Consider the following 288,358-nt stretch of genomic DNA (forward strand, 5'->3'; position numbering starts at 1 on the left):
TCTCTATATCTGAAAATTATATGCTTAATCCTTCTGTATTTCTTTGGGACTTCTAGGTTTTTTGTCAGGAGGTTGCTCCTATATATATCTATCTGGGCGTTTTTTAAGGTGACACCGATCCAATATATATATATATATATATATATATATATATATATATATATATATATATATATATATATATGGCTTCCCAAGCGAACGTCGGAATTGATTTTATTTTCTTAATTCTGTTGATAATATTTGCTACCTTTGCTAATATCTGATTGGGGATTCCCAATCCCCACCCCCATTTTTTTGGCTTCTATAACGTTTCCTTGGTTAGGGTGTGCTATTTATTGTTCCACATATAGCGAATAATTGTTTTATCTAATTGTTTTATTTTTTATTCTCTAAGTCTATGGAATTTAAAATATAATTCATGTTACTATACATGTACGTTTTGGTGACTTGGACCGCTCCATTATGCACAGTGGCACAAGCGCCCAGATCTCTATATTCTCATTTATCTTTGTTTCTATGTATTTATAGTTTTCTACATCTGCTTTGTGGCCGAAGATTTGCCTTGGACCTTGACCGTATCTTTTTATTAGGTGGGGGTGGGAGTCCGGGATGACTAACCCGCAAGTTTCCTATCTTTAGAATTTCTGCTTTTCCATTATTTATCTATGAGACTGAGGCTTTTCCAAAGTTTTAAAATTCTTTTTGCAAGTGCTTGAAAGAATTTGCTTCTCTGATAAAGTTTGTGTAATCATCTGCATGTTGGAACATACTTAACTCATACTTTAGGTTTGGAATACATACACCTTCTATATTCGGGTTGTTTCTTATGTTATGGCTCGAGATTTTAATTGTTATTACGTAGTATATCCCCCAGGGGAGTAAAATTGAGGGTTAGAAAACCCTTAGTGTCAGAACTGGGGGTCAAATAAATAAGGGGGGAGGGGCAAAACTGTTACTGACAAATTTTCATCTGACCCATAATTTTTCAGCTTGAAAAAGGATATTGCAACTTGTACAATATACTATATCTTTGTCTCTAAACATACAAATAAACCAACATGCACAATTAACAAACAAATGCATTGTCCGTTCAAAAAGAATAATTTTAATAATTCATTTTTCTTTTAGCTTAAAGTAGCACATATTTTTGTAGCAATATTATGGACCAACACATTACATCTAAGCCAATACAAAAAGCCAAACAAATCTTTTTAACTAAATGGCAGTTAATTTACTGCCTGTCATAAAATGTGCACTATCATCAGTTTCATTGTACTTCGTCCTAGAACATATTTATCCTAAAATCAAAGAGGCTAATGATTCATCTTCTTTCTAATAAGTTACACTTGAACTTTAAGATCTTTCTTTTATTGCAGCAAAGTTAAAAACCAACAAAATCTGCAATTACCCCTTGACTTTGTAATTCAAATAACGCATTTGTCTTTGCAAGTTTACGGATTTCTTTGTTGCGAAAGAATGTCTTGGGTGATAATGTGTTCTCCAGATATCTTGTGGCGAACGAGGGCAGATTTTTTGTTAATTTCTTAAACCCTCTCACGAAAGTATTATTCACTTTTGCAGTCTTCGCAATCACGCGATCAGAAGTCACACCGGTAATCCTAATGGATGTGTCGTATTCCAGTCAAGGGAGTTATTTTCTCCACTTTTCATTAAAGTTAGATCCACATTTACTCTTTTGTGTTCTGCTTCTTTCACTTTCTTCGCTAACGATTCTTAGTGCACGCCGTTTTAATCTGGAGATCACTTTCTATTTCAACAAGCATTGAGGTTAAACATCCGTATAACATCTTGCTGTTCTCGATGGAAATCGCGTGAGAGCTGGCGAGATTAGAGGAAGTTATTCCGTCATAATATAACCTATCCTAGTCTGGTTCCCTGTTTCGTATGCTCCATGCGTTGCACTCAGCTATACGAATAGCAGAGTGCAACGCAGGGAGCATACAAAGCAGGGAACCACGATGCCATCCTCATCCAAAGCATTGGATGTTAAATAAATCCTGATCGCATTGTGCGAATCCTTTGCGTCAAAAAAAAAACACAAAAAAACAACAAAAAAAAACCGCACGGCAACTAAACGTGTGCGTAAATTTTCTCAATCGTGCGTCCCTGACGCACAAACGTGAGTAAAGGGAAACAACATGGACAGTGGGCATCCTTGCCTCACTGACCTTTGGATTTCAAATTCTTCCGTTATTGCACCATTTACCTTTACTTTCGAAGTTATTAATGTGTACAGGATTTCCGTCCATTTTCGGAAATATTTGTCCGAAACCAAATTTTTATAATACTTGTTGCATGTAGTTCTGTTCTAATCTGTCATAATCCTTCTCTCGGTCGAAGAGGACGATGGTCCACTTTTGCCCACTTTGTGTTATATAGGCTGTTACGGTTTGTATGCTCAGAATATTAGTCTCAATATCTCTACCTGTTTCGACACAGCTTTGATTTTTATTTCCCTTACAGTTTTTAATCCTATTTGATAGAATTTTGTTCAAGATTTTGTAATTGATGTTAAATATGGAGATCGGCCTCCAGTTTTTTAGCCTCCCTTCCCCCGTCACCCTCCCGTAGTGTAATCATTCCCTCCCTCATACATTTGGACATTATCTCTTTCCCTGGAAAAATATTGTTATGTAAAGACCATAGTATCGGCGATAGTTCTGCTTGGAGTTTTAAATAGAATTCCGCCGTAAGACCATTCCATCCCTGTCGATTTCCCTTTGGCCAGGGATGAGATTGAGATGAAATCATCACACACGTCCTTGTGTTCTTCTTCAAGCAAGTATTCATTTATATGTTTTTTTGAAAAAATTTGTGAGACGTATAAGTCTTCATAGTATCGTTTTATGCTTTTTAGAATTTCATTTTTTTGTGTGTCTATAGATGATGTTTCCCTCCCTTATTTTGTCCAAATTCTTCTCTCCTCCCTTTTTCAGTTCTTCTCTTTTATATAGACCATCTACTCTTTTTTAAATACAATTTTGTGAATTTTCCCACTCCTTTTTCCTTCCTTTGTTTCTCTTCCATAATCTCGCGTTTAACCGCTTTTTGAGCTTTTTGTTTGTCTTCCTTACACCTGCTGTATCTATAAACCTTTTAATTTCTTGTTTCAGTTTTTCCATCCTGATTTTAAAATAGTTTATACTTATTACCTGTTTTTGCTTGTCCCATTTGTTTATTATATCAGTGTAACCTATCATTATAAAACCGTCTAGTTGTTCTTTTATAATTTGCTAAAATCCCTTTGTTTAACTTCCATTTCCCCGCCCCCAATTTCTATTTCTATCAAGTTATGACCTGATATTTTACAATTAGCTGTTATACAGTCTGTTACATTTTCTAAGTTGGATACATAAAATGTGTCTAGCCTGCTGGCTTGCTCTTCCCTGTATTCGTATGTATAACCCTTCCTTATCATGCTTAATCTACTATAAGCATCGTGTAGTTTGTGGTTTTGTAGGAAGTTGTTCATGTCCACTCTTAAAAGTTGGTCATGAGGCATTAAGGCCGATTTGCTATCTTTTTGATCACCAATCCAATTCGGGGCCCCGAGTGGCCGAATGGTCCAAAGCGCTCTCCGTTACGGATCACTGCCATCTCACCTCTGTCTGCGTGGGTTCGAGTATCAGATTCGGCCAGTGTGGGTATGTGAGAAAGCTTGCTAGTAGCTTCTTGTGGGTCGGTGGTTCTTTCCGGGGGTTTTCTCAGGTTCTTCCTCCACCATTAATACTGGCCGCCATGTATAGCCTATCGTGTGCTGAAAAATTGCTTAAAACACTACAAGAACAACAACAACAAATCCAATTGAAATCTCCTCCTACAATAAGTTTTTCCATTGTGTTATCTTTAGATACACGCTTAGATTTTCTACAAAAATCTTTTTCTTGTTTCTGTGTGCCGCCAAAAAAAATTAACTACATGCCAATCTTTGATTTTAATATACATGACCCTCCCTTTAAAATAATCCCCTTCTTGTAAGTGTTCCCGTTGTATGTTTATGTTGTTTTTAATTGTTATTGCCATCCCTGCCCTTTTATACCCTTGTTTATCACTTTTTATTATAACTGCGTTTAGTTTTTCCTCTATTTTTGCTCTTGTTTCATCCGTTAACTTGTTGTGTGTTTCTTGTATCATTATAACATCGTACATTTGTGTCACATTACATAATCTCTCTAGCTTTTCCTCGTTTATCCCATTTATGTTGATTGAAGCGATCTTGAAATTTGTTTCATCTATTTATTTTGTAATTTAAGTGTTTGTTTTTGGCACCGGCCTTTGACCGGAGCCTTTTGTTTTGAGTTGTGATTGTTTTACATGGGTTTTTTTTGTTAGAGTTATCTGAAATAATTTCACACAATAGAATACCGATTATTTATTGTTCCTCAAAACTGTGTTGGAACAAGTGGAGTAGAGTCTGAGCTGTGCGAAAAGAATAAAAGGATATGGGTTTTAATGTCAGGGTTTACGTGGGACATGTACATTATGTACATTCAGAGCGATTACTGGAGCTCATCGAGAGGACGTTGCTCAGTTGCGTATAGTCTCCTGTTCCAACTCATTGTAGTTGATCATAAAATTGAACGTTCAGTCATACGGATCATACATCTAATATATGCCGATAGATTGACCGAAAAGTTACTAATGCAACTATTTTTTCATTCGCAACTTCTCGAAGTTTCCAGTTTGGCGCAGACATATCAGGCGAACAAGCTGTATAATTCTTCTGCAAATTACAACGCCAACATACATTAGTGGCTTATTTGTGTTTTGCAGAAATATTTGTGGTGACCAAAATGTACTCGTATATTGAATTCAGTAATAAATTGTTTGGTATCCGATCATCTGCTAAGGGCAGTTGTACCACATCTGATATGTCTGTGAAACATATCTTAGACTATATATGTGTGTGTGTGTGTGTGTGTGTGTGTGTGTGTGTGTGTACGGCTACATCGGGATGTTTTTCAGACAGGATTATTCGTTCATCATTGATCGTTAAGGAAATAACCAGCCCCAAACATTTTTTGCTCTTTATATTAATGACATTGCCTCTGGATTCAAAGATCTAAACTGGGGTGTTGATGTCGATGCAGAAAATATGTATACCGCTTTTGCATGCAGCTAACATTGCGCTTTTCAGTCATGCTTGATTGCATCAAATGTTTGATGATGTTAATTTACGGTGCAAATGGCGAGGGAGAACTAACTACACAAAATCACATGTAATCATTTCCGAAAGACGAAATCAAGACGTTCCTTTCAGTTTCATATAAGACGGAAACTAGTCTGAATACGAGTCATTAGAAATATATTAAAATTATTTGACGTGAGTATTCAGAATACATTCATATAGCAGGCGCATTATCGAAATCCGAATGTAGAGCACTACAGGATATAATATGAAATGTACATCACTTTAAATCGGTATTCGAACTTTTTCCATTCCTGTGTGGTACCTGTTATGGGCTGCTACTGTGGGTATCGGCTTTAAAACTTTATTACAGACTGGATATAGTGAAGAACAGAGCGAATTGGAACAACTGAGGTTTCCATCGTTTTAAGCAGATTCTTTCGGTAAGTCGCGAAATGGTTTGGCCTCCATGTTGAAAGAGGCATTGTGCAAAATATACTCTCGTTATGGAACCACCTGATCAATGTAGATGATGATAGACTTACAAAAATGTCTGCACATAAAACTAACGATATGACAATTCCTGACGCTCTGAATAAATTCTGTGTTCGAGAGCTTTGAAATGGGACATATTTCTGCTGTTAGATATATTAAATTTAATTGTTTGTCGGTTAGTTTTAATTTTTTAAAATTTCATTACATGTTATTGTAATGTAACATTCATTCTTTGCTGGACTTGACCTTGTCCAAAATTGAGTTCATTTCTGCTTGACATGATTGACTGTTTATATTTTTTTTCCATTTATGTAAACAACTATTAATATGTGTATGAGCTTATTAACCGAACTATTATTCAGGTAAAGAAGTGGTAAATATGTTGATCAGGGTTATGGAGATTCCCATGTGAATTTTACAGACTATTGTGTTATAAATAAACAAGGCCCATTAGATCTTCTAGAAAGTTATTTTCCATTAGGTAAGGGTTGTTTTTAGAAAATGCCAATTTGACCTGAGGTCAAGCAGAGAACTCTATTATCTTGTGACTGTGAGGATCTTAGCAGTTGTGTTTTAACATCTTACACTTTAAGTTGTATTATGTTGTGACCAGTTTGGGCTGTGTTTTTTTTCTTTCTTCAAATTATTGAATTGAAGTGATTCTTTCTCCGGAAATACAAAAGTGCTCTGACATAATTCTTGGATAAAGACATTCATTAGGATTTATACTAAATTCAAGCCTGGAATAATATTTATGTTATTCAACAAAAGATTGTTGTCACATCAGCACTTCGTAGACCATAACAGACACGTCAGCGCCTTCAATTTTGGATCTCTTCGGGACTTGAACTGAGTTTTATTCTGGACTTTTTATTACTAGGACGTGCGTCTTTAATTCTTGGATTACTTTTGGATTTAATTCGCAATACCGTAAGTTCTTTTTTCTCATTTTTCACTCTGTATTCTAGGCAAATAAATTATTTGTTAAATTTTACAAAGCGTGTTGTCATCACTCTTTTCTGTTAATTATTGTAAGAGTCGTAACACTACACACATGCATTTTTGTGATTTTCAAACTCTACAAGAACAAAATGGTCAAAATAAAAGAATGATTTAAAAAAATAATGTAAATTTACTTTCTAAACTTCCGACTTTATCTTAATAAATTTATGGGACCGAGAGTATTTTATGCAAATCTTTCTAAAAAGGAATTGACACAGCTAACGCGGTTCAGATGTGAGATGCTACCTATACGAGTAGAAGCAGGAAGATGTGTTGGACTCAAAGTAGACGAAAAGCATGGTAAATTATATGAAGGTAATTCTATTGAAGACGAGGAGCGTTCATCTGCTTCGTTATCAGCAGTATAATAAAAGAAGGCGGTCTCTTTTCATCAGTTATTGTTCAAAACTTCTTTAATCTTCCTTGACTTGGATGACATTGATAAAATAAAATTTGTAGCTAACATTTGGCAACGGTCATGTGCTTGCATCTTGTGAAGCATCTCCATGTATACTTACTGTAATAGGTATGAATTAAAGCTATATTCTGTAATATATACGCGGTCTTTCAAAAATTTTAATTTTTAATTTTTATTATTTTTATTATTATTATACACAAATAGTTTTGGTATTAAATTCGTTTTCCGTACCCTAATTTTAGGTCTGGAATTTCTTTTGTGTACCACAGTTGTGAACGTGCTTGTATCTGTATGACTTCTAAGTAGGACTGTAAGTGATATTCTGTGATAACCTGAAATTAAATGAACGATGAGCATCTTTGGATCTTTTATGATATACGTCTACACATATATTCTTCCATTCATTCATCCATCCACCCATCCATCCACTAAAGCACTGTGTACTAAATTTTCATATCAGGATAATTATGATGTATTTTCAGTCATTTTGTGATTAGAAATAATATATATCATTATTATTTGTTGATATTTATTCTAACGCAATCGCATATTTTTATCTCTTCAGATAATCAGTAACTTCCAGACCGATCAAAAGATGCAGAAAAATGTATCCTCAGAATCGACCAAACAAGGTGGTCATACAGTTTCTTCACCGCCAACAAGTAATAAAATGAAACTACGCGACCTGCCTCACAGAAGACGCCACCCTTCAGAAGGAGAAGAAATTGATGAATTTGATACATTGACTCAAAGAAAATGTACAAAATTGACACACCCAAGCAAACAAACATGTGGACGGACAGAAAATTCGTCCAGTCACGATATGACGTGTCCATTCTGTACTAAGGATTTTAGACATTTGCCTTTGGACCAGTTTCAGTTCCACGTATTTGAGTGTTAAGACGATCCCGTGTAAACTCATAAGTAACAGAATGTAATCTGCTTCCATGGATAATTGATTCACATTAGAAAAAAAGATTTTCTGAATTAAAGTGTGACTGCGTGCTATTATTATACAATTTGCGCCTAGCCTCTTTGATAAGGATTTAGACTGATAAAAATTGCATCGTGCGACAAAGAAAAGTCATGAATCATGAAATCGATTACACTAGTGCATTTTATGCAGTGAAATTTATTCAAAGTGTGTCATGCGTTTACCCCTCACCCACTTTAGATATCATTTACACAAATGTATCAAGATACAAACAGCAAATAAAAGAGAGAGAGAGAGAGATGTAATGAAGTGCCTTCTGTTATACTGTAATTTGTTTCTTAATACTTTTCTGCGAAAATTATCTGGATAACAGCAAAATAATAGTTTTCTAACAGTAAAAACTTTTTATTAAAAACAAATCAAGACGAATTTTGAAAATAAAATTGGAATTGAACGCAAATTGGTCTATGATTGTGTCCGTATCATGTTTATACATGGTGTTTGCCATTAGATACTGCATCAAATATATTATATGTTATTCCAATAATTGAGCAGTTTGCAGAGAATCTAATCTGGTTTTAAACAAAACAAAACCAAACTTGAAACACGAATCGTGACGAAATGCTTTAATCAGAACAACTGATTCTTGAGCGTACGAGTAGTAATCCAGTCCAGGTTTTCTATAATAAAAAAGCGCAATTTATGGATAATACTAGACTCTACACACTGACTGTAAACTTGAAATGTTGTTTTTGAGCATCTCCCAGTCTACCTAAAATTTATTTGGTTTTTGAACATTTCCATGTCTACCGGAAATTTATTTAGTTTATGAACATTTCCCAATCTACCCAAAATTTATTTGGTTTTTGAACATTTCCCAGTCTACCGAAAATTTATATAACTCTTAAATGATATGACAAGATAATTTGATCTAATAGAATATGTATTAATTAGAACAAATAATAGGTATTTAACACATTTGACAGAAAAGATAGTTAAGTAATTTCAAAGAGAATTTACATGTTCGGACTTTGGATATTGATCTTAAATAAAATAAAAAGTAGCTTCTCAAAAGATTGTGAAGTTTTTCAGGAATTTGATTCAGCTTTCAAATGATGCCAAACATGATAAATTATGAAAACATGCATAAAATGGAGAAATATATATGTATTTGATGGTTCGGGTTATTTTAAAGACAGCGTTTTTTCTCATATTTTGACCCTGGATACCTCTCTTAAATTTGAAATGCTTTATATTTTAGTCATGTTGTGCAGTCTACATATAATGTATTTAGCTTTCAAATAATAATAATAATAATAATAATAAAAATGTTAAGATTCTGAATACAGCCAATAAAATTGAAATTAACTTCCTAAACCATTAGCTTTAAATAGTGCCCAGTATCACGTATTTGGATACAAAAAGACGTGCTTGAAAAAGATGAATTAAAATTCAGTTGGCAAGCAGTGTAGACAATTCAAGCTACATATTAAGTTGTACTTTTTTAATTTTGAGAAATACATTTTCTTTATTGAAATAAATGGCTTGAAAATCTATGCTGATTTATGAAATTTATTTTACTTTTGACATAATCCGGTATAGTAGTTTGATTTGAGCATGGCAACATAAACACAACAGAGTCAGCGGAGATACTAGCTCATCACCCCATTGATCTCATTATTTGCATCATTACTTATAGAATCCATTGCTACAAACTTATCAAGAAATCACGCCAATGATAATATCAATTTTATTTCAGTGTTAACTATGTACTACATATCCAAGATATGTCACAGAATACTTGAATCACGTTTCCAGGCGCAATTAGTAGAAAAAGACATGACAGTACAAGAATATGTAAACATCTACATTGTACGATCGTTCAGTGAGACTTTTGCCCAAGCATAAATTTGAATGAATTGAAAAATTGTCAGATATTTAAGTATCAGTGCTGTCAATGTATTCACTACACAGACATGTAGTCGAATTCTTGGACCACTCATATTTAAAATAATAGCGTAAAAGACCACATTATACTCCCTTGATATGCATTGAGTCGAGCGTACAAAGACTGAGATACACAGACCAACATTGTTTCCTTTTGAGCATTCTCAATTTGCCCGTTGAAATCAACATAGGTAGAGACAAATGTAACTTTAATCAAGATAAATCCAGTGGAGTATCTAATTCCGTTTGATCGTGTGTAGTCATTCCTCGGATCATTTGTAAAATGTTAAAGTTTTCGATTGGAAGAAATTTTCTGAGTATTGATGTCATGCAGTAAATTAAGACATCTGACAACGACTTGGAATTGTCAGTAGCTTTAACATTTACAAATATTTCATACGTCCTCTTGACTTGTTTCTCGCCCATTTGTCCAAACTATTACTCAATCAAGTTTTAACCGTTAGCTCTGGCATGTTTAATTTGCAATATATGTGTTCAATTCTTCTAGTATTCAATTTCTGTAGAAACAGAACTACCACTATTTTAACTTCTGAATAAATCTCGCTATTTAAAGGACCGAAAAAGAATGGTGAAGATTTTGAAGTGAACGTTGTTGTCGTTGTTGATGACGACGACGACGACGATGCTGATGAAGATGACAAACGAGTACAAAATCCCGATGATGTTGCAAAACGAATAAAAGAGTATGATGATGACGTCATAAAACGAATACAAAATCAAATTATCGTTGATGACACTGTAAATCGTGATAGCGATTTTAAAAAATGTGAGAAATAGATGGATATTGATAAATAGAGAGACAGTGACACAGAAGGACAGAATGTAATAACAAGTTAAACTGGAGGCGTTAATAAGCAATCAAGGTTATGAAGTAAGATCTAACCTTTAAAAAAACTATGCCAAAAAATAGTTATGTATGTATTAAGGTTAAATAGACATCAAATGCAAACAGACTGTCCCAACTTCCACCATGACAGATGAATCTCAGGATAGATTGCCTAGCATCTCTGAAACAGAATGTTCGGTGGAAGAAACTGTTGTACAAAGGCACCAAATACAAGTACATGAGGTAATAAAGATGCAATCTAGTCGTCATATCTTCACCATTTCGTAGATACGTATTTCATTATTATTGTCTTTCAAATCGTTGCAGATAAATTGGTGTGTCATCTTGTTTGTCGCAAAGAGATACTTCTTCGTAAAATAGGACTCCTAAATTCTCTCCCTTAATGTCTTTAAACTTGTAAACAATCGGATTACCACCATTTACATGCTTATTTTGATTATTTCTTCTGTAGAGTTAGGAAGATGGCCCTTTGCAAACATTGTTCGATATTTTTAAAGTAGAAGATCTGTCAATAGCCCAACCGATTGATCCATACTTTTGAATTGTTTCCTCCTTGCTCACTTTAACTCGAGCCATGACTGTTGATGTCTAATGAGTGTTAAAGTACATAGTAAATTAGCATCAGTAAATGTTAATTTATTGTCAGTTTTCACTTTGAGTGAACTTCTTCCTAATTCTGTTCTTTGGAGGTTTGCTAAACCTGTCCACAATAGTACCTGTTTTGTCTGAGTAAGACGAATAGTGCTGAATGTTTTCCTTTTCCAAAACTGTAATTTTCTTGTTGTACCGCTACTTTCCCTCATCATATTTGTGTACTTTCTCTTTACGAAGATATCGCTAAAACATCGTGCATTTCATCTTTCTTTTTACTTTATCAAAATAAGCGTTTTTAAGATGACGCCTATCACTGTCAAGATATATTGGTAACCATCAATTGTTCTGTTGTCATTGGGCTGCGCGTGAAGAAAGTATGCATTCCACTATTCAGCCAAGTGGCAAAACAGGTTCTTTTGCACAAAATAGTTTTCTTGCTTGTTTGTGAAAAGCATATGTAGATTATTAGTTAGCCACTCTTACAATTCAGCGTGTTTCTTTTTATTTCTTTCCCATGTTTGATTTTTACCACAATTGGTTTATATTTGTTTACTCAGCTAGACTTTCAGTTTAATAGCATCACTGTTTTAGCTAATATATTTTTATCAAACGTTTTAAATAAGATTAAAACATACAACGAAAACTTTGCGCTTGACAAATTACCTTTAGATTTGAAAAAAAAAACAAGGCAAAAACAATTTCATGTACAACAGGGCCTTTATTTTAGAAATTTGAAATATTTCTTACACACGATCAAGCGCATGAACGATTTCAGATTTAAGTCACATTTGACATTACTGTGGTTAACTAAAAAACAATAAATTTGTGTACTGAGTCACTGTGTGCTATTTCAAATCGAACATGTTTTCCATAAATTTCTCCTCTGTTTTTGGTGTATTGTTGTAGATTAACCTTTTAATGTTTACAAGATCTTGAAGATATACTATTATGAATTTAGCTATTTACAAATGTGTATATTTGTCCACATTCAACACGTGATTTATTTCTTCTTCATGCCGTATTTTTCGAATCGAAGTGCTATCAAAATTGACGATGTTTATATACACATAAATGATAGTGTGTGTGTACATTTGTTAAAAATCTAAATTTTCCCAGTTATTGCAAGTGTTCCATGAAAATTATAAACAGTTGGTCAAAGAATCTTAACAGAATGCTCGTCAACTTGTGTTGTCCCTTGTTTTGTATATGTCAATCAGGAACGGTCATGCTGTCTGTAGGTCAAATTAAAATGAATCTCTATAAGGGGAATGTTTCTCTATAAGCCTTTTGTACTTGTATGTCGGGAAGTTAGCACCAGTTTAAAAATATTTCTCCAGTTTTCACTCGAACTGATCTTTTACTTTATCTTGCTTGTCGTTCGAATCCACCTTGATCATTTTTACAAGACATAAAAATGTCTCGGATGTGTGTCGTTCGAATCCACCTTGACCATTTTTACAAGACATAAAAATGTCTCGGATATATGTCGGCGCAGTAATTTTACAGAAACATTCAGTTAGTTCGCAGGAAATTTCTTCGCACAAAAGAAACTGTAATCTATGTTTATGATTAAGTTGACCTTAAGTTTGATTGAGAAATTATAAATAGCATTTAAAAAAGTGTAATGAATCAGTAACACCTAGATCAATCATTGTTTCATTAATAACCGAGGGATCCGAACAGCAGCTAATGGCAGCCATCATGTCGGCACTATGGGGACAGGGGCCAGTTTTTATGTACAAATTTAATGCCGCAATCAGCGATCTAGTATAAAAAATAAAAAAAAAGTCAAATACACAAGTGAGGTTAAAAACTTCCATATTTAGGGTACCTATATTTAAAAAAAAGTTTATGCACAACAACCCCAAATTTCTACCTACAATTTTCATGTCCGAAGGTCATTTTTGACACGACGTGATGCTCACAGTGCCAACACAAGCCTTTTTCCTAGATGACGATTCTAAAAACAGTGTGTACTAAACAGGATGATGCAACTGAAAATAGTTGTCACCCAAGCCGTTTATGAGATATTCTATTTGCCACAAACTCACATGTTTACTGCTAGTGAAGGCTAGCTCTTCTTCCTAGCCGACTGTTGGTATTTCACTATCAACATACTGCAGAGTATCTATGGAAGGTGTACATGCCTGACATCAATTTCAAGAACAACACAAGCCCGAAACATCTAGTTCATAAATATATCCATATCTTTAATTAGTAAACAATGATAGCTGAAAAAGTCACACCATAGCCTTAAGTTTAGAAATTTGCCAGGGGCCAATTGACGAAACTGGACCCTGCCACCTATGGTCGTTAAACAAGCGCCTCTACTGTCTGGCGACTAACTATCCAATTTTGGATATTATCCCCACGTGTACCAATTCGGCGTACATGTATGTATGTGTAGAGTGTAAGAAAATAGCTCCAAACACTTGGCCTCATTACTTTATTTTGATGGCTTACCGAGGTAAGTCTAATATCTGTCTTGATTGTAATTTGAACTTGGTTAAATTCTTTTGGAAAAGATGTGTTACTATGTGGGTATGCACAACGCAAAATTGCCCATGCTCAGTGTAACACTTGAATTGTCAAATCTTTTGTTTCAGAGGTGTGCATATTTGTATTTTGTCAAATTCTTCAGTTTTGAAGGTACGCTAACCTTGCATATATTCTGCAATCACATAAAGCCTAAACGGGAGTGATCGGTTTTGAAAAACACTGGAATTTATACAGTTTGGGCAGCTATCGTTATACATTCGAGGTGTAATACGTACAACTGACCGTGAAGCTGGGAATTCTCGCTTATAATACATATTCAATTACAATATTGCTGTTGTTGTCGAAGGTCAAAAAGGAAGAAGTATAACTAAATTTTCTTTAGTTTTTAGTTTATATTTTTAAAGAAAGGTATTAACATTTTATCAAATAATTAAATTCTACATTTTCTTCAGGGATAAAACAAGACTAGTTTTGCAAGGTATCAATATTTTATGATTGTAAACACTTACAATTAATAAAACCTATTCGGTAAAAAGCCATAACTGAAAAAAAAACCAACATGCTACTAAAAATTACATAAAATGATCAACTCCTTTTTTGATATAGAAACAGTGGTGTACTACAGATAAATGGTGCCCGCGGTGACGATGATTACCTCGCCAACGATTTTCCTGCAATTTAATTGCTATCAGCTGTTTTGTTGCCCCAAGTCCTCTGGCGCCCAGGGGCAACCACACGGCCTCCCTCCCCGTTATTATTCTACAGTATAGAAAATTTGAGATAGATAATAGAGCATGGGCCTGATGCTATATCCTGCTGGAGCAGACGGTGTTGTGATGGCATTTTATGTACCTGTCATCTTTTACATTCACCAGACCATAAGTGGCCAGATCCTTACAGCGTAATACATCAACTTGACATCGGCTGTTCAAAGTTGCACCATATGTTTCACCTGACAGTATGCATGGTTTGATTTGGTTTTGTGGGTTCAACGCCATTTTTCAGCACATGACAGGCAATACATGACGGTCAGTATATTTAGTAGAGGAAGAAAACGGGAAAACCCCGAGAAGAACCGCCGCCGATGAAAGCTACTGGTAAACTTTCTAGCATGCCCTCACTGGCTTAGGCGAGACTGGAAGCCACTAGGATAGAGACGAATGTCCGTGATCTGTAATGCGACTACTCCGGGACCTCTGACAATATACATATTTCAATTAAGGTCCATGTCTCGTATCTTCTTAATTGTTGTCTGGATAATGCGGAAAAACACATTGGACATGTGTGCTGAATAAAGTCGCTGCAATCAAACATAAAGTATCTTTATCTGGTAAATATACTATCGTCCCTTTTGCGAACAAGCTTCAGTTTTTTTGACGGAGAGGCTCCATCTCGTATTAAAGCTAAAGACATTTTTTTTATAAAAGAGGGACTTTGTAAGTTCAAAATATTCATTGTACAACTGACCCCTTAACCATGTAAAAAAAAATATTTGCTCGCCTGTAACATCGGTCAGAACTATAATTCGAATACAGTTATATAACTATAACTCGAACAAATATACCTCGTATATGTGTTGGCATAGTAATGTAAAGAAATCGTTCATTTTCTTCGCCAGATATTTCTCCGCTAAGAAAGAAATAATAATATATTCGGACAATTTCGGCATTTTAACGACTGGGGTTAGGTATGATAAAAATAGTTCGGTTCATTCGCATCTCCTCGGTCGAACATTGTTTCGTAATTAGCAGATGTGGTCGGATTTTTCCCTGTCAACGAAACGTGACTTTTTCATCTGACCTCTTATTTTAATGAAATATGAAACATGAATGAAGACATGTTCAGTTCTGAAGGTTGCATTTGAACAAAAGTGTGATAGAGTGGCCCGGTGCCCAATTGCTAAGGAAAGTCAAGCAAACAACATCTTAAATGAGGAAAACTAGAACAGTCCTCCGAGACAACATGGTAAATACTTCACCTAATCTCATGATTGGGTTACACTGTTTTGTTTACAGACAAGCAACTTGATGGTAAACAAGCGCTGATTAAGGGGTTGTTTATATTAGACTTAGTTTCTTAGATACAGTTTTTTTTATTGGTGCTGGTTTTTTTGTTGAAATAAAATAGTCTTTCATCGTTGCATTTTCTTTCTCGACTTTTCATAAGAAAAGTGAAACAGACAACCGAGAGACCGACCATTTAATTTTTGGATGGTGTGCGGGTGGGTGATGGAATTTCTTTTTCTTTTTCCTGAATATATCTTATTTCTTAAAGTAATATAATGGATATAATAAGTAAGTATTTTCTACAAACTAGAGCCAGAATGGTTTTTCGTGCTACTTGGAGGCCATCATTTTATCCCGCTCCCCCTAAAATATCGAAATCCCCTCTCCACCTCCGAAAATGGAGTGATCAGTTTCTAAATAAATAAGTTCTACGTGCTATAGAAACGCTTCAACCACTTCATACGTTATATCATATTATCACCCAGCAAACACACACACACACACACACACACAGATATATATATATATATATATATATATATATATATATATATATATATATATATATATATATATATATATATATATATATATATATATATATATATAATTTGCAGATGATTGACATAAAGTTAAGAAATGTAAACACATTTCCTTCTGCCACGAATCTAAATAAAAATGTGGGATTTCCAAAGAAAGGAACTGTTTTTCATTAATATCATGAGAACAAACATATTTGATTAATATATATTAGTCTTCTAAAAGTAGGAGCTGAAAATGACCATGCCATTTTTTTCGAGAATTAAATAAGCGACAAATGGTGATACAATTTAACATTTTATATTAAGATTAAAATTTATTTTCCATAAAAACAGACTAATCTATTGGGCCAACATTACAGTGACAATTGGCATCTCTGTTCGTCTGTCTGTCTGTTTCTGCAAAGAGGACGTGAATGGTGGTAAATAATGACAGGGTTTATTTAGAACCTGGGTGTATGCGGTATGAAAATACCAAGATGTACAAAATGTATCATAGCTTAGCAATGGAACTTTCTCTTGAATACCTGTCGTATAAAACCCCTAGTTATTTCTAACTTTAGAACTTAATGGCTTTTGAAGAAAAGCGATTTAATGTATAACTTAAAAATGCAGTGTATGTTTAAGATCTATATATGTGAGGTGAACACCAATTTTCTCACACTTACACACTGTGATTAATAATTTTGAAAGGACAGGTAAAACCCCCATAAAATCAAAGTAAAGTTATAGCATTATACCTGGCTAGTCGCCAAGAAGCACTAAATTGGTAAGTAGATGTTAGTTCAATAAACCCTGAGACCAAATACAATCTGTATAGGCAACCATCGAAATGAAGAAATCAGGAATTAAAATTATTGCTCACAGACAGTGATATTTATGTTTAAAATAATTAGAACGTACACATGTAATAATAATAACAATAATAATAATAAACTACTTTCTTTAACGAGGAAAACACATTTGGTCGTGACTGTCCCATCTGCCATGTGGTCCTCGGTTTTTGAAAATTGGCTATGTTTAAAAAAAATAAAACAAGATCATAAGCAGGCATAGTCGCAGACTCATTCAAAGATATTTAACATGAATGACTATGTACGACTATAAGCGGCACATTAAGTATTAAAGACTGTGAAATTGCAATATTCATGCAGGTTTGAGGACCAGTCTATAAGGAATATCTTTGAATACAGGATGCGTAGGTTGTAATCCATGAGACAGTGTTGGGTTGTTCCCATGCGTGATTGAAAATTCGATTTCATAGATTACTTGTGCGCACGAGAGTCGGTGATAACTGTGAGTTATTCGTGTCGTTGTTGTTGATGTTTGACTCTCTGTTTGGAATATATGTGTCAATTTATAGTTATAATTTCATTTATAATTAAATTTAGAGGTGAAAATACTTGAGGAGGTATGTTCGAGTCAGGTCTCTGCGATTCTGGTCGAGGTTTGCCCTTCAGGAGGTATGTTCGAGTCATGTCTCTGCGTTTCTGATTGAGGTCCGCCCTTCAGTAGTTATATTCGAATCAAGTCTCTGCGATTCTGGTCGAGGTTTGCCCTTCAGGAGGTATGTTCGAGTCATGTCTCTGCGATTCTGGTCGAGGTTCGCCCTTCATGAGGTATGTTCGAGTCATGTCTCTGCGATTCTGGTCGAGGTTCGCCCTTCAGGAGGTATGTTCGAGTCATGTCTCCATTATTAGTTTGATATGAAGGATGCAACTCTACAATACAGGATTTAATGTTAAAAGATTAATTTGTGGAGTATTCTTTCCATATGTTTTACCAAGTAACATATATATGACTTAGCTTATGGAATCTGCAGGGTAGCTCTGGCTGCTTTATCTACCTTTCACTACCGTTGATGCCAATATGACTAGGGATGACCACGATATGTGGCTCCGGATTCATTAAATTAACTCTGAAAATGAAGAGGTTTAATTAAAGACTTTTTGAATTCGAAAATAATAAGGGGGGGGGGTGGATAGCTTTTGATAATCAATGTGGTGATTTGGGAACATACAAGTTTCCAATATGTCCAGCATTGAGTTGTGTTGTTTCTAAGTGGGGACTAATTTGCATGATGTCGGAAGGTTTAATACAACTTGATTTCTGAGTGTACAAAGTTTGATATTTTGACCTGGGGACTATATTAAATACAGGATACGATAGACCAGAAGATAATTTGTTAGTGTACTGAAGACACAATTTTGTTCGTCTGAGATAAAATGGTGGCACTATACCATTACTTCCACGTTAGTACGCACGAATTCCAGTTTATTATATATTTGTATTTATTAAACAATCGACATAATATATCCTCGTTACTCTTGTCAGCTTCATTTAATTATAATACATTGTACTTGATGTGCGCACTTGAAGCCATTATGTTCCAAATGCACGGTGTAATGACCTAAATTGGTACATTAACTTCAATCGAAACCCAGTGAATGTATTGGAAGCGAGCTGCAGATGGTGAGATCGAAACGGAAATAAAGAGGGTTAATCGAAAGCGATCTGAAGTCAACCTGATCGCGCTAAACTGATGTAGAGTGAATTCGAATTGGGAATGAATATAATTAAAATTACATCTAAGTGTGTTGTATTTTTATGTGCTTCAGTTTCCGCATGCTGCTTTTACCAAAATGGTATGTCATCCCCACTTGCAAACATGAGGATTGGTGAGATTTTACGGCCCATGTGCTGTCATATCGCCAACGTAGTTCGTCAGTCATATCGCCAGCGTAGTTCGACAGTCATATTGCCAGCGTAGTTCGACAGACGTATCGCCAGTGTAGTTCGTCATTCGTATCGCAAGTGCATTTCGGCAGAACAAGCAACTATACTCGAGTGTGCATTATGCATTATTTATGTACCTAATGTAACTTTGTCAGTCCATTTGTTCATCCATCTGCTGTGCATATTATGTTTTAAATTAAATTTTCAATACTAAACTTAACGGGTCTGGGATTAGGAAGGGTAAGCAGACTGAGTGTTCCCCCGTAGTGTTTATACATTTTCATTTTAATTATTTTGGTCCATTCAACTTACATCAGTCTTTTACCTATTTATTCAAAAAGCCCATCTTTTGCTCCGCATTTTGTTCTTAATTATTCAAGACTTTATCAAGTACAGTCTTCTCACATTAAAGAACGGAATATTAAAATGAACAATAATCATAAACCAAGTAATTACTGACTTTTGATTTTGAATACTACATTATTCCTTGGAATAAATACATTCACCTCGCTTCTGCCTCAGTAAATTTTAGTGAGGTTGATGAGTCTTTGTAGCAATCTCATCAAAGAGTCCATTATTGTATGAGAAAGAGAGTTGCCGAGTGCAAGCTGTAGTAATCGAGACCGAATGTAAGAAGAAAAGCTGTAGTAATCGAGACCGAATGTAAGAAGAAAAGCTGGAATAATCGAGACCGAATGTAAGAAGAAAAGCTGTAGTAATCGAGACCGAATGTAAGAAGAAAAGCTGGAATAATCGAGACCGAATGTAAGAAGAAAAGCTGTAGTAATCGAGACCGAATGTAAGAAGAAAAGCTGGAATAATCGAGACCGAATGTAAGAAGAAAAGCTGGAATAATCGAGACCGAATGTAAGAAGAAAAGCTGGAATAATCGAGAGTGAGCGATAAAGGAGAAGCTCGATTAATCAATGACAGGTCGCAAAAAAAACAAAATGAAATAATCAAGAGGGAGTGGAAGAAGACGAACTGGAGTTATCAAGAACGTGTGAGAGGAGATGAACTGGAGTGATCCTTGACGAGTGGAAGAAGATGAACTGGAGTGATCAAGAACGTGTAGAAGAAGGTGAAATGGAGTGATCAAACGGGATAGGTAGACCATAAACTGGATTGATCAATAGGAAGTGGAAGAAGATGAACTGGAGTGATCAAGAGCGAGTGGAAGAATGAACTGGAGTGATCAAGAGAGAGTGGAAGAATGAGCTGGAGTGATCAAGAGAGAGTGGAAGAATGAGCTGGAGTGATCAAGAGCGAGGGGAAGAAGATGGACTGGTGTGATCAAGAGTGAGTGAAAGAATGAAGTTTAGTGATCAAGAGAGAGTGGAAGAATGAGCTGGAGTGATCAAGAGCGAGGGGAAGAAGATGAACTGGAGTGATCAAGAGTGAGTAGAAGAATGAAGTGGAGTGATCAAGAGCGAGGGGAAGAAGATGAACTGGAGTGATTAAGAGGGAGAAGAAACCCTGAAGTAATCGAAAGCGACCGAAAAAGATGCAACTAGAGTAACTGAGAGCGTTTAGTAGAAAACGATAACAAACTTAGAATTTTTATTTTTTTAAAACAAAACTGTGTCGAAATGCACAAGCTTCAAGAGTTTTTTTACGATATAATCTTTTGGTAGTTGCCTCAGTGATACTTGGGGAAATTCATAACAAAATTCGGTGGTGATTAATATTGTCGTGTACTCTTTGTCTAACATTTTATTGATAAAGCTTTAGCCATTTCAACGGAAAGAGGTTTCATCCGGAAGTAATGATTCATTGCTATCAAATAAGCGTGACTTTTTCATCTGACCCTCACTGATTTGGGTGGAATAATAAACATGATGGAAAACATGTTCAATTCGCAAAGACGGATTCAAATTTAAAGCGTGTTAGAGTGGACTGGTGCCAAATGAGTTAGCGTAGTCAAACAAATAACATTTTAGATAAGGAAAACTCGGACAGTCAGGTTGTTTCAACCTGCTACATTCGACACTTAATGGGTTACATTTTTTATTTACAGACCGATGACCCGAAAATCAACAAACACTGTTTGTAGAGATCCCTTATTTTTGATTTAGTTTCTTAGATACAGTACTTTTTATTGTTGGGGTGGGTGCTGTTTGTATTACTTGAAATAAAACAGTCCTTCATAATTGGACTATCTTTCTCAACTTTATACAAGAAAAAGTGACACCAGACACCCGAGGGACTGGCCATTTAATTTTCGGATAGGGTGCAGGTGGGTAAGGAGCTGGAATTTCTTTCAAAAAAGATTATTTCTTTTTTCACCTAAATATATAAAGCAATGGATATAATAAGATTTTTTTTCCTACCAGATGCAGAATATATTTTCAAGCTATTTGGAAGCTTGAATCTTTTTTCTTAAACAAAAAATGATCGCAGTCAACTCTCCACTTCCGAAAATTAAATGGACAGCTGCTAAAATATGTTCTACGCCCATAGGAACGCTTCTATTTTTATCCAGTAATACTAAGCTGCCTAGACATGAGCTTAATCACACACTAACACAATCTGGCATTTCTTAACGCTGGGGTACTAAGTTAAAATGTGTGTAGGCAGAAAACGTTGAATGCCTGAACTAAACGTTGGTACTAAATTTAGTGTAGTGTACCTAGTAATATCAGCGTTGACTCTTAAAAAGGTAACACGAGAAGAGAGGTGTCCTCTCTTGTAGGATTATATGGTACCTGTATAAGTTGTAGACACAATCTGAACCCCTGTGGCTTAGAAATGGACATTTCTTTTCAAAACCTATTGCATAAAAACTGTAGTCAAGTCTAACTTTAGAACTTAATGACTATCGTACAAAATATTGTAGTAATGCATATCTTTAAAACTCATTGCATATTATTCATGAAAGAAAGTCAGCTAAACACAAATTTTCTCACACTTATCTCACTATAGGTCACACCCCCTGTAAAAATTTACTAACGACTTCTTAAGCCGGAGAATGATCTTCCTGGATGCGCTCCAGTCTGTGTTTTTCCACGATTCGTATTAAATCCAGGGATTTGCCATTTGTCCCTGATATGTCTAATATGTAGAAAGAGATATAGTTTACGGTGGAAAATAAGCCTTAAAAATTTGGAGTCGTGCAACCACGGGAACAAGACCACCGTCAATACAGAGCTTTGTGTCTTCATAGTGCCAGTATGGACGAAACAAAGTACATACATTCTTAATTCAAACCCGTTTTATTCTGCCTCTTTCTGATTCTGTTGAAGGTTTTCTATAGCTGACGTTGTGCAGTGTAAACACTCTTTGATCTGTAGCGTCACTTTATTAAGGCACTTCAACATGCTGTAAATTTCCTTTTAGGAACTAAGGAATTCATCACGTGATTTTGACAGAAGAATCATTGAGCATTGAGCTCTAAGACATGTAATTGAAAATGCAATATATTACATGTCCGTCTGTTTGTCTGTATGTTTATATAACTGTCCGACTGGCATTTTTCAAATTAGTTATTGTCCTGACTTTATACATTCAGAAAATGGAAACAAAGATCAGTTGATGTTAGAAGGAAGATGCCACGGTCCGGATAACTGCTATCATCAACTCTCTAAGTAGTCATCGACCCACTGAGAAACTAGGAAAGTAAACGATCTTAGTGTTACTGGATAAAAATATGATACGAACAAGAAAGTGGCTGAAGCGTTCCTTTACACGTATGACTTTTTTTAGTAGCTGGCCATTAAATTTTCGGAAGTGATTCCGGCCTCTAAATATCCTGAAATATTTTAATTAAATCTCCATTTTCGAGGCGAAAAATCTTACTCTGCAAGATTTGGACGATAAAGTTCGAAGTCCTACGAGTTTAGTCCTCTTTGAAGTTTTATACAATGGGATTTTACTTTATGGTGTTATTTTCAGGAGCACGGGGGAGGGGGGAGGGTGTAGTTTAGGACTAAGGGTCAAAGTCCTTCCCTTAATAAAACCGAATGTTATGCAAGATCGTTGTTCTTAGATGATTACTAAGCACAGCCATTATATACCAAACACCAACAGAAAAAGTTTTTAAATATAAAATTGCTCTTCTATAGTACACTTAATTCATATGTTTCAGTATGACCAACGACGCCAGACGCACGCATCAGACCAGTTAAAACCCATCCAATCTTGTAAGAATGTCAAACCGCATATAGGAGAATAAGAAATAGTCTCAGATGATTACAAAATGAATCAATAGCACGTGCATTACATTTAATATTCATATGCATTATAGCGCTTAATATTCATTTGCAGCAGAAAATACCGCAGTTGTAGTACCCGTATGATCACTGATAGTGGTCTCTTTAACACTGGTTATACTAATGGCATTTTGTATTTCATTTCATATTTTAGTTTCGTTTCATTTTTTGTGTTTCATTTCATATTTTATTTGAGACGATGAATGAGCTTGAATGCAGAATTGATGTGTTAAGGGCTACTATTATTTTCCTTTATATTTTATACTTGCATAAAGAATTTATATTGTTGGCTTCAAAGGGATTGTTGTTACTTATCCCTAGTATGTTTTCATATAAGAGAACAAAAACCAAAACAACAGTAGTAACAACATCAACAACAATATAATGAACACAAAAGGACCAAACAAACAAAATAGCACACGGTTTCACATTAAAACGTTGACCTTTTCGATATTCTTTTACACAGAGAGGACATTAAAACGTTGGCCTTTTCGATATTCTTTTACACAGAGAGGACATTAAAACGTTGGCCTTTTCCGTATTCTTTTACACAGAGAGGACATTAAAACGTTGGCCTTTTCGATATTCTTTTACACAGGGAGGACATTAAAACGTTGGCCTTTTCCATATTCTTTTACACAGAGAGGACATTAAAACGTTGGCGTTTTCGATATTCTTTTACACAGAGAGGACATTAAAACGTTGGCCTTTTCCATATTCTTTTACACAGAGAGGACATTAAAACGTTGGCCTTTTCGATATTCTTTTACACAGGAGGACAAGCTGCAGTCATATTTGCGGGGGATTTATCAACTCACCTTGTTCTTCACTGCATTATTCCAAGCAAGAAAAAAAATGGCAGATCGGGAGAGAAACTCACTACAGAGAAAAGCTTCCAACCTGTAACAGAAACGCTTTTCAAATGGCATCAGAACAGGGAAAGACTGGTGTAGCGTTAGATGTTATTGGATTAGGTTTGACGTATGCAATGCTGTTATTATGCAGTAAGACACATAAAATAGTCCCCACAGACTAAACTAATGATCCAATGTTAGCGTGTCCTCAGCAAGGAGGAAACTGATAATTAAGACATGAGTAAAAGTGGATTATCGATGCAGAATGATAACCAACGGACACTGTACACAAGGTTCGTACTATAACTGGCCAAGCGAGTGAAAATAATATGTTCTGTAATGGATACAGTGGGCTTAAAGCTCATCTAATGCATGGCTTCACAGATAAATACCAAATAAGACACACTGGTTGTAACTAGAGAAGTTGCAGTTTTACACGTAACCGTTGATTGCGTAATATAATAGCGATTTGTTCCGATATACAACGTGAAATTTGCATTTTTTTTAAAACAAAACTTTATTTTGATTGAGTAACTACAAAGCATCATGTGTTAGACATGGGTACATGCAAAAGCCAGACTTACCCTAACTGGATAACTGGACTGTATATGCCTAGTGAGGAATATGGCTGTATATGCCTGGTTAGGAAGAGGGATGTGAATGCCTAATTAAGAATAGGGCTGTAAATGCCTGGTTAGTAATAGGGCTGTAAATGCCTGTTTAGGAATAGGACTGTATATGCCTGGTTAGGAATATGGCTGTATATGCCGGTTAGGAATAAGGCTGTAAAAAGCCTGGTTAGGAATTGGACTGTATATGCCTGATTAGGAATAGGGCTATATATGCCTGATTAGGAATATGGCTGTATATGCCTGGTTAGGAATAGGGCTGTATATGCATGGTTAGGAATAGGGCTGTATATGTCTGATTAGGAATAGAGCTGTATATGCCTGATTAGGAATAGGGCTATATATGCCTGATTAGGAATAGGGCTATATACGCCTGATTAGGAATAGGGCTGTATTAGTCTGATTAGGAATAGGGCTGTACATGCCTGATTAGGAATAGGGCTATATATACCTGATTAGGAATAGGGCTATATATACCTGATTAGGAATAGGGCTATTTATATCTGATTAAGAACATGGCGATTTATACCTGATTAGGAACAGGGTTGTATTTGTCTGATTAGGAATAGGGCTGTATATGCATGATTAGGAATAGGGCTGTATATGTCTGATTAGGAATAGGGCTGTACATGCCTGATTAGGAATAGGGCTGTATATGCCTGATTAGGAATAGGGTTGTACATGCCTGATTAGGAATATGGCTGTACATTTCTGATTAGGAATAGGGCTGTATATGCCTGATTAGGAATAGGGCTATATATGCCTGATTAGGAATATGGCTGTATACGCCTGATTTGGAATATGGCTGTATTTGTCTGATTAGGAATAGGGCTGTACATGCCTGATTAGGAATAGGGCTATATATACCTGATTAGGAATAGGGCTATATATACCTGATTAGGAATAGGGCTATATATACCTGATTAGGAATAGGGCTGCATTTGTCTCATTAGGAATAGGGCTGTATATGCATGATTAGGAATAGGGCTGTATATGCATGATTACGAATAGGGCTGTATATGCATGATTACGAATAGGGCTGTATATGGCTAATTAGGAATAGGGCTGTATATGCCTGATTAGGAATAGGGCTATATATGCCTGATTAGGAATAGTGATGTATACGCATGATTAGGAATAGGGCTATATATGCCTGATTAGGAATATGGCTGTATATGCCTGATTAGGAATAGGGCTGTATATGCATGATTAAGAATAGGGCTGTACATGCCTGATTAGGAATAGGGCTGTATATGCCTGATTAGGAATAGGGTTGTACATGCCTGATTAGGAATATGGCTGTATATGCCTGATTAGGAATAGGTCTATATATGCCTGATTAGGAATAGGGCTGCATTTGTCTGATTAGGAATAGGGCTATATATACCTGATTAGGATTAGGGCTGTATATGCCTATTAGGAATAGGGCTGTATATGCCTGATTATGAATAGGGCTGTATATGCCTGATTAGGAATAGGGCTATATATGCCTGATTAGGAATAGAGCTGTATACGTCTGATTAGGAATAGGGCTGTATTTGTCTGATTAGGAATATGGCTGGATATGCCTGATTAGGAATTGGACTGTATATGCCTGATTAGGAATAGGGCTGTATATGCCTGATTATGAATAGGGCTGTATATGCCTGATTAGGAATAGGGCTATATATGTCTGATTAGGAATGGGGCTGTATACGCCTGATTAGGAATAGGGCTGTATTTGTCTGATTAGGAATAGGACTGTACATGCCTGATTAGGAATATGGCTGTATATGCCTGATTAGGAATAGGGCTGTATATGCCTGATTAGGAATAGGGCTATATATGCCTGATTAGGAATGGGGCTGTATACGCCTGATTAGGAATAGGGCTGTATTTGTCTGATTAGGAATAGGACTGTACATGCCTGATTAGGAATATGGCTGTATATGCCTGATTAGAAATAGGGCTATATGCTTGATTAGGAATAGGGCTATATACGCCTGATTAGGAATAGGGCTGTATATGCCTGATTAGGAATAGGGCTGTATATGTCTAATTAGGAATATGGCTATATATGCCTGATTAGGAACAGGGCTGTATATACCTGATCAGGAATAGGGCTGTATATGCCTGATTAGGAATAGGGCTGAAGATTATATATACTTCTAAATTGCTACAATTCTCCCATGTAAAAAGTTTTTTGCTGTTGTTTAGTTCTTCCGAAACATCCTTGATTCCTACAATTTCAGTTCAGACATTAACCATTAAGTCTGCGAAATCTAATTTTATCAAGCCTGGTAAGATACGTTCCATACCTGTTACTGATCATATCAAGTAAATGCCTGAAGCAAATGTAGATCTGTAATTATGCATTTATGTGTGACCGTGGACTATTATAAATATTAGTATAATGTGAAGTGTGTTCTTGCCAAGAACACTGTGTATACGTAATGAACTTCATTTATTCAGTCATGCTTTAAATTCCATTACCTTTGATGTGGCCTAAGTGGTTGGAGCGTCCGCTTCTGATGTGGGAGGTCGCGGGTTCGAAATTATACCTAAGACTTATAAAGATGGTACTAGTAGCTACCTCATTTTGGCGCTAAGCATTTAGAGGTTAGTGTTAGGACTGGTCGGCCTGGTGTCAAGATAATTTGACTGGGTGGGACATCATGCTACATGTCTGCGGCATAATGCTCCAGTGCTATACATCACTATAAACAGCCATACGGCAGACATTGTAGTGATATGACTGAATTTTTTGAAAGCTACGTTAAAAAATCCAAATTACACACACACACACACACACACACACACACACACACACACACACTGCCTTTCTGTTTGCACTTTAAACTATAACGTTTTACATTGCATCGTCTTTAAGTTCTCCAAAAAGTGTCCGTTGGGTTTAGTGTAGCGTTTGAAAGATACCAATGGAAAGTGCAGGATTTCCTTGAAAGTTTGACCTAAGAAGACGTTATTGGTAAAATAAATTCAGGGAGAGAATGTCTTGATGAAATTAGTTCATGTTAACTGAGATGTAGTTACACATGCAAACTTGCTTCACTTTTGCAGATCGACGTGGTCCAGAACTTATGCATGCTGTATATGTCACATCTAGTTGTAATGAAAACCAATGAGATCATATCGTACCTCGAAAGCTTATCAAAAATAGCTTATCTCTATCTGGAAAAATACCAATAACGTTTATTAACATCGAAGTTTCAAGGATACCCTTCATTTGCATTTTCCTTTTGTATCTTTCAAAAGCTTGTAAGAGTAAAACTGGAAATTACTGAAACAACGGTGAAGAAGTATTTTGAAGCCGTCAGAAACAATCATATATCAGTAACATTCGGTCGTTTCACGAAGTTTCCCGAATGTCATCTTCATCGTCGTAGTAACACCGTATTTCGAGATAAGTACCATGTATACTGATCAAACCACCGAACATAAAGATTAAGTACCGCATATAAAGACATAACCACCAAATATAAAGATTAAGCACCGCATATAAAGACACAACCACCGAATATAAAGATTAAGTACCGCATATAAAGACATAACCACCGAATATAAAGGAAAATGTGTTTAGCACCGAATATAAAGAAACATGTACCAAAAAATGATTGAGAAAGCGCCATTTATAATGAGGAAACAACCACATATAATAACACAACCGCATATGTTAGCAAAACCACCGCATGTAATGTCAACAGTACCGGATATATTTACGAAACTACTGCACATAATGTCAAAACCAGCGTATAGAATAAGCAAGCCACATCATATACTGATAAAATCACCGCATGTAAGTAAAAATCCACCCAATACAATCAGGACGAACGATATCAGAAAGTCGTGGCGTTCCAAATGTACTCATACTGGATTCGTTTTTCTGTTCTAAATAATTAGCTGATCTGGCCGTCTTCTTCTCAACCACGCCTACTTTGCATAATTCATTTTCCGCCACCTTCTTGACCACCAATATATCACGAGATGATCCTGTTCGCAGCGGTTCTGTCTCCCTTACAAACGGAAAAGCAAATCACGATGACCATGCTAACCGCAATAACAACATCATATGATGAGTTGTGTCCATCTTAACGTTCTCTACCTTATCACTCTGGAGTAACCACTGCCGCTTCCTAAACTTCTCTTTTAGAACTTCCGTAAACTCTTAAAAATACAACAACAAAAAATCCACAGGCAGCCCCGCGCACCATCGTCATTCTTCGGTATGGTTTCATCTACATTATCAGGTCGTAAATTCTCAGTGTAATGGGGCAGTGTCTCTATTTGACAATGCCAAAAATCCAACTCCAAAAATAATTAGCGCGGAATTTGTTAAGATAGCGGTACAAGCGCGTCAATAACAAAGCAGTCCGTACACATTTTACCCCTACAATGTTAAATATGGCATGCAATAACTCAATCCATTCTGTTCATAGCTGAAACCAAAATGGAATTGAAATGTGATGTAAACCTACGACATACATACAACTCAGTTTCACCGTAACTACTCAAAAGGTTTAGTTATGCAAACTTCAACGGGATTTAATTCACGTTTTGATAGTGAGTAGAACTTACAGAAGTAGACCCTGCCCACGCGTATGGAATTTGTCACAAACTTATTTAATAGGCCAAGATTTAGGCCAATTTGGATTTTATTACGCCAAATGTTCGGCCGATCTTGTAATAGCATGTCATTAATGGTCAGCACATGAAGAGGCTTAATTACTGTTAAATAAGATTCTTTCCTTATAATCATCAACCGAACGTAAGTCTTTCACAAAGAAACCTTGCTACCACTAATTCCATTAAAAACTGAAAACAGTATTTTTGAAACTTGATTGACGAGGGTGGGCAAGTTATCCTCATGGCACCAGGGGAGCAGAAGGTTAACTGTTTCCATTGCCAACATGTACATTAATGTTCATTAAAATAAAAAAAAAATATTGCTCACTTGCAGGCACCAAAGCAAAACGACGGTCAAAACAGATGTTGACGTCGCATTCAGTCGATTAAGAGGCTTTCAGAACTGATGGAGTTACATGTACAGTCAGTCTTTACTTCAGACATAAATATTAATTCACTTTGAAAGTATAAAATGGTCCACAATTATGATTCAGGCATTAGTCAGTGAATATTTGAATGTATATGAGGAGAGGGGGGAGGGCTGGTACAGACAACACCTTAAAAGCACCCTCACACGTATTAGCTCCATTGGCATGTTGATATTTCTTCCCTCTATAGTCCCCCAAAAAGTAACCCCCAGAATAATTAATCTCAAAAACTAAAATGACTTTTTCCAATACTGATTTCAGTGTGATTTACACTATCCGGTGGGGATGGGTCCACCAGAAATATGAATGGGAGCGGTGGATTCATATATCTCTTGGTCTGCTTCCTGGAGTTTTGTCATTTGTAGATTTAGTGCCAAAAGCCCCATCGGGTGGGAGTCTGGGGGTCCAGTCCTTATTGGGAGGGGGTGTAAAAAGATCTAAATAATAAACGTTTTCTTTTACAGCTACTAAAAATTATGCGTGGGCTTAAATCCAAACTCTTCCGGAAGAAGACACAAAAAGTCTAATCACATCATGAACCGTATTGCGAATGCTTTTCTTGGTAGTACCTTGTATAACAACATTTACACTAAATATGATAGATAATAAGATATTATTAAACAGCGAAATCGAGATGAAAGTAACAGCGAACATACAATAAATAAATAAATAAATAAATAAATAAATAAAATAAAATAATAATAATAATAATAGTAATAATAATGTAATTTCATGTCATTTTATGTAGCAATCACACAATTATTACGTTGAATTAGTGATCTGATGATATAATTTCCCATATTTCGAACTCCGGCAGAGTTGTAGAATTGAAGTAATTTCACCATACTCGAGCTTTTCCAAAAATAGTAGTTTATATACCTCTTTCTTAGCGGCAAATAACATTTGTATTCAATACAAAACAATATTCATCTTCCAGCACATTAACCCCTCCCTCCACCCCACCCCAAAAATAAAGTCAATTGATCTAATGGAATATATTGTAATCTCCTGATCTTAACGATTCAACGTGTAGAGCAGTAACAGATCCAATAATATCACTGGATGATTTGGGAGAAGAGGGGCTAAAAAAAATGTACGCAACGGGCTTGTGGAGTACACCCACCCCCACCCCCAACCCCCGCTTGGGACTCAAAGGGCAAACCTCCTGAAGCCTCTACATTTTAAGCATTTGCACGACATAATCCTCATCATCTATGTGTAATGAAAATTTTCTCAAGAAATCGTTTCTTTTATTTCACGCTCAACTCCAAGGGGGGCGGGGGGGAGCTCCACCACCCCACCACCACCCACCCCCGATATGCCCCTCTAAAGTATGAGCAGAAATTCTTATTTTTGAGAGGGTTTATAAACACTTACAGAAAACCATGACTATTTAATAATTCAATTACCAACAACATCCGTGCATATTAATAAATTGATTTGCCGTCTGATCCGCTGATATTGTTTTATGTGACGGTCATATGAGGAAATAAAAGGGGGATAATAAATGAAGTAGGACAAACGATGATGTCATATTCCTTACAGCAAAGCCTTTCATAAATTTAATTACTCTGCCCAACCATACAATCCACGTTACAAAGAGTCGATTCATCTTGAAAACGTATATTCCCAAAACAATCATGTAAGAAGGACCTATATGAAAATAAAAGTGAACACAAGCTCTCGTGCTTCTATACAAAAGAACCAAGCTCTCGTGCTTCTATACAAAAGAACCATTGTTAAGCAAATAGGGTCAAAAACAATAACTCACCATTAATTGATTTTTTGTATCAAAAAAAATTCCCCCATAAGGCCATTTTCAGATACATTCAAGACAAAAGAAAAGAGAAACCACATGTAAAGAATGTACAACTATGCAAAACGTTTACTTGAATGATTGTTCAGTAAAAATAAAACACGATCAACAGGGTATAAACAATCGTATCAAAGTGACAACTAGTGACTGATGAATTCTAAGAAACTATAGGTTACGCACAGAAGAACCGATACATTAGTCATGTGTATGAACAAATATTATATACATGAACTTATTTTCGTTCACATATAATATGGGGTATATTCCCGGAATCACAGACCAAATTGTATCCAGTAATTAAGGGGTGGTGGAAAGGGGCGTGCCTACAAGTATATGGTATTGGGTGCTCTAGTCAACAGCACGTGACCTATACTAATAAATGTCCGAAATAAGGACATTACTGTTAAATTAAAGTTACGAAAAATATATTCCTGATATGAAAACAATGAAGTGGATTGAACTAATAGGAAGTCGATGAAGCCCAGTTTTATCCGCGCCGAATGGAATATATTCTTCTCATTGGATGACCGAAAATGACGCACTGCACCTACTGATAACCCCATTTTTAGCCAAGCAACGAGAAGACAATATTCCATTCAGTGTGTTGCGTTGCATTGTAAGATGGCACATTCATGACAAGGGCGCCCGCATAATTATTTTCGATGGTAGAGGAAACATGAAGTTGTTATTTGGTATGTTTTACATTGCAAGCCAAAACATGTGCTGATGTGAAATCCGGGGGAGGGGCGGGGGGGGAGGGGCAAGTTGTATTCGTCGCCGTCGAATTTGGGAAAAAAACAATTCTGAACAATTTTCTTGTGCGGCGATATCCATGTATTCGAATATTTTGTCGTGTTCGAAACTGGGATACATATGAAACAAAATTTTGGTGATTTGTGTCAAAATACCACAGGCCAGTCTCTGGCTTTTTTCTTCCTTTCCACGTATGTCCGTTTTTTTTCGAGATGTATTTCCAGGATGGTCAGCTCTACATTTCGACGCTGTTGCATTTGTTATATGCTTTGTCTGGTCTGTTCTCTCGACAAATCTGCCGCAAGACTGGCTAGCAGTCTTCGAATTCTTTCTCGCTGAGACATTGTAGCTATTTATCTATGTTTAGATATTTCTTCTACTGTCCAACGCATCGCATCTTTTCCGCAAGCACTTGCCCATTTTGATTCTCCAAGAACAGGCTATTTATTTGGTGTCGGGAAACATTTCCGATGGAACAGTACTTGTATCGTGGACTTGCCTTTGTCGATTGCACGAAACCAAAATGGTTTTCGATTCCCAAATTTTAGTATAGCAACAAAGTGGGGCCAAATCGATACCCTCGTTGTCCACGTTGTTATCTACCCGAAATGTTGGGTATCCCCGAAATCCAAAATCGGAAATAGATGCCAATACAGCTTTGTCCCATCGCTGTTCTGTGTCTACGGTAGTCTATATGTGGACTCCACCAATACGGCCGGTTTTCGGATGTACATACCAGGTCACGCAGATGCATTTTTGATGTTTGTCTGCCAGTACCATATATATATATATATTGGAATTTTTTCTTTCGTCTTCCTCAGCTCCCGGGCCCACATAATGGGTTACATGTAAACATATCACTCTTTTCAGCATGCATCGAACTTGTAGTGTTGCTCTGTATGTTGATACGAATGGTGTTGAAATCATTCGTGCGCAAAACGGATTTGGTCATTTTAGCTAATCATCATAACACTCACGTATGAATTCACCGAGTTACAGGTCCGGATAGCATTTGATATGCTGTGCTGAAAGAACTTTAATATATGGTATCACGGTACCAATTGTTTTTCCATATACCTCAATGCTAATGTTTTGTGAAATAAATATACTTTCTGTCCTACTTGGGCATGCGTGTCACACACTGTCATATAGAACAATGCTAGATTGTCAATTTGACAATGACATAACCAGGTACTCCATTGCATTTAAGAGAGATAACTCTACTGGAACTAGACAAGGGTAAGAGTTATCTAGTCACAACAAGCACATTTTCAGCCATGTGTACCATATTTTAAAAAAATCATAAAAAATACAAAATATGATCTAGATAGAAATTAACACAAGTTCACATGTTGCTAAGAGGCTCAACTTTTTTAAAAGCCAAACAGAAAGTACAACTCTCACATAATGCACCAATCACAGCTAGTGTTGTTCTTTAATTCTGAATACAATGTTCCATACACCTTAAGCTCCGCCCACCTGGAATTGTGCAATTGGTACCGTTATACCATATAAAACAGCTGATGAAAATGACATGATATAATTTGCGGTGACTATCTAATGTATATATTAACCTTGAAAGGTCAACACAAGTTACTTAATTTTGTCAAAATCATCTGGCTTGCACGTTTGTTTTGATGATGCATATCGCACTCGCTCGATTTGTTAGACTTGTTAGACTCGATTTGTTAGACTGGATTTGTTAGACTCTGTTTGTTAGACTCGATTTGTTAGACTCGAGAAGGGAATCAAGAGCAGAGTGTTTAGTTATTAGAATATAATTATCCACAGACTGTTGAGTTTTTATGTTTTTTTAAAATGTTATTAGAGTTTAAAGAATACCTCTCGAAGTAAAACCCTAAATTAATAATAACACATCTTTTTAAGCTGTTTGTTTATAGTAGTCCACACTTGTTGTCAGTACACGTGCACGAGGCATACACCGTAAAGCTAATTTATGAGTAGAAAGATAATGCGATAACCCCTCGTTACCTTTGATTATCGTCAATTATCAAACACATTAAATCTGTTTTAAATGGAACATATCTATTACCGATTAACATTTACGGTAACCGCAATAGAACAATAGTGTTACACAAAGAATGATAATAATTCGATACACGCCAGCATGAACAATATATCCATTATTTCGAACTGCAAGGCAATCACACATGATTTACTCTTTCGTACTGCAAGGCAATCACACATGGTTTTACTCTTTCGTACTGCAAGGCAATCATACCTGGTTTTACTCTGTCGTACTGCAAGGCAATCACACCTGGTTTACTCTGTCGTACTGCAAGGCAATCACACCTGGCTTTCCTATATAGTCGCTGTCATTATCCGACAGCTAGGTAAAAGGCACTCTGCACTATGACTGCTAAGTACGCACATCTTCTATCTGACCTTTTACTATCAAATTTTGGATATTCTCTCAAAGGAGACCAGCATGGCGGACACAAAAGTACCTTACGAGTCAGAGAAAACAGTTCCAAACACTAGGCCACTTTACGTTTTTAATTGCGATGATATGGAAATGTCAATCTAATATATGTCTTTGCTGCAATTTTGGACCAGGTAGAAATCTTCTAAAAAAGGTGTTAACATGTGCTTTATCAATAGGTTTTGGAGACTTCCGTTGTCAGATCTTCAGTTTTGGAGTTACTGCACACTGACAAACTCTTCCATTCCGGATGTGTAAATATTGCATGTAGACCACAATCACATAGAACCTAAACGGCAGTGATTAGCTTTGAAGAGAGAGAGAGAGAGAGAGAGAGAGAGAGAGAGAGAGAGACTACCAGGACTGACGAAATTTGGGTAAATACTTCTATAATCACTTCTGTATGTGAGCGGTTAAAAAAATCGGAAATCGTTTGATGAAATTCAGTTATAGTTGGTACGATTTTGATTTGGTTAAGCTTGGTGTTTTACGGCACAGCAACATATCTAGTGCAGTCAGAATAATATGCTTTGCCCAAGGACACGGTTAGTAAAAAAGATAAAACTAATACAAATGTTTGCTCAGTCACAAATCCAGAACGCTTCCGCTCAGCAACTTCGGCTTCTAAATTCAGACATTTATTTACAAAACTCAATTTTTCTGCAAAATAAGACACTTTTATACAAAAACCCCTGTTAAAATGTAAATTTTAAATGATATTTAATGTTTTCGTTCACAATAGCTTGTTATGTATCGATAACGAAAAAGAATAATTAGCGAGTGTGCTTTGTCTGTACATTTCTAATATGTGTTTGCGCAGGTAACCTTTCTCGTTTAAATTATTATTCCTTCCTGCTCGAAGGAAAAAAAGTTTTAAAAAAGGATTATAATTAAGTTGTCTCATGGATTCTCTCACGAGCTAACAACAATTATATCCAATAGTTTGTCGGCAAAAAGAGTACATTAATTACACACACTGATTATGCAGACTGTGCACACAAATATTTCTTCATTTTTTTATCTTTTATTAAGACGAAAGTACGTCACTTCTGTAACAAAACGTGCTTATAAATCAAGCCATGTCATGAGTTCTCAAGTTTGATTACACATTTCTAAATTGCACTGTAATTCGATTATATTCCAAGTGCAGTTACATCCTCCATGCTGCACTCAAAATGAAATAAACATTAAATTCAATAGCGTCTTTTTGATAATTGCAATTGAAACACTCCATATTTTTCCCACATTATGATTTCAAATAGTCAATGACAAAACAAACACACTTGCAGATGTAAACACTCTTCTCCCGCGCTGCTTCAATCCGATGTATTTCATGTACAATTTGCACAGATGAATCCAGTCCATAATCACGAAATTTCGTTAAATCGACAAAAATACCAAAATCTATTCATTCCAGAAAACTTGTTGCAATGCGCATTCATACAGAACATGACTCCAAATTTCAATTTTAAGTAGACAAAAACGCCATTTTCTTTCGAAACTTATGTCTAGCGCGCGTCAAGTTCAAATTTATCTGGGCGGAGTTATGTGCGCAGTAATAATGTTGTTGTTGCTGTTGTAGGGTTTAACGCCATATTTCAGCACACGATAGGCTATACATGGCGGCCAGTATTAATGGTGGAGGAAGAACCCGGGAAAACCCCGGAAAGAACCACCGACCCACGAGAAGCTACTGGCAAGCTTTCTCACATACCCACATTGGCTGAATTCGAGACTCGGTAATAATGTTATTGTTGTTGTGTAATGATGAACCTGCGCTTGTGTATTTAGTTTGGAATTCTAGGTTACTGCATTTGTATGGGAAAATATGAACGAGTTTTGGAATGGACTACTGCACGAACTTGTGAGTGCATTATATCCTTCCAACAAAACGAGTTCATATTTCCCCATACAAATGCAGTAACCTTTTTATTATATGCTCATTTTTTTATTCTACCTAAGGTTTAATTATATAAACAAAATACACTACAAGAAACAACGTAAATGAATGAATGCAATATTCCAAACTAAATACACAAGCGCAGATTTGTCATTACACAATGACATCATTATTAATGCGCACATAACTCCGCCCAGATAAATTTGAACTTAGTAGCGCGCTCGACATAACTTTCAAAAGAAAATGGCGTGTCTAGTTAAAATTGAAATTTGCAGTCATATTGAGAATGAATGCGCATTGCAACAACTGTTCCATTTGATCTGGAATAATATCTTTTGGTATTTTGTTTCGATTCGACGAAAGTTTGTGATTTTGGACTGGATTCATCTGTGCAAATTATACATTAAATAAATCGGATTGAAGTGGCGCGGGAGAAACGTGTTTACGTCTGCAAATGTGTTTCTGTTTCTGTCATTGAATGTTTGAAATCACAATGTGGGGAAAAATATGAAGTCTTTCAATTGTAATTATCAAAAAGACGCTATGGAATTTAATGCTTATTTCATTCTGAGTGCAGTAAGGAGGATGCAATTGCACTTATCATCAAAATTACAGTACAATTTCGAAATGTGCAATCCAGATTGAAAACCGATGACATGGCTCATGTAATTCGGATTTGCAGAATTAAGAAAATGCATTTTGAGGAAATTCAGGATGTAAAACTGTAAGTATGTTTTATTTTGCCATTCTTATCACCAGCTAAAGAAAACAGTATATGCCTTGTCACTTGTATGTTATTTGTAAGGACCTAATCTTTCGTCATTTATATAATGTAGCTAGCCTAAATCCGTAACATTGTATCAACGCGGAATGTGCCAAAACAGCTGGGTTTTTTTTGCCGTCCACGAAACATGTTTTAGTTCATTTCATTCAGAAACAAATTTAAACAACTACAACATAAAGAGCCTCTTACGCGAATGCACATGATTTGTTTACAAATCAAAAGTGCTGGCGTTTGAGTCCATTGTTTGTTTACAAAAGGAAGTAGTTCCTTTATTCACGTGAATGCTATATGTGTACTGTCGCGCGCGTTCAGTATCGGGGAATATTGAACGATCCTGACAATGTAAAGTTAACGTGGAAAAGAATGAGCATATAATAATACGGCATACATTCATTTACGTTGTTTCTTGTAGTGTATTTTGCTTATATAATTAAGCCTATGGTAGAATAAGAAAATGAACATATAATAAAAAGGTTACTGCATTTGTATGGGAAAATATGAACTCGTTTTGTCGAATGGATATACTGCACTCCCAAGGTCGTGCAGTATTCCATCAAAAAAAACTCGTTGATATTTTCCCATACAAATGCAGTAACCTATAAGTATTGTATTGTATTGTATTGTATTGTATTGTATTGTACTGTATTGTATTGTATTGTATTGTATTGTATTGTATTGTATTGTATTGTATTGTATTGTATTGTATTGTAAAATTTTTAAAAAAATGTTTGTTCAGTTACTTGTTTGATAGGAGTCCAGGGACTTCAGAGATTATCGAGGAACACCAGCTTCACGGGACCTAGATTCACGCGATCCTGGAGATATTCAAACAGTTTAGTCCCAAATCTTCTCGGCACATGTCTGGAACGCTCGAAGCTGGGAGAGTCTTGTAACCCACAAAACTTAAAAACATGAAATAATTAAAAAATACGTAAACTCTTTATTGCAAGTAAAATGATTACCTCGAAGCTCAGGCTGCTGCTGACTATTAATTGCACAAACCTGCGATGAGAAAAAAATCAGTCTCAGTACGAACAAATCTTCCAACTTCGCAGTTTCACATAATGTGTGTGTGTGTGTGTGTGTGCGTGTGTGTGTGTGTGTGTGTGTGTGAGAGAGAGAGAGAGAGAGAGAGAGAGAGAGAGAAGGGTCTTATAGTCATGTATAATTAAATCAAATGATTGTGCCATGTTGAGGAAATTGTACTATGTTTGTCTACTCTAGTTATGAACAAGCGAGATGTCGAACAATTCGGCCATTATTTGTTCATGTAATGGCGATAGATAATACACAACGCCTATTCTTCGTGTTAGCGCGGGATTTCGTATTACATGATTGTCTAACAATGATTGAACTCGTCTTATCCATGGGTTTAAACATAATTAATTTGCTAAATTATGCAAAAGAGGTCGGGCTACAAGATCTCATAACATTAGATAAGCTCTTCCCTATACAAATACAATGATACAAATGATTAAAATATGACAAGCGGCAGAAAAGCAAAAGCAAAACAAAACAAAACAAACAACAAAACTTTATACAATTTGCAGAAAATTTAAATATAAGATTTGAAAGAGGAAGAAAAGATATCCATGAGAAGCAAATAACGCTGTTACCAAACTTGGGAAAGAGCAGAATTTAGTATGAAATGCACCGACATCAAATATCAATTGGTCATCATATTATCTGAAAGAGTTTCCTTTTGTAATAGAAATTATAAGCAATAATCATTAGTTCAAATGCCTTGTATCCCTAGTGTACTTTTGAAGAAAAAAAGTAAATATATTTTTTTAAATTTCATTTCATTTTCAGGTGAACCAAGTAGAAAAGAGTTTTGTCGACATGCGAACAAGTAGAGATTAAGTATTAGATTTTGCTTTTTTATCGAGTGCAGATGAACATATAACGAATTTCTTAAGAAATTATCTATCACGTGTTTGTCTTACAGATCTTTTATAAGGTTAATACATAGTTTACCGCTCCGGTGGCCTGGTGGTTAGAGCTTCCGCCCCAGATACTGGAGGTCGTGGGTTCCAACTTCAGCCGAGTCATACCAAAGACTTATACAAATGGTATTAACAGCTGCCTCGCTTGGCACTCAGCATTAAGAGGTTAGTGTTAGGACTGGTCGGCCTGGTGTGAGGATAATGTGAACGGGTGGGACATCATGCTACATGTCTGCGGCATGATGCCCCAGTACTAGACATTACTTTAAACTGCCACACTGCAGACATAGTAGCTATATGACTGAAAAATTGTTAAAGCTACGTTAAAAATCTAAATATAACACACACACACACACACACACACACACACACACACACACTACATGGTTTATGATCCGAGTATGAACAATAGTTTATCTATGATGACCAGAAAGATAATAAGGAAAGCTGTTGTTTTGTATCACAATATCATTCTAAAATATTTTTTCCCTCCATAAAGTGTATCGAACCCAATCGACAGACATATCCAAGAACATAAACACATGAAATCAACACAAGCACATGTAAATCATAGTCCAGTAGAAAAGTGTTGCAAAATTGGGTCAGATTAATTGATTCTCGTTCATTTTTCATAAATTGGATGGTGGGGGATTTTCTTTCTCTTCCCTTTTTTATTCCTGTCTGCATGCTGCACAATTTGCAGATATATCCACATGCAACTGTATTATTTTTCATTGTAAAAAAAAAACAACAACTTAAAACGAACATTTATATAAAACAAGAAATGCAGGGTACATGGCTTGCAAAACTTTAATTCTTTCTAGAATGTTTGCACCGCTCCGGTAGCCTAATGGTTAGAGCGTCCGCCTCGGATGCGGCAGGTCGCGTGTTTAATCTAAGGCCGAGTCATACCAAAGATATAAAAATGGTACTAACAGCTGCCTCGCTAGGCGCTCAGACTTAAGAAGTTAGTGTTAGAACTGGTCGGCATAATATCGTGATAATGTGACGGTGTGGGACATGATGATACATGTCTGCTGTGTGACGCCCCACGTGCCTGAATCACTATAAACTGCCACGCTAGAGACATCGTTGCGATATGATTGAAAAATTGTTTAAAGCTACGTTGCAAATCCAAATCACACACACACACACACACACACACACACACACACACATGAATGTTTGCAACACTGCTTGGACACACAATATTGTATTCGGAAAATAATAACTTACTAAGTGACTACATGGTAGAGTTTTTGCATCGAGTTTATGAAAACATAGCCTAAAAAAACAAAACTTGAATAACGCCACAATTTTACGTACAAATATGTACAAAACTATTTACATTCAGCGATATCCAAAACTTAACACCTGGTGAAAATATATAATAACTCACCAAGTTATCAAAACAGCGCGTCCACTGTCTGCTTGAGATTTCATCAACTCTGAAAACGTTAATTTACGTTTTAACTATTTTAACGTCTCAATCATCCCAATGTTTTTTTTAATACTGGACTAGATCAAGTTTAGAAAAACAGACTTCTCTCTCTCTCTCTCCGACAGAAATCATATGTAGTTAAATATTTAACTTTTTCAAACGTATTTATTTGCACTTGTTAATATCCATACATATGTATGTATGTATGTATGGTATGGTATGGTATGGCATGGCATGGCATGGCATGGTATGCATGTATGTATGTATGTATGGTATGGTATGGCATGGCATGGCATGGCATGGTATGCATGTATGTATGTATGGCATGGCATGGTATGGTATGGCATGGTTTGTATGTATGTATGTATGTATGTATGAAGGCATGTTTGTATGTATGTATGTATGTACGTACGTACGTACGTACGTATGCACATGTATGCTTGTATGTATGTAACGTAGAATATTAAATATCAGTGGGTACAAAATTTCGCTGGTATGGTCATTAATTTTGTTTTCTAAAAAAAAAACATTGCACAAATGTTTTGTTGAAGTTCTATATATGAACAGCTTTTAAAGCTCACAAGCTTAGACAAGAGTATAACGCAGTTGCCATTACACAATATTGCCAATTTTGTGGTGATTGCACGACAGTAATCTCATAAATGTTGAAAATTTGTATATCTCTCATGTCTCGTTGGGAACGTAGACTGGCTGGTACGATAATTCTATACGTAAAGCAATATATACGAGCGGTTTGGATAGAACGGTGATTTTGATGGGGATTCCCCTGCTTTTCCCAGTTGTTATAAGTAGATTTAGAACCCATGGCCTGTTCGGTTTACTTACTCAATGCTGAGATTTAGATTTGGATACAAACTCTGAACAGAAATTAGGTAAGAAATATTATATTTTTAATAAATATATTAATAGTTTCAATCTAATGTGCACGAGGGATTACATAATGTATGTAGTAGAAGATGGCCAAAATTCATGTTCTTTCTGCTCACGAACAGTAACTCCGTTTTCAAAAGTGTCATATTTAGGCTGATCCGGTAATTAATAACGAAGAAGCAAACATATTGACAGATGCACTTTAATATTACATATATAGGAAGATACTTATTGTCATGAAGTAACCGTGATTATTTGAAGACATCCTCAAGATTAGTAATCAAGTTTTGTAAAATTTATTCATTTAATATTTTTAATTTTTTGTTTTTAATTTATTTATTTTGTCATTAATATTTCCATCTCTGCCAGTCTGTCTTTCTATGTATCTATTAGTATTTTATTTGTTTATATATTTCAAGGACGAAAACCATGAATGATCAAAATTTAGAAATCACTAGGTATAAATATGTCAACAATAGTAAATAAACTGGTACGACATATATGAAGCAGAGATTTTAATCTTTTACAGGGATAGCTAAAAAACCAAGAATGTGTTCAGAGTTATTAAATAAATTGTAAAGTAATTTAGAAAGCAATTTAAAAAATGGAATATCAAAGAAATAAGGTACAACTTCGAGAGATAATATTCAAAGAATCACAAAATTGGACTCTTTTCATTCGTAAAGATTTCGAGGAATTGGTTTCTCCTACAAGGCCTAAATTTAAAGACCCTAAAAACGATAAAGATAAGAATATTTAAATAATATTAGGCCCTCTCCCTCTCTCTCTCTCTCTCTCTCTCTCTGGCAAATCCACAATCTTTGAGTACCAACAAAAATGGAATTTTCTGCCAAAGTATAAAATCGGAAATACATGTTAATACACTGTTTCTCAAAAGTTGCACGGCTGCAAGGCTGTAACAAGGGTATTGTTGACAAAAAGAGAGAGTGTGTGTGTGTGTGATTTGGATTTTTAACGTAGCTTTAACAATTTTTCAGTCATTTTACTACAATGTCTGCAGTGTGACAGTTTATAGTGATGTCTAGCATCATGCCGCAGACATGTAGAATGATGTCTGAGTGACAAGCGAGGCAGCTGTTAGTACCATTTTTGTAAGTCTTTGGTATGACTCGGCCTGGGATCGAACCCACGACCTTCCGCTTCCGAGGCGGACGTTCTAACAACTAGGCCACCGGAGCGGTGTTGACAAAAAGAGTTTTTTCCGGCTGGCAAGTCATTGTACTGCATCGTTTAGGTTCTTTCTTTTATTTATGTGTATTTTTTTGGGAAGACTTCATTTAAATTAAAGATAGGCATTTAATATAAAAACCAGTGTGTATGTGTTTGAGTGTGTGTGGTTGTGTGTTTATCCATGCTATTAGTTTCGGGACAGACAATCACGGAGGAGACGACGGTCACAAGGAATAGGGTGGAGTATAAATCCGGGTATATTTAAAAATCACCTGTCAAAGGAAGCAATTGTAGCTCAGTTTGTAGAGCGTCAGATTCGTAATCCAAGTGTCGCGGTATCTCTACCTGCTCCCCCCCCCCTCTTCCAGCCTGAGTCGGGGTCTTCGGTGTGCACTTTTGAAAGGCACTTAACTCCCATTTCAGGGGTATGGTATAGGCAATAATTTGTTAAAAGTACTTTAGAAACCTACAGAAACAAACAAAGAAAAAATATTCAGATAACGATAGCCTTTTTTTCTAGTGTTTCTTGAAGTAATCACGTTTACTCTCGAACATTTTTATTTCCTTATCCCATCTTTATTCAGTATAAACTGATGCATATTCTTCCTTAAAGAATCAATCAAACAGTGTTTCTGGTAGCTAACACCATCGATTTTTATTTAACTATATTCTCGTGTCGACATTATTAATTAAATTTCATTTTCTAGCAGTAAACACAACTGGTTTTTCTTTAACTTGTTAACCGTATTCTATTGACCTTATTACTAATTGCAGATCAGATTCTGGCCGCAAACACGACTGGTTTTTCTTTAACCTGCTAACCATATTCTTTTGACCTCGTTATTAATTACATTTCAGTTCTAGACAGCAAAAACTAATTTTTTTCCTTAACCATATTCTCATGTCCTCATTATTAATTACATTTCAGTCTTTAGCAGCAAACACTATTTTTTTTTTTTTTTCTTTATCTTGTTATCATCATTCTCGTGTCCTCGTTATTAATAACATTTCAGTTTCTAGTAGCAAACACCATTTGTTTTTCTTCGACCGTATTTTCATGTCCTGGTTACTAATCCCATTTCAGTTTCTGGCCGCAAACACCATTGATTCTTCTTTAACATTATTTTCATATCTTCATTACTAATAAGAAAAGCATCATATGAAAATTACGATGAGAAAATAGTTTACAGTGACCAAATCATACAAAATATGAACCTCGAAATTTTTTTTTATAAATAATTTAATTTTATAAAATTAAACTGGTCTAAGTGTTCGTTTTGATGAAGCATACAACCCATGCTAGAAGTTTTTACTTGATGGACGGGATCAAGAAAATAATATCTAGCTATTGGAATCGATTTATGTTAAGCCATATCATTATTATTTTTATTGTTTCAAGTTCCTTTCAGAACAGGTACCCGGAATGTCAAGTAACCAAATTATGTAGATACATTTTCTGATTGTTTTTGTATGCCATTGCTTTTGTATACCATTGCTTTTGTATGCCATTGCTTTTGTATGCCATTGTTTTAGAAGAATGAAATGAATAATTTCAATTGCAAACTCATTTACTGCTGAATAATCATTTTAGCTGAATTAGGCGAATATAGCGGGTAAACAAGCTATTCGAAAATGTATCGACCTATGTGAAATAAATTATTTAAAGATCAATTACATGCACATTTCAATTCTTACTGTAGAACATCATGTGTAGATTAAAACTCCGTTCTGTGGTAGACTTCACTCCAAGCTAACTCCTGAAATTAATCATTAGAATTAGCGAAGAGCTAGTGTCCACATCTACAGACCACTTTGCTACCCTTAATTATAAAGTTAGGTTTGCCTTTGAGTCTTGAACAAGTACACCGCTCAATATTGTTCAATTAAATTATAAGACTAAATTCACGCTTATTCCAGGTAAAAATTACCGATCTTGTGCAGTTTAAGTGTGAGAATATTCGTCGAAGAGCGACTGTCTTTCTTTTCCAAATTCCTTAATGAAGAGAGACGCATAAAATAGGGAACTGCCAATGTTACTTTGTCATAACGGGAAATATTACGAAGAGCTTTCCAGGCAGGTCGTTTTAAGCGTTCCTACATAAACAGGCGATCAGGTCATCAAAATTCATATAGCAGGCGATCAGTTCATCAAAACAGCGGGCGATCAGATCATCAAAAATCATTCTAAACGTTGAGAAATGAGTTGGATCTATATTTGTTGGCAATCATGAAGAAAAACAGAGAGCCAGCGATTACAGAGAGAGAGAGAGAGAAAGAGAGAGAGAGAGAGAGAGAGAGTGAGTGTTAAACCCCCTTTCCCATGGTATAGAAACTTGAACTGAAACCACAAAACATCATTAACTGTTTAACTCTATATATTTATCCTGGAGAAATAAGATCAGTCAATATCCAGTAGAACATGGCGAACTTTTATAAAAATCAAGGGGTTACATTTAAAGGGGTGGTGTCTCTCATGCAGTTTCAAAGAACTGCATTTTTTCCCGAAGAGTTACAATTGATAAATTTTATTAAGGAAAATGGATATGATATGTTTATTTTCTCGGTACATTGCGCTCTGCGTTTACATGCACGACATTTTCGTAAATCTAAACAGTAATAGTCATCATTTGTTTTAGTTTTCTTTCTAGATGTATTGATGACCATATTTACTGTAACTGTAATGTTACTATTTTCAGTTTCTTAAATTTACAAAGGACCACTGTTTATTTCATAACCTATCGCCAATTCCATGTACATTAATCAATGCAACGGAGACTTAAGTTCAACTGTTACGCCACTTCTGCCTACATGTCAGCGACAAGTAATACCTGTGCTGACTTTACTAAAGGTAAACGATGCAATTTAAATTTATAATATGAATGAATATAGGGTTGTTAGGTATAAATACCTCCTTATGTGGGAGAGAGAGAGAGAGAGAGAGAGAGAGCGGTTTGACATAGCTAAAGAAGTGTGTGTTTAGGGTTTGAAGGGTCTACTCAGATACAAAGGGTAAAAGAAAGCCTTTAAATTTACTCTATGTGTCTTTGAGTTTGTTGAAAGCGAAGTACTGATATATGTATGCAGATGGATGCCCAGTAATTATCTTGGGATAATTATATATAATTACTTGGCATTTTTATATATAAACTTGACCATAAATCCAATTCAGTACAGCTCGATTCTCTCTCTCTCTCTCTCTCTCTCCTCTTAAAAATAACATAACATGCTATTTTTATAATCTAGGAAAGCATGGCAAAAAAGTAAAAAGTACAACATAGGTTTTATTTTTTAAAAACGAGCTTGCTTATTGAAAGTGTCATAACAGAAGTTGGTTTCTTTTAGCATGATACTGGTCCCGAAACAGTATATAACACCGCATGTTAATCTCATACCGTTGTGATTTTTAGAGCTATGCGAGAAAAATTATTTTCTTACAACCAGACTAAGGAAAACTGGATAAATTCTGATCAAAATCAATCCAGAAATCAGTCATGGTAATAATAACGTTTGTGTGATGAAACTTGTAACAAAGTCGAATGAATGAGTAACGGGAAGATATTTGTGGAAAGGATTGACCGCTCGATCCTGAATTACATAGAAAACTAATAACTACACTGAGTCAGAGATGTTTAAGATGATCAGGATACTGCAAATAAAGCTTACGCAATATATTCACGTAGACCAGTGTCATTGTTCCCATATATAATAGTAATTATCAGCAGTATCTAACATTTGATTAAGGAGCATAGCGAGTAGTCTCCCTTGGGTTGCGACGCTACGTATCATCTTATTAAGGGGGCAGGGTCCAGTTTTTATGTACAAATTTAATGCCGCAATCAGCGACCTAGTATAAAAAAATCATAAAAAATCAAATACACAAGTGAGGTCAAAAAGGTCCATATTTTTAGATACCTATATTAAAACAAAGCATAAGAATAGTATTCACTTGACCAGAGAAGGCAATGGCAGTTCACAGCAGAAGAGGTTTGTGCACCCCAACCCCTATTTTATACCTGCATTTTTCACATCCAAATGCCATTTTTGACAGCATGTGGTGCTCACAGTGCAAACGCAAGCCCTTTCCCTGGAGGAAAATTTTGAAAAACATTGTCTACTAAATAGTTTGATGCAATTCAGAATAGTTGTCATCCAAGCCGTTTTTGAGATACTCTAGTTGCCTTGAACCCACGTGTCTACTGCTATGGGAGGCTAGCTCTTCTTCCTAGCCAATTGTTGGTATTTCACTATCAACATACTGCAGAGCAACTATGGAAGGTGTACATGCCTGACATCAATTTCAAGAACAACACAAGCCCAAAACACCTAGTTCACAAATATATCCATATCTATAAATACTAAACAATAATAGCTGAAAAAGTCACACCATAGCCATAAGTTAAGAAATTTGCCAGGGGCCAATTTACGAAACTGGACCCTGCCACCTAAGAGCATCAATGCCGGTTCTTGTCTTCAGTTTTCGCTCAGTCATGGAGTTATATATATATATATATATATATATATATATATATATATATATATATATATATATATATATATATATATATATATTAGTCATACAATTATTTAGTTTTCAACTCCATTTAATAATATTGAATAATCTGCCCTAAAAAATGTTTATATAATGAAAATGAAGAAATATAGTAGTCAAACTTGCCCATCAAGTTAATTAGGATAGAGTTTGTTATTCGTTTCTTTCAATATATGATGGGGAAGAAAGTTAAAATTTATTCAAATAATAATGTTATGATACGTTTTTTTTTTTTACAAATCATAACCTTCTCGTCATCTCTTGCTTTGAGAAGGGATTACTCATAAGTTAAGAAATTTCTTTGCCCATGGTTAGAGAGAGAGAGAGAGAGAGAGAGAAGAAGAAGAAGAAGGAGTTATGGCTCTCTGATAAGGGTGTCACCAATAACCGTGTAGATACGGCTACATCTTGGGGATTGAGGTACGAAATCGCTATAAGGAAAAGACAGCTGTTCTGACTCGAGGAACTTTCTCTCTCTCTCTCTCTCTCTCTCTCTTATATATATATATATATATATATATATATATATATATATATATATATATATATATATATATATATATATATATATATATATATATATATCTTGCTACATTCTAAAGATACATTTATAAAGCCTTTATATTAAAAATATACGAAATACATATAAACTTACACTTTCCCATCGAGCTTACCAACATCATTTGTAAAATATCTGCCTTTTAGAATTTAATACAGATAGTTAAATCTCGATTAACTTCATGATATCAAATGAGTATAAAATTGAATAGTTGCGATTAATGCAACAATCATTTTGAAGAAATGTATTTTACTAAATTTAAAATAGAATACTAATTTGGAATAGGTTACTAAACATTACTCAATTTTACTTAAAGAATCTTTTATTTCCAAATTAAATCTAAACATGAAGTTGGTAGCGAATTCATATGTTCCAATGATACATACCACAAATACAATTAAACATTCAATTATATTATAAAATATAAAGAACTCACAAAAATGTTGGAAAAATAATAATTTTACTGTTAAAGTCTCAAATATTAAAAAGTGCCCATTCTTTAAAGAAGTTTGCGAACACAGACGATTCTTGTAAGAAAAAGACAGAGCTGTTCTGACTCGAGGAATGCACTAACCCTTCGTAAGCTCGCTTCTCTATGTATACAGTTTTTGGTTTCGAACAAGACTCTTGAAATTTCCCAGGGCCATCATGTGAATCATCTGCGTAACTCATTCATTATGATATAATAATTTGTCTGTTCAGCAGCTTCCTCCCAAATCTAAATTTTTGACATTTAGATATGAGCGAAATGTATTTTATGCTGACAGTTGTTGACATTTAGATACGAGTGAAATGTATTTTATCGATTTCTGCACCTGCTCGTAAAGCGCCATCTTTATAAAATAACATACAGCTGTATTACACAAATAGATAAATTTATCTCAATATATTTTAGTGGAAAATTACTTTCAATATAATTTAATGAAAAATTACTTTTAATACAATTTAGAGAAAATTTCAATCTTAATACTTTTACTTAAACGTTATGCCCTAATAATAATAATAATAACAATAATAGGTGTTGTTGTTTATGTACCTGTCTTCGTCATTATTAGTATTAGCGTCAACATCATCATCATAGTCATTGCTATCTTCAATACAGTTCTTTCCTAAGAGTATGTATACTTTTATTAAATACAGAAAGAAATCGTACCTTGTTGCCAGTGATCCAGACCGCCCACGCGGATACATCTACCACGCTTTATAAAATGTTGCTAATATTTTTAGTCATGTACGTATCTGGCTCAGAAGTTACTTAGCACGACATAAATAACTGCATACTACTGCTACTACTCGTTCGACTTATCATCGATTCTTTCTACTTGATGTAAATATCGAACATAAACAAATTATATGTGTATATATAAACATCCACATTTGTCCTTATATGGGTCATGGCTGCCAAACAAGAGATCGCTGGTTCGAAACTCGCGGCGGCCTCACAATTTTGTTTTATTTACTTTCTTTAATTTTTTATGTTGAATGTTTTCTTTTTTACTCGCTCATCCCAATTCCTCTTTTAATTCTTTCTTTACTTTTTTGTTAATTCCCGTCCCATGATAAGCAATTAATCTTGTTAAGTGATAATAGACAACAAATTTTGTGATCATTTTGTAGGCTGTTCCAATCTGACATAAAGTACTTACCTAAGGACTTTGTTTTTTTAAAAAAATAATAATGTTAAAGAAATGTAAAGAGAACAATTCCTGTACAAAATGTTCTCTTCTTGATGCGAAATAGCCTTAATAAAATTGGGCTCAAGTTTTTACTTAATGGCCCAGGTAGAATTTTTAAAAATCTTAATCTGGTAGCATAATACAAACTATGAATGAACCTGATTTCTTCATAGGGGAAAACGGGAAAAAACGCTGATGAAAGTCCGACTTCGTGGAGACAGAATACAGGACCATTTCAAACATTTGTACCTGTAGGAATCCTGTGGGATATAAACATTTAATTTAATATTAGGTCCTGCCACAAGGAATTAAGATAGTTTGCGGAATTTGGCTGCATTTGACAAAATAGGTTCAAATTCACGGTCAGTTAACGTGTTGTCAACTGTCATTGATATCAACCTTCACCTATGTTTACAACTTTACATCCACGACGTCAACATGCAATAAAAGTTGTTATCATCGAGTAAAAACATCATCGCCGACATGAATTTGCCCGGCTACTTGCACGAACGTCATAAACCCAAGGCCATGTGCTATTTGTATTCCGTTTCCGTTTATATTTTATTAGATTTTATTGATTAATTGGTGAGGATGGTAGTCGGTGCTGGAGAGAAATTTCTCACCCTGAGTAACTTAGTCATTTACATGATCAGACGTCAAAATGTACAGCATTCACGTGACTTTATGACAGCATGGACCCTTTCTAATTTCTTAACACAGAGACTTATCTGGGTATTGGGGTGGGGGCTTGCACAGTTCATGATCAGAAATAAGAATAATTCTATATAACACATTATTGTTTGAGTGTTCCGATTACTAGCAGTTAAAAAAATGCACGTCAACACTCAAAATAAAAGGATTCGTATTCTGCCATTTACTTTTTTTTATAATTCTGGTTATTTTACTTTCTTCAGTAAAATAAAACAAGTATTGCCCCCATTTTCGAGGTTAAAAAACAAAATGTTCACCATGATACATGTCACGTTACCATCGGGCGTATGTCGGAGTGGGCAGTTCATCATATAACATCAGAAATGGCAGTAAATTTAGAACGTGAACAAATCTAACCATTAGTAACTGTTAGTGTTGTTGTTATTGGTGGATGATGATGATGATGATCATCATAGTACGTGGTTGTGGTGGTTGTAATGGAGATTGCATCGGCAGAGATATTAGAGATATTATTATTATTATTATTATTATTATTATTGTTGTTGTTGTAATGACTAAGTGTTAATACAAAGGATCGATTTAAAATATCTGAATATGTAATCTAATAAAAGCATTTTACTTTTAATAGGATGACCTTGAAGTAATGGTAAATATATCATGTAACGTGGTATAAATATATAATGTAACACAGTGTAAAACATATAATGTTGCGTGGTACAGATATATAATGCAATACGGTGTAAATATATGATGTAGAGTGGTAATACTATATAAATATATAATGTAACATGGTATAAATAGACAATGTAACACGGTGCAAACATATAATGCAGCGTGGTGTAAATATGTAATGTAACATGGTGTAAATATATGGCGTGGCATAAATATATACAGTAGCGTCCTATAGCTATATAATGTAATGCGGTGTAAATACATAATGTAGCGTGGTGTAAGTTACCTTTTAAATTCTTTATCTTGACACACGAGATATAGGAATCTAAGTCTTTAGGAGAGGCCAAATTATTTTTGGTTCCTGGTCGCTTAGAAAGAAAAGAAGCATAACACCATAACAAATCATATCTTTTCTAATGGACTTGATTATATTCTGGAAGAGTAGATTATTTACATCAACTGTCCGGAGTCCTAATTGCTTGCCAATAACGATGGGCGGAGGTTGAGTGAGTAAACTACCAACTTTTTCACACAATAAATTCGAAAAGTCCGCCGGAAGGTTCAGAACACTACAATACGTCTATAGCACTCAAACATCAGAAAACATCGTTTTCGAATGGAAATTATGCCAGACCAAGATGCCACTGATTACATATGCTAAAATATTTTTTCCCCATCAGCGTAAACTTCATGCTAAAGAAAGGGATATAGTCATACTGTTGACTATGTATTATGTGTGTGCGTGTGTGATTTGGATTTTTAACGTAGCTCTAACAATTTTTCAGTCATAATGCTACGATGTCTGCTGTGTGGCAGTGTAGCATTATGTCCCAACCAATCACTTTAACCTACCAACCCTAACACTAACTTCTTAATGCTGAGCGCCTAGCGAGGCAACTGTTTTTGACATGACTCAGCCTCGGCTCCAACCCGCAACTTCCCGCATCCAAGGCGGACGCTTTAACCACTTTGGGCCGTCGTAGCGGTCTATCTTTTCATTTATTTTGGTATATGGGATATAGGAATCAAATAATAAATGGATGAAAAACAAAGCAGATGAATTGGAGGAGTCCTTCAGTATTTCACTGCTATGTAAAGTGATTCATCACTACATATACAGCACAGTGTCATAAGTTTTAAATCTTCGTATTTTTTTTGTTGTGTACAAGTACCGTCGATACTCATTTACAAGTCCAACTGCAAAACCACACAGACCCAGATCTACCGTCGTACAATGCGTTCGTAGATCAGGGTCAGTGCAGTTTGTTGGGAGTTGTCAGTAGAACAAACAGCATAGACCCTAATCTGTGGTTGGATTATACTACGGCAGAACAGGATCTTTGTTGTTTGCAGTCTGACTCGGCTTATACGCGAGAAGAGACACCACGGTAGCTTCGAGACAAAAAAATCATTTTGTCACAATATTGTATAGAAATTTTCTATCGGTTTGCTTTGGTGTTTAACTGTACAGCAAATGAGTTCGTTATTAGTATCAAATCAATTTGGGTAAAGTGCCTTAACCAAGGACACATTACGTTAGTCGACTTGGGCTGCCACAAATGGTAGATCTGAACCATTCCCTTTCAATCTCGAGTCAGGCAATCATGGCTCCTGCGACCGTTAGGCACACACACAACATGCAGGAGGGGGCCTGGGGCCAATTCTAGAACCCGGGATGGGGTGGGGTTGGTTGATGTGTTTGGGTATAGGATGTCGATATGCAGCACGATTAGTTCTAATTTGACAAACGTATATACATATAATAAAACGTGCATTATATAAGACAAACGTATATTATTAAATAAAAACAAATTTGGCAGTAAAAGGAAATACCTAATATCTCCCCATTTTCTTTCTTCACTCTACAAACAAATACTTCAATGCCCAGGGCAGGGTTCTCATACCGTGTTGTTGATACTACTGCTAATATAATGACTATCGTTGTTGTTTCCAGTAATCGCTATTAGAAACATAGAAATAACTCGGTATAGATAGACTAGCATAAATGTGTTACATGCTCTCTCAACCGCAAATTAAAGTACATCCTTGTGACTAGTGACAAGTAAGTATGTTTACAAACAAAGCCCTGTTATCCTGTAAAAGTACATCAAGTGTAACCTTATCCTAATACACAACACGTCAGCTGCGACACCCATGTCCTGGTGTTTGTGATTGGACTTTTCAGTTTCGGTGATTTACGTTGGAACCACACCCTCATAAGTGTTATGGAAAAAAAAAAAAAATAAAAACCTTTACATTTACGTTTAGTGGTAGTCTTACCAATTAGATGCGTACATCCATATCCAGCGAAAATGCACTTTTAGGGAAGGGTACTGATTATACTTCGTAATCCTACATAAAATCTGTTTATATGATCACGTATCCATATATATATATGTGTGTGTGTGTGTGTGTGTGTGTGTGTGTGTGTGTGTTTCATGAATAAGCATTTTGTTTGTAAAACGCTTGTATCAGTTCTATTATTTTAACACACATAAAGACAACGCTGTAAAACATGACAATAACTATAAATATTTACAATCTGTCAGTAACCATCAGCATGTGAACTTCTACTTTTCCAAATTGCTGCATAAAAACTGATACTTGTTTTTGTCGAAGTTGTTTAAGAACTCAAAGACGGAGATGATAGTAGCAACCACGATGAATATGACGAGGGCGATATACAATCTTTGTTTTCCAAGATGTAGAAGATCAAATAAATGCCCCCAAAAATGTCTGTTTTATACATAAGGCAATCAAAGGTAAAACTGTAGAAGGTTATGCACGTGTGCAACTGGTCTGCTGCAGTGTACTGTTATATACTCGAGTTCATTCAAGTAATTTAGATCACTGTGTCTTTCTGAATTTTAGTAATGCAAGTGTTTTATAGCGCAGTGTCTTTGAAGTTTTACAATATTGTTACTAATGTAAGTATTTTATTGTCAAGAGTTATTCAACACTAGAACACAAGTTTTATAGCACTGTATCTTTATGAGTTTTACAATACTAGAACTAATAGAAGTGCTTCTCAGTGCTGTGTCTTTAGTTTTTAACAATACTAGAATACAAGTGTTTTAGTGCTGTCTTTATGTTTTACAATACTAGGACTAATACAAGTGTTTTATAGTGTTATGTCTTAATGTGTTATACAATACTAGAACTAATACGAGTGTTTCATAGTGCTGTCTTTTATGTGCTTTACAATACTATAATTAATACAAGTGTTTCAGTGTTATATCTTAATGTGTTCTACAATATTAGAACAAATACGAGTGTTTCATAATGTGTCTTTACAATACTAGAACTAATACGAGTGTTTCATAATGATGTGTCTTTATGTGTTTTACAATACTAGAACTAATACGAGTGTTTCATAATGATGTGTCTTTATGTGTTTTACAATACTAGAGCTAATACGAGTGTTTCATAATGATGTGTCTTTATGTGTTTTACAATACTAGAACTGATACAAGTGTTTACAGCGTTGTGTTTTTATGTGTTAAAATAATAGAACTGATACAAATGTTTACAGCGTTGTGGTTTTATGTGTTAAAATAATAGAACTAATACAAGTGTTTACAGCGTTGTGGTTTTATGTTAAAATAATAGAACCAATACAAGTGTTTACAACGTTGTGTTTTTATGTGTTACAATAATAGAACTGATACAAATGTTTTACAGCGTTGTCTTTATGTGTGTTAAAAATAATGGAACTCATACAAGTGTTTCATAGCCAGTGCCGGATTTAGGCATAATCTAAACAAGCCACCGCTTAGGGTTTCACAGTCAGAATGGGCCCCACAAAATTTCAGAATTAAAATAAAAACTGTTACCGTTTTATTATAAATGATATTTAAGAAATAATTTAACCCGTGTTTTTTTGTGCATAATATGTCCACTAGTACTATCTATGCAATATATTTTACGTAATTACATAATTTACATTGTAATAATTAGCAAAAAATTGTCAAGTTCAGTTGTTACATAGCCTTTTAACACTTACTAAATAGGGCCTCTACAACTTCCCATAGCTTAGGGCCTCACCTGGTCTTACATGTAAGACCTCGACGCTGATATTTATGTTTTGGGCGTCAGGGTCTTACGGCCTAACTAACGGCGCTGTGTAGCGTGTTTTGATGTCGAATAACATCATAACGAAAGTCAAATATTCAGGAATATTTCACACAACTGGCAACTAAAATATCGATGTTTTTCTACAAAATTAAGTCATAACGTTTTAGTCAGACTTTACTTCGATGCCTTTTCTATAATAAATTCAAATTCTCACAAAAGAATGGACCCGTTTTTAAGTTTCGTTGGCCGACATTTCTCCAGTTTGGGTGAAGTTTAAATATTATTCTTTAACGAAACGAATAAAAATAATGTATGCATATTGGAATTGTAAGCAACGTTTCGTTTCGTTCAAGAAAACATATCCCCCACATGAACCTCTCTCACATAACGTCGCATTTCAACAAATTCAAATGTATGTCAACGGAACATGAAAATGCGTCCATTTGCTAAGTGTGTGAGATATTCCTGAAACTTTAAGTACTTGTTCGGATGTCAACCGACATCGGATCACGCTATACAAGCCCGTTATTTGGCTAGTAAGGCAAATAGCACTAAACAAAATTAACATGTGCTGTGTCTTACATTGTAGGACTAGGCCTTACCATGTCTAAGTAGGGGCCTGTTCATAGCCCATTGTTCTTAAGAGTTTTACAACACCAGAACTAATACAAGTGTTTCATGGTGCTTTGTCCTTACGAGTTTTACAACACCAGACCACAAGTTTCATAGCGCTTAGCGTTTATAACACCAGAATTAATACAAGTGTTTCATGGTGCCTTATCCTTACGAGCTTTACAACACAACACCACAACTGTTTCATAGCGCTTAGCGTTTACAACACCAGAACTAATACAAGTGTTTCATGGTGCCTTGTCCTTACGAGTTTTACAACACCAGACCACAAGTGTTTCATAGCTCTTAGCGTTTCTAACACCAGAACTAATACAAGTGGTTCATGGTGCTTTGTCCTTACCAGTTGTACAACACTAGAACTAATACAAGTGTTTCATGGTGCTTTGTCCTTACCAGTTTTACAACACCAGACCACAAGTGTTTCATAGCGCTTAGCGTTTACAACACTAGAACTAATACAAGTGTTTCATGATGCTTTGTCCTTACGAGTTTTACACCAGAACTAATACAAGTGTTTCATGGTGCTTTGTCCTTACCAGTTTTACAACACTAGAACTAATACAAGTGTTTCATGGTGCTTTGTCCTTACCAGTTTTACAGCACTAGAACTAATACAAGTGTTTCAAGGTGCTTTGTCCTTACCAGTTTTACAACACCAGACCACAAGTGTTTCATAGCGCTTAGCGTTTACAACACTAGAACTAATACAAGTGTTTCATGATGCTTTGTCCTTACGAGTTTTACACCAGAACTAATACAAGTGTTTCATGGTGCCTTGTCCTTAAGAGTTTTGTAACACCAGACCACAAGTGTTTCATAGCGCTTAGCGTTTACAACACTAGAACTAATTCAAGTGTTTCATGGTGCTTTGTCCTTACCAGTTTTACAACACCAGACCACAAGTTTCATAGCGCTTAGCGTTTATAACACCAGAATTAATACAAGTGTTTCATGGTGCCTTATCCTTACGAGCTTTACAACACAACACCACAACTGTTTCATAGCGCTTAGCGTTTACAACACCAGAACTAATACAAGTGTTTCATGGTGCCTTGTCCTTACGAGTTTTACAACACCAGACCACAAGTGTTTCATAGCGCTTAGCGTTTCTAACACCAGAACTAATACAAGTGGTTCATGGTGCTTTGTCCTTACCAGTTGTACAACACTAGAACTAATACAAGTGTTTCATGGTGCTTTGTCCTTACCAGTTTAACAACACCAGACCACAAGTGTTTCATAGCGCTTAGCGTTTACAACACTAGAACTAATACAAGTGTTTCATGATGCTTTGTCCTTACGAGTTTTACACCAGAACTAATACAAGTGTTTCATGGTGCTTTGTCCTTACCAGTTTTACAACACTAGAACTAATACAAGTGTTTCATGGTGCTTTGTCCTTACCAGTTTTACAACACCAGACCACAAGTGTTTCATAGCGCTTAGCGTTTACAACACTAGAACTAATACAAGTGTTTCATGATGCTTTGTCCTTACGAGTTTTACACCAGAACTAATACAAGTGTTTCATGGTGCCTTGTCCTTAAGAGTTTTGTAACACCAGACCACAAGTGTTTCATAGCGCTTAGCGTTTACAACACTAGAACTAATACAAGTGTTTCATGGTGCTTTATCCTTACCAGTTTTACAACACCAGACCACAATTGATTCATAGCGCTTAGCGTTTACAACACTAGAACTAAGACAATTGTTTCATGGTGCTTTGTCCTTACCAGTTTTACAACACTAGAACTAATACAAGTGTTTCATGGTGCTTTGTCCTTACGAGTTTTAGAACACTAGAACTAAGACAAGTGTTTCAAATTGCTTTGCCTGTAAAAGGTTTACAACACTTGATTTATTACAAGTGTTTCCTGTTGCTTTGTCTCTGAATTTTACAACACTAGAACAACTACAAGTATTTTATACCGCATTATCTTGTCAAGTTTTTACAATACTGTATAACTAATAAGTGTTTTATTGTGCACTGTATACAGGAGTTTTACAATGCTGGAACTAATACATGTGGGTTTGTTTGTTTTTGTTTGTTTTATAACCTGACTCTTTGTATTCAGGAGTTTTACAAAAACAGAACTACCGCCTAGTGTTTTATAGAGCTTTGTCCTACGACTTGTACAATACTAGCGCTGATAGAAGTGTTTCACAGTGCTTTGTCCTATATCGTACAGGAGCTAGAAATACAAGTAGGATATTTTCTTTTCCTACGCTAATACCGGATATATCTCACCGTGTGATACCAAATACAAAAGTGATATTTTAATGAGTGGCGAGTGGAATTTCAGGATGAAAGACACATGTACATCCTACATTAACGTAGGAAAAGAAAAATTTCTTTTTATTTTATTAAAAACCAAACTTCCTCCTGAATCAAAGTTTACAAGTCTGAAGTAACTCTTCGGCACAACACACCCACCTCCACTCCTTTTTCGTAAATTCACATCACTTCCATAGACTGATCATATAAATACACGTGACTTAAGACAGCGGTAGGATTGGATTGACCTAACCCAGTGGTCTCGAACTCAAACCACCCCGAGGGCCGCATGAGTGCATTTTCGATGGCCGAAGTGCCGCAACATCATTGTTATCTCTCATGACACCTTCTGATACCAATCATTTTGCTGGCCACAGGATACGACTTGGCTCCATATCTCATCTGCCGCAGAAAATTACACTTTTGATATTTTGTAACCTATTTAACCCTATCTGAAAAACAATGCAAGTCCGACTCAGCAATGCAGAACAGTGGGTTTATAATTGTCGTCAAGGAAGATGAAATAGTTTCTGAGAGATACGAACGGCCTCTGGCCAGACTTCTATAGCAATGATTAATTTCCACGTCTGTAATGTAAGGACGTTTCTATTTATTTGTTCTAACTCATAAGGTACTCGTTATTGTTGCTGCATAATCAGTCGTCGCATGGAATGATGGGAAATCTTATATTTTCACGTTAAAATATAAGGAATGAACAAAATATGAAATTCATTTCGCCAAAGATAGGTCTTTATATTTCACACTTTAGTATATAAAAGTGTTTTATAGCGCGTTGTCTTTATGAGATTTATAATACAAGAGCTAATACAAATGTTTTATAGCACTCATTTGTTATGAGTTTGGAATTTGTTTTTATTAAAGACACTGCAGGCAAATTAGGAACATGTAGGAAAGGGAAAACAGCAATATCCACCACAAAAAGATGTCGGAAGCAGAAAACAAGAGGTAGGGTTGATCGAAACAAATACTGGTGTTGATGCACTTCCATTTTAATAACAAACAATATTTCCTTTCTTTCCATCGTTGCAATCGGTAATAGTTTTGCCTTATCCCCTGTTGTATACTCTCCGTTTTTATCTTAGTTTGTGTGTGCATGTGTGTGTGATTTGGATTTTAACGTAGCTTTAACAATTTTCCAGTCATATTGATACGATGTCTGCAGTGTGGCAGTTTATAGTGATGTTAGCATTGGGGAATCATGCTGCAGACATGTTACATCATGTCCCACCTTGTCTCATCATCCCGACACGTGACCGACCAGTCATCATACTAACCCCTTAATGCTGAGCGCCAAGCGAGACAGCTGCTAGTACCACTTTTTTTTAATACAAGTCTTTGGTATGACTCGGCCCGCAACCTCCTGCATCTGAGGCGGACGCTCTAATCACTTAGGCCACCTGAGCGATCCCCTTTTCCATGTACATATTATATATGATCACACACACACACATATCGCTTCACTTGTACGTACCCCCCCCCCCATACATTCTCAACTAAACTAAGTGTACATTTGTAACCTTCTATATTAACCTCTATGTGCATGTCATCAGCTGGAACTGAGCTAAGCACAGAGCTGAAATCCGTATGGAACTGCTAAATGATTTCTGCTGGGCTCGAGAGGGTACGGACATAGGCGGTGATGAGAGTTGCGTGGCGTTTGTGGCTGATAGGTAGTCGCAGTTTCATTAAACTCTCCTTGATACCAACAGGCAGGGCTGGAAGCTGCTTCAGAAGACTTGATTTGATAGCCAGGCCGACATTGTGGATCCTGTCCTCGTTTTGGGCTTTTCCTTTCCAGAAGAAGGTGTAGCCGCTTGCTGGCTCAGTCAGAGAACCCTCCTCTGCGAACCTAGTTTCACTCAAGGCAACAATGTCAATATTGTAGCATGAAAGCTCCTTAGCAACTAGGGCTGTTCTCCTGTGAGGTCTTGCTACGTTCTTTGTCCATGAGAGTACGGATGTTCCATGCTCCAATAAGAAGTATTTTTCTTTGATAGTTCTGACCGCAGATATGGATGATCTTGCCAGCCACGGAAAGCTGGCCAGATTTTGAAGGACACGCTATTTTTAGGCCACCTTTTCTAGACCCCTCCCTATGCAGTGTGAGCAGCGCTGTCCTGAAAAGGTCTGCTCAGTCGCCCTTGATGCTGTCGAACTGTTCTGCTGCCCTGGATACAGAGTAGAGTGACTACTTGTCCAAGGGCCGCCTTCTTGCAGGTCTCTGACTACATCTCCCAGTGGTCATCTCCACCTACTGCATCACCAGTCGCCCATCGCCACAGGACTTTGGTAACGATGAATGTGATGATGATGAATGACAGGTGCACAACATAATGGGTGCGTGAAGGAGATTAAAGGGCTCTGCCCCCTTGCTTGCTGCAGATGGCAGTAGTCTAATAAAGGACAAGGCATTAAGGACTGATGGAAAGAACACTTATGTCAGCTCCCAAACCTGCTCTCATCAGTCAGCCAATCCATTCTCGACAAAATATCCAAACAGCCAGAACTTAAGGACAGCCATTAAACAAATGAAGTGTGACAGGGTACTTGGAAAGAATGGTATCCCAGCGGAAGTGTACAAGGCTCTCAGTGAACAGATTCTGAAGGCATTCCACGATGTGCTAATCAGCATCTGGACAGAACAGAGGATGCCAGACGACCTCCGTGACACATCAATTGTGACAATCTATAAGAATAAAGACACACATAGGGACTGCAGCAACTACAGAGGCATCTCCTTGCTCTCCATAGCTGGCAAAATACTTGCTCACGTCATTCTCAACAGGATTACTGCGTCAGTGTCATAAGATAACCTCCCCGAATCTCAGTATGGTTTTCACCCAGACCGCAGCATCACTGACATGATCTTTGCAGTGAGACAAGTCCAAGAGAAGTGCCTTGAGCAGAATAATGAATCTGTATGCCGTCTTCGTGGACCTGACAAAGGCTTTCGATACAGTCAACAGAGATGCACCGTGGGTAGTACTCAAGAAGTTTGGGTGTCTTCAGAAATTTACCAACCCCTTCTGGCTCTTCCACAATGACATGACTGGAGAGATTCTCTCAGAACCCTCTGAGAAATTCCACATATCTAATGGTGTCAAACAGGGATGTGTACTCGCTCCGGTACTCTTCAACATCTTCTTCACACAGGTACTGCTCCATGCCATGAGTGAGTGACCTTCACCTTGGTATCTACATTAGATATTGCCTGGATGGATCAGTGTTTGATCTACATTGCCTAGCTCAAAAACCAAGATGCTAGAAAGTCTCATTACTGAAGCACTCTTTGCAGATGACTGCCCTCATGGCTCATGAAGAGACTCACCTACACGCAATCGTGGACAGGTTCTCTGAAGCCTCCAACCTATTTTGGACTAACAATTAGCCTAGAAAAGAAAGAAGTCCTCTTCCAGCCCACCCCAAACAATGTCCCATCACAACCCTGCATCATCATTGTCAACAGGCAGCTGAAGAATGTGGACAGTTTCAAATATCTTGGCAGCACAATATTTAGTGATGGCTCCCTGAACAAAGAGATCACTGCAAGGATCCAAAAAGCCAGTCAAGCACTTGTATGAATCTGACCCAAGGTCTGGCAGCACAAGGACATATGCCTGTCAACAAAGATGAAAGTGTACAATGCAGTTCTCCTCACATCTCTCTTGTAGCCTGTGAAACGTGGACTGTCTACTGAAGGCATATCAGTCAGTTGGAACATTTCCACCAGCGCTCCCAGAGATTCATCATGTGGATCAAGTGACAGGACTGAATAACCAGCCAGGAAGTCCTTGATAAAGCCAACAAAACAAGCATCGAAGCCAAAATAATTCAGGCCCAGCTTCATTGGGCTGGCCATGTCATCCACATGGATCAAAACAGAATCCCAAAACTTAATGCTTCACATGGCCTGAATCAGTCTTTAATCTGGGTTGAATCAGCCTGTCATTTGGTCTGAATCAGCTTTTAAGCTTGGCTGAATCAGCCATGGTCTGACTCAACTTGTTACCATCACAAGTTAATGGGCTTGAGAGGCTGGGCTGTAAATTTACAAACCAGCAACAATGCCTTATTACTCACTGCACTCTTACCAAAATACACACAAGACAGTCTCTGAATACAAAGAATGCCTAACTCTAACTTACGGACTCAGTTCACAATTATTTTTCCTATATAGTCTCGACAATTGTTTCTTAGTACTGAACTTTCCACTGTGTTCAAATCCTAGGTCCATACATTAATCCAAAATACCTTCAAAGATGAATTCTAGGTGAAATTCTTGTCATTGGTCAGGCTTTTTTTGGAGGCTGAAATGTAAACAAAGCAGCATGCAATGGGTCACAGATTTTACTTTCAGATCAGCACCAATGCCTCATTACTCACTGTGCATTGTCACCGAAAAACACAGACAACCTCACCATACTTCTCATATTCTAAAGAATAAACTACATGTATTACCTTTAAGTCAATACCAAGAATGCCTGAATCTAACATATGTACCAGCACCAAAATGAGAGGGAAAAATGCTCTAACAATACACTGGGACTACTCTAACAATACACTGGGACTACATTTGTGGGTACTGAACCAAAAGTAATAATTGTGATCAGAGTCCTTATGCATCACTACCTAAATAAGAGAGGATAAAAATGAAGCTTTTCATTTTTGTATCATTAGGATGACTTCTAGTAAGAAAAATGTAAAATTATGGTCACAATCAAGCAACACATTTATGAATGAAATATGGCAAAAGTACTTGCAAGCAACATTTAATAACTTTCCACTTGGGATATTTAAAAATAAAAAATATGTAGCTGCTAGGCTACTTAATTAATGTACAATGAATCATGTCACTGTCAACTGCAGTCACTCATGGGAAAAAGTAAAACTAGCAGTTGCACACAGGTGACCACTGTACACAGATTTACCTTTTAAAATTGTATTTGTAGCAACCATGCACTTAATAATATTGTAATTATTATTGTTATTACTATTATTAATACATTATAAAAAATTATTTTATGTGCTATGTACAACAAAAAAATAATAATTGTGGACATGTGTTGTTCTCTCACAAATTTACTGTATCCTGCTCATGTGAATACATCTTTGAAATGAAATCATCACCAACTGAAAAATATACACCAATCTTATAAATATACACCAACCTTATAAATATACACCAATCTTATAAATATACACCAGCCTTGTAAATATACACCAACCGTATAAATATACACCAACCTTATAAATATACACCAATCTTATAAATATACACCAACATTATAAATATACACCAACCTTATAAAAATACACCAATCTTATAAATATACACCAACCTTATAAATATACACCAATCTTATAAATATATACACCAATCTTATAAATATACACCAACATTATAAATATACACCAATCTTATAAATATATACACCAATCTTATAAATATACACCAACCTTATAAATATACACCAACCTTATAAATATACACCAATCTTATAAATATATACACCAACCTTATAAATATACACCAACCTTATAAATATACACCAACCGTATAAATATACACCAACCTTATAAAAATACACCAATCTTATAAATATACACCAATCTTATAAATATACACCAGTCTTATAAATATACACCAACCTCATAAATATACACCAATCTTAAAAATATACACCAATCAAATATTCTCGTGGGTCGGTGGTTATTCCCTGGGTTTTCCAGGGTTCTTCCTCCACCAGTTATACTGGCCACCATATATAGCCTATCTTGTACTGAAAAATGGTGTTAAACCCTAGAACAACAACAATAACAACCAATCTAATAAATATACACCAACCGTATAAATATACATCAGTCTTATAAATATACACCAATCATACAAATATAAACCAATCTTATAAATATAATCTTATAAATATACACCAACCTTATAAATATACACCATCCTATATAAACAATGTGGCATTGCTGCTAAACTCATCAAAAGACATTCATTTAATGTGAGAAATTGTGATGAACAGAAAATCAAAGCTCAACATGGCTGTTGGTTGTAATCCATGAAGTACCTGTCTTCACAGACATGTGTTGAATAAATGACCAATAACCCTAATGAAAAGGAATGTAATTCACATCTGTTCACAAAGACAACTATTTTTTGCGTCAGATAGCTTTAATTAACAGGCAAACAGATGAAGATAACTAACTATGCTTGTCACAAAGAGGACTTCTATTTCTGCTATGATAACACAACTACTTTTCCCACCATCCTGCAAATTGCTCAGTTCCTCTCGTGAAAGGATACAAAGTACATTGCTTATGAAACTGATGTGTTGACACCTTTGAGTTGACAGAGTTACTGGAAAATGTTAAGTACAATCAAGATATGAAACACTTAAACACAGATTCACATGACATGCCTTTATCTGAACAATGCCTCATTCATCACAGAAATGAAGTGTTTAAATTGTACATTTGGAGCAGTCACTGCTGATGTACTCCAGTGACGGCTTAACACAGGGTGAAACCCTCTTTTGGTTTGGAAACATCTGGCTGCTGACCACATAAAGCAGGTGACCATTAAATACAGGACATTTACATAGGAAATTTGCTGTGGGAAAATTAGAGTAGCCATAAGTCTGACCACTGAATACAAGTGGCCATTACGACTAGCTTGACTATCTCTCTCTCTCTCTTCTGCTGTATATTATTTCCTTTGTTTCCTATATTGATTAAATAGTAAACACAGTAAGTTTCAGGTCAGCATCATTAAATGTAGTTAAAAGTACCTAATTTGTTTCACATTAAGTATTTAAGATGTTTTAGCTACATTTAATGACTCAACTTTAAAACTGAATGAGCTAGAGATAGAATAAAGTTGGCAATTGCATGCAGATAAAAATATAATATATAAATGGTCTAACATGTCATTATACCAGCAAGTATACTTGCTATCAGCAGTGTATCCCCCAGGGGTGTAAAATTGAGGGCATAAAAAAAAACTTGTCAGAAGTGGGGGCTCAAATAAAAAATGTGGGGGTCAAAACTGTACTGACAAATTTTCATCTCACCCATACTTTTTCAGCTTGAAGTAGGATATTGCAACGTGCACAACATTCTCTCTCTCTCTCTCATTCAATCTCTCTCAAAAATTAAAAATAAACCAATATGCACAATTAACAAACAAATGCATTGTCCATTCAAAGTCTTAGAAAAGTTTTATCAGTTCATTTTTCTTTTAGTTTAAAGTTGTACTTTTAACAGTTTCCTTATAATCTTTTTGTAGCAATATTAAAGATCAACATAATACAAATAAGCCAATACAAAAAGGCAAATAAATCTTTATAACCAAATGGCAGTTTATATACTGCCTATCATAAAATGTGTACTATCATCGGTTTCATTGTACTTTGTCCAAGAACACATTTATTCAAAAATCGAAAAGGCTAATCATTAATCTTCTTTCTAGTAAGTTACACTTGAACTTTAAGATCTTTCTTTTATTGCAGCAAGTTAAAATCCAACAAAATCTGCAATGACCCCCTGACTTTGCAATCCAAATAACGTATTTGTCTCAGCAAGTTTACTGATTTTTTGCTGTGAATTGGGTGATAATGTGTTCTCCAGATATGTTGTGGTGAACAAGGGCAGATTTGTTAAAATTCCTAAACCCTGTCATGAAAGAATTATTCACTTTTGCAGTCTTCGCATTTTCACGTGATCAAAAGTCACACTGTTAATCCTAATGGATGTGCCATATTCCAGTCAATGGAATTATTTTCTCCATTTTTCATTAAAGTTAGATCCACAGTTACTCTTTTGTGTTCTGTTTCTTTCACTTTCTTCGCTAATGATTCTTAGTCCACAGCATTTTAATCTGGTTATCACTTTCTAGTGCAACAAGCATTGATGTTAAACATCTGGATGACATCTTGATGAGCTTGATGGAAATGGCGTGAGAGCTCACGAGATATGTGGAAGCTACTCCATCATAACATTACCAATGCTAGTCTGGTTATCTGTTTCGTATGCTCCCTGCGTTGCTCTCCGCTATACGAATAGTTGAGTGCAATGTAGGGAGCATACGGAGCAGGGAACCAGACTATGCCAATGCTTGAAGTATACACGATGCCGTCCCTCATCCAAAAACATTGGACATTAAGTGAATCCTTTGCGTCAAAAAAATGCATGGCAACAAAATGGGAGCATCAATTTTCTCCAGCGTGCATCCCCGACACACAAATGTGCGTAAAAGGAAACACTGTATCCGTTTTGGAGCCTTTAAAAACTAACCACGAAAAAAATTCACAATGTGCTTTTTATTAAAAGTTATTTACATTTTGAAAAATTCTCATTATACCTGTACCAAAAAATCAAAACTAAAAATTATTCATGACTGCAAACATTTGTTCCATGACTGTTTATTTATGAGTACCACATTTTGCTTTCCTTGTTTAAAAAATCATGTTTTTGAGTGGTTGATCACAGTGCCACTCATGGCCATCGTAGAGATGAGAAAAGAAATGTATGATCACAGGAAATGGCAACTAAGGTTAATATAACAATAAATAATATTAATATGCGTCAATATCTTCTTCTACTTAGCATATATGTTAAGCTTCTTGGTCATAACAACAATGTTGTTGTTGTTGTTGTTGTTGTGGGGTTTAACGCCATTTGTCAGCACACGATAGGCTATGCATGGCGGCCAGTATTAATGGTGGAGGAAGAACCCGGGAAAACCCCAGGAAGAACCACCGACCCACGAGAAGCTACTGGCAAGCTTTCTCACATACCCACATTGGCCGAATCCGAGACTCGAACCCATACAGACAGAGGTGAGATGGCAGTGATCCGTAACGGAAAGCGCTTTAGACCACTCGGCTACTCGGGGCCCCATATAACAACAATGTAGTTTTCTACCACTCTGAAAATCATGCAAACAGCATGTGGTGCATTTTTGACAGGATTAGGAAATTTAATACTGTTTTGTTTCCAAAATTAGGTAAATGTTAAATGTACCAAACAATAAATATTGTACTTTTTAAAAAATATATTTATTTCAATATCTTAGATTACTTTCTTTCTTTCTTCAATATTGGAAATAAGGAAAGAACAAAAAAAGAAAATGTCTTTAATTTCAACAGTGAAATTGATAATTATTTCATTAAAGGGCTTCAATAGCGAAAAAAAATGCGAAATGGATGGAGATAAGAAGTCATCTGATTTTATTAATCAAAGACACTCAACAATAAAACAAGCTGCAACAAAGGTTTCAGTTCATTGATATTATCGAAAAATAAAGGCATTTTTAATGGGTACAAAAATGTATTAGGTACTTTGATGATTTTTGGTCATTGTTTTGCATAATGTGTGTGTGTGTGTGATTTGGATTTTTAACGTAGCTTTAAAAAATTTTCAGTTATATCGCTACGATGTCTGCAGTTTGGCAGTTTATAGTGATGGTAGCAATGGGGCATCACGCCGCAGGCATGTATCATGATGTCCCACCCAGTCACATTATCCTGACACCAAGCTGACCATAGTGTGTATATTTACAGGAGTTAGTCAAGCTGGAAGCATTTTCTTTACTTGCAGCAAAGCATGACATAACTGTCAAGAGAACATCTGAAAATTGCATCATCAGTTACACATCACGTACAGGAACAGAATAAAATGGCCGCTCCGAAACTAATGTCACGACGACTACTGACATTATTGGTATTGGAGACCAACCCTATGGGGCAGTATTTAGAATGGATCTTCAAGTTACTTACACAAGTACGCACATACACAAGCCCACTGGGACTAGTAGCATTGCTTACAATTATCAGCCATGTATGACTGATAGTTACAATGTAAGCAACGATACGAGCCCCATGCACAAGACGACAGGTACTCGACGCAAGCTAGATGATGAATAAAAAACAATAATCCACACAAGTCTGACGTTTTACCAATAAAGTATGGCGAATTCTCTGACATGAAATCACCTTATTGATAATATAAGTGTTCATTTATATTACCGAGTGGCCGAGTGGTCTAAAGCGCTCTCCGTTACGGATCACTGCCATCTCACCTCTGTCTGCGTGGGTTTGAGTCTCGGATTCGGCAATGTGGGTATGTGAGAAAGTTTGCCAGTTGCATCTTGTGGGTCGGTGGTTCTTTCCGGGGTTTACCCGGGTTCTTTCTCCACCATTAATACTTGCCGCCATGTATAGCCTATCGTGTGCTGAAAAATGGCGTTAAAACCCTACAACAACAACAACGATTGGTTCCCTTACATTGGCAACGCACATTGTTTTTTTGTGTTTTTTTTTTTTTTATGTTGTAGCATTCTATTACAGCAATGATGGCGCTATACAGTTTCGCATTTTGCCTTTATTTTGGTGTATGATTGATGGGTGTAGTATGGGTTATAGAGTATACAGCTTGGCCTTACTTCAAATGTGCACATTTCAAAAAGGTGCTAGCTCTACTTGGTCATTTTCACTTCCTGAACTTCAGAGGTCAATTGTATAAAAAGAGCCGATAACGTTTTTTACATTTTATATATTTGGTAATTCATTCATTGCACTTTCAGAAGCTGGTATTGTCTAGTCTGGCAAAATTCATTTTCCCTATTTTAATAGATGCTATGTTTTGTGTACTTTAGACTAATTCAGACTGATTTTTTAACACAAGGGGGCAGTCATTTTAGTTAGCAGTGTGCTTAAATCATGTAAAATTTCCAAAAGTACAATATCCAAAAGAAATATCATCCACATTACATTAATGTAGCATAGAGCTATGCAAACGTTCTCTCCACTGTGCATGTTTTAAATGCGAACTACTTCACCTTACATACGTCACTCTCTCAAAAGTACTTATTATCTGGTGAGCGCCACCTTACAGCAATGAGAATCGAAGATCGCCGAATACAAATTCAATGTTATTTAAACGCTTCTTTGCTACTTGAAAACATGGAATGCATCTTTTTGATATGGACGTTCAACGTTTGAGGGGAATTACCTAAAATTTCCCACTATTTCAAAGGTTGTAGTTAGGGTAGTTGATTTATACTGGCTAATATCTGGTAAGGATGTACACTTATTTTCAGCTTTCTAAATAACAGTTTCAGTTTTAATTAAAAATGTGTTACTTTTATGCTGAATAATAATGTTCATATTATGACGTGGTTCAGATGTTTTCTCCATGAGTCACGATTATCATTATGTTAATGTAATTTTGGAAGCGGCAGTATTTACTAAAAATCGGTGATTTGTAAGTTTCATTTTCGTTTCCATGTTTCATATCAATGCGTCCATTTTGTTTCATTTTCATTTAGATTGCTTTTGTTCAATTCAGACTGAAGTGAAAAACGAGAAACAGAAACGAAGAGGCAAAATAACCATAGTTTTCAAATAAACTTTGTTGACTAATCCATTGCACTTGTAACAATTTACAGTTAATCAGGATATAAAAGTACTTTGAGATACTTGTAGTTGAAACAGTATATAAGGAGATTACCATGTCCCTACATACACTGTATACAGTAATTTACAATGGTATTAAAATTGTACATTAAATTTCAACAGTCTAAGATTCTAACCTATCCCACCCCATTGTTGATATTTGGGCAATTATTGTTGAGTATGAGGCCATATATTTGAAATAGGGTGTTAAAGGAAAGAGTACACTTGGATAAAGGTGAGATATTATTAGGTAAATATGACAGTTTAGACAGGTATAGTTGCACTGATGCCATGTACGAGCTTTAACAGAGACTATTTGCACTGTTGCTGTGTGCCCACAATAGAAAATAATATCTTCATTGTGACCAGTGAATGCATTAGGGATGAGTCCAAAATATTCTGAATCATGTAGTCTCAGATAAATATAACATAAAGATAAGTTTATTGTCTGGATGGCCAACTAAAAAGCTGACAAGCAACAATATGCCTTGACCAGTTAATCAGGCCCCAAACCATTATTTGTATTAATGGGTGGTTACCCATCCACATTGCTACAGTATTTGTATTGATGGGTAATTACCCATCTGCATCACTACAGTATTTGTATTATTGGGTGGTTACCCATCCACTCCACTACAGTAGTTGTATTAATGGGTGATTAACCATCCACATGACTACAATATTTGTATTAATGGGTGGTTACCCATGCAACCACCACAGGTTTTGGAGCCAGATTTATCAAAACACAAAACGCCATTTGAAAAGAAATGGTTTGATTATATTTTGTTTGCTGTATATTCATTTTGTAACAAGGACAGTAAAGGTTAATACTAAATATAAAGAATATTTTTATGAAGTAACAGTTGTTGTTATAGGGGTTAACGCCATTTTTCAGCACATGATAGGCTATACATGGCGGCCAGTATTAATGGTGGAGGAAGAACCTGGAAAAAACCGACCCACAAGAAGCTACTGGCAAGCTTTCTCACATACCCACATTAGCCGCATCCGAGACTTGAACCCACACAAACAGGTGAGATGGCAGTGATCCATAACGGAGAGCGCTTTAGACCACTCAGCCACTCAGAGGCTCCTAAAGTAACAGTAGTTGTTCAGTTGGGAATAAGGTATATGACAGTTAACATATGTCGTTCTTGGTAATATTTCTCCATGAGGTTGTGGATATAACTGGTAATGATTTGTATAGTTTGTGAAGGGAGTGATGCAGTAAAAATCTAATAATGTACCCAAGGTAAAGAATAAGGTGGCAAGAAGTCCTAGAGCAGTTTTAGAATTAGTGTGCCACCAAAATACCATTTTACTTTGTTGGAGGCACCCCCCACCCACACTTTCATCCAGGTAGAAATAGGGGAGCTGTGTAGCAACTACTTCATTTGCTCCACGTTTAATCCAGCCTTGATTGTGCCAGTTTTACCTACATTGACTTGGAAAAAATGGCAGTCAGGTACATGGCTGATGTATGAATTGTTTTAAGTAAATTATGTACAAAACATTCCAATAAACATCTGCAGATCAGTGGCTGTGTGAATAGTTTTTCTTGTTTAAGCATACTGCAACTATGTAAATAGTCTCAGCCATGGTTAATACATAGATTTCATTTTTGAAATTTTCATTGCAAGCAGTAAGCACTAAATTGCGATCTTGATTTGAATTTTTGTTTAAATGTAGCTTTTAAAAAATTCAGTCATATCACTACGATGTCTGCAGTGGGACAGTTTATAGTGCTGTCTAGCCCTGGGGCATCATGTCACAAACATGTAGCATGATGTCCCACCCAGTCACATTATCCTGACACCAGGCCGACCAGTCCTAACAGTGACCTCTTAATGTTGAAGCGAGGCGGCTGTTAGTACCAATTTTGTACGTCTTTGTTATGACTCGGCTGGGGATCGAACCCACATCTGAGGCAGACGCTGTAACCACTAGGTCACCGGAGCAGTTCAAATTGCGATCTAGCTACATGTACTAGTTTTGAATTTGTTTGCTTTTCTTGGAAGTAGAATGTCAATTGTTAAGAATTTTGTTCAGGATTGAATCACACTGGTAGTTTTGTACAGTTGAGTCACACTCATGTTCAAATCACTTTAGATAAAAGCAAAGATTTTTAAAGATTACTGGAACCTGGATCAAAGTATTTTTTATGTCATTACCTGCAATTCTTACATTGGGAAAAGCACAGCTGGCATTTCTTTGGCATAATACAGACAATAATATATTAAAAGTACAATTAAAACAAACGATAATGAAGAAAATCACTCCTGTACCCATTTTCTTGTGCTACCCATTTTCTTGTGCTGTATGTGATATGGATTTTTAACATAGCTTTAACGATTTTTCAGTCATATTGTCTGTGGTGTGGCAGTTTATAGTGATGTCTAGCAATAAATCACATGACGCATTGAATTATATGATAGCATACATTGTGTGGTATAACATCCTTGCTAGCCAAGGTTCCAATACGTTAACCCCTTGGCGGAGAGATCAGAAAAATCTGTGCTTCAGGTTTGTGAATTTCATTAGATGCAGCAGCAAGCCACCACATCTGATTAAAACTGACTTGTTCAAATTTGAACACTGTTCCTACATGATTGAGACAAGGGGAGTACTCCACTGGAATGGACTTGAAAATAAGCAATTTGCCTCTGCTGTCCATGTTTGTACAAATTCTTCTTTTCCCTCAAATACACCTGTAATGGTTACTCTTGGGTACATAGACATAGTTTCAGTGTTAAACAGAAAACATATAGGTTTGAAGTCATTTTCCTCCACCATTTTTAGCTGATGTACAATGCACTGCCGTTACATGTTGTTGGTTACTTGGCATTACATACTACAGAGTCAAATCATGAAATTCAAGGAAGGCCCGAGTGGTCTCATCATTACAGATCACTGCCATCTCACCTCTGTTTATATGGGTTGATGGTTCATTCTGTGGTTTTCCTGTGTTCTTTCTCCACCATTTATACTAGCTGCCGTGTATAGCATATCATGTGCTGAAAAATGGCATTAAACCCGACAACAACAACATGAAATTCAATAGATGTTGTTAGGACAAAGCACTGAAATATCTGATCGATCTGCCGATGTGTAGATAGGTTTAATATATCAGAACCTTGGCTGGCAAAGATGGTGGTGTAATGAATTGTATAATAATAAAAATGTCATATAATGAATTGTATGATAACACAAATCATGGTGTAATGAATTTTGTGATAGCACAAATCATGTTATGTAATGAATTATATGATAAGATAAATTATGTGATGTAATGAATTATATTTTAACATAAGTCATAAAATCATGATTTTGATTCTAAAGAAAGCTTTGAAAACTGAAAGACAACATTAAAACATAGAATGGAGTAGAAAATGACTTTAATAATCTTAAATTGATCAAATAGTATGAAATAAGGTGTATTGCAATGAAATATGTAATATAATATAATGTTCAAACGATTGAAATTCAGTACTTTATTTATTATGGGTTTTTATGCTCGGGACAGTTTATATGTCACTGGGTTTATACTGTACCAAGTAGTATCCACATTGTGCAAAATCATTTTTTTTTAAAAAATCATTTTATCATATAATGTTTATCCTTCAGATTTATCCGTAATGTCATGGACAGACATTCAGATGATGAGATTGAACTACTGGAAAATGGAAAAGATGGAGGAGAGCAGAACATGTATGGATCTCCTGAGAGCATCTACCAGAACTTTCCTGGATTCAGTGTGTCAGCAAAGGCTCAAGTAAACCCTGCTTCACTACATGCACTTCAAACTGCCTTCCAGGGTCTTCATAAACAGTTTATTGAGCAGTCAAAAAAGTTAGAGGAATACCAACGAAGATCGGCCATTATGCAGCGGGCAATAGCAGAGCATGGAACAAATTCAATTTCTGAATTAGAGCAAATTTTGTGTGCAAATACTGGTGATATTCCAAATGAGGCTCATGCATCGGGAGCAATGACTGAAACAAGCATTGCAGCTGAGTCACGGGCCAGACAAGGTTATCAGACATATTTAGAACGAGAAAATCTGCGCAAAGAGACTGCGATACAAAAACTTCATGCAGAAAATGTAGCTCTCAGAAAGAGACTGGAACAACTTGAAAATGAATTGAGGGAAAGCTTAAGAGAGAGGGATAGTATACATCATGATCTGGAGTGTATTACACATAGCTTTGAAGAAAAGACTGCAGAATACAACACAGTCAGGAGGAAACTTGAAGAGCTGGAAAAAAGACTTAGAACTCTAGACAGTGATATGGCTGTGTACCTTAAGAAAGATAAAGAACAAGAAGAAATTATTTCCCGTCTACAGCAACAACTGGAGGTATATCAAAAGGGTTCAATGGGAGCCAGTGAATTTCAGAGAAAAGAGGAAGAATATTTAAATCAAATTCATGCAAAGGATATGCAACTTGGACAGCTTGGACTACAGTATACAAGGCTGGAGGAGGATGTTCAGCGGTTGAGAATGGCCGGAAATGAGTCAATCCCCTCTGGGTCGGATGAGTTAGACAGTGATACTAGACAGCTTAAGGAAGCCCTCGATTCTGTTAATTGGCATAAAGATATGGTGCGTTCACTTCAGGATGAAGTGAAACAACAGCAGATGTACATTAAGGAGCTGATGGCTCTTGTTAAAGGTACGGCAAAAGGCCAAATGTTGAGCGTAATGCTTGATGTAGTCATTGCATTGTAGGCATGTGACATTCATTTGCTTGTCATGCAGACATTCATTCTTTTTTAATGTAGTCAAGTTAGATTAATACATTGTGATACAAAACACTTACGTTACTAGATATTTAGCAGAGAGGGAATATGTTATCCATTTAAAAATCTTAGTCTCAAATATTTTCAGTTAATACAAGTTATTGGAGTATGCCTTATGCATTCAGTTTGTTACTGACACTATATACACACTTATTAGTCAGGTACAAACAGCATAGACTCTGTTTTGCCATCATATCATGTGCAGGCTGAACAGGGTCTGTGTCATTTGTCCTACTGAGTAGTCCTAACAAACGGCATAGACCCTGGTTTGCCATCATATCATGTGCAGGCTGAACAGGGTCTGTGTCATTTGTCCTACTGAGTAGTCCTAACAAACAGCACAGACCCCGTTTTGTCAGTGATGGCAGATCCAAGTCTGTGCAGTTCACATTTGAATATGACTTATGAGGTAGTATATACGATACTGTTTGAAACAGTCAAAATTGAGCAAATGAATCTTGGTCACCAGTACCATCTTGAATGTTTCGTTCATTAATAGAACCTTTGCTGCTATGATTTCACCATAGATGGCCTATACCAGTCTTAGCATTATATCCTAAATTGTATGTATGTTTCATATCCAGTCAATTCCGCTTATATGCATAGGCTCGGGACCGGACCCAAGCTATGCATATAAACGGAGTATGCATTTAAACGGAATTCATGTATATGTACAATATAAAATGGGACCATACTTTCACTATGCACTTAAGCGATCTATGCAGTTAAGCGATATGCATTTAAGTGGAGCCGACTGTACCATAAATCTGGTAGAATTATTATTTACTGCTGACTTGAGGCCAATTAGATAAATTCAGCTTTGCCTTGAGGCTGATTATATAGAGTCAGCTCAGTCTGAAGACAAATTAGATTGATTCCACTGTGACTCATGAATGACAAGACAGATTCAGTTCTGTCTTATAACCATTTAGATAGATTCAGCTGTGATCTGTGACTGGTGAGATAAATTCAGCTCAGAATTATGACCATTTAGCTTCAGCTCTTACTTGTAACCATTAAGAAAGATTTAGCACTGACTTATGACCAGCTAGATCAATTTGTCAATTAAAAAGATTTATCGCTGACTTAAGACCAATTAGATAGATTCAGCTTTGACTTATGATCAATTAAATAGATTCAACTTTGATTTAAGACTAACTAGATAGATTCAACTTTGACATAAGACTAATTAAATAGATTCAGAATTGACTTAAGATTATTTAGATAGATTCAGCCTTGACTTAAGACCAATTTAATAGTTTCATCTTTGACTCAAGACCATTTAGATATATTCAGCTCTGATTTATGAGCACATAAACAGATTAAGCTTCAACATTTGACCAGTTAGATTAAGCTCTGTCTTATGACCAATTAGATAAATCTAGCTCTGACCAATTGGGTAGATTCTGTCTTGTCACAGGCAATCCTTAGTCATGATACTTAGTCGCTGACAGATTCTTATGCTATTTCAAGCACACATATTCACCTGTGTCATCATGCAACTTCCCATTGCGTTTTTCTTATGTTATTATAGCTATTTTCACTTTCATAGGGCAGAGACTGAAAGCTTCAGAAAGCTACCCTGAGAATGTGCAGAATTCATTTCAACCCATGATAGAAGATCTGACCAAGTTTCCATCAAGTCTGCATCAGAGTACAATTCTCTTTCCACCTAGTGTAAAAGACCAGCTGTATGTAAGTAACAAGCCATCCAATTCACAATACAATGTACGATATGCACCGGATGGCAAGGAGCCCTCTCCAAATGATTTCAAGGAACTTAATGTTGAGGTACCAGATTTTATCATGAATTCGTCATCTTCACCCATCCGTCGGACTGCCACAGGAAGTAACAAAACAGACTGTCAAAATATAGACTATCAGGCATTTTCACGTGGTGGGGCAGTTGGAGCATCAAATGAACAGATAAAAAGTAGTTCGAATTCTCGGCAAATTGATGTGAACAGAGGAATAAATCCTTTGAAATCAGATGTAAAAAGGACACATTCAGAAGGTGTCCTTAGAATGCAAGAACAGCCAAGAAGTGCTGTTGGTAACCGAACCACTGTTGGTGAAAGTCAGAAAATTCCCAATTATGAAAATATGTGGAGAACACCTACTACCTCTCCAATCCAAAATACTGCAGGAGTTCCTTATAATAACCTAAATCATAATTCAACTGCACCACTAACAAACCCGTTCAATAATTCTCGTTATAGTCCAAGTCCTGGTTACCCACAGTTACCCAGTCCTGGATATACAAGTCCACGTCCTCAAACAAGTCCTCTTGGAACATCACAAAATATCTACATGCCACTAAATGTCAGTCAACAAGCTAATACAAGAGACTCAAGGCCAGTAACTAATGCTAACAGTTCAGACAGTGAGAAAATCTGTCCCTTGTGTAAGACAAACTTTTCTTATTTGACCATGGATGATTTCCAGGCCCATGTATTTGAATGTTTTGATGGTGATGAGAATCATCATACGTTAGTGAAACCAGAACCGCAAGTTCAAGCCAAAGCTCCATCTCCATCCGATGATCGAACCTGTCCAATGTGTAATGCTGTGTTTCCTCATGCCATTGCACAAGAGGAATATGAAAGACACGTGCTGGAACATTTTGGTGAAGAACCAATCATAGATAGGTTTGAAGTTCTGCACTAAAGAAAAAGGAATAGAATTTCATATATATTTAATTCATTTTATAGTGTACTCAGTTTTATGTGAAAATCGTTTATTGACACTACATATGTATAAGCCTGGGTATATAACCATTGTTATTGGATGTGAATCTTTTTCATGCAGATCTTGACAGTATTAACAAAATGATCTTGCATAAACTATACTCTTGAGTGCAAGAAAAGGAGAGTTTTTGTGAAACCCTTTTTTTTCTTCATGACGTGGCCTTCGTTTCGGGACAGCTTTTCTTCATGGAAACATCTATCTTAATGACAGAAATGGCCATTGATAAACTTGTAGTAAACTAGAATGGACTGCCACGTTACTGTACTGTCTAATAGTTTTCAAAAAAGATGAATAGCAAGATATGGTGACATCCTATATATCATGGAAAGCCATTGATTACACAAAAGAAAGTGAGAAATTATCTCCTACAGGAGTTCTAAATGCGAAATGTTGGAAAATACTGATCATTCAAAATGTTTTTAGAAGAAAAAAAATTGAGATGCCATGAAAATTAATATCAATGAAAATAAATGAATTTAATTTGATCTGGAATATTGATAATTACTAGCACTTTCATTGCTAACCAGTTGTAATTTTTAATTTATGTATATGTAATACACTATAAAGTTTAGGAGGTAGTTTACTTGGATGTGTTCCTAAAATATGACATAAGCCTGTTTAGTGAAATGGTAGCTGTTTTGTTATTTAAGCCATGTGAGCCACTGGGTCCTCATGTTTAATTTTGATATAGCATTGTACTGGTTTAGTTAAAAGTCTTGAGCTTATTTACAAGTTTTTTTCAGTACAGTAAAAAAAATCAGATTAGACACTGATTTCTTGGGTTTTTTTCAGTACAGTAAAAAAAAATCAGAATAGACACTGATTTGTTATGGGTTTTTTTCAGTACAGTAAAAAAAAATCAGAATAGACACTGATTTGTTGTGGGTTTTTTTTTCAGTACAGTAAAAAAATCAGAATAGACACTGATTTGTTGTTTTTTTTTTCAGTACAGTAAAAAAAATCGGAATAGACTGATTTGTTGTGGGGTTTTTTTTCAGTACAGTAAAAAAAATCAGAATAGACACTGATTTGTTGTTGTTTTTTTTTTCTTCAGTACAGTAAAAAAAATCAGAATAGACACTGATTTGTCGTGGGGTTTTTTCAGTACAGTAAAAAAAATCAGAATATACAATGATTTGTTGTTGTTTTTTTAATTACAGTAAAAAAAATCAGAATAGACACTGATTTGTTGTGGGGGTTTTTCTCAGTGCTATACAAAAATTGAAGAATAGACACGGATTTGTTGTGTATTTTTTTTGTTTTTGTTTTCACACTTCCCTGATGTATAAAATTATGTAGCCAGCATGCATCATCCAAGCTGAATTAAAAATTCACTTATCCCCACCACCACCAGCCTTTTTTCAATATTGTGTCTATTCATATGTTGAAACATGTTAGTGCATGTCTATGCTATCGATGCTTATTCATTACCATCTGATATAATTACAGTAATGTATGGGCTATTTTAAGATTTTATTAACTTTTATTACGTACACATTACTTTTCATGGCTAATTTGGTATTTAGTGTTCGGTGGTCAATCTTTCCGTATCATACACCCATCTTGGAACTTCTTTTACCACTTGAAATATTCTATAATAAATTTGTAATTATTTAATACCCTGTATCTTCATGTGATATTTTACATACATTCTGTGATGATGTATGAAACAAGTTCTGTTCAAGCCAATTTTATTCAAGAATATGTGTTTGATGACAATGTGTTTTATGTATGTTAAGTAAATGTAACCATTTACCATTCACCCTTTCCAGTATAGCTGCAGTGTGTGCATGTTTTGCTGATTGATATGTTTCAAAGAAGTGATATATTATTCTGAAAGTTCCCTGCCAGCTGCAGTCTGTGTTAAAATTCATCCAGTTTTCTGCTTGCATTGAATTATGCGTGACCATGCAATAAATGAAAAATCATTAATATATAACCACATTTCATGTATCATATCTACAGTGTTATGGAAAAGAAACATAAAATATTGATTGCCAAGCAAGATTTTTAATATGTCCCGAAAAGCCCAACAAGGGACTTCACTCTTTCTGTACTTTTATAACCATGAGTGAAACTTTAGTACTTATCAGCAAAATGAGTTGGAGGCAAATTTAGTGGGACTAGACAAAAATATGCCCTGTACTTAATTTCACCAACTATATTTAAGTCTAGACTTAAATTAAAGTCTATAATCAAGCAATCTGGCCTTCACCAAAATAAGTAAAGTTTGAAAGCAAGTGTACATTTCAGATATTTGATTTTTCAGTTTTAAGTCAGATTGAAATTACAGGCAATCAGATCACTTGATTCTAAACTTGAATTTAAGTCTGTATGACCTAAGCTTTTGCGGTGAATAAAATTTTTGATGCATAAACTGCTTTACACTATCCACCCACAAAGCAATGAATTGAGGATGTAGCGTTTAAGTGTTTTTTTTATAACATTGTCGACATGGTAGTACAAGTGACACAATTTCATAGAAAACAAATGTCTCGAGATTATAAAACTCAAAGTTTGTTTATAAGATCAAGTTATAAAATTGAGTTTTCTTCATTGGCCAATCAGAAACGACCTTTCAGACATCTTGTTTGTGATTGGTCAAAACAAAATCTCGTGTTCAAACTCTGGCTGAAGACTGTTATGATTTCCAGACCTGGATCTGCCACATTGCACAATGCATCAATGGATTATAATCAATGCCTTTATCTTGAAATCCAAAGTAATGAGAGCTGTGTGTACCCTGTTGAGGTGCTCGATATTGAACTCGGCAAATTCTTATTTAATCTCTTTGATCTTATCCTAATGTGTGAGGATTGGGCCTTTAGTTTTACAAGAATGTTTTACAAGAATGTCAGTAAATTTCCATATTTAATTACAAATGACAGTTTGATGCTGAAATGATTGTTATACACAGTATTTAATAAATATTCTCACATTCTCCTGTTTTTGTGTATTCTGCTTTTTTTATTTGCCCTTCAGTCCGTTTGAACCCGTGTTGTGTTTTTTATTTGTTGATATTTGGAACTTAGTTTTTTCAGTCCTTTTTAGATTAAAAAAATAAGAATTTTTTGTCACAATAACACAAAGATAAATTGTTTAAAACTTAAATTAGGACCGCTCCAGGGTCCTAAGTAGTTAAAGCATTTGCCTCGGATGCAGACGGTCATGGGTTTAAACCCTGGATGAGTCATACCAAAGACTTACAAGATGGTACTTGCAGCTGCTTAGGTCTGATTAGCCTGGTGTCAGGATAATGTGACTGGGTGGGACATTATTCTGTATGTCTACAGCATGATGCCCTATGTGCTAGACATCACTATAAACTGTCACACTGCAGACTTCGCTGCGATATGACTGAAAAACATTTAAGCTACGTTAAAAATCCAAATCACACACACACACACACAATTAAATTAATAAAACCAAGGATATTATAGATTAATCAATAAATCTTGACAATGTTACTAAGACAAGTCAGCGTGACTCCAGGACGAAGTGATATCACCAGACTGAGTTAATATTCACAGGGTGAGTTACTGTCACACGTTCCAAGACGAGTCAATATGTCTTGGACAAGTCTCTTTACGCTTTCAGTAATATGTATTGGATAAGTCTCTATACGATTTCAGTAATATGTTTTGGACATGTCTCTATACGATTTCAGTAATATATCTTGGACAAGTCTCTATACAATTTCAGTAATATGTCTTGGATAAGTCTCTATATGATTTCAGTAACATGTCTTGGACAAGTCTCTATACAATTTCAGGTGTTTCCGCTTTTGGATGAGTTAAGACAAGAGCATAGCCTAGGCCGATAAATCAGTCCATCACCTGTAATGATATTGATTTTTGGTATTGTCCGTCAGTATCAACACAGATGGTGGGGGTGGGGTGATTTAGCAGACTAGTCATAGCCATGTGGGTTATAATGTTGTCCATCCAAGGCTTTTCTGATGGAATACCATATAATGTAAATTAACTTAATTAAGCAAACTGAATTTGTGCAATCTTTACATCCAGAGTATACAAAAAATGAAAGAGAATTCCATGTCAAATACACCTATCAGCATAATTTGACAAAAATAGGCTCCTGTTCTTTGCATGAATAAAGTTATTGGCTAACAAATCAGCAGGACCATCCTCGTCTCTTTCTGATGCGAGTCGAAATAACTTTGAAAGAGATTGGAAGATACTCGTAGTCATACTTCCCAAATTGGAAAGTTTTTGGCGGACGAATGTCAGGAAAGATGTCCGAAGAACAGATTTGTCTGCGCGATATGTTTTGAAAATAAAAGACAACTTTTCAATGATGAATTAAATTAGTTTAATGTTATTCCTTTAATTTGGTAATGAAAAATATAAGAAATAACTTGAAATTATCGCTTAGGTTGTTAGTGTTGACACGTCATCGAGTCCATTGTGATGTCAATGAAGGTATTATGATGTAATAGCAATCACGGACCCGAGAGCAGTTCAAATGGCTATTATTTATATCAGCGGTTTTATTTCTTGCATACGATCGAAAGGGCCTAAGATGTTCCAATTGCCCGCAATACTTTGATCAATCTAAAATCGCATTGCATACAAGCTGTGCTGAATAGTTAGTTGAAAGTTTAGAATTAAAATATCATCATTTACGGAGAATTAAATGACCATAGGGAAAGCATCTGATTTTCTTTAAGCATTTCCCCACATTGCTGGCAAGGCGCTATACTCCAACTGCCTTGGCACTAAATAACCTACTTGTGTACGGTCTTTGAGAGTTTGGGGAAAATAAGGTAGCATTTTCAAGGTCTTGAAAGTTTGGGAAAATCGAGCAGATTACCATGAGGTCTTTAAAAGTCATTGAAAATTGAAATAAACCCAAACATTTTAATTTCTTTTCATAATCACAAATAAAATTGTCCAATGTTGTTAGATTTGGATGCATAGTCTGACTATACCAACCCATTTGTTTGTACCCCCTGCCGATTTCAATGTGATAAAAAGTGCTAGGAACTTAGTCAATTCATTCATTGATTTATAATTTATAATCTGACTGTGAGTAGAGTGGCGCTAACACCGTCATAGGATGAACTACATCATTATGTTGTCTGATGGAAATAATGTAGCCCATAGTGTATGCAATATGGCGCCACATTAGTATGGAAAATCAGTTAAGCATGAAAGGAGCAGGGGATGCCAGTATTAGTGCCATTCTGGTTACAGTCAGGTTAAAAGTTATAAATCAACGAATCAATTGACTTAGTTCTGTGCACTTTTTATCACATGAAACGTTTTTATTATTCAAATCGGTGGTGGTAGTGGGGGGGTTGTTGCAAACAAACGGGAATATATAGTCAGACTATAGTCGAGTTTTCCTGGTTTCTTTCTTTTGCTGACCCGTTCAGTGTCATTGCGGCCACAATATCAAATGAGAATTTGTTTGGCCAAACAAAGTTGACCCTGGCGGCGACTTCAAAAACACGTGCACTCTTCATCAAAGCAAGCCGGCAACACCATTCATCAAAGGTAGTCAGCACCATAACTATTTTCAGCACGTTTTTTGTTTTCTAATTTCATGGTGTTTGTTTTTTGTTGTTGTTGTTGTTCAAGGGTTTAACGCCATTTTTTCAGCACAAGATAGGCTATACATGGCGGCCTGTATAACTGGTTGAGGAAGAACCCTGCAAAACCCAGGGAAAAACCACCGACCCACGAGAAGCTACTGGCAGGCTTATCCACGTACCCACGCTAGCTGAGCCTTGGACTCGAACCCACGCAGACAGCGGTGAGATGATAGTGATCCGGAACGGTGAGCGCTTTAGACCACTCGGCCTCTCGGGACCCCTTGTTTTTCGTAATCATATCATTATATATGTTTTTAGGTGTTATCTAATGTTGTAAAGCCCTTAGAGCTTCTAAAGATTACGCGTTATACAAAGTCCTCATTATTATTATTATTATTATCGCAAGATGACAGCGGTGGCTTCTCTTTCCAAAATGATTGAAGATAAAAAACAGCAACTATAATAATACGTTTAAAGCCGTGCTGATGTCTGTTAAGAGAACAATTTATTTTGTATTAAATCTGATGCATAAGTTACATATTTCTGAAATAACAATGAATTTTAACCTATCTTCCAGATCATCATAAAACAATTTTAGGAAATTAATTATAGTTTGAATTTCATCATTAAACAATATTGTAGTATTTTGCATTCATTGTTTTCTCATATAACCTGTATACAAAATGTTAGCGAAAATAGGTCTTGGAAATCAATGTGTGTGATCTTTAAAAGTTTGGGAAAGTCTTTGAATTTATAATTCAGAGTTCAGTATGAACCCTGTGTGTTGCTGTGCCATAAAACCCAGATCTAACTGAGGGAATTTTCAAAGGGAAATTTAAAACCAGTTGTATTAATATGACTGTCAGAAATGACAGATTGTAATGGTTTTATAAACATCCTGTTTGATCGCACCTAATATAAAATCACTTCCGCAATTTTTCGAGGATCTTTTTTTGAACAAAAACAGTCTTCCTCGTTGTTCGTAGGTTAAATAAGCTCAATTATTTTTTTAATTCATATATGCTTTTAAGAAATGTATACCTCATGTGAGAATGTGTAGTATTTTGCTATAATTAAAACAGGTAAATACTTGTTACTTTAAAACAAACCAACACATTTACTTAAAATGCAATACCAGTGCCTGAACAAATTTAGTTTGGACTACAGGCTGCAAATAACAATCAAACTGAGACTAATATGCATAGTTTACTTGCATACAGTTTACTTAGATAAATTTTATTGAATTTAGCCAGATCATCCATTCAGTGTACACTGTCGTCATCCATTCAGTGTACACTGTCGGCATCCATTCAGTGTACACTGTCGTCGTTCATTCAGTTTAGGTGAACAATTTTGATGAAAGAAAATAGCTACCATGCAAAACACTGAAACACACAGATCGATAGACACACGTATTTCCCTTTCTCCGACACCTCCCACTGCAGTTTTATCTCTTCTAATGTTTGAACTCACATATACAATCTCTTTAATTCCTCACAAGTACCTTTTGGATGCCAGATAAAATACCCTTCTCATACTTCGCACTGCCAAGGCCGCTGGTGTAGGTGCAAAAAAAAGAAGAAAAATGTTTTAAAAAATAAGTTTGATAGACAAGTGGATGGATGGACTGCAAGTATCACAAAATCCTCAACAAAAAAAAACACTGAGTTTGATAATGGGATCGTAAACATTTATCTTAGATCTCTTTAATAAAACGCGCTATGATCCCCAGCAAATATCACTCTCCGTATTCGTTCAGTCAGATAGTTGTGTGTGTGTGTGAGTGTCTCTCTCTCTCTCTCTCTATATATATATACATACATACATACTGACAGTTGATTTATGTTTATGTCACTTTCCTTCTAAGATACTTTAGAGTCTGGGGAATTCGGAGTCATTTAGTTATTTTATTAATATTTAATTTATTATTCTCTGCCAAAAATGAATATTCCCAAGGACACCAGTGTGGTGGAAGACACGGATAATTTGTCTTATAATCATTAAATCAAATTATATTTGATAATCATATACCTAGTTTTCACGGATAAAAATAAGTCTGATTCTTTCAAAACTGACCGACTGAACAAGTTGAAATGGTTATATCGTATCAAGACATTGAATTTGGCGCCTGGTGTCACTCAGCTATTGTCTGCCAAACGCTAAGCGGGGCTAACGTGGGTACGTGAGAAAGCCTGCCAGTAGCTTCTCGAGGGTCGGTGGTTCTTTCCGGGGTTTTCCAGGGTTCTTCCTCCACCAATTATACTGGCCGCCATGTATAGCCTATCTTGTGCTGAAAAATGGCGTTAAACCCTACAACAACAACAACAACAACGCTTAGCGGGTGTCCCATATAGAACATCCAGTCATCCACCAACTGTCCAATGAACGATTGACAGGGAACCGATCAAGCAACGCAGAATTTATCAGCATGTCGTACATCAATGCTAAACAACACAAAAACTCTCGATAATGTAACAGATAAGATGTATTTAGTTGGATTCAACACATATATTGATATCCGACAATATATAAATAAATATCCAATATAAGATGAACACAAATAATACATCTTTGTTAGGGGCACCCGCAGAATTCTTTTTTTGGGAGCGGGGCAAACATGTTGTCAGCAATTAATTTTTATGTCTGCAGACCAAAACATGTTTAGAGGTGAAATCGGGGAGGGGGACAGGCCCCCCACCCCACCACCACCACCATGTGCGTGCGTACATGATTTATGTGACACGTCATAAGGTTCTAATAAGTTTACTATGACTGTAACCAAAGTACTGAGACATTGTGCAGGCAACCACATATAATGACACAATTTGTGATATATAAAAAAATGTATATCCGAGTTGAATCCTAGTACACTTGTCAAATTGTGGTTGTGGCTGCTTTTAAACAATGGTACGGTTGTTACAATTAAATGATTTCCAATATCATTTTATCAAAATATGGCTATTATAGTTCAGGTACATACCTACATACACTACCCATCATGTCAAATGTAAATTTCGTAAGAATTTCGACACACTCTCCCCAATGTAATCATCTAGATAGGCATGAATATCACATAAAAAATGAACGAGACAAACTATTGCAAATTCTACTTAATGTACAGTTACACTTCAACTCAGAAATACACGCTATTCATCAGATTTTAGACTGTGAATAGAGATTATATATGCAGGTTCCCCCACCCCATTATTAAACATGCATTGGTTTTGCACTGTAAATTATAATTCATACGATATAGTTACGCTTACATACGATATTCACTCTGTACGTTAGTATACATTAAAATATTACAATAGTGTCCTACCAAATAATATTTCGAAACCAACTTCCTTTAAGTTAAATATTTTCTGACTGTTTTTTCTACAGATCGAAAAGCATGTACTTTGGAATCATTTCTAGATCATATGAAGCTACACTGTCAACGTAATAACCGCATTCATGTATATTTTCATGCGAAATATGATTCTGGGAAACAAATTCCAATGCGGTGAAAATAGTGATAATAATAATAATAATAATAACAATGATAATAATAAGCATCCAAACACAGCATAACACATAAACACAGACTGGACATAACTCACAACACGTGACTTATGACACGAGCAAGCAAACTATTTTAAAATTCAGTGAGTAAAATTGAGCTTATTATCTAGGATAAATGAAAGAATAACACAATTAAGATTATTTTAAAACATTTAAATGATTGTTCAGAATTTAAATTTAAAATCAGTTAGGGCTAAAAAGAGCAGGCTGCTATGGAGCTTACATCTTAATGAAAAGGAAAGGAGCTAACGGTAGGACACTTGGTTTGTACATTACAAGAACAGATAAACAACAAACGCTAACACAAACATTAGCTGTCATAATGGCAATGTGGGTGTATTATTTACAGATATTATTTATAAAGATGCTACCATTCCAGGATATCATTAAAGATCTAAATGAATTAAAGTTGCTTTGCTCTCTAAACTGGTTTGGTATCTAATTCTATAGAGTGGCAGCTGAATGTCTAAAAGATGGGGGGGGGGGGGCAAAGGTTGAGGTTTTAATTCTTGGGACATCTAAAATATTTTAATATCTAAAATTATATATATAGTGTGTAAAACTTATTAAATAATCCAAACATTTGGGATTTTGAAAGTTCCTAGAGTCATAGCCCAAAGTCTGCGCAGAGAGAGAGAGAGAGCACTGTTGAAACCTTCCAATCCAACATATCTACCTTTGATTCATTAACACTATTTATACGCAAATTCGCCTGTCCAGTGATGTTCATATAGTCAGTTGATGATCCCATGGAGAAAAAAATCAAACAACTCAAATATGAATTCTATTTTGTAATGGATATGACAACATTACAGTAAAAATAAAAATAACAGAAACACATTCCAGTGAACTAGCGCAACACAGTAACAAACTCGTATAAGGGCACAACAAGGCTAACATACAAATCCGAGATTTCAAGTGCAGCTTGACCCTAGTATGTCCCCCCTCCAAATAAATCAGAATGACATACATAGTCCGTCGTAGAATTTCGATTATATACTATTTATTATGTGCCATTAGTGAGGTGTCCCATTCCAGTTTGATTATTTAGTAGACTGCCATTTCATCAGACTAAAACTGTAGACAGACAAGTAAGAAATGATTTTTGAAGTATATAGGGGAACTGCATGAAAATTTGTAAGTAAAACAAAACTTATTTATTAAATAATTTGTCAACACAATAGGATCGTGATTGTCGGGGATTTTATAAGATTCAAGCTTATAATTTACGAATTGATTAAATACTTGAAATAGCATATGAGCCTAGTGTCAAATAAGCAATATTTTTTGTTCGGTGTCACTTTACTATCATTATTAATATTATCGTTTGCAGTGCGTGCTCAGCCATTTAACGTCATCATGAGCAAGGTGCAGAGCCTGCAGTCCATCGGGGAACTTTGTCAGTGGACAGTTGTAAATAGTTTGTGACATGGTCTGAAGAGCTCCACAGCAACATGAAGAGTTAGTGGTCTGGCCCCATCTGACACGCTTGACTGCACAACGACCCTGTGCTGTCAGAAAGTGGTCCACAGATGACGTGGAAGATTGGAGCCACTAGGGCAGACAGATGGCTCAGCTATGAGGGAGTGGTTTACAACATCTGTTGAAGACAGCTCGACGCTCCATGCCGAAATAGCTGTCATATCCTCCGGCAACGGACCTAACCAGATTAGGTGTCTCGAAGTCAAGCGGATTGCTGGATGTGAGGTGATGTCCATGTACAATGGAGTTTCTCAATGGTATAGACCTTAATTCTCATACACGAACGTGACTTGAGCAAGAACACTCCTCTGCACAGTGTAGAGAACATTTGTACTGTATACTTTATACAGTATAAGGTCATTTTTCTTGTTAAACAATACAAATCTGCTACACATACTAGTAGGCAAACAATATTGTAAACAGCTTCATGACGATTAAAGGCCATTGAGTTTGCTGAATATGAAAATTTGACTGCGTACACATTGCACCAAAACACCCACAGTAACCTTCAACATTATAAGGTTGAATCATTTGTCGTTTCTTTATCATAGTTCGTGTATCACACACAATCATAACATTTTGTCTTTAAAGTTTAGAAAGAATATAAATAATTACATGGCTGAATTTAGAACTTTCTTGAACAAATTAGCAGAAAATATAAAGGATACAAATGTAACTGGAAATGTTCAGAAACTTGCTGAACAATATTACAACAAACCGGCAATTTAAAGCAACTGAAACAGAGACAGAAAGACATATTGACAGGTTACTAATATTTCAACATGGTAATCCCAATGACTGTAAGATGGAAGGTACCAAGATGAAAGTGTATTGTAATGCATTGCTCACCACCCTCCAGTATGGCAGCTAGACGTGAATATACCCGACAACTCGATCAATTCCACACGAACTGTCTCCGCAGGATTATGCGCATAAGGTGGCAAGAAAACATTCATGACACCGATGTTCTCACGAGATCCGGTATCCCATCAGTCTTAACGTTGTTGCAGAGGGCTCATGTTAGATGGGTAGGACACATTGTCCGCATGCCAGAAGAACGGACTCCAAAACGCTTTTGGAGGACAAAAGGACTTACCAGGTGTCCTGAAAAACCTGCACATCGACAGTGACTCATGGGAGACCTGTGTGCAAGACTGTCCCTCCTGGCGTAGCCAGATCATATCTGGCGCCAGTATAGCAGAACAGCAGAGAATTGTCGAGGAGCAGAAGAAAAAAAACGTGCCACTTGTAAGGCTAGAGCTGCCAACACCTTTACCCCAATACCAGCGCTTGACAACAGAAAACTGAAGCTGTGGTCGTCTTCGCTACCGATGCACCAACACCAAGATGGAGGTACCGTTACATTGGAATGAAAGATCTTTTCACGGTTAGTATCATGATAGATAAATAGACAAGGAAAGTGAAACTACTTTTTGAGAAATGTCCGAATCTTTCCACCAGAAATTAGGAGAACACTCATTACATTATTAGATTGCAGATGGTTCAATATCATAACTGAAGAAGGCTTAGTTGTATGTTGAAGGCAATAAATAAAAGAAACAAAATAATAATAAACTTATTAACACCAATATGGTCTTGTTATTTTGACAGTATCATTGTACTGGAGATGAGAGGCACGAATGGCGGAGGTTCGTTGCAGGACAAGTGCCGACACTACAAGTACAATTTGTGTCTGGCGAAGAGTCCCTAGGTGGCTGGAGTGCAAGATGAAATCTGACATCCTGTGCAATTAAAACTTACTAACATATCCGGCCAGTGCGTTGTCTATAAGTTATATCACTCTATATAAATGTAAATTGGTAGTTTGTAGAACAGATTGCTTTAGACTATTTTACAGTGCGTTGGGAAAGGTTGCAAAGCTAGTAGTTCAGAGTGACAATCTAAAGCCTATGCAGAAGGTGAACAACATTTAAATTTAACAAGGAAAAACACAAATTAGGAGACCATGGCAATTTAGTAGAAAAGTATAGAGAGGTCCAGCATATAACGTAAGCAACTTTTGAATTTTGACTACACAAACTTCATCTCATTGTTAATTTATAACTTCTCTGGTTATAACAGCCGTCTGTTCGTTTAAACAATGTTTAAAAATGACACAGAGAAAGAGTTAAAAATAATAAAGCAAGACGAAAAATATACTAGAAGGGATTTTTATAGTTGATAACTTTATGAAAGAAGAGAACGAAATAACACTTAAAAGAACAATCAGGTGTATAGATAATTTAAGATTCGTGAGACAATTTATTTTACAACTGGCTAAATTTGTAGGTGATGAAAAATGTGGAGATACATCGAAACATACTAAGTATTGAAAAACAAAAACAAACAATTAACCAACCTGAATACATGGATAGAAGGTTTAACAAACCCGTTATACCAGGAATAAAGAAGTTTACCTACCATCTAACTTTTGAAACGTATCAAATTATGATTACCAATTCGTTAAAGCACAGTTTTTCTTTCAGCCACTCGGATATCTTCGGGATAACTGTATGATGAAAGAGACACTGATACTGCAAGACATTTATGAAGAATTGATTAATTTCTGAATGAAAATTCAAACAGGCCCCTGGCCCCTGTTATAGTGCACCAGAATTAGCTTATGAAAGAAGTTCAACTGTATCAAGTGCAGGACTTAATTTGTAATGACATGTTCTTAATGAATTAGAGTGGACTATGAGGTTAATTTATCATCATATGACATAGATAAGCCGAAACAAATCATGAACACTACTTGAATAAGATGAACATGCAGAGCCTGATGGTGAGACTGAAAAGTCGTACTCAAGATCATTCATTAGGTACCAAGATAATAACAACCTCAATGAACGGATCATGGGCCAGTGAATGTCGGTAAAAGTTTAGCTATCAAGATAGTAACAACCTCAGTGAACGGATCATGAGACAGTGAATGTCGGTAAAACTTGAACTACCAAGATAGTAACAACCTCATTGAACGCATCATGAGACAGTGAATGTCGGTAAAATTTTAACAACCAAGATAATAACAACCTCAATGAACGGATCACGAGACAGTGAATGTCGGTAAAACTTTAACTACCAAGATAGTAACAACCTCAATGAACGGATCATGGGCCAGTGAATGTCGGTAAAACCTTAGTATGCCTGATCACAGTTAATGAAGAGGTTTATATAGTATATAAAAGTACAACAGTACCAAATCTATTACGTACAAGGAAGAATAAAGATACCCATGTCATTCATAACATAAGCTTGCAAGCAATTGGGTTTAACACACACACACACACACACACACACCACGTGCTCGACGCGAGCTTGATGTTGAGAAATAAAAAACAATAATCTGAAGGAACAAATCATACAGAGTGACAAATATACCTTAGATTACCTCCATGACCCGTTCTGGGATAGCATATATTTCTATTCATCAAGCTATCATTGACTTTTCTGCGTTGTACCAAACTGAAGTAACAGGTTCCGAAACGTGCGATTTTCGCGAATTTTGCCTGCTGGGACAACTCCGAGTTCATGAGACAACCGGTGAAAAGAGCTACATATACCATGTTTGCGATGCCATCATACATCCCTTCTTTAATTACAGAACGGTGGTAGATGCAAAAGTAAGGTGAACATTTTACTAAAAACTGTTTAATCCTAATCTTCATAATGAGCATGCTCTCGTACCTTTCCCACTCATCAGAAACTGAATGAAATTCTTCAAATTTTGTTGTTGGGGTTTATAATTTGTTTGCTTTATGATCAGGATCGTGCATATCACGTCCACTATCAGCACTGTGGGTAGATTCGCATTGGACAAAATTATACTCAAAGTTGTCTAAGTACTCATTCATTAAAAAGTATTCTCTCACTACTGCAATTACCAATCCAGTGTCTTGGCATATATATATATATATATATATATATATATATATATATATATATATATATATATATATATATATATATAATTCAGTTCTTCTCCGTACCTCTTTCATAGATTTGTCATGCTTACTGCTTTCTTTCCAGAAATATCTGAATCAAATAAATTATCCAAACGGTTGCTTTCTGCAAGTGCTACAAAAATAGCTATTGCTCATCCAACCACCATTGCTGTTGCAGCCATTTTGTTGCATTTTAACTAATAACTTTGTATATCGCTGCGACGTTTTACTTATCCTGACAGATGAGCACCTTCTTTGTTTTTATCCAAGTATTAAAACATCATTCTTTTCCAGATAGCATCATACAATTTTTTTTACTGTAAAAATTAGCGTCTTGGACGAGGTCTATTTTAATGTGTAACGACAAAATGTTGCTGACCTCCAATGTAATGTAAAATGTGGAAAAATCTGAAAGGTTCGGTACACATGTTTGTAAAAAGTCTATACAAGCCCCCTTTTTCAGAATGACATATTGATCTGCTAAGTTAATTATAACTAAGTTGAATTCTGTAAAACTTAATGAAGCATAGTCGAATCCAGGACTGGTAAATAATGTCTGGGTTGTAGTGTCATATCTTAAAATGCAAAACAACACTTTATCACATTTCTATTCACCGGAAGCTATTGACTCTCTAGCAACTAAATTACCATCTTTTAAATTCACAATAAATAAATCCGACCGCCCACATGTATAAAATATATAATAATAAGGTGGAAGGTATAACATTTTAATAAACTATATCTTGGTATTCAACAATTACAGGACAAGTTTTCAATGCAATTGCTTCCAATCAATACAAAACCTATCCAAATTGCCCGTTATTTCATCACGCGAAATTAAAGGTAAGAGTGTTTCCTTCCCGTGTCCCTTCTATGTTACTCGTCTGCAACTTCTGCCTTGTATTACTTTCGGTACTTCTGATACCCTTTTTTCCGTTCTCTCGGCCTCCTTGTTGGTACTTCCGGTACTCTTGTTTCCGTTCGCCCGGTCTACTTGTAGGTACTTCCAGTACTCTTGTTTCCGTCACCCGGCCCTGTGCCTTCGCACAACTGCCTAATTCCACTTGCTCTCCTCGTCTCCTCTCTAATCTTCGGGTGGAGTCCCATCCAACCCGCAAAGCTTCCTCAGAAGCCTTTGTTCCAAACCTCGTCCTAAGTTCCTAGAACTCCGTTCCATCCCTTTGACCGCTCCGGTGACCTAGTGGTTAGTGTCCACCCCGGATGCAGGAGGTCGTGGGTTCGAACCCCGGCCGAGTCATACCAAAGACTTGTAAAAATGGTACTAACAGCTGCCTCGTTAGGCGCTCAGCATTAACATGTTAGTGTTAGGACTGGTCGGCCTGGTGTCAGAATAATGTGACTGGGTGGGACATCATGCTACATGTCTGCGGCATGATGCCTCAGTGCTAGACATCACTTTAAACTGCCACACTGCAGACATCGTAACGACATGACTGGAAAATTGTTAAAGCCACGTTAAAAATCTAAATCACACACACACACTCTCTTTTAACGAAAGCACAACTTCGGCACTCGGAGCGCAGTCTAGTGTCTCCAACGTCCCTATGATCTGCTCTCGCCAATGTCCAGACATGCACTTATCCGTTCTTCACAATGAATGTAACAGAATAATGTCTGACTGCGTGAGAAACCCGCCCCAAAATTGACTATCTTATTTCTGATTGGATACTGGCGGTTTCTTTGAAAACTGACTGGGGTAGTATCACTGATGTGTTATAATGTCGTGTTTCCGGTCTCTAAGCCTAAGCAAGGTTCTCTTTGAAGTAACCGCCAATCTGACTGTAATGCAATGGCTAAGGTAGGTTCTTTGTTTCAGAATCGGTCTAAAGTTGTCATATTATATAACACGTATTGACATTAAATTTGAACTTAACACAATGGCTAAGGTAGTTTCTTTGTTTCAGAATTGGTCTAAAGTCGTAATACTATATAACATATATTGACATTACCCAAAGTACTTTGAATTACGAATTCTATCAGAAGACATTTATAAACATAAGTCATGAATTTTTAGCAAATTTTCTCATGTGACAAACATGCTTAGCTTTATCATAAAACATCTTTCTACTATCATCAATTACCTTTTTAATTCATCCAAACATGTAATGCAAGCCTGTTTATGCAGTGTTCTGTGCTCAATTAAGTTCTGAATGTATATACTGGTTTATTTCGGTTTTGAATGGATCAAGGCTCCTACAGAGAGCAATAGTCATTTATACATTTCAGTTTTTAATGCATCTGATTGTTCAAAACTTTTGTTCTAGATCATTAAAAATATTCTCACTTATCTAATTTGTCGGTACCTCCTTATATCACACAAAATTATTAATTACATCTCAAGCTACATATTTTTGTATTCATTTAAGATTGTTCAACATCATTTACTGTAAAACTGAATGATAAACACCATTTATCATTTTGATCTCAACCCAAATCTGTAACAGACAAATCATCAGCTGGATCCTTTGCTTTTATCATGCTTTCATTAGGAGTCATTTTGTTTTTAATGCCCTCTAAGGTCGTCTTTCTGTTAAATCAGTGATTTTGTATAGCAATTCTGATGTAACATTAGTGTAAGTTGTTGTCTTTCTGTTCAAGTCAGTGATTTTTTTCTAATATAATTAACATTTGTTTTGTTGAATTTTATTATTTGTGTGTTTCTGTTGGGAATATAAAGTGCCAGTCTTTCAGAGATTTGTTTACTTTCTCCAAAGCATCTTTCTCGGTTTATCCTCTGCTCCATTTGTTGTAAAGTGTTGGACGTTATGTATCTCACCTGCTCAATCTTTACTGATAGCAATGTTTGAACAACATTATACAATATCAGAGCAAGTCTTGAACATCTAAAAACAATGTCCAGTTCTTATCAATCTACTTTTGTAAATCTAAGGATTTTCAGTCGCTAGTTTTAATAGCTTTAGCTCTGTTGCCAACTTGTTTTCTTCACATTTTGATCTCCTTCAAATTCTGATCTCTCCCAGTTTTTCGGACTCCAGCATCACTAGTATTTAAGCTAATGAACAAGTAGAAGCATAAGTTAATGCAACAGTATCAAATAATTTTATGACTATTGTACTGTTGAATGTAACAAGATCTTGCATGGATGAGGCACAGATCTATCCCATCACCTGATTCTTTATCTGACATGAGAAAACAATCTACTACAGGTTTTAAAAAAAAGTCTTTATCTTTTATAATAATATTCAGTCTGATTATGTTACCATGGTAATTGCTTGTAATGACCAACTGGATGACATGAAGTTTCTGTTAGATTTTGACATAGGTAGAACCTAGCAAACACAAATAATAGCTGTGATGGTATTTTTTGGTGTCACTGATTTTATAAAACAAATTAAATCAAATCCTCGGTCAAATATCCCCTGACCATCCAATCAAGTATATGTCTGTTCAAGTCTGTGGCTAATGGATTCTAACACATGTAATTTTTAGTTGTAGTTGGCTATATACATTAAGTAATTTAAGTAATTTTTACTCACAATGTGAGTTGAATTTCAAATGTTTTCAACATCAACGCTTTCTTTGTTGTTACCATTGACAGTTGTCCCATCTGAGTTGCATGTATATTTCAAGGTTGCAAAAACCATCAGAAATTAAAACTGTCCTGGTTATGTAATAGAAGATAATAATTTTTAATTAAGTCTATAATACCCAATAACAAAATCTATTTGTAATTTGTAAATTGATTGGATTGGTAAAATAAGTTTACCGGTATTTGGGAGACTGTCAACCATATTACTTTGCGTTTGATTGGAAAATATAACGGTGAAGAATTGTGTTGAAGGCACAAGCCTGCAACTTTAAACTTTAATTTGTGACCCTACTTTGGACACATGCCAGTCAGTGCTTTATTTTTGAGAGCTTTTCCAAAATGAAGCTTTTCTCCTACACATTTCATATCTTTCAACTTCTTTCCTCCTCTGATAAAATATCTTTAGTTTTTAATTTTTCTATGCCCATTTCAATGACACTTTAGTCTTGACTTTGTAATTTTTTTTAGTTTTGATTGCAAGTTTAAAAAAATCTGTTGTGCTTATTAATGATAAATGAACATACTATCTAATTTTTGAGGTTGGAAGTGGGTTTTTGGAATTTATTTGGAAGACATTTTTCATCTCAAAACAGCCTGAACAAAATATTCTTGCTGATTTGTATAGATGAAAAGAATTTACCAAATCCATTTGTTGAAAATAATGTATTAACCCAAGGTAAAAGAAAACAAAATTGTTTTAAAAAATCAACCCTAGGCCCACCAACCTAGAAAATGAAATGGTTGGCCCCTAAAACAAATCCACATGTTCCTTGTCTTTTAACTATCTCTGATTGCTGTACCTATCATACTGTTAATACTGTTCAGTTTAGTGATTCCAGATGTAATTTTTCATTAGGATATAAAATATTTTGATAAACATTTCCTTTCTGGAATCACTAAGCTGAACAGTATTGATAGTATGGTTTCTGACAAGGTCTGAAGAAGGCAGGTCTGATGAAACATTTTTTGTTATTGCAGTCTTTGCAGTAGCTCTTGAGAGAGTTTGGATTTTTAATTTTTTTGCAGTCATTGATATGTACTGTCTCTGTGCCTAGAACAGTGTTTTCTGTCATAGTTCATTCCACAAAGCATGGTGAATTTCTAAAGCTCAATAAATGTTCAAGTCGGAGTCATTAAATGTAGCAAGCATTATATAATTCATTTCACATGAAGTATTTAAAACTGATTAGGTACTTTTCGCAACATTTAATGGCGCTGATTCGAAAATTGAGAGAGTTCGGCCTTCAGATAAGATAAAATTCACCATGCTATGTTCTTTTGCATACCAGGGCCCAGCAAAGTGGAATGAATTGCCCATAGAACTTAGACACAAAGACACAGTGATCACATTCAAGATTGCTCTTAAAACTCACTTATTTTGATTGCAAGAACAATCTTAAAGACCTAATAATGCTTCCTACCTTAAATATTTTCAGCATGTTTTTTGTGTTATCTTATTTCATGGTGTTTGTTTTTTTGTAATCATATCATTATATGTTTTTTATGTTATAGGTGTTGTCTAATGTTGTAAAGCGCTTAGAGCTTCTAAAGATTAGGCTCTATACAAAGTCCTCATTATTATTATTGTTATCAGGTGGAAAGTACTAAAGTTTCAAGCATAATACCAAATAGCTAGACTTCGTATGCATGTGTATGTCTGTCTCTCTTAAAATGTTTCATGTGATGTGTTCTCAAAGTTGGAGAGACCTTAAGGCTGTGATGTGGTTTTTTTGTCTTGTATATCTTTGTTGATGTTATCTGATTTTAGAAACATTCCATCACAGACAGCTGAAACCAACAAGTATTTTTTAGTGCATGGACACCATGATTGAGACAACCATACTGGGAGGAGAAAAGTATGGTTACCAAAACAGCCAAAAGTCTCTGTCACATTGGTTATAAAGTAATGATAAATTACACACTGTAGATTAAGATCCGGTCATCAGTTGATTTAATCACCCAATAATGGTGGTACACAATGTTAGCAACTAGTTCAACAGAGAATCCACTGGTAAATGAGAATCTCATTTTATTAACTAGTTCAAACATGAGGATTTTAAAAACTGATAAGTAGAACCTGCATCATTCATCACAGAAAAATGTTAGGATTAATTAGACAGACCCAGCTAAAATGGAGACACATCAGAGACTCTGCAGAGTACAAATGACCGAGAATGAACAATGTCCAGCAGAACCTTAATACCTGTGGCCCATATTGTTAAAAGACACTAAAATAGAATTACCTGAGGCAATATATATAGAAATAATCAACAGGATTGATTCAACTGGGTCAAGATGTGAAATGAAGATTATTCACTACACAAAGAGGAAATCAACATTCCCTGATGTGGCATTGTAACTTCTTCATTAGCTCACTAATTTCCCAGTCAATTTGTCTCCAGATATATAAAACACCAGTGCATTGCCAGTTTACTTGGTTAATTATTTGCCCATGTAAACACATCTCATGTTAGACCCTGCTCTGCTTAAAATCAATAACAATGGACCAAAGGTTTCTAAAATTTATACACTGTTGCATTAGATTTACCTGTAAAATTAAAATTTATACACTGTTGCATTAGATTTACCTGTAAAATTAAAATTTATACACTGTTGCATTAGATTTACCTGTAAAATTAAAATGTATACACTGTTGCATTAGATTTACCTGTAAAATTAAAACTTATACACTGTTGCATTAGATTTACCTGTAAAATTAAAATTTATACACTGTTGCATTAGATTTACCTGTAAAATTAAAATTTATACACTGTTGCATTAGATTTACCAGTAAAATTAAAATTTATACACTGTTGCATTTGGCTGTAAAATCTGCTAAACAAACTGTATTTGTGTGTACGTGTGAGAGCATGATGATATAGACTAAGCGCATACGTGTTTAGTAACTGGCAAATTTTGAGCCTGCATTCAAGTGTAGCACTCATTAAAAACTGAATTACACATATATTTTAATAAACAAAAAGTAACTACAATTGAAGGGGAAGGTTTAAGTCAATGTAACTTTGTTGCAGTTCTAATAATGAAATATATATATATATATATATATATATATATATATATATATATATATATATATATATATATATATATATCCAAAAGCACAATTTCTAGAAGACACAAAGTGTGGATTCTCTCTCTTTAAATTTCTGTAGTCTTTGCAAATATCAGTAATAAACTTAACTCTTTTGTTAATGAATTTTAAAGTAGATGATTGGTACCAATATAAAAGATGAAAATAAATAAGCAGAGCATGGTCTAATACACGATGTGAACACAAAGGCTTTAAATAACTGGGGTCAGCTTGACTGGGAAACAAGCCAGCAAAAATGTATGCTCTTTTACTAGCTTGGAAACTTCTAGATGGTTAGAGCAATATTTTATGTCAGTTAGCAAGGCGGACTAACTGGGTATCCAATACAATGCTTATTTCAGAATACAAAATTCTACAGTGATAGTACTGACAGCACTGTCAATGGAATGTTCAAATTTTTATTGCTATGTGTATACAAGTTGAGAGAAAAAAAAAACCCAAGAAATTATAATGTTAAAATATAAAATTTATTTTTTTTCAAAAAAATTATTTTCTAATTACACAAAATTATCTACTTCAATAGATCTAGCTTGTATCCATCGAATCCTGTAATCCATCCCCTTCACCAAATGAAGTACTTATTCCCTGTTGATGTTGACCTGTGCTTGCAGTACTCATTCCCTGTTGATGCTGATCTATTCTTATAGCACTCATTGCCTGCTGATGCTGTCCTGTGCTTGTAGTACTCATTCCCTGTTGATGCTGACTTGTGCCTGTAGTATTCATTACCTGCTGATGTGGGCCTGTGCCTGTAGTGTTCATTCCCTGCTGACGTGGACCTGTGCCTGTAGTACTCATTCCCTGTTGATGCAGACTAGTGCTTGTAGTACTCATTCCCTGTTGATGTTGAAATGTGCCTGTGCTTGTCAACATTGAATTCTGGCTGTTTGAAGTGGAAAGTGTAATCTGATTGGTTAATCCCATGTCTGGCTGAACTGTATTTGTCAACTTACTAGCCATGGCTGTCGTCTGGTTGGTTGATAAATCCTGACTTCTACTGAGGTCAGGTCCATGACCCTGGAGATGCTGTAATAATAATTGCCCCCTGATTGTTTTCTGCTCTTTGTAATCTTCAGATGCATCACCATTTAGACCAGTTTCTTTACCAGATACTGACCTATCTGAAGGATCTTCTGTGACATCAACCTGCCTATCAGTCTCCGCAGCCTGAAACATACATCCATAGATAGACTGTTACTTTAATGCTCACTGAATATGAACTTTGACCCCATGAGCTTCTTACAGTGAGTGTCATTTAAGAATTGAACTTAAAAGTTTACAGGATTCATAAAGCCCTGAAGCTTGAAGATTGATTACACACTGCACCAATGGCCATGGTAAACCGAAATTCATTCATGCATAATGTGTATTCAATTGTGTACTGCATGAGTGGCCATGGTTAAGCGAAATTCATTCATGCATAATGTGTATTCAATTGTGCACTGCATGAGTGGCCATGGTAAAGTGAAATTCATTCATGCATAATGTGTATTCAATTGTGTACTGCATGAGTGGCCATGGTTAAGCGAAATTCATTCATGCATAATGTGTATTCAATTGTGTACTGCATGAGTGGCCATGGTAAAGCGAAATTCATTCATGCATAATGTGTATTCAATTGTGTACTGCATGAGTGGCCATGGTTAAGCGAAATTCATTCATGCATAATGTGTATTCAGTTGTGTACTGCATGAGTGGCCATGGTTAAGCGAAATTCATTCATGCATAATGTGTATTCAATTGTGCACTGCATGAGTGGCCATGGTAAAGTGAAATTCATTCATGCATAATGTGTATTCAATTGTGTACTGCATGAGTGGCCATGGTTAAGTGAAATTCATTCATGCATAATGTGTATTCAATTGTGTACTGCATGAGTGGCCATGGTAAAGCGAAATTCATTCATGCATAATGTGTATTCAATTGTGTACTGCAAGAGTGGCCATGGTTAAGCGAAATTCATTCATGCATAATGTGTAATCAATTTTCTAGCTTTAAGATTAAATGAATCTTGTAAAATACAAGCTCAATTCTAAAAACTACTCATGGCTGTAAAACTTAATTTATCTCAAGAAATAAATAACAGAAAACATCTTAACATGTTTACAACTATTGTCAAAACAACAATGAAAGATGTGTATCATTGTTGGTGTCATCTGTTACTGTTTTAACACCATTTTCAGAAGCTGACAGGCTATACACGGAGGCCAGCATATTTGGCGGAGGAAGAATCCAAGAGAACCCCAGGAAGAATCACCAACCCAAGAAAAGCTGATGGCAAGCTTTCTCACATATATATGTTGGCCAAGCCCAAGGACTCAAACCCATGTGAAAAGTGTGGTGATCTGTAAAGGCAAGTGCTTTAGACCACTCAGCCCCCTGAAAGATGCATTAATACATTAATAGCTTCTTTCTGATGATATGAATTAAGAATTTAACTAATAAAAATGCTTGTTTCAAAGGCTAGGTAAAAATGTGTAATTACATTGCATTTTTTAAAAGAGTTTCCTAAACTTTTGCTAACCTTAGCACCAACCAGCCACTGGTAAAAACAAAACTATTAAAAAAAGTACTTGAAAAAAATTTCCCAAAATTAATTTGTGCATCAAACTGAACTGGTTTTGCCTAATACCTGAAGCACTTGTACATTAAAACAATCTATCCTAATTTTAAAACAAGTGCAACAGGAAAATTTTGTGTGTCTAATGTCATATGGACATGTGCGAGATTCTATTTATCTAATAACATCAAAGGCTTAGCATTTCTCAACCTATCAACAATGATGTTATAATGCAGTGTTGATATGTGTTATGCCACAGCATGCAAAGCCATTTTTATGGTACGGTCATGATACAAAGGTGAAGGTCAGGTGATAAACAGATAAATCTACTTCAGTGAGCACTAAATATGAAAGTTATGAATGAATAAGTCATCGGCAATAAGCGGGTACTGGGGAAACTACTCAATTATATTAAAAAGGTGACTTCTCAGCTGAACAAAAGAGCAATTCTAATTGCTTCACTGCCTGCTAGTTTCAGCCTTGGTGTGTGTATCAAGACATGTTCAGGTACTGCATTGACTCTAGTAACTTTATTGCCCATTAGTTTTGACCGAAAGTGTTTGTTAGGGCATATGCAAGTAGTGTATTGATTGTAGTCACTTTGTTGCCTGCAAGTTTCAGCATATGCACCTACTCCATTGACTCTAGTTGCTTTATTGCCTTCTAGTGCAGTTATCTTGATAACCAATCAAATGGAATTTTTACTGATTAAAGAAAAGTTTGACCACTGTAAGTCTATGCAGATCTAATAATTCACTTTTCAAACATGAGTCAATATGTAAATGAGTTAGGCTGATAATGGTATGTGACCTCTCTTTATATTGTAAAATTGATTTAGGTACATGTATACTGTGCTTTGAAGCAGGGTATATATCTAAACAATCTAGGTATAAAAAAAACAAGAAAAAACCTTTTTCACTGGCACCCTAGGCTCTTTGTCAGAGGGAAGGACATGTAGTGGACAGACAGCTGTACCCTCAATAGATGCCACTGGACGTCTGCATGCTCCAACACCAAAGCTGCAAGATCTGTACAGAACCTGATGAGGGTCATTCAAGATGTCTGGTATGCATTAAGGAAAATGTACATCTTATATATCTTGAACTATGTAGACCTTGTGAAGAAGCCAGATAACAAATATATGTGTAAAACATACAAATACACTATAACTAGAGCTATGTAGACCTTCTGAAGAAGCCAGAAAACAAATATATGTGTAAAACATACAAATACACTATAACTAGAGCTATGTAGACCTTGTGATGAAGCCAGAAAACAAATATATGTGTAAAACATAAAAATACACTATAACCAGAGCTAAATAGACCCGGTGAAGAAGCCAGATAACAAATATCTGTGTAAAACATACAAATACATTATAACTAGAGCTATGTAGACCTTGTGAAGAAGTCTGCTAACAAATATGTGTAAAACATACAAATACACTATAACTAGAGCTAAGTAGATCCTGTGAAGAAGCCAGATAACAGATATCTGTGTAAAACATACAAATACATTATAACTAGAGCTATGTAGACCTTGTGAAGAAGTCTACGAACAAATATATGTGTAAAACATACAAATACACTATAACTGGAGCTATGTAGACCTTGTGAAGAAGCCAGATAACAAATATCTGTGTAAAACATACAAATACACTATAACTGGAGCTATGTAGACCTTGTGAAGAAGCCAGATAACAAATATATGTGTAAAACATAAAAATACACTATAACTAGAGCTAAGTAGACCCTGTGAAGAAGCCAGATAACAAATATCTGAGTAAAACATACAAATACACCATAACTAAAGCTATGTAGACCTTGTGAAGAAGCCAGAAAAAAATATGTGTAAAACATAAAAATACACTATAACTAGAGCTATGTAGACCTTGTAAAGAAGCCAGATAAAATATATTTGTTCAAAACATAAAAATACACTATAGCTAGAGCTATGTAGACCTTGTGAAGAAGCCAGATAAAAAATATTTGTGTAAAACATAAAAATACACCATAACTAAAGCTATGTAGACCTTGTGAAGAAGCCAGAAAAAAATATGTGTAAAACATAAAAATACACTATAACTAGAGCTATGTAGACCTTGTAAAGAAGCCAGATAAAAAATATTTGTGCAAAACATAAAAATACACTATAACTAGAGCTATGTAGACCTTGTGAAGAAGCCAGATAAAAAATATTTGTGTAAAACATAAAAATACACCATAACTAAAGCTATGTAGACCTTGTGAAGAAGCCAGAAAACAAATATATGTGTAAAACATAAAAATACACTATAACCTGAGCTAAATAGACCCGGTGAAGAAGCCAGATAACAAATATCTGTGTAAAACATACAAATACATTATAACTAGAGCTATGTAGACCTTGTGAAGAAGTCTGCTAACAAATATGTGTAAAACATACAAATACACTATAACTAGAGCTAAATAGACCCTGTGAAGAAGCCAGATAACAGATATCTGTGTAAAACATACAAATACATTATAACTAGAGCTATGTAGACCTTGTGAAGAAGTCTACGAACAAATATATGTGTAAAACATACAAATACACTATAACTGGAGCTATGTAGACCTTGTGAAGAAGCCAGATAACAAATATCTGTGTAAAACATAAAAATACACTATAACTAGAGATAAGTAGACCCTGTGAAGAAGCCAGATAACAAATATCTGTGTAAAACATACAAATACACCATAACTAAAGCTATGTAGACCTTGTGAAGAAGCCAGAAAAAAATATGTGTAAAACATAAAAATACACTATAACTAGAGCTATGTAGACCTTGTAAAGAAGCCAGATAAAAAATATTTGTGCAAAACATAAAAATACACTATTACTAGAGCTATGTAGACCTTGTGAAGAAGCCAGATAAAAAATATTTGTGTAAAACATAAAAATACACCATAACTAAAGCTATGTAGACCTTGTGAAGAAGCCAGAAAAAAATATGTGTAAAACATAAAAATACACTATAACTAGAGCTATGTAGACCTTGTAAAGAAGCCAGATAAAAAATATCTGTGTAAAACATAAAAATACACTATAACTAGAGCAATGTAGACCTTGTGAAGAAGCCAGATAACAAATATCTGTGTAAAACATAAAAATACACTATAACTAGAGCTATGTAGACCTTGTGAAGAAGCCAGATGACTGATACTGGTGTATGTCCAGAACTACGTAAACCTCGTGAAAAATCAAATAACTGATAGCTGTGTTAATATGTACAAATACACTATACATCTCAAGCAGTAGTTCTTAACCTTTTCGGTTGGCAACCCAGATTAGGTTTGTGGTATTAGCTTCATGATTCAATGAATGCTAGAAAACCACATGGGAAGGATTTTTCAAATCATTTTGGCTGATCTTGGTAACACATTCAAAACAGCATGGCGACCCAGTTTTGGGTCATAACCCATAGGTTAAGAACCACTGATATAATGTTATATAGATCTAAGGAAACCACTGATCCAGAGTTATATAGATCTAAGGAAACTACTGATCTAGAGTTATACAGATCTAAGGAAACCAGATAACTGATCATTATGATTCTAATAATGATGATGAAGACAATCAAGATAATGATGGTGGTGGTGATGGTGGAAGTGATTTTCTACCATTACATTCATTATCCTTTCTGTCTAATTCAATTCACCTCCAAACACAAGCAATAAGCTTCCATGTTATCTGCGTCTTCCTGGCAATAGGATTCCATATGCTATCTACAATGTCTTCCTAGCAATAAGATTCCATATGGTATCTACAATGTCTTCCTGGCAATAGGATTCCATATGCAATCTGCAATGTCTTCCTGGCAATAGGATTCCATATGCTATCTACAATGTCTTCCTGGCAGTAAGATTCCATATGCAATCTGCAATGTCTTCCTGACAACAGGATTCCATATGCAATCTGCAATGTCTTCCTGGCAATAAGATTCCAAATGCTATCTGCAATGTCTTCCTGGCAATAGGATTCCATATGTTATCTGCAACGTCTCCCTGAAGAAACAAGCTTTCATATGCTATCTGAAATATTTACTGAAGAAATAAGCTTCCATATGCTACCTGGAATGCATTCATAAACATTATTAATGATCATATTGCTGATCATGGTATAATATAAAGACATGACATATCCTGTGAGATCCAGTAGTTATGATGAACATGTCCTAATAACAGAGTCCGTAAAATGATGTTCGACAAGAGAGTTAGAAGTGTCATTTACATTTATTTTATGTCAATTGCACATATATTCTCTTCGCCAGATGTGTTCTTTAGTATAATGCAGTTTTTGAGGTCAAGGAAACTAAAAAACCAGATGATCAGAAACATATCCATACATGCCTAGTCAATATGATGTCAATGAAAGACTTAGTTTTACGTTAAAGAAGAACCATAACTGCCCAAAATTTTGTCCCAATGGTCCGAAAGTAATTTAGATTTTCTTGAAGTAAAGGTAACACCAATACTAAATTCAATGATTAAGTTCTTCAAAAGTTATAAAGTGGAACCCAACTTTTAGAGTAAAATCTGTTTCTTTGATAACATAAACCCAATCATAATACATTAATAGTACATCCTTTACTTCACAAATTAAGTTCTCCAAAGCTAAAATGACATTAGCCATATCTTTTGGCTTATTTAGCAACATAATTGCTAAAAGGTCATCTATTTGCCAAGATGAAGGTCAGAAAGTGGTCTCCTTGTGGATAGAGGAATTAACACCTAAAATCCCATCAACTGCAAGTTACTTCTGGAGTGGATGTGCATATTGTTCCAAAGATGTAACTGCAGGGAGAGCATGGAAAGAATGTACCCATATTATAATCTGGTAATTATCAAAGAAAGATATTTTATTCAATGTTTTTTAAATTATAAATAAACTACCCAATCATAATATGATACAGACAACAGGTAATAGGAAGTGGGAGTTACATCCTTTTACCTGGAGTTAGGTACATCTTTTTACCTGGAGTTAGGTTTTTCTCTGGTCTCCTTACATGTAAAGCTGGTTCAAGCTGTGTGTTATGGGCTAGGAAGTTTCAAGACACTGTTAATGAAAGCAGTGGTTATCATGTGCAATCGCATGTCATGAAACAGCAGATAGTTCAGGTCAACCAAGGTATCTATTTTGATGATTCTGCCTACTGTAGCTAGATGCCGATTTTGTATGGCAGGTTAGATATAGAAGATCTAGACTGATTCTTATTAAACACATCAAAACAATGGTTTCATTTCAGGCAAACTGGCAAAGCCTTCCACTGAAACAGGTCAAAATTCACAAGGAATGAGACGAGTTTTTGATTGCACCACTGGAGATAACTCTTCTTTTCCTCATTTTAGCTTTCAAAGTGGTGGGCCTTCTTACCCAAATGATTCTGTCCACCATTTACTCAGAGCGGCATTTCTTTCCTTGAGGAATAGTTGGGGAAAGGAAGGAATCTTCGCTCTCAAGTTCATACGGTCACTGATCCATGATTTTCCCCACATGAGGGGAGTAACCAGGATTAAATGTCACAAGGCAATCCTCATGTTTTGCAATAATTTGATGATCAATGGGGAGTGGAAAGCAAATTTTTTAGTAAATTAAGAATACTTACCCAATCATATTAACATTAGGATAATAAACTCCACTACCTCCCAAATATGGCATTCCCTGAAAGACAAAAACATATTCTGTCAATATAACATATAGACAAACAGAAGTAACTCTTACAGATTAACCTCCCCTTGCCCCCACAACATGGTTACCCATATCCTAGAGGTTTACCCAAACTAAGACCGAGCAAAACCAACTGCAGAATGATAGTATTTGTGAGAAGGGTGGGAGGGATTGAAAGCAATGTGATCAGGTATTCTTAAATAAACAAAATGTACGCAAAAATGTCGTTCTCCATTGAATACATTACCTGATTACACTAACATTAGGAGAAATGGTCAGGAGGATGAGGAAGGATGAGGAAATGCTTGAGTAGAGGTTGTATACTCACTTTTGCTCAGTCTTAATTTCACCCTCTAGAAGAAAAAAGACTGCTATCATCAAATGATCAAATTGCAACTTGAAGGTGGGTGCCCCAGTTGACAGAGAGGTCTAAGGTGCTAGCTTTTACAGATAACTCGTATCTCACCTCTTTCGGAATGGATTCAAGTCTTGGCTTGACTAATGGTGGCATTGGGGGAATGTGAGAAAGCTTGCCAGTAGCTTCCCATGGGTTTCTGGCTCTTCTTCTGCCAAACAAGCTGGCTGCCGTGTAAAGCTTGTCATGCGCTGAAAAATGGCATTAAACCCAACAAAACCAAAACAAAATAACTTGAAGGCAGCAAAACTAAAGAACATTTTCTTATAATGGCAACCCTGGTTGGGTCCTACCATATAGGTACAAGTTTCACTGGCAAAATCCAGTGAAAGTTACAAGGTCATACCCAGAAATGAGGCTATGCTGTCACAAATGGAGTAAGGTAATTGTCAAGTCAACTACCAGTGCACAAATGTGATTTAACCTTCACTAATGCAAGGCCATATCCTGTAAGGTGGTACTCTACAGTTTCATATTTTGCATAGGGTCAGAATTTTAAAGAAAAAGAATTTCCCAGGATTTCTTCACTGGTTATACTGGCTATATAATAAAGACTTTTGTATATCTTAGGTGTTGTTAAATGAACTTTTAATTCCCTTTATTCTGATATATGATTGATGGGTGTAATTTCGGTTCTAGAGTATACAGCTTGACTCACTTAAGATGTGCTTGTATAAAAAGAAACAGCTAGATCCATTTTCACTTCCTGGACTTCAGAGGTAAATTGTAGAAAAACTTTTTTTTACTTTTCAGACATTTTGTAATTCGTTCATTGCACTTTCAGAAGCTGCTATTGCCTACTTCAGCAAAAATCATTTTCCATATTTTAATAACTGCTAAAGTTAGTGTACTTTTGACTAATTCAGGTTAATTTGTCAAGCACATGGAAGCATCCATTTTGTTAAACCATGTGCTTAGATCATGTACAATTTCCACAAGTACAGTATCCAAAGAAATGTCAGCCACATTACATCAAAGTAGCATGGAGAATTGCCAACATTATCTCCATTGTTTATGTTACAAACGCAAACAACTTCACCTTACATACATCACTCTCTGAAAAGTATATAATTACTGGTGACTGCCCCCTAAACAGAAGCTACAGAAAACAGACTGGACATGCCAGCCAACTGAATCCACTATTTTTTGAACAGTAACAAGATGGCAAGATTTGTTGAAATCATTGATATTTCATGAGCAGAGATCTTCATCTTACCTATTTGATACTGAGTGTTCAGAGTATGTTGATCTAACAACTTACTTGAGCCACGAGGCCAGCTCTTGTTGGTTTACAGGTAAGAAGAGCCCCTGAATGACAAAACTACCAAAAATTACCAATCTAAAAGCATTTACACATAACAATAATAATCACTTATTATTTAAGTGAAAAATACAGGTAGCAAATAAACTGCTGATACTGTGTGGGAGCATAGTCAAAATAACATACACAACTGCAAAAGCACTCATGAAATTACGGATACAAAATATAAAATAATGATGCAATATGAAGTAAACATCTTAATACACAATACAGCATCTTTATGTGGGTCTCAATTTGTGGTTATGCTGAGCTATCTAGTTTTGCGGCTTAGGCCCTATATATAACACAAATAAAGGATAAAAAAATGAAACCATGCCAACAACTATGGTTAAAACAATATTACTACCTGTATGGGTGCAAATCAAAACCTGTCAAGATCAATCACTTACACTCAACATCAAAGGGAACTGACCCTGCCAAAAACACAAAGTTGATTGGTTATTAAAGTACAAGTGGATGATCTCTTACTTAAAACACTGTCCATAAATTTGCTTCACCAATCACTTTCTGATGATTGTGCATAAGAGTGGTATAATTCAGCTTACATTAGTTTGGGTAATGTCCTAATTCCATTTGTGAGTCCAACACATGACCAGCAGTCCACTGCTCAATGCAATTAGCAAACGCTGTCAACATCTGATGTGTTCAAAGCCAACCAAAGTATGAAGATGTGAAGTTGAATAATAACAGAATAACTCCTTTGTTTGAGTCCGCCTTGTGTATGAACAAACTTCGATCACAATATTTAAAACTTTATCAATCAATCTGATTCAAGGTGAATGGATAAGTTTGGTGCACAAGAATATGCGTCACACTAAGTTATCCAAAGCTGTTAGAATGCTGGCTTGTTTAAATTCACCATTTTTGGATTATTTACCTAACCAACAAATGTATGCATCAACAGACTTGATTGATATGAAGTGCATTCAATGAATTTGTCAACAAATCATCGAGCTTTAATACTCAGTAGTAATTACAGTACATACAGGATTTTTTTATTTGTAATTGTGCTTCAGGCAATATTCACAGTATTTTACAGTCATGTTGTTTGCTGGGATTAAGCATGCATGGATGAAATAAGGCATGCTTTCACAAGGATTTAAATTTTGTGAATACAGTTTGATCTGAATGATGAATCAATTGGAATAAGTCTTAAATCTAATTTTTATACACTACTATCATTTATTATTTCTTCATTTTCATGTATACAAGAGATTCATTTTATGCTAAGCAGTGAATAACTTGATTTTCTAATTAAAATAATATTGATATTTCACTGTAATGAAAAATTGACAATATTTTTTCACTACAGGAACTACTTTTCTGGGTCAGAACATACTTACCTCCCTTTGATTTTGTCAGTGAACTACTTTTTCCTTATGTAAATGTTTTCTTATTAATAATCCCTGTCTGTTATCCTTGAAACTTGTAGTTTGTCATTCTGGAAATATCAGTTAATTTTTATCACTATGATGTGGAACTGTTGTTGTTGTTGAAGGGTTTAACACCATTTTTCAGCACACGATAGGCTATACATGGCGGCCAGTATTAATGATGGAAGAAGAACCCGGGAAAACCCCGGAAAGAACCACCGACCCACAAGAAGATACTGGCAAGCTTTCTCACATACCCACACTGGCTGAATCTGAGACTCGAACCAACGCAAAGGTGAGATGGCAGTGATCCGTAACGAACAGCGCTTTAGACCAGTCGGGCCCCCCTGATGTGGAACTACTTTTGTGCAGAGGTACACACAGCACAGCAGAACATGTACGGTAAACAGCTGACATTACCGTAAGAAATCTGCTAATTCACTGTGTCACAAACTTTATGTAGCCAATGTATGTAAGCATAAAATAAAAAGAATATTTGCTTGAAATGAATAATGGATACATTTCATCTCATGGGTGAAAAACTCTCCACTCGTGAAAATACTGAGTTTTTCATCCACTCAATGAAATATATCCGTTATTCACTCACTTCAAGCAAATATCCTCTATTTAATACCATATACTTTTTCTTGTGTCTCTCCACACTTATGTCATAATATATGACTTAAATTAATGAGTAGAAATTATAGCTACTGGATACCATAGACATACATGTGCATTGAAATAATATGAAACGCACTGTAGTTCTTTTTTGGAAAAGGGTTAAAATAAAACACATGTAAAAGCTCATTATATTACCTGATTACAGAAATGATACTGACTTGTCAAACAGATCTGTTGATCTCTAGGAATGAAGCACAGCAAGAAAATGGGGAAAGGTGTTGTTTCTTTATCATACATCGCTAATTTTTCTTTGGGACTTTAAATTCTTGGTCAACGCAATAGCATACCCCGAGAAAATTAGTGATGCTACAGTGCTATACTGCTCTTCAAGATGTATCGGTTAATATAATGAAGATATCTTTCAATTCTGATGGGCAGCCATCTAACAGAGGTAGGGATGGTAACAGTTAAGTGTCTCTTCACCCTGTCTGTATCTTATATAGTCAGGAAATACAAAACTGTAGTCTTTTCAGGATTCAGAGGTAGCTGAGTTTATTTTCCTAATGTTAATGCAATCAGGGAATGAATCTGACGGAGAAATAGGTTAATGTTGTCATTCACATGAACCATTCATATTTATCATTCACATGTATCAATCACATGAACCATTCCTATTTAACATTCACATGTATCAATCACATGTACCATTCGTGTGTATCATTCATGTGTATCAATCACATGTACAATTTATGGGTATCATTCATGCGTATGATTCATATGTATCAGATTGTGACAGGAAAATATGCTACAGGAGGGATGACCAAATTTCTGCAGACAGTTCAAGGAATACTAAAATACATTGCATAATCACTCTTTAGGGTATACCAATATTTAAGATCGTTTAATTTTGATACAACTGGGTCTAACTATTCATCATTATTCTCTACAGAAACATGTGATTCCACGGTAAGGGCACTAATTATGTCTGGCCAAGAACAGCAACTCTACCTGTCCTTGATGAAAGTTGTTTTCCTCACCATATAGGCAGACACTATTTAAAATATTAATTAAAGTGCTGTTTTACATTTAATAAACTAAATCATCATTTGGATGTGTTTAATTTGATTCTTATAATGGCATTTTATCCCAACCTTTCACAAGTTATAAGGGCTGTTCCACTGAATATAAATGGTAGTCTGGGAAGGCAGTAGTGCAAAATATACGACAGGGTACATCGATTACTCAAAAAGTGCCACACATGGGTCCCAAGTATGTTTTACCGAAACAGTCCTAGCTATACAAGCATAAACTTTCTTATCTAGACATAAGATGGAAGGATACGGTCTTTGCAGTATTTTGAGAGTGGAACAGCTCTAGCACAGCACTTGGCCTTGTCTTCTGTGTGTATACACTTGGAATATGGGGTTGGCTTATGGTTTGGGCCTTCTGATGCTGCTATCCTTCTCTGCTTGGACTGACGGTGTAGCAAAGCCTCCTGGGAAAGAAAACAGTTTATATTAGTTTGATCCAAGTGTTCAATGAAACACTGCATCCTGCTTGCAAATCGTCATGCAAAAGAAGACAATTATTTTTATGGTCCCAAAAGAATGCTGTCTGCAAATCATTGGGCAAAACAAGAAAATTATTTTACAGATGCGGTGTCTAGTTAGTTAGTTGAATTAACGTGGTTTTTGTACTGTTGTACATGTACCATGGGTTTATGGCTGCACAGCAGCCTGATAATTTATCCTGGGGGAAGGAATTAGAGCCTCATCCCCCAGGCATTTATGTGCACAAAGTGCACTGTTAATTAGCCTCAGCTGTGAGTCCAAGTTGGACCCTAACGTTCTGATTGAAGGGCTTACATGAGTGGGACTGGACCCACACACTCATGTTTATAAGGAAATTCTAGTTTACCAATCAGTGGGGTGTCAACCAATGCAATTGGTCGGCGACTATGATGTCACTTTGGGACACCTATTTGTTAGCGGGTGAAAACCGTTTCACACCTCCGCTCTTGTGCACGAATGTCCAGTATTGGCATGGGAGGAAAATGGTCCGGCAAGAAGGCTATCCACAAGAATGTCACTGAACACCAGCCTGTACTTAATCAAATTTTAGTCCAGTTATTTGTGGACCCTAACCAATAATGTGTGAGCCACCTGCTTAGGGAGGGAAGACAAAAGCTCTAGCACTTACCATGCTAAATTTAGGCACATACAAATTATTCCAAAACTACATTATAAGGCAGCCTCTACTATAGTCCAATATTTTAGTCCTGAAACCTGTACAGGTATGTTGATTGTCTGGGTTCTGATCTGACCTATTCATAAACACTGCAGTTATTGCAGACATATTTGTCTGAAGAACATTAGAGCACATATCAGTTATTTCTTATCTATTTCCTGGTATTTTGTGTCACTCTTGAGTTAAGGTCAGTTCCAGTGAACTTCTGGAGATCTGTACAGCATATTTCTATATGAAATCCAATGTTTGACAACTTGCAAATCCATGTGGAATCAAACAACCTGAGCAAGGATCACTATTTTGAGTTATTGAGCTACACTGGTAGCTAATCAACTATTTAATTATCAAGGAACCCATGCGGTGCAACTTTTGATGACTCCAAAGTATTTTGTTTGTTTTGGTTATTTCACTAGAGAGGTTTTGTCAATCTGTCATGTGGCTGTCATGTGATAAATATCTCGTCATAAGATTATTATCATTGCTCAATTACATGCCAAATTACAAAATGGACAGATTAATTCTACCCAAACTGCTTAGAACAATGTCAAAAGATATGTACATTACAATGTAGCACGCTGCTGAACTGTGATAAGTCTCATGACAAGACATTTAAAAATGTAATCCAGTTTACTTACTATCACAATCACATTGACCTATGACCTTTTGATCGTAAATAAAACATGCCTCTTTTCATCACTTAAGTGCAAGCTCATCAAAAACTTTGGTTTCATACTCATATGCAAGCCTTATACAATGTTTAACCCAGGTTTATGTTGCAGAACTAAAGTCATTGTACATAACACCATTTTTTTTCAGTTACAACAACCTGACCTCTGACTTTGTGTCCCCCCAAATTATCTGGCCCCTTCCTTACCTCAAGTACAAACTGTCCACAATATTTGGTCCAATTCTGGAACAGAATTGTTAGTGTGAGGAAACAATTTTCCCTTTCAGTCACAGTGACCCTGGCTTTTGACCTTTTGACTCCAAAATTTATAAGATTCTTCTTGAAACCTTAATGCAAGCTATTTGCAAAGTATGGTAATTGTAGATGGTGGAATTGTGAACAGACAGACGGAGGAATGGATGTCATAACATGATATTATATACCACAAGGAAGGTGTATAAAAATTAACTTTAAACCCCATAAAGCTTTGTAAAAATGAAAATGGCAGATGAAATCTTGAACATTAAACTTCCCATGTATTTACAGCTCCCATCTGGTAATATCTGGGTATTCAGGGATAAAAATGATTCCAGTCAGTATCAAAACCAAACATGCCGAGTTTGCAAACAGTATGATATATTTGGGAAGTACTAATACCCTTACCCTTACAACATCAGTATACTGACTTAGAAAATGGGGTAGCATGGCACATATTGAATCATCAGTCCTCTATCACAATATATACTGTATGACTGGCTAACTGTACAATATACATCATGTCATCAAATATTTTGAGATGCATCATATTTCAACCAAGCAGGTCATGCTTAGCCCTCATACTGACCCCACTGAGATGCATCACATCTGAACCAAGCAGGTATGCATAGCCTTCATACTGACCCCAATGAGATGCATCACATCTCAACCAAGCAGGTCGTGCATAGCCTTAATACTGACCCCACTGAGATGCATCACATCTCAACCAAGCAGGTGATAACACAGCTCTGATGATCCCAATAATGAGATGCATATCTCAACCAAGCAGGCCATCCACAGCTCTGATGATCCCAATAATGAGATGCATATCTCAACCAAGCAGGCCATCCACAGCTCTCATGCTGAACCCGCTAATGAGATGCATTTTACTCAACCAAGTAGGTGATGCACAGCTCTCAGTTTGATCCCACTAAGATGCATCACATCCTAACCCAAGCAGGTGATGGACAGCTCTCATGCTGACCCCAGTAATGAGATGCATCATATCTCAACCAAGCAGGTGATGCACAGTTATCATGGTGACCCCGCTAATGAGATGTATCATATCTCAAGTAAGCAGGTAATACACAGCTCTCATACTGATCCCACAAACGAGATGCATCATATCTCAACTAAGCGGGTGATGCACATCTCTCATGCATGCCCTGCTGAGAAGCATCATTTCTCAACCAAGCTCTCATGCTGACTCCACTACAGACCTGCCAACTTTGACGAGTCCGTCTTAGTAAGGCAGTTGATTTTTGTCCGTAAGTTTGACCAGTTTTCAGGAAAGGTGTGAAAAAAATATCATAAACTAATTAAAAGTTCAGTATTCCAAACATGCAGCGAAGATAAACATTATGTTCAACTGAAAAGTTTGTAAAGTACACAGACTTTATTTACCACTAGTACAGTTGCATAAACTCTAGTTTCACACACTATGCAGCTCAATGGCTTGTTGCTATCTCTCAACATGACGTAATTCTTGGAAATTCTTTTCCCATTTAACATGATGTTGGCAATCATATCTCCCGCCACGAGTCATACTCATATTGGCATGTGATGTAGAATAAAACCAATTGTGTCCCTTCCAGCTTTTATTCAAAAGAATCTGAATATTCCTTTTTATTCTTTTGTGTTTATTATTAACACTTTTCAAGAGGCTTATTTTCCCTTTTGTCTTACACATGCATGCTTGCTGGATGCGATTTCAAAAAAAATAATTATATAATCAGCAGTTTGATCATGCAGACACTTCACATGGACAAATAGGTGCAGTTTAAAGCTTCTGTGGGTGCTGCAGTAAAGTTAGTCTAGTTCCCTGGATAATTTCACTAATACTAATATTAAACCCAGATCCAAATCAAACACAGATGAACAAATTTTCCAGATATTTTTGGCAATTATCATTTTTCCAGAGGTTTTGCTTTAATGCCATAAGACCATGTTTAAAAGGTAATTTTCGTAAGACTTATGGAAAAATCGTTAAGGGTTGGCAGGTCTGCCACTAATGAGATACATTATATCAAGGTGACCCCCCTAATGAGATGCATTATATCTCAACCAAGCAGGTGATGCACAATTCTCATACTGACCCACTAGAGATGCATATCTCAACCAAGCAGGTCATGCACAGTTCTCATGCTGACCTCCCCCGATGAGATGCATAATATCTCAACCAAGCAGGTGATGCACAGCCCTCATGCTGACCCCCCCTCCCCCAATGAGATGCATCATATCTCAACCAAGCAGGTGATGCACAGTTCTCATGCTGACACTGCTTATGATGTGTTGTGGGGTTTAAAAGCAGTTTTAAGCACATTATAGGCTAAGAAGAACTGCAAAAGAGGAACCCTAGCAGATCAGTATATAAATTGCCTGCATATATTAATATTATCCCAGATGAATACAATGGCTGATGCAAATGGTTTTCAAAAAACTCAGATATGAAATCTGATTGCATAAATAAACAACTGTACACCAGAAACTACATAGGTTAAATATCTTCATGCCTCTGAATTTGAAAGAGGAATTCCTTAGATACCTTATGGCCAGTAGTTTTTACTAATTTGAAAGAGGAAGTCCTTAGATACCTTATGGCCAGTAGTTTTTACTAATTTGAAAGAGGAATTCCTTAGATACCTTATGGCCAGTAGATTTTACTAATTTGAAAGAGGAAGTCCTTAGATACCTTATGGCCAGTAGTTTTTACTAATTTGAAAGAGGAATTCCTTAGATACCTTATGGCCAGTAGTTTTTACTAATTTGAAAGAGGAAGTCCTTAGATACCTTATGGCCAGTAGTTTTTACTAATTTGAAAGAGGAAGTCCTTAGATACCTTATGGCCAGTAGTTTTTACTAATTTGAAAGAGGAATTCCTTAGATACCTTATGGCCAGTAGTTTTTACTAATTTGAAAGAGGAATTCCTTAGATACCTTATGGCCAGTAGTTTTTACTAATTTGAAAGAGGAATTCCTTAGATACCTTATGGCTAGTAGTTTTTACTAATTTGAAAGAGGAAGTCCTTAGATATCTTATGGCCAGTAGTTTTTACTAATTTGAAAGAGGAAGCCCTTAGATGCCTTATGGCCAGTAGTTTTTACTAATTTGAAAGAGGAATTCCTTAGATACCTTATGGCTAGTAGTTTTTACTAATTTGAAAGAGGAATTCCTTAGATATCTTATGGCCAGTAGTTTTTACTAATTTGAAAGAGGAAGTCCTTAGATACCTTATGGCCAGTAGTTTTTACTAATTTGAAAGAGGAATTCCTTAGATACCTTATGGCCAGTAGTTTTTACTAATTTGAAAGAGGAAGTCCTTAGATACCTTATGGCCAGTAGATTTTACTAATTTGAAAGAGGAATTCCTTAGATACCTTATGGCTAGTAGTTTTTACTAATTTGAAAGAGGAAGTCCTTAGATACCTTATGGCCAGCAGTTTTTACTAATTTGAAAGAGGAATTCCTTAGATACCTTATGGCTAGTAGTTTTTACTAATTTGAAAGAGGAAGTCCTTAGATACCTTATGGCCAGTAGTTTTTACTAATTTGAAAGAGGAATTCCTTAGATACCTTATGGCCAGTAGTTTTTACTAATTTGAAAGAGGAAGTCCTTAGATACCTTATGGCAAGTAGTTTTTACTAATTTGAAAGAGGAAGTCCTTAGATACCTTATGGCCAGTAGTTTTTACTAATTTGAAAGAGGAAGTCCTTAGATACCTTATGGCTAGTAGTTTTTACTAATTTGAAAGAGGAATTCCTTAGATATCTTATGGCAAGTAGTTTTTATTAATTTGAAAGAGGAAGTCCTTAGATACCTTATGGCAAGTAGTTTTTACTAATTTTTCCAGGTTCAACCAATGTGGATATGTGAGAAAAGCTTGCCAGTAGCTATGGTGGTCCTTACTGGTGTTTTCCCCGATTCTTCCTTTACCAGTTATATTAGCTGCTATGAACAGGCTATCATGTGCTAAAAGATGGCATAAAATCCACAACAATGGCACATTTTTGGGAACTAATCTGTTGTAAATAAAGTTAAAAAAATTTACATGTAAAACTATGTCATCATCCGTTACTGTTTGACCTTTCAAAATTTAAAAAACAAACAACAAAAAAAAGACAGAATTTTAACTGAAACCTTGGCATTTACAAAAAAGGAGACATGAAATATAAGCTTGTCATTATTTTCCATCTAAAGAAAAGATTTATAATGTCAACAAGAGACACATTTTAGTTTACCTGAAAGTAAAATTCTTTAACATTGAGCTTAATTTTAAGAAAATCTGAACAGTGACCTTGATCCAGAGAGTGGACAGGTTTATTGTTGGATATACATAAGGATGTGTAAGTGGTCACTATGTCAAGCTTCTGCCAAGGCAGTCGCAACAAAACTTATTAAATGATAGAAAGACCGATAGATGGATAGACAGATTATAAATCATACAGATATATTGACAAAAAGACAGACTGACATGAATGTAAAAAAAAAAAATACCATAGAAATAACAATTTAGCCCCATAAATTAATCGGTGAGCCCCTTATATTACAAGTGCAGTCAGAATTTTGAAAGGTGTCATATCTTTTCAATCTTGTAAATGGGCCATTACTGCTTAAGGACTAAAAACATATTTCACATTTTAAATGTAAATTCATTTTTTTTTTCATTGTTTGTGTTTTTAAAGAGAAGTGGCTGTCATCTGGAATTTAACTGTCCATACATCAAAGGATTACTTTTCATGTTTAAACAGTACAATATATTTACTCTGTTCAAGAGAACCTCAATAAGATGTGCCTCTTGTCAAGTCAGTGTGTAAGCTTGTTCAGATATCTTTGAATACAGTAACTTTAACTTTTTGTAAAAGAAGTCGATCAACATTTTCTAAATGTACTACATATACAAGACTTTGGAAATTATTTGTTTACTGTCCAAATTTAGCATCTAAATAAAGATCAATGAATCGTGAAATGACATCTTACTGTAGACCTCTGATGACGTCTCGGTCTTTCCAGGGGTGGAATAAAATTCATTGGCTGTTCAAATGTTAATCAGTAAAGTCGACCAGTTTCTCCACCATGGAGATGCCATGAGCATGCTGGCCAAGGTACAGTGGTGCTCTGTCACAGAGCAAAAATGGAGAGGATTAAGTTCCCTATTTGTTTTGTGGGGTTCCAAAAATGATTGAACTGTACTGTACTTGTGTGAAGTTACCAACTCCACTGAATCTAATGTCAAATCCAGATCCAGATCAAACACAGACAAGCCAATATCTGGAATTAACTACAACAGCTTTTGTAAGTTTTGCTATTATTCTGTAAGTCCATAATTTAAGGGGGACTGTAGTACTTCTGAATCAAATTTATAAAATAAGCCATCTAAGTGGCAACTGAATTACCTGACAACCGCTCTGGTGGCCTAGTGGTTAGAGCACCCGCCTCAGATGCGGGATGTCGTGGGTTCAATCCCCGGCCAAGTCACACCAAAGTTAAAAAAATGGTGCTAACAGCTTCCTCGCTTGGCGCTCAGCATTATGAGGTTAGTGTTAGGACTGGTCGGCCTGGTGTCAGGATAATGTGACTGGGTGGGACATTACACTACATGTCTGCGACATGATGCCACAGTGCTATACATCACTATAAACTGCAACACTGCAGACATCATAGTGGTATGACTGAAAATTTGTTAAAACTATGTTAAAAATCCAAATCACACACACACACAATTACCTGACTGCAATGAGCTGTTCCATCCATCCATCTTTGGTGAAAAAGCAAATCTATGCTTGACTGATTATTTGCTATATAAAAGGATTTAGGGATAATTAATCCAGGGTGTATAACCATTTGTCCTTGAGATATGATGAGCAATAGTCACTTTGATGGCTGAACATCCTTGAAAAGCAAATAAAAACCAATTGCTGACACCTTTTGGGGTGGAAAGGCTTTCGGTTATTTGCATACAAACTAGCCATTGCTGTACAGTGCTCAGATTATAATACTGCTGCTCTGATACAAGATCGGATTATGTCCAGCCAATCCTTAATGAAAACCTTGTAGTACCTTCACAGGTGACATAAAAATGTCAAAAAAGGTGTACACCCAGTTTATCCGATATGATACTGGTAACAATGTCTTACATGAGATGCAGCGAGTAGTTATTGTGCAATCTTGTTAAAAGGCTTCTTGAGATGGATAGACAGACCAGACCAAATCAAGATATCCCCCCTGCAAGCAAATAGGGATATAAAAAAATGTGTACTGATTTTTGGCTAACATTGCTAGTTACCTTTCCATACCGCTTGTGATATCTCCTCATGGCCTCAAGCTTGCAGTAACTTTCCCTCTGCTCATGATCCTTCTTGTACGCCCCTATCCCACCTACACATACAGGATAATCATAGCGTTATTAAATTTACAGAGCAATAATCTACATATTGATCCTTCTTGTACGCCCCTATCCCACCTACACATACAGGATAATCATAGGATTATTAAATTTACAGAGCAATAATCTACATATTGATCCATCTTGTACGCCCCTATCCCACCTACACATACAGGATAATCATAGCGTTATTAAATTTACAGAGCAATAATCTACATATTGATCCTTCTTGTACGCCCCTATCCCACCTGCACATACAGGATAATCAAAGTGTTATTAAATTTACAGAGCAATAATCTACATATTGATCCATCTTGTACGCCCCTATCCCACCTACACATACAGGATAATCAAAGTGTTATTAAATTTACAGAGCAATAATCTACATATTGATCCATCTTGTACGCCCCTATCCCACCTACACATACAGGATAATCATAGCGTTATTAAATTTACAGAGCAATAATCTACATATTGATCCTTCTTGTACGCCCCTATCCCACCTACACATACAGGATAATCATAGGATTATTAAATTTACAGAGCAATAATCTACATATTGATCCATCTTGTACGCCCCTATCCCACCTACACATACAGGATAATCATAGCGTTATTAAATTTACAGAGCAATAATCTACATATTGATCCTTCTTGTACGCCCCTATCCCACCTGCACATACAGGATAATCAAAGTGTTATTAAATTTACAGAGCAATAATCTACATATTGATCCATCTTGTACGCCCCTATCCCACCTACACATACAGGATAATCAAAGTGTTATTAAATTTACAGAGCAATAATCTACATATTGATCCATCTTGTACGCCCCTATCCCACCTACACATACAGGATAATCAAAGTGTTATTAAATTTACAGAGCAATAATCTACATATCGATCCATCTTGTACGCCCCTATCCCACCTACACATACAGGATAATCAAAGCGTTATTAAATTTACAGAGCAATAATCTACATATTGATCCTTCTTGTACGCCCGTATCCCACCTACACATACAGGATAATCATAGCGTTATTAAATTTACAGAGCAATAATCTACATATTGATCCATCTTGTATGCCCCTATCCCACCTACACATACAGGATAATCAAAGCGTTATTAAATTTACAGAGCAATAATCTACATATTGATCCATCTTGTACGCCCCTATCCCACCTACACATACAGGATAATCAAAGTGTTATTAAATTTACAGAGCAATAATCTACATATTGATCCATCTTGTATGCCCCTATCCCACCTACACATACAGGATAATCAAAGTGTTATTAAATTTACAGAGCAATAATCTACATATTGATCCATCTTGTACGCCCCTATCCCACCTACACATACAGGATAATCAAAGCATTATTAAATTTACAGAGCAATAATCTACATATTGATCCTTCTTGTATGCCCCTATCCCACCTACACATACAGGATAATCATAGCGTTATTAAATTTACAGAGCAATAATCTACATATTGATCCATCTTGTACGCCCCTATCCCACCTACACATACAGGATAATCAAAGCATTATTAAATTTACTGAGCAATAATCTACATATTGATCCATCTTGTATGCCCCTATCCCACCTACACATACAGGATAATCAAAGCATTATTAAATTTACTGAGCAATAATCTACATATTGATCCATCTTGTATGCCCCTATCCCACCTACACATACAGGATAATCAAAGCATTATTAAATTTACTGAGCAATAATCTACATATTGATCCATCTTGTATGCCCCTATCCCACCTACACATACAGGATAATCAAAGCATTATTAAATTTACAGAGTAATAATCTACATATTGATCCATCTTGTATGCCCCTATCCCACCTACACATACAGGATAATCAAAGTGTTATTAGATTTACAGAGCAATAATCTACATATTGATCCTTCTTGTACACCCCTATCCCACCTACACATACAGGATAATCAAAGCGTTATTAAATTTACAGAGCAATAATCTACATATTGATCCATCTTGTACACCCCTATCCCACCTACACATACAGGATAATCAAAGTGTTATTAGATTTACAGAGCAATGATCTACATATTGATCCATCTTGTATGCCCCTATCCCACATATACATACAGGATAATCATAGCGTTATTAAATTTACAGAGCAATAATCTACATATTGATCCTTCTTGCACGCCCCTATCCCACCTAAACATACAGGATAATCAAAGTGTTATTAGATTTACAGAGCAATGATCTACATATTGATCCATCTTGTACGCCCCTATTCCACATATACGTACAGGATAATCATAGCGTTATTACATTTACAGAGTAATAATCTACATGTTGATCCTTCCTGTATGCCCCTATCCCACTTACACATACAGGATAATCATAGCATTATTACATTTACAGAGCAATAATCTGCATATTGATCCATCTTGTATGCCCCTATCCCACATATACATACAGGATAATCATAGCGTTATTACATTTACAGAGTAATAATCTACATGTTGATCCTTCCTGTATGCCCCTATCCCACCTGCACATACAGGATAATCATAGCGTTATTAGATTTACAGAGCAATAATCTACATACTGATCCTTCCTGTACTCCCCTTGCCCAGCCACACATACAGGGAATCATAGCATTATTAGATTTACAGAGCAATAATCTGCATATTGATCCTTCCTGCATGCTTCTATCCCACCTGTACGTATATTTTTATTAGATTTAATGAACAATATTTTACACTGTGATCCTTCCTGTATGACCCTGACCCACCTGTAGATACAGGATATTCAGGAGTTGTGAGATTTAGTGAACACATTTCAACATCTCGCTCCAACCTGTACACACCTATCCCACCTGTACATACCAGAATTTCAAAGAGTTAGAAAATTTAGTGAACATCATGATCCTACCTATACACACCTATCCCACCTGTATGTATCAGAATTTCAAAAGGGTTAGGAAATTTAGTGAACAATTCAACATCAAGATCTTGCCTTTATGTCCCTATCCCACCTGTACATACCAGATATTAATAGTGTAAGGGGTTTAGTGAACAATTCAGCATCAAGCTCCTGCCTGTACCTCCTTATCCCACCTGTATATACAGGATATTCATAGTGTAAGGGATTCAACATCAAATTCCTGCCTGTACCTCCTTATCCCACCTGCATATACAGGATATACATAGTGTAAGGGATTCAACATCAAATTCCTGCCTGTACCTCCTTATCCCACCTGCATATACAGGATATTCATAGTGTAAGGGATTCAACATCAAATTCCTGCCTGTACCTCCTTATCCCACTTGCATATACAGGATATACATAGTGTAAGGGATTCAACATCAAATTCCTGCCTGTACCTCCTTATCCCACCTGCATATACAGGATATTCATAGTGTAAGGGATTCAACATCAAACTGCTGCCTGTACTTCCTTATCCCACCATCATATACATGGATATTCACTGTGTTATTAAAAACAATATTCTGCATCATGGAGATGTGTGTGTGTGTGTGTGTATGTGTATAAGATTTAATGGTACATTTTTATAATACTGTCAATGATACTGAATAGAACTTAAATGCCAAAAGTGTAAAGAATTGTGTGAAAAAATGTCAACATTTTAAAATAAATGAACTGTAGACATGTGGACTGGCATCATTCGTACATTTGTTTGCAAGCCCTTCAATCTAGTTTGCCTCCTTTCAAATTTTATTTTCTGGGTTTTTTCCTTCAATTTTACCAATTATTTTAATTTGTAGAGACTTAAATGCATTTCATTCCAGGATATCTTTCTGTCCAGTGGCATATATATAGTGGATAATATGTGTGCCCCATTCTCTACAAGACGTGTACTTCAAGTCAGAAAAATTTCCTCATGTCAACACGTGTCATAATGTGATCAACCTCACAAATTATGTTAATGACACAATATTGACACAGTGCCATGCAGACACCCATTTCATATTTGATTTGGCCAGCAATAATTGTTTTTGAACCACTGACACAAAATGCAGCTCAGACTGACCTGTTTGATATGCTTAATACATGGTTCCCATGCTTTTCTGAAGATAAATTTCCAGGTCATTTCCAGGAAGAAATTATGTTTTTCAAGGTTCACATATGACCATTATTGAATGGAATTATAGAACACTTTAGATAAAAAAAAATGCATTTTCTAACTCTAAAGATGTTTCTCTTTCAAGTCTCTCCAAAACATCTAAGTTAAAAAAGATGATCATGTACAAAACCACAAACTGTATCACACGAAACAAGTTTGATTATTTTCCTAGAAATTGGCATGTAAGGTCATTACAATGTACAGAATGCAAATTCTAACTATGCTGACCTGCATTATGTTGCTACGTGGAAACAACATAATGAACATAAATTGGTCTTGTTTCCTTTCAAACCTTTAATTCTAAATAATTATATAACAATGTATATGCATGTTATACAAAGTAACAATTCCTATCGCAGTATGAAAAATCAATAAACGCAAAATATTAGAATCTTGTCTTGTAAGGAAAAAAGTTTAACTCTGAATTTATCTGTGCCAATAAAATCCCAAACAAGATTTTTCAAATAACTTAAATTCCTTAAGACGATTTGGTGCAAAATCCATCATTTCAGAAACATTTACAAAAGGGTTGATTTAAATTTTGACTGAAGACCTTCAAATTAATAATTGCAGTACTATAAAGAACTGAATTTTCTGTAAAATCAACTTCTTGTAATTCAATAAACCAGTCCCCAAACTTGTAGTGATACCAGCTCGTATCATCTTTTAGTTTAATACAAGGGACAACAATTTACCCATTTCTCTGGCATTCCATTTAAGGTCTGAAACCAATGCTTCCAGCCACATGTCACTGTGTAATAGTTTCTCACCAAATTTCAGCTCAGATTCAACATTTTGGACAACAAAGTTGGCTTAAAATGAATAGCAGTCCATTTTCTAATCTGGATTTCTTCCACATATTCCCACCCCATGCACATTTAGGTTGGGATGTGGGGTCAGAAACTGCATATTGAAAATTTGGAATTTGCCACCACTGTGTGGTAGGCCTAGCGGCATATGGTAGTTGCTTACTAGCGGACCTAGCAAATTTAAACGATGTTATATCGACTCATACCTGCAAGAAATCGATAGGAAAATGATTGTCTCAGAAATAGCAAGTATTATAATCGTTGTCTTTAATCCGCTCACAGTTTAGATGAAACTACAGCATATATAAAACCTAATCCTGTACTTGCCATTTGCATTAGTAATCACATGATTTCACAAATCTCAATAGTCTCAATAGTCACGTGATATCAACAGCACAATCCTTTTTGATGTTGTTGTACAAAATTCAATTATATTAATGAAAGTCTGAAACATTTGTAAAAACCAGAAAGAACATATAATTCTCAGCATATTTATTAGGAGAACAACGACAAGAAACCTGTCACTGTCGCTGCAATCTGGCCAGTCAGATTCATCAAGCAGAGAGCACAAATTAATGTGGTAGTCACGTGATACATATAGAATCTATGTTGGGGTTTGGACCAAGACAAAGAAATCCCAGTCAACTGGTCCCCACAAGGCAAGATTATTTTTCTCACCCAATATTTTCCTTTAAAGGAAAAAGAACTCTTCACTAGTGTAATATAGTTCATGTCCAAATATTTACAAGTGGCTCATTAATACAAATATGTTACTGAGGGCTGTGATGTGATGTTGCATCTGAAGTACACAGTTTATACACGTGAGCAAAGAAAAATAACAACATAAAACGTCGCATAACAATTAGGTATTATCACTTTTAATATATGAATGTTGTATGAAATCAACAATAAATAATTAATATTTATTAGAAGAAAATGTTTCATTTTCATCAGTTCCAATCTGAAAAGTTATATTGTAAATAATGAAACAATACTGGGTACACATCTCTACTGTAGTTATACTTAGTACAAGCTGTAACAAAGAGTAACATGTTGCATTAGATTATTCATGGGTAATTAGAGATTGGTGTCACTATCGTATATAACTCTCCTTTTCTTCAGAGGAGGTGAAACTGTTTTGTAACATACTTGTGTTGTAATTAATATAGATTGTAAAATTACCCCGGTGTATGAAAGAACCTCCAAATACTGACCCTAGCGGATAACAATGTGCTGAATTTTCAAGTTCACGGTTTATATGAAAATTACTTTCTTCGGCCTTGGAAATATGGCAAGTGCTATCATGAAATTTGCTTATGGATTAATGTGTGGACAGAAAAATAATTCCTTCTAACTGGTAAATGCATTATTTGTCATTAAAGATTGAAGGTATATGTTTGATTGAACAGAGGCATAATTTCAGATGCTTAACAAAATTAGAAGAAAGTGTGTTTGACATAACACATTTCTGGCTGTTACTAAGTTTTCTGTAGTTGTTGAGAGAGTTAGGATTTTTGTGGCCAGTAATGTGCATTCCCTGAGTGTCCCTTGATGAATAGAATCTTTGATGGAATGTTAGACCAAAACAAGGAAATTCCAGTCAAGGGGTAATATTATTTGTCTCTCCACGAGGCTATGAAATGTATAGGCCTAGTCTATGTGCATGGATCAGTGTTTTCTGTCATAGTTCATTCCACACAGCATTGATAAGTCGATCCTATCTGTATCCTATCTGTAGCACAGTCATTTTTCAGGTCAGCATCATTAAATGTACATAATAATAATAATAATAATAATAATAATAATGAGTACTTTGTATAGTGCCTAATCTTTAGAAGCTCTAAGCACTTTACAACATTAGACAATACCTTTAAGATAAAAAACATATAATAATATTATTACAAAAACAAACACCATGAAATTGGAAAAACATTAAAAAATAAAAAACATGCTGAGAATATTTCAGGTAGGAAACATTATTAGGTCTTTAAGTTTGTTCTTGCAGTCGAAATAAGTGAGTTTTGAGAGCCCTCTTGAATGTAATCACTGTGTCTTTGTGTCTAAGTTCAGTGGGCAATTCATTCCACGTTGCTGGGCCCTGGTATGCAAAAGAACGCTGTCCATATAACTTTGTTTTCATAGTGGGAATAATGAGTATACGATTGTCAGAAGAGGAGCGTAAGTTTCTTGCTGGTGTGAACACATGGGTGACATCAGATAGGTATGTTGGACTAGAGTCCAACAGTGAAACGTAGCACAGAGAACAAATTTTGTGTTTGATTCTGGATTGAATGGATAGCCAGTGTAGGGTACAGAGCAGTGAGGAGGTGTGCTCTGATCGTGGTACTCTAAGTATGATCTAAGCAGCTGTGTTTTGAACTTTTTGAAGTTTCTGGAGTAGATATTGAGATGAACCAGACAGAATTGAGTTACAATAGTCCAGTCTTGAAAGTACTAATGAACACACAAGTGTTTTAGTGGCATCAAGTGAAAGATATTTGCGAATTGAGCTGATGCGTCTAAGCTCAAGAGGTGCAGCCTTGCATATGTTCATAACATGTTGGTGCAATGTGAGAGTACTGTCCAGAGTAACACCTAGGTTTCGTACTGATTGTGTGAATTTAATGTTGGCGTTGCTGATATTTATTGTTTGAGGTAAAGGATGTGAATGAGAAAGTCTTTGTGTTGTGATCAGAATGGCCTCAGTTTTAGCATCACTCTTCTGCAGCTTGTTACATGTCATCCATGATTTCACATCAGAAATGCACCTCACTACACCTTGGATGGTAGCATGAACTTCAGTTAGGTGGCTAGATTTGTATATTTGGGTGTCATCAGCGTACAATTGGTGAGACACTGGATGATGATCAATGACACTTGAGAGCGACTGTGTACAGAACGAAGAGAACAGGTCCAAGAACAAACCCCTGTGGAACCCCAAAACATAGATCAACTGGGCTGGAGTGTATTCCATTTGCAGATACAATTTGTGTCCTGTTGACCAAGTAGGACTTGAACCACAGTAAGGCTGTATCATGAATGCCAAATACATGCTGGAGACGGTGAAGTAATATATCGTGGTCTATTGTGTCAAATGCTGCAGACAAATCAAGGAGGGTGAGGACTGTAATCTTTCTGCTATCCAACGCAGAGAGAATGTCATTAACTACTTTTAGAAAAGTAGTTTCAGTACTGTGGTAAGGGCGATATGCAGATTGTACATTGCTAAAAAGACTGTTTGAATTTAGATGAGATACAAGCTGGGATAGAACAACCTTTTCTAAGATTTGTGATATGAATGGGAGATTAGAAACTGGGCGGTAGTTCTTTAAATCGTTATGGTCTAGTGTTGGTTACTTCAGCAGAGGCTTTACAATGGCAGTTTTGAAAAATGATGGGAATTCCCCGGATGAGAGAGAGGTATTAATAACATCAGTTAGTGAAGGCAATACTGGATCTAAGCACTCAAGCAGCTGTGATGTTGGAATTGGATCAAGTTCACATGACTCTGGTGCACTCTTCATCAGGATTGTACGTACGAAATCCATAGAGACAGGTTCAAATGCTGCTAATGGTTGCCGCTCAAATTCTGTATCCCAACTGTATGGTGATGACGAGTCAATTGAAATTGTGGTGTCAAGCTTATCTCTAATGGTTTGTACATGACAGTATACAATTTTTTTCACATGAAGTATTGCAATTTAGTTAGGTGGCTTTAGATACATTTAACGACGCTGACCTGAAAATGTACTGAGTTAAGCCTGCATATAAGAAAAAACTGACCATGCTGTGTTAAACTAACAAAATAATAATAAACTTGACATCGTGTGCATGTGTGTGTCTCTCTCGAAATGTTTTGTATGGTATGTTCTCAAGGATGGATTGACCTTAAGTTACTATGTTTTTTGTTATATATTTCTTGGTGTTGTTGTTGTTTGTTTTTCGAACAACTATATCAGGCACAGCTGAAGACAACAAGGTTTTTCTTTTTTAAAAGTAGTTCTGAGTGCATGTACACCTTGACTGAGATGACTGGTCTGAGATGACTAGACTGAGATAAGAAAAGTAACGTTAGCAAAACAGCTAGATTTCTCGGTCGCATGGGTGAGAAAACAAAGCCCCGGCAGTTGTTCTAGGGATAAATATGTATAATTTTGGGCTCTTTCGATTTTGTATTTTTATTACAACCAGCATGCGACTTTCATTTAATATTTTTTTTCTACAACATTTGAAATGGGATATTAGATATCATGTGACTACTGTATCTATGAGGTCATGAACATGTGGGTTGTGAAATTTGTGTACTCATACGACTACCAATGCAAATCGCGAGTACCAGGTCAAATTTCATCAACATCCTAGTTTTATTGTCTTTCAGCAGATTAACACTTTACCTTCTGCAAGTACTTGCTGCCCTGCCTACTAAGCCTGATAAGCAGCCTGCTTTCATGCAACTGTTTGTTGTCAGAACCCCATAGCATCATAATAGCTACCCGAGTGAGAACTTCTTCAGTTACTTACATGCTGACATCATTTTCTGTATCAATTTTGTCCCATGCAAACTATGTAGTTAAATGAAAAATAAAATTTTAAACACTTACCAATGTTTTGTGCCACTCGTTTCCACCAACAAGTACATATAATCCACAGGAATCAATGTTTGTATTCACATATTTATAATTTAAAAAAAGTATCTCAATATATCTGTGTATATTAAAATGTATATTAGATTACTTTTCTCACCACTATTTTGCACACCAATGTGTCCACTATTTAATTGCAGATTTGGTAATTTTTTATGATACTGCCTGAAGCACGTAAAAAGAAATCTATCTCCCTTGCATTTTCTTCTAAAATAAATGCTGGCTCTGAAACTTCTGTAAAGTCGTCCACATTTACCGGTCCCATGTGTTCCGACCAGATCTGATTGTCTCGTGTTTCATCCTTGGATTCAGATAAATCTGAAATGTCAGGTGTCGAAACCAGACTTATACTAATGTCCAATCCTTCATCTTGAATCTGGTTAAAACCAATATCATCAGTTTCAAATCCTTCAAAACTTCCATCAGAATCAGCCTCGGAATACATGAATATTGACATTTGTTTTACTGTCACCATTGACCTTGTTTTCAATAGAATTTCCAGCTTATATGTCGTAAAACTACTAAAAGAATATGTACATCATTTTATGTAAGGACTATTTTCATTGGCTAAATATTATAAAAGCGAACAGATGTTTGTAATTTCATCCAATACAAAGCTTTAATATGAAACGTGTATATGCGTATCTGGGGTTTCCCAACCCTTGGCCGGAAATGCACGTATGAGCCAGCCGGGACAGAGAGAGAGTATTATTAGCAGCTTGTATATGTGTCTCTAGGGTTACAAGGCTATTTTTATGGTCGCATATATGCGTTAGCAGAAGGTAAAGAGTTAAAGACATAACGATTTTAATACTTGCAATTCATGAGAAAATAAATAATTTTCATATCGATTTAATGCAGGTCTGACTTAATTTAACAAAATTTAGTTTACTAAGCCATCTGGTAAGCGGCTACACTTTGCTGACACCTTGCTGGCCTCTTGTGATGCTAGACTGGTTTTCATATCTTCCATGTAAGAAAATAAATATGGATATCAAGCTGTCTGTTGGGAAAAAAAGTCTACTAGACGAATCTAATCCACTGAGCATGTGGATTGACTCAACGAATGTGTTTAAGGCAAGCACCCAAATGATATATACTGCAACCTCCAAATATTCTGGTCAGAATTTGTTACATTTAACTCATGATCAATTCAGTTATGACTCAGTTACATAATTGTTTTGGGCATCAAGCGGTGGCAACAATTTTCCAGGTTTTTCCCCTACTTACATCAATATTTGCAATATTCAAGGACTTTTCAGAGTTGGAAAAAAAAAATGATCATTTTTCCCGACTTTTTCCTGATTTTCCGGTAGCGTGGAAACCCTGTTAATAGTAAAATCCACAGACATGGCATGAATGCATCACTAAATTTTATAATCCTGTCCACAAGCACACGTACAACAAATGAATGAATTTTATGATGAAATTATATCTCAAGCCCTTAATACAAGTGATACTGATGTGAGAAAAAAAACACAACTTTTCAACATACCTAAAGTCTCCATCTCCTGTTTACAAGTCTTAAGATACTTTCTACGCTTTTCCCTGAGGATGTGCTGAAGACGTTTAAACTGGTCTATGTACAGGGACTGAAGCCGGATCAATTTATCTCGCATGATGAGGGCCACTTCCTCAGCCGTGTAGACGCCTGCATGCCTGTGAAAAGAAGAGCCGTAGATAGAGACAACACGTTTCAATGTATGTATGAAACACATCTTTTCATAGCACCTCAGTCAGATAGTGGATATAAGGTGCAAATTAAAAGTAAATGTCAATATGAATTATAAAAAAAAGACAGATAAACCCTTCAAAATCAATGAAATGTAAAAAATAAAATATGACAAACAGAAAATGTAAAGATGTTAAAGTGTTGTAAAATGTGTATAAAATAATACAATTTTAAAAACAATTTACATTTATAAAATCCTTAAACTTATGGACAAAATTTGATGTCGTTTTTGTGGATTTAATGCCACTTTTCAGGACATGATTGGCTATACATGGTGGCCAGTATAACTGGTTTTGGAAGAACCCCAGAAAATCCCTGGGAAGATTCAACAACACACGGTATGCTACTGGCAAGCTTTCTTACATACCCACAATGTCCAAGCCTTAGACTCGAACCCAACTGGACAGAGGTGTGATGGCAGTGATTGCTAAAGGCGAGCAATTTTGATCACTTAGTCACCCATGGCCTCACCATGCAAATTATTTTTTACATAATTATATTCCCTCAAAATATTTTCTTGTGCTGTACATACTCATACAAAATGCATGCAGTTCACAACAAAATACTTCCTCCTTTAGTAGGTAGACAAAAATCAGGTATCACATCCGATGCACAACTGGCACAATACCACCTCCTGTTATTTGTTGTATATGAGGAATCATGCTTTACAAACATAGGTTCGAGTCTAGGATGTATCAACATCAGCTCCATATCTGTGATACAACAAGCTTAACTTTCAAGTAAATTGATCATTGTGAGTGAATATAATAATTACAATAAGAAATTCTCATATTTCTAAATTTAATTAAAACCTAAAGCTACTTGCATGGAAAATCTTTATTATATTTTCCCCCTACCCTTCCCCTGTACACCCCTCCCCGCTTGTGACTGTGACTCAGGGATCATTGCATAAATTAGTTGTCCTGCTCCTACAATGTTGTACAATGTTTGGTAAAAGAGAACCCTCAAACATGCCAATGGATGGAAGGATGGTATGACAGATGAAGGATATCACAATCTTCCCAGACTAAAGTGTAGGAATAAAAAAAAGAAAACAATAAATTGGTGGGTTTTCATATCAATCAGCTATTGCCACTCTTCACAGCAGGCAATATCAGCCCAAAATATTGTCCATCAGTCAGTGTATGGATACTCAGATTGAAATGTTTGTTTTCCACCATCACTTTATCCTCCACTAAATCTAAAACATCTGTTTATATCTCCACAGCGTCCATCTGCTGCTAACAGAAATCATCTAGGACTAGGTTGGCGGTCAAGTTTTGCAAGTAGCTGTAAAAGTAACCCTAAAAATACTACCTAGTGTACCAAAAATTAGCTGCACTATGAAAATGCTTGTTTTGGATCTGCCTTTCATTACCCCCTTTTAACCTGCATTTCTTTGGTAATTCCCCTCTTTCTCCAAACCAATAAAAGTTCAGTCTGTGCTTAATAATACATTCTACATATCTGTATTAAGAAATTTTCTCTTTACATCATGTATATAACCACAAAATGTGATATACTAGTGATGACATCAGGTTCCAGGTGAAATCTATACACAACAGCACATCCCCTTAAATTGTCAATCACCAAACATGATCAAATAAAAGTCATATTATACATTTTTACTGCAAGAAAGTTTCCCGAAAGTATGTTTGGTTGTACTTCCTAAGTTAACCCGAAAAGTACTATATTGTTTTGCAGTACAAGATCCCTCAGTGCTGCATTGTTCGAGAAAAAAAAGAAGAAAACTGCACAGTTTTTAAAGTGCATGTATTTCAATAAATATACACATAGATACACAAACCCTAATTGAAAAATGATGGTGGATGTCTAAACATTAAGATTAGCATCAAGACACATGTGTAAGTTTAACATATTTGCACGTACAGGTGCAAATACAGGTAAAATGACAAGTTACAATTATATTTCATCTGTATTTGTTTAATGGAAAAGTTCAAATATATCTAAGAAATATTATATATTCTTTAGTAGTTCAACCATGTACATGTACATGTAATGTCGGACACAATGTTATATCTAAATTTTGAAAATCACAGATGTTGGTGTTGTGTGGTTTAACGCCATTTTTCAGCACACGATAGGCTATACGTGGCGGCCAGTATTAATGGTGGAGGAAGAACCCAGGAAACCCCCAGAAAGAAGCACCGACCCACGAGAAGCTACTGGCAAGCTTTCTCACATACACACATTGGCCGAATCCGAGACTCGAACCCACACAGACAGGTGAGATGGCAATGATCCGTAACACAGAGCGCTTTAGACCACTATGCCACTTGGGGCCCCTAAAATCACAGGTAAAGAAAAGGTAACAGTTTTGAAACATCCATTCCATGAATGTCAGAGGTAAATTTAGACTCCCAGAGTCAGTAATAAATGTCGATGAGTAGTTTTCAATTGTTATTTATTCTAATATCATATCTGGTGAATAAAACTCCGCAAAATGTTTTATTATTTTCAATCATTGGGTGGATCTTGTGTAAAGGGTCACCTTGATTGTTCTCGTTGTCTGCCAGGTGTAAATTGCTTAGAATAGCTAGACATCTATCCCATACTAATTGTTTTACTGAAGTATGGGGTTGATATCACATCATCAGTAGTACAGCAGGAATCAAGATCAGATTTATTTTGCTATAATCAACACGAAAAAGAGTTTTACTGCTCAGGTGTGACAGGCTGCCATTTCTTCATGTGACTGTTCTCCTTTAAGTCTGCCCCATGAACTCTCTAATCTGCATAACGATTTGTTGGATCTACTATCAGATGCAATAACACGTCTTAATAAAGTCTTAAACAGTCCTCAGGTTCAGTATTCACCATCTTGACATTAAATTTTGAATTACCAGTGAATTGGGAGTTGAGAGGCATGCCATCTTTTCTTGCCCAGCCAGCATGTACATCGGACTATAGTTCCACATCAATTCCTGGCTCAAAATCACTCATGGGTATTTCCATCAACACTTTGCCAGCTCCAATAATTACATCCTCCTCAAATCCTTCAAAATCATTGTCATCATCACTATCAGAAGCCAGTATTTGTTGCAAGAAATCACCATCGTATTCAGCGTCAGCCATTTAATTTTTTTTTCCAGGTACCACATGCTCAAAAGCGAGTATTTGTAAAACTTCTTCGCTAAATGCATAGTAAAGTACAATGGAATGCTTGTTCTGCACCTCTATAAACCAATCAAATATAGTTTTAATGCAGTCATGGCTAGTTGAAGTAACAGGATGCGTACATTGTTGCTTACCTGGAACACAACTTAAGTCACAACAAGCACTACGAGACATTGACCTACAGCACAACTAATGTCGCGACTAGCACTGTAAGGGTTAAAGAAGGTTCTAAGTAAGACAGGTTAAAACACACTGAGAAGGTAGAAATGATGTTTACTTTAAGGGGTCCTCTTGTTCACTGTCAATACTCTCAGCATCACTGTCTCCATCTCCCTTCCAGGCTTGGTCCACTAGAAGTGGTTCTTCATCGGAATCACTAGAGGTTGCATATTCTACAAAAGAAACAAGATCAACTGGAACAGAATGCCACTAGAAATCCCTATGCTGTTTGCTGCATATTCACCCCCCCCCCCTTCCTGGTACTGATCATCCCCTGAAGATAATGACCCAGGGGACATAATGCACAATTCATTCCATATATGATTCATCTTCCTATGCTATGATTGCATCTATTCAGCTTGGTCAAAAAAGATTTGATGTCATTGTATTTGAAACAAATCTTGTTTAAAACTTCACCCACCCACCAAAAAGGTATGCAGATCAGCAGGTTTGGAAATGAGCTGTATTTGGTTCTTGAGTTTTTTAGTGAGTGGAAAATAACTCAGCTTGCTGTGGCTATTTTTAAAACCTGTCACTTTATCTAGAGTTTAATACCTTTGCTGTAATCCAAAACTGATACCCAACACATTTTTTTTATAGTTTCACTTGACATTTATTCATGCACAAACTGCACTCTGTGCAGTTGAATTGTTTCTCTAATTTATGACTGCAATCTGATTACACATACAGGGTTGCATCTAGGATTTGATAAATGTGGGTACTTGCCCCCACTGAATATGAAAAAAAAGGGGTGGTGAGTAATGTAGCCATGGGAGGGAGGGGCCTTCCAGTATCATGTAAAAAAAAACTCAGTACATTCAAAAAGAGCAATAACAAGTATAATAAGTGCATTAATGTCTCCTGTACATTACTGTATAACACTTAAAACTGAAGTCAAAGTCTTATGTTTTCTAATAACAATATTCAATCTACACACTAACCATTAAAGAATCAAACCAGACTCCAAATAGTGTCACTCCTCTGGCCAATCTTAAAAAACAGTGTCATGTATTTCCTGCATGTCACATGCTCAATTCTGATTGGTTACAAATTCATACTCAATTCTGATTGGTTACAAATTCATACTATGAAAGATCAGAAGAGCACATATTTTCTTTTCATGGATGACAAAAAATAGTTTTTAAGGAAAAATCCAAAGCTCAAAACTTATTAGGGAAAGTATATATAAAGTTTCTATAACAGTTAACTCTTTACTCGAATATTTATACATCTGCATCCAGACAGACTGTAACTGTGACTGCATTATTCTGCAAATATGATCACTATTTCCAAAATAGCTTCCTGTCCTTCCTCATCCTCCACTTAACCAATGCTTTGTTAAAGTTGAAGCCTCTCAGAGGAGGTCCTTCAATTGAAATCATCATGAGTCTGTTGGGAACCCTTTCTTCTATCCCATTCTTCATGCAGTTTTGGTTCTATTTTGATTGCTGAATCCTTTCTCAAAGTCAGCAGTTGGCATGGCATAACCATGGACACTGATGCTAACTGAAGATTTGGAAATATGTCTGCATGATGTTGATGTACAATCTGTCATAGTCTGCACATTTTGTCTCTAGGGTACATTTCTCTTTTAATGATAGTCTTAGCAAGAGACCACTCTGTCAAAACATGTTTTGGGTCACACAAAGGGGGACTGACAGCTTCTTTTGATTTCTTCTCCTTACCAAAATGATCACAGAGTTTTTATCTTATCATAACCATACATTTCTTGTTCTTCAGAAGATAGGAATGTGAAGTTACGTAGATCAAGAACCTCAAATGCTGTTGCCACCTGCGTGCTGCTCTTTGGAAATCTTGCGGCCATCTCCACCTGCAAATTTTAGTTCTGTCTCCATCCTTTGATGATTTCAGTTTTTCAGACATACAGGTCTGGTGATAGGATTTTCCTGTGTCTGCTTTCTATAAGGTAGAATTCTAAAAAAAATCAAGTGCCAGTGACACAGCTGCTATATCCAAGTCAGATTTTTGTGAAAGCATATTTAGCTGTGCTAAGTGAGGTAAGATATCCATCATAAGATTCATGCACGCCACAAATCTGTAGTCTATGACTTTATTCAACAAGTCTTGACACTCTTTTGTCATGTTATTCTTTTTTAAATAATTCACAAGAGCCCCCGACCCCATTGTAAAAAATTGCATATAGTGCATCATAAAATGCCAGTCATCTTATTTCATGTACCTCTATGACTTTCATTTGAGGACTGTTTAGAACATTCTGACTTTCATTCAATTCAGCTGTTCTGTTGGTAGATTTATTAAAAAAAATAGTGCAGGTCTTTAACTGTGCCTTCAAAGGTTTCCTTGAGGTACTTGGAATGTTTTTCGATGCATGAGAGGTACACAAATTCAATATATGAGCCATACAATGAATGCTGATCAAGTGAGGGCTTTTCTCCTTGAACGTGTTGCTACACCACTTGCAAACTATTATCACTGATACCCCATCACTGCCAAAATCAACAACTTTTTCAAGAGGACTCTCCTTCTTTTCCATGAACTGGACAACTTCTTTCAAAAGAACCTCAGCAGTGTGTGACTGGCCATCCACTGACACATTACCAAGAAAATGAGTGGTAGAAACAAACATGGTTGGTTCAATGATTCTGGCATAAATGACCACCTTCTTGGTGTTTGAAATGTCTGTACTCTCATCAATTAAGATGCTAATGAATGGACTACATAGTACTTTCTGCATTAACTCCGATTCTATCACTGCTGCTACTCAACCCTAGAAAAAAATAAAGCTCGAAGATAGATCAAAGTATTTTAATATCATTATTATTTAATTATTATTCAAGTTTTTGAAAAATATGAAACAAATATATTATAAAAAAACCAAAGTAAAATGACCAAATTCAGATGCAAATTGTGCAAGAATCTTAACCTAAGACCATGGAGAATCTAAGGATGCTGCCTTGTGATAATTCAGTCATTTTAAGAAATCCCATCAAGGTGTTTAAATGCTAAAATAATATGGCACTACAGTCTCTCTTTCTGTTAATTAAAGTCATTCAATTATTTAATGAAGGAAGTGTTTATGCCTGTCTGTATACGACGATTTTAAAAACAAAAAACGTTGGTATTATATACATCATGGATGGGTCCCTACATATGCACAGTTGAGATCTGAAATGTGACCTGTCTAGACAGGACATGACAAAAGAAACAGGTACCAATAATCCAGTTTGATTAAAAAGAAAAACATTATCCACCATTAAATGTTGACAGTTAGTTATGACAACTAGCTACCAAATGCAATTTCATTGGCTGATCATGATGCTTGGTGCTATTTTTAGTAACACAGGGATTCCTCTCAAGATATGCACTGATTGGAACTGAAGTGATCATGTTTTGATTGCTTGTTAGTATACACCATTTTTCCATCTAAATTTCAATAGAAAAAATGTAAATAAAATAAAAGAACTTACCTGAAATTCCTCTACAGAAGCCCTTGACAAATATGTTGTACTTCCTGCTATCTCATGTTGCCGACACGAACACCTCGAAAGTCAACAAAATTCAACAGTGAGCCATATTTTAGAGAAGCAATATTCTCCTTTGCCAAGTAATAGGCAACTGACAGCATGAACAACTGATTCCGATTTCTTGCTGATAGCTGTCATGCATGTAGTTTTAAGATTTTCACTTAGTTTCAAATCCTGTATTGGCTGTTTGTGAGCTGGTAATTCAACATGTCTGTCGAGGGTTGATGTCCTGAAATTAGCATTTCCAAGTGTGAAAGAATTTTTTTCTCTCCAGTTTTTACACACCATCTGCAAAGCATCTCATATTTTCATTATTTCCAGCCATGGTCGATTTTGTCTTCAGTCTGAATTGAAAGAGTACTTTTTTCTTGACGTCAGAGGAACCCTTAGTTTCATCGCTGCCATCTTTAAGCACATCATCACTAGCATCATCTGATACAGGATTAACCTGAGGAAGTGTTTGTTCGCTGTCACTGTGCCTACTGACAGAAACTTCTGCACCCTGACTGTTGTCAGAAGTGTTACTGCTAAAATAATGAAAAAGTGTCTTGAGTTTTAACCGATTTAGCCATTTAACATGTTGTCCCGCCAAGTCAGCCTCTGTATCTAACATGCTCTTCCGACCTTTGTTATTAACTAATCAGAATTGAGCACATGACACAGAAATACGTGACGTATTTACAACTATACAACATATTTGCTGAGAGTGACAACCATGAATTTTACAGCAAAAATTTTTTTAATATAAAATAATGCATTCTTAACAAAAAATGTGCACAATTCTTACTTTTTGTGCGATTTTGCCCACATAGGATTAAAAATCTTGTGGGAAATCTTAAATTTGGGGGGTTTGCACAATCGCACATCCTAGATGCAACCTTGCACATGCCCATAATCACATTTTTTTCACCTTGAAAGATTTGTTAGAAATATAAAGATGATATCAATGTCTTGTAGTTTCATTAACATTTTAATATAAGGAATAACCATTTTGCTTTTACGGGCTGGTCAGCCTAATGTGCAGTGCAATTATCTTAGATAGCTAGCCATCCTACAAAGAACCAGATCAGTTAGGTCCCTGTGGTAAAAGAAAAATATTTTGCTTGCCAACAAAATTACATACTATAGCTAACAGATCGGTTAAGTCCCTGAGGTTTTAAATAAAGGAGATGCTGCTTGCTGAAAAAATAACATTTGAATCACAAGATCAGTCAAGTCCAATAGAAAAATAAATATGCAACTTGTTAACAAAACCAAGCACGACAGCTATCGTACAAAAAAAAAAAGATTCACAGATGACAGCTCAATCACACTGCTCAACAAAAAATGTCTAGTGCTCCATCCATTATGCCATTTCTGAAAATTGCAAATTATGATTACCTAGAGCTCTACTAGCAGGATTGTCATTTCTAGGCTTGAGCCGCTTGTGGTTGGTTGGCTCCCCCCCTGGGGTTGCAAGCAGCCTCTCGCTTAGAAGGTTAGTTGGAATGCCCTCCTGAAGTTGACGCATCTCTGAGTATTGATCAAGTTCTTCCAGTAGTGATTCAGCCGTCTCTCTTGGTCGCCTTTTTCTGCTAGCTCGCTGACGTAGTAACAGAGCTTTCTTTGAATGTTCAATGCAATACCTGAAAAAAAGAATGAATAAGCTAACTGCATAGCACTATGTTTATTTTTCTGAGGCTGTACCAACTGAGTGTAATTTAAATGAAGGTGGCATACCTTGGCAGGGCTTGTACAAAATCTGAGTAGTCTTAAACTGACGAAGGTGGCATACCTTGGCAGGACTTGTGCAAACAGAGTCAGGCAGGTTAAAAGAAAGGTCAGTTTTACACTGTATAGTCCTGGGGATATGCATTTTGTTTTTATAACATCCAAAAAGAATTATTTCCTCTCCCAATAGAAGAGTTATCTCAAGTTTTACCATGGGCTACACAAATCTATTTTGCCCTACCATGGTGATGTAATTAGTTTAATGTTATTGATCCACATAATTTGATGAACAAATTGTACACATACTTTTCATTTATGGAAATGTTTTTGTCAAAAAAACTATGCATGTTGTGGATCAGAAAAGAAGCTTTCCCATGTATATATGTTAGATAGGGAAATCTAATAAGAAAGAAAGGGATGAAACAACCTGTCTTTTTCCCAATGGATAGATTTCCATGTCCATTCCACATATGGGAGGAATTCTATTAATACATAACAATACAACTGCCATCGTCAGAAACCCATCTGTGACTGATTAATTTATAGAATTTGGCACATGTTGCACCATTTCTTTTGATAATGTTACCACTTGCTATGTTGTAAATGAAAGCTGCCTTAGAGCTGATAAGGCAATTTTTATTGCAATTTATGTTTCTTCTAGAAGCCAAACAAGACCAGGAAAAATCACAATTGTGAAACACCAGGAGTTACTGGAAACAGATGTAGGACTCCTTTATGTCACCATGTCTTTGACTCTGCACTGCATGAATGCTTAAAACCATCTTGTTTAATGTCATCACTTAAATTTGGAAGGCATTACTGTATTTCCTTCAAAACAGAAGAAACATTACAAGTTCCTCCTTCAAAGAAAATCTTATCCATAGAACAAGATGGCTAACAACCAAATCCATCACAATGTACTACCTGCAGATCACAGCCATGGCCACATGCACTCATTTGGGATTTTCAAAAAACGTTGGATTAATTATTGTGTTTCGACAAGGAACTGTAGACTTCAACACAGTACAGGTTACAGCATATGCCATTGCCTTTCATCTTGGATTCTTCATCAGGACTCTTCATTTCAGATTGGTGGTTATTGTTTGGGAGTAGGTATTGTAAATAATTTCCCTTTCCCAAAATTGCAAAATGCTTGGTATTAATAGTGATGTTTAGAGAGAGATCTCAGTGTTTTGGGGCTTTTAAACACTTGATGTCAAGTTGTTTTCTTCTGTTGTGACCAGTATTGAGATTTTGAGTTTTTGAGTTATACGTTAATTTTTCTTCAGACTATTTGGACTCTGAAAGATTAATTCATTTCTCTCTAAATATTTTGCGCTCATACAGAATTCTTGAAAAAAGACATTTCTTTAAAATTTAATTTGGGATTTCCAAAACCAGAGGATTAATTATTGTGTTTCTACAAGGAACTGGAGACTTCAGCACATTACAGGTTACAGCATACGTCATTGTCTTCCTTTTTGGATTCTTCGTCAGGAATCAAAAGAAGTATGGTCTAAATGTAACCTTTAATGTTGCTGCCAGACAAATGGACTGACGAGCATAATCAATCGAATAATAAAAAACTGCCTTGTGATTCAATCAAAAGTGGGAAATTTGTTCGATTTTTAAAATATTTTTCATTGGGACATAGTTCCATTATCAGCCTCTACAAATCCCTGGGCACTCTCAAGATCTCTTGAAGATACAATTTAGTATGATGCAATTGTAACACTGTGTTCAGCAAACGATCATTTTTTGGTGTTTGAAAAGCAATCACACAAGATGCACACATATAACAGCAGTATTGTACAACAAGTGTGGGTGTGTTAGTTACCTGCAATTTTTGGTCTTATGTCACTTACATACTGATGTCTTACTCCTCAAGTACTTTTTTTTAAAGGAAAAAATTGAAAAATTGACAACAACATTTCTTTAGTGGATGTCCATTATATTCATGCTAGCAATGGAAAAAGTCATTCATGGCGATACAAACTTAGATAACAATGAATATTTATTTAAGAACAATATACCTGGCGATGAAAACATTCATGGTTTGTGGTAGCTGACTGAGGTACAATGTAAAGTCTTTGATTACTTTTAGTGTAACATATTTTCAAGGTTCAAGTCACACCAGTAGCAAGTAAGATTTAATTTATTTATGGTTTAATTAACAACAAAAGAGACTAAATTTATGCAAATACACAATTTGTCATTTAATTAATGATTTACCAATTTGATAAGAAAAGTAATTAGGAATACATGAGTATTTACTATAACAGATAAAGAGTGAACAATAAAGTTAAATGTGATCTGAAATGAAAAATTCAATAGTACAGCTTCATGTCACATTACCCAGATATTCAAACATGTTTTAGTTTTCATGAGTTATCTAAGCACACGATACAAGGTTTATTGCAATAATGTAAGGGTATAAGGAAAAATATCATTATACAGTGCAGATGACAATGTAAAGGTTTCAAAACTGTCAAAGCAAATAAGATTATCTCACTTTTCTGCACTACTAGAGTGTTAGTGCAACAATTTTTCTTTGTTCCTTAAAAATGCTGTGTGTCCTGCCCTATGGGATCCCAGGTCCCTTAACAATGCTTCAGCCTTTGTGTTGATGTTAGAGCTTGGACCAAAATTTTAAGGCATGCACAATGAACCCTGGAAAAATACAGGATGAACCAGATTTAGTGTGAAACATACTTTCATGGATGCCCCAACACTGCTACAATGCTATCTAACCCAGTACAGTATGCACAAACACTGCTACAATGCTATCTAACCCAGTACAGTATGCACAGATAGATATATCCATTGGAAGATGAAATGACGAACAGACAAATGGACACACATATACAATGACAAAGTGAAAAATAGTGAGGTTTTTAAAACATAGTTAATTTAGCCAATAATTACCCATCCTTTTTGTCTGATTTCGGAGCAGCATTAGTGCATCTTTTTCCATTCTTGCTGGAAGTGTAACTGCATTGCTTGAAAGGAGCATTTTTATCTTCCAGAATATGTTTCAAACAAAACTCATATCCCTCCAAACGATTTTGCATGCAAGTCCTGTGGGTATAGCTGCAAAACAAGCCCTCTATAGGTTGTCGAGGTTTCCGTAACAACTGGGCCTTGCTGCCTCGAGACATATTTGACCTGAAATTAGAAGCATAAACCTGTCTCATCAGTGGGTAAGACTAAGACTGGATAATGGCGGTGAAGATCTAAATTAGATACACATATCATGATACACAACTTGTGATACACAATATATATGTCCACAGTCAGTGATGCTCACGTAAAGATATAACCTGTAGATTGTTGTCGAGTGTACCTAAAGTACAAGTCAAACAGGTCATGCAGGCATTAAGTACTGACTAATTCAGTAATTGGTCTGTTTTTTAATAAGATGATTATGTATACCTTTAAATGGTGACTTTCACTTCATTGTCATCCTTAATAATAATAATAATAATAATAATAATAATGCTTTATTTATAGAGGGTAAATCATTAGTCAAGGACTATTCTCCCTTGAGGCCCTCTTAAGGAGAGTATAACAATGCACATTATATGAAGATAGCAATTATTACTGTTTATTTTAACATGTTTAGTATTAAAATACTAAATTCCATTATCTATTAGACGCACATACAGGCTCATGATATCTCTTCTTAAATACTCTAATATTTTCAGCAGATTTTACATGTAGTGGAATGTTGTTTCACAGAACTGTACCAGAGTACTGGAAGCTCTTTTGAAATTGCTCTGCTCTTGGTTTTGGTGCTAGAAGGTTTCCATGTGATACTGATCTCAACTGGTATTGTGTTGAAAAATAAGTTCTGAAGATACTTTGGTGCAGTTCCATGTAGACATTTATATAAAAGAACTGCCTTGTGAAAATCTATCCTGTCATATATTGTGAACCATTTGAGTTCTGTAAATAATGCTTTTGAGGGATGATCAACAGATGCATCTAAATTTATGTGTGCTGCTCATTTCTGAAGTTTATAAATCCTGTCAAGCTCAGATTTAGCAGTTTCCCCATACATTTCAACAATTATACATTGTTGGAGGAATATGAATTATAGTATATATTTCGAGTTTCCATAGGTAAATATTTCTTGATTCTGCTGAGTAGGGCAATTTTGGATGACAGTGCTTTACAAAGCTTATCAATATGGTCATTCCATAATAAATTATTATCTACGGTCACACCTACAAGCTTTTTATGTTAGACATTTTCTAATGGATGATTATTTATTGCAAGAGATAGTTCTGGGTTCCCTAGCCTGTGTAGTTTTTGAGATGTCCCCCAAATCAGACATTTTGTTTCCATATTCCTTGGAAGGTTATTATATAACTTCCCTGAGCAATACATGCAGTAAAATCCATCAGTATGCCACTTTACCCCCAACTGTGCATTACATGTTTAATTTTACTCATTTCTGACAACAGAGTCTATTTCTTATTACGTCTGACCCCACTTCTGAAACCATGGGGATGTTTTTACTCTCAATCCAAGAAGAAACACTGCTTGTGTTCAAGTACACAGATATTTTAGGATGGTATCAACTTGGATGTGTGAACCAGTACAAATCGGACTGAATGTCACACAATGTGATGTCACAATGAAAACTGTACATTATGAAAAGATTATGTATGTGTGTGTGTGATTTGGATTTTTAACATAGCTTTAACGATTTTTCAGTCACATCGCTACGATGTCTGCAGTGTGACAGAGTATAGTGATGTCTAGCACTGGGGCATCATGCTGCAGATATGTAGCACGATGTCCCACCCAGTCACAATTTCCTGACACAAGGCCAACCAGTCCTGACACTAACCTCTCAATGCTGAGCGCCAAGTGAGGCAGCTGTTAGTACCATTTTTTTGTAAGTCTTTGGCATGACTCGACCGGGGATCAAACCCATGACCTCCAGCATCCGAGGCGGACGCTCTAACCACTAGGCCACAGGAGCGGTCAAAAAGATTATGTACTACCATGTTATTATTATGACTAGACCCGGCATCCTCTTTTTCTGGATCCAGTTTAGTACCTGGGCAACATGTTAAAAGCCCAAAGAAATCATTATTTTTCTTTTATAATTTTTTTAATGACAGTTCAAGTGCAGTGCATTCAACAATCAGGATCCAACAAACTATGATTCAATTATATCAGTATTAAATTTGGAACAATTAATTTTTAAATAAGTAAATTTAGTTACTTGACCCAGTTAACATATACTATGGCACAGGCAAACCAAACATGGGATTCAAAAATAACTGCTAAGCAACTTTTAACGCAACCATCCAATAATAATGCATGAACAATGTAAAAATATTTACCTAATTTTAACAAAAAGCAAACAGGAACAAGGTTATTTTCAAAGAAGCATCAGTGATTGTGCCGACTGATGTGAAATCAACACCAAGATGTTCAGCTCTATGTAGTCCATTATGCTTACTCCTACCATTTTTGATTTGACTGACTGAGATAGAAAACAACTGTTTCAAAGTGCTATGCCATTGATTGAACATAAATGTTTGTTGACATGTCAAGTATTTGTTGGAATTTTAAATTAAGCTGGTACAATTAAGAACAATTGCGGAAAATCCTATCGACGTACAACATCAATATATACTGATTTACTGGTATGATGATCCAGCTCCAGTTTGATTCTTCTGGATCAAAGCACAAAAACAAATCCATTTCATGATTGTATTGATAAACTAAATTTAAAAAAAAGAAGACTGCAACCGCATAAACTATTAATATGATGGCTGACATGTTGGCCTGTTATGTACACAAGATTGGCATAATTTTCATTTACGACCAGCAAGTCGTCATGAAAAGCATTTTAATGCTAATGCTTATATGACCATTAATGCTGATATGACCATTCACACAGGAGTGGCAAACTTGATCTAACAAATAGATGGACAACATACACTAGGTTATGCCCAGTAGAGATTACAAATGTATGCATTTCTTTTAACTGTTCTTATTACAAAGTGATCTGAGACTATCAACACCATGGAGTTTATACAAGGTAGCCCCGCCTTAGAAAGATTATTACTATTTTCATTTTGTTCAAGTTTTGTAATTTTTATTGCACAAACTTTCATTTGAGTATAATATATATGTCCAAAAAAATAATAAGTATCATTCCTAAAGTTGAAATGGCTTTCAAGTTATAAAACTGGAAGGGAAGTGTGATTTAAAATTAATAACGACCTATTGTGGGTTTAATGCCATTTTCCAGCATATGATAGGCTATACATGGCAGCCATTATATCCGGTTGGGGAAGAACCTCAGAAAACACAGGAAGAACCATTGACGCATGTAAAGCTATAGGCAACTTTGACAAATACCCATGTTGGCCAAGCCCAAAACTTGAACCTATGCAGAGAGAAGTGAGATGAGAGTGATATAGAGTATTTCACGACTGCAAGAGAGTTACTGACTGTAGTGCTTAAAATTACCTCCCTTAGCTCTAATGCGCATGCCCATAAAAAATGTCCAGTTCCAGAGAGTTCAGAATTACACACCATTTTACACTTGGTTAGCGAAACATAAAGTCAACAAAGGAAGGAATCTTAGCTGTACTACAGATCATTATGGTTAAACCAATGAATCAATTATACATGTCAAACATCTTTTGTTCATACTAGGATAATAATTATAGACATTAAATCAGATAATTAGATTCAGTGTCCATACTTAGATTATGTCAGATAATTAAATAATATTTACTGTCCATACTTAAATGATTGATAAAATAATGAAATACACTGTCCATATTTACATTATACCAGATAATACAGATTCATTATCCATAATTTCAGATACATTTGAGGGAACATTTCATTTTGCTCTCTGATTTTAAACATTAATTGCACATTTTTGGCTGCATATATTTAATCTCCACAATTAGCATTTTTCATACAGTGATATATCCTTCTTTCTCATTTATTTTCTCAAGGCTAATAGTTCATTAATAACATGAGTTCGATAAGAAAATTATAACACAAGTGATATGTCAGCTGATCTATAATGCTAAATATTTAAAACCAGAAAAGTTTGTAAAAAAATGGAACACAGTATATTAATGTATTCAGATGAACTTAACAAAGCAATAATCACATTAGCTATCATAAAGGTAAGGGAGTGTAATTAATGTAGATGGAATATTTCTTCATATTTGGGTGTAAATATGGTACAATATTCAGATTAATTAAGATGCCCAATGACATTTTATTGTTTCAATTGTCTTTTTGACTTTTGAAACATCAAGTATCAGACGGTATATGCAATAACTTTCAGCATGATTCTTCTTTGCTTATGCTGACACGTTGTAATTACTCTCAAATCCAATTATTTCACAGACTCTGTCCTATTACTTTGGTTCGCCTTTTAGATCAATATTGATCCACCTGACCGGATATAAAATTGCAAACACTATGATTTTAAAAAAAGAGACTGTTTGTAAGAACATGCTCTACAAGTCAATAATAAATGGATACTAAAAATATTCATATTTGTTGTCTTTATCCATCAGTCACTTTTTCTATCTTAGCATCCATTTTATACTCGTTTTTAACCAGAAGTAGGTGTATGTAATATATGTATGTGAACACAGATTCATGCAAGCATATACATACCCATCCACCAGATGAAATGAGACAGACAGACAGGCAGATAATTATTTCACGAAAAATATAATGAACATTAATAGAAATGCAACAGTCTAAATCAATAATAAAAGAACCTTAAGAAGTTATAATTTTTTCTCATTGTCGTTCAACTTCCGTTAACTGTAATGATTAAAGCTATAAAAAAACACAACATATTTTCATTATTCTTCAAGAGAGATAAATTGCAATAAGAATTTTTTTATGCAGCAATAAACTTTTACACAATCAAATAATAAAAACGAGAGCATGAAGTAATAATGGAAAGATAATGAAGTTCTGAAATGGGCAGAGAACATTTATTTGAAAGCTGGGAACAGCAGAACTTCGTGAAAAAATAAAAGATGTAAAAACATTTGATCATTTATTGATAGAATTTCTTTTTAAGATAGTGAGATATCAATCTTGCTTGCAGAATATGAGCGGTCTGTCAAATTTTCTTGGTCTACATTTGCCATCTTGATTGATTACACTTTTCCGTCAGTAAGTTGCACCGAGACACCCTCTGGTGTTTTCAAGGGGAGATAATAACCGTGAAATGGTCTATATAAAGGCAAACACCTAAAGTCACTTAGCCACCATCACTAGTAAATAACACACCTTCTAAAGATGATATATTAGTATACAAAGTTTCATCACAATTCTGAAGTTAAAGACCACAATGGAAAGTACAAAAGAAAAGTTAAATATCAAGTCACTACCTTGACCCTGAAGATAAGTTCCCTAATGCGGTAGGTAACACAGTTTGTAATGATGATATGTCAGTATACAAAGTTGCACCTCTTCATCTAAAAAAAAGCTCAAACATTTTAAAGCAGAATAGAAAATTTCAATGGAAAACTTAAAATACTCAGCTATAACCTTGAACTTGAAAATTGGAGACCCAATGGGGTACATGACACCTTCTAATGATAATGCACAGAAATACGAAGATTCATTCCTTAATCCAATATAGTTTAAAGTTAAGAGGTGAAAGTGTGATGGAAATGCTGAAACTATGTCCCTACTTTCTGCTAAATGTTGGTAGAACAATAATGCCTTCCATAACATCTAACTTGGTGATGAATTCAAAGTATGTAAATATGCTGTTATCATGGTACTTAATGTTGTTACTGGTACTGTCTATTCCTATAAAAATCTGTCAATTTAAGCATATAAATGAAAATATGCTGTTATCATGGTACTTAATGTTGTTACTGGTACTGTCTATTCCTATAAAAATCTGTCAATCAAAGCATGTAAAAATGATGTTATCATGGTACTTAATGTTGTTACTGGTACTGTCTATTCCTATCAAATCTGTCAATCAAAGCATGTAAATATGCTGTTATCATGGTACTTAATGTTGTTACTGGTACTGTCTATTCCTATAAGAATCTGTCAATTTAAGCATGTAAATGTAAATATGCTGTTATCATGGTACTTAATGTTGTTACTGGTACTGTATATTCCTATAAAAATCTGTCAATCAAAGCATGTAAAAATGATGTTATCATGGTACTTAATGTTGTTACTGGTACTGTCTATTCCTATACAAATCTGTCAATCAAAGCATGTAAATATGCTGTTATCATGGTACTTAATGTTGTTACTGGTACTGTCGATTCCTATAAAAATCTGTCAATCAAAGCATGTAAATATGCTGTTATCATGGTACTTAATGTTGTTACTGGTACTGTCTATTCCTATAAATATCTGTCAATCAAAGCATATAAATGAAAATATGCTGTTATCATGGTACTTAATGTTGTTACTGGTACTGTCTATTCCTACAAATATCTGTCAATCAAAGCATGTAAATGTAAATATGCTGTTATCATGGTACCTAATATTGTTACTGGTACTGTCTATTCCTATACAAATCTGTCAATCAAAGCATGTAAATATTCTGTTATCATGGTACTTAATGTTGTTACTGGTACTGTCTATTCCTACAAATATCTGTCAATCAAAGCATGTAAATATGCTGTTATCATGGTACTTAATGTTGTTACTGGTACTTTCTATTCCTTTAAAAATCTGTCAATCAAGGCATGTAAATGAAAATATGCTGTTATCATGGTACTTAATGTTGTAACTGGTACTGTCTATTCCTATAAAAATCTGTCAATCAAAGCATGTAAATGAAAATATGCTGTTATCATGGTACTTAATGTTGTTACTGGTACTGTCTATTCCAATAAAAATCTGTCAATCAAAGCATATAAATGAAAATGTGCTGTTATCATGGTACTTAATGTTGTTACTGGTACTGTCTATTCCTATAAATATCTGTCAATCAAAGCATGTAAATGTAAATATGCTGTTATCATGGTACTTAATGTTGTTACTGGTACTGTCTATTCCTATAAAAATCTGTCAATCAAAAAGCATGTAAATGTAAATATGCTGTTATCATGGTACTTAATGTTGATACTGGTACTGTCTATTCCTATAAAAATCTGTCAATCAAATCATGCAAATAAAAATATGCTGGTATCATGGTACTTAATGTTGTTACTGGTACTGTCTATTCCTATAAAAATCTGTCAATTTAAGCATGTAAATGTAAATATGCTGTTATCATGGTACTTAATGTTGTAACTGGTACTGTCTATTCCTATACAAAATCTGTCAATCAAAGCATGTAAAAATGATGTTATCATGGTACTTAATGTTGTTACTGGTACTGTCTATTCCTATACAAATCTGTCAATCAAAGCATGTAAATATGCTGTTATCATGGTACTTAATGTTGTTACTGGTACTGTCGATTCCTATAAAAATCTGTCAATCAAAGCATGTAAATATGCTGTTATCATGGTACTTAATGTTGTTACTGGTACTGTCTATTCCTATAAGAATCTGTCAATTTAAGCATGTAAATGTAAATATGCTGTTATCATGGTACTTAATGTTGTTACTGGTACTGTATATTCCTATAAAAATCTGTCAATCAAAGCATGTAAAAATGATGTTATCATGGTACTTAATGTTGTTACTGGTACTGTCTATTCCTATACAAATCTGTCAATCAAAGCACGTAAATATGCTGTTATCATGGTACTTAATGTTGTTACTGGTACTGTCGATTCCTATAAAAATCTGTCAATCAAAGCATGTAAATATGCTGTTATCATGGTACTTAATGTTGTTACTGGTACTGTCTATTCCTATAAATATCTGTCAATCAAAGCATATAAATGAAAATATGCTGTTATCATGGTACTTAATGTTGTTACTGGTACTGTCTATTCCTACAAATATCTGTCAATCAAAGCATGTAAATGTAAATATGCTGTTATCATGGTACCTAATATTGTTACTGGTACTGTCTATTCCTATACAAATCTGTCAATCAAAGCATGTAAATATTCTGTTATCATGGTACTTAATGTTGTTACTGGTACTGTCTATTCCTACAAATATCTGTCAATCAAAGCATGTAAATATGCTGTTATCATGGTACTTAATGTTGTTACTGGTACTTTCTATTCCTTTAAAAATCTGTCAATCAAGGCATGTAAATGAAAATATGCTGTTATCATGGTACTTAATGTTGTAACTGGTACTGTCTATTCCTATAAAAATCTGTCAATCAAAGCATGTAAATGAAAATATGCTGTTATCATGGTACTTAATGTTGTTACTGGTACTGTCTATTCCAATAAAAATCTGTCAATCAAAGCATATAAATGAAAATGTGCTGTTATCATGGTACTTAATGTTGTTACTGGTACTGTCTATTCCTATAAATATCTGTCAATCAAAGCATGTAAATGTAAATATGCTGTTATCATGGTACTTAATGTTGTTACTGGTACTGTCTATTCCTATAAAAATCTGTCAATCAAAAAGCATGTAAATGTAAATATGCTGTTATCATGGTACTTAATGTTGATACTGGTACTGTCTATTCCTATAAAAATCTGTCAATCAAATCATGCAAATAAAAATATGCTGGTATCATGGTACTTAATGTTGTTACTGGTACTGTCTATTCCTATAAAAATCTGTCAATTTAAGCATGTAAATGTAAATATGCTGTTATCATGGTACTTAATGTTGTTACTGGTACTGTCTATTCCTACAAATATCTGTCAATCAAAGCATGTAAACACGCTGTTATCATGGTACTTAATGTTGTAACTGGTACTGTCTATTCCTATACAAATCTGTCAGTCAAAGCATGTAAATATGCTGTTATCATGGTACTTAATGTTGTTACTGGTACTGTCTATTCCTATACAAATCTGTCAATCAAAGCATGTAAATAAAAATATACTGTTATCATGGTACTTAATGTTGTTCTTGGTAGTGTCTATTCCTACAAATATCTGTCAATCAAAGCATATAAATGAAAATATGCTGTTATTGTGGTACTTAATGTTGTTCTTGGTACTGTCTATTCCTACAAATATCTGTCAATCAAAGCATGTAAATGTAAATATGCTGTTATCATGGTACTTAATGTTGTTACTGGTACTGTCTATTCCAACAAATATTTGTCAATCAAAGCATGTAAATGTAAATATGCTGTTATCATGGTACTTAATGTTGTTACTGGTACTGTCTATTCCTATAAAAATCTGTCAGTCAAAGAATGTAAATGTAAATATGCTGTATCATGGTACTTAATGTTGTTACTGGTAGTGTCCATTCCTATAAAAATCTGTCAATCAAAGCATGTAAATAAAAATATGCTGTTATCATGGTACTAAATGTTGTTACTGGTACTGTCTATTCCTACAAATATCTGTCAATCAAAGCATATAAATGAAAATATGCTGTTATCGTGGTACTTAATGTTGTTCTTGGTACTGTCTATTCCTACAAATATCTGTCAATCAAAGCATGTAAATGTAAATATGCTGTTATCATGGTACTTAATGTTGTTACTGGTATTGTCTATTCCTACAAATATCTGTCAATCAAAGCATGTAAATGTAAATATGCTGTTATCATGGTACTTAATGTTGTTACTGGTACTGTCTATTCCTATACAAATCTGTCAATCAAAGCATGTAAATGTAAATATGCTGGTATCATGGTACTTAATGTTGTTACTGGTACTGTCTATTCCTATAAAAATCTGTCAGTCAAAGCATGTAAATGTAAATATGCTGTTATCATGGTACTTAATGTTGTTACTGGTACTGTCTATTCCTATACAAATCTGTCAATCAAAGCATGCAAATATGCTGTCATCATGGTACTTAATGTTGTTACTGGTACTGTTAATTCCTACAAATATCTGTCAATCAAATCATGTAAATGTAAATATGCTGTTATCGTGGTACTTAATGTTGTTACTGGTACTGTCTATTCCTATAAAAATCTGTCAATCAAAGCATGTAACTAAAAATATGCTGGTATCATGGTACTTAATGTTGTTCTTGGTACTGTCTATTCCTACAAATATCTGTCAATCAAAGCATGTAAATGTAAATATGCTGGTATCATGGTACTTAATGTTGTAACTGGTACTGTCTATTCCTCTAAATATCTGTCAATCAAAGCATGTAAATAAAAATATGCTGTTATCATGGTACTTAATGTTGTTACTGGTAGTGTCTATTCCTATAAAAATCTGTCAATCAAAGCATGTAAATAAAAATATGCTGGTATCATGGTACTTAATGTTGTTCCTGGTACTGTCTATTCCTACAAGTATCTGTCAATCAAAGCATGTAAACAAATATCTGTCAATCAAAGCATGTAAATGTAAATATGCTGGTATCATGGTACTTAATGTTGTTCTTGGTACTGTCTATTCCTACAAATATCTGTGAATCAAATCATGTAAACAAATATCTGTCAATCAAAGCATGTAAATAAAAATATGCTGTTATCATGGTACTTAATGTTGTTACTAGTATTGTCTATTCCTACAAAGATCTGTCAATCAAAGCATGTAAATAAAAATATGCTGTTATCATGGTACTTAATGTTGTTACTGGTACTGTCTATTCCTACAAATATCTGTCAATCAAAGCATGTAAATAAAAATATGCTGTTATCATGGTACTTAATGTTGTTACTGGTACTGTCTATTCCTACAATATCTGTGAATCAAAGCACGTAAATGTAAATATGCTGTTATCATGATACTTAATGTTGTTACTGGTAATGTCTATTCCTACAAAGATCTGTCAATCAAAGCATGTAAATAAAAATATGCTGTTATCATGGTACTTAATGTTGTAACTGGTACTGTCTATTCCTACAATATCTGTCAGTAAAAGCATGTAAATGTAAATATGCTGTTATCATGGTACTTAATGTTGTTACTGGTACTGTCTATTCCTATAAAAATCTGTCAATCAAAGCATGGAAATGAAAATATGCTGTTATCATGGTACATAATGTTGTTACTGGTACTGTCTATTCCTATAAAAATCTGTCTATCAAAGCATGTAAATCTAAATATGCTGTTATCATGGTACTTAATGTTGTTACTGGTACTGTCTATTCCTATACAAATCTGTCTATCAAAGCATGTAAATGTAAATATGCTGTTATCATGGTACTTAATGTTGTTACTGGTAGTGTCTATTCCTATACAAATCTATCAAAGCATGTAAATGTAAATATGCTGTTATCATGGTACTTAATTTTGTTATTGGTACTGTCTATTCCTATAAATATCTGTCAATCAAAGCATGTAAATGTAAATATGCTGTTATCGTGGTAGTTAATGTTGTTACTGGTACTGTCTATTCCTATAAAAATCTGTCAATCAAAGCATGTAAATGTAAATGTTCTGTTATCATGGTACTTAATGTTGTTACTGGTACTGTCTATTCCTACAAATATCTGTCAATCAAAGCATGTAAATAAAAATATGCTGTTATCATGGTACTTAATGTTGTTACTGGTACTGTCTATTCCTACAATATCTGTGAATCAAAGCACGTAAATGTAAATATGCTGTTATCATGATACTTAATGTTGTTACTGGTAAGGTCTATTCCTACAAAGATCTGTCAATCAAAGCATGTAAATAAAAATATGCTGTTATCGTGGTACTTAATGTTGTAACTGGTACTGTCTATTCCTACAATATCTGTCAGTAAAAGCATGTAAATGTAAATATGCTGTTATCATGGTACTTAATGTTGTTACTGGTACTGTCTATTCCTATAAAAATCTGTCAATCAAAGCATGGAAATGAAAATATGCTGTTATCATGGTACATAATGTTGTTACTGGTACTGTCTATTCCTATAAAAATCTGTCTATCAAAGCATGTAAATCTAAATATGCTGTTATCATGGTACTTAATGTTGTTACTGGTACTGTCTATTCCTATACAAATCTGTCTATCAAAGCATGTAAATGTAAATATGCTGTTATCATAGTACTTAATGTTGTTACTGGTAGTGTCTATTCCTATACAAATCTATCAAAGCATGTAAATGTAAATATGCTGTTATCATGGTACTTAATTTTGTTATTGGTACTGTCTATTCCTATAAATATCTGTCAATCAAAGCATGTAAATGTAAATATGCTGTTATCGTGGTAGTTAATGTTGTTACTGGTACTGTCTATTCCTATAAAAATCTGTCAATCAAAGCATGTAAATGTAAATGTGCTGTTATCATTGTACTTAATGTTGTTACTGGTACAGTCTATTCCTATAAATATCTGTCAATCAAAGCATGTAAATGTAAATATGCTGTTATCGTGGTACTTAATGTTGTTACTGGTACTGTCTATTCCTATAAATATCTGTCAATCAAAGCATGTAAATGAAAATATGCTGTTATCATGGTCCTTAATGTTGTTATTGGTACTGTCTATTCCTATAAAAATCTGTCAATCAAAGCATGTAAATGTGCTGTTATCATGGTACTTAATGATGTTACTGGTACTGTCTATTCCTATAAAAATCTGTCAATCAAAGCATGTAAATGTAAATATGCTGTTATCATGGTACTTAATGTTGTTACTGGTACTGTCTATTCCTATAAAAATCTGTTAATCAAAGCATGTAAATGAAATAAAACTGCCAATGGTGGCTGACCTAGGTTACCATACGAACTCTATGTTTTTGTAACATTCATGAAAACTTAGGTATGGTAGCATGCATGTATCATAATGAACATAAATTTTAATGTACCTATAAGCAAGGAATGTCAAATGTGTCTCAATCTTGTCAAATACTGTATATACCTATGATCATTTTCAATGAAGAATGTACAAGTAAACCAAGTTTGTTTCATGACCTGATCTCAAATGGTTTTAAGTTCTAGAACTGAAGTAAATGTACAGGATGAATAGAAATGCCGATACTAAGACCCAGTTTCTCACAAAGGGGAGGGGAGAACAATAATGATTTGCTCAACATTTAGAGACAAAGAGTAGAATGACACAGCAGCAGAGGGGGTGAACAGACCGAAACTAAAATAGTACTGAATAGACAAAAACAGTTTCGGTTTACTTATTTCGACGATAAACCTTTCCATGACGACCACAGAATAAAAAAAAAATATCCCTGAACGTCGAATAATTTCTCTCGGAGAGACTCTTCGACGACCGGGGAAATGCAATAACATCCGCGCGCTGACGTTCTTGGTTTACTTCAATAAATCTGAAACTATTCCCCCGCGGGTCATCATTGACACGGTCGGTCGGTCCAGCCCCCCCCCCCCTCTGCTGCTCTACGAAATGAGTTTCCAAGGAAAAACATTTTTATGTTAGCGGAATTAAATCATTGACAAATAAATAATGGCAAATATTGGAGAAGCACATACGACTAGATTAGCTCGAGAACGTCTCGAAGCAATTCAGAAATTTCTTCCTGTCCGTGATAGTGTCAGACAAAAATTACAACTAAGACAGCAAGCACGGGAAGGCTTTGCAGAGACTACGGAGGAATTATTTAAACCCGTGACCAAAGCTACTGAAAAATCCGCAGCTGTTACCAAAGAGGCTTTAATAGAGCAAAGGAAAATTTTACAGGATATTTCAGCTGGACTTAAACCCCCGCCTCCACCCGATGAAGTTGTTGTGTCAGTACCTGCTGGTAAGCGAGTAACAGGGAGAATTACTGACCCCGCCAAAAGATTTACGCCGGATTATATTGAACTTCTTAAAAATGTACCAGAAGAGAAATTACCTGAGACAATACTGTTAGGATTGATTAGAAGAGATGTGTCTTTAAACCCAGAACACGGTTCTATGACAGATGATAATTTTATCAAATATTCGTATCGTATACGTGAAAATAAAAAACAAATCAGCAGGGACGATACAAAATACGATAGACTTGTAGATGCTATACGTAAACTTGAAATTCCACCATCGCAACCTCAAGAAGAAAAATCACCGTTGCAACACACAGAACGACAACAATATCCTTCACGGCGAAGAGCAATAGATCCTGACCTAACTCCGTTAAGTGAATACGAGGCTGCATCTGAAGGAAGTCCGCGGGGCCAAAAATTCAAACAAACTAGGTCGCCGATAATTAGCTTAACAACATCTTCTGAAAGTTTGCCTCAAGACATTTTATCCCCAAGAATTGTACCATCAACAGGGGAGGGTTTAGGATCCGGTTTTATTGCCTGCCCTAATAATATCATCGATGATGTATCACGGTTGGAAGTTCTCATCGGAGGAAGACGTGCCGGAAACAATTCTCCGGAAATTATAAATGAAGCCGCAGATATCTGTCAGAGACTATTTCAGCGTGGCATCATGGATATCAGCATCTACCGGGGGCTCATTGATGAACTCGCAGACGGTTACCACAGCGACTAATAATTAAATTTGCTAGCAAATTCAGTTAGATAAACAATAATTAAATAAAATTATACTACACGATTCTTTTCGCAGACCAAGAAGTGTCAGAGTAGTAAACTCACGATTACCAGTATACGAGGTTGTTTACGGAGATGGAGTCGGTGATGTTGTTAGGGATTTAGTCACAAGAATCGCTCCGAAAGCTGGACCGTTAGCAAAACAATTCGCGATGAAAGCCGCTGATGTTGTCAAGGATAAAGCCATTGGCACTGTTGGTAGTCTTGCCGGGAAAGCATTTCAATCAATCAAGGATCGACTAGCACAGCTGATACGAAAAAAAAACCCAGTCGAGAGGTTGGTGCCAGTAAAACTACCATCCACTGAAGCTATGCCGGCAAATGTTAGTAGCGTAGTAAATAAGGCCGTAAATCAGAAATTAGCTGAGATCGCAACAGCAGGAATTACCTCCAAAGCGTTGCAAGATAGTGTAACTGCTAATTTGATAGCTGGTAGTGGTTTCCGGTGACGATAACATTTTAATTAGATCATCACAAATAATAATAATGTTTGCACGAAAATCCAATGACGCGTTTGATATGTCCAAACCAGTACTTAAAGATGATTCTGTACGTGATTTTCAATATTATTCTTATGAAGCACGTGATCCTAACCAACGCGGAAGAATTGAACTACAGGTCCAGGATACAAGTAGATACTTCTTGCCCGCTGAGGCCTTCATCGAAGTTGAAGGTAGGCTTTTAAAGAATGATAACACTAACTACGGAATCGGCGACCGAGTTGGATTTGTTAACAACGGCATCATGGCGTTATTTAAATCCGCTATTTACATGATAGATGGAAAAGAAATTGAAACAATTCATGATAACGTCGACGTTGCCACAACAATTCTCAGGTTGGCGAGATACTCGGATGATTACACCAGATCAGCCGGACCATCAATGATGTTTGCAAAGGATATAACCGACAGCCCCGAGAACAGGAATGTAACAATGAATAATGCCGGTGACGCAGTTGCATCGATGAACGAAAATTTTAATTTGGGTTTTGCAACACGTAGATCGATGTTAAGTGGAGATGAAGAGTTCTCAGGTGTGATTCCATTGTCTCACATCTTTGGATTCTGCAGAGATGTCCACAAGGTCATATTCGGTGCCAAACACACAGTTGTACTTGTGCGAAAACCTGATGATAATGACGCTATCTGGCGAGATGCTGCTGTTGCCCCTGGTCAGGTAATACTAACTAAACTGTGGTTGTGGATGCCAGTGTTGTCTCCGTCAATCACCGAAGAACAACGACTGTTGTCTTTCATGGACACGGGCGGTAAATCACTGCTATCCTGGAAAACAACAACCACAGACGTTATTCAGGGTGATAATGGTGGGTTGTTTACATGGCATATATCATCGCAACAAGGAGTATCAGCACCACGACATATTTTCATTGCATTTCAATACCGTGCTAGAACAGATAGCCAGGAAAGAAATCCAATGGTATTTGATACACTTGGAGTTTCTGAAGTTTCGTTGAGAATAAATGGGCATCAGGAGCCATCTGAGGATATATTAATAGATTTCGAACATCATCGTGTCGCACGCGCGTATCATCGTCTGATGTCATTTATGGGGCGCGACCTTAATGTAGACACTGGCCTGCAAATATCACAGCGAGACTTTATGAGTTTATATCCGATTTATTACTTTTCGCTGGAACATCTTGATCTGGTTAAACAATCTGTTGTCGACCTACATTTCCGAGCTCGTGTAGGTGTTCTTGCTGGTGGTTACAGAGCGATTGCTGTCATACTCTCCGATAAAGCAATGCTGCTTGAAGGTGTTGGCGGACGAATGAGGGTCATCGACGCTCCAATCGAGAATATGTAACGCAATTAAAATCAAACTTAGGATATAATGTCATACAGTCATGTTAATGTCACCTTGACTTCCGGTCAAACGAAGAAATTGCAATCAAAGAACGCAAGCACGTGCGGGACATCAATAACACTAAAACGAGATCAGATTACTGGTGGTCCAAACAAATTGTCGTTGACTAATACTCAGCTTAAACATTTTAATAAGGCACTAACAGCAAAAACCGGTGTCCGACTTGATTTCTCTGCTGCAGCTATCAAGGACATGACTAAAACCGGTGGAATATTTCCTCTTCTCGCAGCAATACCGGCGTTGATTGCCGCGGCAGCACCAGCCGTAGCAAAAGCCGCAGCACTCGGTGCAGTTGGAACTGCAGCTGGAATGGCACTAAAAAAGGCAACGGGAAAAGGATACAAGAAAAAAAAGGGACGCGGTCTAAGACTACCAGGAACTCCACCATCATGGTATCCAAAAAAATTCTAACGCCGTTGAGCAATTTTGATTTACTCGATGCTGTTAAAAAATTGCGTGTAAAACATTTCAGAGGCGTATTTATGCGAGATCAATTACCGCAACGACCGAATAATCCAGAAACTGGCATTATCAATCTCGACAACAAAGATGGTCCGGGAACTCACTGGGTTGCTTACGCGATCGATCCACGTGGAATTATCTATTTTGATTCGTACGGTTTAGCACCGCCAGTTGAGTTTCTCAAGTATGTCAGCAGATTTTCTAATGTTCCAGTGTGGCAGTCGACGTTACCAACACAAACATTAATTGATCCGCCCATTTGTGGGAGGGAGGTTTTAAATGTTCTTGATGCAATCTCAAGAAATCCAGCAACTCCTCCTCATAAAGTAGTGTATGAATATACCGCATCGAGAAATGCTAGCATTTGAAAAACAGCAATAAGAATAATGGTGGATATTTACGGAAGACCTTTCACACGAGGAGGTAAACCAAGCACAGATGCTGATCTCTCAAAATATGCGACCAAAGATGAAGTCGATAATCTTTTGAATATAGCTGGAGTTGACCCAGATGAAGTTGCTATTTTCCAAGACAGGCAAGGAAAACTAAGAACGAGCAACATTAAGTGGAATGATATAATTCGCAGAGTTCTTGGAGCTACCAAGGATAACTTCGTTGCATTTAGTGATGGCGGCCGGATCAAGGACTCGAATATATCAATCGCAAGCATCAAAGACAGTATTGATAAAGGTGTTGATAAATGTGTGAAAAAAGCCGGTGACACGATGACAGGCGAACTCAGCATGAGCGGCAACAAAATAACCGCGTTAGCGAATCCCGAATCCGACCAGGATGCGTCAAACAAACAATACGTGGACATCGTCAACGGTAAACTAAATACGCTGCGTGCAGAGCATGATGTTCACGTGGGCGCGTTTACAAGATTTCGAAGAAACTTCGTAAAAACTGATGAGGTCGTGGATAAGTTCTTTGGGACTCCTCCAGTCGTCGATGTAAAACTCGCTGATGTAAAGACCGACATTAACACGATCAAACAAACACAGCAGGATATCGTATCGGGTATTCCTGATATCGTTAACAAAACCAGTTTGATTAAAGTTCCCACTGGAGTTACTCCGGGGCATATCACCAACATCGTATTCACAGTATCATCGGGATTCGCAACATGGTCACGACAAAATAACACTATCAAATATACAGCAACAGCCACCGGTGTTTACAGGTTGTCTGTGTTTTCAGCCGCTAAATTTGAAATCTTCACAACATATCCTTGGAGACATTCCACCGATAAGTATTCCGGGGTTTGCACTGTAATACTAAACAGCGGAACCGAGGAAACATTTATGCTTGAAGCCAAGGACGATAGTTTAACAGCAACATCTTACTGGTTTTGTTTGGAATTCGTCGCTGCAACGCCTCAATTGGTTACCGCGTAATTGAATAATGTCAACGACGCCAGATGCTCAACAATATCGATACAATCAAGTCCGTGAGTGGCAATCTGAGTTAAAAACTGTCATCGAAGTAACTAGTCAAAAAGTAAAAAAATACAAGCGCCGCATAACAGTGCTGGATATTATGGTTTATTCAGTATCTGCCGTTGTTGCATCTGCCGGAGCAATACTATCAGCGGTCACTCCGGTAACTGCAGCAGTCGCCGCCACGATCTGTGTTTCCGCGGCCACAACAACAGCTGGAGTTTTCGGCATCATAGCAAAAAAAATATCATCATGTGCTAACACAAAATTACACGATTACACGACAAAATTAAATACAGCCACGACCGCATATCAGAAATTATCATCGCTGATATCATCATCGTTAGACGTGCAAAGTAGCGACGCTACGATATCAGATTCTGAATTCAAACTAATGTCAGATGTGTACAATGACTATTTGAAAACTAAACAAATAAATAATGTCAATAGAACTGCTTCAACAAATAGTCACAAACACAACACCGGTAAGGACCACAATGATCTCAGTGTCCTCGACGACACCAGAATTCGGTATTAATTTTCGAACTCCAATTCCAGTGAGTGAAATCGCGTTAGCAAAGCTCAGTGTGTATCACAGCTGGCCCAATGTTAGGTCGGCATCATTTGGTGGTCTGCAGCCAAATAATTCATTCGTGTTCGGGAAAAGCAAAGCCGACTCCGGCGAACAGGGTGAACTTGACTGGAATACAATTACACTTCCCACTGGGAGTTATCAGATCGAAGAAATCAATAATGAGATACAACGCCAAATAAAACGAATCACCGGCAAGGAAGCCAAAATATCTATAACAGCGCACGAACCAACGCTGTCTGCGGTCATTGAAATCTCAACGCCAGGATACGCCGTGGATATTTATAACAGCTCAATCCGAACATTATTAGGATGGCCAAAGGCCCCCGAGGTTAAACCTCGTCCACCAAAACCTGAAAAATCGGATTTTATGACCTATAAAGAAGCACTACACGACCTCGAGTACAATTATTATTTACTCCTTGCAGATCAATTACTAGCAAGAAAAAGTACTTTAATGCCCGATACTTGGAGTATAGAAGCTCCACGTGTTAAGGGGGGGCAGGAGCTCCGTGTTTACCGTCTAGATGATATAGAATCTGAATTATTTATTCCGATCAATCTAGTACATAAACAACAGCTACAACTCCTGCGAGTATATTTCCAAGATTATATTTCTGATTTAACAAGTCCGCGTGATAATATTATCACAACCATAGAAAAACTAAACAAACTCGCATCGGCCATGGAAACTATAAATCTAAGAATAATTCAGGCTTTACTGGATCTTAAAGACTATATCGATGATAATTATAGACAGATAGCCAGAGCAGATTTTGCAATTAAATATGGTATTCAAGTGAATGATATTTCAGATTTTAAATTTCCTGGATATAACGTGCCCGAGCTGAGAAAATCAGTCTCTGATCTCATCGATCAATCTTTCGAAGATATTCTTGCCGCGTACGAACGAATAAAACCACAACCTGTTATTCTCAAGCACGACAACAGTACAGCATCCGATGGCAGACACATCTCACCCGGGATCGTAAATATCACAGATGTTATTGCGGTCAATCTTGTATGTGACGTCATCGATGGCAGTTACAGCGCATCAGATACTACGACGGCACAACAGGGGTTTATCCTGTATACGTTCACACCAAGAGACCCCCCTGGTTTTCTGATTGTGCAAGAACCAATCAATCCGGTCTATCTACGGTGTCATAACCCGTGGTTGTCAACGATAAATTTCAAACTCACCGACCAGAGGGGGAATTTGTTGGACCTGCGTGACGAGACTGTTAGTATAAACTTACTGGTGAAGTCCTAAGTCAAGGGATCCATAATATTTATAATAGTTTTTTTTTCTGCACTGATCCATTTTCGTCATTTTATCGTGCAAATACCCTATCAAAACCAGCATAAGTTATCGTTGAAAGTGCTAGCACGCATTTAAAAAAAAACGGTTGTGTATAATGTATCAACCCGAGTACATTCATGCACGAGTTCATATTCATGATAAGCAAATTCTTTACGAGGCAATAAAAACCGCATTTCAAATACAGACATTCCCAGAACAGTATTTCCCCGTTAAAATAGTTATTGACGTGTATGGTGACGAAGACTTCTTGTTAACTCCGTCACAATTAACAGAGCTACAGCAAAATCATATGATCATAGTTTGGTGTCAACGAGAACAGATTATGAACTATTCTCATTCCTGTATTGATGTTGAAACGCTTAAGCAAATCCTGAAAATCTGAAAGCGCCCTTCACTTGAGAAACTCTTTGAGTTTCCAAGGGCAAAAAAAATAATACACTTTTTTTTTTACCCGTGGAAATGTGCTTTACACTCCAAGCGGGGGGGCGCTAGCGTTCTCAGGTTCTACTTTCACTTTGTGCTGTGAGTCACACGCTATGCTAGGTTTATACTTCCTTGTCGGCCTCGTAGTCAGAAACACTAGTATTTTTGTCAGAAATGCAAGGCATTTCCGTGTCTAGATTCTTTATATAACCTTTTAACCGTCTCACCCTGGTGCTAATTAATTTTCGAGTCTCATACTCTTGTGACAATCCAAGACGAATCTTCTCAACTGCACGGCACAGTGGAATAAATTCAGATACCTGATTTTCAGTTATCCCGGCAAGTGATCTGTAAACACGATCTTGCAAACCCTTAATGAACCTATAACGAGCAGGGAGATTGTTCTTCCCCAAGCGTGATAGCTCATTCAAGGATTCAAAATCTGACATAATTGTTTCAGTGTCTAGTAAAATATTAAAACCTCGCTGTTGTAATTCTTTAATTTCAACAAGTATGGTATTTATATTTTCGTGATTCATATTATTATATATTTTTATATTTTTAATACAAACACTTTGCATAAAAAACGCTAGCTTTCCAAAACAAAACGAGACAGTCGGAAACATTTATCCCCTGCAAGGGCCTAGATCGTCAAATAACGTTCTAGAACCCCACGAGGACTGCTTCCGACATGACAATACAACATGTAACACCAAACACTTTATCCCCTGCAAGAGCCTCTAGATCGTCAAATAACGTTCTATAGGCTCAAGAAGACGTGTTTAGTGAATTGACAAGGACAAACATATAACACGTAACTTATCCTAAGGACGGACCCCTCTGACTGCCAAGTGACTCAGAGGCACATTTATTTACAAGACGAGACAGCCCTGGCTTCTAGGATCGAGTTCTCTAGCAGGCCCGGCAAACATTTATTTGACAACACAAACAACCTTTACCTCTGATTCGAGTATCACAGCAAGCAAAGGTACAATGAACATGTAATCTTATCCTAAGAGACGGTACAGAACAGACAACCTTTACCTCTGATTCGAGTATGACAGCAAGTAAAGGCACAATGAACATGTAATCTTATCCTAACTTATCCTAAGACCTTATCCTATGACGACACAAACATACACAGGTGGGTCATTTTCTACGGTCAGCAGCAGAGCAAAACCATCCATTGAATCGACCATTGGATGGTGCACAAAAGACACCCGCCATTGGCGGATTAAATTTATGGTTTTGCTTGCGCGTGCTGACTTTCGATCGACCCAAAGGTCTTAGGGAGCGATTTCGTATATAACCCAACTGTTACTTGCGAGTTGGAAATTCGCTCTAGCAGTGGGCGGGACTTGTTTAAAATATTTTAATTGTATGTTTTCTTAAGCGCGGTCATATAACAAGCACAGAAGAGCAAAACAGTCGGATATATTCAGTAAAACGAGGATATTGTTTGTAAAAAAATATATATTCTACGGTAAATAAATGATTACATGTTATGAACTCGATAAAATATTTTATCAAGGTGGCTTTCTTAGGGGGAGCAAATCCTCTGACCAGCAACGACAACTCTGCAAAGCGTTACACACTCTCGGAGGAGTCATCGTCGTTTGTGTCAACGATAAGAGTTATATAACAGAATGAAATCTTCTGTTTGAGCTTCTTTGAAAATGCTGTTTTGTAGATCCCATCTGCGACATGCTGTACAGAAGGTGGACAAATACCGAAATACCTACCGGCGGCGTTTATTGACTGGAATACAATTTCTTCACCTGTAATTGCGTTTATAGATTTAATAGCTCTTCTTGCAACTGTTTTACAACGCCCTGTGTTACCCAGTAGGCAGTTCTTGCTCTGAGTGACCACGCGATGATTGTTTATAGAGTTATCAAGTATGTTACCGTTAATGTGATCAATGACAAAACCCTTAGGGATCACTCCAAAGAAACATTCGTAAATAAAACGATGACATAAATACCTCTTTCCGCACGTGGCAGTAAATCTTGAATAACCACCATTATCAACTCCACCAACTGGTCGTCTTCGCGTGCAGTGTCGTACTATGCCATCTCGGTTTGCCTCATAATTTGGAATAGTTGGATGTCGGACGAATTCTTGATTCATTATACTATAAGCAAATCATTTGTCTAATTCATAATTTGTCTGAAAACTTATTTATGTAATCACGCTCCGAGAGAGCGTTATCACAGTCTGGATTTTTTTTATCATAATACCGTTTTAGTTCTCGATAGCGTTTTCCCCCACACGCTGAACATAATTGCGTTTTTCCTCGTACTCCAATGCCGCATCTGATACACGGTATCGGTCCTAGACTCCCACCGCGGACCTGTTGAGCATGTTGTCCACAGTATTCGCCTCTGCAGGGTTTGCTACACGGCGCTGATGAATTTAGTTTGATCCACTTGCATTGGTTCATCATATAATATATTTGTCTATTTAAATATTTGTCTTAATTATAATAATGGGTTTTGAAAGACTATCCAGAATAAAACCCATATCAGGTTCTAGATTCGATCTTGACCGGTTAACCGCTGATCCACGACGAAGAGAGTTAGCAGAGGTAATTGGTGTTATCAAGAATGCCAAAGAAGAGTTTTGTCGTGATGGTGCCGCACACACGTGGTCTTCGTATAAAATTATCCTCGGAAACGCGAGCGTTTCTCGGGAAATGCAAAGCATTTCTCGTGACCGTATCATTGATGCTACCATGAACGATACAATCGCGCGTAACATAATTGGGTATCTCGACGATAGAAGATATTTCGTACAGATAAAATTTATTGTTGGAGTCGGCGAGGGAACGTGGATTATCAGAGACAAACTAGACCCTGTTCTTGATGCCAGAGGCGTTCGTGGAAAAACCGTTCTGTTAAGTAAAGACTCAAAACCGGGAGTACTTGTTGGGATTGATATACCATATTATGCCAGAGCGTATCCTGTGACCGCAGTTGTTTATGGAATTTATCCGATGAAGAAACCACGCGTTGATAAACTCAAACCGATGAAGGTGTCGCCGTTGACAGAGTCAAGGATGAATTGTGTAGCTGAGCGAGTAATGGAACATTTTAAAAATGCAATGCGAGGAAACGGCCTAACACCGCTAAGACAAACTAAAATAACAGCGTGGGCGACACGAGTAGCGGATAAAGGAGCGTCAATAAATGATGTTGCTGAGCTAGAGCGATTACTAAAATTTCCTATAACGGTTTCATCGTTAACCGGTGAGGTATTGTATGAGTGTAAATACAATTCCCGTGGAACACCAATAACTATTATCGATCATAACAGTCACGCCTGGACTGACTCGGTTAGGATATTCCCGCGAGACCGTGTTGTGAAGTATTATCCGGAATTGCAAAGCAATTCTGGGAGCATGTTTGATTTTATTTATCAGATAAGTAAAACCGATCCAGTGTCTGTGTGGTTATTCAGAAGTAGCGAAGATGGAGAATATGATCAGTTTGTGAGACCCAACGGGGAAATATACAGAACAATGGCGTTACAGCAGGAAATGAAAAAACTCGCAGAAAAATATCATGCTGGCAACACTGATACGTTACTGACACACTGTTTTACTGTCCCGGGTGTTGTCGCGCATGTAGCCCGGGAACGAAATTCATGGAGACCAACTCCGAAAAGTTTTCTTGCTGATATCCAGCAGAGCTGTGTCGAATACGGACACGGCGGTTTGTGGAATACTCAGTATGATCACCGCGGTATGATATCCGTGGACATGACGGCGTGTTATCCAGGAAGTTTCCTTGGGCGTGGAGAATGCAGCGAATATTTTAAACGATTTGGCCACGCTGGCAATACCATGACAAGAGTAGCTGTCAACGGTGTTTTACCCGATTTTGACTTGACCGGATTTGCTTGTGTGTCGTCGTTTAAATTCGCTAAGGATTTACATCCTGTGTGTTATGTTTGGTTTGGCAGACATTTCGTTGAGAAGCGATGGGCACCGATAGTGTTATTGCGATACATGCTTGACAGTCGAATACTGTTGTCGCTGACGGTCAGCGAAGCGATTATATGTTATTGTCGTCAAACCGAAGTTTGGTTGCCAACTCCAACGCCGGTTACGTTAGAAGAAGTCATCGAAGATTGGTCACGAGAATATCCAGAAACTTCTATCGACGATATCATCAAGAAAGCTCCTGAAGTACTTGAAAATAAACTTAAAAATGACGAAAGCACAGCAAAAGATCTAGGACGAAGAATAATAGGGAAATTCACTCAAGGTGGAGCGTATGATCATAAACAACATCACAGTCGATTAATCATGGACAAGGCTGAATTGGATCTTGTTGTCGCTGATGCAGCCACGAACAACATACTCTGTAACCGCGAAGATGTGTTTCTGTCAAACGGGGAAAAGCTAGGGACTGTTTTTAGTTATATCGACGGAGAATCATCTCAGTACACACATTTAAGATCTTCGATGCTAGCTTATGTATCCATAAATTTGTTGTCGATGATTAATAGATTCCCTGTTGTCGCAGTGAGAGTTGCAACGGATTCATTTTATATTAGTAAAAAACACTTAGCGCTGTTGGATAATGTTATATCGGATGATACATCGTGGGGCTCGTGGAGAATAAAGGATGAAATGTTACAAGGATATTGTGAATCAGCTGACGTTGTAATCGAGGATGAGTATCGCAGCGCAGAAATATCTTCGACGGTTTCGTTGTTGCCGCCGGTGCACGATCCTGTTACAAGACACAAAACAGTTTATCTGAACGGACCTGGTGGTTCTGGTAAGACAACTCGGGCGATTGAATTATTTCGCGGTTCTGACTTGGTCGTGCTAACTCCCACACATAGACTTGCCAGGGAGATGAGACAACGGGATGTTAACGCGTGCACGTATCACAGTTTTTTCAAATACAGCGGCGGCACGTGGACACCTGAACGAATGGGGACGAAATATATTCCCGAGAAAATAATCTGGGATGAGATAGACACTGTGCCGTTAGATATATTAAAACAGTTTCTGGATTGGTTGCTAAAGAAAAATACCGCAGTGGTGATGTGCGGCGATCATGGTCAACCACCGCCATTTACAGGTGAATCTCCACACACGTGGCTGAAAACTTTTGTAGATTATTATGAGGAAATAACTAACGATCACAGATCACTCGATGAAACGCTGAAAGAGTTTAAGGCGTTGATCAGGCTACAAACCAATAAAGTCCAGTGTGAGATAATGCGTGAAATAATTCCAGAGACTTCGTTGAGCGACTTTTGGGAAACGTGGAAACCAGGTGATTTAATTGTGGCAAGTAGAAAGATAGTCAGGGACACACTTCAGCAGCAGTTATTTCAGTTACATCAGAAGAAATTTTCCATGTTGGGAGTGCCGTTGTGTTATAGACCAGCTGATACGCGATTGCAGAATATTGATGTTGATATTCCAGGACGCCTGACTGCGTCGGGGGTGGAGAAACAGAATTTAGTATTGAATGATATTGTTATCGTTGATGTTGATGCTGTCGAACAGGCACTGAAAATGAGCAAATCCCCGTGGACGCTAGGATACGCTATGACCATCCACAGTTCGCAGGGACTAACTATTTCAGATACAACAGTTTGGATTGTTGATGATCGCATCGAGTGGTCAAATTTAGTTTATTTAGCCGTGTCAAGAGTAAGAAGGATAGCTCAGTTACAAAGAATTGTATTAGATGATGTTATCAACGACAGCATCAACAGATCAATCGCTGATGACACAATAAGAAAGAAATTAGCCGGTTACAAACAGAGCGACAAAAAAAATGGTAGAGAGTTTGATCCCAAACAAAGTTTGGATGCTGAATTTATAATACAATTACGACAACAGCAGAATAATCACTGTGCGAGTTGTAATTGTTTATTGCTGTGGCAGTATTCGAAAAACGACCCAAGACAATTTACCGTAGATAGAATAGATAGCAGTCGCGGTCATACACGTGAAAATGTGATGTTGACCTGTCTTGAGTGTAACCGACGCAGGGGGGTTGCTGAATCATTGAAGTGATCGGGGTGGTAATTGTGTATCCGTGGGAATCACCTGAAGTTGCTCGCGTGTGAATCCACGCTGAGGAGCAGTCGAATCTAATCTGTAGATTGCGTTTCTCCCAGTTGATCTGGTTATGCTGGATATCTTATGTGTAGTAACACTCCATGTGGGATCGGTTGCTCTTTTTTTTCCTCCTTCGAGTTCGCCTGGTTCGTATAAATACCTAACGGTGACATTACTCAGCAGTGGGGACGCTCCTGGCTGCGTTGAAACATGTCCGCGTGTACTGACGCCGGGTATATATTTTTTTGTGATTGCATTTACAGGTCTCATGTTTGTTGTTCTGGTAATTTCATTATTCAGCGCGGCTATCACGTTTGGCAGTCTTGCAACCCATTCACGAGATCTCGTATCGTAAATGAATTCCCTCGCGTACTGGTATCCGAATAATCTCTCAGCGAGTGTTCTATTAAATCGCTCAACAATTGCCTGATCCCGATGAATTTCAGTATGTCCTCGTCGTATGGTAACGTTATGCTGCTTTGTCAACGATGATACCGCGCCCTGAAATTCCTTGCCAGGATCAACTTGTAATAATCGTGGCCAGTTTAGAGGTCCTCGCTGATAAATTCGTTTAAACGCAGAGGCAACTTCAGCGGCTGTTTTAGTCGCTAACGGTTCTGCTTCTTTGTATCTACTAGCAACATCAACTACTGTTAGCGCGTATTTGTATGTTTTTCTACGGACAGTATCATGAGGCAGGAATAGTATGTCAGCCTGATGAACTTCATTGGGGGTACTAACATCAAAATGTGCAAAGTTGATTTGTCGAGGTGGTGGTAAGTAGATTTGCCATATTGCTTGTTTTGACAGCCATTTTTTGGCGACCTCGCGTGTTACTGATGCCGCGTTGGCGAGTTTATCAATTGCTGAGTTACCTCTCCAGTATCCGATTGGGGAATAATAAATCGCTTCCATTGTTATTAATTATCCAGCGCCTAATGCTAATTTAGATTTCATCGCTGATCTTACTAACCAATTAGCGAGTGACTCCTTAAATGATTTATTTTTTATGGCGCTTAGTGCATGAATTAATTTCACATCCGCGATATGCCTGTCTTGTAGATCTTTACTTCGATAAGCAACATCATGTATGTGACACGCTGCGTCGATAGCGTTTATCGGATACTCTCCCTGTTTTGGTTTAGATTGTTCATCAAGTCTGATATCTAGTCGGGTCCCTGGACCGCAGTAATTATATCCTGGGAGATGTTTTTCTCCGGGATACTTTGCCCAGGGAGTTCCGGGGAGCTTTCCAAGTTTGGCTGCAATGTCACCTCCGCTAAATTCTCGTTTTTTTTTTGAAATCTAAATTTTTTTGTGCCACATCGCGCACACTTACCAGAAAGTGCTTGTCTGTTATTTTTTGTTGTAATGGTTGTTAGATCATTCGTAGGGGTTCGTGCCTTACACTTCACACAATATAGATCCATAATTATTATTCCTTATATACAAATGGAAATTACAGACTTTTCTGCGACGCGAAGAAAGGAGCCAGTTAAGCATAATTCAGTGCTACCAAACTCTATCAGAATGATCATCATAGGACCGTCAGGATCGGGTAAAACGCAACTGCTGTTGAACATGATAATGAAGTGGATGAAGTGGGATAAGCTGTATTTGGTAGCACCATCTGTAGATGATCAGCGATGCTATAATGTTATAAAAGATTTTAATGAGAGAGCAAAAGCGCTGAGTGAAGACGGCGAGGAAGTAGTTGAATTTATCACTGATATCGAAGAAGCTCCCAGCGTTGAAGACCTTAACGGAGAAATAAATAACCTAGTAGTGTATGATGATGTGATGCTGGACAAGCAAAAAAATCCTGCAAGAATATTTTCCCGGGGTCGTCATAAAAACACCGATGTCATTTATGTTACTCAACGTTACACACAAATACCAAAAGTAATCAGGGATAACTGTAATCTTCTTGCTGTGTTTAATGGAGTTGATGTTCACACGTTGAGAAATATTCATCAAACCTGGTGTAGCGGCAATATGGATATTAATAAGTTTAAGAATTTCTTTATTCACGCTCAAAAAACCCCGCACGGATTTGTGACAATAAATTTACACGACCCGCGGACACGATACCGTATCGGACTTGATACATTGTATGGTTAACATAAAAATGTTTTTCCTTGGAAACTCATTTCGTAGAGCAGCAGAGGGGGGGGGGGGGGGGCTGGACCGACCGACCGTGTCAATGATGACCCGCGGGGGAATAGTTTCAGATTTATTGAAGTAAACCAAGAACGTCAGCGCGCGGATGTTATTGCATTTCCCCGGTCGTCGAAGAGTCTCTCCGAGAGAAATTATTCGACGTTCAGGGATATTTTTTTTTTATTCTGTGGTCGTCATGGAAAGGTTTATCGTTGAAATAAGTAAACCGAAACTGTTTTTGTCTATTCAGTACTATTTTAGTTTCGGTCTGTTCACCCCCTCTGCTGCTGACACTTAACGTGTCAACTCTGTTGGTTACTCATGATACCTACTGAACAATTTCACATGTAAAACATTTAAGTCAGCATAGACAATATTTTCTTTGTTCATTCCTTCTCTGATGTAGAAAAATCCATTTTCCATCTTTTCTCAACACACCAACATAATGGTAGCAGCATATTTACCATAGTAACTGTCTGAGATCAAACATTATGCTTTCTCACTGGTCTGTTGAAGAAATGGGCACTCTCTGGTTTCTGTCCAGTATGACCAGAATATGACCAGTATTATCAAACCAACAACTGAGTCTGCATTCTATACGAGCTCAAGATTAAATCAATTAAGAAAATCCCACATGAAAAGTTTACAATTACTCTACAGACATGATATAAATAGTATCAGATTAATGATAATGTGAGCTGTAATGATGTAAACTAATGGTCAGGCATAAAATATGGACAAATTCCTGGTCAGGGATGGCCAACAGGAAGTGCATCAAGACACCATACAAAAATTGTTCAATTATCTTTTATTTGCTGATCTCAAGCAGATTAAATAAGAGTCTCAAAATGTGTGAACATTTCCATTAGCCGGACTGATGGTGAGTTACAAGTAAGGACTGCATATACATGACAGAAGTTGTTTAATTCTTTTTATTATAGCAGCCGTGGAAGTAACTGAGGTAATTAACTGGGCAAGCAGAAAAATTTGCTGGGCAACCTGATGACCACAGTTTGTTGCCCAGAAAACCCACACAAATTTCTGCACTTTTGTTCTACCAGTTTATCACATCAGTCATACAAAATGCTGACATCAAAGTAAATTAACTAGACTGAAAATTTGCAGTCTATGGAGCAATTCAATAAAAAAGAATTAAGAATTTTTTTTAACACATGTATTAACATATGTATTTAAGTGATAATAAACTTCTCTTCCTTCATACCCTATTTTCTGCAGTTTTTGCAAAAAATATATAATTAAGTAGCCAAAAACAAACAAAAGAACTATATAGCCAAGCATATGCAATCTGAAGTCCAGTGAAGCCAAGTTGTCCAAGGTATTTCCTTTACAGATCTCTGACACCATCTCACCTATATCAGTGTGGGTTTGAGTCTTGGCTTGGTCAACAAGGGTATGCGAGAAAGCCAGTCAGCAGCAGTCAGTGGATATCATGACAAACAATTTGCAAATTTGTATCCTTCCATATTAGACATAGTTCATCACTATCAAAATTTGTTCTTTTTTCCATGCTGAGATAATAACATTTTAGTTTCACTAGCATTCACTATCATGCCACTGCACGTGCAACAGTTGTTCAGGACATCATGTTATGAGATTTCCAGTTCACACTTTGTGTTTTGGATGTATGATAATGTTCTTGTCTGCATAGAGATCTGTATATGAAACTGAATCCCCCAGCAAAAATGGAAGGTCATTAATAAATAATATAAATAGTAGGAGACCTAGAATTGAGCCTCAATGATGTTCTGTCTGAATCCATATCTAATTATTCCAGATTCAGACAGAACATCATTTACATAAACATGTTGTGTTCTCTCATTTAAGTATGAAGTAAACCATCTAACTCTGCTTTCATCACATTGGTAGATTTTCAGTTTCATCCAAAGGATATCCTGATCCACCATGAGAAATGCTTTTCTGAAATCTACAAATACAGATCCTATTATTCTACCCTTATCAAGTGCTTAAACCCATTTGTCAGTTAGGGAGATCAAGGCAGTCTCACATCAAAGTTTCTGTCTAAAGCCTGATTGGTTAGAGTGTAACAGCAAGTGTTTGGTTAAATATGTCATGAACAAGTCATAGACATGTTTTTCAACCAATTGGGACAACTTTGTTAGTATCAAGATTAGTCTATAGTTATCAGGATCATCCTTAGAACCCAATTTGTAAAAAGGCATTACTTTTGCTGATTTGGGAATAGGAAGTATTTACCTTATTTGTGTGTGTGTGTGTGTGTGTAACTTAGATTTTTATCGTAGCTTTAAAAAAAAAAATCAGTTATATCGCTATTATGTCTGCAGTGTGGCAGTTTATAGTGATGCCTAGCAATGACATGCAGCATTATGTTCCACTCAGTCACATAATCCTGAAACCAGGTTGACCAGTCCTAACACTAAACTAGCAAGGCAGCTACTAGCACCATTTTTTTGTAAGTCAATGGTATGACTCAGCCAGGGTTAGAACATGCGATCTCCCACATCCGAAGATGCTCTAACCACTTAGGCACCAAATTGATTACAAATGTTATGCTATCTGAAATAGCCAAGGTGGATATTTTTATGAGTTTGGACCAATCTAAGTCCTGTAGATTTCTTGGTATCAAGTTCAATATTTTAAAGTTTTCTGATACTGGTGGGAGAGTGTGTGTGATTAGGATTTTTATCGTAGTTTTAACAATTTTTCAGTCATATTGCTATGATGTCCGCAGTGTGGCAGTTTATAGTGATGTCTAGCACTGGGGCATCATGCTGCAAACATGTACCATGGCATCCCACCCAGTCACATTATCCTGACACTAGGCTGACCAGTACTAACACGAACCTCTTAATACTGAGTACATAGCGAGGCAGTTGTTAGTACCATTTTTGTAAGTCTATGGTATGACTCGGTTGGGGTTTGAACTCACAATCTCCTGCTTCCGAGGTGGGAGAGAGAATCATACCACCCGAGGGACTTTGATCGTGCAGAATCAGATCACTCAATTTTGCTGCAGTTTATATTTTCCATTACAGAAGATTCAAAAATTAATATTATAAAACAAAATTAGTAATATAATTTTTGTTCTTGTTTTAAATAGAAGTGTTCTTTTTAAAAGTGTCAGTAGCAGAAATTGCTATTACTGTTTTCTTCTCATTTAAAAAACAAGGCCTTAATATGAAACAAAAACAGCTCCCAAAAAATAAATGCATTAAGGACTATTTATCCAATATTGTAAAAATGAAGAGCTTTCTTCTCTTGTAAGCTTTTTGACAATAAACTTATGGTATGGGTGTTAGAAAATGGAATACCAGTTAATGATGTCAGACAATGAGAGAGAGAGACCCATTTTCTAAATTTAATAATTTAGCAAGAACACATCTCCCTCAACAAGTCACGCATAATGGGGTCCAAAAACACTGACTGCACTAACAGTGAAGAAGCGAATTGCTGAGGGACCTCCAAAAAGGTTGATCCCATCCCTACTGGACATCGAGAAAACCACAAAAGGGGGGAGGTTAGCTGGGATGTTTAATGGTTGAATGCTCATGTTATAATTACTTTTATGTTAAAGATTGTTAACATTATTCCAACTCATTTCAACTAACTTCATGTTTACGCAAAAACAATATTTATTAGATTATTGCTTTTTGCTGTTGTTTACTTGTCTAGTTCAGAAATGAACAAATAAGACAAATGTGAAAAGGAAAAACAACAATGAATCTGTGCAAGGAGTGGGGTGATAATAGGGCTTTTAGATTTTGGTTACTTGTATAGTTCATAGCATAGCCTTCTATCCCTAAAGTCTTTGATCTCGTAAGACACAAAATCAAGGAAAATTTTATATTACAGTTAGTGAAGGAGGGTGAGAAAGTAAATAGCTATTTGAAATTCCTTCTGGGAATACAATGAAATGTTGAACAGTGAAAATGCATTATATTATGCCATCATGCAAATGAATAATAAAAGATAATCACTTAACCCTTTTCTCAGATGTAGCACAGTCCTCGACACTGTGTGGCCTGCAGTTATGTTGGCAATCTTTTGAAAATATGTAATTTAATTAACATGCATAATTAGTGATAGGGAACCGTTCCTTCTCACCTGGCCAACAGCCTTAAGCATTTTTATCTCTTGGCCCACAGCCATAAAAGGTTGGATGCCCTTGCTTTGCATCATAGCATCTGCTGCTGTGTAAGCTGTTTATATACACCTGTCAAGGCCACCATGTAGTATGCTATAAATAGAGCAACTTGTACTTAAATGACTATGTGAACAGGTCTGCTTGTAAAATTTACAGCATTGTAGTGTGTCAAGTTCAATAAATTTTTAACCATGTTTAACCTTTTTGTCAATATTTGTTATTAATATAAATGTTTAACAGCAAAATCTGATTTTATTAGCTGTACAATTATTTTTCATGAAAGACAATTTTGATATGCTTTAAATCCTTGTGAGAACTCGTTCAAGTCAATGAAACTGTGTGTCCAACAGTAGCTGTCTTTTATCAACCATTAAATGTACCAGCGAGTTCATTGTCTATATCATTAAATTGTGAAAATTTGATATATTAACAAAATCAGTGTTGCTTACATTGATATCTGAGACTATATCCAAGTTACTGAAGTCATAATTCTAATCACCCAAACTCAAGAAAGTGCTGAACCAAATCTGTTACCTTCATTTGGAAAGTGGAATCTGACCCACTTACTTCAAATAGCAGATTATAACCATAACTTAAATAGCTACCATGTGACATAGTGTAATGGTCATTTACCTCTGCATGTAGTTTCTAATAGTGTTTTCTCTGAAGTGAAGGTGACACTGTGCAAACCAATCAAAATGGCTGACAATTACTGTATCAAAATAAGCTTCAACGCTAATGGTGCACTGGCGTCCAAATGCGCTTGTATGATAATAAGATGGAGGCATCCAATAGTGCATCCATAATAAAGCAGCAGAATTGTTATATCACTTACATGAGGTAAAGGGTTAAAACTCAAAAGGCAGTTAGGCTTGCTTGGCAATACTTTGATGGTATCACATGAGCAAAACTCAATCTAACACAATATGAACATGTTCCAAGTATTAACGTAATGTAGTATTTGCAGGTAAATTTTCATTGCATCTTTTGAAAGTTCTGAATTTTCAATGGTTTAAGGTCATTTTTTTCTTAACCATATGAGATAATGGTACTTTTCTTTCTACATCAGAATGTTACCAAGAAGCATTAAAATTTATGTCAAATTGTCTGAAACTCTTAAATATGTTGCGAATTTCCATTTAATAAGATCCTTAACATAGGCCCATATAATGTCTTCGTGTCTGCCTTCAACATGGTTGAAAATCAAATGGAATTTTCTCTGTCCACTCCCACTCCCAATCCATTTTAGATACTTTGACATTTATGGGAAGGGAAGGGTCAGATGAAACTTGGCCCAAGATCAAATGGTGTGGCAACATGATGTAAAATAGTTGTCCTACAAACAAAAGCACCATGGCAATTTCCAACGTATATGAATAAATGATGTATTAATGGGAGATCTGGATGAGACAGGAATATCATTACATGAACACTGAAAAATGATTCACTACATTTATCTGGATGAGGCAAAACTAAAATAAAAGAGCTGAGATGCTGGGAAAAGAGGCACATAAGGAAAACACAGGTAACACTGATGAAACAATGAAACGCTAGTTTATCATTAAAAAACTGGGGGGAAAAAAACAGTGGTCATAAAATAAATCGGTATTCTCTCAAGTAATACCAGTCACGTAGCCCACATAGCATAAGGCACAAAAAAATTCAGACCATAAAGCTCACATAATTTCTCTACTGATACCATTTTCATTTCCCCACCAAATAATATCTCAGGTATTCCAGTGGCCCATATCATCTGATAGAAAATGTGCTGGTGTGATAAAAATGAATTATCATTTGGCAGTTATCTGTATACCCTTTGCCTTGCTTTTGATTCGCAGGCGTGGCAAAATCACTGTAGATATAAAATTTTCAGAGATGACAAATATTGTTTTCCCCCATTAATATACAATGCAAAATGCACATAATCCCAAGTTGTTACAAAGTTGTATGATAAAATAGTGGAGTGAACCCATTCACCTTACACTACCGTTTTGAGATATTCCCCTACCAAGTATGTCTGCTGGCAAGAAGTAGTATCAACGATAACGAGAGGTCTCGCTGTAAGGAAATTACAGTAAGATAAACGTAAGAATGCGCGTTGATCTTGACTTATATACGACAAATTACACAGTGTTCATACATTTAACAAATCTGTTACCTATTAATGCGGAATGCTGGCACATATATTAATTTACAAGGCAAAATCCCTCGTCTGAAAAGACATGGCAGCTACTTCCAAAGTAGGTCAGACACATTTGATTCTGCGAGTGAAATTACCTCATAGTTATAAAACGATATAAAAATCGATTGACAATACCTTTCTTAAACATAAATCAGTAAAATACATAAACAGTATTCCTATTTAAAAAATAACTTGATTTACATAAATATGAATTGATTGCTTCTGCTTAAAGGAACCAATCAAATCTTCGATCAGCATTGAGCGTTAATATGAAGCATGCGTAGATTCATATCTGTCTGTTCGTCTCGGTGCTGAATAAATGGCGGGGGACAGATGGATCTTTACAAAGGCTCAACTTATGAACACCCCCAGCCGAAAAAGTGGGATAGATACCGACAAAGAACTTTCCTATAGACAACTGGCTGCCAGCCTAATTCAAGATATGGGACAAAGACTTACAGTGTATCCAGCTTCTTTCATTATTTTATCTCGTCGTCCTGCATCAGTCACATGGGTCGTGTTTCTTAGAAATGACGCCATTTCACCTGTTCATTACACATTTTTGTGACCTTTTCTTTCATTTCGGACTTTCCGTGGAACCTCTTCTTTCAAAATGATGCTAATCATCATATTTATCATTACTAGACACTATTTAGGTTGAATAAGAGCACCGAGAAAGATCAGAAATACGCGTAGATTATATTGCACTTTCTGACCCGTGTTTGTGTTGAATAATCGATATCGTGGTATATACATTTCGTACCGAACGAGAAAAACCTTCGCGTCAAGCGTCATGGATGAAAAGAATTTTGCGAAATAAATGTTAAAATACAAATGAATTCGCACACATTCCCACACAAACTTGAATGGGCACATACCCCCCCATTATAGGCATTGAGGGGTCGTATCAAAAGTTGTTTATAAATGCTTGGTTCTTGCCAACATTCTTTAAATAATGCAGTGTCTGTATTTTTATATTTCTTGCTGAAAATCAGTTGCTTTGAATTACATAAAATCTTTTTCACTAATTCTCTGTAATAACGAATGCGGATCACCAGATTAGAAAAGCTTTTGGTCCATTTTCCTTTGAACTAGCTACTTTCGTACATGTGCATCACTAACAAATATATTTATAAAACATTTTTTTAAATCACGTATTTATTGATGTAAATTGGTAAATAGCCTTTGCCAGGTTACATGTATTTTCCAGATTTATTTCTTTGCATATTTGGAAATACCAGCTTAGACCGAAGAGAAATCTTGAAATTCTTTGAGAATAAATGGGCTTGAAAGTTGTTTAACTGGTAACCAAAGTGGATGACAAATGTTGAACAAATTAGTCCAATAGAATATATATATGTACACATTTTGGCCAGACGTTAATGAATAAATGCAGACAATGTTTGTAAAATCAAGAAGATTACAAATACTGTGTGTAGAGTAATAAAACATTTTTCAGCATCTTTGGGCCTTAAGGGGCACAAAACTCTGCAAAACAAGACTACTGAACTATTGTATAAGTCAAACAAGACTACTGAACTACTGTATAAGTCAGAAAACTTTAGAAAAAAAAAATGATTTCTTCATTAATGCAACTCGAAATTGAAGTAAATCCAATAGATCTTCACTTGACCAAGTCATATTTAAAAACGTGCTTACCCTGTTACTGGATGCATAGCTCTTTGATAGAAAATTTATGTTCTAAATGAAATTGCACATCAGGATTCCAATGAATCAAATACAAGACTTGTTTAAAAAGTTGTAATTTATTAGTGCTCTTTAATAACCTAGTAAGTGTTCCCATAACCCGCTTTAAGAGGGCACTTTGACACACACACACACTTCCCCATCCTGTTTTGTACCCACAAGTTTTTAGAATTTTTTTGTTTGTGTTATTTCAGAGTAGACCATCAAAGTCATTACATCAATCCCATCAAGCATCTGAAAAAGTTTGTTACTGCATCAGCCTCCTCCTTACTCCAACCCAGTTGACCACCATCCTTGGGGTACAAAAATCCATTGCCTGGGATAGTTTGAAATGATAGACAACCATTTTTAAATATTTAAACAAATTGATTGTGTAGAAATTTATGATGGAATATTCGATCATTAAATTTCCAGCAGGGTGCCCAAAATATCGCCATATATTTCTGTATTTTAGTGATTGCTATTGGTAAAAATCCCAAATTAATTCACATATATTGGTTACTCATCTGATTAAATAATCACCATCGATACCGTGATAGGCCCAGGGTGAATCTGTAAACTTGTTTGATACTTTACGTTATCAGGACTGATAGTGAGTTACAAGTATTACAGGGTTCCCATGATACCGGGGAAAAAGTCTGGAGAAATGATCATTTTTTTCACCCGACCGTGAAAAGTCCTTCAATTTTACAAATATTGACGAAAGTCGGGGGAATTTTCCTCCACAACGTGACGCCCGAAACAATTTGCGGAACTGTATCATAACTGATCGTGAGTTAAGTTTATTGAGTTCTAATCAGAATTTTAGGAGGTTGCAGTATGGATCGTTTGGATGCTTGCCATAAATTTCTTGAGACAATCCAAACGCTCAGTGGATTAAATTCATCTGTTAGACTTTTTGTTTCATAGACAGTTTGATATCCATATATTTTTTATATGGAAGGTATGAAAACCAATCTAGCATCACAAGAGGCCAACCTGGTGGCGTTAAAGCATAGCCGCTTTGTGGATTGGCTAGGAAACTTAAATGTTGTTAAGTTGAGCTAAACCTGCATGAAATCGATATGAAAATTTTTTTCTTCTCAGAAATTGCAAGATTTAAAGTCATTATGTCTTTAATCGGCTGAAAGACGATAAAACTAATGCATTGATGAAATTTGAGCTGGTACTAACGATTTTGATTGCCCGTCACACGAGCACACAGAATCTCACAACCGTCATTTTCAAATGTTATAGAAAAAAATGAAAGTCGTATACTGGTAATAAAAATACAAAAATGAAAGAGCACAAAATTCTCTATTTATTCTGAGACCAACTTCTGGAGTTTTCTTGTATCATGTGACTACCACATTGACATGGGCTCTCTCACGCAGGGAACCAGACTACTCTGCTTGATGAATCTGACTGGCCAAGTTTTTGTTGTAGTTCTCGAAATAAATACTTTAAGAATGATATATTCTTTCTGGTTTTTACAAAAAGTATCAGACTTTCATTTAATATAATTGAAATTTTGTACAATGACATTAAAAAAGAGTTTGTTGTTATCACGTGACTATTGGACTTACGATGTCATTGTTTGAGACTTGTAAAGTCATGTGACTATTAAAGCAAATGGCGAGTACCGGGTCAGGTTTCATCTATGCCAAGTTTCGTCTAGTCTTTCAGTAGATTAAAGACATAACCATTATAATACTTGCATTTTTGAGAAAATAAATTATTTTCCTGTCGATTTCATGCAGGTATAGGTCGATATAACATAGTTCAAATTTGCTAGGCCACCTGGTAAGCTATCTTACGGTGGCGGCAGATTCCAATTTTTTTTTTTATGTAATTGCTCTGAACCCATAATCTATCCTAAATGTTCAAATGTGAAAAATGGAGTAGGAATATTCTTAGGAAACCCGGATTAGAAAGATTTTGAATCTTGGAGCGGAACTTTGATGCGAATCTATTAGTGATATGTAGCTGGAAGCATTAGTTTCATATCTTAAATAGAATGCAGGTGAAATGGGAAGTTGTTGTTCCTTTTATTATCTATTAAGAAACGATAAAAGCCCATGTATCAATACAGGTTTTTTGGACTGGTTTATTGAACTACTGAAAGACAAGTTGATTTTACAGAGAAATCAGTACTTGTTTATAGAGCAATATAATTTTGAAGGTCTTTTGTCAGAATTTAAATCAACCCTTTTGTAAATGTCTTTAAATGATGGAATTATTTACCAAATTGTCTTAAAGGGTTCAGGTTGGTTGTATAATCTTCTTTGAGATTTTTTGGGCACACATAAATTCAGGGTGAACTTTGTTTGTTACAAGACAAGATTCTTATACTTTGTGTTTATTGTGGGTTTTTTTTCATACTGTAATAGGAAATGTTTACTTTGTATAGCATTGCTCTAGAAGTCTTTGGAATTAAAGGTCTGAAAGGAAACAAAATAAGTTATGTTCATTATGTTGTTTCCACGTAGCAACATAATGCAGATCAGCAAAGTTAGAATTTTTATTCTGTACATTGAAATGGCTTTAAATGCCAGTTTACAGGAATATAGTCAAATTTGTTTCGTGTGACTCATTTTGTGGTTGTTGGTTGTGTATATGATTATCTTATCTGACATATATTCTGAAAAAGAAGCATCTTCAGATTCGGAAAATGAGTGTTTTATAATCCAAAATGTTCTTTTGATTCCATTCAGTAATGATCATATGTTAACTTTGAAAAAATTAATTTCATCCGGAAAAAAACTTGAAATTTATATTTAGAAAAGTGTGGGAACCATGTTATTATATGCAGTTAGGACTAATATTTGTAGGTGTGTAGTTTGATATTTTTTTACCAGAAAATATGGGTTTCGTTTTGTACAAGGAATTGACTTTTATATAGATGTCATTCAAGTTGCTTTATTATGTTATGTAATTTTTCATATGTAAAAAAAATACGTCGCTAGAAGTAAGCTAAAATGTGTGAAAAGTAATTATCATTTTGAGGTAGAGATTGTGTGTGAAAAATGTAGGGTTTTAAAATATTTACATAATTGTCAGTATTAAATTCATGTACATCAGATGCATTTGCGTTAAATCAGCATTAATAATAAACATTGTTTAAATTTGATTACATGACAAGTTAGAAATGAATAACCATGACAAAGACAGGTATTCCATTGCATTTTGCTTGCACCTTCTGATCAAATAAAATATGCCCAACATGAGAGAGGTTTCAGGATGATTGTAAACTGTATTGTTTAATTACCTTACAATGTTATCTTGTCATGTACAAGGGCAATACCATATTCCATTTTCAATTAACACCACTGAGTCAACAATTTCGTTTTGCTTAGTTACAATATCCATAGTCCCAAGAACCATATGCAGAGGTCTTGGAAACACTTAATCCCGCATATTTTGATGCTGATTTTTCATCTGGGATGCAAAAAGTCACGTACACAAGTCTCCTCCATACACACGCGATAGCTTACATGGCAGATTCAAAGGCTTACCAATCCTGCTTCATCCACGTGCTGAGTGGGAGATCTGATGATCAATTAATTGATCATGTTAGCTGTGCTGATATTTACAATGACAGTGGCTGAATGGCCCCCAGATGTACATTCATTATATGAGTACATCAAAAGAACATGACGCAGTAGCTGGGCGGCAAGTTCAAAGACTTGGGTGAGCTGCTGAATGGTGGGAAAATGTGCTGATACTTTAGCTTTCATTATCTTGTTCATTTCCTAGTGTAGCTCACTAAATGGTGCATATGATCTCAAAATCTAGGCATGTCAAGACTTGTACAAAATGCCGTTAGCAAATTTGGATATGTATTTTGGGGTTGAATGGCAATTTGACTGTAATGTAATGAGATCCAGAAGAGTGCTAAAGTTGATGGAACTGATAGCTTAGATGGAACAGTAACCAAGTGTAAGAAAGTGTGATGCCTAGTTTACTGTTCAAAATGAGATCTTTCCTTAAATTGACAAAATTCAGTTAAATTGACAAAATTCCGCCTGATTGTAATGGTCAGAACAAGAGATATATGATAGTGGTGTAAAGAATTTGGAAATGTAAGCTTAATGACAACTACTGGTTCTTCTCATCTGGACATTTAGCCACTTCAGGTATGCCCGATATGCTTATGGGAGGGGACTGCAACTTTAGCTGAGGGGCTTAGATTTTTACCAGAATAGGAGTCCTAGATTCGTAAGTGTAAAATCCTAGCGAGACCTCTGATATGGCTTTGCAGTGTTATTTACATGCTATTTAAATAAGATACAGCTGTGATTGGGTTATTCAAGCTAACACTTGTTAGCGGACAAGATTTGGCAGACCTGATCAAATTAGTGAGGCTACCAATACAGAAATGAAGCTACCCATTAGGTATTGTGAAAATGGTACAATGTTATGTAAGGAAATGCCAGGTGCTTATGTGTGTAAGATTCTCAAACAGTGACAGTAGTCCACAACAGAAATGTCAGCAATTTAAATTGTCAACTAGCATGAGATCAAAACCATTTGCTGCCTAACTACGTGTAGTGTACATGCACTTATTGATAAAGGATAGTCTTATTTGTTGGGAATGGAGAGGTCATTGTATTTGCAAAGAAATACATGTTAACATTGTTATATGGCCATTCTTGGGATTTAACTTAAATGGTGTCTCTATGAATATTAATATTGTAAATATTTAAGCTGAAACTGAAGGAGTATGGTATGGTAGGTATTTGAATAGATTCCATTTACTATTTAATTTATTACTGTTTTCTAACTTTAACAAAAGCTTCAGCTAAACGGGGACAGTAAGGTGCAAAATATCATGAGGAAGGGCCTAATATATCATATTAGAGCATAGTTTGTTTGATCATGAGGTACAACAAGAAAAATAATGCACCAGCAGATCAGGGTCTGTGTTGTTTGTTCAACTACTGATTACTCAAGCAAACTGCACAGACCCAGATCTAAGGCATGAGTAATGTGCTTCTCCATAGGACAGACTATGGTAACCTATCAGGGCAAAGTGACGAGAAATCAAAATATTCTTCGAGTTGTGTTGATCATTAGCATTATATTTTTATTAGGAAAAGTAATTTTCATTGAGACTAAACACTGCAACTAAGTATTGTTGTTGTTGTTGTGGGGTTTAACGCCATTTTTCAGCACAAGATAGGCTATGCATGGCGGCCGGTATTAATGGTGGAGGAAGAACCTGGGAAAACCCCAGGAAGAACCATTGACCCATGAGAAGCTGCTGGCAAGCTTTCTCACATACCCACATTGGCCGAATCCTAGACTCGGACCCACGCAGACAGAAGTGAGATGGCATTGATCATTAATGGTTAGCGCTTTAGACCACTCGGGGGGCCCCCAACTAAGTACTGAGACTTGGTTATCTTGAACAGAATATTGAGATAATTAAAAATGCTCATCTTTAGGATGATTGATTTTACATATTTTATATTAACCAAAAAGGGATGAGTTCGTCTATTTAGTCAGTGAGGAACACTTCAGTCAAACAGTATTCCCTTTCTTCTTAGGGAAAGATGGAGAAGGCAGTTTTTTGGGCACCTTTTCTAGACCCTTCCTCATGCCATGGAGGTGAGCAGTACAAGGGCTCCTCAGGGGGCTGTCAGACTCCACTGATGCATGATGTCAGTGAAGAACTACCACATGGCCTGAGCTGCCTGGTGCAGATTTGTGGCTATGGGTGCTGGTGTACCCACACCTGGTGCTTTTTCCATCGTCTGTTGCCACAGGACTTTGGGGAGAAAATGAACAAGTGACTTGCACAATGACTTGGTTTAAAATGAGGAATGGTTGTGTGCCATTGACCTCCCTCTTTTGTCCAAGGCCATCTGGATGCAGTGGCAAGACAAGGTCAGGATGGCTGGAGATGGAACTGGATGCAGTTGATGATGAGGACTACTTATGTTCCTCATCATGCTCTTATGCACTCCTCAATGCGTTGCTGGGAATCGCCTTTACAATAGTATTAATACGGTTTTCATGACATTGCAACTATGTCAATATTATCTAACAGCACTATAAACTGCCACATTGCAGACATCGTAGCAATATGACTAAAATATTGTTAAAGTTACATTTAAAAAACCCCACAAAAAATCTAAAATTTGATCTGTTATATTTGTTAAATTGTTTTCATTAGAATTTGAAAATGTTTTTTTAATCTGCTGATAACTATTTAGGTAAATCAGCACCTCTCTGTCTGTGAACCTCTAAAGCACATAATTGCAGGGGCCATAAACTATGACCATTTGATAGTCCACTCTGCGTGGTGTGCAGAGAAATTCTTCACAAGCCGCCACTGCAACTCCATCAGCATTTGTGGAGAGATGGTGAATGGGTTTTTCTTTAATCCTCTCCACTCCCCACCCCCATGTGTGGTGTTCCTAGGTGACCCATGGTCTTCTATTATTGCTGCCATTATGCACTGTTTCCATTTGATCACTGAGATAGAAGTTTAGTCCATACACAAGTAAGATGTCTACTTTGTCTACTTGTCAGCATTGACACCCTTTTTCATTTCCACAAACACAGTAATAAAGGATCAGTATTTAATCATTGGTGCTTACTTGCCAGACAATCATAGCCCATGGCTCAACCAACAGTGGATTATTCGGTTCAGAATAGCATTAAGGTGCATTGAATTATGCATTGTCAGACAATTGGAAAAACCCTTGAGGCTGTCAGTTATTAAGTAAACAGGACTATATGATATTTGCAACTATGTGTGTTATGAATTTCCATCACATAAAAACTGTGTAAAAAGTTTTATAATTGGCTTTTCTAATTTGTTTCCATTGTTAAAATGTGTGAGTGGTATGGAAGGTTAAATTCAGAACTTAAGATATGTTTCAGTTTTAAATTTATACTCTTAAAATTAAAGAATAGAAATGTAACTAAACTTTGTAGCTAATTTTTGTAAACATGAAAACTTCCTTTTAAGTTTATAAACAGAAACGTTTATGAGTCTGCATGATTGAGAAAGTATGATTCAGATTAATTTGTTTCGTTCCACGTTTGTTGATACCTGCCAGTCAGGGTTAGGTGCCTCATTCTATCATGGGAAAGGCACTTAGCTCCCATTTCCTCTGCTTGATATAGCTAGTAATGTGTTAACTACTAGTATATCCAGTAGTCACACTTTAATTGCCTGAATGAAACTCTGGAACTTTTTCAGATATTGTTATGAAACTTAGTAGGAATAGTAGACTATTAGGTACTGACCATTTAATCTTTGGGATGGGAAGGTACATAGCATTTTCTTCTTTTGGAAAATGTTCCAACATAAACTATGAGTATTTTATTTTTTTCTTTTATAAATCAGAGCAAGAGTGATGATGTTTTTCGGGTTATTTGGCAGTCGATGTTTTTGTGGTAGAATCCCATTATGCCACCTCCCCATTTCACCACCTGAAGATGAAATTATTGATCCCTTAGTCTTTTTGTGCCTCTTGCTATTTAGAACTTCTTAAATTTCATTTTTATAACATTTTGAAAACTAAGAGCCAATTTAATTTCAAGGTCTAGTTACAATGATGATGTTGTGGTCCATAACGGCCAACCTTGGTAGGTTAGGAACTGCGATGTATTGCAAATAGAATAATATACTGTACTTCTGATCACTGACATCTTGCCTCTGTGTGGGTTTTGAGTCTTGGGTTTGGCCAGCGTGGGTATGTGAAAAAGCCAGCTGCTCCCTGTGAGTTGGTGGTTCTTCCAGGGGGTTTCTTTATCATCTTCCTCCACCAAAAATACTGGCTGCCATGCATCATTTACTGAAAAATGGTGTTATACGCACAAAACCAAATCAAATCCAGCATACAGATAAAATACCTAACTTTAATCCATACAGGGGGTTAAGTAATCCAATTATCCTTAATCTCTACAATACCACATGTTAAAGTTTTGTCACTTTGATAACTAATAGCTATTACCACTGATCATTATCAAGGTGACAAAAGCTAACCGCTGTTCAACTCCAGTTAGTCTGACATCCAGTTGCCATAAAGTAATGATGGTATGTTGGCCATTCTGGTTTCTTTTTCATACAATATGCAGTGTATATGAAAGGGTATTAGACTAAACCAGATGATAACAGTTCAGGCTTATGTTGTAAACTTAGAGCATTTTATGTAACAAGACCCAAAAAACATGTTTCTCATCAGCTAACCATGTTTCTCATTGCTGAACCTAGCACTCTACCCCATATGTAGGGACGCTGAGTGGTCTAAAGCGCTCACTGTTCCGAATCACTGCCATTTCACCTCTGTCTGCATGGGTTCGAGTCCAAGGCTCGGCTAGCGTGGGTACGTGGGAAATCCTGCCAGTAGCTTCTCGTGGGTTGGTGGTTCTTCCCTGGGTTTTCCAGGGTTCTTCCTCCACCAGTTATACTGGCTGCCATATATAGCCTATCTTGTGCTGAAAAATGGCGTTAAACCCTAGAACAACAGCAACCCCATATGTAAAACAAAATCTCCCCCTCCACCCCCTCAAAAAAAATTAACTGCCTACCTTAATGTTAAAACCAGTGCAGTAGGAAATGCACATTTTTTTTTCCTTCTCCTAAATAATAGTTGTTAGTGAAGGAATATGTTGTTGTTAAACTCATATTTTGATTTCAAATGGAAAAGTGAAGGCAATTTGACTGGACACTGGGCAGGTCATTTTATAACTGCAGATAAATTTAATGTCAGAAGGTTGAAATATCATCAGTTATACACATTCTACTGGGAAGAGACTGATTGCTAGGTACCAGTCTTTGCCATAGAGATAGTCTATTGCTGATGCAAATTTTTACTTTTGCATGCCTTTGAAAATTCATGAACTTCACAAAATAATATTTTAAAAGTATACGTAATATGTAAGAAATTGCCTCTATTAGCGAGACATTGGTGACTTGTTACACCAGCGATGACAACTGATGCCTGGTGAGGTCTGGTCCTGAAGTAGTATGTACATTAGTGGGAAAACTGAATGGACAGACAATGATGGTTCAAACTAGATTTTTTTTTAATCATTTTAAATATTTATTTTATTCACAATGCAGTTTGATTGATGCCATAATGAGCTAAGTAAGATTAATATAGGTTTTATTTCATTGTATCCATAACATGACACTGTTAAATAAAACCAACATCTATTCTAAAATTAGTTATGTCATTGATATATAATTATTACTTACATTTTTGTGAATGTCCAGGGTCTGTTTAGAACTGAACTTACAGCAGAGAAATCTCCCATCCATTTGAAGAAAAGGAGCCTTTTTTTTAAATAACTAAGGGATTTAAAAAAGAAATAAGAGCAGGCTTGCAAATTTTATGTGCAGTTTTCTCAGATTTGATGGAATTTTAGGCACCGTTTTCAGGAAATTAGAACAAATCCGACAGTCCTGCAATATAGAATAGGTTGTTTTCACATTGTCTAAAATATATACACTGTATTCTTCATTTTTAAATATTTGGAACATAGGTAAATTTTGTTTCATGTGACTAAAAGAAATTTTATACTTATGAGTTAAGGAATAATGTGTTGGGGTTCTCTGTACTCTTCCTTTGTTAATCTTTATACCACTTGAGAAGAGAAAAGACGTGTTGAAAGTAGAGTAATCAACAGGTGAAATAGTGTGACATTGCTGTTGTTGGTTTAGCAAGTGGGCCTTGGGTTATATGTGCCTGGTTTAGCATACCTTTATTAATAAAAGCAGCATATTTCATTGGTCAGTCTGGGATTAAATCATCAGATTTTGTATCACACCATTCCTAAAGAAACTCTTAAGCAAGAGATCAAGTTTATTTTAGTCACAGACATCATAACTGTTTATCAATGAACATTGTCTGTAATTTGATATAATTTCTTGCTGAGTTTGCTTAATTTGCATAGCATTTCCCAAATACTGGTAGGTCTGTCCAAAATGTATCTTACAGTTTGTATCGCTTTGAACATTGATGTTTGTGTACATTCATTCTTTCAAATGAGGAAATTCTTTTATGTTGTTGGAGTTTCTAAGCACTAAAATAAGGTATAAATTGTGAATTTTGTGTTAGTGGTAACATGCTTAACAACAGCTAATTTGAAAATCTTGTTATTGCTGAAGAATATCATTGTAAATGGTTTCAATCTCATCAGTTAAAAGGAAGAAATATGAGACCTTGATTCCCTGAAAATTCCTTTTGACAGTGTATCATCTCTCATTTCAAGAGGCTCTTGTTTTATTCATCTTGTCATAAGGCCAAATGAACTTATGTAATGGCCCTGCATCCATTGTGAGGCAACTGTTGTTGTCCATCAGAAAGTGCCATTTTCAAGGTTTCAAAAACCACTTGACCAATTTCAACCAAACTTGGCAGAGATCCTAGCACAAAGCCATTTGAAATGATGTCAAACTGCCATCAAAGATAACTGCTGTTACTCAGTGGAGAAAAACCTGGAAGCAACTTCTACAAAACAGCGTAGCCAGATTTGGCAAAAAGTATCCTGGCATAAATAGCCATCAGTGTTCAAATCTAAATATTGAACAAATTCTAAATTACTTCCCATAAAACCTGCTCTTCAATTTTTGACCAAATTTGAAAGTAAAGCATCCTGGCATGAATAGCCATGAAGTATGACCATTGTTACTAAAAAGATGACTTTTTTTAATTTAAAAAACGTTTAAGATCTCGACAGAATTTGAGGAAATTGGACAAAAAACATTTTGGCATAAGGTGCTTCCAGTTATACAAATGTTGTGACCTGTTTCATCAAAACTTGGCAAAAAGCAGTCTTTTGTGCAAATTATTTTATCAATTATGGCTGCTGTTATTACAAATAGAATACCCTTTAACAGATGTCTAAAAAATCTGCCCAACTGGATTTTATCAAACTTGACAGTTGTCCTATAAAGAAGAGCATGCAGGTTGGTGAAAATTATGCCAATCCACCATCAAAATACTGGCCATTATTGAAAATAGAAAAACTTTAAATACAGCACCATGACCAAATTTTTCAGACAGGATCATGGTATGAAGTGCTTTAAAATTTGTTTATTTGAGGCCAATCTTCGGTCAATATGGCAGCATTTACCCAAAAAATTGAAATACCCGTAACAACATCGGAGTAACCTTTAAGCAAAATTTGGCTGAATGCATCCTTATTTGAAGGCCTTTTAAATTTATGCAAATGCTTATCTGCCATTTTATATAGCCACCATTACTAAAGTTAGAAAAGCATTTTCTGAAACAAAAAGTGGCAGAATTTGACCAACTGCAACAGAAGCCATTCTGATGTAAAGGCCTTTAAATAGGATAGATGATGTTCATGTGCCATGAAATATGGATGAAGAATGGGGGGGGAAATCTTTTGAATAATTGCTTTTTTGACGTATATGAAAATTCCACTGAAAGCATTTTACGTACCCTTGTTTCATAGCCAAATGCTATTGACAATGGCTTTCAGCAAGCTGTCAGCCAAGTATCAACCTTTTTTTAAATATATTTTAATGCTCATAATGGTTCCTTCTCTACTTCACAGAACTCAGCTATGCATCAACACCGCCATAGTATACATGCACAGATTCTACATGGTACAGTCCTTTGGACGCTTTCCTCGACAGGTAAGTTGTTATTTATTTATCCCTGGGCCTGAGACATTTAAGTCTAGTAACCACTTATCTGATGTACTTTGAATATAATATCACATTCCTTTTTTTCTTCTGTGTGCAGGCATTGAGTTGAGAATTATAAGGTATACACAATTTGGTTCAAGTGTTTTTTAGACACTTGGAATGTGTTTGGAATATAATATCACGTACTCTCAGTATCATTCTTGCCCTGGATAGAGCAGTGGTATTCGGAATTATAATGGCGATAAATTGGGCTAAGGTTTTTACTAAAGACAAAAAATGTTTTTTTTTTATAGAATGCTCAAGATAAATTTCCCAGGCCAAATTCCAACTACTTCATATTCCAAAAGGCTTTGTTAAAATGTTTATTTTGTGATTGCATTTGATTTTGATTTGTTTCAGTAGCAAATGCATAACAGGATCCAGGCTAACAACAGTATTATTGTCACACATTCATGATCAAAGGTTGCATGTTCACTGCAATAGAAGCATGAAAAGAAATGTTTTCATCTTTTGACCAAATAATTTAGAAATATCCACCAGTTCATTCTGTACCTTTATGTGTAGAAATATCCATTAGTTCATTCTATACCTTTATGTGTAGAAATATCCGTTAGTTCATTCTATGCATTATATGAGTTAAGTGATCAGATAGATTTCATTGCCAGCAATTGCAGTGATGATGATTGCTGCATTGATTTACGCATGCCAATCTGAGTCAGGTAACAAGGATGTTCACTTCTTGGATGATGGTAATTTCAATTCTGACATTCGCAATACAAACAGTTTAAGAGGTTCTTTTGTGAAATTAGTGATCTCCAGGGAGAAACCCATGTTTCTGCTACTGACGTGATCAGGACGCCATCATCTTGGTACCAGCTATTGTACCCAGAGCCATCAAGGTTTGATAACACAGTTGACATAAGATTATACTGACGAGCTCAGAGCAAGTGCATCCTTTATGAGCATTTGCTTGTCGTTGAAGAAGAAAAGGAGAAAAGATCTATTAATTAACAGCAGTCATGAAAATTTCTTTCCATCCAAATAAATTTACAGGTTATTGAATAGAGATATTTTCACATAAAAGCAATTTTTACGATTCACCAGTTGGTTAATGAACATTTATATTGACACTTTCAGTGGATGGTAAAACTTAATGGTTTAGAATTTTTTTAATGATGACTGTTTGAAAACTTGGCTTCCAAACTGCATAAAAAGTATGGTCAAAATGTTTTATATGAACTGTATTCCCCCAAAATTGGAAGATTTTTCTTGGATGGTCCATTATCATACTCTTTCTTCCTTCAGATATCAAAATGCTTGTCTCATGGTGTTCATGCTCAAAAAGAATGTGTTCCTTTTTCAGTGGACACTGGCAATGTATGTAGTATGGTCAAGATTCACCTTTAAGGAAATGTGAGCAATCACCACAAGGCCACCTGATCTCTGCACTTTGTTCTTTAGGATTGATGTCCTTAAGTTTGTTTGTGGCTTGTTCATTCCACATACTCAGCAATGTGTTATGAACATGCTGATTTATACAATATATTAAGTCCTTATACTGAATCTTGCATTCTGTTCAAGAATTAGGGCCCTAATTTTGATTGTTAAAGCTACCACACTTTGTCTACATGCTTACATTACATGTATATGTTACTTTCAGGAGATTGCTCCAGCTTGCATATTCCTTGCAGCAAAAGTGGAGGAGCAGCCAAGAAAATTGGAGCTTGTGATCCGTGCTGCCAATTCCTGTTCACACCGTGAACCAATTGACATCAAAAGTGAGGTAACCGTCCATGCTAGTGCATTGATGACAGAGCATGGTTCGTACTGATCCTTACAAATTACAATTATGCTTGCTTTTTATTAAACCTTAGTAAGGCCAGAAAACCTGCTTTTTAAATAAAAATATTTGTTACAAGCCCTTATTCGATATATTTCTAAAAAAATTTGAAAGTTAATATCTGTTTTGTCATGACAGTTATCAACAGATATTTTTTGTTCATCGAACCATAAATGAAGAACTCACTGGAAACAGGAAACGGAAATCAGTATGTCAATCTGCACACCTCAAAAGAATGCATGGATTTTTTCAGTATGGAGGTAGGGAATCCGCTGAGTGGTGATGGTGTTTGGACCTTACATTTTTGACAATCTTCCTTATTAAGTCCTTGCCCAATATTTTCATCAAATGGTGTGAACCATGCAGAGAACAGGTTTAAAAATTAATACTGTTACATAAAATCGTATTCATTGGAATTTTTATTTTGTTCTGAGAACGTTCAACTGAAATTTCAGAGTAAAGTACTGTCACAAAATCTTGATTTTTTTAAAAGGAGTCTTGCCTTATTTTTTGAGAAAGTCGTGAGGATTTCTTTTACATTGAAGAATTCTTGAACTCTCTTTTTATTAAGGAAATATAAATGTTTTCATGTGTTAAATTTATTACTCTGGTTACAGAAGATTAACACTAAGCTTTTTGGTATCATGCAGTTATGTGACTATTGCTGATCAACTACACTTTATCTAATAGGAAACCCAGATCCAAATCTGGATTTTACTGCAACAGTCATATTTCCATAGAATTTGGATTTATTCTGAATGTCTTTATTTTAAAGGTCACTTTCTTAAGACTTCCAGCGAAATTGTAATTGTTGGCATGTCTGGAAATAGTCTACTGTTAAATTAAGCTGTAAGCCCACATGTGCCTCTTGTGGATTTCATAGTTGCTGCAAAACACACCAAAGACCTATAATTATTCATCTGTAAAGACAACTCTTCACACCCGTAAATTAATGTGCTAAGAAAATGTAATGTTTGCAGAACAGAAAGATGGTTGCCTTGAAAATGAGTGAATGGGATGTGTTAGAGCAAGATCTGACTTGGGTTGATTGTTCCTTTCAGGCCTACCTAGAGCAAGCCCAGACCCTGGTCATCAATGAGAACATCCTTCTGCAGACTCTAGGTAGGATAACGATACTACATCACATGCAGATTCCAACCATTCCAGATTTTGCGGAATTATTACAATTTTTTTGTGAAAATTCCGCATTCAGAATTATTTTGACGCAATTCCGGAAAATTACAAATTTTATGGAATAAAATTTTGAACAGGAGTTTTCTGTATGGACACAGGTAGGTACAAAAGTACTTCCACACCAGTTCCATAGATTGGTACATAGATTAAAGTTCTGAATGTAAACAAGGAAAAAGACGATGTACCTAACAAAAAAAATCATTCAGTTTGACTGTAGAACAGGTGAAAAATGGTGGAAGAGCTGAAGAGAGAAAAAAAGGCAGGTAATTCATGAGGAATGATGATGTTTATGGACATTGTTTTGGCAAAAATTTTACGAAATTCAAAGTTCTGGAATTGGTGGAACAGATTCCTTATTTATTCTCTTTGAGGCTTAATTGTGACTATATAGGTACATAGAGTCTCAATTTAAAAATATTGTGACTTTTAATGAATGCTATCCATTCGAGACAGACTGCCTTGATTTTAGAACCTGTTGATATTAAGTTATTTCATTGGTTGGCATCTTTGCACATGGGTAACCTAAACCTAGCAGTAAAAAGAAGGGAACTAAAAGTAATCGGAAGATTTGCACCGACTATTATCTCAATTTTTACCGGACAGATCACATATATGTTCAGATCTCTGGCGTTCCAGGAGTGTTCTCTGGATCTGTTTTATAGGCATTTCTTGCACTTGAAGAGAGTCATGCCTATTATTTATTATTTGCTCATTATACACAATTATACAAATTTACATGAAAATTCTTTAAATTACAGCATTAATTCAGACCAGTGGTTCTCTTCGTTATGGTTTGCAGTATAAGAATGTCTAAAGTGTACATGTATATATGTTTAGATATATTGGAATTGAAATAACAGGGTCTACATGTACAGTAGGCATATACATACATATATATATATTTGGAATTGAAAGAACAGCTTGCATGTACAGTAGATATATATGTGTATATTGGAATTTAAATAATGGGGTTTGCACTACATAAGATGTGAGAAAGCTTGCCAGTAGCTTATCACATTAACCCCTGGTGACGACTTAACGGGGCAGGAGGTAGTAGCCTACTGCCGAGCTCTGTAGCATCATGGTCATGCATGATACACTAAAGTGGGTGGTATTATAGAAAGGTAGACAGATGTAGCTCTACAATGATAGCAAATAATCTGGAATATCTAGTTGCACTACAAAATACAGATTTTTAAAAATCATTTTTTATATCCGATTTTGTGTCTGGATTTTAGAGTTTTTGGTCTCAGATGTAAGGCAAACTAGTACGAACTGCAAACAGACAAATGAGCCTTTGCAAAAAGTAGGATAAGATGGGCATTTGGAATAAAAAGTGGTCTCCATAAAAAAATAATGGCTTCGTTTAGCAAAAAAGGAAAAGGAACTCCAACTTTTACCCTTCTGCTCATGCGCAAGTCGATTAGCCAATGAAAAACGATGTTTCTAACACAACTGAGCAGTATGTTATTGAAAGATGACTGGGGATTTGGTGTTTTTGAGTCTATTCAGAAATAGATTTCAAAATGTGTTTCCTGCTTGATTTTCAGGTGAAAATGACAAAAAGCTCCAGGGGTTAATTTGTTATCTTGGGTCAGTGGTTCTTCCTGGGGTTTTCCCAGGTTCTTCCTCCAGCATTTTCCAGCACATGATAGGCTTTACATGGCGGCCAGTATTAATGGCAGAGGAAGAACCCGGAAAGAACCACCGGCCCACAAGAAGATACTGGCAAGCTTTCTCACATACCCACATTGGCTGAATCTGAGACTCGAACCGGCGCAGACAGAGGTGAGATGGCAGTGGTCTGTAACGGAGAGCGCTTTAGACCACTCGGCGACAAGGCATTTGTAGTTAAACGACATAAGTATTTATTTACTACCATTAGCAGCTGAAATGGTGGTCAGCAGAGTAAGAATCAAATAACTTCATTTTGTCTAGATTTACTATAAGTATGAAAATAATCTATGGATTGAGTATGGGATGACTAAGGCAATTAGACTTTTAAGCTGAGCATCAGTGAACTGTCATCTGTGTAAGATGTTCCTGAAAATATGGCCTGTAGTTCACCCTGTGCTTGAAAATGTGACTTCAAGTTCCTCCATGCTTGAAAAGGTGGCCTTTAGTTCCCCTTCATTGCTGACAGAATAGAACTATATATATATATATATATATATATATATATATACACACACACACACACACACACATCACTGACTGTTATGGCAGTAAGGCGTTGAATCTGCCACTATCATAGCTGCCAACCCTCATGAATTTGGCGTGAATTTCATGACTTTTTCAGCGATTCATGGATTCATGCTGCAAGCCAAAAATGCATGATTTCTCCAATTCTCAATTATTTTAAATCTTTAAGAAAATAACAGATTTCCCGTTAAGCGCTAGTCGTGATATTCGCAGTTGCCGAAACGGTCTGGTACTGCTGGTTGTGATATTAGTAGAACTTAAGCTGATTAGTACAGTTGGCTTGGTAGCAAGCATTTTAGCCTATTTTAGTCTCTATGTATAAGAGTAGTTTTACAAATGCTTTTGAGAGAAACTGGGGCATAACCAGAATTTTGCTCCGCACATGCGTCACCAACACTGATTTGAGTTACCATTCAGCATCGCATGTAAGATCTTGAAAATGTCTTCACCTCCAAGGAAAAAGAAATGTATTGCTCAAAAAGTGAAGTTTAATTTGGAATATATCAAAAATTGGCCGTGTGTTCTGCCATTAAACATTGATATACGTCATGTCTTTTGCTCTATATGTGCCACAAACTGTAGTATTGGGCATGGTCTCAGACGACGTGAGGAAGCACATCGGTTGCAAAAAACACATAGCAGTTGGGAAAATTAAGAATTCGCAGATTTCAGCTCTGGAATATTTTAAGCCCTCGGCGGAAGACCTGCAAGCTACCAACGCTGAAGCATTGTGATTTTTCTTGTCGAACACAATCCACCTTTATCAGCTGGAGACCATGCTAAACATTTGTTCCGACAAATGTTCCCGGACTAAAATATCGCTTCCAAATTTTCCTGTGGTAGAACCAAAAGTGATCAGCTCCTGTGCATTCCTCACAGCAACAGTGACAGTGAAAGAGTATTTTCTCTAGTGAGGAAAAATAAGACAGACTTTAGGGCCTCCTTAGCTGCAGAAAATTTGTCAGCAATTTTAGCCACCAAGATCAACCAGCAGGCAAAGAAGTCTGAACTGTTTAGAAAACAAATTTACGATCAAGCAGTTGAGGAAGTTCAAGTCTGCAACAGTATCATGTCTTGATAAATAAATATTTCTGCCTATATGTAGTGTTTTAGTTTCATATTATTGATGGTCAGAGTGGATGGAGTTATTGTCATTGTAATTTTCACTAATTCATGTCCAAATCACGACTTTTTATCCCTATTTTCACTAATTGTGAGCCTGGAAGGTTGGCAGCTATGCACTATATGTATCAGGGTTGACGATTTAAATCGTATAATCACCATCACATTTTGCTCCAGATGTAGATTCATGCCAATTTGTTCTATTGCTGACTTTGAATGATTGATGTAGACACTAATGACATTAATGCTGGTTGCATTGTACACTACATTCTGTGCATTGTTATAATTTCAAAGAACAGTTCCTTATTGGGTGTGTTTATTTCAGTGGCATTTGATTATGAAGGCAGAGTTTAAACATTCAGTGCTGTTTTAAAAGCAATGAGATAAAAATCGAAATTATACATACACACTAAAAACAAGATTAGACATGAATGATTGTATGGTAGGAATGCAACCCTTATTTTACTAGCAAGTGTAAAATCCACTCCGGTGGCCTAGTGGTTAGAGCGTCTTCCCCGGATGCGGGAGGTCGTGGGTTCATACCCCAGCCAAGTCATACTAAAGACTTCTAAAAATGGTACTAACAGCTGCCTCACTTGGTGCTCAGTATTAAGAGGTTAGTGTTAGTACTGGTCAGCCTTGTGTCAGGATAATGTGACTGGGTGGGACATCATGCTACATGTCTGCGTCATGATGCTCCATTGCTAGACATCACTTTAAACTGCCACACTGCGGACATTGTATCGATATGATTGGAAAATTGTTAAAGCTGCATTAAAATCTAAATCACACACACACACACTTGCTCTACTCCAGCTTTGAGACTCCATCTATGACCAGATTGGTTCTATTTTTTTCAGCATGAGGGGATTCGGGGCAATGCCCAAATTTGCTGACCTAAATGCAACCCTGATGTAAAATGCGCTTAGATGTAGAATTTTGTTGATCATGTGACAGAGTACTGTAATGTACAGAGTACTGAGCAATTCAATCAAACCATGAGATGTGATAAATGACTTGCACGTGATTTTGGATGCCTCACTTTACCCATTTGCTGTATATGATGTCATGATAATCTTCACAATATTCAGTGAGGTGTTGAAAAAGCAAGTGAAAATTTCATGCAGCCAAGTGAATTTTCCAATCATCTGATTAGGTATGACTAAAATGACTAGACTCAATTCACTGTTACTGTTTGGTTCTAATATCTTTATTTTGCCAGAGAGTGAGTAGACTGCTCTCAGTGTGGGGAGTAGTAAGAGTTTGTTTTTAACCTCTGCTGGTGTTAGTATGTGTGTAGTATGGAAGAAATATGATGGATTTAGTATCTTGAAGCGCATAATAAACTTAAATAAAAGTCTAAAGTACGAGTCTCTTTAAAATTTCATGCATATGTTTGTACATTGAAGATAAAATAATGCCAGTAACATAATTAATAATGTAACTTTTAGGTGATGTTGTTCAAATGTCAGTAAGGAATATAATTGGGATGAATTATTTGTAAACATGAATTAAAGTGAATCCTGTTTTGTTAATGCTTCAGGTTTTGATGTTCGAGTGGACCACCCACACACTCATGTTGTCAAGACGTGCCAGCTTGTACGAGGTAAGTTAATTTAAGGAAGCAGGATTAGGTCATCAAGAAAGCTTGAAGATCAAAGAAGTACAGGTAGTGTAAATTTTAAAGATTCCAAAACTCTTAGAGCGTCACGTAGTCCTTATAGTAGATGATACTACAGCCTGGGTCTGTATTTTCTATGCACTTACTGGTTGAGTAAAATTGTTTCTTAGTCCCAGTAATCTTGAAGTTGAGAACAAACTTGGCTTTTAGATGGTTAGTAATGAAACAACTGATTAACATATAAAATGTTTACAAGCTGGATATGATTTCTATGAAGCCATTTTGTTTAATTTAAATTGTTTATTTTATAAAACCTTTAAAAATAAAGACGGAGTTTGAGCTTAAGCTAAAGTGGGAGAGGGCATGAATATATGACCAGAATTTGCGCGTTCAAAATCCTTGTGTGAGCAATGTATCTATGATCATAATGAACTTTTTTCCAGTAAGACCAGAGAAATATGTTTCTGGTCAGTCAACTGTCCCTGTTTCTCATTGCCAACCCTATCACTTTTTCCCACATGGTATACAAGAAAATCACTAAGAAATCACATTATATATATATATATATATATATATATATATATATATATATATATATATATATATATATTTTTATTTAAAAAAACTAAACAACCTGCTTACCCTAATTGAATGAAATGAATTTGTCTAAACAAAATTTCGTTGTTTACATTACCAAAAAAGGCTTGGTTATACAGAATTAATACAAGGGGAAAAGTACACAGCTGGTCCATGGGTTAAACACATTACCTGTTCTGCATGAACTGGGCACCCTTCTATCTGGACCAGACTTACCAGCAAGTAACCTTTTAACTTTCCTATGACAATGTATCTCCGTCAGCTAAACAGACCCTTCTTGACTTGGAAGGAAGAACTATGACATGCAGAAATCTCTAAATGGCATATTCCACTGCTATCTCCATGTCAGAGGGAGGGGGCAATGCATGGAGGGACCATGCTTAAACCCAGGACTGCCCTTAACACCTTGCACTTGCTCTACCAGATCATCCATTGAAACCTTGTTTAAAACTGGTCCTTAACAACACATATAATAGCAGATTTACTTTGCAACCACTCATAATATGAGGTCACTTCCCAAATTAAAATCAGGTTTGGTTCTTCCCCGTGTATCTTATAGTAATACAGATTTGTCTGAAATCAGTTACACCACTTTTCTTCAGTCTGTTATTAGTTGTGAGCTTTTACCATGCTTAGTAAGAAACTTTAAAAGTTACATTATTAATTATTGTAATTGGGTAAATATGTATCTGTTACTAATGAGTGACTGCGTGCAGTACATATATTCATTTATGTGGTCATTTCTTACACAAGTACTATATAATTTTTGTGCTACCGAAATTAGATTCCTACTCCTATAATTATTGAAAGAGATTTATGAGTTTTAAATGATTGCATACAGAGAAGTAAATGTGATGGTACTCACATTTTCCACAGAACAAAATAGCACTTGTCATCATTCATTTTGTGGTTTATCATCATGAGAGAAGGATGGTTGCATGTGCAACAGATTGCATGGTCAAGTACAACTTGTGTCATAATTTAGTTTGGCTGATCTCTGATAAGGTTAATACAAGGATTTATCAACCCTAGAGAAATAATTTGTGCAGGCCAAGGCGTGTATTATTTTCTAGTGTTGATAAATCCATGAATCAACCTGTTTTATTATATTCTAATTTCCTGATGTGTGCTTTTGCTTTAAAGTAGACACAATTTATGGAAACCTGAGCCTAAAGGTTTCCACATTACCTTAGTAGATGTGGTCTATTCTGATACCAGTTGTATCTGAATTATGCATTGTTTTCTCCAGGACATGATTTTTGGAATCCCACCAAACTTAAATGAATTTTTGTATGCATGAAAATTTCACCGACATTTTACAAAGAGTTTTAATGAAAACTTGATTGAGCATAGACCCAGATCTCCTACAGCATAAGGTAATAGATCATGTTCTGTCTTGTTCATTACAATAATTACTCTCTAACACACTGCAGAAACCCAGAGCTGCTGGCAGATGACCGATCTGGGTCTGTGTATTTGCTTTTAGTCTTTTAAGCAAGTGTATAGGGTATTTAACTGACATTTTGCATGTATAATTCAAGATGCATCTGCCTTTTAAAAGCATTTTTTAACTGCAGTTGGCAAGGTGTTTATTTTGGTTGTTGCTTGCAATGCATTGGTGACACTGGTATCACTTTTCTAAAAAGCTTCACAAGTCTAAAAGAATTGAGTGTTCCTGATGAATTCCAGGCCCTCCAATATGATGTACCAACACTCTTCATATATCACAAAGGCCTTGTCCAGAACTCCTTTGAATCAGTTTACAATAATCCCAGAATAATAATTTAGTCCAATAAGCAGTTTGTAATTCTTATGAAAAATCCAAACAAATGTTTCCTCTCAGTTTATATCTAAACTCATCTACAAACTGCTGTTAAAATAAAACATTAGAATGAATGAATTGTTCAGCTCTGCCCACTTATATATACACATATATCCCTAAAACAATTTTTTTTAGACATGCTATGTGACGTTTCACAATATCCGATCTCATAAAAAAACCATCTGACTAACCCATCCAGTGTCAAATTATTTTTCTAAGAACCCACCTGACCTTACTAGCCAATAAGAAATTACTCCAATCTTGTCAACAGGTTCAATATACAGGTTGAATTTAACTTGTAAATGCCTATTTATAGCTCAACCTCTTTAAAAAATAATTTATAAAATTGGCTTTATTATATATTGTTTTTAGATGATCATTACAATTTACAGTCATGGAGATAAAATTACACTTGATATAGAAACAGTTATGTACCAATGGTTACACAAAATAAAGATATATATAACACGGGTGTTTGCAACTTTCTTCTGTGTAGTATACGTGATGCAGCATTCTGCAAAAAGTAAGACATTATGTTCTAATTCATATGAATTGGTGCCACTCAACTGCCAGTGCTGTACCAATAAATAATAATTTTAAAACATCTTGTATATTAAAAGTCATATATTACACATTTTGTTTAAACAATAAGCAGTCTTTTCATTTTGGTGTCTTCATAAGATTTTTCAATAGTAAAATTTAAAATCCCCCATATGAAGACGCTCATAATGTCCTAGAGAAATCACAGATCATATTAGACTCCAAGATATGATACGGGTGAGTAGTTGTATGAAACATTGAGAACTACTTTTTTAGCTCAACTCTACAAAGAGCTATTGTATTATCTCTTCACATAAAAAACCTGTACTACTGCAGCTCATCCTTTCTTCCTTTCTAGGTCCAGGGCAACATTATGGTGGGTTTTATTGCACCCATCCCCATGGGGCAGGAGTAGCTTTGTACATGTATATTTTTTCTATCATCTTTATGAACTTTTTTGTGTGTCTGCCATTAGGAATAGCACTTTATGTTATACAGTTGTCCATCTATCTATTTCCAATTTGTTTCAACGCAGTAATTTCAGTTGTGCACAATATATACATTTAACAGATGTTGTGGACTTAAAACCCATTGATTTTGGGGATAAAAGGTCACGTCCTTGGTATGTAAAATAGAAAAATATGTTTTGCACAATAAATTCTTCACTATCTAGTTGCCCAATTTTTGGGGATGGCTTGCTCTTGGAGTAGTAAAGTACCTTATTGATGTTAGGGTCAGAGGTCAAGATCACTGGATGTAAGAAAAACGAAGTCTGCACTATAACTCCAGTTCTCCATCATCTGCTGCTACTAGACTTTGTGGATGACTTGTACTTGAGGTTTTTGCACAATTAATTTACTTCACTCTTTACAGTTATCAAACTTTATGGATGGATTGCACTTGAGATAAGGAAGAATCCTATTGATTTTGGGGTCAAAAGGTCAAAAGTCAGGGTCACTAAATGCATACATGCCAACCATTACATTCTTGGTGTAATCTTTACTCTTTTTTTTAACATTACATTTCATGCTAGCTGTATGGATTACACCATTTTGGTACATTAAAAATAATAATAAAGTAATACAAAGTTGTTTTTGTCATTTTTATTATCATATCTGTCATTCCCCTCATAAATGTGAAAATATTCTTAAAAGGATGACAGCTGCATAAGAATAGCACACAAGTAGTTTCCTTGTTACTATTTATATCAACTGTATCTGACCCATTTCCAAGAAAACTGATGGGTTTCTTCAAATATGAACTTTACCTCAAAGATTCGTTATATTGATAAGCTAGTTGGTAAGTGGACCAGTTCATATTTTGAAAGAAAATAGTGCCAGATGTTAAGTGAAATGCTTTACAGTGTGAGTTGTGGATGTTATATTATGGAAAATGTTGGAGCAGATGGATTTTTTCAAACTTTGACAATAAGGAAAAAAGAAAAATCAACACTGCTTTACAAAATTTTAAAGAAGAGTATGAGAGTAATGTAATACAGCATTCTAAGCATCTGACCATGATCACTGCAGAATTCCATTTCACGGTCATTCTGGTTATTCAGCAAAAGTTAAGAATGTAGACTACTTAAAGTGAGTGCTAGATATAAACAATTTTTTGTCATATTTTGTGTTTGTATTCTGGTTCTAATCCATATGGAATTTGCCCTTTGTGACAAGAATTTTGACCACTGTAGAACCAGGTTAGAAGTAAAATTGTATGTTTTTCTTACTTGCTGTAATTCTGGCTTGTAATATATAGATTACACATCATATGCCCAAATTATGCTTTTTAGTCACCTCTAATAGCAATAATTATGCTTAAACTTCTTGTGGGGTTGGCATGTATGTAAAGAGACAAGTGGAATTTGCATAACAACTAGAATTCTTCTCTGTCTTGAGTTATCAAACACTGGATCATTAGCACCTGTTGTAAGGACAAAGCTTATTGTTTTCTATGTCAAAGATGTAGGTCACTGTGACTGAAAGATAAAAACTGGTTTGGTACAATAGCACAAGTTTAGTGTTACTGAGATGTACCCAATTTTATGGATGGCTTCCACTTGGTGTAAGGAAGAAGTGGATTGATTTTGCCTTCAGAAGGTTTAAGGTCACTGTTACGAAAAGAAGAAAAATGGTGTCGGCACAACTTTTTGACCATGTTTCTCTACCATTCACGTTGCTCCGGTAGCACAGTGGTTAGAGCGTCCGTCCCAGATGTGGGAAGTTGTGTGTTTGAACCCCCAGCTGAGTTGTACCAAAGACTAATAAAAATGGTACTAACAGCTGCCTTGCTAGGCGCACAGCATAAGAGGTTAGTGTTAGGACTGGTCGGCCTGGTGTCAGGATAATGTGACTGGGTGAGACATGATGCTACATGTCTGTGGCACGACGCCTCAGTGCTAGACATCACTATAAACTGTCACACTGCAGAGATCATAGCGATGTGACTGGAAAATTGTTAAAGCTATGTTAAAAATCTAAATCACACACTTTACCATTCACATATTAACATTAGTTCTACCAATCAGATCTGGACAAAACTTTGTGGATGGCTTGCACTTGGAATAAGGAAGAAACCCATACTTGGTGTGTCCAAAATTCATGGTTACTGTGACTGAATGAAGAAAATGTTGTTTGTACACATTTACATTATCAGTGGTGTATCTTATCTAAAGTTTGTGGATGTTTGTAAGAAGCCATTTGATTTTAGGGTCAGACAGATTTGTGTCAAGGTCATTGAGGCTTGTCATTAATCTTTAAATGCAACCATACCCTACATAGGAGACTCTTAAACATGGGGTATGTGTAGAGTTTGCTTTTCAAGGCACATCCGTTGCATTTACCTCATGACTACTTAGATTTTTGCACCCTGTACACATGCTAAATACTGTACCTGTATTTTGGGTTTCCATCATTTCAGTTACATTTTAATGTTCCAAATTTACTTCTCAAGACCTGTTCATGCTAGAACTATAAAATTGATATTAGACATTATCAGCTCATTAGAATACTTCAGTGAAAAGAAAAGATTATTTTGATATTTTTGATGTCTTTCATGTGAAGACACAAGGGCAAGCATTTTGAAGGTCAGGTCACATATCATTTATTTTCTACAAGCCTCATTGAGGCAAGCTGTATAACTGATGAGTTCATTCTGGTAAATTTAAATGCTTTGTGTATTGGAGCTGCAGATTTGTTGAAATGGGGTCATGAAGTTCAGTTTTAGAACAGAAGTTGACCTTACTTTTCATGTTCCTTCTGTTGAATATAGAGTATATATGTATGCACAGTTTATTATTATTCATATTTTTACTTACACTGACAATCATTTTAAAAAAAACAAGAATGGTTTGTCATCTCTGGTTGTTGATCAGATATATCAATCCAGCATTTTGATGGTAAAAAAACTGGAGTACTGTTGACGTAATTATACTGTAATATACATTGAATGATGTTATCTTTTATGTACACATTATACAGTGGAACTTTCCTGTATAGAACACTGAAGGGACATGCAAATATTTCCTCAGCAGCCAGCTGCCCTTTACAAATGGAATAAATATTTAAAGTAAAAGAAGAAAAGCTGTTATACATTTTGAGCATTTGTCCATTACACTTCAGTGTCCTATAAGGCAGGTTTCATTTTAAATGCATATGATAAACAGCCCATCATTTATTGTCAAGCCTGCCTTGGTGGAAGGTCGACATAACAAGTCAGAATTGCAATTGCAATTTGGTCTTTGTACCTCCATCTCTACATCCTTCCATATCCTAGATTAAGGTCAGTGTTAAAGTGTTTTTCTTTCGAGCTTGATAAAAAGGCAGGCTCGACAGTAAGGGGTTACTTGTAGTTTTTAGAAAATATATGATAGTGTTGCTTCTTTTCGGGTCTAATGTATGTTTTTATTATCATTCCCTGTTCCCTGTTGTTGCTGTCTGTCTGTCTGGGTGCTGCTGCTGCTAATCCCTGGCTCGGCGTGATCTTATGACCACTCCATGTGGTGTCACCATGGCAACAGCCAGCAAGGATCTAGCCCAGACGTCCTACTTTTTGGCCACTAACAGGTGCAGGTCATTTCCATGTACCTCCATCCATCCTTCAGTAATAAGATAACATGATCTATATGTGTGTATTTTTTGCAGTCCTTTTAATCTGATGACTTTTGCTCATTAATTGTTTGTCTTTTGATTTGGTTTTTTTTATGGACTTGTAATCACAAGAGTAAATGAAATTATACAAAAAAAGCTGCCATTCCAAATATAGTTTTATTCCAATAATTTTATAGTATTTCCATTATTTATATTGCAGTTCTTATCAGAATATTGCTTGTGACAATAAAATAGCATAATTTGTGATTAAAAGTACTCGAGGCTGATGAACATGAGGTTTTCTTCTATTAAATACTAGTCTTGTTTTTAAACTTTTGTAATCAATTTATCCACACAAAAACTATTAATAGTCATGTTAACGTCTGTTTTGGTGATATATACATGAAAGATGATTAAGCACATATTTTCACTGCATTTTTACTGTGCTCTGATTAATAAATGTAGATATGTTACATTGTTTGGAGATAACTATATTTATCTTTAATGCATACCAGCTGTATAATTGCAATTATGTTATTATTTATTATCTCATAAGTTCTTGTACATTTCTAGGTATTCAACATGATCAACACTGCATTTTGTTTTATTTGCCTAATTTATCAATAGAGTCTGTGGTTTTCAAAATTTATATTTTTGGGAGGTGGGGTGGGTATAATAGAATATCCTTCTCTATATCAGCTATACCTTTATATCAGTATTGATATTGTTTTTTTATTGTTTACTAAACTGATATTCAATGAATTGGCCATTAAATTCAGATGGGTAAACATTGCATTGCCTGTTAGGGTTTACTATTTACCTGAGTTACAATGCACCAGTCCAAACAAATAATTTAAGATAAATTGTCCTACGTAGTTCTAGTCATAACACATGATGATGTCATTCAGTTACCTATTTCGGTTTTGCACAACAACTAAAGTTATCTGCCATTTACAGTTATCATATTTTGTGGATGCCTTGCACATGAGGTAAGGAAGAAGCCTAGTGATTTTTCAGGGGTCAAAAGGTCACTGTGACTAAAAGAAGAAAAATGGTTTCCTGATTATAACATTTCTACCTCACAAACATGAACCAAACATTGGATGGATTGCACTTTGGATAAATAAGAAGCCTGTTGATCACTACAGCAGAGGAAAAAAAAGCAGTGCACAGATTTATTTCACTCATATAGTTGCAGCAAAGTTCTGCTTGACTTGCATTTTGGGTAAGAAAGAAGCCTAATGATTTGGGGTCATTGGTCATATCTGCAACATGGCAGTTTATAGTTATGCCAGCACTGGGGCTGCAGACGTTAATTAATTAATGTGTTTGTGTGATTAGGATTTTTAACGGAGCTTTTAAAATAATTCAGTCATATTGCTACGATGTCTGCAGTGTGGCAGTTTATAGTGATGTCTAGCACTGGGGCATAATGCCGCAAACATGTAGCATGATGTCCCACCCAGCCTATTGTATTAAAAGTCTTCAGTCACGGTCATTGTGATTCAGAAGAATTGGTTTTGCAGAACATCTTTTGGTTGAGAGCAAGTTTTTTTAATCATGTTTGTGGATGGCTTGATCTTATTCTATTAGTGTGCAAGTATGTGTGTGATTTAGATTTTTAACTTGGCTTTAACAATTTTATTCACATCACTACAATATCTGTGACATTTCAGTTTATAGTGATGCCAGCACTGGGGCATCATGCTGCAGACATTAATTAAATAGTGTGTGTGTGTGTGTGTGTGGTTAGGATTTTTGACAGAACTTTAAAAAAAATTTAAGTCATATTGCTACGATATCTGCAGTGTGGCAGTTATTAGTGATGTCTAGCATTGGGGCATAATGCCGCAAACATGTAGCATGATGTCCCACCCAGTCACATTATCCTGACACCATGCCAACCAGTCCTAACACTAACCTCTAAATGCTGAGCGCCTAGCAAGGTAGCTGTTAGTACCATTTTTGTAAGTCTTTGGTATGACTCGGCCGGGGTTCGAACCCACATCAAGGGTCATGATCATGAAGGCTAATGTGAAAAGGAATTTTGTCTGCATTCGGTTTATTATTGCAAACTTGGCTAGTGGTCCAGGACATTGAGACCCGTTAGTCACTAATCCCTAGAATCAACCATATACCACTAGTGCCTACATAGGAAACAAGTAATCACAAGGATGATCTATACTGTGCTGTTCATGATGTTTTTGCTTAAGAGTAGTTTAGCACTAAAACTGTATGTGCTCTCTTAATAGCTGGGTCCAAATGCAAACTACATGCACCCAGATCTGCCATCGCATATTGTTAGTAAAAGAACATGCAACATAAATGCTGATCTGCCAGCGATGGCAGATCCAAGTCTGTGTTGCTTGCATTTAGTCCTGCCATTTAAGTGAGTGTAAATGGTATGGATTACCAAAAGAATTGCCACCAAAGTTCCGGATTCATATCCCTTGGAAAACTGTAAATAGCAGAATATGGCTTGAAATCATCTCAAGAAATGGTGCAATAAAGTTAAAATTAGGGAGGTGTTACTAGGAATAAATTTTACATTGTATTTTTGTATTTTTCAAGTAAATTTTTTGAATAAATTTTTGCATCATAATTGTCTTCTGCCTGAATTTTTTCCTTTATTTTATGTTGAGTATTTAAACTTTTTAAAAGTAATTATATGTGCTTTTTAACTTTACTGTTTTTTTTTTTTTGGTTGACCTTTGACTAAGAATCATAAAAGTTTTTTCCAGGTATCCATCAGTGAAAACAGACAGTTGAGACAGGAAACAAAACTTTTTAGAAGAAATAGTCATAATTTTTATATTGTAACAGATGTAAAGTAAATGTTGGATTTTTATCATATGTGTACAAATTACATTTCAGCCTTCATCTGACTACCTTCTGCCTACAGTGCAAGCCAACCATTTTAGCCTGTGTCTGTATCCATCTAGCCTGTAAATGGTCAAATTGGGAGGTAATAACAGTCCTTTGTAAATTTTACAGCTGCAGCAATATGTATTAACAACACTGATATTTTTATGACATAATGATGTATCATATCATCACTCCTTATTGCGATATGCACTTTTCACAATAAAAATATGTAAGTATGTAAATTGTACACGAGAGAGATCTGAGAGTAGAGGAAGATATAATTTTTGCAGAATTGTTGTAGGTTTAATTCTGTTTTTCAGCACTTGATAGGCAGCAAGTATATTGGGGTATTATGATCCCATTGGTCCATAGGTAGCAATTGGCAGGCTTTCTCACCATTTTAGCTGAGCCCGAGACTGGAACCCCTGTCGACAGAGGTGAGATGTCGGGGATCTATAAAGGCGAGCACCTAAGACTAGTTGGCCGATTTTGCTGGATTGCGCAGCTGTTCTAGCTTAAGCAGGGCTTGTGTTTTGTAAAATGCAGGGGAACTGTGAGCAGCTCCCCTGGTAGTGATGAGGAGAGTTATTCATTCTCCTGAAATGTTTACCACATTTTTTATGCACATCATCATTTATGGTACATGATGTTGTATATTAAAATGGCAGAATCTGTAAACGTATCACTATTTGTGAAAGGCAACTGCAATGAAATATGGGACAGAAATTGAGAAGTTTCCTCAGAAAACATCTGGAAACCTTTGTTTGGACAGTAAGATTGGGGGGAGCAATAGAGAGCGATTGCACTCCTCAAAACACAATTGTGTGATATCAAATCAAGAATGCTCAGTACAGACAGTATGGGCAGGATGCTAGTCAGAGTCACGTATTGCAGTGAAACTGAGAAAACAAAATCTTTAAGTGCTTGATGATTACCCTAAACCTGCCAAGAAAGGATCCATTTCTAAGCATTGTATCAAGATATGTGGAACTTTCTTGAACCATCAAGAAAAGGAATAACATTTGCACATTGTTCATTGTGCACATCTGATTTTTCTTGTTTCATGGCAGATGGTTTGACTCTAAGCAATGTATGGAATCTAAGGTGCACAAGGACTTTTTAAAATGGGGAATAAAAATTAATGAAACATTTTCTTCTTGAGACACCAGCAGTCAAAATTTGGAGGAAGAGATGAAAAGAAAAATGGCCAGATTTGATGTAATGAGGCGTAAATTGATTGCAGACAAGAATATTCCTGTCAGTACCACTGACATAATGACAAGAACCTTAATGACAAGAATCTTCCTGCCAGTACCACTGACATAATGACAAGAATCTTCCTGTCTGTACCACTGACATAATGACAAGAATATTCTTGTCAGTATCACTGACATAATGACAAGAATCTTCCTGTCAGTACCACTGACATAATGACAAGAATATTCCTGTCAGTACCACTGACATAATGACAAGAATCTTCCTGTCAGTACCACTGACATAATGACAAGAATCTTCTGTCAATATCACCAACATAATGACAAGAATCTTCTGTCAGTACCAATGACATAATGACAAGGATCATGATGATCAGATGAAGTTCTTGACTGTATAGAAAGGATCTTACAATAGACCACTTCAGGATTAACATTCTCTGAGGCAAATTTTTAAGAAACGTATAAATGTTGATCTTTAAATAACTTAATGGAAAAGTTTCACTTTATTTATATTTACATTGTTGTTTGCAGCTTTCACTTACACCAGAATTACACCAGAATCGTCATTTTTCTGTCAGGTCATTGGAGATTTTGTGAACAGTTCTTCAGATATTTTCTTTGTTTATCAGAGATTTAAATATTTTGTCTGTCATCAATACTGTGCTGAGATATTTACTAGGCATTTTTGTTTCTTTTTCTAGTCAAGGTGATATTTTTGTCAGACACTGTGAATGAGTCTTATGGGTTTACGTTATTGACTACTTAAGCATACATGCCAACCATTACACTTTTGGCGTAATCATTATGCTTTTTTTTCACTAAATTGCACTTTACGTGTAACTATTTGGATTATGTGTTTTTGGTATACCCCCCTCCAAAAAAAATTAATAATGTTTTCTCGTTTTTATTAACATCCCATTAATCCCACAGACCATATTCTAGAACAGACGGCTTCTCTGTAACTACAGCATAGGAGTACGCTTGTCCAAAGACTTGCATGCACTTTCCTAACGGTTATGTTCTATTTATAGCAGCTATCCTATTTCCAAGAAACATGCTGGTTTCTACTTTAAACTTTTGACCTTGGTTTCTGTTTATAGCAGCTGTATGGCTTAGGAGAGAACAGACTGGTTTTCTAACTTTTAATCTTTGCTCGCAGATTCTTTGTTCTAATTCATATCTGGTACAGAACTAGTCTGTATATATTTGGCATTAAAAGTCAGGTTTATTCTAGTTGATGTGTGTGTTGGAGCAAAAATATTTTTACAAATAATTTCACAGATGAATTAGGAAAAGATGAAAAACCGATTAAGAGATGAATACATGAATTACACAATACAGTGTTCCATTCTAGGGCAGATTCATACCCATTGCAGGCTGCGTGGAAAGGATTTTAATATTAGTCATGGTGGTAAAACAAAGAAACCTTGAATTAGCTCGTTTTACTAACTCCAATACTAAGGTAATTTCTTATTTACAGCAGAACTAAATTGCAGACATGAATTTTATAAATGCAGAGGTGTTATCTAACAAGTTCTTAATAGAACATGGACTACCCCTAGCGTTAGAAGACTACAATGATCCTCTGTTCAAACGAATGTTTCCTGATTCAAAAATTGCAGAAAATATGCTTGTGCAAGATCAAAATCAACTAATATTGTTAGGTGTTTAGCAGAAGATGCTTTACTTAAAATTGCAGAAGCCATGAATTTGGCTGTTTAGTATTGCAACAGACAGGAGTAGTGATCACAACAAAAAGTTGTACCCAGTCTAAGAGACTGACAATGAAAAGAGCAGAGTCAGAGTGCTCTTCTTTCATTACCAGAATTAACAGTAGATTCCACTGGAGAAAACATTTTTTTTATTTGCCTGATAATGCTTTGAATAAACATAAGTTGGCAGAACTGTATGGGGGTTTTCAGCTGATACTGCATCAGAGATGACTGGAATTCATAAAGGAGTTGCATTCTGTATTTTGAAAAAAGTTTCCATCATTGTACGTATCAGGTTTTCTCTGTCATATGATGCACCATGCTGCAGGAAAGGCTGCTGATAAATTAGAAGGAGAACTCCTGTAGTATCAAATTGGCACTCTACCTGACAATGTACTTCATGTGGACAGAATTGATTTTTTTCCATCTCATTTCCCAGCTAAGCTTGCTATTTTGACCCTTCTGTTGGATTAGCACTGGTCAGATACCATACTGAGTTCGTTGGCAAGATGTTTTGCGTTGAATTGCCTCTACTAAATAACCTACTCGTTTGGCTGCGCTGCACTGTAAAACATCTAGACAAACCAATCCCACAGTGAAATCATCTTCTTTGCATATGACAGGTCTGGATCACAGCCATTAAGTGACCCATTAAATACCATCAACTTCTGCTGTTATCATGTGGGTCTGAAGAAAATTGGACATGGAAAAAATACTGAGAAAAAATTATTCTGCAGTAAAATGACTCGGGTCAACCTACCACAAAGTACAGAATAATTACCAGTAAATTTTCTTCAGTTAAATACCATAAACATAAACATGTAGGCATAAATATACATAAATGCAGATATGGAAAAAGCTGCATTATTGTAAACCATTGTAAGATTTTTTTGCATGGTTTTAATGCATTTTTAACACTATTGGCTATATTATGCCAAGGAAATAGATTAGTGTCTTTTTCAGTGACATGCCAAGGGAGCAAACCTGTACTGGCCTGGACATGTATTGAACCCACAACCCTTGGTTTACAAGTCCATTGCTTTGCCAAATGAGCTGCAGCAGCTCGGAGATATGATAGAAAGAAAATGAAGATAAAGGCCCTCAGTCAGTTGTTATAGGTTTGATGCCATTTTTCGGCATAGGCTATCAACGCAGCCAGTCTATTCAGTGGAGGATGAAACCGGGAAGAACCATCAGCCCAAGGGCATTTCTCACATACCCACATTGGCCGAGCCCCAATACTTGAACCCAGATTGATCGAGGTGAGATGTCAGTGATCTGTAAAGGCCACTCTGCCACCCCACTCCCAACCAGTGAATATGAGGCTGGACAGTATGTAGAGGGTACACAAAACTGTATTTAAATGAGGTTGAAACAGACAGGGTCTCAGGGATAGTTTTTTTTAGAAAGATCTACATATACTATTTAAAATAACTTGATGCTTTGTTTTATAATTACTCATAAATTTATCTTTCACCGTTTAGAATGTTAACTGATTTGTATTCTCATTGACTAGGGTGACCCAACGTTTGAAATGGCCACTAATATATTCAGGTATGGTAGGTTGCCTTATGACTACTAAAGTTTGATTGGTATTTAAAGCACTACTTCTTCCATTTAAGACCATATCCCAAATCAAATCAGTTGAATTAATTGGGAACTTTTATTCTTGTTAAGTACAAGTGTTATCTGTTCTAACAACTTTTAAAAAAAATTTTTTACTACAAAAGTATGTACCTGAGGCTCTCTCTCTCTCTCTCCTCTCTCTCTCCCCTCCCCCCCCCCCCCCCGAACTGGCGTTGAGTATTATGTTAAAGAAAAGAAATGTGTAGAAGATCATCCATTTTCCATCTCAAAATTAGTTCCGTGTCACTTTCAAGTAATAGGCAGTGTTTCTTTTTACCCTCATTTGTGCATCTAAGACACCAAATTTTTTAAAATTGACCCCTAGTTTTTAATATCAGATTATTATTTTTTGTCAGTCTGATCTCCAGTATTTCCATTAATGGGATTTTTGACTCTCTGTCTTGCATCTCTAGGATTTACACTGAAAAGGTTTTGATTAAGTGTGTCTTTTCTCCGTAAAATAGATTTTGTGTTGCTTTTCAGATACCCAAGTCTAGTGAAGGGAAAGAATGGTACTATTATGTGGACAAAAATATAACCTTGGAATTGCTGGAAGGTAAGATCGAGTTGAGTGTCAGGCTGCGACATATTTAGGCTTGTGCCACCCCTAGGCCCATTTAGTAGGAATAAGGTGAGGAGTGGCAGGAAGAGATGGGTTGCAGATCATGAATCTTGTTTTCAGCATCTGCTTATCGGTGTTGTTTTCACTACGTTTTTATTGACTTAAGTGTGGTTTTAAAATCTTTTGTATTGCTGCCCAGAATTTTTCCACCCGTCAAATTTGCTGCCTAGTTTGCCTGTGCAGAAAAATGTCACTGGTTACATGCATGGGTTTTGCATACTACTCAAGTGGCAGTTTAAAATGTGTAAATTCTTAGCTTAGAGAAGGTACTATGCTTTAAAGGACATGTATATCTGCTTAATTCTTCATTGAACAGAATTTGATGGATGCTGTTATATTCTGTTGAGGGCTGTTCCAGTAAAATACATCGAACCCAAGGCACTTTAAATATAGAATAGACACCCATAAATGCAGTTTAGAATTTTGTATTGTTTCCACATCAGTCCTTTGGGTAATCTGAGTACCCTAGCATATATATTTTAAAAAGTGCCTTCACTGGGTACCATGTATGTTAAAATGGAATAGCCATTATGGACATCTTCCAGGTTATGAACAGCTGTTAATCTTAGGTGTTAATAAAGGATATAAAAGACTTGGCTTGAATTCACCAGCAGAATAAAAAAATTGGACTTAAATTATGCCTTAATTCTAGAATCTAGCAATCTGGTGTGGAATCCAAAAACTTCTGGGCTTGAGTTTTATTATCAATCTGTCAGATGTTAGAAAATGAAATTATATTACAGTTCATTGAAAATGATCTTAAAAGTAAAAAACTTTGCAGTTTGTTGAAAATGATGTCACAAAAGTAGAGCACTTTGCGGTTGGTTGAGCACAAATCTCCAGCTCTTAACTCCACGTCCGACTTAAAATCATGTTTGAACATCTGTCTGATGGGTTTGGTTTTTGCAAAATATTTCTAAGTTCTGAATGATACACCTTGGCCAAAAGTCATGGACAAGGTGTACTTGATGTTATAAAGAAAAGGTCACTTTGGAGTTAGGTCCATTGCTGAGGTGAAAATAAACCTTGTTTCTATGCACTAACTTTATTCCAAGGCCATGTACCTAACCAGACTTGGTGGATGTTTTGCATGAGGGGTAAGAATTAAACCTATTGATTTGGAGATCAAAAAGTCAAAGGTTAAGGCTACTAACATACTAAATGATAGTGTAAAAGTAAATAATGAATGATGAACTACATCCGTCACATAATGGGACAAACTTTTAAGATGGTTCATTGTTATTGGAAATGAAGAATTTATAGATGTTGGAATAAATTGAATTTAAAAAAATAAAATTGCTTTCTACATTACAACCTTGTTCTGCACTAATGCTTTTTCATTCAACCTTTAAATTGTTGGCCTTTTTGAGGAAAGGAAAAAACCTTCTGCTTAAGGGTTTCAGAAGTCAAGTTTACTCGCCCTTTGGCCATTTCTATCCGGCTTTGGCATTCCATGCTAGTGTCTATACATAGGACTATTAAATATTATAGTTGTGCATCACCTGTTGGTTGAGATACGGTATGTAAGATGACACTTGGGTGGCAATACAATACCTGCCATTTTATTGTTACACAGTAGGTACTACAATACAATTTGAAATACAGGAGTGACAGTACAATACAATATGTATTACAATACAGACTACCTGTTTGTCTTTGCATGTAGTATCTACGTTGCTGTGTTGGCCTTGTAAGCAGTGACAAGGTTATTACAATTATATGAGTATGTCTTGACTGTAGAATCTGTGCATGGTTTTGTTACCTCACTTGGCCATGTGAGCAAACTGCATGGCCCTGTTAGTCATCAGTCGTCTGTTATCTTGCTGACAACATTTGCTTGTTACCACTCTGGAGGCAATGTTTTTTTTTATACAGTTTTGATCACACTTGAAATAAGGTTTATATCGATATCTAGGATGAATTCGAAAATAAGTGAAAGTTGTGCATATTAATGAGTTGATACTGCATCTGACTGGCTGAACTTGTTACCATATTGGATGCCATCTCTGATCCAATTCTGGTACAATTTGCAGTATCATCATGGGTTGATAATGAGATCACACATTAATGAGGTGATCTTGCATCTGATTGGATGAACTTGTTACCACCTTGGATGCCATTTCTGATGTAATTCTGGTAAAACTTGGGATATTAGCATCACAATTAATGAGGTGATCTGGCATCTGATTGGATGAACTTGTTACTTCTAGACCAGGATTGATTAATTTTTAAGTAAGGCTGGTAAAATAGGCTTGAGTCATCAAGACCTTAGATCGATGCTACTATGAACAAGGTAGGTGTGTATTGATGAGCTGATTTTGAATCTGATTGGCTGAGCTTGTTGAAACTTTAGTAACTTTTTATAAGTATATTTTTTATCAAACATAGTAAATAGTCGTTATGTTGACAAGACATCCAATGATTTTTATTATAATGAAGATTATACATGTATAAATGAAATTTAGTGAAAATATTTTAAAATTCATATTCTTTGTAATCACTTTGCTGTCTCTTAACATAATGTTCTTTACTGTTTACAAGAAAGTATTGGAAGTAGTATTTGACAGTAAGTAGAGTTTTGATGTTAACTTGGTGCTTCCCATTGCAAATCAACTTTAAAAAAAAATGTTATTTTACAGTACAAAGCGTGTACAATTTATTTGATTAATTTGTAACAGTTAGCAAAATAATACACCTTAGGGATAACAATTAACAATGTATCATTATAACTGGAGAAAAATAAAAAAAATATATAGAGCATCTAAATAGATGAAAATAATAATTGGCATTTTTTATATTGTATCATATTTGATGCCTATTACTCGCTAATTATTTGAATTTTTAATTTTGTGTATTTTTTTTACTTTTAATAATATATCCCTCAGTATGCTTTTCTCCAGTAGCCTCGGATATATTATACCTGGAGTAAAGACTCCCATGGCCTAAAAACTAAACTAAAAACAGAAATGGAAATAAAGTTTCAGTGTGTGTGCAAGTCGTGTGACTTCTTAGACCACACATTAAAGCTTCATCTGAAATTTTATAAGATCTTGGATGAGTTTGATTATATGCAAGTGACTGCATAGTAATTAGGCCTTTATCTAATAGCAAGTGACTGCATAGTAATTAGGCCTTTATCTATAAACAAGTGACTGCATAGTAATTAGGCCTTTATCTATAAGCAAGTGACTGCATAGTAATTAGGCCTTTATCTTTGGCAGGATGCCTGAAACCCAGTACATTTCCAGGTTGGAGTCTTTGATACATTTAAGGGGTTTATGTTTAAGATTTAGTTTGCCATTTTTGCCTACGACAAACATTATGGGATGAGAAGTTTCTTTTTTTAGCATTAACATTTAATCGTCAAATTATTTGCTGTATATTGTCAAAGAAAATAATGTGATAACGAGAAGTATAGATGAATCATCACCTTAGTTAAACACTGGATTGAGGTTGGCATGTAATTACTGTTGATAATACTTGTGTTATCTTGCTGCAGCATCTGCTCTTATTGTTATCGTTGGTATGATAGAGGCTATATTGAAATGGAAGAACTTGTGCCTAACCTTTTTGCTTTCCTAGTATGTGCAGTAAAATATGTTTCTAACCTAAAGGTAGATAAGTAATAGCATTAAGGTCATTGCATTGGTTTAAAATTGTATGATCATATAATTTATAAATTCCTGAAAGAGCATCACCAACATATACAGGACCTCATAAACTAGAGTTTTCAGTTGTTCTTCTTAATTGGAATTTTTTTCCATAGAAATGAACTATAAAATTGTTCCTGATCAGTATGTCTGTTCAAACCAGCTTAAATTTACCACTCCATTCACTGTTTTTGTGCGACAGTTCAAAAGTACATTGTGGTTAATTTGAAGATATCTTTGTAAACAGTTAGAAACTCGTATGTATTAGTATAGTATGAAGAGGTACTATGTGCTTGTAAATTAGTATATAAAGAAAATACATGTAAACCCACGTAAGTTTATCAATCATTCTGCTTTCATGTAAAACTGGACTCAGTCTCATGCTTGAGAATAATTTAAGTTTTCACTGTTGTTTCATATTAATATGTAAACTAGTTTTAAACTTATGCTAAAAATATTTAATGTATTACAGCCATTGAATCCATATTGGTGTTTGTGTACAATTAATGACATTTACACCTGTGTATATTGGATGTGTCATATTATGTTGTTCTTGTTGTGGGCTTAACACCATTGTTCAGCACATGATAGGCTGTATATTGCAGCCAGTATTTCTGGTGGAGGAAAAGTGCAATGAAAATTATTGACCCATGGGAAGCGCCTGGCAAGCCTTATTGCATACCCACGTTGGCCTAGCCAAAGATTCGAACCCATGTGGACACAGGTAGTTTGTCAGTGATCTTTAAAGGCACGTGCCTTGGACTACTTATCCACCCAGGATCCCACTGTATTAGGTGTGCACAAGAACTTGGGTACAAACATGCTGTAATAGATATACACAAGGACTAGGGTACTAATGTGCTGTGTACATCAGACTTGCAATTCTTAGGTGCATACAAAGATTGCAATATAAACATCATGTGTACATCAGATTTGCCCATAACAGATATACACGAGGACTAGAGCATAAAACATACTATGTGCATCACACATGACCATATTAGGGAGACAGAAAGGCGTAAAACATACTGTGTGCATCAGACATGACCATATTAGGTAGTTGTTGCTGTTGTAGGGTTTAACGCCATTTTTCAGCACACGGTAGGCTATACATGGTGGCCAGTATTAATGGTGGAGGAAGAACCCTGGAAAGAACCACCGACCCACGAGAAGCTACTGGCAAGCTTTCTCACATATCCACATTAGCCAAATCCGAGACTTGATCCCACGCAGACAGCGGTGAGATGGCAGTGATCCGTAATGAAGAGGGCTTTAGACCACTCGGCCCATATTAGGTAGACAGAAAGGCATAAAACATACTGTGTGCATCAGACATGACCATATTAGGTAGACAGAAAGGCCTAAAACATATTGTGTGCATCAGACTTGACCATATTAGGTAGACATAAAGGCCTAAAACATACTGTGTGCATCAGACATGACCATATTAGGTAGACAGAAGGGCATAAAACATACTGTGTGCATCAGACATGACCATATTAGGTAGACAGAAAGACATAAAACATACTGTGTGCATCAGATAGGACCATATTAGGTATGCAGAGGGACAAGGGTATAAACGTGTACAGCAGACATGCCCATAATAGGCATACACAAGAACTAGGGTATCATCCCAAATCTAAAATATTTTTCATGCAAACACAAATATATATATATATATATTTTCTGAATCTAGAGAGGCATCTAAGCTAAACTACATCCCTCACCACTAGAAATGAACTGATTAACTGATTGTGTACCAGTACTTTCTGTTTGTAATGTTTCATATACATTTTGGGTTGCAGATCTAATTAAAATGTACAAAAGATTTGTAATAGGGTTTGGTTTAAGTGCTCCTAGTTTTACCTTTATAAAGGTAATTTTTTTGTTGTTAACATTCAGGTGTGAGCTAGAGCAGGTTTTCATTTGAAATTGAGACAGTAATACTCAATATATATCCTGTTAAGAAGATAGAAAATGGCATATTTCTCTCATTTCAGAATACACGCAAGAATTTCTGAACATCTTGGATAAATGCCCAAGCAAGTTAAAGAAGAAGATTATGGGATGGAAGGTAAATTGTCATGTACATAATAAAGGGGACCTGTGTCTGCCAGTTGTTTAATGTGTTATAATAAGGGTACCACATTAAGTTATGGGTGCCATTTACTAATCACCTTTTCCATCTGTCTCTGGGCAACTTAATGTGTTATAACAAGGGCCTTGCATTGAGGTTGGAAGGCCTGTAGTAATGACCTTTCCTCTGTCTGCTACTTCAAGGGGTACAATTAAGGTCCTACATCATTAGGTATGGGAGCCCAATAATAATAACCTTTCCTCTGTCTGCTACTTCAATGGGTACAATTAGGACCCTACATCAATAGGTATGGGAGCCCAATAGCAATAACCTTTCCTGTCTCTTCATCTGTTCACATGTTCTGTTTCCAGGGAAGTTCTGCAACATTGACAAATGCTGATAACATTTGGTAAATAAATTGCCTAGAACTTGTAGATGTTTCTTTTAAAGGTCTCTGCTATTAAGGTTCACTTTTTTGCCAGTTGGAGTAGCACTGTTTGCTCTAGTGGAGCACTAATTGCATGTTTTTTCTAATACCGTTGTACCTATTTATGCATTGATTGTAGAATGTCAGACTTGAAATCCTAGGTTCACAGGTACAGTATCCATCCAGGCAGTATAGGTCAGCTGCTTTTGATGTGTCCTTGGGACAGGCACTTGACTCCCATTTCCTTGGCATGATATAGCTAATAATTTGTTAAAACTGCTGTTAAAACCAATAAAAAAAATAGTGAGACATACAGAGAATGTTTGTTTTCATAAGAAAACTTTTGGTAGTTCTTGAAAATTCTTTGAATAGTTCTTAGGAACAAGCTTCTGGGGCCATATGAACCATGATGGTGCTTCTAATAATTATTGGATTTCATCCCAAATTGTCAGAAGTTTTTGTATTGCTGAAACCTTGCATGATGTTCAGCATTTTATGTCCTTATTAAGATTGGCAGAATCCTATATTAATTGCACGTCCATCTGTCCTTAGGTCTGTCAGTCCATTTGTCCTTTTATAGTAATTGAATGCCCATCTGTCACTAGATGTCAGTCCATTTGCCTATCCTTTATTAATTGCACATCCATCTGTCCTTAGGTCTGTCAGTCCATTTGTCCTTTTATAGTAATTGAATGCCCATCTGTCACTAGATGTCAGTCCATTTGCCTATCCTTTATTAATTGCACATCCATCTGTCCTTAGGTCTGTCAGTCCATTTGTCCTTTTATAGTAATTGAATGCCCATCTGTCACTAGATGTCAGTCCATTTGCCTATCCTTTATTAATTGCACATCCATCTGTCCTTAGGTCTGTCAGTCCATTTGTCCTTTTATAGTAATTGAATGCCCATCTGTCACTAGATGTCAGTTCATTTGTCTATCCTATATTAATTGCATGTCCATCTGTCCTTAGTCTGTCAGTCCATTTGACCTTTTATAGTAATTGAATACCCATCTGTCACTAGACATCAGTCCATTTGTCTATCCTATATTAATTGCATGTCCATCTGTCCTTAGGTCTGTCAGTCCATTTGTCCTTTTATAGTAATTGAATGCCCATCTGTCACTAGATGTCAGTTCATTTGTCTATCCTATATTAATTGCATGTCCATCTGTCCTTAGTCTGTCAGTCCATTTGTTCTTTTATAGTAATTGAATGCCCATCTGTCACTAGATGTCAGTCCATTTGCCTATCCTTTATTAATTGCACATCCATCTGTCCTTAGGTCTGTCAGTCCATTTGTCCTTTTATAGTAATTGAATGCCCATCTGTCACTAGATGTCAGTCAATTTGTCTATCCATCAGCAATGTGGGTTGCACAAGATAATTATGCTGAAAAGCTGTTGGATCGTAGCTATTCCGCTTTATGCTGATACAACCTCAACAGGCTTCAGTGTCCAGCCTTTTGTGTAATCATTTAGAGAAGCTATGGTCCCTGATGGTCTGTCCACTTTTCGGTTAACTTAACCAAGGATTTTTGGATTTCAACAAATTTTGTCATGTGGCTTTATATTTACGAGACACACAAGGGTAGCAATTTCCAGCTATTGAATAGAGTTATGCCCCCAAATTGTCCATAATTCTGACATTTCTTCTGATATTTGTTTTTGCATCACTTTACCCAGGATTGTTGGATTTCAAACAAATTCATGGGTCGGTGGTTCTTCCTGGGGTTTTCCCGGGTTCTCCCTCCACCATTAATACTGGCCGCCATACGTAGCCTATCGTGTGCTGAAAAATGGCGTTAAACCCCACAACAACAACATCAACAACAACAACAAACAAATTCAGCTGCTTTATCCTGATGTGATCTCGGATGTCTGTAATGTCAGGTTTCCACATATTCATTTAAGAGGGTTATGTCCCCCTGAATGCCCATCTTCCTTGCTCTGCTTTCCACAGCATAACTTTACTAAGAAAAGGTAAATTTAAACCAGATGTATTTTAGATGTTTTGCTGTTTAAAGTTATATTTAGCAAATTGTAGTGGGTCATTTTTATTATGACCCCATCACTAATAGCTCTTGTTGAGCACATATATTAACCCCTCACCAAAGAATGGAATGTAGCATTTGCCTCTATCCATTTGTTGGTTCATTTGTTACCCTTTTTAGTATTTTCTTACCCACTCAGTATTCTTTGACCCTATTTCACCAATGCTTATGTATATGTTGGTATGCAGGTGCATTAGAGAAATAGTAATTAGTCATACCAAACCAAGACACTGTGACTTCATTTGCTCACTTCAGTTATAACAGCTGTTTGATCATTACACCCCATTATCTGGGATTGTGTTTCAACTAAACTTGAAATTTGTATTTAGTCACATTGCTATGAAGAGAAAACAGCCATATTAAAACTAGGTCAGTTTGATTTCACTTTTGTTTTAGTGACTTGTATTTTCAGTTTTTTCTTATTTTTTGTTACACCCTTCATATCTTGACCCTCTTTTGCCTACACATCCTGCCAAATGTAATTTGGCCATACCAAACCTAGTTTAGTGCAACCTGGATTGCATGGTTGGTGACTTGTGTAATTTCAGATATTTGTTTCACTCCCAATATCCAAGATACTATTTTATCTGCACTTGAGAAGAACAATTCGTGCACTTGTAAAAATGTTTGAGTGGATACATATCAATAAAGGTCTCTGAGCTATTCTAAAACTTAATTAATTGACTTCTGTTGTTGTGTCTTCAATTTCTTAAACAGGGTGAGAAAAATAAATCTTTAATCTGTTCCTCCATTGCAAAATGTGCAGTGGAGGGACCAATTGGCCCATTACTAAATATGTTTGTCCTATGATGCAACAACTTGATTATCCATGCTGATGTTAAAATATAATAGCAGTCTCTAACATTCACTGGCCATCGGATACTTTACAATGCAGTCTTTATGTTTATCATAAGTGACCCACACAGTTCAAGTTGAAATATTTCATTTCTAGCTCTACTGGTTATAGACTAGAAGAACTTGTACTATTCGTCCTGAACTACTTGGAGGATTGTTAAAAAGCTTAAACGTGCATTCATCGCAAGGTCTAGTTGGTCCTAAATGAAAATGGTGCACTTGTTCATCCAAATATGGCTGCTACAGTAGCCATCTTAAAAATCTTGATATTTGTTACTCCACCTGAATGGATGGTCATATCATTAGGTTCTTCCTGAAAGTCTTCTGATAGTGTTTTGTTAGTCCTAAATGAAATTGGCAACAATCTGACATACATTTTGATTGCCACAGCGGCTATCTTGAAAACTCTGTTGTTATATGCTTATTGACTGTTACCAGGATTGGAATTAACGTTTTAGAAGTTAGCATGACTCCAATGATGGTGACATATGGTAATTTGGAATGTGTTCCCAAAAACAGATAAACTGTTGTTATGTTATTATTGCTATGAGTTGTTTACTGTTATTACAACTGCTGCGTCAGTGGTCAGTGTCTGAAAATCAACCCTGATCTGTTGATGCCGTTGTCTTTATTTGCAAATATGATAGCCAAAGGAAACCAATCAAATTGCTTAATGCATCCTGCCTCGTGACATAATTCCAGTATCGCCACACTGGAGTGTGTGGTACTGAAATCATAGCATATGTTGGAATACAATCATGAACGAGAGACAGTGGTATTTAAGATAGTATGCATCAAGATAGCTATATATTGTAATATAAAGACACGTTCAATTTGTTTCTAAATGTACCTCAAGCTTCCATAGCATGACACCCTTTAGTTACACGAGGGAGTCTTTAATTCTTCTCTTCCTCACAACACCTCATGACTCTGTTGGGAAATACATGGATATAGGACTGAAAATATGTTCCGGCATGTTCATTTTTGCCCATTTCCTTCATTTGTGTATCAGATACCCCCTCAGTTTCACACCCAAGGGATTGTTTTACTCCATCTTGCACCCCTAGGTTAAATACTAATGTTGCAAAATAAGGCCCATGGACTATGTGTTGGATGCTTAGCCAACTGAGCTATCCTCTAGACTTGATAGGAAAATAAGAAAATCTAATGTTAGTTTACCTATGGTATATGAGGAGGGGGAAAGTGGCTGCTTTCTTATTACATAATTTATTACAGTGAATCTGAATTCGAACTATTTTTGTCCATATCCAAAATGTGATATGGGAAATGTTGAGGATTGTTATCTTGTATGCTTATTTAAAAGATACCGTTCATCTTTTTTTAAGGCTGGAGGAAGAGAACATGCTGTTAAAGATGAAGAATTACAGACTGGGGCCCTACCAGAGAAATGTCATCAACTTGAAAATCCCCCACCTCCTGCAGCAGAGGCTGTATCTAGTTCTGCTGTCAAATCAGATGGAAATTCGGGTCCACAAAGACCAAGTGGTCATGAACAAAAGCTCGATTCACGACAGCAGCCTGGTAACTCCAATGCTTCCTCCTTTTCTGGATCAGTTAAAAAGGAGCATCTTCATCCATATCCTCGGTCGCAACAGCCTGCTTCCAGCAGTAAATCCTCTCAGGAAGGACATGTCGAACGACCATTGTTGGACAGCGGATCATTGCACTTGGCTGGTTCTTTGGCAGCAGAGTTTGATGCAAAAAGGACAAAACCAGATGCCATGAGCATCAAAGCTTATCTAGAACGTAAGGAAAAAGAACGTAAACAAAGTTTCAGACATGAACACAGTCGTCCATTAGCACAACAAAATGCTAAGCATGATCATTTTCAACCGCATGAAACTAAACATGTTCCCAGTGTTTCAAATGAAAAGGAATCTGCGCGTAGTTTTTATAATAAACCAGAGTTTGTTCCTAATGTTTGCATCAATCAAGAGTTTGTGCCTGATATTCGTCTCGCACCGGAACCTTTTCCTAATATTCTTACAAAACAGGAGCCTGTACCAAATATTCAGTTAAAACTGGAGTCTTCTTCAAATGTTGATACACTGGAATCTTTGTCCAGTATGCACAACAGCAGACAAGATTCTGTGCCCAGTGTTCATATAAAAGAGGAGGCTGTGCCCAAAATTATTATCAAGCAGGAGCGTGAAGAAAATTATAACCAAAGTGCTTTAGACAAAAATTATTCCAGTACTGCTGTTGAAAAAAGGCAAGATAGAAAATCAAAGTCTGAAAAAGAAGTAATTCAGAATAGTAGAGTAGAAAGTAAAAGTTTGAAAGTACAGAAAAAGGAGGAAATTCCAAGTGTGAAAATTCATCTCAAACCTATTCCAAGTCCTGGTTCACATGCTGTAAAGCAAGAGAGTTCATCACCGCTCAAGTTGAAAATTTCAACATCCCATTTGAAAGATGAACTCAGGCATAGTGGTGACAAGAACCGTTCAAAGGATCATCCTCACCACTCATCCAAGTCCCAAAGAGGGGACTTGCATCACCACAGTTCTCACTCCTCTCATGAGAAGGCTGCTGATTCTCCTGCATCTGGGACCAATGGAAAACTTAAGTTACATATTAAAATGTCTGATGGACAAAAGCGGACATACCAGAGTTCTTTATCCAATGACTTAGGAGCCCAGTCTTCAAACATTAAACAAAGCCATAGGCGCGAGTCATCCCATGAGGGGAAGCATAGCTGGCACAAGGAGAAGGCTGGCACTTCATTAGATAGTGTGATCCATGATTCGCATCGAGATTCCAGGGAGCGGCATTCACATCCTTGGACAGTGTCAGACCTCATGTCTCAATCTACCTCAGAGATCAGCCATTCTCCCACTCGAAAGAGACGAAGAATCCCATCATCCAGTGAGCAGAAAATGGACCGTGGCAGGCTGAGACGTACATCATCTTCCCACTCCATAGTAGATATGGAATTGTCTGATAATGGATCCTCAGGGGAGATCTTGTCCCCCAATATCAGACAACACAGTTCACACTCTAATCATGGCAGTGGTACAAACTCTCCACACTTTTCCATCCCCCAAGGACAGCAGCATTTCAGTCAAGTTAGTCAGGTTCATCACCAACTACAGCAGTTGATTGAGTTAAAGAGTCGTCACATTGCCCGTCAAATGTCGCAGCAGACCAATATAGGTGCTGGGTTTGATTTAGATGCATATTGTAATCCTTCTCCCCCACCACCCCTCCCAGCTGAACCACCTCCAAGACCCCCTTCACCTCCTTCAGCTTTCCCACCAACTTCTCCCCTTTGATGAAAGTGCAAATTAGATGTTGGGTTTTTTTTTTCCTTTTTTTTTTTTTTTTTTAGTATTGTATTGAATAGTACCTGTTTTTCATTGATATGTGTACAGAATTATTTTCAATTACAAAAGAACAAGTTGTTTAGTGTTCATTTTGTTGTTGTTAAACAAATCATGTGCATATAATGTCGAGATAAATTTTAACAAAATTGATAGTAAGCTTTTGCACGGGTTTATACTTTCAGCTGGCCTCTGAAATGGCCGCAAGGTTCATATTGTATCTGCTTTAGTGTCATGTTGGTGCCAGTCACTGTGTTTATGTGTGAAGAGATCTTAATAGTTAAATGAGCTTGAAAGAGAAGATGATAATGGGTATGTTTGTCTTTCTTAGGGGAAACATGCATCATTACTTTTTATATAATTATTTTTGCATCATTTATTCCTTCTGTTATTTTGTATTGTTACTTTGAAGTGATTATTTTGAATGTCGTATTCCATACAGTGTTAGAAAGAATAACATATGTTGGAGATGCAGGAGCTCATGAAGCAAAATGAAATGTTTAGTACTTGCTGTTAAGATTTTTGATGCACTTATGTAAGGCATTAAAATTCCAGATAAATAAATACGATAAAAAAACTGGATCATATTTTGCCTTGTTTCTTTTTACAGCAGTGGTTCCCAACACCCCAGGTTGCCAGGATTTCTTTTCAGGGTGGCAAAACTTATCAAAATGTGGAAATTGGGTCATGAGGCTCAAAAAAATATTTTTTAAGGTTGCAGCCAAAAAAGATTGGGAACTATTGCTTTACCATATACTCTCCATCATGACAAGCTCAGATAATAATTAATGGAAATGCTAGAAATAGGTTGCACACACACACACACACACACAAAACACTGTTTTTATCTCGCCATGTCTGTGCTTTATATGCCCAAGTCATTGATTTTATGTCACCTGGCCAAAGGCCAACCAGCTCATAACTTGGCCCATAGCGACTTTATAGCCTACTAATTTGATGGTTGTACTCGGCATACAGGCTTTGTGACTGAAAGTGTGCTGGTTCAAACTGGGTCTAATCTTGGATGCACATTGGTAGTTTCATCCTGATTTCTAAAAATTTATATTAAAATATTTACTAAATGCATGCATAATATTTGCAAGCCATGCCATCAATTGCTTTTGTTTAGTAAATAATCTGACCCCTAAATGTGTTCATTCCAGTTTGATCATAATCATGAGAATTTGACATATAGTTTAAATACTCGTCTCCACATGGGAGAAAACGTCACTGTGCTTATCAAGCACAGTCAACAAGGATGAAGTATTTGGTTAGCCTTGGGTAAATGTGCTTTTATGCCAGAGAGCAGTCACTGCATGCAACTTTCTGCATCTTGTTTTAAAGTTGTAAACATGGTCCCTTTCAACACGAGTAATAATATAAAGGTAGGTCGTCGGGGACAAGCAGAGGAAGAAAAACCACCCTTAATGTCTCCTAATTAGACAGATGGGAATTTTTCCTGAAAACCTTTAGTCCTGCAAAGGGGGTATCGTAGGGATAAGTTGTCTGTGCCATGGAAAATAATTTCTCAATGTCACAAGATTAGCTTAACCAATTTAATAAGTTAATAAACATGGCTTCTGTTACTATGGCTGTTCCTGTCCAAACAGCAATATGTGCAAGGAGCTTCTCAATCCAGAGCATATCACAACCTCCCACACAGGACCTGGCTTGGCCACAGAAGGCTTAATGTGCTGATGACCACCACCTAGAGGGTCCACATTTTGGAATACATTGACCCTTCCAAAGCCCTTCAGGAATGTAAATTGAAGAAGAAAAGGCAAATCTTGCAAAAGTTCAAATTTAACTGATAAAAAGGCTGCAAATTTAGCATGTTTTTGAATTTACCTTAGTGTTGAACACCCTCCCTCACACACACACTTTTTAGGTTCTAAAGTTTGAATCCTACCATTGGAGCAGCTTGCATTGGTTATAATGTTGTGTCCTTGGGCAAGGCACTTTACTCCAATTGCCTCAGTATTATATAGCCTACTTGTATTGCAATGTTTTTAATGCACTAAACCAGAAATGTGTCTTTCAACAATTGTTTGTGAACACTGTTGACTTTATGAAAAGACCTTTTATGAAACTTTCTATGTTGCTTGATAAAGGCAAGATATTGTATGAATTTGTTAAACAACAAAATCCACACATAATAAAGTCATACACTGCTCAGATTCGATGACAAAATTACACAGTATATGCTTGATTTACAATCAGTATTTGGTGAAATTCTCCATGTAACGGTGTCTACTGTTGGATGTACAAGTGTGAGATTCATTGACAGTTTTAAATAAATTTGCATCAGAATTAACTAAATGCATGAAAATCAAAGGAGGCGATTGAAATATGACATCGGAGGCCAACAATAAACAGGGATGTACTTGAATTACCACCCATCTACACCAGTCTCATATCACGTGGCCATTATAGGTCACATGATCAACAGTAGTCTCATGAATGCAGTGTGATATTGCCGAAAATGTCGTTGTTGTTGTGGGGTTTAACGCCATTTTTCAACACCCGATTGGCTATACATGGCGGCCAGTATTAATGGTGGAGGGAAAACCCTGGAAAGAACCACCGACCCACGAGAAGCTACTGGCAAGCTTTCTCACATACCCACATTGGCTGAATTCACGACTTGAACCAATGCAGACAGAGGTGAGATGGCAGTGATCCATAACGGAGAGTGCTGAAGACCACTCGGCCACTTGGGGCCCCTCCAAAAAGTTCAAACTCTTAAAATATTTAATAATTGGAATGATTCTTATGGTGTCTAGTTGGTTTTTCAGATATTGTGCTGATCTGATATCCAATATGGCCACCATGGTGGCCATCTTGAAAATATTGTCACTGCACCTCTTAGATGGAATGTCTTGTGAACATTAGTACAAATCCTGTAATATAGTTTCTTGTTGTAAACAAGTAGCAGTTGTGGGGGTGGGTGGGGGCTTTTCCACATATTGAAAAGTTCAGTGCATCTTTCGAAAATCTATGCCTTGAACATTTTAAACATTTACATCAGTTTCTTCTTGTGGCTTAATAAGTATTTTCTTGTAAATTAAACGCCAGGCTTGTATCGTTTGCATTGGTCATAACATTCATTTTTAAATAGCTAAAATAATATAGTTAGGATTTCAGATGATTTAAAAAATGATCTAGGTTCACCCTGCAGAGGTGATCATTCTGCTGATTGGCAGGGAAACAATACTTCTGATTTGGTCAAGTTTGAAATATAAGCTTGTATTGTTCAGATCTTGTATGTATTTGATAACATCCGAGTTTTATGCATATTAATTAGATAGTCTTGCATCTGATTGGTTTACCTTGATACTAATCTAGAGGTCAGATTTATGATCGGGATTTTGATTAAGCTTGTAATATATGCTGAAGCCTGATATCCATAAGATTTTGTGTTAGCTAGATAATGAGTAAATCCATGCACATTAATGAGATGATTTTGTATTTGATTGGCAAAATCTTGTTACCAATTTGGAAGCCATTTTTCTGATCTGATTTTGATATTTTGGAATATGTACTTTTATCATCAGGCACTGTTCAAGCTTAATGAGTGAGATGCACGCATATTAATGAGTTGATCTTAAAATTTGATTGGTTAAGCTTGTTACCACTCATAAAGCCTTTTTTCACAAAATTATGCCTTACGTGTAATGTATTCAGATTATGCTTTTTCTGTATATCCCCCTCCAAACAAAATTAATAATTTGTTTTCTCATTTTTATTAACATCCCATTAATCCCACAGACCATATTCTAGAAAAGAAGGCTTCTATTTAACTATGACATAAGAGTACGCTTGTCCATAGACTTACATGCACTTTCCTAACAGTATTATAGCAGCTGTCCTATTTCCAAGAAACAAACTTTTGACCTCAGTTTCTGTTTATAGCAGCTGTATGGCTTAGGAGAGTACAGACTGGTTTTCTAACTTATGATCTTTGATTGCAGATTCTTTGTTCAAATTCATATCTGGTACAGACCCAGTCTGTAGGTATTTGGCGCTAAAAGTCGAGTCAGATTCATTGTAGTCGATGCGTGTGTTAGAGCAAAAATGTTTTTCAAATAATTTCACAGATGGATTAGGAAAAGATGAAAATTTGATTCAGAGATCAATACGTGAATTACACACGCACTGTTCCATTCTAGGACAGCTTCACGCCCCTTGCAGGCTGTGTGGATAGGAATTTAATATGGTCATGGTGGTAAAACAAAGAAACCTTGAATTAGCTTGTTTTACTAACTCCAATACTAAGGTAGCCTTTTTTTTTACAGCAGAACTAAATTGTGGACACAAATTTCATAAATACAGAGGTGTTATATATCGTGTTTTTAATAAAACATGGACTACCCCTAGCAGAAGAAGACTACATTGATCCTTTCTTCAAACGAATATTTCCTGATTCCAAAGTTGCAGAAAATATGCATGTGCAAAAACAAAATCATCTAATATTGTTTAGTATTTAGCAGAAGATACTTCACTTAAAATTGCAGAAGCCATGAAAACTGGGCTGTTTAGTATTGCAACAGTAGTGATTATGATGACAAAAAGTTGTACCCAGTCTGTGTAAGAGACTTTGGCAACGAAAAGGGCAGAGTGCTTTTCTTTCACTACCAGAATTAACAGCAGATTCCACTGGAGGAAACAATTTTTATTTGCTTGATAATGCTTTGAATAAATATAAGTTGGCAGAGCTGTATAGGTGTTTTCTGTTGATTTTGCATCAGTGATGACTGGAATTCATAAAGGAGTTGCATTTTGTATTTTGAAAAACGTCTCCATAATTGATCATATCAGGTTTTCTCTTACATATGATGCACCATGCTGCAGGAAAGGTTGCTGATAAATTAGAAGGAGAACTGAAGTATCAAATTGACACTCTACCTGACAATGTACTAAATGCAGACAGAGTTGACATTTTTTTTATCTTCTTTGTCAGGTTATGAAAGAAATACTGGTTTTTTACCATTCTAATGCTGACTGATTATTCAGCATTGCTAACAAAAGTAAAACTGAATTCAGATCCAGGCTCTGTAACCCAGCATTTAGTGCTCTACTGGTGTGCAAAACATTTATAGTATTGGCTGGTACAAAGTTTTGAAATACAATATGAGTCTGTTGCTTTTCAAAGCTCAAAGTGTTGTATACAAAAACTTGAAAGAATAATTGATGTTAAAAGTCCAGAGGGATAAATAAATTTGTACCTATGATCTTTGAATTATTTTCATGTTATATGTGGATTACTCTTTTTCTGCTAGGATTACTCTTTTTGTCCACTTGGATTACACTTTTTCCTCACCAGGGGTTGACATGTATGCTTCCCTCACATCTGTCTCTGAAATTCCCATATTCACACATCCCACATATTACTAGTTAGAAACCTGATATTGGTACTGCTATATATTTTACTTTTCCCTACACTAAAATCCCTTTTGTCATGTGTAAAAAGAATCGCTTTGGTCATATTTGTATGACTGGTATCAATTCATTTTCAGGTCATTTTGCTGGTGAATAAGCAATCTTGTGTACAATTCAAACGTTTTCTATTTTTATTATTCATTTACAGACTTCTCTTGTGTATGTGTATATATATATATATATATATATATATATATATATATATATATATATATATATATATATATATATATATATAACACAAACTTTTTTTGTCTTTATCAGTCCAGAATGATTAGGTTTTGACCTTAACCTAAAAACCTCTCCAAATATTCCACTCATACTTGAAAAGTCCAGGAAGTTGTTTTTGTTGTTGTTGGATTTTAATGCCATTTTTCAGCACATGATTTTTTTGTTGTTGGGTTTTAATGCATTTTTCAGCACATAATAGGCTATACATGGCGGCCAGTATTAATGGTGGAGGAAGAAGCCGGGAAAATCCCGGAAAGAACCACTGACCGACGAGAAGGTACTTGCAAGCTTTCTCACATACCCACATTGGCCAAATCGGAGACTCGAACCCAATCCAGAAAGTTTGTTATTCATTTGTGGAACAACAATGTGCTACACTTTGGGAAGTTCTGGTGACAAAACTTAATGCTTACATTTATGTTGCTCTACAAATTTTCTCATTCTATCACAATTTGTTTTCAAACATTTTTTGCAAAATTTATACATCAGGCATATGGATGATTCTGACAGTGACTATGCCTTGAATTGCTTCAGTTTCATTTTCTTTTTTCAAACCAGCAGTGTTGTCATCAATAATTCTTCTTTTGAAAAATTAAAAATTTTTTGACATTTAAAATGTTTATTTTTTCTGTGCTTAGTTTAATTTTGTTCTTGTTACTGTTACAAATTTTTTTTTTTATGTGTGCATTGTTAAAACTTTTTCATTTTAACATTTGAAATGTTCTTTTCATCCTCGTCAAAATTATCTGGAGCTTTTGGCTGATGATGCAAGTGTAATGCAGTTACCATATCAACTTCTGAGTACAATAAGTGTCATAGTTGTCCTTTATTTCGAATACATTTTCTTTTACATGTTGACTGTTCCTCCATTTCACATCTGATGTTTTGGGCAGACATGTATGGACTCTGGCATAGTCATAGAGTCTGTCGAGTTTCATATATAATGTTTTTGTAGATCTGTATTGTTTTATGGCACAGCCATGGAGTTTGTTCAGTTATATAGATACATAATGCTTTTGTTGATCTGTATTTACTCGTATCACAGCCAAAGAGGATGTTCAGTTAGATATATAATGCTTTTGTTGATCTGTGTCACAGTCTGTATTGTTTCATGGCATAGCCATGGAGGTTGTTCAGTTAGACATATAATGCTTTTGTTGATCTATATTGACTCCTATCACAGACATAGAGGTTGTTCAGTTAGATATATAATGATTTTGTTGATCTGTATTGACTACTATCACAACCAAAGAGGTTGTTCAGTTATATCTAATGCTGTTTTAGCTAAATATTGACCTGTGGCACAGCCATAGAGGTTGTTTAGTTACCTGTCTAATGTTTTTTGTTGATCTGTATTGACTCACAACACAGCCATACAGGTTGTTCAGTTACATATCGAATGATTTTTGTTGATCTGTATCGACTCACAACACAGCCATATAGGTTGTTCAGTTACCTATCTAATGCTTTTTGTTGATCTGTATTGACTCACAACACAGCCATATAGGTTGTTCAGTTACATATCTAATGCTTTTTGTTGATCAGTATTGACTCAAAACAGCCATATAGGTTGTTCAGTTATCTATCTAATGCTTTTTGTTGATCTGTATTGACTTGCAACACAGCCATATAGGTTGTTCAGTTACATATCGAATGATTTTTGTTGATCTGTATTAACTCACAACACAGCCATATAGGTTGTTCAGTTACCTATCTAATGCTTTTTGTTGATCTGTATTGACTCACAACACAGCCATATAAGTTGTTCAGTTACATATCTAATGATTTTTGTTGATCAGTATTGACTCAAAACACAACCATATAGGTTGTTCAGTTATTTATCTAATGCTTTTTGTTGATCTGTATTGACTCACAACACAGCCATATAGGTTGTTCAGTTACATATCAAATGATTTTTGTTTATCTTTATTGACTCACAACACAGCCATAGAGGTTGTTCAGTTACATATCTAATGCTTTTTGTTGATCAGTATTGACTCACAACACAGCCATAGAGGTTGTTCAGTTATCTATCTAATGCTTTTTGTTGATCTGTATTGACTCACAAAACAGCCATATAGGTTGTTCAGTTACATATCTAATGATTTTTGTTGATCTGTATTGACTCACAAGACAGCCATAGAGGTTGTTCAGTTACATATCTAATGATTTTTGTTTATCTGTATTGACTCGCAACACAGCCATATAGGTTGTTCAGTTACATATCTAATTATTTTCTTTATCTGTATTGACTCACAAGACAGCGATAGAACTTGTTTAGTTACATACCTAATGCTTTCTGCTGATCTGTATTGACACAAACATAGCCATAGAGGTTGTCTAGTTACATTTCTAATGCCTTTTGTTGATCTGTATTGACTCACAACACAGCCATATAGGTTGTTCAGTCAACCTATCTAATGCTTTCTGTTGATCTGTATTGACTCACAACACAGCCATAGAGGTTGTCTAGTTACATTTCTAGTGCCTTTTGTTGATCTGTATTGACTCACAACACAGCCATAGGGGTTGTCTAGTTACATTTCTAATGCTTTTTGTTGACCTTTATTGACTCACAACACAGCCATAGAGGTTGTTCAGTTACATATCTAATGCTTTATGTTGATCTGTATTGACTTGCAACACAGCCATAGAGGTTGTTCAGTATTTTTGTTGATCTGTATTGACTCACAACATAGCCATAGAGGTTGTTCAGTTACATATCTAATGATTTTTGTTGATTTGTATTGACTCACAAGACAGCCATAGAGGTTGTTCAGTTACATGTCTAATGCTTTTTGTTGATCTATATTGACTCACAACACAGCCATAGAGGTTGTTTAGTTACATATACAATGCTTTTTGTTGATCTGTATTGACTCGCAACACAGCCATAGAGGTTGTCCAGTTACATTTCTAATGCTTTTTGTTGATCGGTATTGGCTCACAACACAGCCATATAGGTTGTTCAGTTACATATCTAATGATTTTTGTTGATCTGTATTGACTCACAACACAGCCATAGAGGTTGTTCAGTTACATATCTAATGCTATTTGTTGATCTGTATTGACTCACAACACAGCCATATAGGTTGTTCAGTTACATATCTAATGCTTTTTGTTGATCAGTATTGACTCAAAACAGCCATATAGGTTGTTCAGTTATCTATCTAATGCTTTTTGTTGATCTGTATTGACTTGCAACACAGCCATATAGGTTGTTCAGTTACATATCAAATGATTTTTGTTGATCTGTATTAACTCACAACACAGCCATATAGGTTGTTCAGTTACCTATCTAATGCTTTTTGTTGATTTGTATTGACTCACAAGACAGCCATAGAGGTTGTTCAGTTACATGTCTAATGCTTTTTGTTGATCTATATTGACTCACAACACAGCCATAGAGGTTGTTTAGTTACATATACAATGCTTTTTGTTGATCTGTATTGACTCGCAACACAGCCATAGAGGTTGTCCAGTTACATTTCTAATGCTTTTTGTTGATCGGTATTGGCTCACAACACAGCCATATAGGTTGTTCAGTTACATATCTAATGATTTTTGTTGATCTGTATTGACTCACAACACAGCCATAGAGGTTGTTCAGTTACATATCTAATGCTATTTGTTGATCTGTATTGACTCACAACACAGCCATATAGGTTGTTCAGTTACATATCTAATGCTTTTTGTTGATCTGTATTGACTTGCAACACAGCCATATAGGTTGTTCAGTTACATATCGAATGATTTTTGTTGATCTGTATTAACTCACAACACAGCCATATAGGTTGTTCAGTTACCTATCTAATGCTTTTTGTTGATCTGTATTGACTCACAACACAGCCATATAGGTTGTTCAGTTACATATCAAATGAATTTTGTTTATCTTTATTGACTCACAACACAGCCATAGAGGTTGTTCAGTTACATATCTAATGCTTTTTGTTGATCAGTATTGACTCACAACACAGCCATAGAGGTTGTTCAGTTATCTACCTAATGCTTTTTGTTGATCTGTATTGACTCACAAAACAGCCATATAGGTTGTTCAGTTACATATCTAATGATTTTTGTTGATCTGTATTGACTCACAAGACAGCCATAGAGGTTGTTCAGTTACATATCTAATGATTTTTGTTTATCTATTGACTCACAACACAGCCATATAGGTTGTTCAGTTACATATCTAATTATTTTCTTTATCTGTATTGACTCACAAGACAGCGATAGAACTTGTTTAGTTACATACCTAATGCTTTCTGCTGATCTGTATTGACACAAACATAGCCATAGAGGTTGTCTAGTTACATTTCTAATGCCTTTTGTTGATCTGTATTGACTCACAACACAGCCATATAGGTTGTTCAGTCAACCTATCTAATGCTTTCTGTTGATCTGTATTGACTCACAACACAGCCATAGAGGTTGTCTAGTTACATTTCTAGTGCCTTTTGTTGATCTGTATTGACTCACAACACAGCCATAGGGGTTGTCTAGTTACATTTCTAATGCTTTTTGTTGACCTTTATTGACTCACAACACAGCCATAGAGGTTGTTCAGTTACATATCTAATGCTTTATGTTGATCTGTATTGACTTGCAACACAGCCATAGAGGTTGTTCAGTATTTTTGTTGATCTGTATTGACTCACAACATAGCCATAGAGGTTGTTCAGTTACATATCTAATGATTTTTGTTGATTTGTATTGACTCACAAGACAGCCATAGAGGTTGTTCAGTTACATGTCTAATGCTTTTTGTTGATCTGTATTGACTCACAACACAGCCATAGAGGTTGTTTAGTTACATATACAATGCTTTTTGTTGATTGTATTGACTCGCAACACAGCCATAGAGGTTGTCCAGTTACATTTCTAATGCTTTTTGTTGATCGGTATTGGCTCACAACACAGCCATATAGGTTGTTCAGTTACATATCTAATGATTTTTGTTGATCTGTATTGACTCACAACACAGCGATAGAGGTTGTTCAGTTACATATCTAATGCTATTTGTTGATCTGTATTGACTCAAAACACAGCCATATAGGTTGTTCAGTTACCTGTCTAATGCTTTTTGTTGATCTGTTTAGACTCACAACACTGCCATAGAGGTTATTCAGTTACATATCTAATGCTTTTTTTATCTGTATTGACTCACAACACAGCCATGCAGGTTGTTTAGTTACATATCTAATGATTTTTGTTGATCTATATTGACTCACAACACAGCCATACAGGTTGTTCAGTTACATATCTAATGCTATTTATTGATCTGTATTGACTCAAAACACAGCCATAGAGGTTGTTCAGTTACCTGTCTACTGTTTTTTGTTGATCTGTATTGACTCACAACACAGCCATAGAGGTTGTTCAGTTTTTTATCTAATGCTTTTTGTTGATCTGTATTGACTCACAACACAGCCATAGAGGTTGTCTAGTTACATTTCTAATGTTTTTTGTTGATCTGTATTGACTCACAACACAGCCATATAGGTTGTTCAGTTACCTATCTAATGCTTTTTGTTGATCAGTATTGACTCACAACACTGCCATAGAGGTTATTCAGTTACATATCTAATGATTTTTGTTGATTTGTATTGACTCACAAGACAGCCATAGAGGTTGTTCAGTTACATGTCTAATGCTTTTTGTTGATCTGTATTGACTCACAACACAGCCATAGAGGTTGTTTAGTTACATATACAATGCTTTTTGTTGATCTGTATTGACTCGCAACACAGCCATAGAGGTTGTCCAGTTACATTTCTAATGCTTTTTGTTGATCGGTATTGGCTCACAACACAGCCATATAGGTTGTTCAGTTACATATCTAATGATTTTTGTTGATCTGTATTGACTCACAACACAACCATAGAGGTTGTTCAGTTACATATCTAATGCTATTTGTTGATCTGTATTGACTCAAAACACAGCCATATAGGTTGTTCAGTTACCTGTCTAATGCTTTTTGTTGATCTGTTTAGACTCACAACACTGCCATAGAGGTTATTCAGTTACATATCTAATGCTTTTTTTATCTGTATTGACTCACAACACAGCCATACAGGTTGTTCAGTTACATATCTAATGATTTTTGTTGATCTATATTGACTCACAACACAGCCATGCAGGTTGTTCAGTTACATATCTAATGCTATTTATTGATCTGTATTGACTCAAAACACAGCCATAGAGGTTGTTCAGTTACCTGTCTACTGTTTTTTGTTGATCTGTATTGACTCACAACACAGCCATAGAGGTTGTTCAGTTTTTTATCTAATGCTTTTTGTTGATCTGTATTGACTCACAACACAGCCATAGAGGTTGTCTAGTTACATTTCTAATGTTTTTTGTTGATCTGTATTGACTCACAACACAGCCATATAGGTTGTTCAGTTACCTATCTAATGCTTTTTGTTGATCAGTATTGACTCACAACACAGCCATAGAGGTTATTCAGCTACATATCTAATGCTTTTTGTTGATCAGTATTGACTCATAACACAGCCATAGAGGTTGTTCAGTTTTTTATCTAATGCTTTTTGTTGATCTGTATTGACTCACAACACAGCCATAGAGGTTATTCAGCTACATATCTAATGCTTTTTGTTGATCAGTATTGACTCAAAACACAGCCATAGAGGTTGTTCAGTTACATATCTAATGCTTTTTGTTGATCTCTATTGACTCACAACACTGCCACAGAGATTGTTCAGTTACATATCTAATGCTTTTTTATCTGTATTGACTCACAACACAACCATAGAGGTTGTTCAGTTTTATATCTAATGCTTTTTGTTGATCTGTATTGACTCACAACACAGCCATATAGGTTGTTCAGTTACCTATCTAATGCTTTTTGTTGATCAGTATTGACTCAAAACACAGCCATATAGGTTGTTCAGTTACATATCTAATGCTTTTTGTTGATCTGTATTGACTCACAACACTGCCATAGAGGTTATTCAGTTACATATCTAATGCTTTTTTTTATCTGTATTGACTCACAACACAGCCATTGAGGTTGTTTAGTTACATATCTAATTATTTTTGTTGATCTGTATTGACTCACAACACAGCCATAGAGGTTGTTTAGTTACATATCTAATGCTTTTTAGATAAATATTGACTCGTGGCACAGCCTTAGAGGTTTAGTTGCAACTCTAATGCTTTTCTAGATTAGTATTGACTTGTGGCACATCCAAAGTAGTTGTTCAGTTAAATATTTAATGCTTTCTTTTTGCATAAATATTGACGCGTGGCTTATACATAGAGGTTGTTCAGTTAAGTATTCAATGCTTTTAGCAGACATGCATTGGTTCATGGCACATATATGTTGTTAAATTTAACGTTTAATGCTTTTAGAAGAAATGTAGTGGCTCGTGGCACAGAAATAAAGATTGTTATTTTAGGTAAAACTAAAACGATAACCTTTCATCATCTCCATCAGACATTGCATGTCCAGTTTTGTCGAACATGTATTCAGAATTTTCTTTAAAATTCTCTGATATCTGGTCAGTTCTCTCCAAATTTTCATCTCTATTGTCACGGAGTTTCAAGTTTCTAAAACCAATAAACTGTATCAGATTGAATCTATGTTTGGTATAGATCTCTGACCGTTAACTTTGATTCTATAAGCCATTGTGAATTAAAACAGTTCTTGTTTCATTCTTGTCGGTGGTGTACTACAATATAAATAGAAAACTTTAATTGTCAATAGATTTATTCGACTTTATGTTTGAGAGGTTCTAGTGTGTGCAAATTTAAGTTTTATTTTTCTTAACATCAAAAATGTTATGATCCTTAGGTCTAGCCATTGCTATTTGTATTGTGTTTGTCTGGTAGAATCCCATGTTCTTTCCGTTGTAAACTGGTTTCATGAAATTTGTATAATCAACTTTGTAATTTGTATAATCAACTTTGTAACTTCATCAGACTCAGTGTTTATTGGTGACCCTATCCACATCTTAAATATCTTCTTCCAAAGTGTGATGTAACTAACAGCATAGTTAATAGTTGCATGGTGAGTAGTGTTAATTATATTGCTTGTCTCACTTGCCTTTTATGACTTTGAAATTTCACAGCATATCTGGAATTGAATTTGGTTGTTTGTTTTTTTTTGTACACGGGTTAATTCAACTTATTTGCGTTGTTTGTCTCACTTGCCATGTATTGCTTTGAAATTTAAGAACTTATCTGGAATTGAATTTGGTTATTTTTGTACGTAAGTTAATTTAACTGATTGTTCATTGACAGACTTTGGAACAGAGCCAATATTGTTCTACATTATTACAATGCCTGATTCATTTAATACAACACCAGACTAGTTAATCATTTTGTCAGAAATTGTTCCAATCTGACCTGCAACTGTTTTTTTTTAGACGATTTGCTTTTCTCTGGTGTTAACCTCTCTGCTTTGACTCCGGTGACATCCTGCGAACTGCCCAAAGTTGAATAATACTTTGATCCTTGCTTCTTTGTAAAGTTACATTTTCTGGTGATTTGTGAGTCGTAGTTTCATTTTTGGATTTGCTTTTACTGTTGTCAGGTAAACATAAACATTATTTTGAGGTTACTTACAAATAAATGAACACTATTTTATAATTAATCTTTACATCCACTAGATTTCGTTTTGCAATTATGTTTTAACGTAACATAGAAAAATTGGAGTAGGTATAGTAAGTACACTTTATCAGTCATATACCACGAGATGTATACATTTTTCATGTATAGAAAGCGAGGCCTGCCGAGTTTCCTTTTAATGAAAAACTTACGAGTGGTATATCATTGATACAGCGTACATGCTATACATATATTTTATCTATATCACATAAATACGCATATTTGCCTTATGAACGTAGTCAGTACTGACTACGTACAACTGTGTATTGACTGAGTGAATGAACTCACATCCCTGCCGAGTGTGTCAGCTACAAAGTTTTTTTTGTGGCTATTCACAATCGTCTTTGCATATTGATAAGATGATTGTTTTCTTTTTTGAGTTTCTATTTTTATTCACATTGATTAAATGAGTATAAGACACTTATGATTTATACACGAATGTAAAGCACTACAAACACATCGTTACATTCTTGAACGCTCAGTCATTCACATACAGGCGCTTGGAATTTAGTGTGGAATATAAACTTAAAGAAATGAATCAACAAGAGGTAATTAAAATATTTTAATATGTTTACAGTTAACCTAAGTCATTATTCTGCTTTGATTAACACAACGACCGACCATAAAATTGTTCTCTCTCTCTCTCTCTCTCTCTCTCTCTCTCTCTCTCTCTCTCTCTCTCTGTGGTCGGTTTGACTTAACATTTACCATCATTCTTCATAGGTCCAGAGACGTTAAACAAGACAGGCTATTGCAACTTCGTATTATTAATTATAAAAACACGGTTAATAGATTCCAAGGGAAGTGTACACATACCGTCAAGACAACCCGTATTTCTTGTAGGTTACTTGGTGCAAGTTCAGTTTCAAGGTTTTCATCCAGCCCAAATTCTTTCCAGCCCAAATTCTTTTTCTCTCACCCAAGATTTCTGCGTAGTTTGTCCCTTATGCATGAGAGGGGAGGGGGAAACGGAAAAAGAAACGACTGCGATGAAATTGTGTACCATATTAAATTCATTTAGAAAGTGGGGATTATTATTACTTTGTATCGTTATTTTCATACTTCACTAATGATTAATGAGTGGAAATTTATCTCTTATATATAGGTATAGAACCGACAGCACACAGTTCCAAGAATGTTTATATATTCGTATTATTGCGCCATGGGTGGATCACAATTTGATATACCTATACCAATAGTATTGGTATATCAGATTACTTTTATACCAACACTTTAAAAGCCATGTTATTATATATATATATATATATATATATATATATATATATATATATATATATATATATATATATATATATATATATATATGTAGACACACACACACAAAAAATAGAAAAAGTCATGACACTGTATACTTGTGGTAATGGTTACCGTACATCTTGTGTCAAGTAGCGTGCGAAATAATGCATGGAATGTTTTAAAAAATAAAGAAAAGAAAATAGTACTGAAATGAATACATGAACGATTGCAAAAAGAAAAAAGTGATGCTGTTCTTTGTGCTTTGTTGATTTATCCAACCCAGAACAGGAGGAAATGTTTTCACTGGCTAAATAGAAGATGTATGATATGTAGTACAAACCGGTCAAATAATGATAGCACACTGAAGACGAGATAGGGGATGGATAATAGACAAGATAAAGCTCACAAAACTTTAATTTTCATCATTGATGACATTTTGGATAACATGTTTGTCGGCTTTGTTAACGTTTGTTTCCATAACTTGCCATAGATCGACACTCCAGTAATAGCAATATATGCAAGAAAACGAATCCATCGATTGGTTACAAAGCTCCCATTATGCATTTATTTGCCTTTTGGTTTTTTTGTTCCGTCCGTTGAAATTGATTTGCTTGAATTTTATAACTTGCACAAATGCATTGACGTTGCCAATACGACGCCCAAAACAAAGATCAGGGTCGTGGTCTCATATTTTAGGATTAGGCTCAGCCTGTGTGGGTATATGAGAAAGCTTACCAAGACCAATCTAAGACATCATAAGACTACCAAAACAACAGGATACATGATATATATAATTAAATTTTGTTAAAAATAAACATCCAGTGATCAGTTTTTGTTTTTGTGGACAAAATAGTAAAATTCTGCATCGTATTATCAAGTAAGATAAGCGGTTTTTTTTTGTTTGTTTTTTCTTGTCGGTAATCTCCAACGGAAACAAAAATTCCGCTTTTAATACATATGCTAAGAAATAAAGCGTTAAAAAAAATCAAATAGAATTACAATTAATATTCATTTCAAATAAATTTAAGATAACTTAATGAAATATGCTAGTTTCGCGGCGTTTTTTCTCTCTCTCTCTCTCTCTTTTGGATGGTAGATAATGACGCAAGCATTCTAGAATATTATAAATAACCAAATTCTAAGTAAACCACTTTTGATGTAACAAAGAGCAGTACACTGCATAAGTCTGAATCACTTTGAGTTCTATTAATATTTTTGAAATTCATTAAAGGCAAAGTAAATTAATCGGTATCAAAATCGTTTGCTTTGTTTTGCTCACGTGGTTAAGTTCATAATAATGATGGTGTCAATGTTGTACCGCAAATGAACAACAGTGAGTATACCACCAAACAATAAACCTCTAGGAAGATAACAATAACCTTTGGAACCTACAAAGGTTATCCAGAATAAACAGATGTAAACAATCAAAATGAATCATTTTGACCAACTAGTAAGATGAACAGTGGATTTAATAGTTACCACAAAAGAATTCGAGGTGGATAACTTCACCTGCATAACAAAGTTTATTTACTCCGCAATAAGTAAGGCATTTTTTTGGTTATGTGCATGGTGTAACGGTTGCTGAATCAAGTAAGGAACATAAAATCGACGTTAAGATATATTCGAAACAGAAAACGTAAAAAAGTATCTGCGAAAGATGGAAGCAATAAAATTAAAGAGAATTGTTTAAAGTAAAACAAAAGCAAAGGTAGGTGGATTTTTAACAGACCTTGAGAGTAACTGAAAAGACTATTGAAACGTTAAATTAAAACGTGGAAGATAATTTACCATTTGTTGAACGGCTTAAATAACTGTTTAAAGAGAAAGCATTGACATATCCATGACTATTAAATATAAGAACTCTTTATCTGTCTGTAGCAATGACACACTTAACTGTTGCATTAACCGCCACTTACAAGATAAGGATCAAGTGAACTACCTGCTTTGTTTTGTTGTTGTTTTTGGGGGGTGGGTGGGGTGGGGTGGGGTGTTTGTTTGGTTTTTATAAATCTGAATTCCAACATTTACTTCTGAGAGATGGTCAGACTTCAGATAAAACATATTCCCTTTGTTTGTTTGCTGGCCTTCTTTACCCCATGCAAGTCTGTGTAATACCTTGTTAGCCTTTTTGAAAACTCTGTTCCACACATTCCTTTTTATGACTGTTTAATCTTCCTATTTTTCACTATCAATGATCTCCGATGCAAAATAATAAGCTTTACAAAACCGCTCTTATGCTTGTAAGTGCACTGCTGACATTTTCGGTTTCCGGGTTCATTTTTTCCATCTCTTCTAGTTGTTTCTTTCTCCATTTCGTCAGTCACATTTTAGTTTCTTTTTATTTTACAGAGTTCGAAATACCAAAGAAAGTAGTAATAAGATGGATGATTGCCAGTCTATTTTTTTCTGCTTTACTTTTATATTTTCATTGGTATTACCCTTGTTGTAAAGGAAGTCCGAACAGTTGAGAATGAGTGCGAGCGTGCGGGGTTTATCTCTTTTATTTTTAATGTTATCGTGAGACTGGAATTCACATCTCTAACTATTTGGTGGCTTATCGCCTTTGCGCATCCAAGAACCATTACTTCGCCACTGTCAAAACTATAGCGGGATTCCTGGAGAACGTGAAGAGACCTTTCGTGGCTCTTGCACTCTTTGTAATTTTCTGGGTGGATTTTAGAAAACAAAAGCAACACCATTAGTGAGTTTAGAACATTTTCACCGTCGTGCTACAAACAGAGGCACTCGTATTTAGAAATTATAGAAACGAGACAATATCAATGTAATACAAAACACGGTTTTAATCATGTGGACATTGTAAATTCAAAGAGGCTGTTAGAATAATCAAGGACACTAAAATATCAGGGATAAGAGGTAAGTCCTTTACTCGCAAGTCTGGTTAAACAAGGTTTCTTTTTTGGATTTGTTTTGCTGTAAATGAATTGGTTTCACGATGTACAGTCGCCCTTTATTCGAATGTCACGTTTTTTTTGTGGCTTTTTTTGTTTGTTTTTGTATTTTTTTATTTTATTTTTCTCAGCATACCCATGTATGGAAAGCGAATATGTTAAAATGTGCAAAGACATGTACCAGTCATGAAAAAAGATGGAATATTTTGATTCCTATTTATTACCTCCTCTGGACGACGATATCATAATCATAGTTTTGTGCATTTATCCCCCTCCCCCTCCATTAATCTGTTGGCTAGGCACTCAAGAATTTGTTAGATGCATAACTTCGCTTTCGCGAAAAACCAAATTTGGCTGGCTTAACATTGAATAATTTGGGGACAAAGTTTTCTGGCGGTGTTCTCAAGTGTGTGACTGTGGGTGGGTGGGTGTAGGAGTGGGTATTTCTTCTCTCCATTCTGTTCAATGCCTGCAGATGTTTATGCTTGTGTATGCGCGTACGCATTCCTGCTTTTTCTCTTCTTTCATTCCACTAGTAAAATTAGGAATTATAATGATAGTCTGGAATGGTTGTTTTATCTATAATAGAAGGGTGATAACGTTTTTACTTTGTGTATAAAGTGATTATAAAGTTGTAAATTGATAGTGAAATTCGTTTTGTTTATAAGGAATCTAAATTTTATCATATGGCTGTTTATTTTACATCCTACTCTTTGTGGTCAGTAGTAGAATAGGTGTTGGTTACTCCAAACTTTCTGTTGATGGTATGATGTTGGGTATTACATCGTATGATGGTATGATATTGGGTATTACATCGTATGATGGTATGATGTTGGCTATTACATCGTATGATGGTATGATGTTGGGTATTACATCGTATGATGGTATGATATTGGGTATTACATCGTATGATGGTATGATATTGGGTATTACATCGTATGATGGTATGATATTGGGTATTACATCGTATGATGGTATGATATTGGGTATTGCATTGTATGATGGTATGATATTACATTGTATATCATAATGCGTTAGATAGTATATGTAGTTTTGACATTATATTTCCCTCTAGACCCCAGATTACCACTCCCATATTAAATTCCCGTTTAACCCAGACAGCCTCATAATGTTAATTCTATGGACATTTTTTTATATTATGTTTCCTGTCTTGACCCGACAGACTCTTACCATGTTAAACCTATTATAAGTACTTTTTAACATATAATTTCCCATCTGGTCTCATGACTACCCCATAAGTTAAAGATATTGACATTTTTAATATTACGTTTCATGTTAGAACGCGGTCAGCCATTCCCATTTCAAATTACTGTTAAATCCCAGACATCCCCAATGTGAAACCTATGGATATTTTTAACATTACTGTACCCGTTAGAGAGGTAATAGACCTCCAGTTCTGAAGGGCCTGCATATATACAATGCTGTCGGGCATTTCTGCGCACCTGGAATCGGGTCACAATTAGTACTTCCAGTTCAGTACCCACGAATGTAGTTTTAGTCTATTTTCAGAACATTTTTGTCCGCTCTCATTTTGGTGGTGATAGAATAGTTTTATTTATGCATTTTTGGTAGGGATTTAAAGGTAATTGTTTATTTTTGATAATATGAGATCAGCGTGTTGTTGTCTGTGTGTATTTCGGCGACAGTGCGCAGTGAGTAATAAGGCCTTGGTGATGATCCGGAAGTGAAATCTGTGTTCTTTTTACATGCTGCTATGTTGATAGTCCAGCATCTCAAAAAAGAGCAGGTCAACAGTAGTTAAGTGGGATACTATAGCGACAATGGGACTTACCATTAACAACACCCCTGGGAACATATAGCGACTTTGGAAATTTAACATTAACACCCCTGGGAACATATAGCGACTATGGAAATTTAACATGGACGAAAAACCCTGGGAACATATAGCGACAAGGGAAACTGAACATGGGAATATGGGACTGTTGAGCGTCAAGGGGAAATGGAACAGGGTCGGGACCCTATTTTAATAAGGTCCCGACCTGATGGGTCTATGGAAATGGAACAGGGGTAGGCAATTGAAAGTCTATCTCTTTTCGAGAGATTGGAGTGGCCCTGAAAAGGGCCTTTGGGTTTCTTCTTCTTCATCTAACACCTCCACTTCTTCCACCATCTTCTCACTTTTTCCATTATTCCTTTCTTCTTCCTCTTTTCAGTTTCTGTTATCCAGTCAGGATGACCCATCTCTCTAAATTTCTGTTGGATCTTCAACCAGTTGTTATTCAATCTTTCAAACTCTAACTTCTTCTTCTTATTCTCTTCTTCCTTTCTCTCTTTGCTCCATTTTTCTTTTATCTTCATCACTTCTACTTTCATTACCTCTCTAATTAGTTCTTCTGCTTTTATCAGCTGGTTAAAACCCCACTTTACGTACCACCAGTCAGTCCAATAAAAGCTATTTTCTAGGAAGCTCCTGACTTCTATGACATGATCCAAGGCTTCCATTAAAGTACCTACTCTCACGTAAGGTGGGTCAATGAATCCTCAGATTCTTTCTACTTCTTTCTCAATCATTCCCCCTATTAGATCTTTTGCTACTCCAAGACTCTTCACATTGTTCAGGCTACCTTCAAATCTTCCTTCCTTATTCAATCTTTCAACTACATAAGTCCCATCCATGATCCAAAAATAGCTATGTCTCAAATCGTTAAATAATTTTGTCACCTCCATCTTCTTTGTTTATTCCTTAGAATGGTGCGAACGACTAACACTGTGGGTTCTTATACGAAAAGCGCGGATGTGAAAGAAAACATCCCCTACTTTTCTCATTTCATATTATCTACTATCCACATACGCTAACCAGCAATAAACTAACCCAAAATCTACCATCCACACGCAAAGCATTAAAATCAAATCCCAATAAGCCACTATCTCCACTAACCTATGCTAGCGCTTATAAACACACAATCATATACATAAACTCATTCACTAGGAAAAAAGAGTCAGTGTTTATATTCACACTACTCTACATACACACATTGGCAAATGGATTACTCTTTCTTTTCTAAAGGTTTGGGTAGCCCTGAAAAGGGCTGTTTTTTGAACTCCAGGACACCTGGTTAATGATGGTACCTTCCAGGCCTGGCACCACACACACATCTTCTACTCCAATCTTTCCAGTTGACTCGTTTGACTGGGAGTGCAGAGGGAGTATGATTGGCTTCATCACCCCAATCCTCTGTCTCTGGTATCTTGTAAGCCATCCTCTCTCCTATTTTCTTTTCCTCCTCCTCTTCTTTTTGTCTTCTATCCTCCTCTTCTTTCTTTATCCTTGCCTCTTCTACTATGGCCTCTGCGGCCAGTTCATTTACTGTGCGACTGGCATATTCCAGGTGCATCTGGAGTTCTAGCAGTTTCACAATTCTGGTATTCATTGTCTTGTCAACGAATGAACAGGGTAGCTAGACTGTCAAGCGATTTTCAATTTATAGTGAAAGCGCGGACGTGAAGGAAAACATCCCCCAACACAAAATTTATATTACCTAGATTATGACCAAACAACGCGCGGACCTAAAAGAAACACTTACTCACTTTTTTATACTACCCACCGCTATTCTAAAAATTTCATTAAACAAATAATATACTATCCACATACGCAAAACAGTCAAATCAAATCCAAATTATACTATTCCCACACTTTCAAACAGCAAAAAATATCATCATTATCTACTATCCACACAAACACATACAATCACACCAGAAAAGAGTTAGTGTTTATATTCACACTACTCTACATACACACATTGGCAAATCGATTGTTATTTCTTTTCTAGAGTATTGGGTAGCCCTGAAAAGGGCTGTTTTTTTTTTTGCTTGTGTGAAGTTGAAGCAAGGCGATCTTTTAGTTTCTAAGAATGCGACGTCCTCCGATGATAGACTTTCTGACGATAGGTCTGCTTCTTTGGAAAGAGAAGAAGAACTCTTTGGTGTCGATACGACAATCGACAAAGCCTCTGTCAGGTTCAGGTTCCTGCTGCTGCTGTTGTTGCTGTTGCTGCTCTCTCTGCTGTTTCTGAAGTCTGTACTTCTCTGTCCATTCTTCTTTCTCCCTGTTCACTTCTTCTCTGAAGAGCGCTTCTATCAGGTCTTCAGTAACTTTTAACATTCTCGCATTCTCTATCTCTTCTGGCTTCGGTATCAGACTGTGTCTGACCCTATGCAAATTCACGTAGGCTTCGTTTAGCTTAGCTAGTTTGGAGCACATCTTCGTAGGAGGATGAGTCGATAATGGATGGTTAGACTGGAGGCTACCCCGGCTTTAAAGTCAAAGCGCGGACGTGAAGGAAAACATCCTTCCACGGTTTTCGAGCCGCAACGTTCAATGAGTGTCATGAGAGGGATAGTAAGAAGTCAAAGAGCATGAATCAAGATTCCTATAGCCAAACAAATCACAAAGGCATTTTTTTCAAAACACAATATTTTTTTAATTCAAAATCACTTAACACTAACAAACAACTATACCATTTTTAACAATAATCCAACAATATAACATCAAACATTTTTTCAAATCACAAACATTTTTTTTTCAACTAACACATTATTTTGGACAAGGCTGACAACGTTGTGAATGAAATTGTGATTTCCACTGTTGGAAGTCATTAGGCCATTGATGGACACTACGTTTCCTAGCTTGAGACAAACGATAAGCATAATGGTCACAAAACCATCGATCTATTTTCACATCGTTCCTAGAAGAAGAACGAGGATCAAAATGAGTCACTAAATGTTCTAACGAATAGCCCAGGCTGCGATGATGCAGAAAATACACACAATATTGTCCACACACCAAGGAATATGTGCCTTGTAATTTCACATTATTGAATCGGGTGGTCTGAGCATTTCTTCTCATAAAGTCAATGATATCGTCTTCCAAAGGAGGCAATCCGTACGAATCGAAATATTCCACACATCCTTCTTGAGTTAAGTAGACGGCTACCCAGTGGGTTCCTGGGAGATAACTGTCGTCCGTGTTGATCACATAAGCTTGATGGTCTTGAGGTTTGCGATGAGGGAGTTCATCTTTAGCACAGACGACAGGATTCCAAGAAGCCGTGTACGAACTGTGGTTCAAAAGGTAATAAAGTTCCCAGGTATCCATTGATTTGTTTGGTTTTCTTCTTCACAGGTTATAATAAGTGATCAATTCGATCCTGACTTTTTGCTTGAAAATGTCTGACAAATAACCGTTTCTTCGCTTCGTCTCCCCACTCTGATTCAGGAGAGCTTCGATACGATGGATCTCTTGAGTGGTTAATGGTGGACAAGAATGTTCACGCAAGTCTTTATACCACTGATGTAACACGACTTCGTCCGAGATGAGACTCCAAGCTTCGTCCAGATACTCGTCCAATTTTTCTTCTTGACTCAGCATCAGGCATTTATCGTGTTGCATTTGACTGGGGTGATCGTTTTGACATCCATAGCAATCTTTCTTGATCAATTCCGTCATTTTGTCGACCAAGTGTTTGGCAAAACAGGAGACTAAATGCGCTTCTTGTTCTGGCCTTCGGGACTTCATCATAACTTCGTTGTCTTTGTCTTGAGATTCTTCTTCCACGGTCTCCTCACATTCCATGTCTAAAGTTTCTCCACTAGGTAAAGAGGGATAACAGTCTTCCATGGCTTCTAATAGTCTAGAATGACTTCTCTCAAACTGTTGATTTCTATGGTATTGTCGAATTCTGCATACAGGATGACGTTCACTGTCTCTGGCAGCTCTTTTGCAAACTGAAGTTCCACACGAATCTGGCCAGATTTTTTAGGGTGGAAATGTCCCTCGTCACTGCCTTGGTCTGGAGTGAAATCGAAAGCCCACAAAGCATAGCCTCCTGCGTAATCTTCGCACGTAATGCCGTGACTGGTGTTGGTTCCTAACTGACCGGTGGCTTCGTACAGGGACAAGTACGATCTCAAGTAATTCATCTTCTCGTCACTAAAGTCAGGTTCGAAAGGTCTGGTACACAAGGTCTTGCCATCGCGACTGACTTCGATTTTCTTCACCTTAAAGTGTTTAAACTTAAAAGGATTTTTAGTGAAGTCTCCGTTGAAGGCTGAATTCTTGACCATACCAAGGATTAAACGTTTGGGTAACTGTCCTTGAAACAGATGATCTTCGATCATGGAATGATGGCTAGCGGGAATGGTGAAGGTTTTCACTTCCACGCGTCGTATGGGATACTTGGCGGTCGTTCTGCTCAACGTGTTACTGATGTCGTTTCCCCACTTTAGGTAACACTTCCACGCGTCGTACGTAGAGTTTGGCCTCCTCGATTTTGCTTTTGGGATTGACGTCAGCACTATCAGCCAACAAATGGAAAGCGGCACTGCTACGATTCAGTTTCAAGCGGACATTTACACCGTTCAGCAAATATTTCTCTTGCAACCACATGTCCAAATGCAAACGATCCATCAGTTCTAAACTCTTTCCATTTAATATTTTGTTTCTTCGTTCTACAAATCCCTCACTGTGTGGTGTTTTGCTTGCATCCCGTTCGGTTGTGTCAAACTGGCCCGCATCGTCAGGTTCCCATAGCACGCAGGCATTGAGATGGGTGTTCTTGGTGTCTATTCCGTACGTGAAGAGATTTTCCAGGTAGGCACGGTAAGGGTAAGTATCCATGCTGCTACTGACTAGTTTGTTATTCAAGTACACGTCCACTCCACTGAACAAGGAATGCATGAAATTGTTGACGGGAGCTACTTTCTCGTCTACTATAGTATCTCCTCCCTTATCTAGAACTTTGACTTTCAAGTACAAGTAACTGCTATTCAGATCGATGTAATCTTCGGGCTGTCCTTTGATTTCAAACTCGATGGGAGCGGAATTTGTCAATGAGGAGACGGGGTGATATTCCACCCATTGGGATTCTTGGATCGTCATCATGGTGGGGGGCATGGCAAACAGATCCAGTTCCGACTTGGAACAGGCGCAAGATTCTCGGTGCATCATTTTTTCTGTTTCTCAATAATCAAAAACGTCTTAGTCTCGAACGGTTCTTCTTTTCTTTGTCTTTCTAGCTTTAGACGTGTAAAGTCTGGTGAAAGGGTGTTTTCTTCGTCGTCTCTTTCTGCCTTGTCCTTGCTGAATGTTTGACTCGGTAGCGTGCAGGGCATTTATAGGTGTTTCTCGTCGGCCTAAAATGTCTTTACCCGTTTGCAACAAGACATTTTTACCTGCCCTCAAGAAGGCTTCTTTCGGGTTTTGTTTGTCGATGATGACATTTTGGAGAAATTCTTTGCCTTGCGTCAGTGAGGCATCTTTCAAGGCATGTAATCCGCGTGTCACCATCGGTTTCAACACCGGAGCCACCGAACGAAAGGCTGATTTCAACATATCTCCTAAACCGTGTCCTCGCTGTCGAGCAACCCCTCGGTACACTGGATACATGACTTACGAGTCGCTAGAGAACCGTTTTCGAAAATGGAGTTTCACCTTGACTTTTCCTTTGGTGAATGGAATATTTTGTCCCAAATCTCCTTTTATAGCAATGTTGACCGTGTCCAAATACGACTTGCTGACGGTCAAATAATGAGGATGTACAAATTCGCGGTGAACGTGATAAGTGTTTCCACCTTCCTCGTCAGCGTTCCTGGCAGAATTTACTTTGAAAGGAATGACACGCAGTAACGGCACGGAGGTGTGTCCCACCACGTTGTACTCCACCACATCGGAGTACACAAAGATCAAATTCAGTCCCTGGTTCAGTTCTACCGGGAAACGAAAATACCTCGCAAAATGCCCGTTGTTGTCAATGTCTGTCATGTGAATTTTTTTGGTCTTTTTATCCGTGACCATATTGTGGTCTCCACCCAAAATGTCATACAATTCAGGGCAAAATTTAATACGTATACTTTTTTCCTCACTTTCAAATTTAATGAGTAGACGATGAGACAGTTTGTGGTACTCAATGGTGACACGTTTTTTAAGTCCGGTCAGAACTTTGTCAAATGTTGCATAGAATTTGTCAGCGATTGCCTCCACCAGATGTTGACCACTAAAATAATGGCCTGAGTTAATTTTAAAGTGATAAACGTAAAAAGGAGGAGAAGTGTCACTGCTGCTGTGGGGTAATGGGTCCTTCGCAAGAAATGATTTATGTTGATTAGTGGTCATCATGGTTTGCTGCACTGTTTGGTCCAGAATTTCGACGTCAAAATTGTTTTGAGTTTCAGTGATGTTTTTGATTTGTGTTGGGTAAATCATTTCTACCAAAGCCACTTCCCAATGGGCTTCGTGATCTAATGGGATGGCCTGAGGTAATTTGGCCGTGTAACAGCACAACGTCTTGTGGGGAAACACCTCCATGGAACTGTCACTGGGTAAGGTTAAGTAAAATTGGTTTTGGTGACTCATAATTCCAGAGTTTTGCGGCTGTCCGAGAGGTTACTGGACGTCAGAGGCGTGTCTCCGCCCAAAATGGGGTTGTTGTTGTTGTTGGAGTGGTGACTGACACTGGCACTGGACACAAGGTTCCCGTGGTTCCCGTTCGAGGAGAATTTCAGGGAGGGATTGTGAAGCAGGTAACCGATGCAACTGCTCAGTAAAATGGTCCACAATTGATTGTCTCCTTGTTGCAAACTCAAATTGGCAATGGCTGCGCCGATGACACAATACACCACGAAGATTTGGCAGAAAAAGACGATTTGCGTTTTAGGCACACGTTCTCCACACCACACCCACAAGGGTTGTTTTTGTAAATCTTGCACAGAAGAACTGGGTGAAGGAGTGGTCGACGTAGCTGCGTCTGTGTGAAAGGGCATGATGGTCACTTCTTTTTATAGTCGATGACTTGCGAAGCGTCGAACAAAGAATCAAAACTGGGTGGATATCCTTTCCAACGCACTTTGACTTCTTTGACACATCGTTTGCCCACTTTACGGGTTCTGCGTTTGAGAATGCTTTCGATGTCGTACACGTCGTCTTCTTTTTTGGTGACACGTTGTAATTCAGGCAAGTAAAACGTTCCTTTTAACACTTCTCCATTCATGTCTTCCAATTTATAGACGGCAGGATGACGGCCATGCACTCGTCCAGTGACGCGAAACAATTCGGTCGTCCAGTTAGGTAAGTAACCTTTGTCGAAAGTGCGTTTGGTTTTGCCAATGCGCACCCAATCTCCTACGGTCAACTCTCCACTTTTCTTGGGGACAGCCCTCGTCGGGGACGTACCAAACAGGCGCTCAAACACCAGCACTTCGTTGTCGGGAGTCACTTCTTGCGGGGCACGTCCAATGCTTCGATGGTAAGATTGGTTGTACGCTTGCACCAGGTGCGGTAAGATGTCGATGTACTTCAGAGTGTGGTGATGCGTAAAATATTTCCACATGCGTTCTTTCAAAGTGCGTTGAAAACGTTCCACGATGCTGGCTTTGGTTTCGGGATTCTCGGTGGTAAAAAAATGAATGTCACGTTTCTTTAATTCTTTTTTGGAAAGCTTTGTTCAGAAATTCGGTACCTTTGTCCGTTTGCCATCGAAGAGGGTGACGACCGCTTTGTTTCAACACCCGTTGCAGGGCTCGCACTAACTCGCTGCTCGATTTGGAAGTCAAGGGCACGACCCAGGCAAATTTGGAAAAGACGTCGATGACACAAAACAAATATTTGTAGCCACGATTGTAGCTGGCCAAATGAGAGACATCGGCTAAATCGGCTTGCCATTGATGATCGATGCCTTCCACTCGGGTGCGACTTCTGGCAAACTTGCGTCGAATGGGTTTGTGTAAAGTGTAGGTAGCTTGTTCTTGTAACCATCGTTGCACTTGAGGTAAACGGAGACTTTTCAGTCGAATTTTGGCAGCACGATACAATTTTTGAACTCCTGCGTAACCTGCAGGATGGGAGGGATCGTACTAAATGCTGGCTAACACCTTCTCCATTTTTTGTGTCTTAATAAGTCACCCACTCTTCGGTGATGCTACTTTGGGTGGGACGAAAGGGTGGTTTAGAAACGGATTTACCTGTCCGATGGGCTACGGGAGTAGAAGTCGAAGGTAGTGGTGGTGGAGGTGGCAATGGAATGGCTTTGGTCTTCTTTTCTTTTCACTTCTGGTTTCCCTTCTTTCTTTTTCACTTCTGTCGAAGGAGGAGTGGACATCATCTTTTTACCCCAAGCTTTCATTTCTTCTCGTTGGAGTGTGGGGGACGGGGTCAACAAGGATGCTGCAACGTTACTTGAAATGGGAGCTGCTAACGGTGTTTGAAACACTTCTCGCATCTCTTCTTCCTCAGGTCTTCGTGGGGTAGCATCTCTGGTAACCCCTGGGGATGGTAGTAGTGGTGGTGGTGGTAGTGATGATGGTGCTGGACTTTTCATCAAGGTCTTAAAATCTTTCAGAGTGGGTAGAGCTGTTTCGTCTAAAGCTTTCTGGTGAAAGAGTTGCAGTCGTTGCAAGAGTTGACCGTACTTTTGTGATTTTTCTGTTTCGGACAAATCTTGGCGATCCATCAAGGACTGCAGTTCGTTTTGTAACTGGGACATCTCGCTCAAATTGGGATTGGGAGGTAAATGCGGGGTGCGTTGTTCTTGCCAACGATGGTATTCCATCCATCGTTTGTAAGGCACTAAAGCTAGTTTTCGTCCTTCCATGGGGTTGTCAGGGGTCGATTCTGAGATCTTGGGACTTCAGAGGGCCTTTTTATCTTGCTCCCACCAGTCCTCCCAACATGGTTCCCAAGACTCCTTTCAGCAATGGACCTAACAAGAAGGGTAAAATGCCTCCACGTTGGACCAACATCTTCTTTTGACGAATGGGAATTTTCTTTTGAACCATTTGGCGAAGAACGTGACGATGTTTGCCTAAGCATTGTTTCTGGTGTTTGGACAAAGGGATCGTGTCTTTCAAGACGTTCAAACAACATTCGCACACGGTATCGATGACCTCTTTGGAGGCTGATTGAATGAATTTTTTTCGTAGGGGTGGAGAAGCTTTGGACAGGACAGATAACATGTCCCCATGTTTGACTAAACGAGGAGGCAATCCTTTCCTTTTCTTTCCTTGGGGTTGTTTAGAAGAGGGATGTTTTCTGGAGGGTGACATCTTTGAGTCTTCAGCACCAAAAACACTGATACCCCTACTTAGTCACAGGCCTATTTTATACAGGAACGCGTCGCCACTGGTTGTCTTTACGGCGTATCAACTTCAGGACAGGCATGACACGTCGTGCAGGGGTACGTAACGGACTAAATCGAGCCACTTGCTTGGACAAATCCAGTAAACTTTGTAACATGCCCGATCTTTCTTGAACTTTGATTTTGGGAGAAGGTACTTTGTGAGCAGCGGCCACTGCCGCTAAATTGGAGGGACCAGCCACTGGGGAAGTTCTTGGGGTCATCAACGGAGAAGTTCTTGGTATGATCAACGTCTCCAAGTACTCTTCAGTTCTTGGTGACATCAACGTGGAAGTGAATGAACCTGAGGCTACCGGAGACGCGGTCACTGCCTTTGCAGGTCGTGCTTTGCGAGTGTAAGGTTGCGTCCTGGCCGAAGTGCCTCTCTTGCGACTAGTTTTCTTCTGTGGACTTTTCTTTTTCTGGGGACTTTTTCTCTGTTTCTTTTTCTGGGGGCTTCTTTTCTTTTTCCGGGGTGGTGTCTGGTAAGAGGAGGGTCCCGCCACTGGAGAAGTTTTCCTTGGGGACCTGGTCTTTTTCTTCTTCTTGGAGCTTCGTCTGACTTTTTTCTTGGGGAGAACATTGGGGGCATTAGGATCCCATCTTAAGAGAGAGCGAATGATGACCCCTCCTAGAGTACCGCTCCCTCCAGGTTTCAAAATGATTTGTTTTTTGGTTTGAGTGTCGATGCGGGGATCGGCCAGTTGGGTCAAAGCGACTTTGTTTCGATCAAAAAAGCGTTTGGTTTGATGAGGAATCTGAATGATCCCTTGTAGTAATTGACGTGCCGTCACCGTGAACCATCGTAAGACTTCTTTGAGACTAGCTTCTAAGACACGAGCCCGTATTTGTGGATTTTTTTCTCGACTGATGCCATACAAGGCACGAATCAATTTGACGGGAAGATGTGATTGAAGGGACGTCATGTTCAAACTGTGTGAGACAGACGAAAAGTGTCTGAGGTTTTTATAGATTTTTGTGTGGAATGAAGTTAAGTCGAGGACGGAGACGTGTACAGGACAGGCCCTCCCTCTTGGCACCAGTGGTGAAGCAAGTGGGTACGAAATCGCAAATCATCGTGGGTCGTCGGTTTCAAATCGACGAGTAAATTGGCTTGTGGAGTTTGAGTGGCATCGTCGTACGCCTGAGTCAGCCAAGGCGTTCCTAACTGTTTGGCTAAGACTTGCACTTGCGATTTATCTCGAGGGCTTTTAAACAAGACCACGTAATGTGCATTGAGACTGATGGTGCGATGGGCTTTACTTTGTTGAAACAAATTTTGGGTGATGTAAACGACACTGGCATTACGATGATGCCCTTTGCGCGTGAACCACAGTTTATATTCTTCTTTGTCTTCTCCTAACATGTCGTCGAAAATGACCAAATGGGTTTGACGGGAGTCAGAGACGATGCCGTCGTTTTCTTTAGGATTGCCTTCAACAAACACGATGGAATCGCCTTGACTTTCTCGCAAGAGGCTGTACGCCGATTGCCACTCTTTGTAACACCACACGATGCGTTGAGGTGGTCGATCGATCAAATGATGTTTATGTTCGATCAAACGTTTGACGAATTCGATTTTGCCTGAACCGCTAGGTCCAGCAATGAGCATGTTAAAGGGATGGCGAAGATACAAAGCCTCCCAAATGGCACGATCTAAGTGTTCGTCGATGACTTTGACAGTAGAGGAAGAGGGAGCAGAGACAGCAGAGGTAGCCATAGTGTCAGGAATGTCACTTGTGACACGAAAACAAACAAGACGAGAGTTTATATACTTTTTTCAGCACACGTTTATTGAATGTTTCAAATATGAACAACACGAAAGACAAAAATACATAAAAGCCAAATAGTTATGTACAGGAATAAAAAACATCAAAACGATCAAAGTGGAATATAAACAAGTCTCTGTACAACATGTTTTGGGTAACCAAGATGTCCTAGGGACAGTGTGTAATGTTCTTACAGTCTCTACATGAGGTATTGTCACACAAGTGTCCTCCCGGAATGACCTTTCAGGAATGTCCATGACAGTCCTGTCCTGAAGCGAGTGGTTGTTCTCGGTGAAGGGTTCTTCTGGAACTGTCACTAACACAGGTTGAAAAGTAACTTTTTCCTTGAACAACTCTTGTGCATCCTGGGCCACTTCTTGGGTCCAAACCTCAAAACCCCCCTTTTTCCAGTCACGAACATCTGTCCAATGAGGGTGTAAGTCACAAGGTACACACACATCGTCATACACGTCTTCGGTAGCTAAAAGTTGACGAATCTTTTTTTCATGTTGAGGTCGAGAAGTATCCAGATAAAAACGCAAGGCTTTGAGCAAAAGGAGTCTTTCGTGACCATTTAAGGCCATTGGGGTGGTAAGTACTGATCGGAAAGAGTCCACAAGGAATCGGTTGGTAAACGAAATCCCAGAAAACAAGTCACTAAGACACACACTATGCGTCGTCCCAAATTGAATGGATACAGTTCTTGTAATAATTGATGGTAATGATCCACGGTTTGAATATGGTCACTGAGTTCCTTCCACGGAATCTGTTCAATCACTTGTGACATAAGCCGTGGCATGGATTCCTGATTTTATAGTCTCTTTATTTCGGAAGCAATAAAGGTACTTTCTAACTAGACATCTTCGTTCTCCAGTAGGGAATCTAAATCTTGCATACTGTAATCTACACTTCAGAGTTTGTCTAGATGTTTCGTCTTCCGCAAAGCAGATTCCACGTAACATATGTTGGTAATCCTTTAACTCGTCTTTCTCAATACGTTGCTCTAGGTGAATCTCGAAGTAACGAAAATTACGAACATTTAGTTCATTCACTAACTGAAAGTGATGAACAAGGTCTGACCACTGAAACAATTTCTGACGAATCAGTCCTCTTATACCATTCAGGTACCAGTGGTTAAAGATCTGGTGACGTAACGGATGCAATTGTTCTTTACGTTTGACTTGTATTTTGACCAGCTCTCGGTAAATGCGTTCTCTCAACTCCACAGGCAAGCCCAAAATGTTCTCTTGCAAAGTATCCATAAGTATATATACACTGTTTTTCGAATCCCTGGACGGTGGCCAATAGCCTCGTTTACCTTTGTGCCTAATGTAATATCCACTCACAATCAGTCTTCTTATACTTTGGAACAGAGCATAATTTAAAAACGGATGAATAACTTTGCGTTTGCGTTTCACTTGTATTTTGATCAGTTCTCGGTAAATGCGTTCTCTCAACTCCACAGGCAAAGCACGAATATTCTCTAGCAAAGTATCCATGAATAGGTCATACTAAATCCTCTTTCTGACACAAGAAATGTACCGTTTGCACAGACATGGTTTTACTTCAGTGTCGAATTTAAATCGTTTAGTCACTAATTTACACATTACAATTCGTTCAGAAGTTTCCTCTTTCACTAAGCTGACATTGTGTAAAAGATGTTGGTAAGTCTTTAACTCTTCCTCTGGAATTTGATGGAGTAAGTTTACAACGTAGTAGATAGAATCATCAATAGCAAACCAATCCTTTTTAAAACTAGGGGATCGTTGATCATTGTCTGTCCAATGGAACACTTTCAACTGTATCAGTCCTTGTATAGCATTCAAGTACCAGTGATTTAAAAATTGGTGACGTAACGGATGCAATTGTTCTTTACGTTTGACTTGTATTTTGACCAGCTCTCGGTAAATGCGTTCTCTCAACTCCACAGGCAAAGCACAAATGTTCTCTTGTAAAGTATCCATTTAAATATATTGTCCTACTAAGGGTAAGTAATGACAACTGGGAGACCATCGAGCATGTTCCATGTAGGCTGAATCTTGCGGTTCCCAGTGGTGAAGTGACACACCGCAACTGAAGCACTTGACTTTATCCCCTTCGCCCAAGTAGTACAATCCGGCTCTGGCTAATTCTTCGGGGGTCGGTCCTCCCAGATACTTAGGCCATTTTCCTTTGAACGATTGAAAACGATTTTCAAAGTTGCAGTATTCCGACAAACGCACAGGAAACGAATATTCGTCTTTCACAGGTTCGTTTCGATGAGGGCTGGGTGACATGGACAGGAGTTTGCTCAGGGCTGGATGACATCGGTAGGGAGATAGACGTGAAGGTGGATATCCACCTTTAAAACGAAACCCAATAAAGTGTCCAAGAGGACGAGCGGCATCGCTTTCGCATCCCTCAGATTTGACACGCACAGCATCACTTTCCATGATAGGGGTAGTGCCACTAAAGTTCCCATGATGCTTTACGGCATCGCTAAGGTCACAGCGTACAGCATCGTTCCCATCGCAAGGCTCACAATCGCATTCCACTTCAGAAGCCCCAAACTTGAATTGTGCCTGTCTGAACTTGTTTTGTGTTTCTCTGAAAGTATTCATCTTGTTCGCTAGGTCTTGATAGTCACAATGAACTATCGATCTTGCCTAGGGTTCCTTTTTATATACAGACCAATACCGACGTGTCCATACGGTAAGGTGAAATGATTGGGAAGTCGCACTCACTTCTGGTACACGATTTGATTGACTTTTTCCAAGGGTCGACTGACGATGTGGTGAGTGGGTAAACGTACAATCTTGTTCGGTTCATAGGTGATCACTTTAAAGTTTCCATCCTCTCCAGATTGCAAGGCTTCTTTCAAAACCCCAAAGTTGACCACACAACTGGTACGATAATTCAGAGTCAATCCTTTCACTTTACACTTCGTGTGCACTTCTCCTTGTGGGTCCCGGTATTCGTAGCCGTAATTTTTAGGACCGCCACTGACGAAACTTAGAATCTTGTCGTCGGGATGCTCGTCTGTCCAGGCTCCTAAACGGTCTCCTTCGATGTCAGGGTGCTGTTGACTCAGATGATGGATGTAAATGCAACTGTCCGTGTCAAAGTACAGGACACGTTCCCCTAACAGTTCTAAAGCTTCGTACAATTTTAAGCGAGCATGAGCTGTCGCGTAAGCCGCAATGATGACATTTCCAAAGGGGTCGTCTTGTATAAAGTCCAGATCTTCTTCGTAATTGACCAAATTCAAATCCTCGCGAACGACGTCCACGTGTTTCATGAATCTGGTTTTGTCGTGAATCATCTGGAAGTAGCGGGAAGGTTCTGTCAAATACTCCGTCTTGGATAAACACGGCCGTTGTGCCATTTTACCCCACAAGCAATTTAACATCACTTTGGCAAACGATCGCCTGCCTTCGTTTTTCTCGATGTGATCTAAAGTGATGCCTTCTTGTGCCCAGTATTTCTCTTTGAATGTCTTTTGGTCTTCGGGAGTGCGACACCAGGAAGGATAGCCGCTGGCTTCTTGCTTCAGTTTCAAAAAGGCATCCACGTAGTCTGCGAAAATGCCTTTCTGAGTGGGGTCACCCTTGTGGTATTGTTCTGTCTTGGGAAAGTGGCAAAGTTCGTACACTTCTAACAGTTGGCATCCCATGTCCAGAACTTTGAACAATTCTACGCTGACACACGTCCCCGTCAAGGCCCGTTCTTCCTACGTGCGCTGACAAGGCTGGTCTTGGTTGCACGTTTCGGCAAAAGTACGGCACAAAGGAAACAACAGTTTGCCTTGACAATGGTGAGGTAAGACGGGATGGTACAGGTTCGTGGGAGGCAAAACTTTGCACTTGATCAAGCCTTCGTATTGTCGAATGTTTTTCAGGTCGATGTGTTCCGTTAACAATTGTGGGTGCCCTGCAGGAAAGCGACAATATTTGCATACGTAGGGATACAGCGAACACACGTCCAAGTATTTGAATTCTTCTCCTTTCTCTTCGTCGGCTTGGTACAACAAACAGGTGGCATTGGTCCTTCCTCCGTACAAACTATCCCTCGGGTTCAGGGGGTCCATGCACTGGTAGCTTTCCACGAGGCGTTTAAACTCGGGATCGGTTTTCAAACGGTGATCGTATTCGTGTTCCCACATTTCCACCACTTGGTATCCTTCCTGTATTAACTTTAGGCGTCGCTGACAAGTGGCCTGGTACAAGTCTTCCATGATTCGTTGTAAAAACTGATTTTTAGTGCCGCGGTCAGGGTAGTGTCCGGAGTGTCTAATGTCAAGAGTGACTAAGGTGACCCAGCTGTAGAGCCGTCAAAGGACCAGGGTGTCCGGAGGGTCTAATATTTGGAGTGTCCGGAGAGTCTAATGTTCCGAGTGATCATAGTATTCCGAGGGTCCGGAGTCTGTAGCAGTTGTGAAATTGATTCGTAAGAGCTGTGGAGCGGATATGGTGCACGGGTAACGGAGTGTTTCTCCATACATGTATTTTATTAGCTGTAGGCTAATTTTGGGTTAGTAAGACCCAGTGTATCATTCAGGACTGGAAAGATAGATGGTATATCCGTTCTTGTGTTTAGCAACATAATTTCGCTACCTGAGCGAATACATTTTTACTATGAGTAAAAAGATTACATCGTTTACTATCTGAGTGAACTATATTCATCTTTCCATTATTGAATCATTTGTGAATCATTTATCCTGTGTTTTTTTGTGTTACTGAACTAGTTTATTCGTATTTTTTTCCATCTTTGAATCTGTGCGTTTTATGTTAAATAAATCCAATATTTGGATTATAAATACGCACACATCTTCATAATCTACTGCTCATATAAATCACCACATTAAACCATATATATCTGTGTCGTCAAAACGTGTTCTGTTGTCAATCCGAAATATCCCACCCGGTTATCTTGTTACATTCAGAGTGTCCAGACCGTCAAAAAAAAAAGGGGGTTAGAAAAGACAAAAGTGAAGATACCTGCTATTATTGTCAAGAAAAAGGACATTGGTCTCCAGATTGCCCAAAAAAGAAAGAAGAGGAGTCAGAAGAAGAGAGGGATTCTTCAGAAGAAGAGAGGGATTCTTCAGAGGAAGAAAGCAGACAAGTGAAGAAAAGGAAAGAGGAGAAGAAAAGAAGGGAAGAAACTGAAGAGGAAGAAGAGGAAAAGACTGTGAAGAAATTGAAAAAACAGAGAGAGTAAAAAATGAGACAAAAGAAGTGAATGAACTTTTTAAAGTGCTCTGTTGTGAAATGTGAATTGGATTGTTAACATTTATAAAAGAATAAATTAGGTTATTAAAGGTAAGTGTCTTTGGGTTTTGATTTTAAAATAAGAACGTACACTCACACACTCATAAACACGACCTATAGGGGTAAAATTGTTTTTTTTTTTTAGTTTGAATGGATGTTGGCAATTGAAAGTGTATCTCTTTTCGAGAGACGTTTGTGGCCCTGAAAAGGGCCATTTTGGTGTAGGGGTGAGTTTAAGCAATCAACTTTAACTGTCTTAAGCCTTTGCCACGGCCAAGGCCTACTTCTGGACTGCGTACTGTTGATGATGATGATTTGGTTGAAATCACTAAAGGTGGTAAGGTAGGCTTAGTCACAGGGTTGGCATGTTTAGCTCGGGAAGGTCGTATTCTCTTCGGTCGTAATAAAGAAGTCTGATACATTTGTTTCAGACTTCTTAACTCCGCTAAAATGTCTAACAGTACCGTGACCGTTTGATTTTAACACCCTTGTTTCTTTGCTGCTGCTGCTTCTTGTTGTTGTTTTTTTCTTACCTCTTCTTCTTGCTGTTGTTGCTGTAGGAGAAAAGCTTGTTCCGCTTCCTTTTGCTGTTGTATAAATTTCTCCAATTCTTCTTTCTGTCTCTGTCTAAAATTTTCCACGTGTGGTAATGAAGAAGGTGACGAAGTTCCGGAACAAATTCTTGCGAGGTAAGAAAATCCACAAAATCCTAATTTACCTCTTCTGAAAGTAAGTCCGGGTTCCCTTGGGCGGTCTCCACTGCTGGTGCACCCCTGTTGATCGTTTTCTGAGTTTCCGTCATGTTGAATAACTGTCGCATGAATTGACTGCGCACAGGCGCTAGCGAATCTATATAGACCACGTGACGTCACAGACTGCACTCTTCGGATTGGATGCAGGCTGACTGAATTTTGTAACGCGTGTTTGGATTGGTCAATGAACTCAATCGGTTTCAATCCTTCCTCTACCTATAAATAAGCGCAGTTCACTGCATTCTTTCACCTGTTCTCGGCGCCTCAGCATGTGGACTGACGTTGAATCTTCCACCCTTGTGTCTTCAATGATGTTCAGGACGGACATACCGATGTATGTCCGATCCAACTGGGCAGTTGTCCATAGGACTGCCACAAGCCTATGGATACGTAGGATTTACGTGGAGAGGCAAGGATGCCTCAAAAGAGTGTTAGTGTATGGTCCTACCATTAGACGAAGCCTAAGGACAAGAAGAAGTCACAGGTGCCCTTTATGTTAAGGGCATATATAAACCCAAAGGCCCTTTTCAGGGCCACTCCAATCTCTCGAAAAGAGATAAACTTTCAATTGCCTACCCCTGTTCCATTTCCATAGACCCATCAAGTCGGGACCTTATTAAAATAGGGTCCCGACCCTGTTCCATTTCCCCTTGACGCTCAACAGTCCCATATTCCCATGTTCAGTTTCCCTTGTCGCTATATGTTCCCAGGGTTTTTCGTCCATGTTAAATTTCCATAGTCGCTATATGTTCCCAGGGGTATTAATGTTAAATTTCCATAGTCGCTATATGTTCCCAGGGGTGTTTCTAATGGTAAGTCCCATTGTCGCTATAGTATCCCACTTAACTACTGTCAACATTTGACAAGAGCTTCACCGTGAAGTCATCTTTGAAGGTATTTTAGATTAACATATGATTTGCATTGATTGTCACACAGTGGAAAGGCCAGTACTGAGAAACAAATGTAGAGAACATATAGTAAAGTTAACTGTGTTCTATGTCCACCTAATGTTTCCGTCTCCAATATTGAAGCAAAACGCTTACCACCGCTCCGGTGGCCGAGTGGTTAGAGCGTCCGTCTCGGATGCGGGAGGTTGTGGGTTCGATCCCCGGCCGAGTCATACCAAAGACTTACAAAAATGGTACTAACAGCTGCCTCGCTTGGCGCTCATCATTAAGAGGTTAGTGTTAGGACGGGTCGGCCTGGTGTCAGAATAATGTGACTGGGTGGGACATCATACTACATGTCTGCGGCATGATGTCCCAGTGCTAGACATCACTAGAAACTGTCACGCTACAGACATCGTAGTGATTTGACTGAAAAATTGTTAAAGCTACTTTGAAAATCCAAATCACACACACACACACACACACACACACACACACTTATCGAATTCGACCGATTGACGAAAATAAAATACTGCAATGCTTACAATTTGAAAAGAGGCAATTGTCACCAAAATATTCTGTTCAAAATAACATTAATTTTGGACATACGGGATTCCACCCCGTGTTTTCATGACTCGCGATGTGTCACAGCTTTGAAAAGATGTAATGTTTATCCATCTGGCTATATAAATGAAATACATTACTTTCGACTGTTTATGTCAGCAGTTCAGTCGGGGAATTGGTCAAGTTTATAATTAGTTTTAAACAATTCAACGTAACAATGCCAATATATGGCAAGAGATATTAAGCAAACTAAACTGAAGCCATTATGTGGAAGAGAAACAACAACGAATAGGATGTAATTTGTTTACAACGTCTTGTTTATGGGGAAGAATTACTAAAGAATTTAGAAACAGACTATACGCTGGGGAATTTCTTGAGAATGCCGTTCCAGCGGCAAGTTGACACGTTGGGTAACAGAAGATATTGAACGTGTGAGACAACTTCTAGCAAAATTGGAAACTTGGATTAAGATGCAGAATTTGTTAAGGTATACATTTCCATCATTTATATAATGTATTTATTTGTATGATTCCAAAAGATACATAGTAAATAGGATTTTATGGGTTACAGGTTCAAGAAGGTCCTGGAGTGGGTTTTCATGTTGACATTTAGAAATCACATTTTCATATGCATTTCGAGTCGAAATGTAATATATATATATATATATATATATATATATATATATATATATATATATATATATATATATATATATATATATATATATATATATATATTACACCTTATGGATATCACTTTCTTTAAATTAAAGGACGGTTGTTCTTTCTTGATACAAAATGGACTTTTGACCCAAAATAACACGAGATCCAATGTTTACAGAAATGACTTATCGTTGCGCAGAATTACCCAACGCACAGAATTGGCCGACATGGTAGTAAATGCCATGTCTCATTTTCCACAAAAAAGAAAGAAAAAAATCGTTGATTGTTTGATATAAAACGTTGGCAGAATAAAAGCAATTAAAAATGTACAATTTTATCAAAATTAACATACAGGTAAATAATTTCATTTTAAAAAATCTGAATTTGTTAACTCTGGTGTCTCAGCTTGGTTCCGAAGCGCGTGCAGGATCGATCCATCTGTTTTGCTGTTTAGCTTTGTTTTTGTTTTTCAAGTGAGTCAATAGTCTGGTTCCACGATCCTTGTTTTCTTTTATTTTTATTACGTATAGTGTTAATAAGTAAGATACCAGACTAGTGATTCAAGGGAGAAGGTAGCGAGTGGACAACCATTAGTTTGCTGACTTAAATTGCCCTCAAAATGCGTCTTATGGCAGGATTGACGATGGCTAGCCTCAAAAAGCACCCATCGGTAAAAAAGAAAATCATCGACGACATTGAATAAGGTTTAATAAGCACTGTAAATTTGGCGAAATATAGTCTATACGCGCTCGAAAATTGTCAAGGTCATTGTTTGTGGTCCTAGCGTTTCACACAACTGGCACAAGCACTCGTATCTGTTAGTAAGAAAAGTGTTGACGACACCCACTATCCTTAATCCAGTTAACAACAGGTGAACGAGTTGGTCATATTGTGCTAATTGGGAATGGGTGCTGACTGTTGCTTAACTTTTACACAGAAATGTGTGACTGCGTTTCACGTCAATATTAGTTGGATTGGGGTAATCCTTTGAGGGATTTGGATTGGGGGATTTTGTCTTAGGTTCCTAAACCTCTGCTATGTGCCCCGCCCCCAATTCCTTGCCCTTTTTCGTCAAAAAAGAAATTGTAACATTTGTTTTCTTCATTTTCTGTGGATGTCGAGATCCAAGTGTATGCTAGCTCTAGCAATGACCAAAGTCACTAATGGTGATAAAAGCCGTAAGATGGCAGTGAGTATCTAGCAGTGAAAGCAATAAAAGTTTGTTTCTTGGCTCATTTGCAATGTTAACTCTGAGATGGCCACTAGTATTGTAACACAGACCGCTCCTCCGGTGGCCTAGTGGTTAGAGCATCCGCCTCAGAAGCGGGAGGTCGTGGGTTCGAACCCTGGACGAGTCATACCAAAGACTTACAAAAATGGTACTTACAGCTGCCTCGCTAGGTGCTCAGCATTAAGAGGTTAGTGTTAGGACTGGTCAGAATGTGGCTGGGTGGGACATGCTACATATCTGCAGCATGATGCCCCAGTGCTAGACATCACTATAAACTGCAGACATCATAGTGATATGACTGAATTTTTTAAAAACTACATTAAAAATCCTAATCACACACAGGCACACACACACACAGTATTGTAATGTATTTTAATGGTTCACGTCACACCTTAGTCCTGAAATATATTACTTTGACGCTGAGATTTATTTTTGGGTGTCTGGGTCTTTCTTGCCTAAATAACTTCGCTACGTAGCATATTTTGATGTAGATTAACATAGCAACAGTAAAATTTTCAGGAATATCTTGGACCTGGCATCCAATAATGATTCTTTTCTACAAATTAAAATCATGTTTTAGACAGAATTTAATTACTCTGATATCTTTTTTTTTTCTTCTAATAAATTCAAATTCTCACAGAAGAAATGGACCTGTTTTCAAGTTTCGTTGGCTGAATTTTCAGTTGGCTAGAATGGAGTGGAAGCTGGGAAAGCCAAAATTTGGTTAAGTTGAAGTATAATTCTTAAATGAATTAAGATATAATAGTATTGAAGAAAGTGTTTGGATAGCTTCATTTCATTCAAGATTCTTATCATCCTTTTAACTGATTTTGGTATTCATGGCTTCCATCACATTCCATCCAACTAAAATGTAAGCCAACGGAACTCAAAAACATCTTCAATTGATTGTGTGGGAATTTGAATTTAGTAGGAAAAAGACATCAGAGTAAGTAAAGTTTGACTAGAACATTATAACAGTATTTTGTAGAAAAGTGCAGATATGGGCTGCCTACTGTGAGATATTCCTGAAAATTAGACTTGAGTTCTGATGTTAAGTGACATCGGATGCTATTATTTGGGCAGTAAGATCTAGATGCCAAAAACATAAATATCAGCATCGAGGTTTTACATTGTATTACTAGTCACACCCATGGCCAGGGGTGTAGAAATTTTGTCAAATTCAGTTGTCCATGGACAAGAAAATTAAAAAGCTTACTTGCCCATATAAAAAGATCCATTTGTTTGTATTTTCATAGTTAAAAACAATAGCAGAAGACAGAACTCTCAAAATGTTTTTGTTTAAGCTGCATCATTTCAGTGCTTGTTGTTTGGATCTGTGACATAAATTATACTGGATATCTCAACTTATATTTGGACTTTTGTGATCAGGGTCTACAGCTCTAACAAGAATGCAATATTGGTCTATAACTGCTGAATCAGTACTAGCATCTGAATTGATGAATATGAATTTGGCTCTACTTATTTTATCCTCAACATTTTTCAGTGGGATGTCATATATTCTGTTGATGAAATGGATGCATGCAGTTCTGTTGATGTGATCAGTTCCAAGTTCAGTTCCATTTTTTATTCAGACCTCGCAAAGAAATTCATTGTCTGAAAAAGATTTTATCAACTTTGCTTTGGCATATGCTATGTTATCGACAGCTTCTTCGTGTGCTCAGTTTGGCTCACATTGTATTATTGATCACTAAATCACCTACAACCTTCTCGGATGTGGTCTTTTCATTATCAAATTTTAGCTGACATGTAAAGTGCTTTGCACTTTGCTGGTACACTAACTATGTCTTTCCTTGTGATAACTTATCCTGCAAACAGTCCACTGGTTTAGTTTGCAGTTGAGGGGTTCCTCTTACGTATGTTAAAAGATGTGATGATTCAGTCTTCATTGGCCGAGGCCAAAGAAACTCCTGCAGCCAAGAATCTCTTTGAACTGCAGTTTTTAAAAAATTTAATTGTATTCCCTATCATTGTCAAGTTTAGTTTTAGCCCATTTTGTTGACTTTTTTTCAGCTTTAACAATTAACAATTCGCTTTAACAATTCGTTGCTAAAAGAAAACAATCCATCCAGATGCATTTCCATGGAAATTCATATTCACACATAATATTTTGAAGGAGTTCAGCAGTGATTCAAAACAACAGATTCCTTGGGAAAGCTCTATGAAACTCATTCTGATGTAATCATCAGAAGATGTCACCAAAACCAGTACTTTCTACTTGCATTGCTTGTATCGATAGACGCTGATGTTGGTTTCAGTCCTTATCAGTAAATTTCAGCATGCACTATATAAATATTCAATGCACCCACATGGTACTCGTTGGTAATGTGTAAACATGGCACAGACAAAATAGGAACTACTGCACTCTCCAGTTATAGGCCACAATTTACTTGTCCATGGACAAGTAACTCCGCAAATATTTCTCATCCATAAGGATACATTTTTCATAGGATAATATAATGGAATTTTGCACTAATGCCTATGGCAGGGAAGATTTAATTTAATTTGAAGCTAAATTGATGACAGAGAAAAATATATGGAATTACATTTTAATAAAATTTATTTCATGGTTTATTCCTTTGAAAACATAAAATGTTGGTAGTAATGAGTGACATTAAAGAGAAATGAGAGCAAGATCTGGAATGGAAAATTTCATGGTGCACATTGTCAGTTGCATGTTAAATGTAACATTTGTAGGTATATGGGATATAGGATTCACTTGCTTTAAAGTCCTAACCCAGCCAGGGGCGGTTTTTGCATAGAGCTGTCAAATTTTTTTAAAACTTGTACCCGGTACCAATTGATCCTAATGATCAACTACCTGGGTACCAGTCAAAGGGAAATTGTATTCAATGTGTACAGACCTGATGTTAAGCCTGCATTTTTTAAAATCCACAGTATTTGATATATGTCACTACCTAATGTCATCTCTATATATCACTTGCCAGAATTATAGCATGCATGAAAAAGATACATTTATTTTTGCTACTAAGTGGGTTGTGTGTCTAGTCAAAATTCTTGTCACAAAGGGCAAAATCTGTATGGATTTGAATCAGAATACAAACAAAACATACTAAAAAATTATTTATGTTGGCACTCACTTTAACTAGACTGTAACTTTAACTGGATGATCATGAACTGGAATTCTGCAATGAGCATTGTCATGTACTTGCAGTACTGTATTACTCTAATATTTTTCTTGTAATGCAGTGTTTATTTGGCCTTTTTACTGATCTTACATATTTTGAAAATTGAAAAAATCCATATGCGCTAACATTTTCCATCACATGATATTTATAACTCACTAAACATCTGGCACCATTTTCTTTAAAAGTATAGACTGGTCTGCTAACTAACAAGCTTATTATAATGAATCTGTGAGGCAAAATTCATATATGAAGAAACCCATCTCTTTTCTTGGAAATGGCTCATATATAGTTGCTACAAATAACAAATAAGGAAAGTTCTATTAAGTGCTGTTCTTATGCTGCAGTCATCTTTTTAAGAATATCCTCAAATTTAGATGAGTGGAATCAAAGAGATGGTAATGAAAAAGAGAAAAACAACTTTTTATTACTTTATTATTGTATTTTTTAATGTACCAGAAAAGCTTAATCCATATACAGGCAAACGTAAAACATAATTTGGTGGAAACAATTATAATGATTATGCCAAAAGCATAATGGCTGGCATGTATGCATCTATTACAAAGTCCAACAGTTCATCCTCATTGTCTGATAAAGTTCTGAATTTAGTCATCTTAAATATCATCTACCTTTCCTTGGCCTTGCTGTAATATGTGGATGCTTATTTAGAGACTGCGTGAGCTTTGTAAGTAACACTTTGATCATACAAGTTTTTGAGCTACTGAAGGTTGCAACTGAACACGTCATTTGCTTATCAAGATCAAATAACCACCCTCTTTTACTTGCCACTGATACCGCTCCAGTGGCCTAGTGGTTAGAGCGTCTGGAACCCTGGCTGAGTCATACCAAAGACTTGTAAAAATGGTACTTACAGCTGTCTCACTAGGCACTCAGCATTAAGAGGTTAGTGTTAGGATTGGTTGGTCTGGTTACGGTGGTGTCCGGATAATGTGCCTGGGTGGGACACAGTGCTATATATCTGTGTCTTAGTGATATGACCGAAAAAATTGTAAAAGCTACTTTGAAAATCTAGAACACATACACACTTGCCACTGAACCAGACTTGCGGAGCAAAGGGTTATCATTTGGGATTACGGTCACTTGTTTGGTGGAAGAGTCAGACCTCTGCTTGGCATTGAAAAAGTACCCATATTTGAGGCTCGGTTAAAAGGACTGTCAACTTGAAAATGGTGAGTGTTGCCTTAACAAGCACAAGTAGAAAAATTGTATATGGTAAATGGTTACCCTATGACTTATTTAATATTCAGGTAATTATAAATGTGTGAATACCTGGGTACCCACTGGGAGGGGGCCCCGAGTGGCCGAGTGGTCTAAAGCGCTCTTCGTTATGGATCACTGCCATCTCACCTCTGCGGCGGTTCGAGTCTAGGATTCAGCCAATGTGGGTATGTGAGAAAGCTTGCCAGTAGCTTCTCGTGGGTCGGTGGTTCTTTCCGGGGTTTTCCCGGGTTCTTCCTCCACCATTAATACTGGCCGCCATGTATAGCCTATCGTGTGCTGAAAAATGGCGTTAAACCCCACAACAACAACAACAACAACCCACTGGGAGCCTTATTTGTGAGTATAGGGTTCTCAATTTTCCGAGCTCTTAAAAATTGGCTTGTTCAAATGCATGTTATAAGTTTTAAGGTGATTTTATTATAATTGTTAATATGCAACATTCAGAATATTTCTTGGAAGCTGTTTTTGGAAATAAAAACTCATCTTCAATGATTAGCCACCTGGATTCCTTTAAAAGCATGATCAGTATACCAAAGTGTGAGCTACCACAAATTATGTTTCAAATTTATTTACGGAATAATTACAGAAGATAGATGCATACTGTTATTCTCAAATCATTCAGTTGTGATTATAAATGAATTGTTACAGAAGTTTTAGCTTTTCATTATTGTTGCAGTAATTGAGAGATGAGTCAGCTAGTCTATGATGGGGGAATAAACCCCAAAAGAACATTCTTTGCAATATTCAGATTTTCCCATGGGATATATCATCATAATGCTTCTTAACTGAGCTCACGTAAAAAAAAATATTTAGTCTAAACAGAGATCTCGGAAATACTTAATTACGTGTATTTGGATGCCAATTTTTGATCTGGGACGCAGAAAATCACTGAGGCGGGAGTACGCATGTACTAGGTGTGCGGCAAAATTCAAAGACTTGCCAGCCCTGCTTCAGCCACCTGCTTTGTGGGAAAATGTGTTGATCAGTTAGCTGTGTTGATATTTACAATGACAGAATTCAGTGCCTGAAAGACCCTTTGATGTACATACATGTTGCCATTATAAGAGTACATCAAAAAGAACATGATGCAGTAGCTGGGCGGCAAGTTCAAAGGCTTTGACTGGCGCCCGGGTGGGAAAATGTACTGATATTTACAGTGATTGAATTCAGAGTCAGAAAGACCCAGCGATGTACATGGGGTCATTTATAAAAGTACATCAAATAAACAAGTTCAGCTTTCGTTATTGTGTTCATTTCCGAATGTATCGGAATAAGTAGTGCACGAGATTCAAGACTTGTTGAGACTTAGACAAAATGCCATTCGTAAATTTGGATAAGTATTGTGGGGTTAAACGGCATACTTACGAAGATTGTAATGAGATTCAGAAGAGTGCTAAAGCTGCTAGAATTGATAGTTTGGATAGGACAGTAGCTAAGTGTAAGAAAGTGTGTGATGCCTAGCTTAGTGTTTGGAATAAGTTCTTACTTGGATTGACTAAATTCAGTATCACTCTGATGGATGAACAGGAGCTGTTTAAGAGGTACATTGGCTGACCATACTTTTTAAAAAAAATGCCCCTCACCTTAGCCCGGTTAGTTCTAGTGTTGTAGGGAAATGTATTCATCAATACATCAGTAGCTAGGCCTAGTTTTGATATTAATTACGTTGACAAACAAACTCTTGCCCATTCACAAGCATATGTTTTGATAGCTGATTGACCATTAAGGTAGCAACTATCAATTTCCTGCATGATATCCTTTGATGATAAAACACACAAACATGTGTTTTAAGATCAGAATTGGTGATCTGGATATACATTAACTGCCTCTTGTACACTATTTCGTCATAAAATTAGTTTGAAACTGTAAGTGAACCAGTAAGCCAAACGGGAAATTATGGCGGACCTTGCCAAGTCTGGGATGTACCAGTTTATTAGATTGTTTTCGTAAATCATCGGGAAAATATTTTCAGAAAAATATACAAATCATTGAAAGCAAAGCCAAGGTATTATTTTGTTAAAGATGTAACTTTAAAATGCAAATTATGTAGGTCAGAAATGTATGGGACAATGCTATGTTGTGGAATTCGTGAAATGTGCTTTAAGGTCTAAGCTGTTTTATGACTTGACATGTATTTGTGAAAATAGGGGAAAAAAAACAGCAAATCAGATATTATTTAACCTTTGCCTAATATTACTACAAGGACGTAGACAAATAAATAAACAATACATTTGCAATCCTGTCAATGGACTGTTGTAATGAAGCTATATTAAAGTGAGTGGTTACATTACGGAAACCTCTCCATCTAAAAATAGATGCACTCACGTCTGTGTTGATTCTGTAGGAAAGAAGGGGCTGCAACTTTTGATGGTGGGACTCCTATTTTTACCAAAACTTGAGTCCTGGACTCCTATTTTGAAAATCCTAGCAAGACCTCTGTCTGAAGTACGCTATCTTTATCAGTTATTAAAATAGTGAAAAGGAACTTTGCCATTCTAGACAATACCAACCTCTGAAAAGTGCACTGAATGAATTACCACATATATAAAATGTAAAAAAAAAAGAAATATACAACACTTTTTTTAATACAATTTGCCTCTGAAGTCCAGGAAGTGAAAATGACAGTGTGTAGCTAAAAGTTTTGTGAAAGGTGCATATATCTGATGTCAGGCCAAGCTGTATATTCTACAACCCATATTGCATACAATCAGTCATACACCAAAATAAAGGAATCGAATGTTTGTTTGACAAATACCTTAGATATGCAAGGTCTTTTTAAATGGCCAATATAACCAGTGAGGAAAACAGGAAATTCTTTTTCTTCAAAAATTTAAACCAATCAGTGAAAATCATGAAACTGTATAGTGCCACCATTGTCCCTTTGGTCAGTTTTGTGTGTCATGGGGTGCAACTCAAATTAAGGTTACACAAGTTGTTCTATAGTTATCTCCCTTGGAAACTGGTGCACTGATGGCAATACTTAAACGTAGATCAAAGACCCCTAGATCGCTTACATCTAAATTATTCAGTATGATGAATGATTTATGCATGTTCTTCTTGATGCAGTCAGTGGTGAGTGTGATATTTAAGTGTAAATTTACATTTGAAAATATTCCCCATCAGCCATGTACAGCTTGCGCATGCTGTATCTCAGTTCCATGTGACATCACAAGGAGTCCCACATTTTGAATCACCACTGTGCTGCATGCCTTAGTGAACCATCACTGTGCTGCAATTGTGGATGTGAAGTTTTTTAGAATGTTTTCTGATTGCATCAATGGCAGGAGGTGTGTCATTGGCGAATGCAGCAGCAGGAGATATCTTTGTGATCTTAACATGAAAAAAACAGTGATTTATGTTGAGTTTTTTTTTGTTAGCATCAGATCATCATTGAGAGAGGGACAGGGGCAAAACTTTTCATGACTGCTGAAAACCCGTAAACCTATACTCATCTTTTCATGATACATGTAATTTTTCCCCCATAAGAACTATAAATAATACCATATATTGGCCGAAAAATTTGCTACAGAAGAAAAAAGTGCATGGTCAAATTATCTTAGTAAAACGTTGTCTTAGCAAGCATGCCTGTATGAAGCAAATGAACTATTAGCTACATGGGCATTAAAAATCAAACAATGAAAATGAATAAGTGCGATATATTCACGCTCACAGTACATAATATAGTCCATAATAACAAAGAGTATATAGTACTTAATAACAAAGAGTACAACACTCTAATGCTCCAGTACATTATAGTAAATAATAACAAAGAGCATATGGTATTTAATAACAAAGAGTACAATGCATTCATGCTTGCAGTAAATATAGTAATTAAAAACAAAGTGCATAGTACTTAATATCAAAGAGTACAATACACTCATGCTCACAGTAAATAATATAGTCTATAATAACAAAGAGTATACAGTAAATGTACTTAATAATAAAGTACAGTACACATGCTCACAGTAGATAATATAGTACATAAAAACAAAGAGTGTTTAATACTTAATAACAGTACAATACACTGATGCTCACAGCACATAATATAGTCCATAATAACAGTATATATTACTTAATAACAAAGAATACAATACACATGCTCACAATAGATAATATAGTAAACAATAATAAAGGGTACCATACACTCATTCTCACAGTAATTAACAAATGCTGCCCTTAGCATTATATACATTTGTCAGTGGAAAATGAAATTGTGCAGCAGTAAAAACTGGACAAGTACAAACTTGGTTAGGACAAGTCACTTTAATGTCACCTGTCCTGGACAAGTGGTAAAAAAAAAATTGTGCGGCCTTGAAACTGCTGCAGTTGTATCATGTGGCAGCCCCTGGGAAGTAATTGAGATCATACATTGCATCTTTCTTGTAGATTGTCTTCCATGCTTTCATCAGATACTTTGGCCTCAAGCCATGGAGACTTACAAATGATACACGAGATACCACATGCAGCCATTCAAGAAAATTTATCTGTTTTGCTTCTAAATTTATTATATTTTCCACATTTTTCAGTTGATACCACTTTACGTCTTTGTTGGTAGCGGCTGTGTGGCTGCTGGACTGTACACGTTAAGGCTGTGTGTTTCCACACCGGATGTAAGGTAATTTGAATTTACTTAACGTCAACCATTGTCAGGATAAGCACACTCTCTCAGAATTGTCACAATTCTTCTAAGCACCCACACAAATAAAATCATATGTTTGAAGTCCATATTTAAAAAAAAAGAAGTGTATTGTTGTGATCAGTATTGTCATCACAGAAACATGAATTATCCAGGATATAATAAACAGTTGCACCACTTTGTATTAATAAAATATATGATGCTGTTTCCTTTAGTAGTAGTTGGTGACTAGTCTCGGTTTCCACTTCATCTTTGAGGTTCAGATAAATAAGGCATGACATCAAAAATGTTCAAGCAACACTTCTCAACCAGCATACATACACATCCGGTCACCAAACAATGTGTTGGTCAAGAAAGTCTTTTTACCAGGGTTCCCACACTACACGGAAATCAGAAGGTATGAAAACTAGTCTAGCATCACAAGAGGCCAACATGGTGGTGGCAAAGCGTAGCTGTTTACTGGATGGCCTAGCAAACTTTAAATGTTAGTTCAAGTGAAACATACATGAAATCGATATGAAAATTACTTATTTTCTCTGAAATTGTGAGTATTAAAATCATTGTCTTTAATCTGCTGAAAGACAAGATAAAACTACGTTGTTGATGAAATGTGACATGGTACTCGCGATTTGCATTGCTAGCTGCATGAGTACACAAATCTAACAACCCACATTTTCAAATGTTGTTGAGAAAAAAATTAAATGAAAGTCGTATACTGGTTGTAATAAAAATACAAAAACGACAGAACACAAAAATCTCCATATTTTTATATTCAGAGAGCAACTTCTGGAGTTTTGTTATAATGTGACTACCACATTGACATGTGGTCTCTGCTTGATAAATCCGACTGGCCAGATTGCTGGTTTTTACAAAAAGTATCTGACTTTCATTTAATATAATTTAATTTCTGTACAACAACATTATAAAGGAGTTTGTTGTTGATATCACGTGAGATTTGTGAAGTCGTGTGACTAGTAATGCAAATGGTGAGTACTGGGTCAGGTTTCATCTGTGCTGTAGTTTCATCTTATCTGTCAGCGGATTAATGACATAACAATTATAATACTTGCTATTTCTGAGAAAATAAATCATTTTCCTATTTAGTTTGTGCAGGTATGAGTCGAAATAACAGAAGTTTAAATTTTCTAGGCCCGCTGGTAAAAACGACTATGATATGTCGCTACTGCACGGTGGCGGCAAATTCCAGATCTTCTGTATGCAGTTGCAATGACCCCACACCCCAGCCTAAATGTCCAAATATGAAAAATGGGGTGGGAATATTCAGAAGAAACTTGGATTAGAAAATGGACTGCTATTTGTTTTAAGCCAAATTTGTAGTCCAAATTGTTGAATCTCGAAGCTGAAATGAGAAATTGTTGTTCCTTATATTATATATTAAGAAATGATACGAGCCCCTATATCAATACAGGTTTGGGGACTGGTTTAACAAATTACAAGAAAAGTTGATTTTATAGTAAATTCAGTCCTTGTTTATACAACAGTGTATAATTTTTAAGGTCTTTTGTCAAAATATAAATCAATCCTTTTGAAAATGTTTTTTAAATGATGGATTTTTAACCAAATCATCTTTAAGGAGATTAGGTTGTTTGAAAAATCTTGTTTGGGATTTTATTGGCACAGATAAGTTCAGGGATAAACTCTTTTTGTTACAAGACAAGATTCTAATTTTTTTAAAATTTTAATACTGTAATAGGAAATGTTAATTTCTATTAGATGCATATATATAATGTTGAAGTATTCTTTAGAATTAAAGGTTTGAAAGGAAACAAAACATAATTTATGTTCATTATGTTGTTCCCACTTAGCAACATAATGCAGCAAAATAAAGTTAGAATTTTTATTCTGTACACTGAAATGACTTTTGCATGCCAGTTTATAGGAATATAATCAAACTTGTTTTGTGTGATACATTTTGTGGTTTTGTACATTGTCATCTTTTCTGAATTTGATGTTTTTGGAGAGCCTTGAAATAGAAACATCATTAGATTTAGAAAATGCATATTTTATAATCTAAAATGTTTGTTAATTCTGTTCAGTAATGGTTATATGTGAACCTTGAAAAAAGTAATTTCATCCTGGAAAAACCCTGGAAATATATCTTTAGAAAAGCATGGGAACCATGTTTTACCTGAATTTATCAATCAGTTACTGTACGTACCTAATATATTATTTTCTAATAATCAGTACCAATCACAAAGTTTAATGTTGTTGAAATTGTCAAGCACTGCTTTATTAAAACAAGAACAAAAACAATAACCACCATGTGAACATGGCTTAGCAATGTTGGTAGATAATCATCATGCAGTCATATGACAAGTGAATTTTACTGCCCCCCCCCCCCCAATTACACTGTTTACTAAGATTGAATTGTGCTTTTGTCAAAGGAATTGCTATAGAATTCATATTTGTACAGAATCTAGAAAAGAAAACGCTATTGATTTAAAATGTGTGCTCATACTGCTTAATGACCTTGACATATGTACATGTACATGTAGAAGTTCATGATCATTCTTTCATTACTTTTTAAATGTTTGTTTGCATTGAATTCAGACACATCATGATCTATCCTTAAATGACTTAAAACACATGCTTCTTTCTGCATATCTTTGATGGAGTTATTTTGGATTCACTCTTTTGGATGCAGTGTAATCAGGCAGAGAGTATATGTATCAATACTTCAACTATTCATGCTGAAGAATAATGAACCAATGCATGGTTCTTGGCTAAAAAAACTCAAATAATAAAATATGCAATCACTGTGTTTTCATTATTTCTCATTTAATATGCATTGATTTAATGGCATCAGTGCCATTGAAGCACATGGTTTTGTACCCAAACCTGCATCCCCTTTCAAACCTCACCATCTCAGAAATGCGTAGTACAGAGAATATATTTCCATTATTTTATTCAGTCAACTGGTCTGGTACTATTGCACTTTACATAGTACAATGGCACATTGTGGACCATCAAGTTATATTGCAGGTTTCTGAAATATTCCCCAGATGATACTATAGACATTATACCAGTCCCTCATATCATGTGCTTTGTATCTACATTGTACCACAGTGTGAGAGCACATGATCTTTACAATAATATGTGTAACCTGAATAAAAATGAAAAGTACTAGCAACCACAACTAGCTTATTATAATCCTTCAAAACTTAATGTTGACCTGCTGAAATGAAACTTCATGATCATACTTTACTTTATTGAGGTACTTAGTCTGTTAGTTGTCAATTAATATTTTTTAAAGCCCTGGAGTGGAATAAAAGTTTGTTTTTGCTGAAATTCTATGTTATATATTTTTGAGACAAAATGGTTGTTTTTTTAAAATTTAATTATTTAGCTTGGGAGGAAATCTGAATTGTAGAAAGATAATACTAATACTAAAGCAGCAGCAGCAGATCTTGGTATGCCTCCTTTGAATTATGTAATTATTTTTCGGGGGAGAGCCATTAGATTGTTGGAATCCCTAATATATGGTGGGGGGGGGCAGGCAGAACTCACATTACTACTTTTAGATCAAAAAAGGTTTTTATGAAGGTTGAAAGTGACTGGACAATTTTGTTCTTGTGCTAGAGTAGATAAATACATGTTTATTTATCTTTTTATCTCTATGTTAACTGCAATATTTGTGTTGTTTTCCCACAGCTTTGACAGGAAGAACAATCAGTTTCCCTACCTCAAGTGGGACCCTTCTCACCAGTACAAGGTAAATAGTCAGAATCAGATGTATGTGTCCATTTTTTTTTTCTGTGTTCACTGCTGCCTTGTTTGACCTAAAACCGTATTTGCATGATTAGGTAACAACCACTTGAGGTAGACAAAATATGCTTGGCGTATTTGTATTCATATGTAGGTGACCTGGTTATATTTTCAGGCAGTTATAACACGTTTTCCATATATTTACACATTTTTCATTGTTTTCTATCACCATAAGTGTTATCAGCACATTTAAATAAAAACGACTTTAGGAAGACGACCATTTTTAACCATTGGACTTGGACTTTTAGTCCTGTGGAGGGCGAGAGATGTATGTTTTACAAACAAAAACCAAATGTTTTGTGTACATGTACATTTACCTTGTATACTCATGTTCAGTGTGCACTCAGCTGTAAACAGAAAATTCTCTGTCTTCTATCCCATAATGTTGTAAGCATATCAGGAATTTCTTTATTTTCATGTCATTGTGCCCCAGTATGCTGATTAATTTCTACAAGATATCGCTGTAGATCACCCTTCCAGTTTGCCTATGCATATTCCATAGGTAGATCTAGGTCAGTACTCTACCCAAAGAATTTTTTTATAGCATCACTTTCAGTGCATAACAGCTTTGCTAAATGTTTTCAGGAATGTGCATTAGCAACAAGAAAAACTATTTTGAAAAATGTAAAATATAAAAGAAAGCATACATTTTTGCTTATTTGTTTATTTCCCTAATTTTTTATTATGTTTTTATATCAGTCTTGCAGTTTAAATAAAAGAAACCATTCTTTTCTTAACTCACACATCTCATACCTGCCGGATAAAAGTCAAAATCCTTCATGGAAAATCTGAATGTGCAGATGATTTCACGATAGATGAGTACCCTCAGTGACAGCTTGCTCCACAGCCTTCTTACACTAAAAGAAAAATGCAATAAAAAATTTGTTAATGTAACAAGAGATACACAGCTGCCCAATTCATAAATGAACTGTCAAAGTTCAATTCTTCAAGGGCAAATTCCGTGACATTTTTATAATATTGACAACAACTAATACACAAATTCCTTCACTGTTGGACATCTGAAAAACAGGTTAGGTACAGTACAACCACTAGGACATTTTTACTTTACTATCAGCTTTTTTAACTGAAGATTCTATTGGTAGCAGTGGTATAGATTCTTCAGTATCTGGTCATGCAACTTCATGCACAACAAAATTTGGAGGGTATTAAATTTTATATTAAATTATATTTCTGTTTTTCATGCATGAAGTATTTTTACATGCCAGGCCTATTGTGTTACAGTGCCTGCTGTTGCCTTCTTTGTTTTGGTTTTTGTTCTCTTTATTTTTGCACAATAACAAAGTTCATCACCATCAAACATTATGAATCTTTGTAAATACCTTGCTTTAGGGTTAAAAGAAAGGATATTTTTGGGGTCAAAGGTCGGGGTCATTGTGACCAAGGAAAAACAGCAACTTTTTCCATGCAGTTATTAGCTTTGATGCAGACAACTGAAAGAGCCCATTATTACTGAAGAGTGCTTACCACTGCAAGGTTATGCTAATTTTTAGTCCACACTTATGTTGGACAAAGGACTGAAATTATAGATTACTGTGAATGCTCAAGAGTGAATCAATGGTATTCAACACAAAACACATGAAAAAGCAGTTTTCTTATCCTGATTGTCAGTTTTTACCATGACAGATATTTGAATGAAACTTTAACCCAGGTCAGTGCCCAGTTTTATTATCTGGGCTGTCACTTTCTTTGGTGAAACTTTACCCAGGTTCACATCTTAATCATACAGTAGTCAAATTTCTAGCACAAGGTCATAATGTAGCTAAAATGTGATATGGCAGGTGTTACCATGTGCCATTTGTGTTCTCATGTTTGTTTTTTTATGATAGGCCCCAGGTGTATGGTACAGATCACTCAGACAACTGGTCTCTGACCGCATCTCGGCTAACATGGTTATGTGAGAAAGCATATAAGTAGCATCACATTTGGTGTTTCTTCCAATGGTTTTACCAAGTTGTTCTTCCACTAAATATACTGGCTGTCATGTATAGCCTATCATGCACTAAAAAATGGAAGTAAACACAGAAAAACCAAAAACGTTTTTGTGTTAGTGAATTGTAAGTCAGGAAATTTATAGTACTTTATTGGTCAACAACTTTGGAGATGATTGCTTAATATATGTATAATTCATAATTTTTTCAGCTTTCATTGTATTTTGTTGCACATTAATATTTTCTCTTTTTCTACTCTTCCAGTTCTATTCACCTATAAGGGACTACTCCAAGGAGAAGTTCCCTGAAGAGAGGCCCAAGATTGATTGACTTCATGATATTTCTAGCTGTGTAAATGATAATTAAACCGTTTTTTCTCTCCTTTTTTTGTGTGTGAAAGATGTAGTTGTCCATCTTTATAAAGAGAAATCATTCAAACACCATCTCCACATTTACTATTACAGCTTGATATCGACAATCAAGATACAGTTTGTGCCAGTACAGTGCATCTGATGTTTGTATTCTGTTAACAGCATATTTTTTGGGAAAGTTAAAAAGACAACAAAATAATTGAAATTAAAGACCAGCTTTTTTTGGATCAAGTAAACAGAAATAAAATATTTTGAAATATTCAGTTGTTTTGTATTTATGCTCTTTTGTATGGTCAAATCAGATCCAATTGATATCTAATTGTTGATAGTACTATTTACACTATTATATAATATTAGCTTTTAATGGACACTCATTGTTTGCAGAATGAGCAGTTAGTGTGTTGATTTTTCTCCAAGCAAGTTTTACAGTGCACTTTAAAAGGAAGAGGTTATTCAGAGTTTTTCCGTTTTTTAAATCTTTCTATCCATAAAATGTTTTGACCTACACTATCGGGTATATACTTGCTTATAAATCAAATCCAGTTGCAATGTGCATAGACCTTGATTGGTAATCATGTAATGTGCCAGCAGATCTGACTTATTCAGTTAATTAAGAGTAGAACAAACAACAGACTCAGATTTGCTTGCACATTGTGATGTCAGAATAGGGTCTGTGTGATTTGATCTTAGACATGACTTACAAGCAAGTATATATATAGTACAGTAAGAATCTGAAACCACAGTGTATATTTTAGGAATGACAGATAATAGGATTTATTTTCAAGGGAATATTTAATTGTTTGATAACATTACAGTAAATGTCATAAACAAATCTGGCATAGCACCAAGAAGTGTTGCCGTCAGTGTCAGAGTGCTCATCCTGGGCTTCCAAATAAGCCATGCAGGGCTCCCAACACCAAGCAGTGTTGCCATCAATGTCAGAGTGCTCATGCAGGGCTTCTAAACAGACTGCCAGACATAACTTGTGCCAGACATTATTTCTGCACCTTCTATGCCCTATACACTGACCTCAGATAAAAATTTGAGCCACACTTTTCTTGGAAAAGTATCTCATTTATATATGAACATGAATACCACCGGTATTCAGAACTGCATGCCGGAGTGAACCATTAATCATTCGTCTGTTTGCTTTGATATTAGATGAGCCTTCTGACAGAGAGTGAACATTTTTTTCATCATCATGGGCCAGGTGCTTGAGAAGTTGAATATTAAAACTAAAATTATAGATATAAGATCATGACAATGATGCCTCATCAAACTTAATACATACCCAATCTACAGTCTGACATGTGGGCAAAGAGATCTTTTGGTTTGAGCTAGTGAAAAGTTTAATAGTGTGGCTTGTATGAACCAAGCAAGTCTTCTCAATTTAATAAAGTGCACATTTCTGACTGATTTGTAGGTAACATGTAAAACAGTCTCTCAAAGGGTCTTTAGAAACCAATCAACTCTCAAATAAATAGGTTGCTTTCACAATTAAATTAATATAATATATGTTAGTCCTTTCAATAGAAGTTATCAGCTGGGCTATGGCCAGAGAGATTCTGCAACAGTGTCACACATTGAGTGCTGATAGTGTTATATCTCATCCTCTTGGCTGCATGAACCTGCAGAAAAGCTTGTTCAGGGAAGAAGCTGTTGGTTTAGTGCCTTGTATAATCAAGAAGTAGATACCCGACAGCAGCATTAGATATATATGTGTGTACAGTTGTGTAAGTACCACATGCTCATTGCAGTCAGAACATCACTCTGCCATTTCCATCAGATCATGAAATAAATCTGATGTAATTCATTGCCATTGAGAACTATATTCTTAACTACTTTTGTTCACATGGGATATTTTGGTGGCTGACTGTGACTAAAGTCAGAGTCTGAATAATCTCTGCCTTTGCTCTCATAACATACTTAGTGCGCTCCACCAGAGGCAAATCACCAAACACATCAAATTGATGTGCCTTCCTACAACTCCCGAGGTTATTACAAAAATTCAGACAGAAAAGGCTGTGTGATGTTCTGATTGATGCTTGATAGTGTAAGACTGAAGAGAAGCTAGCTGAGACTAGAAGCTGTTGGTTTAGTGCTTTCTACATAATTAATGTATAGACCCTCACTGGAACCACTGGATATGGTTGTGTGTACAGTTTTCACAGTGTATGATCCTGGATTATAAAAGGTAGTGAAACAACAGGACATGAATTGCTGCTTCTATATGGACAGGATATTTTCCTGCTTATCCTAAGCTGCCGTTAAGTTAATAAGTATTCCACAACACCTAGAATAATGCAGAGTGCTTTTTGCAGTTTTTTCCTGTATTAGCAGATATTTATATTTATTGTGGCACTATCACCAGACGGGGTAGTTTCAAAGTGAGTTGTTAAAAGACACTGTCGTACCATGTTTGCATGCATTTTTAACAGGAGACCATTTCAAGAGGTTGTAACATTAAATACTGCATACTGTATTTTATTTTTGCCATTGCATTTAAACTGGAAAAATCAAACCTCAATTACATGAAGAATTTTCAAGTTTTTTGCTTTTCTAATTTGAAAAAAGAAATCTTTTATGATACAGAGTTCATTCAAATAATTACATGACATGTTTGCACTACCATAAGTTGCCTCCCTTATGCTTGTATTTAATGCTGTGTGCTGATTGACTTGTGATTATAGTTATTAGCAAAATTACCATAGCCCGTGGATTTGATTGCATTGGAAATTCAGGTGCCAGGGACTTTTATTTAACAGTTTCTGAATACAATGAAGATTGACATTGCATTTTCCAATAAATATGACCGCTCCGGTGGCCTAGTGGTTAGGGTGTCTGCTTAGGATGCAGGAGGTAATGGGTTCGATCCATGGCCGAGTCATAGCAAAGACTTACAAAAATGGTACTGACAGCTGCCTCACATGGTACTCAGCATTAAGAGGTTAGTGTTGGGACTGGTCGGCCTGGTGTCAGAATATTGTGACTGGGTGGGACATCATGCTACATGCCTGCAGCATGATGCCCCAGTGCTAGACATCACTTTAAACTGACACACTGCAGACATCGTAGTGATATGACTGAAATATTGTTAAAGCTACGTTAAAAATCCAAATCACAACACATCACACCAATAAATAAGCCAGTCGGTGCATACATAATGTGTACAAAAATACGTTTGTAAAGTTTGATTTTGCATCGATGTGCACTACATTTTCCTTTACAAACTGAGGGCATAATTTCCACATTGGTATTTCAGAGTCTCACTTTTGTCATTTGGGTGGCTTCTCTTTGCATGAACTTAAGGTTCATTTTCAACAAAATGGCTTAAATACCTTAAAAAATTTATGTACTGTGTATTTTTTATTTCGGGGGGAAAAAGACCTACTCAGCAAGCCAGAACCTTTAAAATCGTGGACTTGTCCATTAATTCTGGCCAGTATTTGAAATCTTGGGTATGATGTTCACCTGTTTTGAACTAACTTCTTGATCTATGTTAGTAGTACTGGATCAGAACGATGAAACATTTGTTGTGGAACCCGAAGAAAAGGCACCCTCAGGTTGTACTGTTGGTGTCTTGAATTCATCACTAAACTTCAACCGACTTAAAATTTGACATTGACCACTCTGGTGGCCTAGTGGTTAGAGTGTCCACCTCAGAAGCAGGAGTTGGTGGGTTCAATCCCCGGTCGAGTCATACCAAAGGCTTAAAAAAATGGTACTCACAGCTGCCTTGCTTGGCGCTCAGCATTAAGAGGTTAGTGTTAGGACTGGTCAGCCTGGTGTCAGGATAATGTGTTTGGGTGGGACATCATGCTACATGTCTGCGGCATGATGCCCCAGTGCTAGACAACACTAGAAACTGTCACACTGCAGACATCATAGCGATAAGACTGACAAATTGTTAAAGCTACATTTAAAAAGAATCCAAATCCAAAATTTGGCATTTTATATAATGAACTCAATTGATTTTCAACACATTCTCCAATTTAAAAAATAACAATGTCGCTAATGATATCATCAGAATTACTACAACAAATTGTCTCTAATACAACACTGTTGAAAACCACAATGATACCAGCACGCTCAACCAATCCTGAGTTCAACATTAACTTTCCAACTGCAATTCCAGCAAAGGAAATAGTACTAGCACAATTACAAGTGTATCACAGCTGGCCAAATATTAGATCAAAGTCATTTAGTTAGTTGCAGACAAATAATTCACTGGTATTTATGTAAAAAAATAAACCCGATGGAACCTCTGATTGGCAAATTGTGAGTATACCTACGGGCAGTTATCAGGTCTAACAATTCAACGAAGAATTCCAGCACAGAATCAAATCTATCACAGGATAAGAATCACAAATCGCTATCATGGTTCATGAACCAACATTACCAGCCGCAAGATAGATAAATTCTCTAGATTATGCCTTTGATATGTATCAGTCATCGATCAAAAATGTTTTAGTATGGCCAGAAGTTCCACTGGTTTATCAAGGGCCATCAGAGCCTGATCTGATTACATCACAAACAAGTATTTGTAGAGCTTCCATATTATCGAAAATTTTATCCATTGAGATTTGATACGAAGGTACAAAATTTTAAAGTAACCACTTTCACTGTGTCTGATGGTACAGAGCTTCCTAAATTGTACTATCCCTTAGTAGAATTTAATATTAATGCAAAGCTGATCATCAACAAGAAGGTTAAAGAGTTTTCTGGCAGTATTAAGTATGAACACCGACAAGTAATCATCAAGCTACGAAATTTATTTTCTAGTATATCACAGCATTACAACAATTATATAAAGCAACAGATTATTGAAACAATACATCTGAACCAAGTTGCATCAGAACTCGAGTACTAACAAACAAACAAATAAAATCAAATATGCATAACAGTGGGATATACATTTCAAAATTATTAACAAACTAGTTATTGCAGTGATAATGAATTTGTTGATTTTCCACCCCGAACACAATAACACTCGAGCCGTTTTTTAATAAGACACTACGCAATTACAGAAGCAGAATTACCAACATTTAAACTCCCCAGATTTAACACTGACATTCTAACGAAAACAATGATGTCATCGAATATTTTCCACAAATCATTGCCTCATGGAAACTAATAGCCCCACTGGCAAATATCCTCAAGTACAACAATGATCATCACAGTGGAGGTCATATTTTACCAGGTGTTGTCAATATCACATCAACCATCGCAGTTAATCTTGTATGTGATACAATTGATGGCAGCTATCAAGTAGATCTTAAAAATCCAGTCAGGCCCAGCAGGGATATATTTTATATACATTCACACCTCAAGCGCTACCCGGGATACTTATTGTGTTAGAACTCGTTAATCCAGTTTATCTGCAATGTCATAATCCACTATACATTTCAAACTTGCTGACCAGCATGGATAACTTCTCGATTTAAGAGGGGATTATTTCAGTTTATATGTACATTCTTAAGATCCTAGATCTTAAAATCAGAATTTTGTAAAATAAAAAAATTCTGCTTCCGAATCAAAGTTCTGCGAAGACACTATGAGCGTACTCACAATTATTTGTGTGGTATTATAT

At 36.3% G+C, this 288,358-nt stretch overlaps 4 protein-coding genes and 1 long non-coding RNA gene across 12 annotated transcripts in view; 4 read left to right on the plus strand and 1 right to left on the minus strand.

The window, feature by feature from the left end:
* The window catches only part of LOC149791298 (uncharacterized), a 26,465-nt gene extending 16,911 nt beyond the window's left edge, over positions 1-9,554 (plus strand). The window contains exon 2 of the long non-coding RNA XR_016423341.1: positions 7,630-9,554. This is a non-coding gene — a long non-coding RNA (uncharacterized LOC149791298). The remainder of the gene's footprint in view (positions 1-7,629) is intronic.
* Positions 9,555-41,821: 32,267 nt separating this feature from the next.
* LOC149791299 (uncharacterized) lies at positions 41,822-80,173 on the plus strand. Of its 6 annotated transcripts, XM_089969824.1 has the most exons (4): positions 41,822-41,905; positions 59,087-59,170; positions 73,309-74,357; positions 76,037-80,173. In XM_089969824.1, the coding sequence occupies exons 2-4, from the start codon at positions 59,148-59,150 to the stop codon at positions 77,149-77,151; spliced, it is 2,187 nt and encodes a 728-aa protein (XP_089825950.1). In that variant the 5' UTR covers positions 41,822-41,905; positions 59,087-59,147; the 3' UTR covers positions 77,152-80,173. The 6 variants fall into 6 exon arrangements, with proteins under 6 accessions (XP_089825950.1, XP_089825952.1, XP_089825955.1 ...); XM_089969826.1 differs by lacking the exon at positions 59,087-59,170; XM_089969829.1 differs by lacking the exons at positions 41,822-41,905; positions 59,087-59,170 and adding an exon at positions 64,163-64,803.
* An 18,731-nt stretch (positions 80,174-98,904) lies between these two features.
* LOC149791300 (KAT8 regulatory NSL complex subunit 2-like) lies at positions 98,905-178,196 on the minus strand. The gene is made up of 9 exons (XM_089969834.1): positions 178,077-178,196; positions 142,812-143,051; positions 139,557-139,801; positions 134,729-134,843; positions 131,077-131,240; positions 119,892-119,983; positions 111,779-111,932; positions 101,930-102,081; positions 98,905-99,626 (listed from the first exon to the last, which is right to left on the minus strand). Exons 2-9 carry the CDS (start codon positions 143,042-143,044, stop codon positions 98,985-98,987), a joined length of 1,797 nt encoding a protein of 598 aa, XP_089825960.1. The 5' UTR covers positions 143,045-143,051; positions 178,077-178,196; the 3' UTR covers positions 98,905-98,984.
* Positions 177,954-227,472, plus strand: LOC149791301 (uncharacterized). 3 transcript variants are annotated; one of them, XM_089969831.1, is made up of 10 exons: positions 177,954-178,003; positions 191,331-191,412; positions 193,085-193,207; positions 194,326-194,386; positions 199,326-199,388; positions 206,381-206,426; positions 209,325-209,415; positions 214,351-214,423; positions 220,140-220,213; positions 224,898-227,472. In XM_089969831.1, exons 2-10 carry the CDS (start codon positions 191,365-191,367, stop codon positions 226,842-226,844), a joined length of 2,526 nt encoding a protein of 841 aa, XP_089825957.1. In that variant the 5' UTR covers positions 177,954-178,003; positions 191,331-191,364; the 3' UTR covers positions 226,845-227,472. The 3 variants fall into 3 exon arrangements, with proteins under 3 accessions (XP_089825957.1, XP_089825956.1, XP_089825958.1); XM_089969830.1 differs by lacking the exon at positions 177,954-178,003 and adding an exon at positions 178,404-178,562; XM_089969832.1 differs by lacking the exons at positions 177,954-178,003; positions 191,331-191,412; positions 193,085-193,207; positions 194,326-194,386 and adding an exon at positions 194,408-194,556.
* A 39,430-nt stretch (positions 227,473-266,902) lies between these two features.
* On the plus strand, positions 266,903-282,781 carry LOC149791302 (cytochrome c oxidase subunit FA4-like). The gene is made up of 4 exons (XM_089969835.1): positions 266,903-267,059; positions 276,553-276,641; positions 280,335-280,395; positions 282,662-282,781. Exons 1-4 carry the CDS (start codon positions 267,009-267,011, stop codon positions 282,725-282,727), a joined length of 267 nt encoding a protein of 88 aa, XP_089825961.1. The 5' UTR covers positions 266,903-267,008; the 3' UTR covers positions 282,728-282,781.
* Positions 282,782-288,358: the final 5,577 nt, after the last annotated feature.

Source organism: Sinohyriopsis cumingii, chromosome 9 (genome assembly GCF_028554795.1).
Source record: "Sinohyriopsis cumingii isolate HCF-2022 chromosome 9, ASM2855479v2, whole genome shotgun sequence".
Lineage (NCBI taxonomy): Eukaryota > Metazoa > Mollusca > Bivalvia > Unionida > Unionidae > Sinohyriopsis > Sinohyriopsis cumingii.

Excerpts from the sequence above, each read along its gene's own strand:
- LOC149791299 (XM_089969824.1), top strand. The coding sequence starts at position 59,148 with ATGTCGGAAGCAGAAAACAAGAG. Across the intron at positions 59,171-73,308 it reads TCGGAAGCAGAAAACAAGAG|ATTTATCCGTAATGTCATGG; the intron begins GTAGGGTTGATC and ends TTTATCCTTCAG. Across the intron at positions 74,358-76,036 it reads GCTGATGGCTCTTGTTAAAG|GGCAGAGACTGAAAGCTTCA; the intron begins GTACGGCAAAAG and ends TCACTTTCATAG.
- LOC149791300 (XM_089969834.1), bottom strand. The coding sequence starts at position 143,044 with ATGTCTCGAGGCAGCAAGGCCCAGTTGTTACGGAAACCTCGACAACCT. Across the intron at positions 131,241-134,728 it reads GAACAAGAGGACCCCTTAAA|GCATGCAGGCGTCTACACGG; the intron begins GTAAACATCATT and ends TTCTTTTCACAG. Across the intron at positions 119,984-131,076 it reads ACAGGAGATGGAGACTTTAG|GTGGGATAGGGGCGTACAAG; the intron begins GTATGTTGAAAA and ends CTGTATGTGTAG.
- LOC149791302 (XM_089969835.1), top strand. The coding sequence starts at position 267,009 with ATGCGTCTTATGGCAGGATTGACGATGGCTAGCCTCAAAAAGCACCCA. Across the intron at positions 267,060-276,552 it reads GCCTCAAAAAGCACCCATCG|TTGATACCACTTTACGTCTT; the intron begins GTAAAAAAGAAA and ends CACATTTTTCAG. Across the intron at positions 276,642-280,334 it reads GTTTCCACACCGGATGTAAG|CTTTGACAGGAAGAACAATC; the intron begins GTAATTTGAATT and ends GTTTTCCCACAG.
- LOC149791301 (XM_089969830.1), top strand. The coding sequence starts at position 178,420 with ATGGCGGGGGACAGATGGATCTTTACAAAGGCTCAACTTATGAACACC. Across the intron at positions 191,413-193,084 it reads TTGGACGCTTTCCTCGACAG|GAGATTGCTCCAGCTTGCAT; the intron begins GTAAGTTGTTAT and ends TGTTACTTTCAG. Across the intron at positions 209,416-214,350 it reads GTAAATGGTCAAATTGGGAG|ATACCCAAGTCTAGTGAAGG; the intron begins GTAATAACAGTC and ends GTTGCTTTTCAG.